The 278,568-nt window shown below is 40.3% G+C and overlaps 10 protein-coding genes and 1 long non-coding RNA gene across 19 annotated transcripts; 4 read left to right on the top strand and 7 right to left on the bottom strand.

Moving 5' to 3' along the window:
- Nucleotides 1–4,916: 4,916 nt before the first annotated feature.
- LOC131462946 (WD repeat-containing protein 49-like) lies at nucleotides 4,917–26,532 on the bottom strand. The gene is made up of 18 exons (XM_058634528.1): nucleotides 26,340–26,532; nucleotides 24,901–24,998; nucleotides 24,382–24,690; nucleotides 22,880–23,053; nucleotides 21,900–21,983; nucleotides 21,652–21,744; nucleotides 21,348–21,519; nucleotides 18,670–18,837; nucleotides 17,984–18,132; nucleotides 17,132–17,368; nucleotides 16,208–16,372; nucleotides 15,042–15,157; nucleotides 13,985–14,115; nucleotides 9,655–9,744; nucleotides 9,454–9,561; nucleotides 8,527–8,717; nucleotides 7,253–7,450; nucleotides 4,917–5,840 (listed from the first exon to the last, which is right to left on the bottom strand). Exons 2-18 carry the CDS (start codon nucleotides 24,979–24,981, stop codon nucleotides 5,739–5,741), a joined length of 2,568 nt encoding a protein of 855 aa, XP_058490511.1. The 5' UTR covers nucleotides 24,982–24,998; nucleotides 26,340–26,532; the 3' UTR covers nucleotides 4,917–5,738.
- A 1,756-nt stretch (nucleotides 26,533–28,288) lies between these two features.
- On the bottom strand, nucleotides 28,289–38,234 carry pdcd10a (programmed cell death 10a). Its single transcript, XM_058634853.1, has 8 exons — nucleotides 37,931–38,234; nucleotides 35,324–35,517; nucleotides 33,475–33,528; nucleotides 33,200–33,317; nucleotides 32,371–32,497; nucleotides 29,757–29,835; nucleotides 29,586–29,668; nucleotides 28,289–28,739 (listed from the first exon to the last, which is right to left on the bottom strand). Exons 2-8 carry the CDS (start codon nucleotides 35,411–35,413, stop codon nucleotides 28,658–28,660), a joined length of 633 nt encoding a protein of 210 aa, XP_058490836.1. The 5' UTR covers nucleotides 35,414–35,517; nucleotides 37,931–38,234; the 3' UTR covers nucleotides 28,289–28,657.
- A 1,568-nt stretch (nucleotides 38,235–39,802) lies between these two features.
- serpini1 (serpin peptidase inhibitor, clade I (neuroserpin), member 1) lies at nucleotides 39,803–58,819 on the top strand. Of its 3 annotated transcripts, none has more exons than XM_058634643.1 (10): nucleotides 39,803–39,973; nucleotides 47,048–47,185; nucleotides 50,903–51,191; nucleotides 51,941–52,171; nucleotides 53,475–53,669; nucleotides 55,391–55,595; nucleotides 56,295–56,392; nucleotides 57,360–57,446; nucleotides 57,537–57,626; nucleotides 57,880–58,819. In XM_058634643.1, the coding sequence occupies exons 3-10, from the start codon at nucleotides 50,924–50,926 to the stop codon at nucleotides 57,954–57,956; spliced, it is 1,251 nt and encodes a 416-aa protein (XP_058490626.1). In that variant the 5' UTR covers nucleotides 39,803–39,973; nucleotides 47,048–47,185; nucleotides 50,903–50,923; the 3' UTR covers nucleotides 57,957–58,819. The 3 variants fall into 3 exon arrangements, with proteins under 3 accessions (XP_058490626.1, XP_058490625.1, XP_058490624.1); XM_058634642.1 differs by lacking the exon at nucleotides 47,048–47,185 and adding an exon at nucleotides 40,340–40,389; XM_058634641.1 differs by lacking the exon at nucleotides 47,048–47,185 and having other exon boundaries at nucleotides 39,804–39,973.
- Nucleotides 58,820–61,652: 2,833 nt separating this feature from the next.
- On the top strand, nucleotides 61,653–68,584 carry LOC131462899 (uncharacterized). Its single transcript, XM_058634463.1, has 7 exons — nucleotides 61,653–61,761; nucleotides 62,152–62,447; nucleotides 65,970–66,063; nucleotides 66,179–66,309; nucleotides 66,421–66,563; nucleotides 67,378–67,575; nucleotides 68,340–68,584. Exons 1-7 carry the CDS (start codon nucleotides 61,653–61,655, stop codon nucleotides 68,455–68,457), a joined length of 1,089 nt encoding a protein of 362 aa, XP_058490446.1. The 3' UTR covers nucleotides 68,458–68,584.
- Nucleotides 68,585–71,610: 3,026 nt separating this feature from the next.
- Nucleotides 71,611–89,756, bottom strand: golim4a (golgi integral membrane protein 4a). The gene is made up of 16 exons (XM_058634536.1): nucleotides 89,107–89,756; nucleotides 80,907–80,981; nucleotides 80,640–80,689; nucleotides 80,477–80,530; nucleotides 80,042–80,192; nucleotides 79,608–79,690; nucleotides 79,275–79,358; nucleotides 77,551–77,709; nucleotides 77,169–77,447; nucleotides 76,675–76,961; nucleotides 75,750–75,826; nucleotides 75,547–75,620; nucleotides 75,174–75,395; nucleotides 74,959–75,027; nucleotides 74,639–74,728; nucleotides 71,611–72,786 (listed from the first exon to the last, which is right to left on the bottom strand). Exons 1-16 carry the CDS (start codon nucleotides 89,291–89,293, stop codon nucleotides 72,631–72,633), a joined length of 2,097 nt encoding a protein of 698 aa, XP_058490519.1. The 5' UTR covers nucleotides 89,294–89,756; the 3' UTR covers nucleotides 71,611–72,630.
- A 1,011-nt stretch (nucleotides 89,757–90,767) lies between these two features.
- On the bottom strand, nucleotides 90,768–98,005 carry LOC131463236 (lysosomal amino acid transporter 1 homolog). 2 transcript variants are annotated; one of them, XM_058635029.1, is made up of 8 exons: nucleotides 97,863–98,005; nucleotides 96,930–97,238; nucleotides 96,715–96,844; nucleotides 96,020–96,107; nucleotides 95,335–95,444; nucleotides 95,043–95,144; nucleotides 93,389–93,574; nucleotides 90,768–93,072 (listed from the first exon to the last, which is right to left on the bottom strand). In XM_058635029.1, the coding sequence occupies exons 2-8, from the start codon at nucleotides 97,154–97,156 to the stop codon at nucleotides 92,959–92,961; spliced, it is 957 nt and encodes a 318-aa protein (XP_058491012.1). In that variant the 5' UTR covers nucleotides 97,157–97,238; nucleotides 97,863–98,005; the 3' UTR covers nucleotides 90,768–92,958. The 2 variants fall into 2 exon arrangements, with proteins under 2 accessions (XP_058491012.1, XP_058491013.1); XM_058635030.1 differs by having other exon boundaries at nucleotides 96,930–97,188.
- Nucleotides 98,006–100,011: 2,006 nt separating this feature from the next.
- Nucleotides 100,012–101,426, top strand: LOC131462766 (uncharacterized). 2 transcript variants are annotated; one of them, XR_009240915.1, is made up of 2 exons: nucleotides 100,012–100,194; nucleotides 101,078–101,426. It is a non-coding gene; the product is annotated as an uncharacterized LOC131462766 (long non-coding RNA). The 2 variants fall into 2 exon arrangements; XR_009240916.1 differs by having other exon boundaries at nucleotides 100,012–100,372.
- An 8,253-nt stretch (nucleotides 101,427–109,679) lies between these two features.
- Nucleotides 109,680–180,743, top strand: veph1 (ventricular zone expressed PH domain-containing 1). The gene is made up of 15 exons (XM_058633815.1): nucleotides 109,680–109,807; nucleotides 116,475–117,020; nucleotides 117,142–117,360; nucleotides 119,222–119,396; nucleotides 139,347–139,510; nucleotides 140,569–140,778; nucleotides 146,614–146,834; nucleotides 148,674–148,886; nucleotides 150,087–150,466; nucleotides 153,521–153,660; nucleotides 154,001–154,135; nucleotides 161,662–161,779; nucleotides 171,610–171,746; nucleotides 175,785–175,838; nucleotides 175,983–180,743. Exons 2-15 carry the CDS (start codon nucleotides 116,883–116,885, stop codon nucleotides 176,163–176,165), a joined length of 2,487 nt encoding a protein of 828 aa, XP_058489798.1. The 5' UTR covers nucleotides 109,680–109,807; nucleotides 116,475–116,882; the 3' UTR covers nucleotides 176,166–180,743.
- ptx3a (pentraxin 3, long a) lies at nucleotides 123,759–132,033 on the bottom strand. The gene is made up of 4 exons (XM_058633816.1): nucleotides 131,663–132,033; nucleotides 129,359–129,518; nucleotides 127,960–128,432; nucleotides 123,759–125,661 (listed from the first exon to the last, which is right to left on the bottom strand). The coding sequence occupies exons 1-4, from the start codon at nucleotides 131,799–131,801 to the stop codon at nucleotides 125,006–125,008; spliced, it is 1,428 nt and encodes a 475-aa protein (XP_058489799.1). The 5' UTR covers nucleotides 131,802–132,033; the 3' UTR covers nucleotides 123,759–125,005.
- A 4,326-nt stretch (nucleotides 180,744–185,069) lies between the features above and the next one.
- Nucleotides 185,070–193,775, bottom strand: ccnl1a (cyclin L1a). Of its 5 annotated transcripts, XM_058633607.1 has the most exons (9): nucleotides 192,282–192,389; nucleotides 191,687–191,863; nucleotides 190,376–190,496; nucleotides 190,221–190,285; nucleotides 187,759–187,858; nucleotides 187,532–187,636; nucleotides 187,189–187,442; nucleotides 186,927–187,025; nucleotides 185,070–186,792 (listed from the first exon to the last, which is right to left on the bottom strand). In XM_058633607.1, the coding sequence occupies exons 4-9, from the start codon at nucleotides 190,274–190,276 to the stop codon at nucleotides 186,327–186,329; spliced, it is 1,080 nt and encodes a 359-aa protein (XP_058489590.1). In that variant the 5' UTR covers nucleotides 190,277–190,285; nucleotides 190,376–190,496; nucleotides 191,687–191,863; nucleotides 192,282–192,389; the 3' UTR covers nucleotides 185,070–186,326. The 5 variants fall into 5 exon arrangements, with proteins under 5 accessions (XP_058489590.1, XP_058489594.1, XP_058489591.1 ...); XM_058633611.1 differs by lacking the exon at nucleotides 192,282–192,389 and having other exon boundaries at nucleotides 191,824–191,842; XM_058633608.1 differs by lacking the exons at nucleotides 190,376–190,496; nucleotides 191,687–191,863; nucleotides 192,282–192,389 and adding an exon at nucleotides 189,737–189,750.
- Nucleotides 193,776–200,800: 7,025 nt separating this feature from the next.
- Nucleotides 200,801–272,761, bottom strand: lekr1 (leucine, glutamate and lysine rich 1). Its single transcript, XM_058634392.1, has 12 exons — nucleotides 272,700–272,761; nucleotides 268,876–268,976; nucleotides 253,151–253,668; nucleotides 242,400–242,477; nucleotides 239,989–240,152; nucleotides 231,891–231,972; nucleotides 223,001–223,078; nucleotides 221,058–221,261; nucleotides 211,722–211,797; nucleotides 208,331–208,495; nucleotides 207,139–207,360; nucleotides 200,801–202,449 (listed from the first exon to the last, which is right to left on the bottom strand). The coding sequence occupies exons 1-12, from the start codon at nucleotides 272,701–272,703 to the stop codon at nucleotides 202,027–202,029; spliced, it is 2,115 nt and encodes a 704-aa protein (XP_058490375.1). The 5' UTR covers nucleotides 272,704–272,761; the 3' UTR covers nucleotides 200,801–202,026.
- Nucleotides 272,762–278,568: the final 5,807 nt, after the last annotated feature.

Below are 278,568 nucleotides of genomic sequence, written 5' to 3'. Positions count from 1 at the left end.
TGCGTCACATATCGTGGACCCCCGGTATACTCTGGTGTCAGGTTACTGTAGTATCCCACTTCACTATCAGGTGGCGGTACAAGTCTGGGAATGGGACGAATTCCTACCAAAGAAGAAGAGAACGATGCTACAGCTCCCTCTGACACAGTTGAAAGGCCCATCGGGCAGAGGAGTCACGGTGTTAGCCGGTTGGTAAGCACAGGTTTAGTTTGCACATGCGTTGGGTCCTTTAACCTTTCCCCCTAACCCAGGGGTGTCAAACTCATTTTTGTTCAGGGGCCACATCCAGCACAATTTGTGCGGCTGGACCAGTAAAAACAGTAAAATAATAGCATAATAACCTATGAACAACAAGAACTCCTTTGTTTTTACTCCTTTGTTTTACATTTAATGAAGGATATTTTTACAAAACATGACATTTCTTGAGAAATGTAAGTGCAATTTCAACAATATCATGCCTAAATTTACTATTTACACAGCACACTGGATCTATAAAGGCACAAACATTTAGTCACAGGTATCTGGAAGTGAAAAATATTGCATTTGACATTACGTTTAGATTGTAATCGTAGTGTGAAATCTTAACAAATTCATCCTGTGGGCCGGATTGGACCCTCTGGTGGGTCAGTTCTGGCCCCCGGGCCGTATGTTTGACACCCCTGCCCTAACCCTTAACCCTAAACCCAATTCTAACCCTAACCCTAAAACCAGAAAGCCATTTAAATATGTGAGGACCAGCCAAAATGTCCTCACTCTGTATGTTTTATACGTTAATTGGTCCTCACAAAGCCTCAAATACAAGAACACACACCGATAGTGTCACGCTCACACGGCTAATTCTACACCATATAGCGATGCACTTTAATCACTGAGGTTACTTCATCTCCACTCCTCTCTTTATTTTCATAAGAAAGCAGAAGAAGAGGAGCCAGCTCCTAATAGTTCACTGATTTGCATTAGGAGGGTTTAGCTCCATATATGCAAACAAGCCGGAAAGTGAAACAGATAAAACAAAAAAAAACAGATACCTTCTCTCACTCACACACACACACACACACACATACACAGGGTGATGTAATTATTGCCATATTCGTAAAATCAGAAGCAGATACTTACACACAAGTCTATACCCAAAACACACACATAAGGGGAACAAACAAGGCAGGCCGTGCAATAAACAGATGAGTTAGCACTCGTTCGCTGCTTTGCTTTCTTAGTGTGTAACTCAATTTGAATTGCTAACACTGCTATAGGCTCAGGGGCATGCAGCAGCGGCCGAGCATCATCAGCCCACTTCCTCGCAATTTAACTGCACTCCTTTGACGCAGAACAGCTGTGCAGTGGCCCCATATTTTACACACAGTGAAGAAAATTAATTGGAATTTTTTTTGGCCACATTTGCATGCCGGACCATCTTTGAAGATGAGGAAGAGGAGGGGGAGGAGAGGTCGTCATGCACCGCAGCATATTTAAGCACGTGATCATTTTCGATATGTTTTATTTGACTGTATGTGTGCGCGCACGTGTGTTTGTTACAGCTTACGTTAATGATAATTGTCTGTGGCCGCATCATTACGGTCCATCACTGGCAGGAGATGTGTAGAGTTTGGAGGGAGGGGGGCATAATGACAAGGATGAGGGAGAACGAATGAATTGATGATGTATGTCAAATGCACATTACATATAAAGTGAAGCAGGTCGACCTCTCTAATCGTGGCAACACTTACATGTAATGATACGTTAATACATTGAAAGCAAGGGCTATTCGGTTACTGACAAAAAAAAGTAAATGGAAATATTCCTCGGTCCAGAGTGTTAGTCAATATAAACTGTGAAGTTGGAAATTTTGGGAAGAACGTGTCTATTGATTTTCTTACCAAGAGTTAGACGAGATCAGCGCTGCTGTCATATCTTTAAAAATAAGGGCCAGGTTATGCTTGAAAAGAACTACATCATAAAACGCCCTGTCAACGCTGGAAGTGTCGTAGTTTATAGTCTCTGCTGTAAGGCGCCGGTGTCACGCTCAAGAGTGTAAATAAAAAAAAAAAGGGACCAAAGTAGGTGCACAACAAATGAAAATATATACAGTATATATATATATAAAAAAGAGAGCATGGAAGAGAAGTTCACAGCAAAGCTACTCTGTTACCTCCACACAGTTTGCTGATCACTGCACAAAGTGGTTGTAAATGTTACAGACTACAGCCTGACAAGCACTTCATCACGCGCACACCGACAGTGTGTGTAGGGTAAGAGTATGTGAGGTTAATGTAATTATATTTGTGCATCCCAATCAGACACTCTACTGGATAATTAAAAGTCAGTATCACCCAAACAAAAACTTTCATTTCTTTCTTTATCACAACACCTGATCACGTTCCTGTTATGTGAGAAACGTAAAAGTACCAAAAATTCACTGGTATTAAAAAAAACAGAAAACAAGGCAATACCTTGGTTTTGATTTAATGGAAGCGCAGGACAGTTTTATCTACACACACTGTGAGAATAGGAACAAAAACCTACAACTTCTGTTTACATTTGCATATTCACTACTATGAAAAATATAAGTACTTTTGTTTTTACATATTAAACATTGGATTGTTTGAGCAGACGTATCCGTGGAGCATCATCTGTTCAAGATGGTAACAGCAAGAGTATATGCAAGATATTGTGTCCCCTTATTTGCACAGTGGGAGGAAGTAAAGACTTCAAGACTAAAGTAAAGTGCAAACTACTGAACACATCTGACCTTCCGGGACCAGTGTTTGGTTTGTTTGTGTGGGACGGCCTCCCCCACAAAGGGTCTTATCAGTAGTATTTTCCATTTCTGCCAATAACCCTCCAAAATGTAACACAATGGACCTTTTTCTGAGATGGTATAGGAAATAAAACTATCCAAACAATAATATTTGAGTTCATGAAAACTCAAACACAGTAAAATAATGATGGGAAAGGCTCAGAGACTGAGTGAATATGAAAGATACTGTAAGACACTGTACTGAATCCGAGAGTGGAAATCTTGCTGGTGCTGAGAGAAAAAAAAACTAAAAAAAAAAAATGTCTTTAAAGTATCAGGAGTTACTTCTGCAGAAATCATATCCATAACAAATTGCATTTTACTAAATACTGCCAATCAACACTTGGCAATAAAACTGTTCAACCATTTTATGAAGCGAACACGAAGAAGGAGGAACTGATGATTAGGTCTCAGGAATTTCGATTAAACTGAGAGTACGACTTTTGCAGGACTGACAACTCCAAGAGTGTGTTTGTTGGCTGTCTGCGGTAACAGGTGGAGCTCACAGCAAGGGCGCCAATTAAAATCAAAATCAACCTGTCTGCTTGTAATTGTTTTTCCGCCCTCATATGGTGTGTGTGTGTGTGTGTGTGTGTGTGTGCGTGAGAGAGAGAAGTTAGTGCTAAATTTAATGATGTAAATTTCACAGATCAGTTTGGTTATTAGATGTGTTCCCAATATAATCATTTCAAGTGATTTTTATGGCTGCGTGAAAACACAAAGATTAAATCCGGCACTTTCCACTGTGTGTGTGTGTGTGTGTGTGTGTGTGTGTGTGGAAGAAGCTATAGCGTGTTTTATTTCTCCTGTGGATACCTGAGTTCTTTGTGTTGCAGCAGAGATTAGACTGAGCACCCGGACCCATCAATATCTATGACTCATGTATTGCTTGCAATACACACACACACACACACACACACACGCGCACAAACACACACACACACACACACACACACAGATAGAGAGCGAGAGAGTGATGGAGTGAGCAGAACAGACCTGACGCTCTCAGTCACTGGTGAATGGCTGCTCTGATGGACTGAGGCTATTTACACACACACACACGCACACACACGCACACACACACACAGCTGGTGATGGAGTGAGGCCATTCCTTCTCCTCACCTCATGCCCAGTAGCTGGCTGCGAGCCCAGTGTGGACTTGCCAATTGGCCCTTCCACCAAATCAACCACACAAACTTTTCTGATGAGCTCAGTACAGTGCACACTCTGTCTCTCACGCACAGACACATACTCACACGGTCACTATTGATTACCCCTGTGGACGTCTGGTGGGCAATTTCCCCCCGCTACACTTCTCAGGTGTTTCCAAAGTTGGGATGTATTTCATAAATGTGACTTGCCCGCGGGCTTTCAGAGACACTCAAATCTTAACTTTACTTCACCTCCACCATTTTCATTATCCCTTTAAAACCACTGCGCAGTAGATTAATATTAAATGACGCTTCTGACTTGACTTTATATATAACATTTTTCCCCGTGCCACTTAACTCTATCACCTAAAAATTCAGAGTTAAATATTACAACATCTTTTAAGGCAAATGGGTTTGATTTACTTTTATTAATTCCTTAAAAATCCTTCATTGTCTCACATTAGAGTCTAACTTATGAAGTAATAAATGCACTAATGTGAAAGAGCAGGCCTTAATAAAGCAAAACCATGAGCTATTTCTCATATACCTGTGCTGGAAAAAGAAAATTACTAGACACACTTAAAAAAATCAATTAGTAACACACAGATCAATTACTTCCAACTAAAATGAACTAGTAATATGAAATTGTTTTCGTATAAATGTGTAATTTGTCAACTCATTTGTGTATTACAAGTTTATCCATTTGTTGTCATGTGTGTCTATGAGGCAGCAAACAGACCTGGGATCTCTTTGCTGCTGTCCTGTGGTTTTCTACAGACAAATTAGTAGCTTTTAATAGGACATGTATTTGCTTATTTTTTAGCAAGTTAGTTTTTCATACTAACTAAATATTTTTGAAGAAAAGTGCTTTCTTCAAAAGTGTGGTTGTTTTTTTTTTGCAAGGTCCATTCACTGGCTTTTACATTGCTCACAAATACAAAACTGTAGAGAGAGAGAGTATATAGTGAGTCAGGTGTTGATCTGAGAAATAGGATTAATAATTCCCGGCATTCTCAAGTTGCCTTATTGATTTTTGTGTCCCGGTGACTCTGAAATTCTAGTTGGTATATTAATGCCATTAAAATATATCACATTTTTCAAAGAGACTGAAAAAGAACACAACAGGAACAGACACGGGCAAAAACCAAAAACTGGAAGACAAATAAATAACAGACTTAACAGTGGCTGAGGCTGACGGTTAATTATTATCACAAAAACTGTTCTTTTGTTCTGTATGAGTTTACAGATGCATTAACTTCAAGAAAGCTCCGACCAGAGAATCAAAACTCTGTCATTTCTGGTGTCAGATCAGTGAAGAGCCTGAAGCTACTCCACTGGCAATGAAAGAGAAGGTGACTTTGAGAACTCCTCAGTGTTTCCCTGACTGTGGTTAGTTTGTAACCACGAGGCACACATACTAATTCCCCAGAAAATAGCATTGAATCTCTTTCTGTTTTCTACGGATCTGAGTGGGAAATCACACAGCTGGAAGCACAAATGACGACTCGCTGCACCGTCCGGGGGCGATTTTTGTGAGAAAGCTGCAATTTCTTTTTTGTGCCGTATTGTGATCGCCTGAGAGATGACGAGCCTTCTTATGTTTTATAGAATTTAGCTTAAATAACAAAAAAGCAGTTGGTGAATACTTTATTTTACTCATGAAAAGTTTAGCAGACTCATCTTTAAATATAGATAAAGGTTAGTTTCTGTTCAGTGCTGCCATCTCATCTTTTATTACCACCTCTCTCCTCCCTCTGCCGAGGTGTTGAGTCTTGGGTCCTGATGCAGTCTCACAGGGAGGTGGAGGTTGACCCCTGCCCGCTCCCTCTGATGTCTCTCTCATCCTGCTGTGGGTGCAGACGTCCAGGTCGGTCCAAGCACCACGGCTCCTCCTACACATGATGGACAGCGGTGGAGATGAGACAGCGAGAACAGAGTGTGAAGGAGAGCAGCAAAAATGACCTTGAGATCACTTGTATTTTTTTTTACTTTCTTTGAATCAGCAGATTAGCATGCAGCCTATGGCCTGCAGTGGGAAGCTCTTTAATGTGAATGATGGTCTGTATTTGTCCTCATGTTCATAATTAACAGCGGATCCTTTGATAGGCGGGTGTGCTGAATATCAATGTTAGGTTTTATTTGACCTTTACTATCCTCCTTTACACTTGTGTATGATCTCAGCGGCATGAGATAGAAATGTGGCATGAATTACTTAACACTAAAAGCAACACAAGCTAGATTTAGACGTACGAGCAGTGTTCTTTGTCTGTAGCTGGGTTTCCATTCAAATGTATTGCAATTTTAACCACATTTGGTGTAAGAAAATGCATCTGTGGTTCCATGAACCGCTGAAAAGGGATTGTTGAGCGTTACATCACCATGAAAAGCAGACGGTAGTGCAAATGTCACTACAGAAGGATAATAAGGCGCAACTTGACTTGATGACGCTTGTGAAACGTGGTTGCACTTCGTTGTTGATTCAGTTAGGAAGGAAAGGAAGGAAATCATCTTAATTGTCATTATACAACCGAAATTGCACAACTAAATTTGAGGTCAGATGAAGGGTTGATCAGAGACACAGCGACTCAACGCGCCACCACAAGGGACCTAACATGTTTTGATGGTGGGAGGAAAAGAGAGCCCGGAGGAAACACACACAGACACATGCAAACTCCACACAGAAAGGTCCCAGACGGGGAATCAAACTTATTTATTATTAGAGTTATTTTAAGAGGGAAGGATGTTAAAGGCACGTGATTATGGAAAATTGTTTCCAGTGCACTCGTTCACATGTATTTTTCATGCACAAATAAAAAAAAAAGGTGCATAAAAACATGCTAAACACTCATGTTTAATGTATTTATACAGAAAGTAGACATTGTGCATCTGCTTTCATTAATGCATGTTCTTGTTTGGGTTAGGTTAGCTCAGGTTAGGTTAGCTCAGGTTAGGTTAGGTTAGGTTAGGTTGGGTTGTGGTGCACTTGTGCATTTGTGCATGTGTGTGGGCCAGAGTCAGTAGACACTGCCCCAGGCAAACTTAATACGGACCTCCTTTGACAAAGAACCTAACCATGGCTTGATGCTGCATTTCACACCCATTTCATCAACTGAATCTTACCTCCCACCAGCCCACTGCAGAGTGGGAGGATCAACTTCAACCTGCCTGCAGCAAGGATCTATGTCTGTTACCTTGACGCTGAGCGGCGCCGAACAATATCTCTGCCATCCAAAACAATTCATTTTAACCATGCAGGTTCTGTTGTTGTGTATCTTAAGCTACTGTATTATGCGCGTTTGCTTACCTGTCCAAACAGACCAACGGTGTCTCCAGGCAGGCGGCTTAGAGCCACACTGCAGTCCGATGACGCAGAGAGAAGGAGGAGCCTGTTGCCATGGACACACGTCTCCAGGTGAGTTACACGATCAAGGTGTGGACGGAAGCGACCCAGTAGACGTGGAGGTTCTTTGGTTGTTTCGTGATTGGGATCAAGTAGATAATGCTAAGGGACAGAGAAGCAAATTACCGCGTTACTGATATTATTCTGGGATGTTCACACCATCAAAACTAATGCAGTCAGTCAATGTTTATGTTGACCACGTTGACGGGATCATTTTAATGCGACGCGTGGCACTGAATAGTAAAATCCAGTGATGGAGAACAACACTGCACACGCTACAAAGCAATTATGTCAGGATTTCTAGCAGAACACTGAGCTTGTCCAACTTCTTCTTCCGCTGTGCTATGAATGCATACATCTCCATATATTACACTGAAAGCCAAATGAGTCGCACCCTTCTGAATTCATCCCTTCTTATAAACTGTGACACGGCTGAGCTCTGAATACTGCTGCGGTAATACCCGAGAGGGTGTTCTTTCACCACAATTATGAGCATGACAGTGATGCAGCTACGCCTCGCGCCACATGCCACAATCCAGTCTCCATTATCAGAGTCAAGAAGTCAAAAGGTCTCTTCTGAGTTGTCAGGAACTTGTTTGTTACTAAACACATGTGAGATACATTAAGTGCCGATGTGAATCTGTGAATCAAGCTGGAATTATTGCCAATTATCTTCTTGTAGTGGAGGCGATTTGTCAAGAGGACGACAGAGTGATTAGATGTCATCGTTTTTCCAACACATTTCAAAGTGCATTATTGTTTCAAAACGGAGAACAACACCCCACTCATTCATTCTCACTGCTTTTGAAAACTAAATAAAAAACAAAGAATGAGCAGGGACAAAACCTCCTTCTGCTTGTTTCTTACATGACACAGTAGTCTGGATGTTGTCCAGCAGGCTGCTGACTGAGGCCTCACAATGACAGCGCTGTCATTTTCAGAGTGAACAACACGCCTGATCTAATGGAAACATTGTGGTTCACTCTTTCTTCCCTGTCTATTACAGTTTGTCTCTTGATTTTTGTCCCTCCCTCTGGCTCCGAGTTCATCCATCTCCATAACACTCTCTGCCTCCGTCACTCTGCTTCTTGTGTCTCTTGCAGTGCGCACACACGCGTGCACACACACACACACAGTGGACTACACTTTTCAGTTTGGATTAGAGTAAAACACCTTACCTGTATGTCCCACGTCTTGACTGTTCCCTCTCTATCAGCAGTGACTAAATACTTTCCACAGGGACTGATAGTCATGACAATAGATCCCAGGTCTCTGCTGTGAGCCGTGAACTGTCCCATAAGACGGCTGTGGACGGTGTTCCAGAGCCTGACCACACCTGAACCTCCGCATGACACCAAGTCAGCTCCACCTGAAGGATTTCCACAAATAATGCCGCTCAGGCTGACTGTGGCAACAATGTGTGTCTGTGTGAGTGTCAGTGGCATCCTCGACTCAGACAGACAGACAGACAGACAGACAGACAGACACAGCTGTGTTGACAGCAGCTCTGAACCGCTGGACGACGCTGTCATTGTTGCTGCAGCCTAACCTGAGTGTTTTTACCTGAACAGTCTCAGCAGAAGCAGCAGCTACTGTAGAAATAACACCGGGGATAAATCAGAATTAATCAAATTATAATAAATGGAACGGAAGTAAGCAAACACAGGTTGTGATGAAAGACGGGAGGAAAAGCAAAGTTTACAGAGTTTAAGAGCTTGAGTGGGTGCTAAGTGGGAAAAACAAACTCATCACTTCAAACAATCACTGATGTGGAGATAGTGTGCAGTATGCTTGCAGTCCTATACTGTCTTTGTGATGTGCAAACACAATACACACAAAGCAGGAGAGTGTGCATCGATTTGCATTAAAGAGGCTGTTGATTGTTGAACTGTGTCTCTCCCTCTCTCGAAAGTGACTTCTTCAAAGTGTACTATAACTCAAACTCACTGTATATATAAGGGAAATATACCACAAAGGCAAAATAAGGTTTAAGGTATTGTTGTTTGTTGTTTTGCTATCAGTGTTAAAGCCACATTTCACAAACAGCACACGGTATAGAATTTATTTATGCAAGGATGGCTCGGGTAATACTTTGAGCACTTCACCTGTAGCTGCAGACGTGCGTCCCGGTATAAAGAACAATCTTGTGACGGCAGTGAAGGCGTCTGAGTCTGTTCTGCTATTCAAACTCGGATGAGAGTCTGGAGAGTCGCCTGGAAAGAAATCACAGTGGAGCAAAGTATTAAAGGAAGAAGGCGATGTGAAGACGCTGTGATAAAAATGTTTGTTGAAATGACGTGCGACACCTTGTTGCTTCCTGTCACCACGTGGCTGCAGCTTCCTCAGAGCTTTTTCTGTGTCATTGTTCCACACTGTGATCTCCCCGTCGTAGCTTCCTGCAGGAGTGACACGAAACAAAAAACTTTTTTTTGTTTGCTTTACAGTGGTTATGAACTGACAAAAAAAAATCTCCTTCTGGTCTTAAAACGCTTAAGAGTCTCTTCACAAAAATTAATTTCTTAAAGAAATAAAAGAAAACATCTACACACAGGATAATTTTGGTCAAAACACACACACACTTTTAGTGTCTTTGTGCTGCCGAATGATGCAAGCCACTAAAACCACTTTAAAGATGATACAAACTCAACATCGGCCCCCAGCTACTGTCTGTATACCACCACTCAAGCCTCTGTTTACCTCAGGGGAAAAGTGCTTCTTAAATAACCCTTATTATAAGAAAAGTGTATGCATGAGTGTGTGTGTGTGAATTGTGCTGTATAAGGTGGACATCTCATCATGTAGTTTGACAGTTGAACCACAGAAGTTAATGAGATGTCTGAGGAGTGTGTTATGGCGTGTGTGTGTGTGTGTGTGTGTGTGAAACAGGAGGCATAAAGTTTATGAGAGTGTGGGTCGCCTGCATTATTCATGCAGCCCAGGGCCAGCTTTTGTAATTCAAGAGACTTATAAAATGCCCTCTGTGTGTGTGTGGGTGTTGTGTATCATAACACACACACACACACACACACACACACACACACAAAGCTTACTTTCTGACCACATTAGTACATATCACAGCACACCACCCACGAACCTGCAGTAACTTTTCGCGATTTTTGTTGTTGATGATGATGATGATGATGATGACGCCATTATTCTGCCTCTGTTTGGTCTTTGTGAACAGAAACGATGCTGAAATATTTGCGAGTTCTGCATCTAGAAAAGCATCACTATCAGACCTGCGGCGAGACCTGGGTGCAATGTGGACAAGAAGTGTTTATCCTGTCAAACTGCTGAATGCGTGTGGGTTTTTTTTTTGAGCAGTAGAATTTATTTCAGGAACTTTTTGTGGGGCTTTTCTTTGTGTTCTCAGTCACACTCCAACCTGTTTGTAGTTGTCTAGCACAATGTTGCTGTGGCCTCTATCTGCCTTGACATTTACATTTACATGTAAGCATTTAGCAGACGCTTCTATCCAAAGCGAACAGTGGACTGACAGAGGGTGAGAGCGCAGAGGTGCAGGGGAGGGGGTAAGGTAAGAGCTAGGACAGAGGTATGGTCTTGGAAGAGCTGGGTCTTCAAGAGCTTCTTGAAGATAGACAGGAACGCCCCATTGTTCTGGTAGCGCTTGGTAGGTCTTTCCACCAGCGTGGAACGACACCCGAAAATCCTTTGATGAACGGAGTAATCGAGGGGGTAACATAAGCCTTTATGAGAGAGGTGGGAGCAGACCCATGAAGCCCTTTGTAGGCTAGCATCAGTGATTGGAAATATGAACATAAAACAAATCACTTCCTGTGTGCAGACACGAGATCTCAACAGCTGTACTGAAATACACAAAGGGAATGTGGAGTAAATAAAAAATAGACTGTGACCGTGCAGTGATGCCGCTGAAGTGCCTAACTCGACAAAGGCGTCTGAACTGTACAGTGTGTGTTGTAAATCACAGCATCCTTCTGCCACTCAAATACGGTCTGTGTGTCACTGCTGTCATGCGGCCTTTCTGATTTGTTCCATTTCTGAAATGTTCAGAGGAGTTGTTTGTTGGTCGCTTGGAACGTGCTCAGCCATGGAGGATTAAGAGATCAGAGGAAAGAAGGATGAGCGAGGAGGGGAAGTTGTGACTGACGAAGGTACACGGGACCCCCGTGTACCCTTCTGCTGTCTGTATGTGTGTGTGTGTGTGTGTTTGTGTGTGTTTGTGAGTGAGAGAGAGAGAGAGAAGTCAAGCAGAACCTAGAAAAGACTCTGAATATGGATGAGGACGCTCCAGTCCCACATCAGCCAAATGTTCCTTTAGCAACTTGATTCAACTTGAGACCCAAATAAACAAACACACACACACACACACACACACACACACACACACACACACAGAGAACTTTAAAATGACTTTTGTCACTGGTGGTCATGATAACGTTCACTTGGCAGCATTAAGATATAATTTGGCAGCGTTCATGCTCTGATGTGAAAACAGCCAAACTCACTGCAACCCCGAAGAAATACGCTGCCAACCGAACCGAGCGCATCATCGCTCCGAGAAATCGTCTTTGTTGCTCAATGAATTTGGAGAAGAAAACATCCAGTAATTGTCTATGAAAAGAATAATGCTGCACATACAGTTCACAGCCACCTTTTTGCAATAGTGTGAGCTGAAAAAGTTGCGGGAGTGCACAGGATGTGTACACACAGGAGGAACTTGCAAATGAATTACATCATTTTATGATTTTTTTTTGGAGAACAGCAATATTAATCTGGATTTACTAACACCCCCTAAAAAAAAAAATACTGCAAAATGTAAAAAAAGTCACATGTGTGACCCACATACAGCATTCATAGATGAAGACACTCATTTCACATTTAATCTCTCTCCAGGAAATCAGCTCAGCTCCGCAGATATTATCAGGCAGAGCACTGCACTTTATATCATTTATGAGGTGAATCTTTTGCATTCATCAGACAGCTTGTCAAGTCCTATCCTATAGTATGAGTGTTGGCTGAGTGACAGCAGGGTATGAATGGAAAATTAATCATAAATGATGGGGAGATCTTTTGCCTGGAGCTTTAAAATATTTTCTTCATTGTTTTGTCCATTTCTTGCATCAGCCGCTAATGAAAGGAGTCAGTGATTAGGTTGAAGTCGGAAAATGCCACCGAGCTGTCACATTGCACATCCACAAAACTTCAAACACATCAACATATATCGTACGAGACTATACTCTCTTTTTGCCTGCAGCATTAAAACACAAACCACAAACACAAACACACACACACACACACACACACAGAAAGTACTCCATCTCATTTCCTCTCACTCCCACTGAGAGAGTTCTAATAAACATAATTTAAATTCAAGCATTTGGATTAAATTGGAGGTGGAGGGAGCAGTGTGTGTGTGAGTGTGTGTGTGTGCGTGGGGAAGAAATGAAACAGCATATAACTAGAAAGACAAGGTAAAAATAAACATAAGTGAAGAGGGAGAGTCAGTTAAAAAAATGAAAAGAGCTAAAGGAGGCAGACAGAAAGGAGCGGAACACAATTAGAGAGGGAACTCTGAAGAAGTTTCACACTTTACAAAGTAATTCCTGAATTGTGTTTTTGTTCCACCTCTGACTATTCATTATCTTCCACACCGTTTCTCCTTCCAGCGCTGAGAACACACACTCGTATCTACCTTTCCATCTCCATCCCTCACTTTATCTCCCTCTGTACTTATCTCTGCAGCCGATGCGTCTCCAAAGGCCAGGGAAGGTCTGCAGTTTATGTCTGCACTCTGCTCTCCTGCTAACTGCTCAACTGAAACTGAACTTTTGATACGTGACGCAAAGTGATTCTCTACTTCACGAACTTAGGAGCAAACTGGGCCGCGTTGCGTTCAAAGAGTTTGTAGCTTGATGGTTATAGAAGTGGACCAGTGACTGGAGCGCTGCCAGTGCGATCCCTTAGGCAGAAAATAAATGAAAAAAGTGATGAGCTCAGAAGGGCTTTACTGCTGTCTTCACATACTGAAGACCTTAACAGTCATCTCGTATGGCGGATTATTAGGGCCAAACTTAAGAATTATTTTCTCTTCAGTTTGAGTCAGAAGGTTACGAGAATAGAGGCGTAATCTCATGAGAATAAAGTCGTAATATCATGAGAATAAAGGTGTAATCTCATGAGAATAAAGTCGTAATATCATGAGAATAAAGGCGTAATATCATGAGAATAAAGGCATAATCTCATGAGAATAAAGGCCTAATATCATGAGAATAAAGGCATAATATCATGAGAATAAAGGCGTAATCAAGAATAAAGAATAAATAAATATTATAAAAAAAATACTTAAATCTTTTTGGCACATCAGCACCACATTTTCTTTAGCATCAGGACTTTGAAAAGATTGTGAAAGAAACGGAGTCTCATCCATATATATATATATATGTATACAATTATTTTAGACTATTTCTCTGTATTTATGATACGAATAGTTTGACAACACTTACTTTAATCAGCAGATAAGTGCCCCACAGTTCAACACACGGTGACACAAGTGTGCGAGTGCAACACACCTTTGGTAGCACAAAAATACATTAATAAATGAAAAGAAGTGCCTAAAATACAAAAACACACACACACACACACACACACACACACCTGTGACCAGAGTCTGTGGAGGCTGGAAAGCAGCACAAAGCACATCACTGCGATGTTGAACACCACCCTTCCATTCTGAGGGCTCAACAAATGACTGCGAGAAGGAGTGCAGGCGGAAAATGGTCAGCATCCTAAAGAGAGAGAGGGAGAGAGAGAGACGGGGGATTGAGCACACCTGCTAATGCTTTGTTCTGTGTCGTAACACAATGTTTTGAGTGTTGTGACGGACATGAAATGAACAAAATGATGGCTTTTAAAGTGGGTAATGTACCTATATCAATGTGACGTGATGAGATGGTTTGAGCCTGACTTTGAAAACACATGACAAGTACAATACGGATTCAACTGTGATCTCGGTGCATGTGAGGAAACTGAGACACAACACGGACGGACATTGTCTGTGTGTGTGTGTGTGTGTGCGTGTGTGTGTGTCAGCGTAGAAGCGAGAGAATAGAAATAACTTATAAACACAACAGTTCAGTTCACTGGGTGAGAAATGATGATGTAGATGAGGATGAAGAGTGGATGTGATGTTACAAAAATGATCTCCCTCACTCACACTCACACCTACACACACACACACACACACACACACACACACACACACACACTCGGAACCAGGACTAGTGGTCCTGACAAGATCAGTGTTTTATGCCAGAACAGTACACACACACACACACACGCACATGTGCAGAGGTAGTGATTGGGAGGATCCCAAAGCATTCAGACTCGTTAGACACCAGATGTCAGGTTGGCAGTGAGTCATTGGCACACAGACACAGACACACACACACACACACACTGGTTTCAGAGGATATTGCATTGACTTACATTCATTTCCTCGAGACTTTCTACTGGCCTAATCCTAACCCTAACCCTAACCTTAATCTAACTTTAACATAATGTATTCACCTTGTGAATGTAGTCATTTACATTATGGGGTCCCCATAATGTGACCGTGTAAACAGATGTAGGTCCCCCCTCCAGGGTGGTGCTGCATCTACACATCTTATATTCACCTGACTCTAAAATTTGAATTAGCACACATCTTTAGTACCTCTCCCAGCCCATCACCAGGATGCTCCTCTTCAGCAGCAGCACCTGTGAGATCTCCACAGCCCGACCCAGTCCAGCATTCATTCTGTGGAGGCAGCGCCCATTAAAGTCCCACACCTGCGAAAGACAGCACAGATGACAATTTCTCAACTCAAATGTCAACAACAAAACAGCTATGTTTGCAAGAGGCTTTTTTGTCAGTTTTACTCACTTTTACTTCATTTTTAGAGAAAGTAATAGAGCTAGTATTCAACTGTACGTGCATCAGTCATGGAGGGCTCAGGTCTGTTGATGTGCATGATGACGCACTTTGGATTTGTGATTTGGCATTTCACAAAGACAACAGTGGCTTGTGCCTAATGGGAACACTGTAAGTAAGAGGTGCAAAATGACATGTCCTGCTGCTACACTGCACATTGGACGTTGATGACAATTGGAGAGATAATAAATGTTGTGATTAATTGGCCCAAAGGGTGTTAGTTTCCTCTGTTGAGATTGACTTGTACACTTCTGTGAAATGGCACTGCTGATAGTGGTTGCACAGGATGCACGTGGCTGCAAGGTTGAGTGGATGAACTATTATGTGGTGCTTCACTCGTCTGCATCTTTGGGCCATGGAAGAGTTTTAAGGCAAATTGACGTTCAGTCCTTTATTGTCTGACACTTAATCCTCCACATGAGGGTCGCCAGGTCGCAGGAGATAATCCCAGCTGACATTGGGCAAAAGGCGGGGTTTACCCTGAAGAGCAAACATAAAGGGACTCTCGTATTCACACCTACAGTCACTTTAGAGTGTCCAATTAACCTCTGTATGTTTTTGGACCGTGGGAGGAAACTGGAATACCCAGAGAAAACCCACACGCACACGGGAAGAACATGCAAACTCCACACAGAAAGCACTTCTTGCTGCGAGTTATTCCCAGTCTCTTAGTCATCGTACATAAATTTGTTGCCACCAGTCAGTTCGTGTGTTCTCCAAGTCGTTTCAAAACCGTTAACGACTGTGAAAGTTGTGTAGTGTGTCCCCAGCTTTAAAGTGGCATCAGAAAGACCACATGTAACTAGTTATAGTAAAGGTTGGGGATAGGCTGGGTTCAAATGCAGTGTCATAAGAAGAATAACTTGTGAGTGTTGTGTGTGTGTGTGTGTGTGTGGCTGTCCACCCACTTTGACCTCTCCGTCAGTGCCTGCAGTAAACAGCCGGGTCTTTGTACCATCCAGGGCCATGGTGGATATCTCAGCATTGCCATGGCAACGAAGGAACTGCTTGACCTTTTGGCCTGTGTCAGCCTGCCAGCAGATCACAGAAGAGGCAGCGTCACTGCTGACTACCTACACACACACACACACACACACACACACACACACAGGATGTCAATCACGACGATGGCATTCGTTACGTTTTTATTGGTTCTTTTTCAACGATTCTGCTCGTGTTGTTTCACTTTATTTGAGCGCTCAGCCACTGGCCATAAAATAAAGAAAATATCCCAGCACATGAAAATAAATAAAATATGCCACTAATGCTTCTTTCAAGCGGAAATAAAAACAAGAATGCCATGCATGGACACACTTAATATAAATCAAAGGAATTCACATAGGCAGCATTAGATATTTTATATTTTATATTTTATATTTGTGAAATGTTGCCCTGTGTGGAAGAATAATATTAGCTGTGCAAGTGTGTCTGGGTGCTGAGGAGAGGATAAAACATTCCACTAAATGATAATTAAACATTACATGGACAAACAAGGGAGCAGGAAGAAACAGAAACTGTTCAAAATGAGATGATTTAAAGTTCCAGTGTAGAGGGCTTATTGGCAGAAATTAAACCCATAAGTCTGTTTTGTGTTAGTATATAATCTCTTGGGTTTTTAAAAAAAAAAAAGTGAAGTGGAAGCTTACAGTGCAAATAAAGAAGAAGAATTGATCAGGCTGCACAAATTAATAAAGGAGAGGAAAGAAATGGAGAGATTTGTGAAAGAGAAATCTGCAATCACACCATTAGATGCCACACATTCTTACAAACTACAACGGTAATATCAGTCAAACTTTTACAAGTTGACTGAGGAAGCTACAGTCCCCGCATACCTGTCTGAAGAGACTGTTGTACAGCACACATGTCACAGGCTGCTCATGGCTGCTAGTCCTCTTCTCCTCGTTCTCCTCGGTCTCCAGCAGAAGAAGCAGACTGTTAAAGGTGAGCAGAAGGAGATGACACTCTTCATGGAGGAACAGGAGAGTGTGCGTGTCCTCCTGTGTCTTGGGGAAGACACCAGCCAGACGGTGAACACACTGCTGACTGGACACATCCCATAGACACAAGACCTGGAAAAGACAATAATGGGAGTGCATGTTTTGTTTGTGCAACTATGAGTGACTGCATATGAAGGAAAAAGCATAAAACCTACTATTGTGTGATCAAATACAATGGTCACTGTCACAGCCTCTGCCCCACGATACAAAATATCACTAAGGGAGAACTCGCAGGAACTCATTGCCATTTTACTTAACGACACAAAGACGATGACTGTTGCTGTTCCAGAAACTATTCCAGAGGAAACTAGAAGAGGAGCTTTCCTCTCTTTTCTTACGATGGCAGATGGTGTTTGAGGAGAAGGCAGATGGAACATAAATCACTTCTAAAATATTCATTCTCCTCAGAAAACCAAAGAGAATGCAAACATGCACAGAGCTGCAAGCGGGGGGGGGAGGAAAAAGGCATCACAAGCACCAACATCCTCTCTGCATCAGAAAGAGGAAGGGTTTAAAGGTAGCGCAGCCTTCATTTTGCACAGCTTAACTGTGTGATACAGGGAAACAATCATGTGCACAGCAGCCTCCTTCCTCTGCAGTAATTAACGCAAGGCATCACAATTAATATTACAATGGGAGGGCTCTTGATCATTACATTATCATTATCAGAGCACTGCACACCCCTACCTTATCTTTGGAGTAGCTGAGCAATTGTTGCTTGGTCTGTATGAAGCGAACAGCGAGGACGGGGCTCGTGTGGCCACTGAGTGCACACACCGGCTCAGAGGTCACATACGGGTTCCACAGCAAGACCTGATGATCCATGCCTGCTGTGGCTACAACCAATTAACAGCAGTTAAAAACGGTCAGAGCTGATGTCTCTTAATGTATAAGTGATAGAGCCTCAGTCCTGAGAGAACATCTGTAAATGGATTCTTTTTTTCAAGCAGAAGACGAGCTCCCTTTGAATATTTACAAGGCACGGTTTTGTTTTTAGAACATTTTTTTTCCTAATTCATACTAAGAGCTTAACTTTCTGATTTGGGTTTGCATAAATAAAATAAGTGTGATAAAATGATATTCATTCACACATCCTAAGTGTTATGTGGAATGGGTCCTCCAGCCATTTCATGTTGCACTTCAATACAGTTCAGGGACTCGCGAGAGACAAACTTCAAAGAGAAAGATTTTTTAATTAGCGATATTCACACTTTTAGTCATCATTATTTACTTTTCTCAATTTAAAAAAAAAAAAAGCTTTTCCTTGAACTACAGAGGATTACACAGAGGAAAACTGCTTCCCCAGAGGAAGCTTTTCACGTCAAAAAGAAATGATGTTTTAATGTACTTTGTGAACCCGCATTGTCCCTCACCTGTCAGATTGAGTCCACAGTGATGGTCCATGTCCAACACGCCCCGCTTTGTGAAGAAAGGAGTAACACGGAGACTCCTGCTTTCTTTTTCTCTCCAGCCGATCACCATGCTGCTCTGTGGTCTGGTGCTGCACGACACAAAGGCTCCCAGTGCACCCAGGTAACGCACTGCAGGAGGCACAACAGAGTCACCGTATTGAGATTATTCAACCGCTGTGGCCTGACATATACAAAAGTGCTGAAAAGTTTTCATGCTCATCAATAAATCACCGCAAAAAAAAATGCATTGTGTTAAGGCAAGGCAAGTTTTTGTACAGCACTGTTCATACACAGGGCAACTCAAAGTGCTTTCAAGGGTATAGAAAACCATTAAGGACGTCACAGAATAAAAGCAAGACATTAAAATGACATTAAAATCAAAAATAGTCTAGCATTTAAAAGACAAGAGTGAATTGATAACTAAGATGATTATTTAAGAAAAAGCTGCAGTAAAAAAAGACTGTTTTCAGGCCTGATTTAAATGAGCTGACAGTCTGAGGAGACCTCAGGTGTTCACGAAGTTTGTTGCATCTGGGAAACACACAGTTAACCTGTTCCTGACGATCTTAGAGCTCCAGATGCTTCATAGGGAACGAAAAGGTGCAACAGGCTGAACTGTTGCATTTCTAGTGATGTGGCCCCGAAGTGGAGAGGATGAGACAAAGGATATTCATATGGTTGCAAAATGCATCTTCCCCAGTATGCTAGTGAGCCATATGCACTGCAACTTCAACTCTTCCATTTTTTTTTCTGTACAAACTTGCTTTAAAAGAGGAAAGGTCAGTGGCCTTCAGGCAACAATTATAAACAAGACAGAAGTTACTCACGGGTGGAATAGAGTTTTAAATTCAATGCAAATCCAAAACATATTTTGATGATGAAACTTGACGACAACATCGTTTCCTTTCTTCAAATTAGAGAACTCTCGGTGCTGATGTTTCCTCAACCAGACCTCTGAAGGGCATCCATGTTCTGAAATGGCGGTGATAAATGTGCAATGACCGCCGCTGTGCTAAACCAACCCATCCACAGGCGCTCAGCACAGCACACAATAACGCTGGTCTGATTTGCTCACTGGTATTACAGAAAATGTAATGGATCTTGCATCACCATCTATCTCAATTAACACTCGGACTGAGAACGGCCAAATTGGATGTCACATGCCTCGATTAGAAGCTGCTTAGCTTTCAGAAAGTGCACAGATAGCTGTGGGTTGTGAGACGGCATGTGACAGTCGCGGGTCAAAGATTGGCCGCATAGCTGGGGCAAATAATTACGTCTGATTACATTTCACACATAACATCTTTTCTCCACCCAGTGAATCAAAAAGATCTGTGGGTTTTCAGATGGTGTCACGCGACTCATCGTTGATTAATGAGGCCTGCTCTCTTTCACTGACACACACTAATCATAAAATCAAACTATTTGTGTGACGCAGACCCAGAAGCATAACATTGTGCAAGTCGGTGTGGCTCTGCTCCATCGTCCTCCTCCCCCAAATTCTCTTCTCCGCTCTATCTAGTGGCCCGTGAGCCTGAAGGTGTCGAGGTCTGGATAACCAGCCATGTCTAATAATACACATCCCACACATACTGCGGGGCGGGCAACACAGAAGAACAGCACCAACACCCCAGAGATATGCAAACACACAGACACACACGCACTTGCACACAATCTTTCCTTTACTTTGTAAAATAAAAAAAAAATAAAAAGACCACAGTCTATGCAGCTACACAAACAGAATGTGAAATTTCAATTAAACACGTTTAATGTTTGTGACATTGTCTCCTTTTTGTCCCTTTTCTTTTCCCATTTGTGCTGCTTATTTCTACGCGTTTTCGATTCGTTTGCCCCTTTGTCTGGATCTCTCCGTGTTAATCTCAGAGCGCCGCCACAACTTGAATCATTATCAAACAGCCCAGCGAGTCTTCAGAGGCCAGCAGATGACGCAAACATGATACAACTAAAAGCGACCTCTTTGTTACCCACGCTGAGCTGATGTGGGGGAGTCTCAGGAGGCAGGACCTCATGCTCATGACTTTCTGCCAATAGGCAAAAACTTGGATATGAACAACTATAAAGTGGATGAGTCAGGACTCCCAGCGTGTGTGAAAGCCCAAGCATTGCCATGGTGTTGCATAAGCCGTCACTGTAGTGACACCGAGAAAAAAAAAAAAAAAAAAAAGGCACACGATCAAGCACAGGCAGCGGCTCCCATCCCAGGTGTCAAGGTGACTGTGTGTGTGTGTGTGCATCGAGTATCCCTGACAACCATTGTGTGCTCCTTCTGTTTTCCTTCCCTCTCTCATCTCAGATTTTGTATCCTTGCATTCAACGTGCAACTAAAACTAGAGGTAGACCAATTCATTTTTAGTTTAGTTATTCTAAACAAAAAACATGTTCAAAATTAATCTTAATAAACTAAATCAAATGACTACTATTGCACTATTGTCCAGGGTGTGACCCCACCTTTCGCCCTATGTCAGCTGGGATTGGTACCAGAGCCCCCCACGGCCCTCATGTGTAGGATTAAATGGTAGATGAGTGAGTGAGTGTCTTATATCAAAAAGAAGCTGCACTGAGTTTTTGTATCTACAGGATGTAGTGTGTTTGTGTGTGTGTGTGTGTGTGTTACCTACCTTTTCTAACCCAGGCAGGTGCGTGTACTTGGTGCGTCACAGTGTAACAGGAGCGATGTTTTCCTTTGACCAGCTCGTCCCACAGGATGATGTCTGCTGTATCGGAGTCCGTCCTCGCTCCAAGTCTCTCAAACAGAGAGATCTGAGTGGAGGTGAAGTGCAAAGCACTGACCTGTGAAAAGTTACACGTACAAACAGCAATGGACTGATGAACCAGCAATGTAGAAGAATTATGGCTCCTGACAATGTCCTTCCTCCCACCTCCTCCTTTCCTTTCCTTTCCTTCCCTCTCACTGTGTATTACCTGTCCTCCAATGTCTCCTATGGTGAGAACGGCCTGGTCAGGCTGAGAGAGATCAGCCCAGTAGTCGAGACACCAGGGAGTAAACTTCAAACCCTGGAGAAGATACAGTATGTGGTGGAAGTGGTTTGTGATGTTACAGTTGGTGTCCACCAATACTCAAGTTAATGATGACATAGTGGATAGAAAACGCTTCCAACTAAATCATAACAGCGTGGTTAATATAGTCATCTATTCAAAAGGAGTATTACCTGGAGTTTATATCTGCAGCTGAAGTCCTGTTTAGAAAGTATGTCATAGAAACACACCTCCTTGCTCGTAAACGACACCGCTATCTAAGAAAGACAGGAGACATTGAAAGAATAGATCATTCAATTCACCACTGTGTTGCATGATGATAGAATAATAATTTGCTATATCTGATGAACTTATGAGCAGCATGAAAATATTTACTAGGGATGCACCAATATGCCAGTATTAGGGTCCAGCGCTGCCCTCATATACTCATATTTGTATTCATAAAACTACTCTGATACTGTTGCACCCAATACCACTTTGTGTATCTTCAAGTGAGCTGAGCAGGTGTGCGGCAACGGGTGGATGTGTTGCAATGTCAGCAGTTTGGAAAAATACTTTAAGATAAGCAATAACGACAAAAATAGAGCAGACTGCAACCTGTGCTCTCCTCGACTGTCGAGAGGAGGAGGTGAAAAGTAGCTCCTTGAACTCGAGCCATCTGATAAAACATCGAAAAACCAACGCAACACACAGCATAGGATTTGCTACTAAATATTAAGTATTCATTTAAAGTGAAATCAAGTCCACCTGTTCCTATACTTTTGATCACCTAAAGATTTGGTGTTCCAGTACAAACGAGGCTGTCTTCTAACATATGTCGATGTAAATACCTGGAAATAAAAGCTGAAATACTGATCTCAAATACAAAAACTGATTTGTTGTCAAATTTAAAGTGTACAACTAATGAATTAATCACTAATGATCATATAGAGAAGTGAACGCTTATTTTCTGCATATCTGCAAAGCTGTTAACCACAAATCCACAATGAATTAACTCATGATAAGTGAAATGCTTGTTTGATACGTTATATAAGTAACGTTATTTTTAACTCGACATTTACAATCTCTCCCTATAACCAGACACTGTGCCAATTGATGTGCCTTATTCATTTCATTTTAAGTTCAAACATTAAAAACAAAAAGAAGTCATCACCTTGTGAATATTTGGCAGCAGCACCACATCTGTGATCCACAGGTCTTTGGGCGCCACTGTGCTGTTTTGCAGTCGATGTGAGTGCACGAGGGACATGTCCTCTCTGTCCCGCAGCCCTACACTTCCCCTTTGACTCAGGGTCAAATACTGACCTGAGCTCTGCAGGTACAACACCTGGAGAGAACAGAGGACGTTACAGGCCGACAACATGTTTCTGCCCTGCTGTGAAAATGACCAAGGCAATAAAACCTGCAGCTTTTGAAATGAAAGATTTCATTATCTTTTCATTTCCTTCACTGTTACCATAAGAAAACTCCATTAAAACACATGGCCTTTTGTGCTGAAACCAGTAAAACAGTTTGAATGAGTTCATGTTTATCCGCCAAAGCACAAGAGATTTGCAGAAATAAGAATGAAACTGACCATGTCTGATGAGAACATGATTTTATCTTTAAAGAAACTGAAGGGGCTATTACCAGTGAAATCATTACAGTCATGTTCTCGTCTTCAGGCTTTGTAAAGCATCTCAGTTTGGCTTCTTCGTGCATTTATCTCCAGATGATTCAAATTAGCCACGGTCAGTCAGTCACTGATATCATGACATCATGTTTGTTTGCTCAAATTTTACCCTGGAAGCAGTGGAGTACTATTTAATTTAACTATTCAGGAAGAGCAATATAAACAACTAACTCACTAGGGGAAAATAGAAGACAATTTTAAGATAATTTGGTGTCTGGCCACCTGACAAATGAATGTCTGATTCTTAATCTCCTTTTAGCTCAGATTTGGTCTCTTTTGCTACTACATACTCTGCAGTTTGGTGTTGCAATGATAGCAAACAGTTCATCAGTTTTTGACGGAATAAAAACATATATTATCTCATGAATCATAAAACCAAAACCAACATGTAAAAGAAGGGGGCTCAGGTCTCAAAGGTAAAGCTGTGGGGTTGTCATTGAAATGATACCCTATTACATTACACTGTCATATGGTATAAAGCGGTGATAAGTGTAGCTCTAAGTATACTTTTCACGTTTTCTATTTACCCCGCCACACTTGACTGACAGTGATACAGACAGAAATGAGTCTTCTAAGCTATTTAAGTCTGTTTGGCTCTTTAAGACTGATCTAAGCCAGAAATCATCCAGTCGTCCGAAAAACAACTGACATAACATTCTGACATTTTGACATTCTTAGGATTAAAAGATTAAAGCGGTGTGCCATCATTTTATCCACGGCACTGGGCACTTTATACCCACAACTTCATTTACATATTAATTGATAGATATTAAACCTAAAGGAGACCGGGGCCATTTATCTCAAGAGAGTTATGCCATTTTGACGAGCGAGAACCTAATGCTTTTGAACGTTTCCGTGCACAGTTTTTAACAAAGATGAATTCCTCCCAGTCAGCAAAGTCATGTGGATTCTCCAGAAATGTTTTATTGATAACATGCAGTAAATAATATTCTGTTCCCAAGAGTTCTGCAACTTTATTTTACCTTTTGAACCTGGTCCCGATGAGGACAGGTCAGGGTGCGCGGGGTCTTCCAGCAAGGCACACTGCTGCTCCTGATGTTTGTCACTTTATCAGAAAGCTCCAGCAGCAGAAAGGAGCACAGGCCTCCCCAGTCGACACGTCCTTCCTCCTTCACAGCTTCACAGTCGAGAAGGAGGCCGCGGTGCTCCTGAGTCACGACCACGCTGTCAAACAGGAGGCCATATTCCTCCTTGGAGCCACGACCCACCGAGGACCAAGCCAAATTGATGAATTCAGTTCTGGACAAGGAGCGCGGTGCGCCCAAGTGGTCCTGCGTCAAGATCAATGGAGATTATGAGACACTAGACATTTAAACACAATGTGCTGCAGACTATTCTCTGGTATATAAGCCACTGAGACCTATAAAGGTGTGATGTTATGTGACACCGGCAGGTAAGAGTTTATTATAACCCCCATTTTTAAGGGGTTCCCATGTGAATTAAAGGGTTTTTAATATGAGATATTTCATAAAGTGACTTACCAAGAAAAGGCTCTGGAGCTTTCTGTAGTCATCAGTGTTCATAGCGCTCTCGAGCTGTGCCACCTCCATCCTCGTCCCCATGGTTACAGCTCACCTGTCTATCAATCACTGAAGTGTCAGTCAAGGTGAGAATGGTTCAGCATGTGTATGCTGAAGACTCAAATAATAAATCCTACACTTTATACAGTCATCTTTTCCCTAACCTTGCATAAGTGTTTGCAAAACATCACCACGAACACTATAATCATGCAGTAGCGTCACAGCAGAAGCAGCAAACTGCTTTTGTTGGTTCCTTCACTCTCTCCAATCATCCCTCTGTAGAGTGGCACGCACAGGTCTTTCATTTTCATCGTTTCCCCAAACCTCAAAAGTGGATAAATTGGCCCCCAAATTACGTCTCAGAAAAAGGTTCAACTTAGCACCATGTCTCTCGTCTGCTATATCAGGTAATGTGAAATAAAGCACCACAGTGAGATAGGCTGAGTAACAAGAAGAGCATGGAAAAGGATGGAAAACATTAGTGATTAAGTGTGTTTTGGGTCCAGCACAGAACTAAATTGATGAGAAAAGGTTTCATTGTAACCTTCTTCAAAAGACAGCACACAAGCTCACTTTAATTTTTCAGCTCGACATGATCATTTATGAGACAACTTCATTAGAGGTGGCGTCACAGTGAGCTGAGATTTAGATGACAAGTTGTGTAATGCAAACAAAAATAAATGCATTCCTGAAACCGTGGTCTTTTTTTTCTCCCTTTAACAGCAATTAACTGCAGTATGATTTTTATACTATAGTTTATCCACCTCTTATTTATGTCGCTGACAACGAGTGGTAGACTGCAACAGATTTGTTTATGCCGCTGTAATAAATGAGAGGAATGGCGGAACGCATGGAACAGGTATTTCATGTATTGTTTATGAGTGTGATAGCTTTAATCCTGATTTGTTTAGTAGCAAGCAGCTGGGAGAAGTCTCGGCGTGATTACACACGCACAGTTCCATAAAATTAACACTAAAAGTAGACCATACTGTATTTGTAGTTATAGTTGAAGCATAATAAATTTTGCTGTTTGAAAGCAGGTAAAAGATGTCAGAGACATTACTTTTGTTGCTGCTATCATTCCTTTCAATATAAATTGGCCCTCTAGCACTTTTTGGACGCACTTAGTTACCTAATCTCCCACACTTTGTCCAGTTGAACCGATTAAGCACTTAATACCTTTACCAGTGCACAGGAGCTAAAGTGTTTTCCCCCATTTGTGAGACACTCAGGGGAAAGAGTAAGTATAATGTCATCTATTGTAAATTTTACACACAAAAAAAGCCTATAATTGCATAACGACAGGCTACGGGCAATTGTTCCTGTTGAGCAACTTTTCAAACCAGTCTATGGTTAAACAAAAAACAAGCTTCCACAGTTAATAGGAAATTCAAACTTACCAAAACATCCAAGTTCATAACCTTAGTCCGTGACGGTTGTCCACAGAACATTGTCCCAGAATCTCTTTACCTCTGAGGTCCTGAAAGTTCAAACAAATCCTCAGACTCTGGTTAGTCTGCCTTGGCCTTGGCTGCGTCTTGCTGTAGAAGGTTCAGCAGAATCCTGGAGCCCAAGCTTTGTCTTCAAAACTGCCCCCAGTAGCCCAGACAGTGGCCACACACACACACACACACACACACACATTCAATTGTTTTCTTTTATTATACCTCACTCTCAAAAGACTGTGGCTGAGTTTCCAGGCAACCAAGTAGTCAAAAAGAGTGTTTGTGAGTCCAGACCCCGTCTAATGTAACACTGTGTGTGTGTGTGTGGGTGGGTGCGCACGCATGCACCCACACACACACAATGGCTACAGCAACACAATTCACAAGAACATTAGTATTCTATTGCCACTCATAAAGGAGTTCAGGCATTGATTCAACTAAAAATACTGATGTGATCCAGAACAAAAATAAAACACACACATTCAGAGCTTTATAGTGCTATTTAAATGCCTCCAAGGGTCACTCTGCACACGCACACGAAAAGAAACAAACCAATTGCTTCTCTGACTGCAAGCCCACAGCTTCACATCCAACATATACCGTATAGATGCTTTCATCCCTCTTCCTAAATGCTGCTCCAGTGACCACGTCAAATCCCTGCGTGTGACTTAATGGTCTGGAATAACTTGAATTAGCTGATTATTGTGGTCGTCAGCGGTGACAGGATCAGAAAATGAGGTCTCAGCAATTTCAATAATAAAGCTTTAAAAATTAACACTATCACAATTGGATTACAGCGGTGCATGTAGGAGCCAGCACTGAGACTAAAATAGCGCACTGCAAATCCACCACGGAAAATCCACTTTTATTCAGGGGGAATAATGAAGTTGCTGGAATGGGGGGAAATTGGTGTGGATCTTAGTACCGGGAGCAAAGAGGCGCCGTCAGAGGGAAAGAATGGAAAGGCATCTGAGCGGAAATGAAGCACTTTCCTTCAACAATGTGAAAAGAGACACACTTTTGGAAATCTTTGTCAAATATTGAAACTCTTTTATTTGCAATAAAAAAAAAGAAAATCTAGTTTTTCGTCAAACTTTTTTTTGAGGTTTCTTATTTAATGGTTTTTGGCTGATAATAATAGTGTTGCATCATAAAGAGAGTGAATGACAACAGATGCAGAAATGGTATTTATATTGTAATACATAATAAATATATTCAAGCAAATGTTAAATTATTTCTTATTTCAAATATGCAAGTTAAAACGTATTTTTTTAATTCAAATTGATGATAGTATAGTTTTGTCTGTGACGTTGCCTGGCAGAATTATATGAAATAGTTCTTTGTGCTGTATCATTTTTCCCAAAGTCAAACCTGCTTACTTTTTCTGTTTATACTTTCCCTCATTGTCAAAGTGACCTTTAATCATTCTCAAAAAAACATTTTTAAGGTCACCGACTCCTTGGTGAGTGCTGAGGTGTCTAGAGTTGCACTTTCCTGTGGTGCAAAATGAAGTTTATAATAAAGGTTGCTTAGTGGAAAGTGTCAAAGTTTTACTGCTGACATGGAGATTTGTGATATTTGTGATACCAACTTGGAATCCACTGTATGTCTATCAACAGTTTAACTTATGGGACAGCAAAATAAACACTGATTTTGTCACTGTGTTTCAATTTGGATTTGCCTCTGATGTTAGTATACACATATTCTGAAATGTACACTTGCATGCAGCTCTTAAAAACTCACTGGGCACGGAGACAAAGACCCTGATTCTTGAAGAGATCTGATTATATTAAAATCATGCTGATATTGAAAGGGATATAACCGTTACGTTGAAGACACCCCTGTGTGTTTTTAACAAACAGAAATGACAAAATAAATTAAGTGAACGCCTGGAAATGTGGGGGTGTTTTGGAAACTTGAAGTCACTTCTTTTTATTGCAACTTTTAAGACATTTGCAGTTGCAGAACATTCAAGGACATGGAAAATGTTCACATTTTCACACATTTTTAGGACCAGAACAGAGATGGTAAATATTGAAAGGCCCAAAGAAATATTGACTTAAGATCTGATAAAAGGAGGACATAAAAGAGAGTAAAAAATCCCAGTCAATTACTGTCAATCTGATTTGCTTTGAACCTAAATCTACCTGATCTTCCCTCAAAGCCATGGAATAATAAATTATACACTCAAAAATCATACAGTGTCTCCATCACCTCGCCTCAAACAACAACATCCGTCCATCCACACGAGTCGGTCTGTCCTCTCAGAGTTGCTACACCACAGTCTTGAAGGCCTGCAGTATCATGTTGGTTTGGTGGATGAGGTGGTTGGCGCTGTCAAACACGTTTATCACTCTGGAAAAACAACCGTGACAGAGACACAGGGACACACGCATCAGTCATACAGCAATGAAACCATGGCAAGAGATACCAGCACTGATCTGGTTGGAATCGGAGAACATGAGGCTTCAGAGAAAACACGCAGAGCACAAAGCCATGGGAAATGGGTCGAGGGGAACATTCAGCAATGGTGGATTTGATGGAAGCGGGGTCTGTGGCAGCCATGTAGATGATAGTGACAGTAAGTTTGTCTATGTGTGTGTGTATTATCTTCTGGCATAAACATGGCACTTGTCAGGACCAGCTAGTCCTCATGGGGACCAAAACCTGGTCCTAATAAGGCAGAATGTCATTCTGAGAACTGGTTCAGTTTAGGAATTAGCTCTGAATTGTAGGTAGGTTACAGTTGGTGTTCGGGCAGGGAGGGGGGGCCAATGAGTATCTCGTCTGGTCAGTAGGGGGCCAGCTAAGTGAAAACATTTTATATTTTAGGAAAAAGCTAAAGTGTTTTTGCAGAATTTCAAAATAAAAATGTCTGTGTTGATATAGACCAATATTTGTATGAATCATTTTTAATGGTTTTTATGATTAAAAAAAACAACAACCTAATAGTAAGTGGTAGACCACATGGCATTAATTGGAGGGCCATAACCACAAGTATGGGACTTCTGGGTTAGGGTATTAACTGGTTACTGTATGTTTAAAGTTAGGGATAACACTTTGTTGAAGCTGTCCGAATGAATGGAAGTTAATGTGGTGTCTTAAGAAGAATGTGTGTGTGAGGAGACGGAAACAAATAAAGCAAAATCAGAGAAGAAGAAAAATTGCAAAACAGTGAATAAACTAGAGGCAGTGTCATACTTTCCGTCTTTGAAGAATGTTTTGAGAGTGTCGCTGAAGCTCTTGGAGTATTTCACAAACTCTTTCTTCTGCTGCTCCAGAACCTTAACAATAAATACAGACATTCTTTCAGCTCAGCTCATTTCATTTGTGTGTTTGCACTTGTTTACACTCATCCATGCAGCTTCTTACCCGTCTGTTCTGATACTGGTATTTCTTGAAGACACTATTAACTGTGTCCAACAGCTCCTTTATGGCACTGGCGATATCTCTGTGGATGACACACACTTAATAGTAGTACATAAAAAACACACAGTGTATCAAAATGTGTCTGTTTTTTGAGGAAGCGATAACCCTGAAACCACAGTTCCTTGATCCTCCTCATTCTCTGTTTTTCTCCCCTCTTGAATTCTGCCATTCCATAACACATCACTTTTTCAGCATTCCCTTTGAATTGATTTTATTTCTAGGCTGTCCACTGGGTGAGTAACTTAAGCGGATACTTATAAAGAGTATTGAATTCGATCAAAGTAATGTCAAAGTGAGCCGAGGAAATGAAACATCTCTGTCTTTCTCTGTCTGCAGTGCAGTTTTCAGCTTAAAAAAAATAATTAAAAAAATCGCATGCACAAAGCTTTGTCATCACTATTCCACAACATAACATACAAAGAAAATGTGTAACACTGAGAACCGCATGTTTGTGCTGAACGTTTCAACGATTTGGTTTCTAAACTTTGCTCCAAAGGCTGATAGTAGAAAGCTCGAGCGTGGACCTTTGAGTTGAGATTACTTCGTCATCCATAAAGTTCCAAGGTTGCAAATAAAACCTCTTGCTCCAGATTTATAACCTGATTTGATTTCACTCCATCTGCAAATTTAAAAACCATACTGCAGGTATTACATCATTTTTTTTAAATCCCTCCTTGAAATACAGAAGCACAACTACAATTTAAATGGAAAGTTAAATGATACTTTACTCATGTTTAATGTGAACACACAAGTGCAATCAACCACTAAGATGTTTCTATTCACCCTCTAACAACCAATGCAGTAAAAATGTAGAAGTTTGCTTCACTTAGCAACCTAAGTTGCTAAGACTGTCAGGATTGGCAATAGAACATCAGCCAGCATCATCACAAACATTGGCACTCCACAAGGATGTGTCCTCAGCCCCATCCTCTACACCCTGTTCACACATGACTGTGTCGCCTCCCACAAAGACAACACCATCCTGAAGTTTGCTGACGACACTGCAGTGATAGGATGCATCACTGCGGCGGACGAAGCGGCCTACAGGACGGAGGTGGACAGTCTGGTTTCTTGGTGCGAGGACAACAACCTCACCCTAAACACAGACAAGACGAAGGAGATGATAGTGGACATGAGGAAGGAGAGGAGACCTCACCAACCACTGTTTATCCGGGATCTTGAAGTGGAGAGGGTGAGCAGCTTTAAGTACCTCGGGGTCCACATCACTGAGGACTTCACATGGACCACCAACACAACACAGCTGGTCAAGAAAGCACAGCAACGGCTGTATTTTCTGAGGAGGCTGAGGAAGTTTGGCATGTCGACAAAGATCCTCAGCAACTTCTACAGCTGTGTCGTGGAGAGCAGTCTGACCAACTGCATCAGCGCGTGGTACGGCAGCACTACGGCCATGGACCGCAAACGCCTGCAGAGAGTGGTAAAGACAGCTGAGAGGATCACCAGGTCCCCACTGCCCTCTCTGCACAGCATCTATCACCGCAGAGTCCACAGGAGAGCTGCCACCATCATAAAGGACAGCACCCACCCACAACATGGACTGTTTACACTCCTGCCCTCAGGACGGAGGTACAGGAGTGCCAAATGCAGGACCACACGTCTAAGGAACTCTTTTTACCCCACTGCGATCAGAATCCTTAACAGCTGAACAGGACTACAATAATCTTGTCACCTGGTTACACTGTCACATAATCTGTTACCGTCACTTTAAACCTGACACATGTCACTTTAAATCTGTTAAATCTGTTTGCACAGCATCAAATTGCACAACCAGTGTTCACTTTATGTACAGTTCTTCTTCTTGTATATATGCATACGTTTACACTTATTTCATGCATATATATATTTAGTTTTTTTTGGTAATATTTATATTTATATTTTCCTTATGTATATTTATACTATTTTACAAAAGCATTTCTTTTCTACTTTATGCTGGTGTTTTTGAGTGGACAGCAAAGTAAGAATTTCATTGTACAGGGAAACGTGTTTCTTTACTGTGCATATGACAATAAACACTTTGAATCTTGAATCTTGAATCTAAGTGTGAGGAGTGTGTTTAAGTGTTTGTGACACCTAACACTGACCTCAGTCTGCTGAAAGATTTTCATCATGTGCTCGCTCACCTTTGTTCCTTTAAGCGTCATAAAACAGATTTGCATTGACTTGTTGTCTTTTCTTTGACTCCATAGTCAATAGAGTTTTTGTTTCTGTTCTGAAGAAGTCAGGGTCCTCATCATAGAGACACAAATACAATCCTAATCAATTATTATAATTTTTAAATAAAGCACTGAAATTATTAAGTCTCTTTTTTGTGTGTTTTAGACACACACAAACACACATTTTGTACAGCATTCTTAGTGGGGACAAATAAATGCCTAATCCACCCATAACCTAAAACCAATTTAAGCCCTAATACAAAAACCAAGTGTTAACCCTCAAAAAACCAAGCCTAACAAAGATAGGTTTAAATTCAAATGTGTCCTCACAGTCAACTACAGACATGTATATACACCCACACACACATACCGAGCTGCCTTACTTGATGGTCTGAAGGAAGCTCACTCTGTCACTGATCTCATCTGGTATGGTGCTGAGGATGTGTTTCAGAGCGCGGGCCCTCTCGTTCAGCTCCTGGAACTCTGGCTCTTGCCTGTCAATCATGAACTCTGAAAAACAGAGAGGAAGAGGAAAATACAAAAGCTCAGCGACAGACGCATCAACGCGCGTTAAAATAGCTGCAGGAGGCACCAAAACTGAGCAGCTCATAACAGTGACACGTCTACATTGCAGTAGTCCTCATGGAGACCTGGTTCTGTTGAGACAGGGCCTCATTTCAAAGGCTCTGGTTAAGTTTAGGGATAAGATGCATGTGACTTGTGGTTACTTTACTTTAAGTTAAGTTAACTTTGCATTCTTTAATGTGGGGTTGGGTTTAGTTTGTTGGGCAGCGTTAACGTAGAACTTGGAATGTGCTATGCAGGAGGTAGATTTAAAATTCATTCAAAGTGTGTGTCTGTGTGTGTGTGTCTGTGTAGTGGTCTGAATTCATTACTACCATCAATCACTGTACACAGCACAAGGAATTCAATTACAGACAGAAAGGAAGGGACATTGGAGAACAGGGAGAGGAGTGGATTTGTGGAGAAACAGCTACCCCCAGTGGATAAAAGAGTCCGTGCAATATGACAAAATGAACAGCAGGACAGTTAAGATGGAAATAATCCAGTTTAGAACTAAATATGAGCTTCTTCCTCTGGAGTTAATGCAAGAAACATGTGTATGTGGATGTGCCCAGTTAATGTTTGTGAGTTTGGTTTTTTTTTCATATCAACACACTTTTACTCAAACACTCCTACTCCACAGCCTACCTTCTACACCGTCTCCAGCCATGCGAAGTAGAGACTCATTATAGTTGATTCGTAACCTCTTCTTCTCTAGTATTTTGATAACAATGCTCTGGGTCAGACCAGGGTTCTCCTTCTCTGCCTTAAAAACACACAAACATACTGTTAACAGTGATCAAACATACAAAAGAACAAAAAAACTGATCTCGCTGAAATGATTTCTAATGTTTCTAATGGCATAGGCACAGTTACTAGGAGACACGTGGCAGTCGAGTCCATTAAAGGTAAAAGAAACTAACCTTGATAAAAGCTGCTCTCAAGGTCTGCGCTGCTGATAAGTTGACTTGCTCCAGCTGCAAGTTAGAATACAAAGACACACAAAGAGTAAGTCCATTTACACAAACCACAACACATACACACACACACACACACAGCTTAGCTCTTATCGGTGTCCCTGAAATGTAATTCTGCAGAAACTACATACAAACCAGACAACATGGAATGTCAAAGAAGGACACTGTGTTATTGTACTGATTGAGTCAGTGCATCTGTATTCTCCTGCTAAAAAAGTGATGGGATTAGTTTCTCTGAGCTTATATTGTAATATCAAGGATCAAGTTTCAACTTTCATATGTGAAAATTGCAGTTGGAATTTTAATGATTTTTTTTTTATTAAAGACAAGAAAAGAAGGGAGAGAAAGTTCCATCCATTCATCTTCTCCTGCTTTATCCTCTGCAGGGCCACATAGAGAGACAAACAGCTGTTCACTCTCACACTCACACCTGATGTGCAGTCAATTTAGAGTGTCCAATTTGCCTGATGCCCATATTGCATGTTTTTGGACCATGGGAGGAAACCGGAGAAAACCCACGCACACACAGGGAGATCATGCAAACTCCATGCAGAAAGGCTCTTGTTCCGACCTGGTCTCCAACTTGCTGCAAAGGCAAGACTGAGGTGGCCCGAGAGAAAGTTGTGCAATGAAAAGAGTCAGCACTGCTATGTGTTGTAGAAGAAATTTGTTCATTCATTTTTTTTTTTTTTACTACTTTCTCCTCCACATGGATCCAATCACAGCTCACATTGGGTGAAAGGCAGGACACCCCGGACAGGTCGTCAGTCCATCGCAAGGCCAACATGTAGAGAATTCTTTCTTTCACAAATACCGTCCACTTAGAGTGTCCAATTAACCTCTGCATGTTTTGGGACTGTGGGAGGAAACGGAAGAACGCGGAGAAAACGCACGCACCCATGTGGAGCACATGCAAACTCCACACAGATAGGCCTTTGGTCAGAACAAGTCTTGAACCCAGGTCTTTCTACTGTAAGCCTCAACCCCACTGTGTGGCCCCATAAAAGACATTCATTTGACAAATGTATTGTCCTGATTAATTTTGTCATTCAAACACAATAATCCTGTTTTATGTGGCACAATACAAAATAGCTCTGCTCTTTAAAGTACCTCTCTTTCTCTGTGTGTGTGTGTGTGAGGCCATTGATTAGAACATAAAGAGTGTAGATGTCAGTTTAAATTGTTTTCAGTTCAAACTGCAGTGTAATTTGTTTGATATATGAGGCCCATTGTTCTGCTTTCGTGTGTGTGATGACATATACTGTACAGTTTCCCCTCGAGTTTCTCTCTTGTCGTGGCTTTTTTTGATTTAACAACACCTTTCGACTCTTAATAGTCAGCCATGTTTGGATGGGGTTTGGGTTGGTCTTTTTTGCACTTAAACCTTTTCTTTAACAACAAGTTCATGGATTAAGATACAGATATTAAACACACATACACTGTCAATAAAAGATTGACAAACAGAATATTGTATTTCATAGAGCTGCATCATGTATAGTGACACAGTATAAAACAATATATACTCTGCATGTTTGGATTAGTGTCATAATGTGTCCTTATCCACTTCTTCATTTTAATGTTACTGTTTTATCATAATTCTATTATTATATTCTTGCACATTAACCTTGGAGCTTAGCACAAAACCATTCTCCCTGCAAACCTCTGCCAGCATTTTTAATTTAGCACTTTTCCACAAGCTGCTACACCACATGTCCCCTTTACATTTTGTTTTTAATTGCCTTGTTTATACAACTTTGAACTTTTTTACCTTAGCTTAAAACCCTGTAGTCCTCACCTGGTTAAAAACAGGATACATCACAGAGTAGAGAGCCATGGAGAATAGTTTGGCGGTTTCAGCTTCATTCTTCATGTCGTTCATGGTCATCCTTGACCAATCAATGGCCCTTCAAGTGCGTGCCCGTTCACGGATGCCAGTCTCACCGCATTCAATCACTCACAGCGGCTGACAGAACAGGAGCGGACAAGAACCTGAAGGAGGAGAAGGCAGAGAGACAGATGAACAAGCAGGGAGAAATAGATGGTGGTTGACGAAAATGACAAGCCAAGAGCATTAAAAGAAGTCATACTTGTTCACATAAATTGTAGACATTTAATGATGAGTTAACAGAAAGTAAGTCAAATAGGCTTTTTATGATGTTTCCAACACTGCACCAGCTCTAAAATCCTACGTGTACTAATTCCCAGAAAGCCTTTTTTTTTTCTTTCTTTACAGCCATCATCACAGGAGAGCCACAGTGCAAAGTGTGTACTTTACTGTTCCACTAGATGAAATGGTGACAAAAATGCAATGAGTCATACCTGACAAGAAACACCCTCTCCAGTATTACTGCTGCAATAAAAGTGTCACCATGATAAATATAGAAACTTGGCTTAAACATTCGATGTCATAAGGAAGGAGTGAATCCTGGTGGTAAATAAGTTGTCTGTCAATGGCCTGTGCTGTGTCTCTTTCACTTAATTCACATACACAAACACATATGTCTGACATCTCCAGGACCAGTTCTTCCACAGCCACTATTTACTGTGTGACACGTTGCCAGAATGACATCATTATACTGTGCATTCATTACTCAACAGATGATTTAAAACAGGGCTGGGAGACTCACTAACAAACCACAACACTGTTCAGGGCTACAGTGTGTCATCGCCAGCTGATCCGACAACAACTTCAGGCCAAAACCCCCTGCCTTCAAACTAGCAGAGGGCCAATCTGTTTTTACTAGACGAGTCAGTTTGCCCTTTGATACTCTTTACAGCACAAACATGAGGGTTATAACGGCACCCAGTGCAGTAGCATTTCTTGATGAGATAATTACAAGAAAATGATTGATCAGTGTATTTAACAACTGTAAGTGGGCGACGACAATCACACATTGTTACTAAGGCGGAAAATTGAATTGCAATTTTAAACAATGCAATTAGCAAATTGCACATTTATTTGCTATATGTTCTCTCCAAATTAAAAAAGAAAACTATTTCTATATTTAGGTTCTCTACCTTGTATTAGAATATAAAGGTGTTAAAGGAAGCGTAGAATTTGAGGGGATCAAGCAACAGAAATTGGATATATGGTTTAAAATGATGATGATCACATAAAAAATTTGAAATGGTGTGTTTTCATTATCTTCCTCTTCCATGGAGTCTGCCATTTAGTGCCATTGTGTTTTAAAACTATTAGACAATGAATACTGCTCTGAAACTGACTTAACGATGTTAAATGATGTTGTAAATCAAACTGAAATTGCAATACTAGTTAGACAAACTGCAATTAGAGATGTTCCCCAGATCATTCCGCCCTTATAATAACAGTGCAATGAGTGCAATCAGAGATCCATTCAAGTAGCATTGTGTCAACCACTAATTGACAAATGCGAGTAGAGACTGCAAAGTGGAAAGGTAAAACTTTCTTGGAAGCCAGTGGAGAAGAATGCGTGTGGGAATGATGTGCTGCTGACAGGTTTGGGTTTGGGTGAGATCACTGACTGCTGAGCTCTTCTGGACAAAATGGATCCAATCGAGATCCTTGCTGGGTAAATCAGACAGGACTCCACTGTAGTAGCTAAGGCCGGAAGTGATGAAAATGTCATTCCCAGCAGCATACGTGCATGTGTGTGAGTCCATGTTCTCATTTTGTTACCTTTATAGGACCTTGTCTGGTATAAAAACAGATTTTCTTTTTCACATGAATTGCGGTTCAGGTAAGGCATTACCTGGCTATGGTTACGCTGGTTAGGGATTAGGCTTTCACATAGGTTTTGCTGTGTCCTAATAAGAATATCTACACAAACCTGAGTGAGAGTGTGTAATGGATATATAACAGGATAGATAAGCTATGCATTTACTCCATTTGCCCCTACTTTTTGAGAGACAGTTTTGAAATACATAAGTGCTCACATTAATGTGATCGATAACTACTCTTTAAAAAAAAGAAGTGTTTGAGATGGTTGAAACATCACATACTCTGGGTTGAGACTCACAGATGCGTTTCGCATGATATTTATGTACTTAATTTATGTTAAGTACTGTAATTAATTTGTCAAACATGTGTCTCTTGGAAAGGTCTAGTTTGCCTATTAACTGAATATATTAAGTGTCACAGAAAATGTAGTAAAACAAGCATAATAAGCAAAAACACAGGGTTATGTTATATGTTAAGTGTATTCAAATGTATAATTATAACGACAGTAATAATACAACTGCTGTTGCTATGATTCCTACTGTCTCGATCTTCACAACAGGAGTAAACTTGTTTTATACACTAGCCTTTGTTGACACAGTAACTGTACTGTACCTCCTGTTCCTCCCTGTCAGTTTATCGCATAACATGACTGTGTGAATTCACTATGGTGTCGCTGATAGAAGCCTGTCATTTTTGTTTTACCTGCGGTGAAACAGCTGTCAGAGAAGCGGTGCGGTCCTGTTGATGTCACGGAGCAGCGGCGTGCTAATGTGAGATTAGCTGCTCATCAGAGCAGGTGATCAACTTCGTCCCAAATATCGCAGGCGAGAGCGGTGTCGCTGTGAAGCTACGTACGGTCCTTATGACACAGCGGCAACAACAACAACCGACAACCGGTTCCACTGTTTGCTGCGATAAACAACAGCCTCCTGACGTGTTTAGTGTCTCATTCAGGAAGTTTTCCGTCCGATTAAACGCAGCTGAGAACCGGGTGGGTCAGTAATGTGAGCGGAGACGTTGCTTGTAGTTCTTTCGGTACGTGCCATCAATGCAATAGCACTATTATGGCCACCTGGTTGGACTTCAAATCCCACACAGGTGCAAGTGGTGTTTTTAACCCTCGCGACACTTTGATAGAGCCAAGTACTCACGTTTTAGCTGTCAAACACTTTTTGAAAGCATGACATTAAAATGGCTAAAGTTGTAACCTTTGTATAATAGGGTTAAAATAAAAAATATCAAGTAAAAATAACAGATAGATAGATAGATAGATAGATAGATAGATAGATAGATAGATAGATAGATAGATAGATAGATAGATAGATAGACAGATAGAATCAGAATTCCTCAGCTCCACTCAGATCACACACCCTGGTATATACAGTAGAACTGTACCACCAGAGGATGCTGGAGTAACACTGGTGGTATATGTTCCACAGTTTGAGAACTGTGTTTTTTTGTAGGTTGTGTGTGTGTGAGGTATGGAGTCAGTGTGTTGCTGTTATTACAGCAGACAGTGTCTGGAGAGAGAAACGCTGTATTTGAAGTACATTCAGTAGTTTACATGCTGTCAGACAGGCCTGAGATCTGCCACAGCAGGGTCATTTCTAGCTTTATGGGGGCCCTATTCAAGATGCTGTTTGGGGGCCCCTTGTTTTCCAAACTACAATGGAGAGATTCCTAACCCTTTAGATGGTCCACGAAGATGCCACAATATATTACACTCTATTACACATAATCCTCTATGCGTCAATAAATAATAGATATTGAACAATGTTTACTTACATTTTGAAAGCTCCCACTGCAACACAAAATCTCACAACAATAATAATTAAATAAACAGCCCAAGATCAACGGATAATAAATGACACTATTACAATGAGCCAGCATCCATATCAATGTGCAAACAGTAAAAACTGAAAAACTTGTAGGAATAATACTAATATTGGAGTTAGTAAAGAACTTTATATCCAACAATTTTGACTTAATTTTGCCATAAAAACATCAGCCACAGCTTATTATTGCAACTTATTTTACTTATTTTTTCTTATATAAGGGATTTAATAAACACATAAAACAGGTCATTTTACTTCTCCTAAGATGAGGCTGAACAGCTTTGTGGCCCCCTGGTGGCCCACCTATGCATGTGCATAGTCTGCATATAACAAGAAACGACTATGTGCCACAGCTTCTGCATATTTGTACTTCTTTACATAGGAATTATGTTGTGAAAATGTGGCGGCTACGAAAATGGCTGTCTGAAATAGTCAAAATACAGCAAACAATGAGGATTATTTTGTTTGTTTTTTCACTTGCTTGCTTTCTCTGCTGTCCCTGTCCACATCAAAACAAGACATAAATCATGTTCTGCTTCTCCAAACAGGAAGCACTCTGAAGCCTGTCAACTGTATGTAACACAGGAGGTAAACCCCCCAAACTGTCGCTTTAACGGTCGCCTAGAACCAAACACGGAAAGCAGTGGTAGCTCTTCATCTCGTTCCACGTCGACTTTCTTTGGTCGACGTTCATTAAGCCAATCAGCGTGAAGAGGGCGGGGTCTGCGACAGACGAACAGGCAATGAGCTGCGGAGCCGGAGGAGAGCAGCAGCAACGAGAGAGAGAGCGAGAGAGGGAGAGAGTGAGAGAGAGGGACTGCACACATAAGCTGAATTCATCTACCCATCCATCCATCCATCCACCCTTTACCTACCTGCCTACCTACCACCTACCGTGCGCGATTTATCGGTAAGATGCGTTTTATGCAATAATCTACAGCTGGTTCACTCACAGACACTGTGCTGACTACTGTCAATAAACTGTCAGCTTTTGCAACATCTCCAAGCAATAGCTTATAAAAATGTTCACTTCTTCAGTGTTTTTTATTAAACCCTGTTCTGTGAAGATGTATGAAATGTGTAGGTGTGATAGGTCATGTTGTGAATTCATCATATTTCTAGGTTTTTGGGTTTTTTTTTTTCTGGATGCTGTAATCAACATGTGTGGGCTTTTAACAAGGGGGGCGGGTGGAGACGCACCTTGAGCCTGATTGCTTATATTAAATATTTCCTGATGATGTTTTTGTGTGTTTGTGCTCCCTGTCACTGAAACCAGCTTGGGCATTGTGGCGTGGTCCTTGTCCTTGAAATCCAGGCAAAGACGCAGTGAGTGAACGTGTGTGAATTAACGAGAGATTGTACTGTAGTAGCCTGGTCCTACCCTATCCCCACCCCCTCACACACACGCACACACACACACAACACAACACACCACTTGTTATTCCGTTATGTGTGTTTCTGTGAAAATCATGAAGAAATAGCCAGAGCCTGCAACAGCTTGTCTTATCTATTGACATAAAATAGAATATTAATTACTATGTGTATAAAAATGTATCTGCTTCTCATCTTAAAATTATAAAGCCCATGGGGGGGGGGGGGGCTAGTTACATACCTGGAAAATAATAAATGAAATACATAAAAAAGGCCATTGCCATTGTCATATAGCTTTTGTTTATGCTGTTGGCAGTTTAACACCAAAACATATACAACAGTAAACAAATCACTATTCCTCGTGTCTAATTCTCTCTATCCACACATGATCTCTTCATCTCTGCAGCTAAGATAAAGACCTCGTAAATCCAAACGCAGGCCCACTGTTTGACGCACCTCCATGTACATAATAGAAACAGTATCCATTTCAGTCATAATCTAAATGTATTAATCCCATATGCGTAGAAATTACTGGTCAACCTCTGCTGATTTATAGCCTGCTGTTTCCTCCCTGCGTCCTTTCCACAGCATGTGTGTGTGTGTGTGAGAGAATGTGTGTGCTCTGCCTATTCCCAGGGAGCGCTGCATTAATTGCGTTTCAATAATTAAATGTCCTTCAAATCAGCCTAGCGAAACAGAACGAGCGGGGAAGGGAAGAGAAGCAACTGAGTGACTGGGTCTGAGTGCTCAGTGCAGTGTGTGCTCTGTGCTGTGGCTGCACGTCTCCAACCAAATCCATGTTTCATATGCACACAAGTGTTTGATGTGTGTCTGTCAGGTACATCCTCTGCTGTGAAAAGCACGGAGGGAAACTGTATGTTTTCCTCCAGCGAGATCCAAGACCCTGGTGTTGCTGAGTGAAACTGGAGGAAAGAACAGTGTGTCTTTGTCTGGAAATATTGTCCATTATATGTCCATCTATGGTTAGTGAATATCCTGAAGATGCAGTTGATTGAAGAAAGTGTAGCAGGTGTGATCAAATCATTTGGTGTTTCTGATTATTAAAAATAGACTGTGTTTAAATTATATAATGAGTATTTACACATATAAAGAAAGAGTGTTCAGCTCTTTTCTCTTCTGGTTTCTTTATAAGCTCACATACTGCGTGACACCATCATCTGCACATGCACAGCCAAGCAGCAGTCGCTGGTTTGTCCACTGTACCTCTGTCCCTTCTGCTGCAGCAGAGACACGGGGGATTTGTTTAAACCTGGACAGAAATAAGGATGAGAGAGCACAGAGAAGGGGGTCAGGAGTTCCAGGGAGGGATAGAGCATGAAGAATCAGTAAATAAAATGTGTCCAAGTTGAGATACAATCAGCCTTTAAAGTATATTACAGAGTTTATTCAGTAGTCATTTGGAAAAATACCTTATTGTGGATATTACACCTTTCTCAAGACGGTACAACACAGAGAAACACTTCAATTGAATCAGTATTTTTTCAGTTTGTCCACCATTTTCTTTCTTTTTTTTGATGAAACGTGAGAAAGATGTACAACAACTGAACTGCAACATTTCAACCTTTTTACACTCGCACATCAACTCTGAGGTTCACAATCATCCTGAAATCAATCTGTCAATTGATTGGTGGCATTGAGGCATGGGCCGAGTGTAGAGCAGAGCAGAGCTGATGGGAGGGAACTACACATCTCTGTGAGGAGGGCAGTAAAATGCTCAGAGCAATTTGGTACGACCCAAATTTTTCACCTTGTTCAAAACCAACAGCCGTACCTAAATGGCACTATAAGACCAAATCAGGTTGAATTATTTCTCCCAATTGTCTGATCTGTGGCAGCACTGCGTTTGCTGTCAGTGCCCATAGACCTTTGAACAAGCAGCTGAGTCCATTTCCAATTCTATTTAATTTCTTAAGGAACATTTCCGTTAGAAGTTATCGCCTCCCTCCACCCACTGAATCAAGTATGTAGTCGGCTCCATGTGTGCGCAGTCTGCCTCTTCATCTGCCTGTCATCCCCTATTCCGCCTCATCTTCCTCTTACTCCATGTGAACACACACATGTGCCCCTCCCCCCACGGGCTTGGTTGACGGTGACATTTCCTGTTCTCCAGTGTCTGCCCCTGCTCTTGAGTCCATTTGAAAAAGCCTCCTATCTTTTCATTTTTACCGGTGACCCCGAATAGAGGCCAATCCAATTACAGCTCAAACCTGCTATAGCTGCACTCCCACGGCGCTGAAGCTGTAAGTGTCTGTGCAGGTCGTCTGACATACAGACAAGAGAGAGCCTTGAGTGGTGAGCGTGAGGAACAGTCAACCATGTTGCCATGCTAAGCAGAGGGTCATTACATATCACAGGCTCATTCCATATCTGCATGGAGGCTGATTCTTTTCAGCTCTTCCTGTCTCTCTGTCCCGTGTCTTCCTCGGTTTTTAGCTGATTTACTACCGACATGTCGTCCTTGTTTTTGTTGGTCCTGCCACTGCTTCCCTCTTTCTCTCTCTCTCTCTCTCTCTCTCTCTCTATTTATCTGTCCTTTTACCTCTTTATCTCTGTCTGTGTCTCATTCCCTCTGGGTGACTCTGTTAGCAGGGATTAATCAAGAGTTGTTCACCTTTGTTTGCCCTCTGTGGAGTGTACTGTTGGCAACCTGGGACTTCAGGCAGGATCCATTGCACATTATGCCATGTTCTAACAGGAGGTTGAATGAGGCGAAGAAAAGTGAGCTGAGAATGTGATGCAGACAGGTGACATTCAAATCACCATCACATCAAATAGAATTGAGTGTACCCACAGGGAATTTGCACAGTAAATACTGCAGGGGTATGAAGAACAGCGGTCAACCCTTGTCACGTTGGCTCTTTTTTATGAAAGTGTGCATTGCAGTGTGAACATGTACGGAGGAGTACAGAGTGATGAAAGAAGGATCTGTGAACATCGCGCATGATTCCTTAGCTGTCACTAGTGGCCTCTCGCTTATAGCTGCACTGGGCTGGCAGTGATTCAGCACAGTGACCGGTAGAAATGGACAATTATTTGAAATTGCAATATAGCAGCGTAATAAAGTAATAAATGTAAATAATGGCGTGTCATAAGAGATCATTACACTGCTAAATAGACGCCCCCGCCTTCAAATCATGTTCTACAGATTTAGGTTGCTGTGAGATACCATGTTTGTTATGGACGGCAGTAAAAAAAAAAAGTCACATCATTTCCTTTTTAATTGAAAATGAGATGCAAAATGACCGCTCCAATTACAGTAAAGTGTCGTATTGCAAAACGCACTGTTCTAGAGTCATCACCCGGTATAATTTGAATGCATATGGTTCTGCTCTAGTGTCCTGTATCAGTGCTTTGTTTTGTTTAATGGGTCGTTTCTGAAAGTGATTTCTCTAACAAGTGCTAATGAGCTATAACCATTGGAGGCACCAGAAACTCTAAAGTATTGTGTCAGTGTGGCGGCTTTGACTGAAACTCAGAGAGATGGGATCTTATGTTATAAAATGTTCCACAGAACATAGTCGTCAATCAGGGTTTCTCAGTTAGAGAAAAGAAAAAACATCTTTACTTCATTTCACGCTTGCTTTTAATTTTATGTGCATTTCATGTGCAATTTAATTTGTTGAATTGGCCATTTAACAGATTCAATGCTCTAAATGAGCCAATTCTGAAGTTACTGGCGAGACAGCCTCTTCTTACTGTATAACTAATAAGATGATACTGAGTGAATCTTCTTGGATTACACGGTCTAGTGTAATCTGATGTGGCCCAAACTTGCTCGGTCGCTGTTTTGTGAAGTATTAATGACTAGCAAATATACAGCTGATTCTGAACTCATAGTATAGTCCTTCTTTCACACAAAGCCCTGTTAAAATAATCAATACATAATGGTCGAATTCCATTTAGCTGCTTTTGTTTCAGGATCCCGCAGGCTCACTGTCATGGCACTTAGAATTGAATGGAGTCATCACTTGTACCTTGTCCTTTGCAGTGAGTGAAAACGTTTGCCGAGGTTTAAATGTGATGGGTTAAAGACAAATTCACAATAGCAAAGAAAATGTACAATTGCCTTGAGTCTGTAGATACATTGATGTATTGACGTAGTATTCTGTTGTTTTTAGTCTGAAGGCTTATTTAGTGATGAAATTGGTGAAACTCTTAAGCTGTAAGTCCATCCATCCATCTTCTACTGCTTTATCTTCCACATGAGGGTCGCTGGTGCCAATCCCAGCTGACGTAGGGAGGCAGGATACACCACAGACAGGTCGCCGGTCCATCACAGGGCCACATCTGCATGTTTTTGGACTGTGGGAGGAAACCGGAGAAGTACTTAATTAAAAAGTAATTCACTGGAGACAAGACATATAATAATGATTGTTCTGGAACATTTATTAACACATTTATGTATGCATATGCTGGCAGTTTGCTTTGGGAGAGTGGGTTGTACACTACTTCTGAATTGAAAGTATGAAAAGAACAACAAAGTTGTGTACTCGGAAAGGAGTGAGAAGGAATATAACTTTTAGCTCCCACCCCTTCAATTATTACATAGCAGAAATAGTGTGCTTCCTCTCAATTACTGTCTATTTGTCAAGTGAATGTGTAACATATATTATATAAATGCACATATCTTTTTGTCAAAGGTGCAGCAAATGATAATAATAACAGGCCCTATAACACCTGCTAACTTCATTCCTAAATTTCCTAAGAATTAAATTTAAAAAAAGACATATGTCATTTCCTTATGAATTGAAAGCAAAACATTTTCTCTAATTCTTCTGCATTCAGTGAGTCAACCATCACTAACCTGTTGCCGTGTCCATCACACTTTACTACTAGACAAAGGATTATCCGCTCCTGACAGCTGATGTTTGCCAGCTCCTGTCCTGACACATCGCCCAGAAATAATTCAGTCAGCACTGGAGCAATGCTGATGATTGTGCTGTGGATTGTTGGGTTTGTGCACTTATAAAAAAACACATTAAAAGTGGTAAACTACAGGCACAGATCCTACAATGCTTAAAACAGTATACATCACGAGCCACTTAGCCTCTTAAGGTTCTATTTCCTGAAGGTTCAAATCAGGAGCGTGAGCGGAGCAGACGTCTTGACTGATGAACTGTATCAACTTTATTGTTCACAGTAATGGAAGTCCTCACCTGCCATTGCTCATAGACTGCAACTCTGGCCCACCGGTGCTTTTATTACAACCTCACTGAGTAAATCAAGTCCGGGTGTCCAATCAAACAGGGAAAGTGAGACGCTGATAGAGACAGGAGTAAATTGACACCTGCGATTGTTCGGGTTTGATCATTTTTAATGTGTCTTCTTCATGTGCATTTTACTCAGTTTGCAGTCAGAGCAACTCCACAAAATCCACTGCTATGGCTCTGAGGGAAAATCCCTTCATAGATTAGACATAGTCATGCTGAGATTATACAGATAATCCTGCCTTTATTAATAAAACATCCACCACAGGAAGTGCTGGTCATAGCAATACAGACAGACATCACTCTTTGCAGTTTATACCCTCAGATAAAATGGGATGTTAGCACTTTCACAGAATTAATCAAAGCTTTTTTTAAATGTTCTTGGAACATTACAGTGAGTTTATTTGAATATGTGCATTATTTGTGCATTATGTGATAGACCTTCACCCTACAGGGCTTGTTATATCCTTGTTGGAGGATATAACAAGACTTGTTTCCATTTGTTACATTTTAAAAATGCTTTTATTTTCCTGTAGAAAATCATGGTCCAATCTGTTGTAAAAAAGAAAATCCAAGAAGAGTTTGTATAGGAATATACAACAAAAATAAAGTGAAAGGAACAACATTTAGACGTTCCCCTGCTGCAACGCACCTAATTGATTCATCAATTTACCATCATTAGTTACCATACCATAGGTACCGTATGACGTTTCGAGCGTCACAGGCTTCCACTGATTGGTCAAATTTCACGATGACTTAGGTGGATTTCTGCTGATTGGCTGATTGGTGAAATCCTGGTGTTTCTAAGCTCTCACGGTAACGCTCGGTGACACGCTTTCAGATTTATGCGGAAGTTACCAAATATAGTTAATTTCCCGGTAAAGGGTAAAGATTTCATGTAAAGAGGGTGGTTGTAACATGTACAGCAGAAAATTATCTTTCTTTGTGGAAGAAATTTTATCAAAGTTATCAATACAATCTTTCTGTCAAAAATAAAAAATGTCTATCACTCGCAGTTGGCTTGTGTGTGGACATGTGTGCTTCAAAATGTGTGTGTGTGTGTGTGCACCATGAATGAGGATGTTCATGTCTAATAAATTCCATATATCCTCTGAAGCATGCCGTCTCAAGGTGTTGGGTTTAAATGGCACTAAGGATTATCGCATGTGCCTTGGATTTGGGTGACGTCAAATTTTAATAGTTGAAAATGTCAACTGCTGATCTGCTCAGTCTGAGACTTGGGATTACACAAAGAGATTTAGGGCATCCTTTAAAGGCCAGTGAGTTTAATTGTACAGAATTAATCAAGTTGTCAGGATTAAACCATGAGAGATTTTCCTGACATGCTCCATGCTTTCGGTCACGAGTGGGTATTTTATTGCCAGGTGTTGGGTTTCTCTGCTTACCTGGGAAGCTTGCTGGGAAAACCCATTTGAGGAGACGGGAGCCAAAGTCACAGTCATCAAAGGCGAACCTGGTTAAGCGTGGGATCCCCTTGCAGACAGTGTGCCGCAACTCAAAAGGTCAGAATGGTGTCACTGTTACAAGTAAAAGCCAGCCACCCATGGTGTTATTGTCCACTCGCTCATGCATACTTGCACACGGACACACACAGGTGTGCACACAATGATGCATGGCTGGGTCTTTCCTTACCAAAAGCGGGACTGCTGGTCTCAGAAAGGTTCGGCTCCCACAGCTCAGAAGGTCAGGAACATTACCTGCACTGAGATCTTTGCCAGCCTCCCCCTCTTTTCCCTCAGCCTTTCCCACTCTCTTTGGATCGCTCTCACACTCCCCCTGGAATGTCTGACTCACAGGACGACATGTGAGAGCAGGTGAACACACGTGACTAATGTTTATTAGCTGCAGTTCGTCACCCTAACCCTGGACCAACTTGCAAAATGGCTGTTTCAGAGAGCTTAAAGCTGCACTGCTTTGGTCCACTGGTCATATTTGTTGTTGACGATGTGATGATTCTGCCTGTTTGGTCTCGATGTGATCTGCTCTGTCAAGCAATACTATTGGTGCTTTTCCACTTCACAGTCCCGACAGTTCCATTATGATAGTACCTCCTCAGTGTGGGCGGAGTCATCATAGCACAGCTGCATAAAACTAAGTTTTATATGTGACACACACAAACTAGTGACTTGTAAAGCAGTTTTTGGTGTGACTAAATCATTAGAATCACATTTGTTCACAGAATTGTCGAGAGTCGAGTCATGCCAGGACTGTGTAGTGGAAAAGCTCTACATCAGACCTGACTGAGGGAGCATTTGTGTGTATACACCAGCAGTGCAGCGACTTTATTCCCTCAAACTGCTGAATGACCAGTAGATGTCGTCTCTGTCTGTCTTGACATAAAAGAAATCACTTCCTCTGCTCTGCGGGGCATTGTCACTGCTAAACTGAGGATACACAGATAGGCGGAATCAGCATTTGGTGAACTCAGTCAACAATGGTTTGAATGTAACAGGCATTTGTTTATATTTAAAAGCTATGCACAACAGCTTTGAGTCACAATTTGAGTCTCATACCGAACGCTCCATGTCTTCTTCACCATCATCAACTTCATCTTCGTCTTCTACATCTTGTCACAAAGTCAGAAGTCACATTTTAAGCTACATAGAAAGCAAAGAGTGACTCCAGTCAATGTGAACTAACATGTTACAGCAGATGCAAATTCAGCAGGGGGCTCCATCACTTCAGTGCTTGTCGAAAAGCAATTTGTCTGAGTATTTCTGGGTGGAGAACAAACATGATGAGATCTTGACTGACTTGAGTGTAGAGGCACTTAGAGTGGATGTGACATGCACTGTGTGTCATTTACAAGAGACCACTGCATTTAAAAGCTTATGAAGTAAATGAAGTTTAATGTAAAATGTTGTGGGGAAGGTCCACTCCACTTAGCCAGTCTGGAGACAGAGCTTTATGGATATAATATATATATTCATGTCCAACAAAAAGACTACAGTCAAATACAGTCTGTATGTAACTTGTTGTTCTGCGCTAGATTTTTGCAAATATCATTCAAACAAGATTAGCCCGTGTATCTGGAGACAGTTGCCTGCTGTAGATTTGGTGCTGGACAGACGTGTTAACAATAGCTGAAGAGTGTATGTGAGACTGTGTCGATGTTGATAGTAATGAAGGAACAAGTCACACAGCAGCACGGTTCATCTCTGTGGTGTTTGTAGTTGTCTGACAACAATGGGAGCACAGAGGAATAAGCAGAGAGAATGTCAGGCTTTGGATTCACTTGTTAGTCGGATCACTCGACTGGTGGTTATTGTCCTCCCAAAAGGATTGGTTGACAATAATAAAAACAGAACATATTTTAGACCACACAGGTTTTTGGAGGGTTAATTGTGTGTTGCTTACCAGAGCAGGGCAGAGGATGGGGCACTACATTTTCTGGCTGCTGCCCATTGTCAACATTGTTGACACCACAGTCACCTGCACTACCACACACACACACACACACACACACACACACACACACGCAGTAGCAGCCAGCAGATATCAGTCCTGTATATACAGTATATATATGACCTCACATAGGGATGGGAATTGGTATCAGTCCAATATTGGACAGATACATATATCTATATATCGGATGCTTCACTATAGACAGAGTGTAAAAAAGTAAATAAAAATCATCAAAAGCATTTGTGCTGAGTCTTTGAAATGACTCAGCACAAATGCGTTGTTAACAGCTTCATAGTTCTCGAATGGTCTAAAATGACTGGACTAATATCTGGTATGAGTCGACTCTCAAGCTTGTGATATCAGTATCTGAACATCTTCATCTGTCTTTGTCTGTATCTCTGTTGATATCACTCAATCTCTTCTCATGTGAGGGCCATATACCTTATACTGTAGGAGAAATCTCATCTGGTTGCAAAACAATCTCTCATTTATTTGTTTAATTTGATTCAGCGCCAAATCAAGTTTTTGAAATAGGAAGTTCACAGTACAACCAGGCTCCTATTGGACAATAGCAGCTGTCAATCACACAGTGTCCACTCACTGCTCTGTTGTGTATTTTTGACCATTAAATAATAATATATAATATAATAATAATGTATGTGTGTGTGTGTGTGTGTGTGTGTACATTACAATATACATTGTATGGTATATTATTGTAATTAAAAAAAATACATCATAGAGCTCAGAGGTGCCAACACATATACATTTATAAACAAATAACAATAACATAGGCCGCAATGACTCAACTGTGTGTTGGTGTAATATTTTGACATATCCACATGTACAATTACTCTATGAGAACTTTTATCTTCATATTTTTACAACCTACTGACAGATCCCCCTCTCTGCTCCTGCTTGCTCCTCATGGTGCCAACTGAACCTGCCACTGCACAGGTTTTTCTGTCTGAGAGATTAACACAGCAGCCTGCAGTCAGCCTTTTTATTTGGGGAGCCGTGTGTGCCCCTTCTAAAGTCTGCACTCTGGCCACTGCACTTGCTTGAGAAATCAAACTTGGATTTGTATAATTTATGTAAAAAATTGGAGATATAATGTGTTGTACCTTGTTGTACCTTGTGAGATGGCCCCATTTGTCTGTTCCCGTTCCTGGTGCCTTTAGCCTGGCCACGTGTCACGTGCAGACCTTTACATTACCTTTACCTAAAGAGACTGAGTCTGAATTTAAAAGCTAAAAAAAAAAAATGTTTTATCAGATGATTCTGTTTTGGCAGAAGGATTGACTGACATATGTTTTCTTTTTTTCCCTTTTATCATCATCCCACATCCCTGCTCTACTTTAAATTCTGCTTACCTTCCTCTCCAAAATCCTCTTGTCCTTCATCTCTTTTTCTCCCTTATGCAACAATCTCTCCCGCTCTCACTCTCTCTCTCTCTCTCTTTCTTCCCTGTCCTCCACAATTCTCCTCTCCCTACCTTTTGCTCCCACTCTCCCCAAATCATTTTTTCCCCCTCTGTCATCTCATCTTTCCTCCATCTTCATGTTATTCCTCCCACATCCATCTGCCTGACTATCCCCCTTTCATCTCTCCAATCACTCATTTCCTGTTCCTTAACCCTTTTTCTTCCATCCATCAATCTTTCTGTATTCCCTCCACACACATTTTCTGCCCTCTTTCCCTCAATCTCAACCCATCCTCTCATTTCCCCACCTTTTTCTCCTCCTCCTTCCTTTTCTTTTTAAAAAAAATGTAATTTCCATCTAACACCTTCCTCCATACATCCCTCTTTTGCTCAGCTATCTGTGGTTTGTGCTGCAATGTTGGTACTGGACGTTTTGTCCCCGCTCCTCCTCCTCTCCATCCTGTTGCCGGGCTACGGTTGCCGGGCGGCGGACATTCCGGAGGACACTACATCAGAGTTTTCAGTCAGACTGTACCACCAGCTGCAGGCGGTGGGGGGGCAGGAAAACATCATATTTTCCCCGCTGAGTGTGGCTGTGGCCCTCGGCATGGTGGAGCTGGGGGCCAGGGGGGCTTCACTGGAGGAAATACGACAAGCTGTAGGATTCAGCCACCTGCTGCCAGGTGAGACACGAGTTCTGTAAAAGAGACAATTTATGTATTTATTTATTTATTTATTTCAGGGTTGAGACGCGACATGTGGATCCAAACGCCTTCACAAAAATAAAGAGATGCCATCCTAATGCTTTATGGGAAACATGAGATCAAACCTTGAGTAAAAAGAAACATTTATACAGACAGTGAAGCATCCCAGCTATATTCAAATTACAGAAATAGTGTAAAGTGGCAGACAGTTGGACTATGTCTACCCTACATGTGTGTGTTGATTTCCTAATTCCTGATTTAAATCATAGTAATGTGAAGTTTATATTCAGACTTCAATTTATGATGCATTTTGTCATTTTATAAGTTCATTATATTCATTATATATACATTTTATTATATTATTATATATATTATTATATATATTATTCAGTTTGTCATAAATTTAAAACTTACACTTGTTTCCCTGGCAACTGAAAATGTTCCTTAAAACAGAAATCTGAATGACATATGATCAGTGGTTTGTAAAAAGTGAATACAGACTATGCAACACTAAGAGGACACTGGCGAAAGATGCTAAATAAAAACTTGGACTCATGTATGTACTAATGTAGTATTATTACTATAATATAAAATGAGGATTTCTTATATTGGTGTACTATAAAAATCACCTTGTAACACAGTATTGGTTTAGTGTGTATTTGTTTTTCTCTTCTGTATCCACATCCACACCAAAGTCCAATGTGTGTGTGTCTCTCTCTCTTCTCCAGGTGTGGAGTTCTCTTTGCTCCAGAACCTCACAGCAGCTCTGTCGGACGATGACGCCCACTATGTGATCAGATTTGCCAACAGCCTCTTCCTACAGGAAGGCGTCACTTTTAACCCCGAGTTCCTGCATATGATGAAAAAGTATTTCAAAGCCGACGTGGAAACGGTGGATTTCAGCGAATCAGCAGCCGTGGCTGAGCAGATCAACAGCTGGGTGGAAAATCATACAGAGAGTGAGTGAGACCTACTTTAGACCTGCTATTATCATCCAACCTCAGTGATCCTTTGACTGTATATCCAGGTTGTGCCATGAACAGGCCTGATCCCTCACAGTCCACAGTCCTGAGCATGTATGAATGCAATCCATGCTCATTACAAATTAGATTTGCTTTATTGACACAATTTAAACACTGATCATCATGTAATTCATTTTTCTAATGGCTAAAAGTGTATGTCATGTTACAGCAGCACGAGTAGGGCTTTGTTTTGCTGAACACACATACATCTGCACAAGCAGACTTGTTAAAAAACATTGGTTTTGCTCTTGAGGACATTAGTGTGTGTTTGAATAAATGGGACGGACGCCAGATCCAACCTCGTGCACTCACAAGAGAAACATCTTTAATTCATAAATGTGATCTAACAAAGGTAAAAGGCAAATATTAACCATATATGCAGTTTGTTTTGCTTGTGTTTTGGATGAAGTAAACAACTTTAGGGTCATTGAACATAAAAATGTTTGATTGTGTTAAATTAAAAACCCAAAAATACAGCAGGTCCACCTGACCCACAGACACTGGCTGAATATGAACGCACAAGGGTTAATGCCAGGTGTTGTCGGTTTTAGTATTTAGTGCTATCCACATGTGAGTGGATCACTCAAATAGATGCTGTCATTAGGTCTGGCAAGGCCTTAAAGACAGAGAGAAAAAGGGGAAATATAGTGTCCAGATGAAGACAGTTGTTGTTTTCCTTTTTCAAAAACTGACCTACATCATGTCCAGAAAACAATACTTGAAGCGACAGTCTCAACAGGTCACACTGCTGGATAAAGAGGTGCAGCAGAACATTTACATCAAACCAAGCATATTTCATTTACCGCTCTACAATCTGGGCTTCTGTTGAAGTGTCTCATACCAAAAGTGTGTTGGCTGCAGACCAGTTTTTTTACTCCCACTCCTGCTATGTTTCTATCCATTTCCAGCAGTATCAAAAGCAGAAATAGGTCGTGGTTATGTAGGGCAGACATGTGATTATCCAAACCAGGAATCATGATTGGAACAACTGTTTACACAAACTATAATAGGAATAACCAGTAGCACAAACCACTCCTCTCCATCACAATGACATTTCTTTTTTTTTGTGGACCGTTTAAACAAAGCATTTTTATTCCGATCAGTCTTGTATTCCAATTATTTGGCTACTGTTCATAAATACTACAAGTGACAACATTTCAAACCTCAGTTGCAACTTCACAAGCTGCATCATCACATCACAAGTGCTGTCAGTTTTCTAATGAAAACTCCCTTCTTCCAGGCAAGATCCGTGAGCTGCTCTCAGCGGAAGACTTCAGCACTATGACCCGTCTCACTCTCGTGAACGCCGTCTACTTCAGAGGCTCCTGGAAGAACCAGTTCAGGCCAGAAAACACCAGAACCTTCTCCTTCAGCAAAGACGACGGCTCTGAGGTCCAGACACTCATGATGTACCAGCAGGGAGACTTCTACTACGGTAAGAATTGTACTGGTGGCTCTTCTTCCAAGCTTGTCCTTGAATTTCAGCTCATATTTCCTGGGGTTATTTAAAATGTTCATCTCAAATCTAAAATATTCATATTTCATTTTTTATGCTGCTAAAATCATCCTCACTTGCTCAAACTCCTTCATTTTTAGCCCATACATTTTGAAAGACCATTTTGTTCGTGCCATATAATGTTGGTGGCACAGTGAGGTCATGTGATCTATATTCTTTTTCGCCATTTTTAAGTATAGGATATCATATTTCCCAGGTGTTATACTGATTGTCAAAACATTTGCGTTAATTCCTGGGTGGAAGAGTCACAAATTGTAAAAAGAAGCAATAGAATAGCTTATATTGTACAACCTAAAAATATGAATTATTGAATCTGTAGTGTGAAGGTGTTGTCTTTAACTGCATTGTTAAATTTAAACATGGAGCATCATTCATTTTTTTCTGCTGAACACATTTTGACCTGTACAATAAATCTGTCATCATAATTATAATATAATAGATCAGTTTTGACCCTGTACAGTCTATGTTGTGAAAATAAAAATGACGATAATACATGAGTTTATTTTCATCTTTATAGTAATAACCACGTTTGCTTTGACGTGCAACTTCTCAGATTTCAGAAACAGTGTTAAAGGGTTAAAATCACAATCCCACTATTGTCATGTTTACATTCAGCAGACACTACATGGAGGGGAAATGGCATTCATTAAGTCAGAACATTGCAGACACTGTTGGGTTCAAACCTGCCGGCCAACTCGAGCATCTGGGCAGAGCTTTCATGTTCTCCAAGTCTCTGCGAGGGTTTGTTGGCCTTGTGGTTGACTGTGTCATAAATTGGCAGAGCTGTGTGTGTCGGACATTGGTGCATTGGGTGTTTTGCCAGAACTGCAATGTGCAGCACAGTTTGTACAGACGAGTCTTACAGGTCGGTTGGCAGTAACACTGTTCCATCTGAGTGATTCCAGGCTGTCTTATTTTTTGCATCTTTACAGACGCACAGTAATGTCGCTGCACTGCAAAGTTGGTGCAATTTGTTTTATTCATTTTCTCTGTATGTGTGTAGTGAGCGTTCACACTTTACACACAGGCTGAACACACAACTCATACTCTCACACGGGATTAAAGAAAATCTGTGCCCTTGTGTGTGTGAGCTGCAGAGCTGCATAACAGGGACAGGTCCCTGAGGAAGAGGAGGCTGTGTTTGCATTTTAATTTCTAAAAACACAATCATATTGTTTAAGTAAAAATAATGTGAGATTTCACGCACTTCTTTTTTGCCGCAACAATATCTCCCTCTGCATCATCAAACCATGCAACGGCATGAGTGCGATGACGTGTCCTTTTTGTTGCAATGTTCCTTTTTAAAGCAGCATCAAAGCCCGGGATAAAACCCTGGCAAACTTAATTGCTCTGTAATCTCCATCTCACAGTGTTAAAATCTGTGTAAGTGGGATAATCTTATTTTTAGATTTAAAATCTAGCCGGACGTGTTTTGATGATAAAAGGATTATCTCATGCTGAGAAGAAATGCTGTCTCACTTAATGCAAATAAGGGTTTCTTGCCTTGTCTTGATTATAATAAGCTTTTGTGTCTTTTTACACAAGAGGACAAATCTGTATAAGATCCATCTCCAGGCAATGAAGATGTGACTTTGAATGTGTGATGCATGTGGCCGTGTGTTTGCATGTCGCTCCACCAGGTGAGTTCAGCGATGGCTCCCAGGAGGCGGGTGGTGTGTACCAGGTGCTGGAGATGCCCTACGAAGGCGAGGACATGTCCATGATGATCGTTCTGCCGCGGCAGGAGGTGCCGCTGGCTTCACTGGAGTCCATCATCAAAGCGTCGCTGCTGGAGGAGTGGGCTAACAATGTCAAACGGCAGAAAGTGGAAGTCTACCTCCCAAGGTGAGAGATGAAAAACACCCAATTTATGCACACACACACACACACACACACACACACACACACACACATTATTTATAGGTAACATGTATGCTGATCAACCCCAACTTATGGGAGGAATGGGTTGATGCTGTAACGCCTCCTCGCTCATTTTCTCAGCACTGATATTGTTTTCCCACCAGTAATTTGCATTATTGGAACTTTGAATGATTTCTTTATCTAAACTGGAGCTTTTTCATTCTCAGAACTTTACATTTTTGAGGCAGCTGCATAACTTGTATCTGCTAAATTTGATATATGTATTTTACTAGTGCCTACATACACTATGTTGGAATAAGTTTTGTTTAGTTTATATATAGAAATACTGTTGAGGAAGGTTTTTTTGGTTCTTCCAATGTTGGTGAAAGTTGGACACACATATGTAAATATCTATGTTTTTCTATTTGCTATGCGAGCATATACATTTGAATATAGTTATTTGTAAATAATGTGTAAATAGGAAGTCAACTGATGATTATTAATTACTGGAGTAGTAGAGAAGGGGTAGGATTAAATAAGCCTATGCTTCTTTCTCTCCCCTTTTTGGAGATGTTGTTTGATTTTGCATTTTCTTGTTTTTTTTAAAATTCTATTATTTTAATATGTTTAAAATAAAGCCTCCATTCATACATGAATGCATAAACATGACTGTAAATGTTTCAGGTTCAAAGTGGAGCAGAAGATTGACTTGAGGAGCACATTGCAGGAGCTGGGAGTGAAGAACATCTTTACCAATAATGCTGATCTCTCTGCCATGACAGGTAACACTCATGTACATGTATGCAAAACCACATGAAAGTGATGTATACATTACACAGCAGGAGAGTTTAGCATATCCGTTGATCATATAAAAATATGTTGGGGGGGGGGGGTTCTTTACTGCAGTGAAGTAGCCTCTGATACTGTACTAATTATTGTATTACTGTTTATTATCTCTGTCTATGTCTGGGACTATGGATGGAAATTAGCATTGTGCTAAATCTGGCATATTTACTGCAATTTATTGCATGTTCATTAATATGCACCGTCCCATCCAAATTAATTAATTCATTATTAAACATTAATTAATTTAATTAATTAATACATTAAAAAGGTTTTATATATATATATATATATATATATATATATATATATATACATATATAATATATATCATATTCCATCATGATATTTCGATAAAAATGTTGAACTATGATAAATAGTTCACAGAACTTGTGTCCACAGAACTTGTGTCTTGTGTCTGCGTTCATATGGATAACAATATAACTGTATATAGTTCACAATAAAAATGTATTTATGATGAAAAATGAAAAAACAAACATACAGAAATACTTGACATTAATTGGTGACATGAAATCAAGTGGTGGGCCACAAGTTTGAGACCTCTGGTCTCAGGTAACCAAGGTAACTGGCACCAAGCTGCCAGGTCACAGTTGTCACATCATCCGGTAAAAATAGAACCAGAGAAAGAAAGAGAGAGATGCAAATGTAAAGAGCCAGAGAAATAGGAATCTTATATGCGTTGTATGCAATACACAATTTACCTTTAAAATGGATCTTACTAAAAGCTGAATGTTACACGCAGTTGAATAAAATCACAGAATATTGCAGGCATTATGCACTGATTATCATTGTAATGTTGAGCTGACTGATATACAGTTGTACAGTTTAAAGGTAAAGTGTTGGTCGCTGTGCTTCTGTGTGTGTGTGTGTGTGTGTGTTGTCCAGACGGTAAAGACCTGTACATTGGAAAGGCAGTGCAGAAGGCCTACCTGGAGGTGACTGAGGAGGGGGCAGAGGGAGCTGTTGGCTCAGGTAGGTTGGATCTTAATCTCCCTCATGATTAACATTATTGACTCATAATGATGACGTTTAATCCTCATGCTCCCTCTTTGTGTTGGTCAGGAATGATTGCTCTGACCAGGACTCTGGTGTTGTACCCCCAGGTCATGGCTGACCACCCTTTCCTCTTTGTCATCAGAAACAGAAGGACAGGTGTGTGTGTGTGTGTGTCAAACAGCCAATATAACTATACTTTATTTATATACAGGGTTCCCACAGGTCCTTGAAATCTTTGAAAAAGTTTGTGAATTTGAAAAAAAAAAAAAGGTTGAAGGTTGCAATCTAAATAGACATGGGTCTTGAAAGTGGTAGAAAATGGATGGATGGAAATAGGTCTACCTCTTTTTGTGTGTTGCTTATCGTTGTGGTGTAACCTGACTTTCTCTCTGCCTCTTCTCTTTTCCAGGCTCCATCCTCTTCATGGGCAGAGTCATGACTCCAGAAGTCGTTGAGCCCAACGACCATGACTTTTACTCCATGTAAACATGGTTCACTCAATCTCAGCCAATCAGAGCCTGGCATCATCAAAGCTACCTATTCTCTATCACCATCTTCAGCTGTGTTTTATACTCTTTATGGAAAAAAAAAATATATATATATATATATATATATATATATAAACTGGATATCACAGGATATATTATATATTGAAATATGACATCTATAATGTGATTGTGTTTTGATACCGGAAGCTTTAAACTCTTGGATACAGACGTGCAGCAAGGGAGAGTTGTAAATATTCTCTAGTAAGGGAAGGTTTGTTTGTATATGAGCCAGAAGAACATATGATATGTAATCCACGCACAACCCCTTCAAGTTCAGCAGCTTTGTACTCACCTGCGCCCACACAGACGATGCACAAATACAGTGTTTTCTCTCCTTTATGAATTCAATTCGCCCATTCTTTAATCTACTTTAATTACATCCTGTACATTTGACAGTGTTCTACACACACACTCACTCGCAGTATATGTATACACTCAGTATTTATTGCAGAATAAACATTTCATTCTTTTACGATGAATCTTAGTAATGTATCTGATCCAGACAGTATTCTAGTCCTTTTTACACTGTAGACGTCAGCGGCTAAACTGCTGACGTACTAACATGCCTTATTGCATCGGAGTGGTTGATTAAACGGTGTCATTAATCAGCCGGGCATCTCACAGGTGAGCAAAAGAGACTGTGTAACTAACTTGGGTTGCTATGGAGACAGACTGGAGCATGCAGGCACACTGAGAAAACAGATCTGCTGCACCGTTTTTGGATGTACATACAGGGCAAAACAGTAACACCAGCTGTATTCAGACTTTTACTCAATAAACAAATGAATGTGTTCCCATTAACATGTGTGTAATTCTCTATGTATGATGGGCTCTTTCTTTGCTGTGACTGCAAACACAGCTTCACCATGTAAGAACATGCTCATTATATATTCAGTGCTTGAACATACAGTTTAATAGGATTATGAAATGGCACACATTGAGCTGTTCAACCATATCTCAGCTTCCCAGAGCAGAAAATGTCCTGCCAAGGCTTTTTGGAGTTGTGGCATCCCCTACAGTAGCTGCTACCACACACACACACACAGCCCAGAAGACCTCAGGGTGCGTGCGGGCGGGTGTGTGTGAGGTAGGATCAGGTCCGAGATGTAAGAAGGAGCTTGTCCATGTAAAGCTCTAAAAGTAAGGACCAGGGTTTGAACCAGTGGAGTGATGCTAAAACACAATTAATTATAATTAACCTCATCCTAACCTTATAACATGTCTTCACTTTAAAACGCAGTCATTAACGTTATGCGGACTGGATTTTTGTCCCCATAAAGAACTCAGATTTAGGTCCCCAAAACATTAGTTATACCTGGAACACACACATAACTAAGGATGAATGAGACCCAATTGTCACTTCTGTCCACAAACTGAAACAATTAAATAAATGGTCTGCATTTGAAGGCTTTTAGATAATTACATAGATTATCATCTGGTCTTGAAACACCACTGAGTGAGTGACACTTCAGTTTTCATCCATTCACACTCTGCCTGGAGCAATCTGTGGTAAACTTGTCTTTTCCCATGGACACATTGACCGATAGACTAGAAAGAGCTGGGGATCAAACCCTCAGTTGGAAGATGACCTGCTGCACCAACTGAGCCACATAGGTAGCCACTGTGCCAGAAATGGTGTACTCATTGGGATCCACTCAAAGGTTCATGAGAACAATTGTCCATTTATTTCATTGCTCCAATTTGTGGAGGCAAACAGTTTCAAATGTGGAAAAAAATGCTAAAGAGAAGCCTGATTAGAGGGATCTGACGATCCAGCGAGCTTCAGAACAGAGACAACACATGTGACAGGAAGCACTGGTGTGAGGAGTCACTATAGAACAAACACAATACTGGTGGCAGAGGGAAACAAGCATTACATGACGCAACATAAAGTAGTCAACAACCCCAAGGTACAAAATGTGGCTCGATACACGACTGACAGTGAGCAGTGAAGCAGGGAGCACCAGGTATTTGTAGCTCAACCTTTGATGAAGACGGTTTGCAGCTGGTGACCTGACTCCTGCACACCTGACTCCACTCCTGCAATTAAGCGCACACACACACACACACGGAGGAACTGGTGCAGATAGACTGAAATGGTAACAACTCTAGTATAGTACTTGTAAATAATAAATATAATAACAAACTTTATTTGTATAGCACGTTTCATACAAGGATTGCAGCTCAAACTGCTTCACAATAAAAGGAGAATAACATTTAAAAAGCAAATACAACAATAAAACACAAAAATAACATTTAAAAAGCAAATACAACAATAAATCACAAAAATAACATTTAAAAAGCAAATACAACAATAAAACACAAAAATAACATTTAAAAAGCAAATACAACAATACAACACAAAAATAACATTTAAAAAGCAAATACAACAATAAAACACAACACAGGGTGGAATGAAAAAGTTAAATCCCTGTTTTAACTAAAAATGCAAATTACATGATTAGCATTCATTGTAATAAACACGCAAAAAAAAAGAAGGAAAAAAAAGGCACCGTGAACACCAATTAGATTTTTATCACACGTTGGATCATAAGTCAGCAAAACGAAACAAGTCGCACGGTGTACTTCGGTTCCGCAATATCACGGCAGAAGAATGACAGCCAGTTGGTGTATGATGTTATTCATAATCTAAATGACTCTCACCAGCTGCTGGTGTAATAGCTGTGCCCTATGTCATGTGTCAGCGTGTGCCACTGCAAATCTGAGTCAGCCATTTCTCTCCTCCCTCCGAGGATTTAACAGGAACTAAGTGACGAGAGAACACAGCGTGTCCCAGCGTGACCTGATGACACTTTGGGACCACGTTTAAGAAGATTCATACTCAAAACATGCAAGAACATAAAAGGCATTGACCAACCCAAAACATTCAAATGCATGTATTCATAATGCAGGCAGCACTTTTACAGTTCAATCAGTTTTGCAGTTTTTATTACGTGAATAAAAATGTGAGTTTCGGTCCGATTTCAGCTCTCTTTACGTTTTTTGCCTAGTTATTCGTCGTCTCTGTCCTCCGCTCCTGTGTGTAATGTGTCATTTTCTGTAAACATCCATTTGAACAATATATTTATCCATGTTTGCTTCCCTGGCTTCATTGTGTATTTACTGCACAAAGTCTAATGGAGTTTTTCCTTCAATATATTCCAACACAGCAGTCAGTGTCTTATTTAAATAACTAAAATAAACAAGCGCGAGGCTGGAGAGAGAGAGAGAGAGGGAGACCCTGTGTGACAGGTATAATGAATAAACTGATAAAATAAGAGCACGTTGTGTTTTATTGAGCGCCACTGTGAATTTTATACCGACGACAGAAAAGCTCCCCCAGTCTCTTGCGTTTAAAGTAATTAAAGTATCACAGTTTATTTATTTGCTGGATTTTAAGTCCGTCTACAGAGGCTGAGTGCAGATCTTTCTTCCTCTCTTGTATGATACACCTGAACAGTGTTACCAGGCAACTGTGAGCTGAGCAGCTTCCAGTGTGCAGCAGCAGCAGCAGCAGCAGCAGCAGCAGCAGCAGCAGCAGCAGCTCGGGCCCACACTCTGTCAGTCTGCCCGGGCCAGTGAACAGCACGGTTAACTCTCTCTCGTTTGGGTACTTCCAAACCCGCCGGGCTCCATGGGTAACAGCTACAGCTTTGCAGGGCCAAACCGAGGCGTTCACATCCATGTGTTACTGAAGAAGGCCAGGAGAATTTATCACTCCAAGATTGGGACATGTCAGAAAGGTGAGCGAAAACAACAAACACATGCCTGCATGAATAAGTTAGACATGGTGTTCTGCCTGCAACTGTTGTTTGCCAATTTAATTTAATGCCATTCAACTTCTCAAGTGTCAGCTCAGCTTCATTAGGTCCAGGTGTCTTTACGTGTAAACTATTAGGTCAAATAAGATAACTTAGTCAATTTAAATACATTTTAAGTACTAATTAATTACTATTACTATTATTACTACTAGACAAACTATGGAGTTTATAAGTGTCCGGCTCTCCTCCACACAGAGACCATTATAAGCAAATAGCACCTGCTCAGGTGTCCTGTGATGCCATGGCAACGGGTCCTAATCTACATTGTCAGGCCCAGTTCACTGTAACTCTAACCACTCGACCGGTGGTCAGAGTTTCAGCACAGAGCAGGGCTTACGTTACGACGAGACAACTCGTCTTCTTCCACAGAGACCGACGATGAGGGAATGCACTGGATGAGCCCGTGTCACCCACTTCTCACCGTCACCTCCCATCTCTCTCTGACTTTTCTTTCACTGCACGATTTCATCCGTTTCAGCTCTTCAGGTGTGAACACTCTCAGTGGCAGCCTCCCCAAATCCCACTCGTCTCAGAACTCTGACCTCCGTGTGACATGCACACCTCTCTCTGTGGACCACAGTCCTGATTCTGGACTTGTATCCACACCTGTGAGTACAAACACACACACATTGCTACTGTCCTCAAAACACTGAGACCCCTCCGTCCACATACCTGTCTTCCCCTTTTCCTGACATCCTTTCAGCTTTAAATCAATTAGTTTCTCCAATTTTGTAACGTATACTGACTAAAATGCTGATGTTACTCGTTTTAAGTGGCTACTGATTTTGGTTTTTTTGTTGCTTGTAAATTATGGATGTTTCTGTTTAGGTTCTGCACCCATGCGTGCATCTCGTGTTAAATAAATAAGGTGGTTTGTCATTGCAATCATTCTTTTCCATTATATTTCCTCCAGTAGTTTGTGAATGGTCTCTTATTCTTGAATATCAAAGTGTATATTTAAAGCAGAAGTTGACAAAAACAGTGGATATGTTGAGTTTTGCTCATGATTGATGTATGGATGTCTGTTTATTTTTCATTTGAGCTATGGCAGTTTCCCAATCCCGGTCCTCATGAACCACTGCCCGGCAGGTCTTAGATGTTTCCCTACTCCAACACACCTGATTCAACTCGTCATCAAGCTCTGCAGAAGCCTGATAACGATCCATTCCTTTGAATCAGGTGTTGTGTTGTGGCAGGGCAACATCAAGAATGCAGGGCAGGATTGGAAAACACTGAGCTATGGGATATTTATCTAAAGGCCTCCATTTCTGCTGATACTGACATGCATTTCATGCATTATACTTACAGTATATATGTTAATATTTATGTTTTTTTTATTGCTACTGGTCTACTGAACTACCAAAAGACCTTTCTTTGTATAATTACAATGACACTAAAGGATTATGCTATATTTTCAGCAGATAGAAAGATTATGTTGGTGCTCCAATGCCAAAATATTATTTTATTTAAAAAAAAAAAACGATGCCTTCTGTATATTTAATCATCCACATGGTTTGATTATTTGAAGCTCATCATTGTGTCACTTTGCAGGTCATCGTTCTGTCAGGTCTGTCCTGTAACTTCTCCACAGTGTAGTTCATATTATGTAAATAGGCACCTGTTTTGTGTGTGTGTATGTGCAGGTATTACCTAAAACTGTTTACACAGTCACATTATGGGGACTTGTCTTCCTTGTGGGGACAAAAATCAAGTCCCCACAACGTAAATGACTAAATTTTAAGGTGAAGATATGTTTTAAGGTTAGGTTGAGGTTAGGGTTAGGATTAGGCCAGTGTGTGTGTGTGTGTGTGTGTGTGTGTATCCTGCCAGTGAGGATCAGTGGTCAGGTGAAGTGTGGGGTCATTCTTGTCTCTAGAAAAGAGAGAAAGGTGTAGAATTACACAGACAAAGTAAGGGTGAACAGGATGTTTGCAGGGAGGTAACTCCCTCACTACAGTAAGGCGGCCTGGTGCACTTTGCATGACAAAGTTTGATTTATGAGACACAGATCTATAACTCGGGTCTACTACCTACTACCTCTGCAGTACGAGCCAAGTGAGTGGTCTTACGCTTCACATTATTCGATTGAATTCAATGCCCAGCACACTGCCTCTTATATTAAAACCACTGTGGTTGTAACGTGATGCAATACCTGCAGAACTGGTGTTATAAATGATAACACAAACACTGAATTATGACACTGTATAAAGTACCTAAAAGGGTTACTTGAGTAAAACCCTAACCCTTTACTGTACTTAAGTATCAAAATTAATTTCCTGATTTCCCGGTCTTGGATCGCTCTGCATCAGTCTTTTTCTCAAAACGCCTTTTCATTTGCGACATTTTTCATTTTTGTGACAATGCATTCATTAATTGGTTACAATCAGGTTGTGAAAAGGATTTTAAGCAATACAGTAAAAAATGCTCCAGAAATCGATCTCCCGCCCTATCTTTAAGTTTTAGAAGTAAAAGTGTTACAACAGTGAGGAGTTAGGATTGTGCAATGGTAGCTCAGTGGTAGGACGAGTTGTCGTTCAACTAGATGGTTGTGAGTTAAATTCCTGGCTCATGTTGCAGCATGTGAATGGATGGATGGCAAAACTGCAGCTCATCAAGACTAGAAAAGCCCTATATACAGACCATTAGCCACTCTACTAATTATTATTTGGTAGTAATGAGTTAATAATCAACAGTTGATGGTCTGTCCTTTTATCACATTAATGAGGAGCTGGTGTACATTACACTTAGTTTAGTGTGACCTGTTCTCATGTGTATCTGCTTTTGACTGTGCTGAGTTACAGCTGAATTGAATTTGACTGTAAGTAAATGAATATGCATTAAGCTTGGTAGACACGTTACTGCTGATCCCAATATACTTCAAATCCAAACTGCATTTCCCCACCTAGTTTACTGACTGTAATAAATGTATTGATTACATTTGGATAATGCATGAGCCACGTGGCGATGTAATGGCTAGCATTGTTGCCTTGCAGCAAAAAAGGCCCAGGTTTATGACCCGGTCCAAGCGGGGGCCTTTGTGTATGGAGTTTGCACGTGTGCGAGGGTTATCTTTCTGCCACAGTCCAAGAACATGCAGAGGTTAATTGAGCGCTGAGTGTGAATGATTGTTCATGCGTTTGACCTGCGAGTGAAGCCCACCTATGTCAGCTGGGATTGGCTCCAGCAACCCGTGACCCTCATGTGGAGGATAAAGTGGTAGACAATGAATGAATGAATGAATAAATGGTCAATTGAAAGTATTTGTTAACTGGTTGCTCATATATACAGAACTACACACAGATATAAAGAACACAATGACAAGAATTGTTACCTTAAAACAACATCTTTTTCTGGATCAGTTTCCCCATCTTCTTGGACACCACCTTCCCCTGGCTGGCCTCTGTAACCCTCTCAGGTTTAAGACCAACAAAGTGCCTAAAAATGTTAAAACACAGAACTAAATGTGAGGCAGGGATTATTGACACTCAATATTGAACCTCATCAAATCAATATGGCAATGCTAAATCGCTCACATTCTGAGTAGATATGTTGCAAATGATCATCTTTATGTAGTTTCCAGGGCTTAAGAATAATAGACACTGGTTTAACAGCCTCTAAAATGTTGTCCTTTTAACAGCTAAAGTGAACTATGCTGACGTTAACAGGAAACATTAATAATACTTTGTATTTCGTTAAAAAACAAACAAAAAAAAGACTATAACATAAATTACATACTACAAACTGTCTTAACAGAGTAAGTTTTATTGAAATGACCTTGTTCAGTAGATGCGAGATGAATCACTGCATGTTAAAAGGAACAAAGCAACAGGAGGCAATTCTCAAACCACTTTGGTGCTGGCGGGGTCAAACTTGTCGTTGTCTTCTTCTTCTTTCTATGTAGACATAATTCATTAATCTGTCAAACTGTAAATGCAGTTCTGTGGTTTGATCGATCAGGATTTGACTCAGATGAGGAGTGGACAGACTTACTGCATCATATTTTGCAGTAGTTGAAATTGTATTCCACAACTACATCAACATTGACAGTACTGAACTGTATTCATGAAGAACGGTATTTACATGGTAACAGCCGTTTATTACAGTGTACATCATTATCCTCCTTCTTCCAGCTTCCATCCAGTCAGTTCCGGTTTGTGTCGTGGCACCGCCTGGAGCAGTGTGACATCACAGGTGACCAGCTGACCTGCCCCAGGGTCAGAGAAGGTGCGTGGCCAATAAAATGGCGGTCGATCAAAGTGCAAAACACGTACAGCCACAGTAAGATGTCCTACTTAGTAACTTATCTATCTACATCTTGCTGATTAAAAAAAAACAAAAGGGCCGTCAAAGGAGGAGTTGTTTCAAAGAGCAGGGGGTGACGTCTATTTGGTGAGAGGGAGAAGGAGGAGAGGAGAAGAGGAAGGACAGAGATGGGAGGAAAGGCTGCAAGAAAATTGGGAAAACTGTCTGGTAAGTTAGCAGGAGAAATGGCTGCAAGTGCAGGAGAGTGTGGAGGGAGGATGTTGGAAGAGAAGACACTGAGACAAAGACTCTGACAATTCCACTTCTGGTTCTTCTCAGGAGTTAAATCTGTCCTACCAGGATTTGGGGGATCCCTTCCAGAAGGACAATTTCCTCCGGATCCTCCGCCGGTTGATCCGCGTGGAGAAACTACAACTGGTTGACAATTCACTGACTGACCTGAGTTCTGTACGACTGCCAAGGTATGAACCACACTAACTGACTGCACCGCTATCTCTAATGCTAACATAGAAAACATCCATCCACCTCTGGATCCTCCCATAGAGGGTTGCGGGGGGCAGCTGGTAAATCTGGGATTCCTTCATTCTGAGGTGCTCCAAAATATTCAAACAAGCAGCTCTTCTGCAAGTTTTTCGGAACCTAAATTACATCGTTTTGAACTGTTTAATTTGATTCGTGATTTTGAAGATATTAGTTCAGTGTAATGCTGCAAAGTGGACTCACGTGCAGGACACAACTCACAGGAGGGCTCAGGCAAAATCCAAATTGAATAAAGCAAAGAAAGGTGGTCATAAACACACTGGGGGAACAAAACCGGGCAGGTAGTGACAGCTGGGTGAAGAATATGTAGTGAGCTGAGGGGATAACGAGAGACAGGTGTGACTAATGCAACACAGGTGAGTGTAATAGAAGGAACAACAGGAAGTAAGACAAACGGAAACAAGACACAAGCACGGATACAAAATAAAACAGGAAGTAAAGTCAAACAAATTAAACAGGGACATTAAAAAAACCTACACAATAAGACACCAACAATTCAACAAAAACTAACCAAACTAGCCTCTTTGTCACTGCTACAGTCTATCCACTTGACATTCTTATTTAAAATGTCATATTCTTATTGTCAAATATTCTTAGGCATCACAACTAACTGGACACTCCCATGGTGTCATTTGTTATGTTCAGTTGTTTTTATTTTTTCTTCACCCAATGAATGTTGTATGAAAGTAACGTGGACAACCAAGCATAGCATGATTTGTGCTCATACTTGGGCAGGTGCAGAATGTTAAACCTGCACCGTAACCACCTGGTGTGCCTGCGTCAGCTGCCAAAGCTCCCAGCAGTGGAGCACCTTTGTCTGTCCGACAATGCCATCGACTCCCTGGTGGGACTGGGTGCTCTGAAGAACAGTCCGCTGTGCTCCCTAAACCTGACCCACAACCCAGTGACCTTCACTCAGGACTACCGAGTACGGTGAGGGGAGCTCCGGTTTTCGGTTCATGTTTGTGTCTTTAGCAATCAATTGCATTTTCATCATCCGAAGTTGTGAAGGGTACCAAAATAACTGATCTGTGCCATTCCACTTTTTGGCACCCTTCTGTTTGGGTACCTAGCACAGTGTTCTGGTACTAAAATCAGACAGGGAATCATCATTTTAGGGCAACACATTGTAAAAACACATATATACTACATAAAATTGAAAAATGTGATTTGTAAATCTTCGGAAATTAACAAACGTCACCTGCAGCCAGGCACCTATTGGATGATACTAGCATCATCATGGGAGCATAATTTACAAAACTGACATCATGTATTTTTTTAAGAAGACCTGAGAACCTTAACCTAAAATGTTAACTGATGTTATAAATCAATTTGGACTTAGACTTATTTTTTTTACAACTTATTTGCAAAATTGCCCCCTGGTGGCTAACTGCTACTAATATCCTACCTATTACTTTTTAAAGATGCAGATTAATTTCTTTTTGTGTTCTTTTTTTTTTTAACAAATAATGTCAATGCACCACAACAGCAATGTTTAGTGTGTCTCATTCTACAATAAGACACATTAGTGTGATGTCAAGCTATTTATGTTAGCCGACGCCTCAGCCCAGCTGTGGAAACACAAGCCAGATCATTCTACACTCATCAAGCTCAACTGCACTGTACTGCTTGGTGGAAACACAGTTTTTAATTCTGTCCCCTCTCATTATTTCCTCATTCTCTGTCTCTCGCTGCAGTGTTTTCTCCTGTTTGCCAAAGCTTCAAGTCCTGGATGGACTCCCCAAGTTGCCAGAAGATTCTCTGCCCAGCAGACTACACTTCCCAGAAACCACCAGCATGTGCAACATCTTGTGACATTCCTCCACGCATCGATGACTCACACCACACGTGCAGTTTATCACGCTCTATCAAAGCACTCAACATGTTGGAATTGCACTGCACTGACGGTTCCCTCATCTTGTTGGAGGAAAGCCAACTGGTATTCAGTTATTTACTTAAGTGTCACAGGTGTTGCACAAAATCACTGTAAAAGTAATGTGGTCAAAGGTCATGTACAATGCTTTTTTTTTTCTTTTTACATATAAAATGATATACTAATGTTTCTGCTTCCCTGTCTGTTCAGACTATGACATTGAAAGGAAGCAAATGAGATTGTGAGATGACTCAACAGCTCTCAGGACGCTGCTGAGATGACAGAGTCTTCCTCTGCCACAGACGGCACCAAACATACACACACATAGATGCTGTTTGTTTAGATTTAGCCGTGCTGCTGAGCAGAAATCCTTCACAATCACAGCCAAATTATTAATTAGTAGTTGGATCGTTTATGAGAGGAGAAACAGGACATCCTCTGTGGAGGCTTATCAAACATTTAGTGTCCAGTCTCCCCCAGGATAATGGCCCCTCGTGTCCTCTCACTGACTGAGCAATGACCCGTAAGCCTCATGCAGCCAAACAAACACACACACAAAACATGTACACACACACACAAAGAGTAACCCCCGCTAGCTCACATTAGAGGGATTTAACTTCCACTTAAAGTCACTTTATTGCAAAGTGCTTTGGATTAAAGAATAAAGCCGTGGTACGTACTGTCCTGTAATACACGGAGTAGTGGTTCAGGGGTTACACTGTGACATGGCTCCCTTCTGTGTGTTGACGATGATTTATTCATACAATCCTTGAATAATGGTATCATTTTCAGCTTACACCTGAAACATAAACACACTTTGTTAGCTGAGACCGCAAACACAGAAACAAGTATGAACACTCCCACACACGTGTATCAAGCATGAACTCAGGCGCACACACACACACACATTTTAAGCAGCTTATATCTCTCTAACAAGCACACAGCCAGGCACAAACTACCAGTTACATGCCTCATTGGGGTTTGTTTAAGTGTGGAAGATTGTTTGTGCAACTGTGTGTGCAGACAGAGAGAGAGTCTCCTGCTGATGAAAAGTGCAGAGACGGTATAATGAGCCCACAGCATCTTTGTGCACTGCACGATCAGGATCCAGGTCAAGAGGAGAAGCCGGTATGCCACTAACTCATGGGTGTTATGAGTTTGCTTTCGCAGCTCATTTGATTTGCGACAGTATCTGCCAGTTTGGAAAGAATCTAAATATCTTTTCATAGCTCGGAGCTTCAGCTTTTCGACTTCCATCTCGCGCTGCAGCTGAATTGGAAACTCGGTGGCAGTCAGTCAGTGTGGGCTCGTGTCTCAAGATAGACTCTAGCTGTGGGCAGTTCACATGTTCAAAATAGTCATGCCTGCTAATTCACCAATGAAGGGATGACTGAGAGAGCGTGGAAATGTGAGGAGTGTGGAGGAGTTATCAAATCTGCCGCCGGCTGTCACGTGTATTTGTACGCGTGCTTCTGCTATTAGCACAGTAATGAGACACCTGTTCGTCTCACAGTCCTCCAGCATCTCACAGCGGCTCTGGGAAAATCAACCATTTCATAATGACAGGAGAGGTGGAAGGGAAGGTGGGGGGGGGGAAGCAAGCACAGAGATAACAGGATGGGGTACAGAACAAAATGTCTGATTCAGACCGTGAGAAAGAGGGATTTCATTGTGACTAACGTTCAGTGGACGACAAAGCCTTTAGTGACTGCCAGATGACATGAGAACTAAACACTGCTAAACACACAGAGAGTCGTAGGGGCTTAATCAGCATTGTGTGAACTCATCTGACAATGGTTTAATTCTAACTGAAGGTAGGGATGCTGGTAGGCATCCAGTGCCTACAGACTAGAAGAAATACACTAGATAGGAACAGTGGACTGACAGAGGGAGGGAGGGTAAAAAGGTAAGTGATTGGACAAAAGATGGAAGAGCTGGGTCCTCAAGAGCTTCCTATTCTGGTAGCGGTCGGTAGGTCATTCCACCAGAGTGGAACGACACACGAAAAGAGTCTGGATCATCAGTGTTGGCACTGCCAGCTGTGGGAGGGATTTTCTTGGTAAGAGTACCTGTCAATCTTCTACTGGACACCTTCTGGAGGCATGGCCACCAAGCGTACGATGCTGGGTACAAAGCAGGACTGTCTCTGTCATCAAAAACACCCTGGTGGACGTGTACCATAACGTTTGATTATGTTTGAAAGTTACACACGGCAGTTTTATTAATAAAAAAGGTTTCTTCTATCTAACTGACTTCGTAACAATGGCACATGTTTGAAGAGGAGTGTGAACTTGCTGCAAGTCAATAACACTCACATTTGGTCAGCTGTCACTTCAGGCCGCAACAGCACAAGAGCATCAGAACGACGTCCTCTGAAAGCTCTGGAGAGAAAATATCTAAATGTGGAATATGTGTAAAGTAATACAAACACACACACACACACATGATGTATACAATTAATTAGGTACACCTATATACAAATATCTAATCAGCCAATCATATGGCAGCAACTTCATTTGTTTAAGCGCCGGTCTGTTGAAGTCCAAACCAAGCATGGCGTGAGAGAGGTAATTTCAGTCTTCTACTTCAGCATCTCTGAGTATCTCAGGAACTGCTGATCTACTGGGATTTTTCTCACTGAAAGGTAACAGTTACTGAAATAAACACGTGTTAAACCAAGGTCTGCATTAGACCATCACTGAATGCACATCACGTTGGACCTTAAAGCAGCTAAGCTGAAGCCCACACACTCCCGCCACTTTATAAGTGCAGTGAATCCCGTCTTTGGATCTTCAGATTTCTGTTTTGCAGGCCAGTTTGTTATTTCAATACTTTCAAGTAGCAGATGCTTCTTGTTTCAGTTTAAATGGCTGCCATTTCATTCGCAAATAATCAGCCATTTAAGTTTATGATTTAATGATCATTTCCCCTTAAAAGGCTGGAAAATACTTTTCACTGCAGATAAGATGGAAGGATAAAGCAACAACAACAACCCACTTCTCTGAGAACTCATTAGCCTGTTATAAGAACATCTTAAAATACTTATTAAGAAAAACTGCTTAATTAGAAGAGAACAAAGTCACACTTACCCCGAGATCATTCAGCCTCTTTATTCCACTCACCATTCAGGTAACAAACATGGTTCAGTACAATCAAAATCCCACTGCTTTGTATCAAATCTTACTGGCAGGAAACATAGATATTTCTTTTACTATACATTGCACAGTAGACTAAAGATGTTGCATTAAATTGCATCAGAGTTTGTGAACTTATTTCACACCAGCAGTTAAAATGAAGTGGACCACTTTAAGGCAACGCTGAAGCAATAGGCACGATTTTGGGCACTAAATGTGGAGTGAATGTTAAAGGAGTTTAGACCCAGAAAAGTTTCCAACAATGGAAAGGCACATGTCAGAGTGACACTAACGGAGCAAAACTGCTTCACCAGAAATATCTCTTTGATTCAATTTGATGAAGTGTTCATGGTGAAACCCATTATGAAATAAAGACCAGTTCAGTCTAAAACAACAGATAAATGTCCCATTTTTCATGATTGTCAGAGTTGTTACAGTAAGCAATAAATAACAGGAAACTAAGTGATTGAAAAATAGGACGTAAATTAAACTTTGAGCTTTTTTTAAAAAAAAAAAAAGCAAAACAACCAAGTTTTGCATGAATCATACAGAATGTAAGAAGGCCTGACCATGAGAACATTATTACACCATTTTGTTCTGTTTTCTTAACAGAAAAACAGTACACGATAAAAAATACATTCTCTGTAAAAAAAAACAACGGAAAGACGAACAAAAACCAGAAAGGTAGTCAGGCAGACGTGAGGTGGCAGAGGAAACACATTTTTTTTTTTTTTTAAAGAAACATGTACAGTACACATCCTATAAAGTCTGTCCATTTCCAAAATAAAGCTAATCATTTCCAGCCCCACAGTGTTTGGAGTAGCCATCCATCTTCCAGGCATAACATCCCAGTTTTTCCTGATTGGAATTTTGAATGAATTGGCTACGTTCATTCCTTTGAGATTCCATGGGAAAGAAAGACGTGGTCGGCTTCATGTGCAGCGGAAAAGGCAGTGCAGCTGGTTCAAGTCTGCGTCTGTCCTACATCTCTGCCCTCCGGTTGGTCCCCTTGCCTTGAGCAGCCGCGTCTTCCTCCACCTCCTCTTCTTCCTCCTCGTAATTCTCCTCCTCATTATTGTGTGTGTATTTTCTGTGGTCCCCTGCATTTCTCGCGTCCTCCTGGATTTTTACTTCTTCCTGGAGCCAATCACAAGCACAAAATGGAGACAATTTAAAAAGTGAACATTCAACTTTACAGAGTCTGTACATTTACAGGTATTTGTGACAGAGGTTCATGACACATTTATGTAATTGTATTTGTGTTAATGTTAGTGATCCAACTTTTTATCTATTCTAGTGATGCGATTTCACACCATTTTACAGGAGAAACAAATATGGAAATTGACAAAACTGAGGTTTGTCACTCTGTAACAGGACAATGAGTGTAAATAATTAATAGTATTTTTAAGCGCCGATACATTTGTGTAATGGTTCACCCAGAAAAACGTCTGCCCCGCTTCCTGTGCATGAACACAGCAGGATGAAGTGGAATGAGCTCAGGTTACAGACACACAAGTATCTTCATTCATTATGTGACGGACAGTGTATGAAACATAAGACAGTTCAACAAGAGGAGGAACTGACTTGAGACATGCAGATAAACTTGCATGAAGAGAAACCCCTTGTTTCATCTTCAGTCAATGATTATACAACTCATTTGAGTTCTGTGTAATATTATCAGCATGAAGAAATATACTGTACATGCAGGCTATTTGTTCTCTGAGCATAAACTACACAATCAAAGTCTGAATGGAAAGCTGACACACTGACAACGACCTGCTCTCCCTCATTTACCAGGACACACATGGGGTCGGCTCAAGTTACGAGGACAAAACACACACACACAAGTGAATCCCTGTACATTAATATTATCTAAACTAATTTAATTATTATCTTAGTAATGTGATAGCAATGCTTTTCAGTAATTTTAGTCAGTGTGATAAGATAAGTCCCAGGTGATAAAAAGTTCTAATGAAGACACTGGCATTAATTATTACAAGCTCAGGACAACACAGATGAACTGAAGAAGCCAATTTCTGAAGAAACTACAATCCAACATGCTGCTATGAAATGCTATTAATGTGACGTTGAAATGATGAATTCAAGTTTCTAATTCAATGTCTGAGTGTTTAAAAAAATAAGTTAAAAATGTGTGCAAAATGAGGGATAAAAAGTAAGAAACATTATCCAAAATCAGAATATGGTCTGCTGATCTGAATTAGCTGTGTGGCACCTGTAATCAGCAGTTGCTATAGCGATGGGACCATGTATGTACTATACAGAGCAGGTCGATTAAAAATAGACAGAGAACACCAACGAACTGGCAAAAACTGTAGTGTATATTGCTGAATGTGTCACAAAGCTTGACCTAAAGACTCTTAGTATGTGACTATAGAATAAATAAAAAATGCAATTTGAAAATGGTGGACTTTCATACGTCTGCCCATGAGTGGGAGAGGTCAGTTTATATTGTTTTATTTTATTTTTTCTGTGTCCTGGTAGAAAATCATGTATGAGTGGAATTTGTGAACTGGCGATCGAGAACTCTCTTCACTCAATCTATCCACTAGAAAAGTGAACCTTCCAAGCAATACACACCAATGTAAAATTCTGGAAGAGGCTGAAAATTCCATTTTATTTTTAACTGTAACTGTGAAAAAATATATAAAAGGTAAAAAATATTAATAATGATAATAAAAATGGCTGCCACAGATTGACATACAATGGGATTGTCTGCAGCAATCTAATTAGCAGTTCCTCTGATGATCCAAGAAAACTAGAGAGGTGTAAGGAAAAAATCACTCCACTTTAAAATATGAAGTAAATGAGGTGGTGAATGAGTGCAGTTCCCACACAAACAACAACTCAAGGATGTAAAAGAACAAAAAAAAGGCTTGAGATGTGAGAATACCATGCAGTTGTTGAGAAATGCCAACGATCAGAGAAAAGGTTAGCGACTCGTCAACTGGTTTCCCACTGAAGAACTTACCTGATCTATGTTGTCCTCATTATATGGATCCTCTCCTTCCTCCTCCCCCTCAAGCGCTCTCTTTTGCACATCAGATATGTCCTCCTGAGCCTTTAGAACAATAAAACACATGAGAGGAAGTTAATGATAGACTGATTTTGAGACTAAGATACAAAACACAAGTTCTTTCACAGAATTGAAACAATGTGTGACCACAGTGAACGTGTTTGTCTAACATTTGCTGTTAAATCTGAATTCCCTGCATGTTGATCTCTCTCCATCACATCTTGTGCTGTTTCTTTCAGTATCAACACATGCACCTGAGCATGTGTATTACTGACCTCGTCCTCTACTTCCTCCTGATACTGGTCATCCAGTGTGTCCTCCTGTTGATCTGGGTTTCCAGCCATCTGAACACGAACAAAACGCACAAAAGTTCAAAACGTCAGCGACCTTGGGTTTCGTGAAAGGCGCTTTATAAAGTCATTATTATTTTATTATTAACGTGACACGAAAACTTGTCACCTCTCAGTCTTCCCCCTGACTCCGTACTCACCACCAGTTCCTCCTCCACAGCAGGCTGTTCGTGGACAGGATGTGTGTCTATGTGCTGTGCTGGTGCTGCAGGCTCATCTTCCTCCTCGACTACCTCCTCTTCGTCTTCTGCAACTGTGTGCTGCTGCTTCTGCTGCTGCGGATCATCCTCGGCCTCCTCAAACTCATCCTCACCCTGGTTGTTGGGGTCGTCTTCGGGGTCCAGTTCACCGTCTACAGCATTCTGTACAAGAGGAGGAGCACAGAAAGAGATCACTGTTAGATAAATAAGATATATAATATAAGACTGAAAAGTAAAAGGTGACAGTGTGAGACACAGATGTGTGAGTGAATGAGTTAAAAGTGAGCAGAATGGATGGATGATGTACAGTCACCTGTTGATGTGATGGCACTCTGTGATCGGTCTCTTGTTTGTCTTCTTCCTCATGTAGCATGTGAGCATCTCTCTCTGTGAACACACACACACACACACACACACACACACACACACACACACACACACACACACAAGCTGTGATACTGTGTTGCAAGTATGAAACTATCAACTGTTTTTTTTATTGCTTATCTTTTGACTCACCTTCTTCATCGTCAGTGTGACCATCCTCTTCTCCTTGAACAATATCATTGTCCATGTTCTCATACTCTGTTTTCTTCCTAGTAACAATGACAGCAGGCATTCACAGGTTTCAAAATGTGCTGCTTGATGAATTACACTTCGGTTCAATATTTTTCTTTGGAGGATTCGATATGTAAATACTGTAACTGCACCTCAGTGAGATATTAAACATCATTTCCACAGCTAAATGTGCAGAACTGTGCTCTGTACTTTTATCTGACCCTTATCCTGACACTATATTAACAGTTTGTTATTATTTTACACCTCTAAACCTTTGCCTTTAATTGTTTTATTTATTTTAATCTTTAATTACAACTACCGTAATTATACTTTTATTCCTTGTTATTTTGTTTGTTTCTTGTCTATCATCTTATGAGATTAATATGGTCTGTAAAAAGCACTTTGTAAACTATGTTTTTAAAAAGGTGCTAAATACATAAAGTTATTATTATTATATAGAGTCATGAAAATAATAAGTGTTATGTTAAGTCCATTTTGTGGAAAGGAGATTTTGTTTGCAGGGTTAATCAATTCCATGTCATTTGAATTCATCAATCCTTTTCACTTTCTTTTTTGACCTGCAAAGGCCACATACAGACAGTAGCTACAAGGCCAAAGAGCAAACACACACAAGGTTTGCAGTTTGTTTCATTTTCATGTTAATACCTGCCCAGAAAAATAAGAAATGTAATATTACCATTAACATTAACATTAAAATAAGACAGACCTTTATCAGCTTTCTTTGTACTGGCATTAGAAATATGCAGAACATCCAACAGCTAAGACATATGAAATTAAAACTATCTCTACAGTGAATAACTTAATGCCAGTGTAAAATTTCTCATGAGCATGATTTTCAGCGATTGCGGTCGATTTGAATCCTGACCTTTGGTGCTCCTCCCTCAGCTGCTGCTCCCGTCTGTCGGCCTCCTTGTGGTGCTGCTGTTCTCTTTCCTGCTCCTCCTTCAGCTTCTGCTCCCTCTTCTTTAACACCATCTCCCTCTGGGCACGCAGAGCCTCCTGTCGCATGTGAATCTGCTTGCGCTCTTCGGCCCTCTGAGACTCCAGACGCTGTTGCTCCTGCTGCTGCTCGTAGGCCGACTTCACACGCTCCAACTGGGCGTTCGCCTCATGCTGCAGCTGGGTGTCCTGATGCAGCTCTGAATGGGGATCCTTTGAGTTGATTTAACAAAAAAAAGAAGACCAAATCAAACACACCGTTGTGCTGCTACTTTTGAGACATGAATGATGGATATGGATGGAAATTACAGCATGAAGTAACCAAGTGTAGTAGTGTAGTACAGTAAAGATGCAGGGAAATCAGGTGTAAAGCCATTTTGACCCTAGTTAGACAAGTGAGTTATCTAATTCATTTCTAACCGGTTGTGGCTGACGTCGCTGTCGATCCAGTTCATTCTCATCTGGCTGTTCCTGTTCTGGCTCCTCTCCTCCTTCCTCCTCGTCCTGTGGCTGGTCAGGATCCTCCTCGAGCTTCTGAGGCTGCCCTGCCTGAGCCATCTCCTCCTCTGCCAGCTCCCTCTTTCTCTCCGCCTCTCCCTCTCCATCATCCTCCTCTTTCTGCGACATGGTGTGGTGAGATTCAGTGGGATGGGACTTTATTTCAGACTGGGGATGCACCACTACCACAGGGTGGTTGATCTGAAATGACAAAAAGACAAGCATTTAGATTTGAGGGTTTTCCTATTTGCTATGCATCTTTTGTCTTCAGAGTAAATTATTATTTATTTCCAAAAAATTATACCGTGTCCCGGTGATCTACATATGCTGGCTGTTCCTTATGTGGTTGTTCCACTATGGCAATCTGGTCTTCATGAACATGGGGTTTGGGAACTACAGCAGGGTTTTGGATGGGAGTCCTGTTGAGGGAGTCCTTTAGCCGCTTATACTCATCCACCTGCACCTGAAGGGAACGACATACACAACCAAAAGACAAGTGAGGGAGACAATCCAGGGGAAGTCATTTCATGCAGTGGGGTAAATGTCTAAACTGTTACAGAATTATAAATAAATAAATAAATAAATATACAAATTTATTACTGGTTATTAAATTGCTCACTTATGATCTGATCAGTCATAATCTGAGAATAAGAACTGCTTGCTGTGGACTTTGCTTTTGAAAGTGACAGACACCTTACTTGCAGGAATTACAAGAGTATTCAGTGACGGAATAGAATTTAGCCAAGGCTGTGCAGATTTAAATGCCTTTTTTATTTTAGGTCACAGTGAGTCCCTCAGGACTACTAAACTACTAAAACAACTAATAAAAGACAGTGGAAGAGTTTCGATCAATATTGGAAGTTTTAATCACTAAGATTACCTTACAAAGTCTAAGTTTCCCCTTAGTGACAACTGACCGGAAGTTAAGGAGTTGGCTTATATTTTAGTGGAAATTGTTGTGCACGCTCTGTGCATGTCTTCAATTCTCTGCCCCAGGCAGTGTTTGTGTCTGAGGAGAGAGCTACACCCAACCATAAAACATTTATATGTTGAGTTGTACATTTCAGCAGTTTAAATGACTTACATTATTTTGTAAAATGTGAAATATAATACAATTACTCAATACTCATTGTAACATTGTCTTCACCTGGGTTACAAAACAACAGTGGTCATCACACAAACAAACTATACAGACACACATTCCTACATTTGGAAACACTTTTGTTTTCCTGAGGCACTTGAGAATTTTCTACATGAACGCATCTATGCCAACACAATTTCTTTAAGTTACACACACAGAGCCTTGCTCTGTAACCAGGCTTGAGGCTTGCATTCCAAATTAAATTCTAAATTCCTCCTCGCTGTCTTTGTCTCAGTCCCTCCATTATATCTTTCTGGCTGATTGGCTGCAACATGCTCTAGTTGTACTGCTTTGACTAAACCAAACCCCCTGGAGTGAAGTTAAGTATTTTTGTCCATCTAACCAAAAGCACTAATGAAAAGCAGCACATGCCTTACAACACATTAGCAAATGTAGACATAGAGACTGAAAGTGAGTGGAAATGAAAGGAGAGTGGGTCACATTTAAACTGGTGTAATTCAAGTCACTTCCAAGGTGAACGGGCAACATCTGATTGATTTAAAGAAGCAAAACACTTTGCATCTTTCATTCCTGTGTGCTGGAGATAATACAGCCCCTTGCAATAAACGTGTCTGTGGAGGTTAAGGTAAAGTTATGGTGAATAAGGGGGAATGAATGGAGAGGAGAAAAGAGAGGAGGGGATGTTTTAGTGGGTAAAAAACCTGTACCTACAGTACAGTAAAGTGTGCCTAACAGAGCCTCCACATCACTGATTCATTCATACCACCCTGAACTCTGTAGCGACCCTGATGACAGACTACTACTCTATTCAAATAACTGTCTCAGATTCCCTCAGTGAAGCACGCACATACTCAGCATCAATCAGCTGCTGAAATTATCCAGACTGCAGTGAACAATGAGACAGCATCTCTCTGCTGCCACCCTACCTGGGCTGCAGCCAGCGCACTCTTGTGGTCTTGTATCGTCAGTGCCAACTGGTCATGTGTGGCCTTCAGGTCCTGATGCTGAATCTGAAATGGAGCCAAAGGGCAGAAATTAACATTTAATTTTCCAATATAATTTATATGCCTTAGATTATATTATTATTTAAGCATGTTTTCTCCATATATTGCTGGCACTTTTTCATGAATCACTGACATAACTGTTCAACTTCAGCGGTACATATTTTTCTTTTCAACATGTTTGGAACAAAAATTAATCAGAATCTGAATCTGAGTCAGAAAGCGGCATAAAAGCTAAAAGAACATGTCTGTTTTCACCTGCACATCCTGAAGCTGCACATGAATGTCATGGTGGGCTTTCCTCAGGTGTTTATTTTCCTCTCGCAGATTATAAACATTCTCTGCAGGGAAAATAAAAAAACAGCAAACACATAAACATTGAGCTTGAGGCGATTGAAAAAGACAGAAAAACAACATTGTACAGGAAAATGTACACGCATGAACAGAAAATTAGTATCTCTTGATTTATATGGTGTCTTTTAAATCATGTTACATCCATTTATGATCTTATGGAATTATCCTTCTGTTTTACATGACCGAGCTTGGTGTTTATTAACCACACACTGAATGGCACAACAAAACATTCTTTAGTCTTGAACGAAGCGATGCGCAGTACTTATTATAGTCAGAAGATGGAGACAAAATAAGTGTTTAAAGATGACTTTACTACAGAATCGTAGGAGAATATGCACCTTTAAGTTGGGAGACTTCCACCTCTTTCATTTGCTGCAGCTTAATGTAACGGTCTTTGTGCTCATCCAGCAGTCGGCCGTGATCCTCGCCCTCGGCGTGGTGCTGATCCTGTAGCTCATAATACTGCTTCTTCAGGTCATCGTGCTGGTTCTGATGGAGAAGAACAGTACACTGTCATCATACGGTTTTTGTTTTTGATCCCATTAAGACAACTCAATAAATAATGAACCTGGAATGAAAAACCTTGACCCTCCCCCACACGGGCATACACTTCCTCACCAAGAAGAGGAAGGATGTGGGTTGTAAGGTCAGGGAGTGCATTCAAATGAATAAAAAAGAAAAACAGGGGCGGATATCTGTGTCAGTGTCAGTGTTAATGACAGGAATACAGAAAGCTGCACTGTTAGCACCAGTGTGTCATATTTCTCTCGTACCTTTAACATCTGGTGTTGCACTTGTAGAGAATTTAATCTGCTGCCGGATTCTTGCTGTTTTAAAATAAAAACAAAATATTACAAAAGGCTTAACATTACTGTAACGAATAATGATGGTAAACATTCGTTTTGACAATCTGCACCACTGTCCAAAATACCTTACCTTCTCCTTGGTCAGTGACTGTTGTGCTTCCAGTTTATAAACCAGATAATCTAGAGATTAAAAGAGATCAATCTCTAATTATTTTTTTTTACCAAGATAACTTGCAAGTGGGACTGTGAAAGAAAACGTGAGTCAAACCTCTGCTTTAGAAAATACAGTAGTGACATGTTCATGCTATCACCACATGACAGCAGTCTCAGTGTGTGATATGAATTTATATTCATGTATCTAGACTCAGAATCAAGGCTTGTTGACGTTTTTTCTCACCTTCTTTGGCTTTTTTGTGCTCTAACCTCTCCTTCTGCAGAGACTTCTCCAACCTGGAACGATGCTCATACACCACTAAATATGGGGCAGGGGTTTATAAAGGGAGGGAGTACATAAAGAGAGAGAAAACACTGGGGTTTAGTGACTGGTTTGTAAAGCAACGTACAATGCAGGACACATATATACTGTTATATAAGCATTAATGTCATACAGGAAGAGAGTATATGTAAAGCTTGATATAAGAGCCAGGTGTGATATTTATTCAGCCACACTGTGAACTCAGGACATGACAGCTCCCCCATCGACAGAAAGCTGTGGTATTCCTCACATCTCTGCTGGGGAAAAGGTATATACAAATACTTTGTTTCAGGCTGCTTCTGTGCCTGGTGTTTGTTTTCTTGGTCTTGAAGAGGTTTTTTAAGGAGTTCACTTTTAACAATTTAATGTTCTAATGCTGACAAGGGTAATTTAACCGAACTGTTCCCCAGTGTCCATCCATAACCCCTAAACTATTACTCTCCAAAATATGCACTCTCTGTCTAAACAGACTCCTCTTTTTTTCACAGAGTTAATACAGAGAAGTAAGCTTCAAGTTTTCTAAATTGGAATGAACTGGTCAATGAATCAAAGAATATCTTGTTTGCCTTGTGTGTTCTTGTATTTGTTCCCTATGTTACCTATGTATTTGTTATTTGTTTTCTAGCACAAACACTGACCTAGTCAGGACCAATAGACCTCACGAAGACTAAAACATGGTACTAATGAGGTAGAAACTCAAGTGAGTGGTTGAGTTTAGGGCTACTATTTTATTTGTGGGTAGGTTAAGGTTAGGCATTAACTGGTTATGGTTAAGGTGAGGTATAACACTTTATTTAGGCTGTTCACATAAATGGCAGACAATGCAGTGTCCAGTGAAGAATAACTGTGAAAACCTGTGAGTGTGCACATTTCAGGAAAGTGGTGATTCTGATGTACAGTTTTCAGTCAAACTAGCCAGTAAGCAGGTGTGTTACTTTAGATGTAACTACTAAATAGTATTCTCACATGAACAAAAAAAAGCCATACATGGAAGGGAATCGTGAAACATGTTAGAGACACTTATTATTTCATGCACATCGACCAAGTCACACTAGTTACACATTTATAAATTGCTATTAATAATGTCTGTTATTGTTTTACTTTTTAGGTCAGTGATTCCCAAAAGCCACAGTGGGGTCACAGGATATTTTAATTTATAATTTTTAAATCAATTTACCGATATCAGGTATCAGATATGGCTGAAAATTACTTGTTTTAGAGGGTTAGGGTTAGGGTTACCCTTTGCCCTAATAGAAAGTTAGGTAAAAGGGTTAGAACAAAGTTTTAGGAAGGTTGTCTGGTTGCCTTCTTTTGTTTTAAGCTGGATATTGTGTGTGTCTTTGTTGTCATTGTTAATCATTTACTTTTTTACCGCATGTATTTTTATTGTGAGGCACTTTGCTCTTAAAATGTGCTGTATAAATAAAGTTATTATCATTATTATTATTACTGGCACTACATGGTATCCACACAACATTTACCAAGTAGACAGAGAAAGATTTTATGCCCCCCATCAATCATTTTCTGACGCTGTCTCTCTCCTTCACTGGGGGTGGGTCAAACAATAACCTGATAATAATTTCAAGATAATAATAAACCTGAGAGGCAGATAGGTAAACAAGTGAAAGGGAGAAAACAGTATTCCAAGCTTGTAGAGGAAAATAATCAAATTCATTTATTTAGTGTTTAATTATTTTGGTGCCTCTCACAAAACATCTGCTATTTTCTCTGCACAGTTATTACTATTAATATGCATAATGTTACATGAAGTAAATATGTACGGTATGTGTATACCAATACCTGCTCTTTTGCATAAAACACAGATGAGCACCACCTTTGAGGAATTGTTATGGCTATAGTTTTTAATTGTCTAATTTCTGTTGGCATACACCATATGTCATATATGATGTTTCTCTAAAACTTTCAAATTATAATGATAAATATACAATTTATAATGAAACTGTATCTAATGAGCTTCATGTTTAATGTCTGTACATTTTTAATATTTTATGTCGAGAAAAAGGTCTATTATGCCAAGTTTATTCAAGACATGCGTGAGCATTACATACACATGTTGTACGAATTCAGTCACATCATTCCAATCCAAATGCCAATGTTCACAGAACTTCCATCCATCCATCCATCTTCTACCACTTTATCCTCCACATGAGGGTCGCGGGGGGTGCTGTGCCAATATCAGCTGACATAGGGCAATAGGCGGGGTACACCCTGGACAGATCGCCAGCACACCACAGGGCCACATATAGAGACAAACCATCCACTCTCACACTGACACCTACAGCCAATTTAGAGTGTCCAATTGACCCAATCCTTGTTCACAGAATTTGACAGACATAAAAATAACAAGCCCTAAGACGTTTTCCACAGAACTGTACATCAGATTAGAAAGGTTTTATTTTGCAGCTTGTTTGAGACACTGTAGCCTCATGAGGTCATGAGGCCATGTAGCTCTGAGCTCAGTTCGGGCCTCAACACTCACACACATGAACGCATGCACGTTCGCCCAACACACAAAAACCATCTCTAAGGGACAAAAGGGATAAGCTTGGCAAGAGCTACAAAGAGGCTACAGTGTGTAAGATGATGTCATTTGATAATGTGGTTTTAATGAAGAAGAAGACTATTTATTATCAGATGCATATTCATCATTCTATTCAAAACACTCAAAACTCTGTATGACCATAAGCTAATGTTTCAGGATCTACCACACACACACACAAATGAAAACATTCCATACACACAGTTACTGAATCACTTTAGGCCTGCTCTTATGTCAATCAAACTTGAGCATGGGAAATGTTTGAGGCTTACTTTGAGACCAATAACATATTTTTGTTGCAGTGCGGTTAAAGTGCATCAGCAGAGCGAGAACAAGGGAGTGCTCTATGTGGTGACCTTTAAAGGCCTTCTGTTTTAGATTGGATGAAGATGGGTTTGGTTAGAATTTGCCATGGGTGTGCACCACAAATACTATCAATCATACAGAGAAATGAGCCACAGGATTTAGTTTGTGGAGTATACTTATTCACACTATCAAATGACTTTCTTATTTACTTGAATGGACAACTGAGACTTTTGGACCTCTCTGTATACAATTTTCAATTCAACTAGCTTCAACTGAAAGGCACTAGGAGTTTCAACTTTGTATCTCCTACTGGTAAATGCAGCCTTCATAGGAATTAGGAATGCATTAACAAGACAAAAAATATGGTTTTGGGTGGTAAGTCTTTCCAACTGAAAATATAACTCTTGTGGTTTGTGTAATGGCGAACACTTCCTGGCATAGACCAAAGACAACGGACTCGACGATGGAGGCCGAAGGGACACAGTCTTCCCGTTTGCCATAGCCAACCAAGAAGTGACTCAGCTGGTTGCAATCACTTTGTTTGAATTGTTTAACTTCTCAATTGATCTATAACACGGTGAAACATTTTCCTGAGTTGTTAATCAGCTCAATACCTTGACTTAGGGCTTATTTAATAGAACATGATGTCAGTTTTGTCAATTATATTCACATTTAGGGCAACACAGATAATAAAGCATGGCACACGAGTAGACACCAGTGTGATTGGTTGCAAGTGATGCCTGTGAATTTCCACTTGCAAAACCTCAGCATTGTGCCGGCCAAATCGCAAATCTCATGGCTTCAAAATGGGGCTTAAGATGCTTATGAATGACGTCACGCTCATGACTGGTTACCACTTGTAAAGTGTGAAGGACACACTTTCGGACATTTGAGATTCTAAGAAAGGTAGTATGAAAATGTCTACACACGTTATGCTAATGCAAGTTAGTCCCATTGGACTATATATATATATATATATATATATATATCTTTTTTTACCTGCACTAATATATTGTCCACACAGCTATAGGTTTAAGATAAGATAAACTTTATTTATCCCTCATCTGGGAATGTGATGTGAGAGAATTGTATCCTGATGTGACTTGAAGAATTTTGGTTTTAAGTCATGGATTTTCTTTTTCTTTTTCATTTCATGTGCATTAGTGTTTGGATGGCCTGCTGCACGACAACATTTGTCCTTTGCTTTTTCATCAGGAAATAGAAAATCCCAAATCCGGTCCAATACTGATTTCCTGGCTTAACCAAAGAAGAAGAGAGTGCATCTGAATCTTGAAAACAAAGTATTTACTCATTTTCATCCCTGGAACAAAAACAAAATGTATCATCAGTTGAGATGACAGTGCTCATTACAATAAACAAATGCTGGTGATAATAAATTAATTTCGAGGCAGTGCAATTATTCAGGTTTATCAATGCTTTAGCAAGTGAGACGGGAAAAACCGGAGTGTGTGATTGTGTGCATGTGTGTGTGAGGAAGTAAATGGGTTTTAAATCATGGGGACACAGACATAGTGCAGACATACCACAAAGTGCCAGTTGATGCTTTTAAATGACTTACAACTGCCAGTCTGAGGTTTAGTGGGTAACAGTGAATCAATATGGCTGGATCACAACCCAAAGCTATGCTACACCTCTAAATATAGGACAGGAAAAACAGCAATCAGCAGTGACCTATCTGTCTTGTGCGACCTAAATCTTACGATTGACTGAATGATCTGTCACTTCACAATGAACGTATGGGTGTGGTGCACAATTCAAGCAGACAAAAATGGAGTTAAACAATATCACTTTCTGCAAAGTGTCACATTATACTGTCACGCTCTCTGTTTCTTGATGTATCAGATGGAATGCATTTTTTATGAATTGGGGGTATAGAAGCCACCTGATACTGACAGAAAGATGTTTGTCTAGTTACCTTTGTCTAAGATGGAGAGCTAAATATATGTGTCAGAAACTTTGTGTAGTGTCAATTTCTCTTACTGGGCTGCCACTGCTGTTTATTAACGCCTATGAAAACAAATTTAGTGCTTAGCTAGGCACATTTGTCACAGACAACAATAAAAACAAACAAAGACTTAAATCATAATACATGGATACGCCGTTACAGACATCTTATGTGTGAAAGTTTAAAGGCAACATTATGGGGTAAACTCTGTTGATGTAAAGCTGTTGATAGAGAGCAGTGGCACAGGTAACAGGTTCAATTAAAGGCTGCAATCATTCATCACAGTCCCAGCCCACAGTTTGGGCTTACATACTTAGTTCTGAAACAATGACGCCATGTAGGACTGCCACAATGCATTGTTTGAGCATCACCATCGCGACAGCCACATCGCAGGATGTGCAACTTTTGTTTTGCTTCAGAAAAGCATCTCTGAGCCGGCTCTTCGCTCTGCTCTCCTCACTCACTCTCTGAGCACACACAGCTCACAGCAAGCCATGCACATGCTGTCCCTCACACACCATGCCGAAGATGAGTAATAAACAAGAAGGAAACGACACGAAAGGTTAACCATCTATTTCTTTGCAGTTTTCAAAAAGTTCCCCTTAACACCCTTTCAGGAACTATCTCTGTCCACACAGAACCCCCTGAAACAACTCAAAATCTTGTAGTACATATGCCAGGACTGTAACGTTACACCAAACACAGAGAAGACGACGTTGTACACATTACAGATATAATAACAGAAATGGAGACAGAATGAACCGAGCCAGTCTGTTTGTATACGTTTAGTTTTGTGACGTTTCTGTGTGCATATTTAGTGACTTTACAGACCCCAGTCTTTTTTAAAATAAAAAAGCAACTAGTGGAAAATCTACCGATTTTCTGTCATAAACCTAAAAACTTTCTGACAAGGAAAAGCACAATTCTGCCGCACAAGTGAAATCCATCTAACTGTATTTACTGCGGGCGGCGTGTCGAACACACGCACACACAGAGAGTTACAGAGCTGTATAATAGGTTTTGTTTTCTCCTCTTTATATTCGTTCACAGATGAGCCCCATCAGCTGAGAATTCTTGTATTTTTTAATATCGCAATATCCCCCAATATCGTGCAGCCCTAATGCCATGTACGAGCTGACTCTCTGACTAGCTGTTCATTTTAAACTCCTGGCATAATGGTACAACACAAAACCTCAGATCCTGCCCACAATGCAGACAGTGTTAAGGTGTTTTTATAAAGGAGTAAATCAGGGAGTGTAGGGTGGGACAAGACTTTTAAATCGTTTGCAGTGTGGCCGGCAAGAAGTCCCTGAAGTTAGGTTTTGAATAGAAACATTCAGTAAGAAATACATAGGAATAAATACAGTAGCTGTATTAACACTGTGGGTGAGACACTGTTTTGTATGCATGGCAGTAAAGCACAAACACATCAGTCAATATATATATGGACGTTAAACTGATTGATTTCTTAGCAGTTTCTAAATAACTTAACAGCAAGATCCAAGTAAACAGAAAACAAACTGATTGATTGACTCTTTAAACAAAAGGTATCTACACTGAAGTAAACAAGGCCACAAATAGTAAAAAAAAAAACATTTTGCTATTTAAAAGTGGTGTAACCATATCTTCTTCAGCAGTGTCATGGCAGTATGCAGGACCAGGAGCATTGTCAAGGTAGTGCAACACCTGAAGGCTAACCCATTAAAATGTTTTTCAGCTGGAACTTTGCTGCCAGATGCAATGATCTCTGCAATTAAAGTTAGCTTATAATGTAAAGCCTATAGCTAGAGCTGGCTCAGGGAAAGCTGAACCATCCCTTGGTTATGCTGCTACAGACCTCGACTGCTGGGGGAACTCCTCTGGTGCACTCACACTTACCTCCTCACACTCAGGGCATGAATATGGCAATATTGCACATCATTACACTTTTTGGGTTGGGTTTTTCTTCTCTCTATAATATTGTAAAGGTTTACACCTTACTGTGTACAGGGCCTTGATTTAATGTGATTTGGCACAATACAAATACAATTTAATTTAAAGTAGTTATGTGCGTATATAGAGTATAGCAATGAGTATGTGCAGGACATTTTTTAGATACTTTATTAATCCCCTTAGGGAAATTATTCTCAGTCTCAAAATATGTTTGTGAAAATTAAATGCAACCTGTTCCAATTTGGTTGGAAGGGGTGGGTGGGTCAGTTAGGAAAGAGCATAGTAGTAATTTCCATTGTGAAAATCAGAGTGATTTTCATAATATTTTAAGAGCAAGCGTTCTCAAATAAAGAGATTTGACATGATAAAGACTTTTTTAAACATAAAACTGCATGTAATGTTATGCCAAGGTGACAGCGCTCCCTCCTCTGCTACCCCACCTGCAGAAGCAGCTGTGCTGTCTCACCTCATGGCTACTAAGTATACTAATGTGCACTGTTTTAGAGGTGAGCCTGGGGACACAGCCAATACAAACAGGTGTGTCAGGGAAAAACACCAACCTTGTCAAGACCAGTAATCCTCATGGTGACCAAAGATTGGTCTTAATGAGGCGGAGGTTCTACTTAATTACTAATTAACTAAGTAATAATCTGTGAACTGTGGTTAAAAATAAGGTAAACACTTGGTTATTGTACGGTTTTGGTTAGGCTGTCCAAATCAAATTGACCAGAAGTCAATTCTGAGTCCTAACAACCTCTTTAGGACATGTTCTGGCTAAAACACTGACATTCTCAGGACCAGTAGTCCACATGGAGAGTAAAACTAGGTCTTAATTAGGACATAACATCATTTCTGAGGAATTGGTTATGTTAAGTGCTAAGTATCAAAACTGTGGGTAGGTTAAAGTTTGGGTTAGGCATTAAGTGGTTATGGCTAGGGTTAAGGAAAGGGACTGTCCAATACAATCTAAGGCAATACAATGTCTGCCCAGTAAACTTTACTTCTGAGGAGTGTGGGCTCAAATTTCACTCTTTACTGTCAAACTATGCAGGAGATAAACCTGTATAACCAAATGAACGCTTGGCTTAAGTAATCTGCTCAGGCCCGTCCTGTAACCTGATGTATCACGAGATAAGAAAGCAGCCTACAGTCAAAGGTCAAAAATGAGCTATACATTTACAAGTCTTAATCTTTGTGCGAATACGCCTTTGACACACAGCCACGCATTTTTAAGAATAACAGAGGAATACTTTAAACTTTAATGTTTTGAGAGTCGGGCAGTTCTCACGCCCACCTGTCACCTCTGCGTGGACACTCAACTATAGTCAAATCACGTCCCACTCACGCTCGGTGTTTACCTTGGAGCTGCGCCGACAGTGACTCCTGGTGTTGCTGGTACTTCAGTGCCATCGCCTCCGTCCTCCTGAGCTGTTTATGCATCTCGTAGGACATCAAGCCCCCGTACATCATCCCGCACACCACGGTGAGCAGCATAAGACACTGAAAGATCCGCCGCTGCCTACGGGAACACACCCCGTTACCCATGTTGGACCCGCACCCCTCCCCGCTTTATGCGCGAGAAAGCCCAGTCTCTGCCGCTGGAAACTTCCGACTCAACTTTTTTTTTTTATCTCCGCGAAAAGCACACAAGCCCACCCACCCTCCTCCCCCTCTTACCCTCCAAGCATTTTCACGCAGAGAAAAACACGACTTAAACGCGACTATTTGGTTAACATGATTTCAGTGCAGCCACTTAACGAGTCTCTCCTGTAACTTCAAAGTAGCCGCTCAGATTTTCGCTTCACTTCACGGCTCTTGAAACGCAGTACAAACCGAGGCTGACGGCTGACGCCCGCGTCTCCTAGTCCTCTTTCACTCTTCTATTTCCGTTCCGCAGGTCAAAGATGTATGTGGAAAAAAATTAAATATTCAAGTCCCAGTCGCGGCCTCCTTTGCACCTATAACTTTAGATACGTGTCAGCCCCGCAGCTGCCTGCTGCTATCCAACTAAAACTCTCCAGGAAGTCCCGCCCCCCCAACAAAAACAGAATCTACCTAACCCCGCCCCGCCCCGCTCCGGAAAACTGCTCACTGATTGGTTGCCAGATATCTCAATCGTATAACTTTGCTAGGAACTCGAGAGTGGAAGAACAGATTTTGTATAAGTGTGGGTTGGGAGTTTATATTGACTATAGAGTTATTGATAACTGTGCAAACAAACTGTAATCGGTTACATACAAACTGATAAAGGAAGCTACAGTGCAAAGGTGAAAAAAAATAATACTAATTTTGAAATTGATTTTTCATGGCATTTGAAAAAAATACAACTTTTGAAAAAAGCTGCACAATATAAGAGTGATGTGTGACATATGATTATATTGTTGAATGTTGTGATGATGATGTGACTTGTGATAAATGAACAGATGCTTAAATATACAGTGTTAATGTCTTTTTTGCTTTGGGATTGCTAACACAGGGAGTTGCCTATGCAGAATATTTAAATACATTAATCTTAATCACACCTTAAAACATTTTTCTGCTAAACATTCCTGACTACCTGGATTTCTGTAATAAACAGAGTAATGAAAAACAAGTTTAATTTTGAAAATTGCAATTGTCTAACCAAATCTTTCCTCATTCCTCACCAAGTAGTCAGGTGTAAGTGTTGCAATCAGAGTAGGGGATTTAATTTAAAGTGTGCAATACGCCACATATAAGGAGAAAACAATAATCAAAATCAAAACAGAAATAATTATCTACATCTGTTGTAAGTTATTGGCAGGAGGAAGAATCTACATTAATCACAATTCAAAGAGTCTTTGTGATATGTGTTTTTAACAATGCATAGCCCTATTTTGGATGTATATAAAACTTGACATCAAAGATATGATCAAATACATTGGATAAAGCACCTGAGAGTGTAAACCTATGCTAAGTCACTCAGTTTTTCATGATTCAGATCCAAATCCTAAACCAAATTGATGCTTTCATTAATGGAGTAAAAGAGAAAGAAAACCTGTAAGTGTTTCACCACCAAAATTTACTACTATCTTCTTTGAGCCTTGCCATGGATACATAATCAGACAAAAATCACAAAAACACACACAAACACGGCCAAACAAACATAACCTTCTTGGCAGATGTAATAACCCTACATTTATCATACTTAATACTGTTTGTGGACAATATAAATAGAACCATTTTAGTGCTAAATATAACTTAAAGGCTGTTCAAAATGAATATAATAGTGATGAGTATAATTATTATAGGATATTTGTAGTGTACAAGTATTATAACTTAAATAAGTTATATGAGTTTATTCATACATACAGGTAACTTGTATTTTACATAGAAGAATACGTGATCATGACACAGAGCTCACCTACAAAACATGTGCATCTGAAAGAAATGATCATTATATTTTACTAAAAAATAAACTTATCTCAGCAATACAATGACACCATTAAAACAAAATGTTCTAGAGTATATAGTGGACATACAGTATATATAATTAAAAAAAGGTTCTTTTTTGTGCTAAGACTTAACAAATTGCATCAGTCTCATTCTGAAGGAAAAGGCGTAAAGGGTTAAAGTAGAAATTGTGCAATATAAAAATAATTTGCAAAAATAAAACATTTTTCTCCTAAAATCTCCTATTATATACACAGAATCACATACATGACAGTGAGTTGCCAAATAAACATTACATTTTGATTGAAATATTCACATTTTGAAATGAATTTCTTCATATCAATCTTCCCATCTTGTAGAGACAAACAGGAGCATTGTATTATAGTGAGGTAGAGGAAGAATCATGGAATCGTGGATGATCCTGCTTAACAGTTACACCACTGCATAAACACCGTAATAAAATATGGCACAACACTAAGAAGCAATTAGTTTTTCTAACAATCCTAATGAGTATTTTTTCTTTATTTGCTCAAGAAGACGATTTGTTTTGGGTTGTTGTTTTTTTCTCTCCTTTGTTTCTCCTTGTCCTCATCTGTTTTTATGTTTCTCTTTAATGAAGCCAATGCTTAAAAAAAATAAATGTGACCTGACAACAGCAGCTTCTCTGTGTAAACACAATTTAGAGGCTCATTAATTTAACAAGAATCTCACTGGCCTTCTAACATCTTAGATCTCTCTTCAAACACACAATTGAATGGCATATCTTATTTTATTTATGTAATTAAAATGTCGCACAACAGGATGGTAATGCAAGACACACACAAAAAAGGTAAGTCGTTTGGAAATGGAGAGGATAAATATAAGCCTTAAGTGAAACAGTCCTTCAAACAGCTGTCAATCATTTAGGAGTATGACTTATAAATAATTGATTTCAAAATGAATACACAGTGCATTTATATTAAGACTAGGTTCAGCTTAATAAGGCACAAAGAAAGTATTTCTAGAGAAAAGCAGAGAGATATTCAAACATCCCTTTCAGATGGCCTCAAGGCCAGGGTGCATCTGCAGCATCTTTCAAGTGAAGCCATGGTCCCAGCAGACATTTATATTCTGTCTAATTCTAATTCAATGCAAGCCATAAGTCTACAGATGTGAGGTTGTTCTCATAACAAATTCCTGTGTGTCACTGTTAACCATAAGAAATAAAAGCCAGGGCGACCAAACTATCTGTCAAGTTCACATAAAAAACATTGGTTCCTTTAATGCTGTGCTCACAATAACTGTATATTTTACGTCACTATCATAGCAAATAAGGTTGGAAGGAAACCAGAATGTTTAGTATAAAACCACACACTGCTACAGTTGTATTTACCCTGTCACAAACATGTAATAACAAGCACTTTGTTCTTCCATAAAGCTGGCATTTGATAAACCACATCTGGCTCAAAGCTTCCTCCTCTGGATGTTTACGCTCTCTGACGCAGATATAAAAATACAGTTATTCCATTTGAAACAAAAAGAAATCCCATGGGAAGAATTAATCGAACGTAGCAGGGCTCAAATGTTTCTAAAGTGGTACTTAATAAAATTTGATCTCCTGTGTGAAGAAAAATGCCTTAACCTGATCTGTATTACTACAGTAAAGCACAGAGGAGATGATCATGTTGTCCTACAAAAAGAATAAGATCTGACACAGCTTACTATAATTATCATTAATCAATGATGAGACACAAAAATGGTCCATAACGAAGTGCAGACTAACCAGTCCGTTCTTGACTGGGTGGTCCAAGGTGGTCCTCTTACACTGAGAATTCCTCTTCCTCACACAGGAGAGGTTCCACCTCTGGGACGCTGAGTAGCGCTTTGCTTTTGGCGGACTTGTTTTTTCTGTACATGATGAACTGGGCAGTGACCTGACATGGTTAAGGCTCAAACCACAACATGAACAATATACAGTGTATTTATATTTATATGTATAGACCATGCTCAATATGTACTCCAGTGAATAAAACAAGTGAACATTTTAGGTAAAGCAAACTGTAACATTTAATGAAAACACTAAACTTGCCTCTGCATGTCACACAAGTTTGGGTGTGAATGTAGTGAAGACAGCTACATTGGTTCAAGGAATTACAGTGACAATATAACACTTTACGTTAAGATCAGTGCAATCAATAAATCTCTTATATTGATATCTTATCAATATTTGACTGGATTTGTAAAGGATACAAGGAAGTCAAGTATGAGGACACCCAGGCTGCCGATGAGCCAGGCCAGATGTTTGATGATGAACGTCTGTTTGGAGCCCCTCAGTGCAGGTAGGACGACAATGACACTCAGCCCATACGTCCCATTGCCCATCATGGCCAGGGCAAACAGAAGATAAGAGGTCCCCTCTGTGGACTGTCGCTGGAACTACAACAAAAAGAGTTTATAGTAGTTTTGTTGTCTTCAGGTGTACATGTGTAAAAGACTCACACACACACATCATTTTAACATTTGACAGAGGTGGGCCTGATGCTTGGTGGCTATTGGATGTTAGCATAGCAGTGTCTGTCATGGCTGACTAAGTAGCAAGAGTTACTAACATTGGTAAAAATAATGGTGATGTGATGTCTGCAACCTTGTCGCAGAGCTTCATTTAAGCCATGTGATATTAGAGATAAAAACAAAAATGTGATTTAATTGGCTGGCATAACATATATGGTATATTTGCATAACATGTCTTTCTGCAAAGCGACGCAATGGACACACAATAAAAACAACACTTGCATAGTGGGTCGGTTGCCTCGCTTTGCTTGCTGAATGAGATTTGTTTCAGGTGACATGTGAGTCGGCCATTACAGTACAATATGGTGAACAAAAGCCAGGTTTCTTTTCCACTAAATACAATGAATTTGTGTTCTGTGTATTTGCACTTCATATGGATACACACACCAACACAACAGGATAAAAGCAATGGTTATTTTACTCTTTTTTCACAATCAAACTACTGCCTAAAAAGACAAGAACTAAAACAAATCAATCCTTAATGTATTGCGTATAACACACTGCTGAATGATGATGAGAAAAGATAACACCGTTGTTTTGTGTACATTCAGAGTGTCATTAAGCACAAGTAGTAAGCTCCTTAGCAAGAGCTCCTAATTTTTCTATTACTACTGCTGAGATAAGAATCAGAACAGACCTGTGAAACCAAAAACATAATTCATTGGCTGAATAAAAGACTTTTATTATCTGTTGTTGCTACGGAGCACAATCTGTCACTGACCATGAGGACAGCTGAAATGTTGCTTGGCAACACGTAAATGCTCTGTAGATTACTCCATGGCCTGGACTCCAGTAATATCTGATAAGCAAGTTGCCCCTTGGAATGATACAATGAAAGTGTTTCAGGCTTTCTGCTGAAAAACGAACACGTTTGGACATGCAGAAATTTCCCGGGGGCAAATGTGACTTAATGAATTACAGTTGTGTACAGTGTGTGTGTGTGTGTGTGTGTGTGTGTGCACCCAGAAGTTTCTTTTGCATCATAAACAGCCAACTGGGACTCTCACTCTCTGGTGATCATCATGAGCATCTGCGCCAGGATGTTTCTTCTGTACAACAGCACTATTGTCTTCTAACATCTGGTTCTCATTTTTGAAACACAAACTGTGTAAACAAACACACAAATCCCACCTCCCTCTTCAAACACACAAGGTCCCTATTTGTGACTCACTGACATGTAGTAAGTACAGTTTTCAGCTGACCCCCTGGGATGGGAGCCCAAGGCTGCTGCTGCTGCTGCTGCTGCCTCCTCCTCCTCTCATGTGGGCACAGCTCAAGAAAACCATGAAAAGAGACACCACATTTCAGTCGAGTCAAACAATTTGTCACTTACATTTTTATAGAGCTGGGGGAAACGGGAGCAGAGGTAGAAGACAGACGCCAGGTATCCACACACATAGCCAGTGAATTCAATCGACTTAGAGGTAGATGGATTCTGAGAAAGATGAAAGATGAAAGATGAGGGGGACAGAAAAACATTTAGCAAACGAAAAACAACAACAGGACAATCACAATTTCCAGTAAAACATGTCTATTTTAAAATTCTAAACAAAAGAAAGTGTAATTTATGAAAAAGTTAAACTATACAAACACATGACATTCATCACACATGATCATCTACCTACCTGACTGTCTAAAGTTACACTATTGTCAATGATGAGCTTGGGTAAAGCCAGGAGGACCAGTGTACCAGCGGCACACCACGTGAAGCACAGCCACTTCAACACAGGGCTCTCTAGGTGACAAAGATGTGGAAGCAAAATTAAAAACTGACAACAAAGAAACACACAGAGGCCAACTGGGACATTGTTTGCTTTGGCTGACATGTATCTGACAGTCCAGACAGAGTGTCTATGCCTGCTGTATTTACACAGTCAGTGTAAAAAAATAATTCATTGTCTTTTTTTGTAATGTTGTCAACAAAGGCAACCAACATAAAATTACTCCGTCATCTATGAAGCCAGCAGATGATTGTTACATAAATAAAGTTTGATGTTTAATTGTGCTAGGAAAACAAAAGGTTTATGAAATTGTTCTCAATGCTGCTGCCAGCTTACAGTCACAACACAGTAATCATAATAACATAATTTATGTCTTTACTATTAGTGTTAAATTAGCCCAGCTTATCAGGTTTTTATTTTTTTTATATCCTGTGTATAGTTTATGAGGCTTTATAAACTGTATAGGCAGCTAATGGCAACTGCATTCAAGTTTTATCATGACTTAATCTTCACAGTTTACAGTGTCTTCACTTTTACATGTACTGCACAGGCATCACTCAGCAGCTGCATTCACGATGTCAGGGCTTACTTCGAGTGGAGCTGTTCTTGATCTTATAGTAGAGAAATTGGGAGATGAGGATCAGGTCTGTGAAGATGTAGAACACAACGGTGACTAGCTGAGAAAGGAAGAGGGGGAAAAAAGAGCCATTAAGTGATGAAATTTATGTGGTAACAGTGTAGAGAAATCTGAGTGGCATGAAGAGATTTGAAATGCTCTCAATGACTGTAGTTGGCAGTTAAGTTGGACAAAGTTTGTCAAATCAATAAAAAAAAAAAAATCAATCGTTCACCTCAAAACAGCACATATCCTGTGTTATGATGTGTTTTATTCAAATGTGGTGTCAGAGAAAATTTCATCAATTTGGGATATTTAATTGTTTTAAATAAGGAAGTTAAAAATACAACACGTTAACTCAACTGATCTGAACTAAAAGCTAACAAAATAAAAATGGAAACTGTTAGTTAAGGAATCATGTCTATGTGGTGGACACCAGTCAGTGACTAATATCACATAAAGGAATGTACCAACACAGTTCTTTCTAGCACTCACACACTCAGAGGTTTGTGCAGCTATCTTGCATTGACTTCAACTCATTTGAACAGCCTAAACAAACCATTATCCATAACCTTAACCAGTTACTACCTAACCCTAACCTTAACCTAACCACAATTCAAATCTTAGCCCTAATGAGGTATGTAAACTATGTTTTAATGTGTGTTTACCTGAATGGGCAGCTGGCTAGTGAGGTAGCACCCTGCAAAGCTGGTCATGTCTCCACTAAAGAGGAATAAAAGAAAGCCAAAAGACATGGCCTGCTCCACTTTGCCATTTCGATAGGCCTCATAGACCTGCCTGAACAGACGAACAGGTAGACAGATACACAGAGTTGGATGTTTTATGTCATGAATGGCAACTGACTACCACTACCTTTACTTACGGAAAAGTGGACAGCAGAAAACAAAACATGGATACGAGTCCTATCACCACGCTGCAGTACTCCCACACGTTGTCCACACACTCCTCCAGCAGGTAAAGGATCCACTGCGTCCCATTCACACACAGTGGCCTGCTCAGCTGTGCAGCAGTGTAGTTGGATGAGGTCATGTCCATTCTAATGCTGGGGAAGCGTGCAGCAGGGGCAGACCTGCCGGCTGGCTCTGTCATTCTGTCCTCTTTGTCCTGCTGCTATCTCCAAACTATGGACAGGTGTGTGTTTATTCTGGCGATGAAAGCAGGCCTGACACACCTACAGTCCTCACAAAACAGATGTGTGAAGACAAGCCACGTCACTTTATTTGTACATGTGGTTTAGATATTGGTTTTGGGGATTTAAGACAGAGGCATCTTTTGACAAACTTCTTACAGACAGCTGATACATAACAGATATGGCAACTGTTTTAAAACTAAACAAAAATGTTCAACAAATAAGTCAATTAAGTAAAAAGACTGAGATTTAAGTACTCCACCAGTTAAAACTCAATAAACACAAAGAATCAGTGGATTATTAATAGACACCAGACAGAAATAAAATCTCTGAATGCCTGAATGGACAATAGAAGCTAATAACACATTTGTTTCTACAAGGAGTAAATAAAATCAGACATGAGTTTGGTATTGATTTACTTGTAATGAGAAGTGTTACAATCTCCCCAGTTTGCATGTACATCGTTAGCAAACTCTTGTTTAGCAAACGCTTGCTATTTTATAAATAAATAAATGAAATAATTAAATAATATATAAATAACAGTTGAACTGACATATGGTCTATGGGATGAGTGTTGTTGTCTAATTAGCATTAGCTAGACACCGTCATTGTTTAGGCACTAAACAAGATGCTAACAAACAAAGGTGGGTCAAATAAGCTTCTCACCCGACAAAATGGTTTCCTCGTAATTTACTGTAGAAAAGTAGGTCAGTGGAAACGCTCCACTCATTTTCACATATTAACCATGATCCTTTATGATAAAGAAGATGATGCTACTAGCTCTTAATGTTATCCGCCCTCACTGGTGCTCGATCGTCAAGTCATCATGAATGACCTCATCCACATCCACTGGAAACTTTCAAAATAATATTTGTGCCAGGGAATATTTCTTTACCTCCAAAAATATGCGTTATCTAAATGATACAAATTAAAATGTTGGAGATGTAATTTATTTTTTATAGTTTCCGTCCAATAATGATCTCGGCATCTCAACCAATAACCCTTTTGGCATCTATTTGATGAAAAATATTGCGCTTTTATTTTGAAGGCAAAAGTGCCTCCACTGCTTCTGCTATCAGCTGCTCACATTCTGTACCGCCCAGCTCAGCTCTGGCTGATGTCTGTGGAAATACCGCCACCTACCGATCACGTCTCACCAGACAGACCAATAAATAACTAAGCAAAATAAATAAATAAATAAATGTTGTAAAAATTTGTTTTATTTTCGATTGATGCAAGTTCCCCACTCCCCCCCTTTTTTTTTTTTACTGCTACACGTTTTTGACATTGCAACCTCTCTTTACATTTTTTTTTTTTTTCATATATCTAAAGTTATTATACTTAGGGTTTGCACTCGTATTTTTCTGTCAGTTTACTGACATGGACCTGTTTTTCTGTCTATGTCTATTTCTTTCTTTCTTACTTTCTGTATTTATTTATTTAAATTGTAATTGTAATTGTTCTTAAGGGCACCCACACGCACACGTTTGTGCAGCATTCGTAGTGAGGACACTCATAGACATATAATGCATTCCCTAAGCCTGACCCTAACCTTAACCTTACCCTGAAAATGTAGTAAATTAAGTTGTGGGGACTTGATTTTTTTCCCCATGTGGAAGGCAAGTCCCCATAATGTGACTGTGTAAACAGATTTAGGTTCCCACGACATGAGGAACATCAGGTATACCACCAGTGCCGGCCCTGAGTAATTTGGTGCCCTAGGCAAGATTTTAGTTGGCGCCCCCTTGCATCGCAGCAGTCAATTTCACAATCAACTTTCATACAATCACACAGAAACTGCATGTGTGTATTCAAGATTTTATTTCTTTGAGTAAAAAATATCACACCAAATAAAAACTAAAGAAAGAAACAAGTGATAAAATTAAAAAGTGTCACTGGGCTGTGCAGAGGTAGATGGGACAGCAGCACCTGATGCTGTGTCACTGGGGGTGGTACTGAAATTTTTTAAAAGTGCATCTGAAGAGAGAAGAGAAGTATATGTGACGACTGCATGTTACATTTTAATAAAAAAACAGATGCTTGGTGTGCTATACATGAGACTAATATAGACTAATAATGAAAATGTGATGAGATTCATTCAACTTTATTGTCATTGCAATGCAATTCAGTCTAACCAGAGTGCAAAAACCAGTAAAGTGCAGTGAAATGAATATATATGTATATATAGCCTATGAATGATATGGGAAAGCTAAGGTATGAAATATTAACAGTAATACACTTTAACTGCACTTTAACACTGATGTAAACTTTAACAAACATAAACTGTGACACATAAAACCAAAGGCTTACAACCACCCTATTACAAAGGGGATGGACAACTTAAAGCATTTTAACTGACATACAAGCAGGAAAGACACCTGTAAAATAACACCTGAACAGGCCTAATGTTAAGTTTCCAAACGTCCCTGATGAATTTAAGGTGGAGTAACATTAACACACGTCGACTCAGCTATTTATTGATTATTAAACAATGTTGCTATCGTATGAAGTAAGCTAGCAAGCTAACACTCTGCTCCAACATCCAACAACGGTAACTACGATGCATTATTTAATAATCTTTGCTATGACTTTATGTCGCTGTGGGCTTATATAATATTTCGAAATAATAGTAATAATGGCACTGGTAAAAAAAAAAAAAAAAAGTATTTATAATTAAAAAATAAATATATATATATATATTTTTTTCCTCCGTTTTCGGCGCCCCCTGCGGATGACGGCGCCCCTAGCATTTGCCTATACTGCCTATGCCCAGGGCCGGCTCTGAGCGAGGACATGAACGTTGATTAATCACAGGTGGAGCTGCTCCTGCGCAAAGACACACTGATTTAAAAAGCCTTTGTGTACTCCGTGACTTGGTACATTCCACTCCTCCCCTCTGTGTCGAGCTATGTGGAATGTTCCACTTCCCTTGTCGGAGCTTCTTCCAAGCCGAGACAGAAACAGGAAGAGGACGAGGAGCAGCGGGAATAAACACATGGTAACTGCTGCTTAAATGTGAGCCCCACATGTCTTAGATTCTCTGTTGACGCTCTGTTCAAACCTGCTGTTAACATCAGACCTGAGCGATCCGATCACACGTGTTCAGATTACACCTGCTACTGCTGCTAATGTGACGTCACTGCTCCTCAGCAAACACACGATCACCGTGTAACCATGTACGTGTGTTTTCAAAAAACTGACTTTGTGTCAAATATGTCATGATACAGTATGATGTCAACAACTGCCTCTTAATACTGTCCATAATGTCCAATAATATGTCAACAAAAAGTTAAAATATGAACTGTTTATGTAAATATAACTGAGTATATCGATTATTTCGTAAACTGTCCAAAATGTCAAACAATGTCCTCAACAAAAAATGTCAACATACCATTTAAACTGTTGAGTATCTAGTATCTAGAATATCTTAAAAAAAAAAACCCTGTTCAGGAGCAGTGGTTTCGTAGAATAAATAAAAGTGCCTGTGTTGATATGGACCAATATATAGTTGACAGTAAAAACCTTTTAATGTATTTTACTCACATTTCTTCACTCATTTACTGCAATGACCACATTTGGACACTCTAAACTGGATACTACTTTGTCTCATCATGTCCCATGACTGAACACCTACAAACAGCTGCAGTTAAAGACACAGTTCATGTGTTTTCAAGCATCGTTGAATGAGGTCATTATCATCAGAATTTAGGGCAATAAGAGAAAAAAAACCCAAGCCATGACTTTACAGTGAAGAGTAAGAAGAGGCTTTCACCAGTGCTGTCACTAAATGCATCAGAATCCTTAAATGTTGAGATTTTAGAATTTTTTTTAGGATTTTTAAAGTCCTTTACAGTGTAACTCATCTACAGCATTGTTTGCAGCAGGTGCAGGAGGACCTGGCTGACCTGGAGGAGGACGAGGACGAGGACGAGGAGCAGCACGGACAAATGTGTGGTAACTGATTCTTAAAAATGATCCACACATTTATTAGATGTTCTGTTGATGCTCTGTTCACACCTGCTGTTAACATCTGATCCGAGTCATCCGATCATAGTTGTTCAGATTACACCTGCTACTGCTATTGCTAATATCATGTCAAATGATGATTCTCAAATGTCTTTTTTTATCCACCAACCAAAAATTATTCAGTTTTAATTCCTTCTTTGTTACAAGGAACAATGAAACCGGAAAATGTTCAACATTTATAATAAAAAACAAACAATTAATCCATTATTAAAGTATTTGACAATTCATTTAGTTATCGTTTAATAATGCTGTAATCGTTGCATCCCTACTTTATATATATATTTTTTTTAAATCATCAGAGACATCATATACATTGTGATACACTGACACAACAGTGCCAGTGAAAGTGACCACTTGGCACCATCTAGTGGACTGAAAGGTTCATTTATTTTGTTTATTTGTAATGCTAATCCACAAAAAAGTTTGACGTTTATTTATAACATCAGTTCAAAACATTGTTATGGAACAAACCATGACTCTTTCACCTGTCATTTCATCACCTCACACGGACGACGTTAACAGCACTTGTCAACAGAGAGTTTAATGTGTGCACATCATTTTTACATTGTTAACAGGTGAAAACTAGGGACCACTCAAAGTCACAAAATTCTATCAATAAATACACCATTCAATAATGACTACAATGTGCCATTCATTCATTGATTCAAATTGGAATGAAATACATACACGTCTTATTAAATGTGACATTCATTCATTCATTCATTCAAATACCAATTCATTTGATGTAAAAAACAACATATAGAATGACTGGCTGTTGAATGAATGATTTCATGGTCCTGTGTTGCAGTGCATCATCAGTTGATTTGATGCTGATGGGTGACTTTGACACGTTAAATCAATTCATGATGCACTGCAACACAGGACCATGACATCATTCATGTCAAAGTCAAGTCATTAGATATGTTTTGTGGTATTTGAATGAATGAATGTCACATTTAATAAGACGTGTATGTATTTCATTCCAATTTGAATCGATGAATAAATGTCACATTGTAGTCCTTATTGAACGGTGTAATTATTTATTGAGTGAATTTTGTAACTTTGAGCGCTCCCTAGTTTTCACCTGTTAACAATGTAAAAATGATGTGCACACATTAATCCCACAGAAGTCTAATTGATGTGCTGATCATTTTTAAGCATCAGTTGCTGGACACCGGTACCCCGACTGTGTGGTCAACAGTCCAGAGAGTGGACCCCTGTCATTTTGTTTTTGTGATTTTATGGGATTTCTTGGGAATTTTCTGGGGAAAAAATGTGAAATAAAATGGCATAACCCCCTGTTGTTACCAGTGTGGGGAGCCGGGGGAGCACAGCCCAGCCCCGGCCCCAGTTTAGCCCCGGCGCCAGGGCCAAGTGTTCGGAGCATGCTGGATTTGAACCAGCCACAGCCGGACTGGCACAACCTCCTCGCGGTTGCGAACCAACCCACCACGCCACAAACCCTTTGGAGGTTTGGGATGGAGCTCCGGGCGTTTTTCACTCTTCACTTTGGCTGTGGAACCTTAAACGTTGAAGTATAAAGGAACTGAACTCTCCACGTCAGGACTGAAAGGCAGCTCTCTAACCAGTTGAGCTAACTGTCCACACTCTTCCTTATGTTTTCTCAGACTTATTTACACTCTGCGTTGAATAGCATGCCTAAAAATTCACTTCATCCAAGTTTCGAACCCCTGACCTGAGGAACTCCAGTCTTTCTCTTGACCTTGTGAGCTATTTGTCCTCACATGGTGTGTGCCAACCTTTGGAAGTCTTTCAATAATAGAACCCATGACTTCAAAAAAACATCAGACTGATGAAATATTTTAGAACGTTTGTCCCCAAAAATGGACAACGTTGTTGGTGTAGTGGTTAGTGCTCTTGCCTTTGAAACAAGACTTTCAGGATTCAAGACCCATTTGGAACAAGTATCTTTCTGGAGTTTTTCATGTTCTCCTTGTGTGTGCGTGGCTTTTCTCCCGTTTCTCTGGCTTCCTCCTACAGTCCATCAATCATCTACCGCTTTGTCCTACACTGGAGGGTTGCGGGGAGTGCTGTGCCAAGCTCAGCTGTCATAGGGTGATAGGCTTGGTTTACCCTGCACTGTTCGCCAGTCCATTCAAAACATGCAGTACGGTGATGAGGTAAATTTCTGCTTAAACATTGACTTCATGTAAGATTCGAACCCCTGACCATAGGAATGCCAGTCCACATCTGAACCGTGTGAGCTATTTGTCTTTGCATGGTTTTTCAATCAATTTGGAAGTCTTTCAATAATACAACCCATGGCTTCAAAAAAAATGTCAGACTGGTGAAATATTGAAGAACGTTTGTCCCTGAAATTAGACAGCGTGGTTGGTGTAGTGGTTAGTGCTCTTGCCTTTGAAACAAGACTTTCAGGGTTCAAGACCCAGTTTGAGCAAGTGTCCTAATGCGTGGAGTTTTTCATGTTCTCCCCATGTGTGCGTGGCTTTTCGCCGGGTTCTCTGGCTTCCTCCCAACAACATGCAATATGGCGATGAGGTTAATTGGTCACTCTAAATTGACCAATTGAGTTCTGTGAATCTGCTACTGAAACACTTGTAAATGTGTTGAAAGGTTGTTAGTCTCTAAAACTCCATGCACAAAGACTCTTGTTGCAAGCTGGGCTTGAACTAGGACCCTCTCGCTTCAAAGGTAAGAGCACTAACCACTATCCCAACCACGTTGTCCATATTCGGGGACAAACGTTCTGAAATATTTCATCAGTCTGACATTTTTTTGAAGTCATGGACTTTATTATTGAAAGACTTCCAAATTGTGCGAAAAGCTTGCAAAGACAAATAGCTCACACGGTTCAGACTTGGGCTGGCGTTCCTGTGGTCAGGGGTTCGAATCTTACATGAAGTCATTGTTTAAGCGGAAATTTACCTCTTCACTGTACTGCGTGTTTTGAATGGACTGGCGAACAGTCCAGGGTGAACCCCGCCTATGACCCTATGACAGCTGAGCTTGGCACAGCAGCCCCCACGACCCTCCAGTGGAGTACAAAGTGGTAGATGATTGATGGACTGTGGGAGGAGGCCAGAGAACCCGGAGAAAGGAGAACATGAAAAACTCCAGAAAGATGCTTGTTCCATATGGGTCTCGAACCGAGGTCTTCTTGTTTCAAAGGCAAGAGCACTAACCACTACACCAACCACGCTGTCCATGATGAGGGACAGATGTTGTTAAATATTTCATAAGGCTGAGGTCTGTGAAGTCATGAGTTCTATTATTGAAAGACTTCCAAATTGGACAAAAAAAAGCATACAAGGACAACTAGCTCACATGGTTCGGACAAGGACTGTCGTTCCTATGGTCAGGGGTTCGAATCTTACCTGAAGTGGAAATTTACCTCATCACTGTATTGCATGTTTTGAATGGACTGGCCAACAGTCCAGAGTGAACACAGCCTATCACCCTATGACAGTTGAGCTTGGCACAGCAGCCCCCACGACACAGTGGTAGATGATTGATGGACTGTGGGAGGAAGCCAGACAATGTGTAGAAAAGCCACATTCTCACACGGGGAGAACATGAACAACTCCACAAAGATCGTTGTTCCAGCTGGGTCTCGAACCAAGGTCTTCTTGTTTCAAAGGCAAGAGCACTAACCACTGCACCAACTGTTTGGGCTATTAAGGAGGACATGTATCGTTAAATACCTCATTAGTCTGAGGTCTTTCTGAAGTCATGTTTGTGCTCATCTGTTATTGAAAGTCGTCCAGCGTTGAAGAAGAAGTGTGTGAGTTCAAATAGCTCACGTGGTTCAGACAAAGACTGGAGTTCCTGAGGTCAGAGGTTCAAATCTTAGATGAAGCAACTTTTTAAGTCCAATATTCTACACAGAGAGTGAATAGGTGTGAGAAAACGAGAGGAAAAGCATGGACACTTAGCTCAGCTGGTTAGAGAGTAGCCTTTCAGTCCTGATGTTGACGGTTCAATTCCTTTGTAGGTCAAGGTTTAAGGTTCCACAGCCAAAGTTACAACTCAAAAACGCCCGGAGCTCCTTCCCAAATCTCAAAAGGGTTCGTGGCGTGGTGGATTGGTTCGCAACCGCAAGGTTGTGCCAGTCCGGCTGTGGCTGGTTCAAGTCCAGCACGCTGCGAACACTTGGCCCCGGCGCCGGGGCCAGACTGGGGCCGGGGCTGGGCTGTGCTCCCCCGGCCCCCCGCACAGATGACAGCAGGGGGTTATACCATTTTATTTCACATTTCACATTTTTGGCCAAAAAAAGAAAAAAAAAAAATTATAATAATGATAGGGGTTCACTCCCTTGACTGTTGACCACACAGTTGGGTCCAGGTGTCTAGTAACTGCTGCTTAAAAATGATGAGCACATGAATGAGACTTCTGTGTGATTAACGTGTTCACATCATTTTTACATTGTTAACAAGTGAAAACTGGACGAGTCAAAGTGGCAACATTAAATCAATAAATACACCATTAAATAATGACTCACATGTGTCTCACATTCATTCATTCAGATTGGAATTAAATACATAAATGTCTCATTATTAAATGTGTCATTCATTCATTCATTCAAACACCAAATTCATTTGATGTAAAAACAACATATAGAATGGCACACATCATTATTTAATAGTGTATTTATTGATTGAATGTTGCCACTTTGACTCGTCCACAGTATTCACTGGTTAACAATGTAAAAAATAATGTGAACACATTAAACAGAGGCTCTGTTGACAAGTGCTGTTAACGTCCGTGTGAGGGGATGAAATCACAGGTGAAAGAGTGATGGTTTGCTCCAGAAAGTGTGCTAAACACAAGTTTAAATGCGACGAGTCTCTGATGCGTCTCCAGTGTCTGACGTGAAACTGCGTCGATACAATAGTGCGACTTTTCCAGCTAATGTTGTTGTGGTTGCTACGGTTACACACAGGATGTGACGCTGTTTGAGAGAATTATTAGTAGAAAAACTAATACAGTGAAATATGGCGTATTCTTTTTTTTAGTGTATAGTTTTTTTTAACTGATGTTACAAATAAACGTCATTAAAAATTATTTTAATTAAATAAATGAACATTTCAGTCCACTAGGTGCTGCCAAGTGCTCACTTTCACAAGCGCTGTTGTCTAAGTATATCTCATGGTGTCTGTGATGATTATTTTAAAAAATATAAAACAAGTAGAGATGCAACGATTACTGCATAATTAAACCATTACTAAATTAATTGTCAAATACCTTAATAATCGATGAATTGTTTTTTGTCTTATTACAAATGTTGAACATTTTCCGGTTTCTTTGTTCCTTTTAATAAAGAAAGTGAAATGAAAGGTGTGTGTGTTTACATGTGGAGCAGTGACGTCACATTAGCATTAGCAGGTGTAATCTGAACACCTGTGATCGGATCCCTCAGGTCAGATGTTAACAGCAGGTGTGAACAGAGCGTCAACAGAACATCTAAGAAATGTGCGGATCATTTTTAAGCAGCAGTTACCACACACCTGTCCCCGCTGCTCCTCGTCCTCCTCCTGGTCCTGGTCCTGATCCTGGCTCCGGCTCCTGGTCCTGGTCCTGTTCCAAACAAAGTTGTAGATCAGTTACAAAGACTTTAAAAATCCTGAAAACATTTGTAAAATCTTAATATTTAACAGAGGATTCTGACGTATTTAGTGACGGCTGTGAATGGAATCACTTGAAAACACATGAACTGTGCCTTTAACGGCAGCTGTTTGCAGGTCTTCTGTCAGAGGACATGATGAGACAAAGCAGTGTCCACTTTAAAGTGTTCAAATGTGCTCACTGCAGTTAATGAGTGAAGAAATGTGAGGAAAACACAGAAAAACATTTTTATTGTCAACTATATATTGATCCATATCAACAAGGACACTTTTATTTTGAAATTCTGCTAAACCACTGCTCGACAACAGTTTTTTTTACTTAATCTGCCCCCTACTGGCCAGACTAGATACTCATTCTAAACAGTTTTAATGGTATAGTGAATTTTTTTTGTTGATGTACTATATTTGGACATTTTTGACAGTTTACTAATAATGCAGATATTTTTTTAGGACATACTAGGACACTTTTAGACAGTTCATAGTTTAACCTTTACACCACTATAGATACATGAGTAACTTTTTGGATCTTTTTGTATTTTTTTTTTAAATGTACTTTTACTTTTTCTTGAGTATATATTTGAAGAAAGAACGTTACTTTTACGCCGTTCCATTTGGCAAAGTGACGGTCGTTACGTAATTTTTTAAAAATCTTTTTTTATTACATGCGCGATCTATTTCTCTTCCTATTTTAAAGGCTGTATTTATTGTTTTATTTAGAATATTATTATTTAACATTTGAACATTGTTGTTTTATATTATGTTGTGTCTATTTTGTACTATTTGTGTTGCGCTGAATATTTCAAAAATAAATCCGGAGAAACTCAGTACTTGAGTCGTCTTTTTACTCTTAGAGTATTTTTATTTTATTTTTACTTCTACTTGAGTAATTATTATCTTACAGTAACAGTACTTTTACTTGAGTCATTTATTTGGCTTCTCTACCCACCTCTGCATATTATACGAGGACATTTTGGACAGTTGTTGACAGTATGACGTCATACTACATAATGACATATCTGACACTGAGTCACTTTTTTGAAAACATGTACGTGTGTTTACTGCGGAGCAGGACGTCACATTAGCAGCAGCTAACCTGCTACTGGCCAGACTAGATACTCATTCTGAACAGTTTTAATGGTCTATTGACAGTTTGTGTTGAGGACATTCTTTGACATATGTGGACAATTTAAACTTAAATTTAAACGTTTTTGAGGACATACTACACTCGGAAACGACATATTTGGACAGCTCTGACGACATACGTGTGTTTGCTGCGGAGCAGTGACGTCACGTTAGCATTAGCAGCTGTAACCTGAACACCTGTGGTCGGATGTGAACAGAGCGTCAACAGAGAATCTAAGAAATGTGTGGATCATTTTAAACAGCAGTTACCACGTTTGTTCACATGATTGTCCACATGTTAGTTCCCGCTGCTTCTCGTTTCTGTCTCTGCGCAGAAGAAGCTCCGCCTCCGACAAAGGAAGTGGAACATTCCAAATAGATCGACACAGAGGGGGGGAGTGGAATGTACCAAGTCACGGAAACTACATAAAGGCTTTTAAATCAGTGTGTGTTTGTGCAGGAGCAGCTCCACCCAGTGCCGACCCTGAGTAATTTGGTGCCCTCGGCAAGATTTTAGTTGGCGCCCCCTTGCATCGCAGCAGTCAATTTCACAATCAACTTTCATACAATCACACAGAAACTGCATGTGTGTATTCAAGATTTTATTTCTTTGAGTAAAAAATATCACACCAAATAAAAACTAAAGAAAGAAACAAGTGATAAAATTAAAAAGTGTCACTGGGCTGTGCAGAGGTAGATGGGACAGCAGCACCTGATGCTGTGTCACTGGGGGTGGTACTGAAATTTTTTAAAAGTGCATCTGAAGAGAGAAGAGAAGTATATGTGACGACTGCATGTTACATTTTAATAAAAAAACAGATGCTTGGTGTGCTATACATGAGACTAATATAGACTAATAATGAAAATGTGATGAGATTCATTCAACTTTATTGTCATTGCAATGCAATTCAGTCTAACCAGAGTGCAAAAACCAGTAAAGTGCAGTGAAATGAATATATATGTATATATAGCCTATGAATGATATGGGAAAGCTAAGGTATGAAATATTAACAGTAATACACTTTAACTGCACTTTAACACTGATGTAAACTTTAACAAACATAAACTGTGACACATAAAACCAAAGGCTTACAACCACCCTATTACAAAGGGGATGGACAACTTAAAGCATTTTAACTGACATACAAGCAGGAAAGACACCTGTAAAATAACACCTGAACAGGCCTAATGTTAAGTTTCCAAACGTCCCTGATGAATTTAAGGTGGAGTAACATTAACACACGTCGACTCAGCTATTTATTGATTATTAAACAATGTTGCTATCGTATGAAGTAAGCTAGCAAGCTAACACTCTGCTCCAACATCCAACAACGGTAACTACGATGCATTATTTAATAATCTTTGCCATGACTATGTCGCTGTGGGCTTATATAATATTTCGAAATAATAGTAATAATGGCACTGGTAAAAAAAAAAAAAAAAAAAGTATTTATAATTTAAAAAAAATATATATTTTTTTTCTCCTCCGTTTTCGGCGCCCTCTGCGGATGACGGCGCCCCTAGCATTTGCCTATACTGCCTATGCCCAGGGCCGGCTCTGTATACCACACACACACGCGCCCTCTTCCCCTCTATTCATTCACCTGTTGCGCTCTGTGGTCGCGCTCTGGTCGGCCGCACGATGGCGCGCTTTCCCAGTCATGTCCTTCGAGGATGAACATCAAGCTTGCTGTGTGCGTGTGTGTGTGTGTGTGTGTGTGTGGATGAGAACTTGAAGCGGTGGCTGGGTGATTATTCGTGTTGCTATGTGCACCGTTGGACCGATGTTTGCAGCCACGGATCGCAGCTGCACAGTCACAGCGTCCGTCCGCCCTGTCGCCCTCGTCCTGCGCGGAGCAGGTAAGCTCAGCGGTCTGACACTGTGTGTCTCTGTGTCTCTGCAGGGAAGAGCCGGGGTTTAGTTGCTGCATGTTATTCTCTCATTAGAGGCACAAACGCGTTGCCACCGTGTGTGAATATCACCCGCATTCCTTGATGTAGGGAAAGTTGAGGGATGAGGTAGAAACCGTGCATCTAATGCCGCTGAAAGAGGAATGTGCAGGTGTGTTTGTTTTGTGAATGTAAAATATGGGCTTAACTTGTTCATTATTGTAGATGCTGACAGTGTGTTTATATAGGACATTTGATTGTGGTAGTGGTAGAGATACAGATAGATACATGTTGTTAATATGTATGCACTTTGTTATCCCATGACTTTACTTATTTACACCTGCTTTAATTTCACGTCACAGTCTCTCTCTCTATGTGTGTTTCGGTGTAAATACACTGGAATGTGTCCTGAGAGCTTGAAAGGCAAGTTCAGTCGCATTACTCACATTTAGCCTGTGCATTTCTTAGTCTGTTTCATCTCTTAATCTACTGTTGCTCCTCCTCTGAAAGATTGGTGTTGGTGTTGGTGTGGGGGTCTCCTCAAGGTCACACAGACAAGGAAACTATGCAGACTCAAAAGGATAATACATTGTTTTCATTCTACTTTTTTTTTACCTCCACATTCATTCAAGCGAAAATGGGTGTTTTAAATATTTTTTTACTTTGCTAAAAGAATCATGTGCTGTGTGGAAAGCTGCTTTAAGGTCCAGTGTGTACCAGTTAGGAGAGTTTATTGGCAGAAGTTGAATATACTACCCATAAGTATATGTTGGCACAAGTGTATTATCAGTTTCTAAAATAAACTAACATATATATACTTTGGGGCAAGGGCCTTGCTTTATTGAATTGTGTTGTTCTTTGTTGGCACTCTGGTACTCGTTCTGTTAAGATCAAATTGTTTGTCAGATGGAGCCCATTTTCATGTATTTTGCACTAGTTTGTCATTCGTTATTCACATTTGCCATGTGATTTTATTTCCTAAAATGGACTGTATATTTCATACAGTAGGTTACATCAAACAATCTGGTCATTTTCCTCTGACCTCTGGCATCAACAAGGCATTTTCACCCAAACAACTGCCAGTCACTGGATACAGGATGATTTCGTTTTCTGACCATTCTCTTTCTGATATACCAGCCCGTCTGGCACCAACAATCTTGACCATGTCTTCATGCCTAAATGGATCAGGTATTTGCCATGTGATTGATTGATTAGATGCATTACCAAGCAGAACAGGTGTACCTAAAAAGTGTTCCGTTTAGGGGATGTTCATCTTCCATGTTGGGTATATTTTTGACACACGACACAGAAAACGTAGGTATTTATAACTAAACTTAGAAACCTATTTAACATGGATTTAGGATATGTGAAAGATGCTCAGGTTTGTGTGCTGAATGTGATCCTTTTAGTCTGTGCATTGAAGCCAGAACGTGCTTCTCTTTCAGTTCTCAACTCAAGACTCTGGGTTTGGACTGCAGAAGGCAGCGGGGAGTAATGAATAATGTATAGTTTAGGGAATGTGCATAAATATTAGTTGGCTGAGTGTGGTGGTCGTGCACTAACTAGCACAGGCTCTCTTCCTCACAGCAGTCACAAGTCAGTGCTTCACAACTGCATAAATGCAGGACATAAATAATGGAGAACGCACACGTACACATGAAAGACCAAAACCATATCACTGTTCCCACAATTTGTATTTAGGATTTCTGTTATTCTCATTCTTCTTTTATATTCAAGTTATACTTGGTCCTCAAACACCTTTCTGTAACAAAAAAATGTTACACTGGTGGTAATTCTGTTTAACCAAGCCAATCAGTTATGTAACTGATGCAATGAATTTCATGAATAAGTAAGACAAATAAGTTACACAGAAGAGTGAGTAAGTCCACACTGCCATAAAGTAATCTGTTAAGAGTTCCTGGAACAAAAGAGATAGATAGAAAAACAGTAGAGCCCTGAGGTTTAGTATTAAAACATATTAACATATTATTGTATTCCAAAAGTCTAAGACCACTTTGGGACAGTACTTTAAGGGGAATGGGTGCAGTGGGATCTAGGTCCAGTAAGTACATACTAAACTTTAATAGTTTTTATTTCATACGTTATTGAACACTGTGAAAAGTAAGATATTTGACTTATTTATATGTCCTACCTGGCTTTGGTAGTTTACAGATTTTTCACCATGGTTCAATACGTTGATTTAAACTTTTCATTGATTCCTGTATGGATTGCAATGAAACCTTTTTTCCAAGTCTCAAGAAGATGAGGTTTCTTTACTTTGGTGATCCCTGAGTCAGACATACACTGTCATTTTGTAAGGATATTGTCTAACCAGCAACAAGCCCCGTTTGGCTCTGTTCATTTTAAATACCGTACTCTAAAATCGGTACTTGCATCATCTATTCTTTTTAAATGAACTTTTTTATGTTTTTAAAAAGCAGAGTTCAGGCTGTCTCCCGTCCAAACTTTCCCCAGTCCCCCAAATTCAAATCCACTCTGTAATTATGTGCATAAATAAAGTAGAAAACAACACAAGAAAGTAAGAAATAGATTAGAGCACGTCTGTGTAAATTTGGTTATTTACTTCTGAATGTATACACAGTGAAATGTCTCTCAGCTTTTCTGAGAAACCAGGGGAAAGACACTTTTTGTCTTTTGCTGTAATTCCTTTCTGTGTGTCCCTTTCTCCCTGCCCCTTTTCTCTCTCTGTGTGTGTGTGTGTGTGTGTGTGTGTGTGTGTGGATGTGTCTTGCAGGCCAAGCAGGTGCACATTACACTGCAGGACAGGGCCGAATGAGCATAGAGAGCAAGAGAGAGAGACGTGGGAGGGAGGGGTGGTCTGCCTTATAGGTCACACAAAAGAGCCAGTGTTTTCTCTCTCTCTCCCTCTCTCTCTCTCTCTCTCTCTCTCTCTCCCTCTCTCTCTCTAAGCACTGAATGACAGCATAAGTGGCACTGGTGTAGGAAAGTCTTTTTTTGACTTTTAACCTAATTTGCCACTGTCATTAATTTGTCTGAGTAGAAAAAGTGAACTTCAGATTAAAATTAAAAAACAGATCAGGCATCGTAACATACACAGTAACACTCACACATCCGAGTATGAAAGAGGGACAGAGAGAGAGAGAGAGAGGCCCTTCCGTCACATTGTCCTCACACAGCCCCTCACCCTCACACCGGCCCCCCCAGCATGCTGCACCCCCTGCGACCCTCTCGCTCAGTGTCCCACTCACAGTTCTCCTGCAACATGTGGGTGCTGCTGTGGCTAAAGCTTTGTTTGGGGTCAAGTGGATTTCACTGAGGAAGAGTTTTATGTGGACACCCAACACGACAAAAGATAAAACTACAACTCACATTATGTTGTTCAGTTCATTTTGATGCATTTGCATCAGTGTGTGCAAATACAGGTAAAAGATTAATTGTGTGTGTGTGTGCGTGCGTGCGTGTGCATGTGTGTGTGTGTGTGTGTGTTTTTAAAGGCTGCATTCCTGAGCCTGCTGAGCCGTAACCGGGTGATTAATAGTAACTAGCTGATTGTTTAAGAACTGAAATTCCTCAGGTCTATTTTTTGTCTGCCTTTACACGTGTGCACACTCACTCACACACCGACGAGCGTTGGATCACTTAAGAGGGCAGGAAAGGATTCAATAAATCAACAACAGTGTGAACTTGTGTGTGTAAATTAGGGCAGGGTAAATAAAACATTAACAGTTGTTGTTCTTCAACTGCAATAGAAGGTCAATATGGATATAATACACTTTGAGGTATACACACATAAAACAGAAAGGAATAGTTTACCTCAGGTGTCTGAACAGTGTCTCTGTTTGTCAAAGGTTAGTTGTTTTCTGCCCTTTAAAGAAGATTAAAACTACTTTGAATTAGAACTAAAAATCAACCTTCACTTACCAGATATTCATCAGAGAAAATTTAGATATTGACAGAGTTGACACCTGTTTCTGTTTTTGGCCAAAATACCCAGCCGTACCTGTGTGTGAGTGTGTGTGAGGCTGTCAGGTAGAATAATGGAAGCTCAGTGTTTCAGTTGTCTGCAAGTTTCACAGGGAATTCAGGACACTGAAACATTATCCACTTCTGGCGTTCTCTGTCTCTCTCTCTCCGACACTCTGTCTGCTCTTCTCATGCTTTCTCCTTTTCCTCCTACTTTCTCTGTTTTATTGTCAAACTCTTATTCTAACTCCTTTGTCTGCATGTGTTCCTTGCTTTATGCCCCTGCACTGACAACAGTGATGGCTTTAGGTATCGCCTTTTTATGTCAGTTTTTGGTAGTCAAGGTCACTGTGACTACATAAAGTAGCTTTTGGGGATTTTTGTTGTTGTTGATGCAATCATTCTGCCTCTGTTGGGTCTTTCTGAAGAGAGACATTATTTGTATGCTGCTCCCTTTATCTTAAAATGGGCTCTGTCATGACTGAGGGAGTGTTTTGTGTGTAAACAGTGGCAGTTGATGTGATACTGGAGTTTTGTACAGATGTAAATAGTTTTATTTCCCCAAAGCCATGCTGTGAGGAATGTAATGTATATTTTGTACACCACATACTTATACAAAATCATTTTTATGTAAGAAAACACAAAAATGCTGTGGATATCCTGTGCATACACCCTTGAAAAATAGGATAGGATAGCCTATAACGACCATGGACAGAAATAGCTGTGATTTTTGCTTTTGTCTACACAACAAGGGTAGCAGATCAGTGTGTGTTTGTGTGTGTTTCAGATTCAGAAAACCTTATTGGTCCCAGAAGGGCAATGTGTGTGTGTGAGAGACAAAATCTCTTTGCTCTTTGTTTATAGTTGTTTTGTTGATTTGTTCCCCAATGGCCTGGCGTGGACCTATTAGAATTCCTGATGTGGTATCCCGGCAATGCAGGGGCGGGTTTCCATGGCCATCACCTGCTCGGCAACAGAGATAAGTGTCTGCGTTGTGCTCTGCTTTGCGCTTTCCTGTGGTCTAGCTTGGACGTCCTCCAGAGAAACAACGAAAAGACAAAAAGATGATGTCTGATTGTGGAGGGAAGCAGCTGCAGAAAGCAGGCAGTGACACAAAGTCACCATGATCACAGAGAGAGAGCAGACTGGCTGAGTATAGTTGCTTTTAACTAACAGTGTTTCCTACTTTGAATTCTTACATAGGAGACACAGGAGACAGGTGCACATCACACACGTGTGTACCTGGTCCTAATACCTGGTCCTAATGAGGCAGAAGTTCATTTCTGAGGGCTAAGATTTGAATTGTGGCTAGGTTAAGGTTAGGTTTAGGCATTTATTGGTTATAACACTTTGAATGGAAGTAAGTGCATATCCTTACAGGGATAGCTGCACAAACCTGTGTTTATATGTGTGTGTAAGCCGCTGCTCCTCACTGTGTTAAGGTTCAGTTTAGTGACCCAATTTTAATGACCTCAGACTGGATTAGCAGTCTTAAAGGGGAATTTATTATGAAAAGTCAAACTGAAGTCTGTTCGTGAACCTGAGCAGAGGCACACTATAAAATTAAAGACTTCTCAAAATATCAACACAGCATAAAAAGAAAATACAAGAGAGCTGGCCAACACTGTTACCACGCTGCGGAAACTGACGGTGTGGCAGTGGTAGAGAAGATGAGCCGGGCACTTATACTACAGGTGATGAGGATTGATTGAAGACAGCTGCTAAGGGGGAAGACAGTTGGCCACGCCCACACCAAGGGAGGGGGAAAATAGGAGAACAGGGAACATCCTTTAATGGTTAAGTGAGGTTGACAGCATCAGGTAATGGTTAACACTGTGCATAAGAAACCCAACACCTCTAAATCAATTTTATACACACCATATCCTCATGTAACATGTATGTATATTTTTATTAAATAATTACTTTTTTCTGTTACTCATAAATACCCTTATGAAATACTGTAAAGGAGTAGAATAGTAGAAGAAGATAATAAAAAAAAATATAAACACACTATGCATACTTGCATACATACTACAATGATATTAAAAACCATTATTATAACTTTTATTTTGCCATATTGGGTCCAAATTTAGAAGGTGGACAGTGAACACTGCCAGTTTTATTTTCAGCTAATTGCACGACTTACAAAAAAAAAACTCCTTGGTAACTGGAAACCCACATTAGTAAATACAGTGCAAGCATATTTGTGCATGTGTATTGTCTAATTGCAGACATGTCACACATTACCCATGTAGTTCACAACATGACTTATTAACTTACACATTCTGCACCCGTGGAAAACTAAAGGAGAGAAAACGTTTTGAAAAGAGAGAATGGGGAGATCAGAACCCCTCACATGTCTGCACATGATATACAGAGTTAGCTCAGCTTTGATTGTTTGTAACAGAATTTACCTCAAGCTCATTGTTTTAACACGTTCCTATAGAGGTCGACTTGGACTGGCAGTTGTTTCCCTCTTTCCAATATTAATGCTAACCTAACCTAAGGAAGCTTTATAATTAACAGACATAGGTGAGTGTGCTATCACTCTGACATTTTGAGGCCTGAAAACACTTGTTAATTGTTAAATCTATTTTAGAATAGTCAACTAATCTGATCTCTCTCCCCCTCTCTCTCTCTCTCTCTCTCTCTCTCTCTGTCTCTCTCTCTCTCTCTCCCTCTCTCTCTCTAGGACTCTGCTGTAGAGCATCTTCTACAGAATATGCCTTGTCTCCATGGTAACAGGGCAGACCCAGAAACACATTGGGTCAAAATGGTCCCACTCTCCTTCAATCTACCTGCTGCTGGATTTAACTGAAGAGAAATAAATAATATAAATGATCCCCATGGTGCTGTTCATACATTGTTTTCTCCTTATATTATACAATAGGAGTGTACTTTTTAAAACTTGATGTCATTTTTAATACAAGGCGTTACTTCCAACTCTTTTTTTTGGAAGGGACATTTCACATGGTCTCCCAAATCCAAGATATGAGGAGCATCTTCAACATTTTCCTGGATTATTACTGTATGTTGGGGATTTATTAATTTCCAGTTAAGCAACAGGAACCACAAAGGTCTGTTCTAAACCAGGACGAGGATGCACCAGCTCTTCAGTCAGGTGCTGGGCCAGAGAGATCTGTCCAGAGCAGGCGACCTTTTCTCTTTGGACGACACAGAGATCGAAGACTGTCTGTCACAAGCCCTTGACCAGATTAAGGCCATCTCCTGCTCACTGGTGAGCAAACTGATTACAGAGCAAATGTCACTTTCATCCATGAGTCATAACAATCGTGTCCATAATAATAATTCTTCATGTCCTTAATTTTGCATTCTGATACTGTCTTGCTGGCTGACAGGACTACTTGACCAATGACAATGACCAGGCAGTGGTGGAGATTTGCATCACGCGCATCACCACGGCGATCAGGGAGACGAGCTCCATCGAGCGACACAGTGTGGCACTGGTGGGGCTGTGGGAGTCGTGTCTGGAACATAACCTCACCCCACAAGGTGAAAACACGGAGGACACGCCACATGCCAAGATAGCCTCTGACATCACCAGCTGTATCCTGCAGGTACACAGGCGCACACACACACACAGTTTGTGTATTCACTGAAAGAGATTTAAATACGTATTCACTGGACCATATCCCTCACACACAGCACATATGATGACCGACATATTGGCTGTGTAGCCTACATTTTGAATAACGCATGATTGTAATTCGGTTTTGTTGCATCAAACACATAATGCATATGAATATTTCACATTTCCGCACAAATACTGTCAGTATACCTTTTTTTTCTTGGATTCATAACTTATTCTCTGTGGTATTTTATTTTATAATGGTGACGTTACAAAGAGTTTTACAGCTATAACATGCATGGTGACCAGGTTGACGTGTATTCTACACTTTATGTAATCACTGTTTTCGGGCTTCAAAAGCAAATCTGAACAGTCTCCTTTCCCTTTAGACCTCTTTCTGTCTCGCTGTCTCTTTATTTCCTGTTGGAAGAGACATGTGCTTAATACAATTGTAATGACACACACACACACACTGTGGGGAGAATAAATGTCGGACAGCAGCTCTTAGCTCTACTGTCCTACCTTCGACAATTATCAGAGGAGCTCTCTCCTCTCTCTCTCTCTCTCTCCTCTTTCTCTCTTGTCTGTTGCTTCCATTCAGCCTATTTTTACCTTACGTCCCACCTGTTCTTTCTTATCTTTTCTGATCTCTTGTGTCTCTTCATGTCATTTTGAAGCGACAGACGCCCCAAACACACTTCATATCTTTCCACTCAAACTCCCACAGAGAGCAGGAGAGAAGTCAGCAACAGACTGAGATACTTAAGAGATGCAGCTCTAAGATACAAACACATTTCTGTCCTATGATGAGATGACTCCTTCGTCTGTGACTTTCACTTGTAAGATAGGACAGAAAGCTCAATCTGCTGTAGGGGGCAAATATGACAAGCCTCCACCTTGTCCCTGTTAATACAGTGTGTAGTCATGTAACATAAGGGGAACAATAAGTGGATTTTTACCTGCATACTGATGAATTATCTTTACTGTTGGGGGCGATCACTTTTATATAAATATGCTGCCTGCACTGCCGCCGTGTGGCAGAATAGAGGCATGACAGAGAGCAAGAGACATTTCTAAAAAGAAATAAAAAATACAGAAAAATACAATACTACAGCTGACCAGAACAATGTTAAACAAAAATTAAAGTAAAGGCATTGTTTACAAATGAGTCTTATTCAGATTAGTGACAGAAAGTAGATACATGAATATCAGAGAGAAAAGAGAGAGAGATCAGTGGTAAACAGGTGAAAACCTAATTTTTCTAAGCTTCTTTATGTGATTACTGTCAAGTTGCTTAAAAGCAAAATCTTTTTTTAAAGCAGTGAAACACACTTTGTGCTCATTTCTCCAGTTGGGGGTGCTAGAGCATTTCAAACCCCTTCCCTCCTGCTTCATTTAAACTATGACAGTGTCAGCATCACTCCTTCACTCCTCTGTGCATTTACATCACAAAGTAACCTAACCAACGTAAACCTTAACGCTTTAATCTTACTGCTACTCACTGTATCACAGGAAAAAAGTCAAAACAAACTTCCTTTACATATTTTGTTTAACAAACTCAGGGAAAGAAAGAAAGGATAGGATTTCTGCTTCTGCCAGTACCATTCAGTTTCTGAGTATCCTGTTGTGCAATTTAGTCAGTAACTCTATTTTGCTCACTTTGCAAAAATAACCCATGCCAGTAAACATGTGTTCCAACAATTTCCCTCTGGTAATAATGTGGAGCAATACTGGAAATGCAGCATGAGGGTCCTAAGAACCATAAAATTCCAGTTTTCAGTCAGTCTTGACTTTCTTTACTGCTGCCGTCCCCCCAACCATCTTCATGTATCTCCGCTTGTGTCCCCCAGAACTACAGTTGTCCTTCAGTCATGATGCTGGCCGTCCCGGTAGCAGTGCGGTTCCTGCAGAGAGGCAACAGGGAGCTGAGCAGGAACATGTCGAGTTATCTCTCCCTGGCTGCCATCGCCAAGGCTGATCTGTTGGCCGAGCACACAGAGGCCATAACACTCAGTGTGCTGGGAGGTAGGGCACGCTCCTGCAAACGCACTATAAGTCACACTGTATGACAATGAATAGAAAGTGATGGGATGGTGTTATACATGTGCAGAGACATGTATATAAAAGGTGGTGATGTTTGTAATACTACAGATGTTCGGAAATAAGACACTGAGCAAACACAACCCAGCGTGTTCATGCACAAACACAAACACATACTGTTCATAAGTGTCCCACACTGAGTATCTTGCTGCTCTCTGTTAGCTCTGCTGGCATCCATTGTGTTGAAGTGCTACTAGCTGTGTTACCAGGCACAATAGACCATAAAACATAAACAGAGTCTGTGGTTCACAAATGAAAATGTATTTCATGAATATACTGCCTGCACCATTGTTATCAGTGAAGTCAGTATTTCCATTCAACATGTTTCTTTAATCTCAGTTGACACATTATAGTTGTAGAACTACTCGGTACGGCTCGACTCTACTCTGCTTGGTTTGGTATCAGGCACGTAGTTTTACGTTTCTATAGTACCTCCCCAACGTGGTCGTCATAGCACGGCTGCACAAAGCTGTACTGAATCATTAGAATCAGTTCATAGAAAAGATTAGTTCTGTACTTCCAGAGTGCAGACTCCTCCTGACACAGTCACTATATTCCTTGCCAAATGTTGGAGATTAACACATGTTTTCAGAATTTTGAAGTCTTTTTAACTGATGTACAGTTTGGCATTGTTCGGATTGATTCTCGTGTTGGATGTCACGCTCATTCACATTTTATTATTGGCTCAGCTCACTTGGAACCTCGCCAGAGTAGGTACCAAAAAAGCACCAGGTACCAGGAACTTTCCCTAATGGAAAAGCAGAATAAACCGAGTAGAGTCCTTAAACTTTGTCCTACCAAACATCAATACTTGTTGGTGCTATTAGGGCAAAGTGACACATAAATTGTGTTGTTTCCGTGATGTGCAAACTTAACTTTAACTAAAGGCTCTTGCATAAATGTGGTTTAAGTGTTCAACAGTTTTCTTGACAAGTTTCAGCCTCTCATACTTAGTGAATCTCGTCTCTCTGTTCCGTCTCTTCTTCCTCAGACAGAAACAGCTCTTCCTCCCCAGACAGGGAAATGTATGCTTGTGTTTGTGTATGGTTCTGGTAGAGCGGAAACAGAAAAGGAGCTGCAGGAAGAGCCGTGCAGAGAAGCTCCTCTTAGGATTCATGGCTGTCATTTGTATTTATTCAGTTGTTGATGGCTGACATGTGGGTTTGGCTTGTGCCACCCTTGTATGCTTTTACTGTTACCAGACCTGCAACAATGGGATCATCTGTTTCACAGAATTGGAGAAAGGAATTACAGATGTAGTCATTAGTTGTAGGAGGAAACCACATCTTTATCCTATCATAAGCTATAGTGAATTCAGAGTAATGATTACCAGCCCCATGAGGACGATAATGACGGTAAATAACAGCTATTACTAATCGACTGCTCCATGATGGTAATTCATACTGTATATAAATGGTACTTATTACGGGAAGAAAAGGCTGTGTTGTCGTGTGCAGGTAAACATGTCTTTGTGTGTGTGCTGCATAATCATTTTTCTTAAGCTGACTCTAATTTCTCTACTTTATGATCTGAATATAGAATGTCGGCTTAGTCTTGTCACTGGTGTGCTTTCTTTTGACAGATTATGTTTGGTTATGCCCACTGACGCTGTCAACAAATGTGTGCATTTATATTCCTCTCCTCCTCCCCATCCATCTTTTATTCTGCTTCATACAGCGTCTGTTTGAATTGGAAGCACCTTCAGTTCATGAAACAATGGGTGAAAACAGAGATACCCTGTGGTTACAGCCACTGGGAAAGAGCATTAAAATGCCGTTGCTCAGACTGCTGGCAAATAGAGACAGAAGCACCACAATCTTTCTTCAGGAAGTCGTAACATCAAATCAGTTAACATTATTTTTTATGTGCATTTTGGTTTTTCCTCTTGAAAATATTATTCTAAGTTTTCTAATGAAAGAAAGAGAAATATAATTGTGTCTTGTTAGGCCACAAAGATACTCTTTCTGCTTTTTTTTTGCCAGTTGGCATCGAAGGCATTACCTCAAACTGAAAGGTGCCTCAGAAACAAAACCCGTCTTTGTCCTTGTTGAACTTATTTCTTAATATTTTTTTACTTTTTCATCCAAATGGCACTATAAAGTTTATATCTGGCAAATGTCATCATCGTTTGTTGTTCAGTATTTCCAAGGTAAAAAAATAATGTGATTATGTGTGCACTCAAATATATGCCAAAGTCAAATTTAGTTTAGAAGCAAAGACAGAGAATCCACAATCGGTGTATCGGTGTCTCATTTAATTTGAATGTTTACAGTTGTAGTGCATTCCTGACTCTCAATCATGTTTGTTTTCAAACTTAGACCTAGAAATTTACAGCATGTTCTACAGATTTACTCCTCTCATAAAATCACTCTACAAGACTGTAGTTGAAAGAACACAGCATACAGTAACGTTGCCTTGTTTGTGAGGTCTGAGGAAATCATAGATCATTCGGGAGAACTGTGGTCCAGTTTGGGGCAATTGAGTTAAAGTGATGGTGGGGCTTGTATTTAACCTGGACTATGTCTCAAAAATGCACCCATACTGAGAGTGGAAAGAAGATATTAGAAAGTTATTCCAGCAATTCTTGCTGGAGGTCTTTATCATAGCAGGATCAGATTCGTGTTTTCTTGGCCAGTTTTTTTTAATGCAGCCCTGCTAGTTTATTCCCCACTGGACATTGCTGATCTACTGGGCTCTGAATATTTCAATCACTTGTTGCTATTTTAACAACCACTCTCCATTCCTCTGAAACTTCAAAAATAAACACAAAACCTCAAAGACACACACACACACACACATTAGGGGTGGGAATCACAGGATACCTCACGATACGATATGACAATTCTGTGATAATCAATATATTGCAAGACAATCATATAGTGATACATCACGATATCTGAATAAAAATAACACCTCTTATTTAGATATCAAGGTGATTAATAAAAGTGTTTTAATATTTTGTGCATCACATCCAATGTCTACGTCAAGTGTGATAATGAAAACCAACCCAAACCCGACAATTCTTGTCCTGTCCATCTTTGGATCCACGATATTTACTGTATGCCAGGCAGGTTTTCTCAAGCATGAACTACATAAAATCTTTTTCTCCACAGCAATGAAATGTCAAAAGTTTTCTTTTTGTAGTTCTTGATGCAACAAACTAGCATTATTTTGTATGTAGTATATCTGTATAAAAAACGTATATGTGATATTATCTTAAATTGATGAGTCAAATGGGTTTTGCAGCTAAAGATTAGTTTTATTTTGGTGGCGAGGCGGCGACATAAATGGCTCTTTTCAAAGTAAAGGTCGCAGACCCCTGGTCTAAGTGCAGAAAACAAAATGTGAAACTAAATGTGAACTATTCATTCACAACACAGAGAACAAAGTGCATAAAGCCCAGGTATTGAACATGGCTGGAGCATCTCTTAACGTAACTTTCTCCACCATTATCCCACTGTGAACTCCCTCTTCTTCGGCCAGGTAACTTCCACCCAAGTTTCCCTCATTCATTTGAGCAGCGACACCGCAAGGAGACATTTGTTAATTCAAATATCTATATTTGCCCTGGCCTATTGATGATTGTATTGCACGAGGAAAGAAGACGATATATCAGCAAACGATATTTTGACCCACACCTAACACACACACACAGTTGCCAGTAGTCCTCATGGGGACCAAAACCTGGTCATAACGAAGCAGAAACTCATTTCTGTGGACCTGGTTTGATACTGTGTATCTAGTGTCTATAGTGTTGACTAGTAACAGGGAGCTAACAGCAGGATAAAGTGTGAAAGTGTCATTGGCAGCTTCAGTAAACCACAGCTGAACTCAGTGGCTGTCAGATGTTATTCGAGCACACTCACACGTATGCACACTCACATCTGGTATGCGTTTGACCCCAAAGGGATTCGGAGGCAAGAGTTCCTTTTCCTTTCAGTAAAACCTAATCTTAACGTAACACTGCAGTGTGTAAAGTGTCAAAGTCATGTGTCAGAGTTCAATGTCTGTTTTTGCCCCACCTGTTGCAAAACATGTAGGTGCTGTACTTTGGTTTTGGGGAAAGGCTGGATGGATGAGGGAGGAGGCGTTTCTATTTTCATCAACAGGTCACAGTTTCAGAAAAGTGTGTGTTTATAAAAATGTGATTATAGCTGCAGGAGGAGCCTGTTATCTTCCACATTTAAGCTCCTATGATGTGTCACTGTAAACTGTGAGACACTGAGCAGCTACAGGCAAACACTGTTTTCATTTTTTTATTGACAAAAAAATCACCAAGAAGTGAGATTAACAATAGACTGAAATGTTTATTCATAACTCACTCTCCATTCATCCACTCATGTTACGTAAAATATATTTATGTACAAAATACATTCAGTTTTACCCTTTCATTAGAAAAACAAAAGCAATTTACAATTATAATACAATGCAACTTAGTTCATAAAAGATTAAATTGTGTAAACATTGTCCTCAGTTTCTTTATCACCCTTAAAAAACACTCTCTCTCTCAATCTCCACTAACATAATAACTTTCGGTAGTATCAAAAAAGGAGACATATATATCTTTAAACCTAAAATGAATTGAAAATTCAAACAAAAAAAAAACCTGGACTTATATAACTAATATGAATGTAAACAGTTTAATTGGGACACACGTTTGCAAATGTAAGGTCTTAAATGATTTCAATAATAAAAATAATGATAATTTGGATGCTTGTTTAAAGTCACTATTGGCCAGGCTTGAAGAGAAAGCAAATACAGCAGTTTTCATTTCCAAAGTTATTACATAAATCTCTACACATTGCATTACTACACATCATTAATGCATTTGTAATATTCCTCTGCTTTCAATCAACTTTTCAATCAGTCAAATGTTTAGCTTAAATGTACCTACAAGATAGCAAAGCTATAAACTAAATATTTGATGACATTAATGTCCTCCAGTAAAAGGCAGAGGGGAAACACATGATACAAAATGTGGATATACAAAGACGACAAACACATTATTACTTAAATGACACCCTGCGACACGTTTGAGATGACAATTTCTAAGTGTTTGTGACCACTCATTTCCCTCGTGATTACACTGTTTACAGCTCACAACTCATTCACTTCAAATGAAGCCGTTGGTAAATGCAGTTTTCTGCTACATTACACGTTTTCGAAGCTCAGTGTGAGCATGTGTGTGCACAGGTGTGACAAAGAATGCAGTGTGTGTGTGTGTGCGAGAGAGAGAGAAATAGCCTTAGTTCAGAAGGTTAGGTTAAAAAAATACACTTCAGTCTCTCACAGCATTGGCTTCCTCTCATTTGACCATATCCAGTAGAGTTCCTCGCAGCACAAGTGTTCATATTCTTAGCACTGAGGAGCAATGGATTTGAATAAAACACAATATAATAATTTCAAATTGTAGCTACGGAGATAGAAATGATGATGATAGAGTTGTAAGTTACTCTGAAAACATTGATGTTGCTGACAATTATGGTGATGATGAAAAGGACGATACCAGTGATAATAAAGTCTCAAAGAGTCTGCTAGTAGATAAACTGAGCGCCTCCGTGTGGCACCATCTCCGTCATGCCCCATGCCACTATGTTTCCTCTCTGCTCACAGCTTTGGCCATTCTGCAAAGCCAGCTGGGTAATCTCCTCCTCTGACAGCACCCTGTCCCACATATTGACTCCTGTCATCTTCCCAGCAAATGCCAGCTTGGCGTTGAAGCCTCCTTCAAACCCTGCCATGCCTCCCCCGCTGCTTGAAGATGGAGAGCAGCAGCCATTCCTCTCCTGGCCCAGCTGGAGTGAACCCCCATCTGGTAAAACGTGTCCCTCAGCCACTCCAGGAATATAGGCAACTTTTTTCCCACCTGCCCACAGGGTTGCAAGACCCTGATCAGATGACCAAGCCCCACACAAGTGGATCCACTCTCCTGGTTTCACCACACCTCGTGCTTCTACCAGGTGAGATTCTCCTCCGACCGTGAGGCGGGCAGAAGTTTGGCCAAGCAGCAGCTGGATCTCATATGGGTTGCGGCGGTTGCCGTAGGAGAACAGCACCGTTTTGTTGGAGATCGTCGTTGGCTTCAACCACATGCAGATGGTGAATGCAGAGATGGCGAGAGGGATATCTGATATGACGGAGGTGTAGATTCGATGGGAGCGCATTGGGAAGAGGAGACCCATCTCACAGCCTGTGCCACAAGAAGATGAAATGGTGTTTATTGTCAGTGAATTAATCCTATGCAACTACAGGTCAATTTTTATGGATGTGCTGGATGTCCTGAGAATACTGAATAGGTTAAAGTAACTAATGAACCCATTAACACCCCAACGTTTAAATGTTAATATGTAAACTCTATAGCATTTTATAGGGTTAAATTTAATTAAGGAGTCTTACAAAACATCAAGGGAGAGTATTCATTTAGGAATATGAATCTGACTTGGGGATTATAAATGAGCCTGTTAAACAAAGCCCAAAAACACAACATGTAGCTTTAAGGAAAGCAAACAAACCAGTATAGAGATGTAACAGTGGATATGAAGCAGATGAGAATAAGCGTTACCAAAGATGAGCAACAGTAAAAATGATCCTATGTTCACTGAGGATGCAAGAAAATGATGGGATTCCCAGGTATTTTGATGTGAAAGGCCATTTTCAAAACAATGAAAGTAAAGCAAGTTAAAATGATTTATCTGGACAAAGGTTTTAAATGTGTGCCTTGTCCTAGAGGTTTTTGTTTTGTACATCTTTACTGTAATGGAAGATGAAGTAATGTGAAATCAATATAACATAAAATATTTTAATGATACAGTATATAGTGGAAGCAAGAAACTGACAAAACTACTGGGCCTGAAATTGAGCCTTGTGGGACTCCACATAAAATGAAAGCTGGGGATCAGGCTCAGTTTCTTGTTTAACAACACAATGAAGAAAATTTTAATATTTCTACATCTAGTTTTTGTTTTATACTATCAGATTAAGCGTTTAGCAGATTAAGTGTCTGAACTCAACAGGCTGGGACTGCACATAATATGATATGCAGGTAAATGCCTGTCAAGCTGCAGTATATGAAAGCCTTTGGTTAAATGAGAGACAGTCAAAGTTCAGTTCATGGTCATTGATCATTTTTTTCCCTCAGGGTTATCTGATCCATTAGTTTGTCCTGCTGCATTTCATTCATCTTTCTTCTTTCTGTGTAAATGTATTTTGTGCAGAGGGGCTCTGTTGGAGGTTTAGTAGACATTACCAGCATGTATACTTCTGTTTTTTCCTGTGTTGTACTCATCTGCTTCCCTCACTACCTTCCTTTCCCTCTCTCTCCAGTTAGCAAACACATGACCTACCCACTAAAACAGAGGATACAAATATTGCTCTTACTTTAAGTTTCTGCCACTCTAAGAATAATGGAGCAAAGTATGTGTGTGCGTATCCATGATTGTTTCCATCTGGTTCTACTTTCCCATGGTGCTTTGGTGTGGGTTTTGTGGCCACCGGCAAATGATTACACCTCTGTCTATGTATGTGGGGCAGACTTACATTTCTCAACTCAAAGGGACCAAAGGGACGAAAGCCCTGGTCCTAATGAGGCAGAACCTAATTTCTAAGTTATTGGTTCAGGTTAGAGGTAAGATGTGACTTGTGGTTACAGGTAGGGAAAATGCTTTTTAGGCTGTCTAAATAAATGGAAGTCAATGCAGTGTTAAAAACAGTGTGTGTGTGCCTGCACTGTGTGTAAGAGATGAGTAATATGCAGTCGTATTTGATCAACTATAGGAAATGAAGTTGCCCAACTCACGTTTACAAGACTAAACTTATTTCAGGATCACTTACTCACTTAGCCACTAAAGTTACAGGTATTAGTCACTATTTATTTCATTGGTGGAGAGTAAAGCTGAGTACCAGCTCTGCTATGTCAAGCCTTATAGAGTCCCACACCAACTGTTTGTACATTATTCCTAACTTGTCATGCAGTTTCACCTCCTATAAACTTATATGCTTCTATAAAACTAAGTTTTTTTTTAGCAAGGGTACGAAATCAAAAAGTATGTTTTAATGTATTTATTTTTTGGTTTTATTTGTATATCACTCACCCCTTGAAAGACACAAGTATGTTGATTATATATATATATATATTATATTAGTATGTGAATAATAGGATCAGTTGCCCCTTGAGGATGATAACACACCTGGAGAAAGACAGAGGAAGTGGGAACGGTATTGACGAACAAACTTAAGAAGCATGATTAGTTGTTCAGAAGCAAGGTTTGACGGGGGGGGGGGGGGTCTCATTCTAATACTTCAAGTGTGACCTGAATGTGTCAACGCAGGAAAAAAATTAAGATGGAAAATTGTTGGATGGCTCTGTGGAGAAAGGTGAAGAGAAAGGATGAAGACAGAGGAGAGAAAGATGAAGCAAAGTACAAAGCTACACGAAGCAACACGTAAAGACAGACATGCTGATTGCTGATGGGAAGATTGATATCTTTACCTGCGGGTAGATATCTTTGCCTCAATGACCCCAGCACCTCCTCCAGCTCCCCCCTTGTCTGTTGCAGTGCAGCCAGCACCCCATCTAGAGGCTTCCCTTCTGGTGTGACCTCCTGCTCTGGGTGGCCAGCGCCTCCATTCTCTGCAAGCTGGAACCCTGTCTTTGTAGTCCTCCCCATGCCGGCTCCAGGACCGCTGGAGCAGCTGGTCTCCAGCTTGGTGAGTCGGGAAGCTTGTGCTCTTGCTGCGGAAAGCAGCTGATGCAGCATCGACTCCAGGTTGTTGGAATTCCCAACAGAATTCCCAGCAGCAGCAGCAGCAGCAGCAGCAACAGCAGCAGTGGCAGCAGAGGTCTGGTCTCCAATTTTGAGGCGATCGAAGGTTTCTTTGAGGCGAGCCTCAAGTTGCGAAGCCATCTTCATTCCTGCTGTCTCCACTGCGACTCCACAGGAACCTCCATACTGGGCAACAAATCTGACCAAATAGACCAATATATTTAATAAAGAACATAATCTGGCTTTGCTCCCAATTTATCATTGAATTGAAAATGAAATGAAGACGTAAGAAATTAACGTTCTTAACGCTGCAGTGCATAACTTTTGGTGTCTATGTGAACAATATTATTTATACGTGTCCTTCATCTGAACGTGTTTGCCATTTTGGGGAGCTATGGATCAGAGGTAGAGTGGGTCATCTTCCAAATGGAAGGTCGGGGGTTCGATCCCAAAGTCCGATGTGTCGATCTGTAGTGTAAAGCACTTTAGGTGGTTTACCATTTACTCTGTCAAGCAATACTATCAGACCTGACTGGGGGAGTGTTTGTGTGTGAAAGGCAACACGAGAGTATATCTAGTCAAACTGAGTTTTTGGAGCAGTAGGATTCAGTTCTGATTTATAGTTTTGTGTTGGCGCTTCTCCGTGTTCTCAGTCATACAGTTTGCAGACGTCTCAGTTTACTAGCACAATGTTGCTGTTGCCTCCGGCTGTCTGGACATAAAACGAATCACTTCCTGTGTGCAGCACAGGAATGTCACCAGGGGGCATGCGATCTAAATGCAGAGAGACTTGTGTGGAGCAGATAGGCTTAATCCGCATAATGTGAATTTACAAATGTCTTGTCACAATGTAACAAGACATTTGTTAATATGTAAAGTTTACACACTATAGTTTTAATTTTGCAATCCATTTGGTATTAATTCTAATAATCACTTTAATATAATCATAATCATCACATGTGATGAATATTCGTCATTAGAGAATCCAAACATTAAAATTGACAGAAATATACTTTGGGGATCTGCTCAGTCCTCACAGACCGAGTAGGTTCAGGCAACTTTTGTAAAAGCTCATTTATTCTCATTTTTAATTATTCTGACGTCTCGTTCCATTGTCCAACTTACTTGAGCATCTCCCCACGCAGTGACCCCATCTCCACCTTGATGATATCATCAGCATACTGAAGAAGCATGTTCTCCCTCATCTGGCTGTTCTCCAGCATGGAGAAGATTTTGTCCCACTTGGTCAGGTCTGATGAGCTGCAGGGCGGAGAGATCGGTGTGGCTGCAGACCAAGATGGTGGAAATAGAAAGAGTAATGTGAAGTTATTTAACAGAAAATCAAACCCTTGCTGTATCTGGTATATGTTTTTGACAGGAAACACGTTTAAACACTGTGTCCCCACGAGACTAAATTGTACCCATAGTTCTTATAGGGAAGTATATTATTACCAGCCTCTAGTTGGCAAAATCATGGGAAACCTTATCCAGTAATGAGAAATGTGTCAGACACACTGTTCCAATTAGCTTTTGAGCCTGTTTATACCTGCAGAGGTATTCTAGAGAGAAATCATCACAAGGCTACAGGATTTGTTTTGGCTGCCTGTCCCTGAGGTTCAAAGTGAATTAGGCTGAATGTTCGTGCACTCTGCTCCACATGGCTCACCAAACAAGCAGCTCTGGTCTGACAGTGGTTTATGAATGATTTGGAAGCATGTGGGAGTGAGCTGAGTGAAAAGAGACCTCCTGGAGTATGATTTCATTTGATTGGATCTTTGACCATCAACATGCGTAAAGAGTGGCACGCAGCGCCGAGAGCTTTGAGTGGTTGATAAGACTGGAACAATTGTGCTATAAGTACAGTTCATTTACCATTACATTTTTACCAGTTTCAAACCCATTTAGTGTCTTAATTTCATACAAGTGCATAGTGAAATATGTTTGTGAGCTTTTGGACAAAAAGAAAGAAAAGCTGTGATGCCAGTTTTGCCCAGTGAGCACGAGGATGGGCGTTCCCCGTGAAGACACACCTCTTCATAGACGTGAATGAGCTTCTGAGACTTTCCCTATGAGTCAGCACTTTCTATCAACACAATAAAACGCCAATATTGCCAATAGAATGTCAGATAGATGAAGATTTAGTTTTACTCCTGAAAGATTGCTGAATAAACCATTCATACTAGTTACATACATGTTACACGTTTCCACAATGCATACCCGTGCTATTGACGTGTATTGAACCTTTGATATTTGTTATATTAAAGAAAGTAGATATATATAGTTATTGAATGTCTGTCCAGCCCTAATGTATGTGTAATGTGATTTTATGAGAGCAGGGGTTTGGAGACATTACTGCTGGTTAACATGTAGTCTGCATTCTGAGTTCTGTTGTCTTACAACAGAAAGAAACAAAAAACCTTTCTATAATACAAAACAATGATGTTGTGAATTTGCTAAAGATTGACCGCAGTGTTTGTGACTGTGAGTTTTCAGGACATTGACCAATGACCCCACACGGTCTGTTGATAATACTTTATAACCAAGTCTTGTTTTAGCCTGCCATTCTCTTTATAATGATCTGTTTCCTGGCCTCTCTCATGTTGCCCTCATTCATTTAAATTCCACCGAGAGATTGTGAGATTTGAGCAAGTCAGGATGAATGATCTGTGTCTTCCTCCAGGCTGTGACCTGTGTTCTCCCCTCACCCACCTGCACAAACACTGTACTTAACTCAAATGATATGACTTTTTTTCTCCGTAGTCTAAAAATACCAACTAAGATTTTTTACAGGCTTCTTTGTCCTTCTTGTCCCGCCCATATTTTCCTCCCACAAACAATCGAATGTTGTAATTTATGTGCTTGTACAGTAGTTCTGCTCTCGGTCATTTGTCTGAGCCACTCTCATTGTTGCCTTGTTTCATTCAGGTTTAACATCACATCACCACATCTCAATCATCACATCTTAGTCCAAACATGAAAGGAAACGCTGATGCTTCCCCAAACGAGATTTTCCTGATGAAGTGTTTCTCCCAGATGGGGATCTGTCATTCAAGCTGTAATCTGTCTCAAACTCTGTCTCTACAGACTGCACTGTGGCATATTGTCATTGGTTCTCTTTGTCTCAGTTTCCTTCTCACAGAAGATTATCAATCACTCATAATAGATTTTAGTGTGTTTTTAGTATGTGTTTTATCCTTCAGTTGTAGTTGCCAAAGCACTAGACAACTTTCTCAGACTTGGCGTTGAGTAAAGTGTCTGTTGCTGCTGCTCCAATTTTAAATATACACAGCGATGAATTAAATGTCACCTCTTGTACACAAAAACATAAAATACTCTTATACAGGAAACGGATGACACACACCAGGATTAAATTAAAGTGCAACTTCACATCTTGATCGGATGAACGCATACATGTAGCTTAATACTCACGTTCTGCTGTGTCTTCCACTGGGATTGCATTGAAGTAGTTGTCCTCATAGTTGACCTCGATATTATCCTCGTATGCCAGAAGCAGACACACGCACAGCGACAGGATGCACGCTGCCTGGGGGAGCCTCCACTGAAACATGCTGCTGCTGCTTCTGCTGCTCAGTGTATGTGTCTGTGTGTGTGTTAGAGAGGAAAATGTGTTACAAATCTGGTGAGATTTAGGAAAGATACTCTGAATACCACTTTTTCTGTGTGTGTGTGGTGTGAGAAGAAGATGCTGTCAGGTTGTGCGTGTGTGTGTGTGTGTGTGTGTTATTATCTCTGCTGCTTCTCTGTGTATGTCTCTGTGTCTCACTCTCTAAAGCACTGCAGGTCCACCACCCACTTTTTCAACCCTCACTCTCTCACACAAATTTGTCCCTCCCCCTCAGTGACATCCCTCTCTCTCTCTCTCTCCCTCTCTCTCTTTATCAAATGCTGAGCAATGTTTTGGCTACAAGTCTGGCCATACAGAGATGTCCAGCAAAAGAGAGATGGATGCATGGGATACACAAACACACAATTTTAGTTTTATTTTAATATTTACGACACAAAACGGTTCAAACTCATGGGGTGTATTTTAAGGGAAAGAAGAAATCCTTGTGGATACATTATAAGAACAGAAATGCAAAAGGCAAAGAGGTGCGTCTCCTCGCTGTGAGCAAGGCAGTGAGTAACACTTCGTTGGAGGTAGCCTCCATGTCGTAATCAGTTACAACTGCTGCTCCTGTGACTCACAGGGAGAGGGAAAGGGGGAGAGGAAAGCGGTAATAGTCGGGGGGAGGAGGAGGAGGAGGAGGAACACAAACTTTTCTGATTTTTGCCCCATGCAGAGACACTGTGTGTGTGTGTGTGTGTGTACACCTTTTAACCCTTTTCCCCAAACTTTTTCTCTCCGTGAGGACAAATTGTGCTGGTCCTCAAAACTTTATATGGTTTTTGAGGGTTAAGACCTGGGTTAGGGTTATAGTAAGGGGCTAGGAAATGCATTATGTCTACGACTGTCCTCACAAGAAAAACTCTGTGTGCATCTGAGGGAAGTTTGAATGAAACCCAGACATGAAAAGTTACAAAAGGGGTTTATTGTTCTCCTGCTATGCCTGTTTATTTTATTTATTTGTCACCCTCAGTCGGTTCGTGTGTGTATCTGTGAAGTCTTTGGGACCTTTTCTGGCATAAACGCTGGCCTTGTCAGGACCAGTCGTTCAGAAACAAACCTGGTCCTAATGAGGCAGAACCTCATGTCTGAAGAACTTTAAGTTTAGGGCTAAGATGTGGATTGTATTTATGTCAAGGTTAGGCTTAGACATGAAGTGGTTATGGATAAGGTTCGGGAAGTCAATGTAGCGTCCTAAGAAGAAAAGCTGCGCAAACCTGTGTGTGTGTGTTAAAATGTCTTAGTAGTTTTTGTGTGTGTACTTTCACGGGAATGGAAATAGTGATTCCCTCCTGGGAATCCAGAGTTCACCCTCCCTTTCCCTTTCCTTTCCCCCCATCTCCATCTTTGTGTGCCTGTGTCTCTCTCTGTCACTGTATTGTTTCTGGCAGGAACATTAACTCTTCAATCAACAATGAATAGAAGACTTTGGTTCATTCCATGAATGCATTAATAATAAATCTCTAGTGTGATGATTTAAATGGATGTGGGAGGAAGTATGATAGTAATATGATGTTACTAAACAAGCAATAACTGAACAATAGAGACCTGAGATATAGTCAAGAGGGCTGTGCCATTTACCACACAGAGGTCTGTAACAATCTGGCCACAAGTGACTGGAGAACCAGGGAATAAGTAGGTGCTTGATGAAGGGATTGAGAGCAGGTGTGCTCCCGCCGCAGGTGAACTGATTGCATGCAGAAGAAAAAGGGGAGGAGGCGTAGGCGGAGATGAAGGCGGAGCATGACAGACACATCAGAAATTAAACTAGTTCATCTATATTTTTTTCTTTTTGCTCACTCCCGACGATTGATTGAAAAAAAAAATTGATTGAACATAGAGATTAAGAATTAAGCATATATATATATATATATATATATATATATATGCACAAACTAAACTAAATTAGTTTAACTTGGCGAAATAGATAATAATTTGTCGACATGAAATAGTTGTATAAACACTGGTTTTACCAATAACATTAATCAGAGCCAGGGTCATGAGTGTAAGGGGAGGTCACACTAAATACTTGACACTTCAATCTCTGAGAAAATGTTATTTTAAAACTGCATATGTGTTTTCTGGATGTGTTCCACTATAGTGATAGAGAAATAATTATACTCTGTGGTCATTATAGCGTTACTACAGCAACAAATCTAAGACGTTTGTGCAGTACTATAAATAAAAAAGTGAAACTATGATGTAGTGAAACTCAAAGGTAATTATAGGATTTAAGGGAGTTTGAGAACAATGTAATTCACCTTTGTATAAAGCATTTGTATTTAACAAGTTGAATGTCACAATGTTAGTTTTCTTTTCTTTTATTCACTTATCCCAAAAGAGGCTGTATAAGCACACATTGCAATTAGACCACAGTTCTCACAGTTGTGAAAACAGAAACCTGGACAGGACGGGTGTTTGGTCCTCTTTTCCAATACATAAACAAACAGCATAGAGCTGACATAATCAATGGTTATAATCTTTCAATGGATAGCACATTTCTATCACACATCAGCTATGTCATTATTCAAGATAAAGCTGTATTTGCACTGAAAATATATTAATAAAAGCTTTTTTTTGCTGGAAAAGACAATGATTTGTTTGAAAGGCATCAAAACAGAGAGCGAAGCTAACAAATGAAAGGCAGAAACTTACAAAGACACAATCACGCATGCATACACGCTGTGTACGAGCGCGAGCAATGAAAATGTTTCCACGTTTTGACTAATGTCTGCCACCTGAGATTGGCCCCGAGCCAGCTGGAGACACATCATAAACATCAGGCTTGCAGAGAAATCACTTCAGTGTGTGCGTGTACAGTGTGTACATTTTTATGTTAAGTATATCGTGTGTGATTTCCTCGAATAAACATTTTCTGATGAAACCCTGACATAGAAATGGAAAAGTTCTCTTGCAGGACTTGAACCCTCACGGTTCAGTCGGCTCCACTGCCTGTTCTAATCACCATAAAACTTAATATCAGCGGTTTGTACCTCGTGGTCAGTAGCTCGGTCTGTTCTGTGTTACTGGACCAAAGGGAGAGCTGTGCCCTGCCAAACAGTCAGAGATGGAGAAATGAAAAACTGATTGATGACTGATGAGATCAAAGAAGCTAATACAGAAGTTCCCAGTGAGGGTGTTACATTAATGCTATTAGTTTCATGTTTTTTGACTTGCAGAGACAAGAGGCTGTCAATCGATTAAAAAAATTAACTAAATAATTGCAGGATTATTGTTCGCCACAGCCTCCATCTTGTCCTATCCCTTGTGTCCTCTTCTGTTAACGCCAACTGTCCTCATGTCCTCATTCACAACATGCATGAACCTTCTCTGTCGTCGTCCTTTTGTCCACCTCCATCTTCAACATCCGTTTTTCCCCAATATAGTCACTCTCCTTTCTCTTCACGTGCCCAAACCAATCTCAACCTTCTCTCTCTTACTTTATTTCCAAACTGTACAACCTGAGCTGTCCCACATATGTTCACTTATCCATCCCGTCCTTATCCTCCAGAACATCTCAGCATCTTAATCAATCACATCTTTTAATAAAGAACTAAAGTGAAATCACAGAAATCATTTAGATTCAACACATTTTTAAGTTCAGAAAAAATACTTTCAAAACGCATCTTGAAGTTCAAACGTTGATTCTAAAACTGTCCGTGTGCATATGGATTTAGGTTGTGAAGTGCATTGTTGACATCTGGCCGGCTGCTATGGCGTGGACTTTTTGATTAATGGAGTGTAAAATATTTTAATGCATCAATCATTTCAAGTCACATGTACATGTGCTGCGCTCTGGTAAGAGGACCCCCTGTCAGAGTGCAGTCATGTTTCATACGGGCCTAAATTCTTGAAATCATTTCCACCGTGTTCCAACAAAAATACCCAGAATCCCAAAGATATGGGCTTTGTGAGGGTCGTTTCCTACATTTTGATTTGACAGTTTCTCTCCGCCCTCACCCACCTGAGAGTTAGTCGAGCTACGTGATATGACTTGAGGGACGCACGTGCATTAAAATCAGCACTATATGGAAAACAGGTTTAAGTCGTAAAGCCCTCCAAAAAACATCCGTCTGGATGTCGTTTGTGCTGAGCGCTGCAGATTTGTGCGTTAACCTCCCCGAGATACACGTTCAATGTTAATGAGTTTCTCTTGGCAGGTTGTGCACATTCCTGTCTTTGTCCAGAAATGATTGTTAGATTAAGTCATCATGAAAAGAATCACGAGTTGCGGGCCCTCGTAATATCAGTTTTAACTCTTTTAGTATGAAATAATGTTCTTTCTTTTTTTTTACTTTCTTTGACTGATTACTTCAAACAGCTGTTAGCTCTTGTTTTTGTTTGTCCTATGTGGAAAATATGTGGGGTTTTTTTTGCATTGTTCAACTCTGTTTCTTCTCTGCCGTCACGTACCGCTGTTCTTGATCTTGCTGTCTCTGGGAGCTAAAATATTTTTGCTTCATATTTAAAAAAAACTGTATACGTACTGAGATATGCATGTGCAGCTTTAGAGCCATACCTTAGTTGTATTTATTTACTTTTCTATTACACCGTACTAGCACTACTTCACTCGACTCTACTCAGTTTGCGTCATGTCGTTTTTTTCCAGACTCAGTTAATTAAAAAGATTGGTTCACAGAATTGTTCAGCGCTTCCTGTCTGACCAGCGCACAGACTCTGTCTAACACAGTCACTGAACTAAAATACGGCCAAACGGGTTGTGATTCAATTTTTAAGTGTTTTTAACTGATCTACAGTTGGGCATTGTTTGATTACTGTGTCAGATGTCGCGCTCATGACTATTCCAGTGATGACAGTCTTTTCCATGATACAGCTCTAGCACTACTCGACTCTACTCTTTTTTTTTTTCTTTTCCATTAATCAGTGGCTGGCAGTCTCTAGACATCACAATTTAGAATTAGCTCAGCTCAATTGAAACGTCGAACAAAAAAGGGTTAGGGTTAGGGTTAAAAGAAAACAAGACATCAATGGTTTTGCTATTGTAATATTTCTTTTTTTTCTTCAATATATACAGTATATGAAGCAAAGTGAGTGAAAATCATTTCTCCTATGACGCAGACTATTTAGTGTCCTCTTGGTGTCTTAATCTGCCCCTGTATTTCTATATGTGAACAGCAAAAAACAAGTATGACTTTAAGATAGCAAACAGTTAAGGACTCGATGAAGTGAACTTTCTCCAGGATTCGTTTTCGTGTCTCAAATTTCTATTCTAATGTGACATTTGGAAAATGTGCACACTGTCGGAAAGCCATCAGGTCCTCGTCTGCCTCTTCACATCATGCTAACAATAGTTTGACAGTCTCTGCAGATCAGTCAGCGGATTGTTTTTGTCTTTTCGTGGAAAATGTGCGTGCAGCCCTTCAAGAATGTCACCTTTGTGTGCTGAAGGATTGAAGGTCATTACAGGATATTTAACAAAGATTTGTCAGACGTGGGTTTGCTGGAAGTGGAATGAAGGCATGACGGCCAGATACTGTGCGTCTCACACACACACACACACAGAAGAAGATTTAAGTAGAGGACAGAGTGGGAGTCAAGTGAGGCTCTCATAATAAATTGGTTATCACACGTATATACATTCATGTGTGTGTGTGTGTGTGTGCGCCTGAGGGCAGAGTAGACCAGTGGCTAAGAACAGGTAAGCTCTTCAAATCCATGTGAGCGTGTTTCTGTGCAGACTCCCGTCCGCTCTTGCCTTTTAACATTCCTCTGAACAGACCTGCAACTGCTACCACATCACTTTTATGGTTATTACTATCTCTCTCTTTCTGTACATAAACTATATCTGTCTCCTTGAACAGTGATTTGTAACAGAAGTTAGGGATGAAGGAGTGTTTGTGTAATGCTATACAGTATAATCCCTGATTAAAGGGAAGAGAAAGGGACTTAAAAAGAGCCAGTGACTATCTCCTAAATATTTATGTGCGCTCCTCTCCTTGACTCAGCGCAGTCAGGTTCCTCTGTGTTGATCAGTACCAGCCGTCTGTCTGTGCATCCTCTGAGCGCACAACCTGCGCTTACGGTGATTTATGGCTGTGTGTGCGTCCCCCGTTGTGTCCCGGGATTTATTTCAGATCCTGTGAGGTTTTATCAAAAACGACAAATGTGCACCCCATGTAGTTAGATTAACTTGTTTTCAACAGTGACCCGTTTGACTTAAAGCGCGGTCAATGCAGAGGCAACTATTTAGAATACATTCTGTGCATGGGAGTAATAAAATGAAAATTGAACTGAAGACGGCTGGACGCAAGTTGAACTTGTGTCTCAGCAGGTGTGATTCTTTTTTGGGAGTAATAAAGTTATGGTCATATATCAGTCTCCACTTTTGCTGATACATGTTGGAGAGAATTGCACAAAAAACATTTACCTTCTATTGCACTGTGTATAGGAGTAGCTTAGTTTTGTTGCACTCTTTTCAGTGGCACAGTGGGTCATTTTCGAACTTGAAGGTCAGGGTTTGATCCCAAACTCTCCTCGTCTACATATCTTTGTGTCCCTGGGCAAGACATCTTATCCCAAATTGCTGCCGGCTGTAATGGCAACATCATTAATGATAATGTGATAGCTGTATTATAGTATAAGTACTGTATGTGTAAAACTCTGTACCAAGTCTAAATCCAGACCATCTAATGCTAAAATAAGTGTCCGCTTGCTGTAGCTTCGTATAATATTAAACTATACCACCTTAATCAAACACCTCCTGCATCAGTCCCTCACTCCTTTTTCTGCTTTTGTTCACGGTAACGTTTGTAATCAGCTCCCAGAACCCCAGTTTAAAATTAAATTTAAAATATCTCTTGCTGCCTGGCATTTGGTCCCATGTAAGACACAAAGGCCATTGTTTGAAAATGTTAAAGAGTCCTTGTTCAGCAATGTGAATCATTCAAAGATGTTTCTTACGTGAGTCAATAGCTGTTGGGTAATGCTGTGGGTTTTGTTGTTCTGTGTGCGTTATTTTATTTTTAACAAACACCATTATTGCCAGTAATGCGTCACCACTGACGGGGAAATCTTGTGCGTGTTTTCAGAGGAAAATGAAATGCACCACAGACAAATTAAAGGGAATTCCAGCCTCACACAACCTGGGTCTTATGTCTTCGTGGTAGCAGTAAAATTATAGTCACACAAGTTAATTAGTGAGATCTGGAAATGTGTGGCTTCAGACAAGAAAACACAGGAAACAGCAGTCAGACATGTTTGGCAAACTTGTTTAGAGGAGGATGTGAATGGTAAAAAAAAAGAAATTGAACAGACTGACTTGTAAAGGTTTCACACTAGAGCTTAAATCAAACTGTCATTTAATCTATAAAATGCAGAAAATACTGTTCCATTGCTTCCCAAACCTCATACTGACGACAATGTGAACAGTTGTTTATGTTGGGGGAAAAACATTTGAAATACTCTTTAAATTGACGTCTCCATATCAGTATTTTAAAATCTCTCTCTCTGTGTTTCTCTTTCTGCCAGGTAACCCCATGCTCCTGCGAGTGTTGCCATCGGTTTACCCCAGACAACCAGATACCATCCACCGTCACCTAGGCAACCTCACTGCAATGATGCCCCAGCTGGAGTCTCCAGAGCAACACCACCTGATCAGGCTCATTCAAATTGTTGCAGAACAACATCCACTCGTGAGTGTTTTCGTAGTTTTACGTTTGAAGCAAAACAAAATGCACTGTGGGTGAAGTAACTGTCACATCTGCTCAAGGGGCTAAAATGGGGGGTAAAAACCCTTAGGGTAATATTTTATTACTATCACTTTACCAGCAATTCATATACAAACTATAATTTGTCGCCTTGACTTATAAACAGTTATGTCTTGTAAGTCAGGGATGAGTGTCTGTGACATATTTGGATAACTATGAGCTACGTATTATATGTGGCATTTCCATAAAGTAAAACCATGAATTCAACATGTTAGCGTTAAGCTGTGCCATGTTTTGCATTGAGCTCGTGTGAACATGTAGAAAAACATCCACAGGAACACGGTCACACGTAAGTAAATACCTCAGTGAAAGTGGTTTTCACAACTCTCAATAGGAATTCCCTCAAACCTGCGTGTTTTTCGAGCACAGCTTCTTATGTTCAACGCGAAAGGGGGAAAGTACCGCATACCAGTGAAAACAGCACATGGTGATAAAACATGGATAGTCTCACGCTCATGTGAAGCACTGGAGGAAGAAAACTCACCATCTGGAGTTATTCTAATTTCCACCCCCCACAGAGACACACACAGACACACACTGCACACACACTCACACAAAGTATTTCCGTTGTGATTGAGGCTGCATGCGGTTACCAGATCTTTTTCATATTTATAGTTGCTCCCTGGAAGAAGGACAAATTAAAATGACAGTGATCAATTAAGAAACTCTAATATTAAATAACTTTAATCCATTGATCAAACTTTGCCTCCCTGAGGAACAGATGGTGTTTGATTTCGGCAGGATTATAAGAACAAATGCACGCTCAGCAGGGGAGCTGCAGTGATGGTAATTGTCAGTGTGATCCAGTAAAGATAATGAGGAGGAAATGCTCGTTCACTCAATTTTTCCAGACGGTCCTACAATCAAGCTTTTGTTTCTTATTAGTCACCAGGCTCTTCGTTGCACACTGGGACACACACAGTGGCAGGATTTCTTATAGTCATAATCAAAAGCCCTGTTTTATTTTGTGTCTTTCAATGCAGATGTTGAGCCCTCAGGTGCCTTTGCTGGTCGGTTACCTCGGTGAAAAGTCTATGACAGAGGCCGTGTTGGGCGTGCTCGTAGACGTGTCACAGGCCAGCCCCTCCTCACTGGTCAGCTTCCTCCCGGTGCTGAGGACTGTGGGACAGCAATGCTCTGCTCTCCTGGGCCATGTGGCCAAAATCCACAGTGCTGTTGGCATCATCAGTGAGGTACAAACACACAGCAGAGACTTACATTGTTCATTCCAAACTGAACAACGTTTTGAAATGTACACAAACGGCAAGAGGGGGATGAATGCAAACAGATGTGGGTTAATTTCAGTGACACATGTTAAGAAAATTAACTTTTTCTTTCCCAAGTTTCAAATTAAGGAATGTGAGGAGAGAGAAGAAGGAAAACAGTGAAACTGTTGCACAAAACTACATGTAAACAAATGTATGTATTGCCAGTGCATTGATTCAACAAAGACAAGCTGTCATTACGTAAAGATGGCATGAGAATAATGTTATAGTTCTGTCTGACACATACAAACACATATTCACACACTGAAACAGACAGTAGTGATTATTTTATCACAGGTTTGGTTCCAGAGAAGATGACTGCTGCTGCCTGAGTCTCTCTGATACAAGCACACGCTGAGCCACCAGAGGAGTCCAACACTGCTGCTCTGAAAAGAGCTCATTTAAGGGAACATTTAAGGAGCAGTGTAGCCATAACACTATTAGATCTTCTAGCACTAGAACGTCTTGTGCTGACAAAAGAATAAACTGTAAAAAAAAAGTCACCAGATTAGTTGCACAACCACTGACTACAGTTCTTTTTCAGCCATCTCCATAGTCAAGGGCACCATTGTGTGCAGTGCCATCTTTGACATTGTCTGGATAACAAATGGATATACAGTATATACCTAAACAGGTACAGCAGCAGTATAAACAAATGTGACTTTCATTTGTGCACACATTGTTGATTAAGTCTATCAGCTCCACGCAGTTCTTTTCTGTGTTTCTCAGTCGGGCAGTGTTTTGATCTCATGTCGCTTGGGGACATTCCTGTGCTGCACACAGGAAGTGATTTGTTTTACATCACGACAAACAGTCGGACGGACGCAACAGTAACATTATGCTCGTGAAGTAAGGCAGCTGCAAAAATGTTGGTGTACAACTGAGAACACAATGAAGTGTCCGAGAACAGTTTGAGATCAAGGCCACAGCATTATGTGGCGTGGTTTCTGTTCACAAAGACCAAACAGAGGCAGAATAATAATGATAACAACAACAACAGTAATTATAATAATAATAATAATAATGTCTCCCTGGTGTTTTAATCTCAAGTACCACAAGAAGAGATCTAAAATAGATTGGGAGCCAGTGCAGAGATGCCAACACAGAGCATGAGCTCTCGCGTGCAGACGTTCTGGACTAACTGTTAAGTCTGGGTGAGATGTAGTGTGACATTAGGCAGGCTATAAGCAAAAGTCATTAGACACCATTATTAGATAGCCATCACTCTTAGGATCTACAACGTGCACATTTGTTGACACGTTTTCCATCGTTCTGCATTCATCATCCAGATCCTTGGATCTGATTGGTTGTAGGTCTATCTAATTGCGTACAGAGGCATTTTGATCTATATCTGTTGGTCACACTTGCATGTGGGAGGTGACTACACCCTCGTCCAGACTCAATCTCCAATGAGAGTGAGTTGCATTCTCATGGCAACTTTATGTTGTGCAGCATTTATTATGTGTTTCAGGTATTTACATTTGAGAGTACGACTATATCACCACAACTCCCATTGCAACTAATACATTACTCAGCGCCCAAGAGAAATAAAGCTAACATTAGATTAAATAAAGCTGACTTTGTCCTGTGAGCCTCACTCTGGCCAAACCCCAGGCTGTCCTGCAGACTTGACTCATTATCCCCTAATTACCCTTCTCTTGTAGTCAGAAGTGTTTTAGTGACTGTGACAGGAACCCTCTGCTCAAACGCTCGAGCTGCTAAGTACAGGTTAATTAGCGCAATGGCTTGAACAAACCGCAAAGGTGGCATCGCTGTGGGAAATGTGTGTGAGTGACACGGGCCGAGGTTCTTCAGAAAACACACGAGCACACAGAGGGTGAGCCAGTGAATCCTGTCTTTGTAGCTGATCTTCTTTCTTTCTCTGAGGATGAAAATAACTTGACCTTAACCTTTGATGGCTGGTTGGCCCACAACCTCAACAACTATTTGACGCATGTCCATGAGATTTTGCATCACAGAGAGAGAGAGAGAAGTGCAGTGTTTTCATAATTCTGTCAGTTAAAGCACCCTCCTACACACCCCTGCAGGTTTAGAGCATGAGATAAATGGGTTAACTGATGTTGTACAGACATAAAATGGAATACATGATTTGTAATGACGGGTCAGATGAAGTCACAGATCACAGACCCTCCGAGGTGTGTGTGTGTCTAAAGATATGACAGCGACAGCAGGACACGCCGAGGGTTCCCACTCTCATTTCCTCAGGGTCCATTTAAAGTGGTGTAATAACAATTTTGGGAAATTAACCAAAGGGGGAAAATACATCATCTGTCTGTAAATAAGGTAATAAGGTGCACCCCACACACAGATGTATAGTCTTATGTATGTATATGTATGTATATACATACACACACAGAAATCATGGATCTGGAAACCATAATATCGTTTTCTATTACTCCAGGGCAACCTTTCTTCCAAAAGTTCCCTTCCTCCTCTTCTTGTCCAAAAACCTGCCAATCCAGCTTAGAAACACACACACACACGCATGAGCACAATTGGTCGGACCATAGTGTCCTGTCTTTCTTCACATTGGAACCATTTGATAAATAACCCGTGTTTTTCTGGGAAATGCCCCTGCAGAGGCCTCCTGGTGATGGCAGTGGAGAACGCCTCCTGTGGGCTTGTGTTTGTGCCCCCCCCCACACACACACACACACACTTGATTCTAACAGGATTGCACAACCCTCACTCTCTGGCTTCCTTCACCTCCTTAAAGAAGTTAGTCTATATTGTTCATGACATGATTAAACCACAGTTCTAACTTAGATCTATGTACTGTAACTAATAAATACTTATATGGATAATGATAGGCTAAAATGATTTGATTTTCCTGTTGAGGTAGATACAGATAAGACATGATTCAAGTGGTGTCTCAGTGGGAGAGCAAGTCGTCTTTCAAGTGGAAGGTTGGGTGTTTGATTCCACTGGACTACATGCCAATGTGGACAAGACACAATGTGGGCGTATTTCCACCGGCTCTATGCCTCGCCTCGCCTCGGCACAGCACGGTTTAGGTTGCATCTCCACTATAAAAAAGTACCTACTCAACGTGGGCGGAGTCATCACTGCACGGCTGCATGAAACTGCGGTGACTTCATTTTATACACGACACACACACAAAAACAAACGAGTGACCAGTGACTCCTGGTAGTTGTTGGAGATTAACCCACGTTTTTAGGATTGTTAAGTAGTTTTAACTGATCTACAGTTCGGCACTGTTTGGCTTGATTTGTGTCTCTTCCTTTGACGGCACTCTGGCCAGTCAGTGGCCGGCAGTCTGACCAATGATCGCATAGTACCTACTCAGCACACTTTTGGAACCTCGCCGGAGCAGGTACTGAAGATAGTACCTGGTACCAAGTACTATGCTAGTGGAAACGTTACTGAAAGCAAGGCGAGGCGAGTAAAGCCGATAGAAATATGCCATTAAACCCATGTAGCTCCTGACAGCGCGTGAATGGATGTGAAAGATCTGTGATAGAAAATACGCTGCACGTAGATGCACTTTATGAATGAGTGAGTAAATGGATTTGATTGGGTGAATGACAAAACAGCTTTGAGCGGTCATCAAGACAAGAGAATTTGGAGTTATTAGCATCGAATTTATGGTCTTTGTATGTTTTTGTTCTTATCCACTGTAATAAGATGAACAATAGCCCCAAAAACCTTTACCTGTCATCCTCACCACAATTTTTAAAGCCTCATAAACTGGGGAGACTCTAAAACACATAAATGTTATTTGTTCCAAGCACATATTACACAACTCCATCGGGATGCTTCTGTTTTTACCACCAATCCGTTTGAATAAAAGTTCCCCATGGTTTTTCCAGGCATCAAAGGAATTTCAGTTTGCAGTGACGTAAGGGTGCACATTGAATTTTGACGTCAATAAATAATTTGAAAACAATAGAGCACTTCACTTGGTGCCAACCTGGGTGTCACAAGAGAGATTTGAATGATTAAGCACATTGAAAAGATAAAGAGGAGGGGGAGGCAGCAGCAAGTATGGCTGCTGAAGCCACTTCTATATACACTGTATACAGTCTATAAAGATGGAATATCATGCAGTCCAGGGGTGAGTTTGAACACCATCCAGAAGATGTTTTTATAAATGCTCTCCTTTTCCCCTTAAATTTGGCATTAAGATAAATAGATTTAATATCAGGTTTTATCGTTAAAAGGGAGGTGTGATGTTTTTGTACTGAGGGAATATGATTTCTGCTTCAATTTGCTTTAAACCCCTCACACATCCAAGGAGAAAATGACCACTTTTCAGAGAAATTACATCTCCAACGAGTATTGTCGCTACTGATTTCCGTGAAACAAAGCACACAGCTGTGAATTCAGCTTCAGTTTTGAGAGATCAGTGAGCAGATGGATGAGGAAAAGACTCAAGAACCACATGTTGGTGAGCAGAGGCATGGTGACAATAGACAAATGCAGTGTTTTCTTCATTTATCATTCATTTATTGAAACAGATATCTCTATCATACAAGCACATGTGCTACTGCCAGATGGGACCGGCTCTCATTGTTGTATGAATTATGATTATTAAGTAATTAGAAGTGAATGGGCCAAATTTTGTAAGGAAATGAGTGTGTGTGTGTGTGTGTGTGTGTATTTGTTTGGAAAACAACAAAACACATAATTAAGTGCAACAGTTCATAGTTCTCATAAGCTTCCTGTTATTTTCACTACATTTTACATTCATTATTGACCAATGAGGGAAAAAAGGCCAAGTCTCACTCGCAGAGTCTAAGATGAAAGTTCTGCTAATGCTGTAATTTTGTAAAATCATCACAACAATAAAAGCCAGAACTGTGGTGCTCCACAGACCTCTTAATCCCGTTTGCTCAAAACGGTCATGTTCTAGCTTTCCTGGCACCTTTAGTCATAGACCTTGTGAAACTGTGCAGTAACTGCATTCTTCTCTCCTCATTACAAGGTGTCCTTAAGCGCTGCACACTCGGGTTAGCTCTGTCCATCTTTCTGCTCCCCCATCAATCCATCTTAGTTTGTCTCTCACTCAGTGAAGCAGAGGAAGCACTTTGAAGCTGTTATTTTTTTAAGAGCAGAGCATTTTTTTTTTACAGGGTTCTTTTTTTCTGTGCACAGATGAGGCCTTTTTGGCCCTTTTAAATCACGTCTGTCACTTGTTAAGTAATGGATCAGAATCTAATTTGGCTCATGAAGGATTGCAGTTTCCATAGTGATTAAATAATAGTACATGTTTCAGTTACGTGACTATATTAGTTATGAGTATTGCTTGGTAGTTCATATGTTTGAATCTGCCTTGGAGAATACAACAAATATACTCAAGAGAGAGTTGGATACTGGATACAGTTTAAAATATGGTGTGCGTGAGTGTATGCGGACAATGGGGAAGTACTGTCATTTGGAAAAAGAACAAGTTTATATTCTCCAAGTTTAGCTGAAGGACATCTGCATGTGTTCACATTTACTGTTTGTCATGATTTAAATGCAAAAGAAGGTTAAACAAATCCCCCAAAAGGCCGACAAATGTAAAACCAATGTGGGTAATGTTACAAAATATTCACTCATTTATCATCAGAAGACGTAATGAAACAATAGTCCCATTTTCTGTCCACAACATTAGAAATAACCACTCAACTGTAAGGTTTCATCTGTTATCTATCTTTTACTGTTGATGTCAGGATCACGTCACCAGATATTATCATTTCTTTTTTTTTAAATATTGGCTCTGTTGTCTCCTTTCTCCAGGCTCATGCTCACAGTTCGCTGGTCTTCCTGGTGTCACTGCTGGGCACCATGGAGCACAGCTTACACCACACGCTGCTGCTGGAGATCCGAGCTCTGACTGACCGTTACCCGTTATTGCTGGGAGGCTGTGGGAAAGACATTTACAGGATGAGCAACTCCTTTACAGCTATAGCCAAACTGTTGGGTAGAAGGCTGGAAGAGAGCGCGGCCACACGCTGCAGGTTGGGAAAGTCCTGCCGACCTGACGTTACTTCATTATCACTTCAGCAATATTAGTCGCCCATGACAGACACTGCTCTGCTGACCCTGATAGCCACCTCTAGCACCAAACATTAGGCCCGCCCACTGTCAAGTGGTTCAATATGTAGAGTCTTCCAACTGGAAGGTCAGGGGTTTGATATCCATCTCCTCTGGTCCATGTGTCCAGTGTGTCCTCAGGCAAGACACTTAACTCCCAGCGACCGTTGCGTCAGTGTGTGAATGATGTATGGTAGAAAGAAATGCTGTGTACACAGGAGATGTACTCCAAACACTGTAGAGGAAAGCTCTTAAATTACGACTATATAGACCATTTATAAATACTTCTAACTCACTTTGAAACTGTTATTATTAAAAATCATGTATGGAAAATATAACACGATACATTAGTGGTTGAAACCCAAAGCTGACTCCAAACAGGTTAAAAATAAAAATCATGTAGACATTTATTCATTTCTGTCGTCAGAGGATGTTGTTCTGAATCCTTCTATGTCATCACCTCATGGTCATGACTCACTGAGTGCTCACCAGTACTTAATAAGTGCCTGTGTGGAATTGCTGATCGAACAGCTTGAATTCAGATGTTTAAATGAATACTTTGTGTTTGGCTCACACATTGCGATAAAACTGCATGAAGTATTGAGGCGCCTTGGGGAATCACTAGCACTGCAGACACGTTATTGCTCATATTTCCTTAATATGATACCAGAGATTTAGTTTCATGATGACAAAGCACATTGTGCAATTTCAAGATTATTTCAACACAGATTGCAACCAGCAACAGAGCCTTGCTTTCAAAAGTGACTGATTTATCTGCACGTCTCATCGAGCAGTGACGAGTTTGGAGACACTGAAGACAATAGACCATAGCAACAGACACATTGAAGACACACTAAACAGATTGTTTTAATGCTAAGGCCTAATAAACCATAAATAATTCCGAATTCCCTATTATTCTGTGTCATGGGATGTACTTAGAAAACAGTATGGATGCACAACACATAAAACAGCATATGCATGTGCTTGTGTGAGTGTGTGCTTCCATGAATTTGCGTGTTAATGTGCATAAGTTGAATGGGATTCATCTGCCTGTAGTGTGGGAATGAAACACACAGTCCTCCCTCTGAAATAAGAACAGTATGTGCAGATTTGCGGCTTCTAAGAGGCTTTGCTTGGGGTCTACTGAAAGAAAGATGGAGAGAGTGGGGGCTTGAGAGAGGCAGGCTATTGGTGAAAGAGAAGGGGGTGAGGAGCACAGGGATTCAAAACCTGGAGAAAAACAAACAGCAACGGGAAAAGTTTTAGAACAAATTCTCCTCAGAGGGGAAAAGAAAAATGGATCCAAAAAGAGAGAGGACGGGGTTAGATTTAGCCAGCAAGAGAGAAAAAGAGACTTGTTCATGTTCACTGTGGCTGAAAGACCCTGAAATAGAGACGCCATTGTGAGAAAGAAACAGTTAACTGGAATCAAAGTGATTAGGAGAGAGATACGACTCAAATCCATCCAAATTAATCTTCATTCCAACTTCTACCTCCATTACTAACATCCATATTTCCATAGTATCATTATTATTATTGTCTATGTATAACCTGCTGTTGGTGTGTGCACTGCGACACATCATCATATACCATCATTATTGTCATAATCTGCTCTGTTCACATTTACTGCACATCTGTCCTGTTAGAAGAATCCTTCCTCTGTGGCTCTTCATTGTTTCCATGTTAAAAGATTCTAAGGACATTATCCAGTCACTGAATTTGGGTTCTACAGACAAAAAATCTTTTCATTTCATCTGTTACAGGGTGGATGAGCCGAGCCCATCATCTCCCTGTGCATCTCTCCCTGGAGGTCAAGGGGGAGGAGGTGAAAAAGGACGGGGATCGGTACAGCAACTTCAGGTGAAGATCCAGGCCATTGAGGAGAAAATGGGGGGAGAGAGGGTGGAGGAGGACTCGCCTGTCTGCCTGCGACGCTACAGCCCGAGCCAAGTTGTCAGAGAGGAGAGATCCATCAGGTCAGCTGGTTTGTCCCATTAACATTAACGTTTATGTCTTTATCTTGATAGACACTGAAATGAGACAAGGAAGAGTAATGGAGATTTGGGGAGAGACGTTCAGTGAATGGTTCATCTGACTGGGAGTCGAGCCAGTGACCAGCTGCTCGACACAAATGAGCTCTAACTAACTTGTTTGTGGAATGACCCAAACATTTGTTCTTTAAAAGGGAAAAGATTATTATCACTGTCATTGTATAACTCTGTTGATTTCATTGCTTTAATTAACAAGAGATCGGATCCAAGATGACATTATTCCATCTGTTTATGTACAGAGAGCCCACAGCAGCTATTGTGCTGTAATGGTAATAATATTTAACCTTTTAATCAAGTACAGTGTGTTAATCAAGTGTTTAACAGTGTGTGGGACATGCAGCCATCTTGAAAGCATGAAAGCCAAGAGTCATGTTGCTGCAGTTAACTTGACCTTGCAAAAAGCTGCTTATATTTTGATGCCAGGTAATATCTAAGCTATGGGAATGTTGACTCTGTCTGCAAACATATGGAAATTATATCTATTAATAGTTTGTAAAGCATGTTCTGACTTTGAGTTACAGCAGCTTCTTGGACTGCATTGCTGTAGCAAGTTTAACTTGGACGTTTGAGTGTAGTTCTGATAAAGACAACACAGACCTTGGTAGTTCAGTAACCGAAGTAGAAACATGGCTCGTGGCCACAGTTCTGCTGAAGCTGAGTCATTTTTCCTGTTTAATGTTGTTATCTTAATCGCCCAGTGCGTAAATGTTTAGGAAGGTTTATTGGCACAAACTGAATGTCCTTCCCATAAGTCTGTTAGTATACGTGTATAAACACTGTAAAATTAAAATTTGGTTTGGTTTTTGTAGCCTTAGAATTAGACTTTTATACGCAGAGGCGTATACCATTTTGCACTGTCATGTTTGTGTCGTAGCCCAAACAGACAAACCAGCGAGAACATGCCTTTCAAGTCTAAGCAGAAGCTTACGAGACACACACATGAAAATGAATGACAAACCGTAGTTGCTTGATTTGCTTGGGAAAGGTAAAGTCAGAGGTCATATGTGTTAATTATAAGACGTCAACACCAAACCAACCCCTGTACTCTAAGGTGATGAAAAGAAGAAAAGGAATTGGTTTTCGCTTGTCAACTCTACTGGACTGACTTCTTTATTTCCCTCTCAGGTCAAAGAGCCTGGCGCTCCACGCTATGCACTCACACTCCATCAACTCAGACAGTGGGGAGGACGGTGATGCAGTGGAGCCAGTTCCAGACAACATCTCCCCCAACACTTTACCTAAACAGCAGCCAGAAAACCAGAAAGCACCGCCAAGCGACAGGAAAAGGACCAGTGATGGCTCCTCACTGCCCGTCACTGCTGCCCTGGACAGAGCGGTCAGAGAGGCAGGTAGAGGTGACAGCAAAGAGAAGGATGAAGCTAAAGAGGAGCAGGACGAGGCTGACAGACTCTTCGTCCATTTAAGAGACAACATGGAGACAATCAGAGACTTCTGTAAAGACATGGTGAAGCAGATCCCAGTCCCAGATCAGTGTGTGATAGAAGGTAATGTAATCGTCTTTGTCAGTAGTCACTACTACAGCGTTAGTGGATTATACAGTACATATGTAAAGCACTTATGAAGTTCAGATCATGTGACCTGCTGAAACTGCAGTGACAGTGATGGCTGTAGTCTCATTAATGATGACACACACACACAGAGACTCACACAAATTGTTTTCTGTTTTCCGTTATCCTTAAATGAATGGGTAATTATCAGGCTTTTGCAGAGCTTGATGACCCAGGGCTCCAGGATTGGGAAACGCTGCTGCATAACCTTAACTATAACCAGTCAATGCCTAACCATAATCTAATTCAAAGCCCTAAACGTCAGTACAAAGCCCTCCGAAAGGAGGTTTTGTCTCATTAGTTCCAGGTTTTGGTCTGCATTTGTGGGACTAATTTCACTTGTAGATTTGGTGTGAAACTGAGTCTTAACGTCAACATTTGAAGCCTTATGGCTCTGATCAATACCGCATACCTTTGCTACCTCAGTGTATTGTTGGTTTAACATTGTGTGCAGACCCTCAGGGATGTTTGCAGTTGTTCTTCATTTTTTTAAGCGAGAAAGGATGAACTCTAAAGTGAGTGAAACCCCCATGTGACTTCGTCATGGATGTATTTGTTAATGGAAACATTAATGGAGGTATAGAGTCAAAGAATGTGGAGTCATTGTATTCAGTTACATCGACACAACATAACCAGGTCTAAGTAGAAACAGATGAATGTGATGCAATCGTGTGTGTATATGGGTACAGTTTTGTGAGCATGCACTCACAGTTTCAGCAGTGTGTGCAGAGTAGAGACAAAGGATCAGGCAGTTTATTTGGTCAGCAATGAAATCAAAACCCTTTGTCTCTAAATGAACCCAAACCACTGTCTACAATTGAATCCACTTTTGCATTTCACCTCTTATCCTTCTCATACCTCGTCCTTCTCAGGGACTGGATATTTTACTTTCATTCATGTCTCATGTTTCTCAGTTTCTTTTGCTTCAGTCGAGTTAAGACTTCTTTACTATCTTTTAGCGGCGCCTGTCAACACATATTTGATTGTGTGTTTTTAATTTACTTGATGCTGCCACTCCCAAACTAATAAGTCACTGTGTGTTGTAATAACCAGTCTGCGAAACTTCACTGACATGAAACGCAAAATTAAGAAATGAATGTTGTGAAATGAATGTACAGTGACGCAGAAACATTATTGATAAAAAGAAAAAATACATGCATGCTTACACACACACTTCTACCTGTTGCGTCCTAATGTGAGTCAAAGCCAAGGCAACTAGAATATGATGATACATCCTCAGCGAGATGATGGCTGATTTACACATAAGCTGCTGACCCTCCCTCTCTTGGATTATCATGAACAGTGCACATACACGTCAACATAGAGTGTGATTAATTTTTGTATATTAACATATAACATATTAACTATCTTTGACATATGACACGTGTGTGTATGAGTGAATAATATTGTAATTAATATGTATGTAATTAGTTTATCCCAGGAGTTCTGACAGTTTTGACTCGTTACTGTGCCATAATGTTTGTCACATCCTTCGTGTTTGTGTTATTATTCAACTCCTGCCTCAGAAGAGGAAGGTGCAGGTCTTTTAGAATATCATACTCAGTGTTTTATTACCGCTAACACTGCCTGTTGAGAGCTACTGCTTAAATATGTCATGGAACCACTTAGGCGTTGAAGATAATTTGTAGGAAAACAAATTAAGGTTGAGTTTTGCTGCAAATTACTTCTGTTGCCTGCAGTTAAGGTTCATTTAAATGTGCAGCAGATTTTTGCAATTTTCAAAGCAGATGATGAGTGCCAGGTGAGGAGTGTGGTTGCTTTTTGGCCAAGAGACATTTGACAGCCTCTGGTTGGTGAATACCTCGAGTGGAATTGGAGGGAAACAGACTATGCTTACATTACCAGGCTGCAGTGACTGAAGCTCCAAATCCGATTGCCAATCAGTGTGTTTACGTGCATGCTAAAAGTCCAATTTTAGTCGGACTAAGATAATTGTTTTTTAATTGTTTTACACAAACACGTTATAATGGCATTCATCGTCCGATTACTCCTGCATGTATACACTTAGTCGGACTAGTTTCCGAGCAGAAGGAGGCAACATATGCTGTAGTACTGTTGCCGGAAACATACGGCAGTGGCATCTTTCTTCAGACAACATAGCAACCCCTAGAGCCATGTTTGATCTTATAACAATTAACACGTACATACAGAACCACAGCACGACCCATGTCACCATCCATCTCCTTTGTTTTTCTGTGACGTAAAGGTCAACAGGAAACTGATTCAATATACTCCTACTATACTAACGTACACAGCCAATACATTGTCTCCTCCTCGTGTACATTCGGACTTGGCAAGTTGTCCCATTGCCATATATGCCGTTCCAGAAAGTCAGATGCCATAGCATTTGTAGTTATGAATGTGAGCCATCAAATCTGGCCTGTATTAAATTGGAATTCCATCGTAAATTAAAAATGTCGCTGGTGTAAACATCAACGAGGTTGTTTGTGTACACTGTGTCACTCTCTGTGGCTTGCGTCATGTAACGCTTTGCCCAAAAGTGAAAACACTTGTTACCTCAAGCAGACTCGAACGGAATAAGTGTTGTTACGATTTTATTTATAACTTTGTTTTGTCGATACGAAATTAAATAATTATGTAAATGGAAATGAAATGCTAGAATAAAGCTCTCAGAGAGTTAATCCTTTATTTATTTTGAACTCTATCCTAATGCAGCAGATGATTTCAATGTGAAGCACCGCAACTGTTCACCGACTTCTCCTTGGCAGGGAGGTGTAGGTTTGTGGGGGGTGTTAGTGGGAAGAGAAGCCCTTTACAAGATGTATTGCCCTTGTATGCTATGAATCAGTCTCCAAGTATGTTTCCAGTATTGCACAAGTCCATATGTGCAATAGACACAAGGCAGCATGCAAAGAGCAATAGTGCGAGGTTGACTGTCAGCTTTGCATCTCATCAATATCATTTTTTAATCTTTTTTTTTTCCACTTATCTGTTTGTTCTGTGTGTCAGATATAAATCGAGGCTGTGTGGCCAAGCTGTCGTTCTCGTGTCCTCAGAAGGGACACTACTGCCTGTATGCCAAGTCCTGTTTCAACCTGACCAGCAGACAGCCTCACCTGTGGATTCACGTGATGCTGCTGCATCTGCAGGTGGTTCCACATATTCTGCTTGCAAAAGATAAAATGTAATCTGCAAACTGTCAAGAGTTTCACTTTGAAGCATTATAACACTCCACACTGGCTCCGGGGCCACGACTGTCAGGAATTATAGCTTTGTTGCAGTGAATCAATAGTCAAAAGGAGAGCTTTGTTAAATCTGAACATTCCTGGCATTTAATAAATGTCCTGGAACGTAAGACGTGGTTTTGTAGGTCAAACAAAACTGACTTTTGTTTGCCCAACTTCTTTCTCCGTCTTTCACTCATTTCTCTTCGCACAGTGTCATATTTATTTAGTTTGTGTTAATCATTTGTTTTCCCCTCTCAACCAGAGTAAGTCCAGTGTCCCCCTGTGCACCCGGGACGAGTGTGTCCAAAGACTGGCTTCTCTTTGGGAGAAGACGCAGCTAAAGGGAGCCCACAGTTTTCCCATGGCTATGACACAGCACACCACCCCACACAGGAAGGTACTGGACCAGTGTGTGTGTGTGTGTGTCTGCACGTATGTGTGTGTTTGTCCAGCAGAGAGGATGAAGTCATGATGAGTGAAAAACAGAAAAGTGTCAAAGTTCAACATAGACTTCATGTAAATATGAAACTCTGTGTGTGTGTGTGTGTGTGTAAAGGAGTAATTAACAGATTGGGTGAAGAAGACAACAGCAACGTGTGAATTTATATGCGGGTTCCATGTGCTTATTTCTGTTCTGCCTTTGTTTTTGTAAGTGCGTGGATGTGGGTGGTGCTCCCCATAATGTGACACTCTAAGTGTTTTCTAGGAAGTAATTAGACCTGCAAAGATAATACAGCTGTTGTTTGTCTTTCTCTAAAAAGGTTGTACAGTGTCTGCAGTGAAATGGACCAGCTATGGTTACCATATGAAAAACAAACACACACACATTCAGTCTCATTCAAACCAAACACGTTTTAGAAGAGAACAAGGACGTTGAATCGGTCTGTGTCCCTCTCTACAGTATATGCATGCAGACTTTTGTTTTGTTTTTTACGATAACTCACCATTGAAGTTACACATCCTGCTAATCTCACAATAAAAACGCTTGACTGTTTTCTGCGCCACAGATTTGAAGTTCTTTCATCGCTGTTTTTATTTGCTGCCGCTTTATTTTAGTGTGTTTTTGTGAAGCCCATGTAGGAAGTAGTGAAGTTTAAAACAGCAGATACAGTATATGGATGCTACTTTGTATTAACCATGTGTTTTGCCAGTGTAGAGTTACTCTTAATGTCTCTTTTTTTTCCTTATTAAATGAGCTCAGTCTGGATTTTCATGAAACACTAAAAAAAAAAAAACATTGAAAGGAGATGAGATTTAACAGGAGAGGTCACAACCTTTACCGCCATCCACATGCACTGCATTTCCTCTCTGCTTTCTCTCTCCATCAAACCTACAGGTTCACCCCTGTCACCGTCAGCCAATCAGAAACACATGTAGTGGAAGACGGGGAGAGAAAAGATGTGAAAGCTATTACATATGTAAGAGACTGAAAGGTTACCAATTATATCTGTACTGACAGGGAGATTTAAGGGCAGACTAAAGGACTTTATGAGGCTTCAGCGGTTTAAGAGAGACTTGTGTTTTCTCTGAGAAGTCAGTTTAGTAGTTTAACGACACAGAAATAATAGAAAGCTGATGTGAGAGAGATAAGAGTGATGGAGTAGGAAGGGACAACAAGAATGTGGACAAAATGGGTGATAGAGATAAAAAGGTATATACAAAACAGATAATAAAGAGTCTGTTATAGATAAAAGAAAGAATTGGAAAGATAAAATCTTGAGGATAGCAAGCACACAGAACGGAATGACAAGAATCAAAGAATGAGGCTGAATATGGACAAAAATGTAAAGATTGTGAAAATGCAGGATAATGGGAGCATTGACTTTAAGTAACTCACAGAAAAGAGGATGTAGTGCGAGGGAAGAGGAAGTGAGAAAGGAAAAAGAGGAAAGATGTGGCTTGAGATAGGATGAGAAGTGGAAGTCTGAGACTGAGGAGATACTTAAACAAGCATTGTTTTCACCTTTTTTTTTTTCCCTTTTATTGTCCATAGTGAGATCATATGTTGACACAACTGTGGGGAAGATAAAGTCTGATTGAAGAAGAGGAGGTAGGAGGAAGGACAGCTGAAAACCAAGAGATACAATTCAACTAAATGAGATTAGATTAAGAATTTTCAGGCAAGAGGGAGAGTTATATATACCCAATTCCCACTGGTCAAAAACATGTTTAATTTCGGGTTTAAGAGGGTTTTAATGGTAGGATCAGCATTCTCCCCTGAGTCTTATGACAAGATGTGCAATACATGCTGGTTTTTAAATCAGCTTTGGGTCTGAACAATATCTCCGATCCAGGTGAACACATTTGGCACGTTTCCACCGGCTCGCCTCGCCTCGGCACAGTTATTTTGCTTTTCCACTAGTGATAGTATCTGGTACATGGTACTTTTTTTAGTACGAGGTTCCAAGCAGCAAAAGCGACACTATGTGTGACGTCACCAGACTGCCGGCCACTGATTGATCAGAGTGCCGTCCGACACAAGAATCAAGCAGAACAATGCCGAACTGTAGCTCAGTTAAAAAGACTTAACAATCCTTAAAATGTGGGTTCATCTCCAAAAATGACCAGGGAAATGACTTAAATCTCAACATTTAACAGAGGAGTCTGGTTTATTTGGCGACAGCACTGCTGTATTTCAGTCCAGTGACTGTATCAGACAGAGTCTGTGCTCCGGTCATGAACAAATATTTTGAACAAATATTTTTAATTAACTGATTCTAATGATACAGTACACTTCAGTTTCATGCAGCAGTGGAGTGATGACTACGCCCACGTTGAGTAGGTACTATTGTAGTGAAAAACCTAAACCATGCCGTTAAGAGCTGGAACCATAGGTTACAAGCTATTCATTACTTCTTCATCTGCTCTATTTTTGAGATGCACTATTTCAGGTGCAAAGTTGCAACACGCATTTGTCCTCCAGCTGTTAGTGTTAAAGGTGACATCAAATGCTTGTATCACACATATGATAGTTATGGAGGTCTACTTACATATATTAACTTGTTTTCATGGTTAAAAACTTACTAGTCGCTGCAAACGAGCCGATCAAAATATCTCCTCACTGACGCTCTCGTCAGCCACGCAGTTTCAAACCAAAATCACACCCCCAGAATGTGGACTGTGTTGTGATTGGCCAGCCAACGAGAGCTTTCCCACTGTCCTGTGATTGGCCAGGTACCTTGAAGTGACGTAATTGGTAGGCCAGCTCTCAGATACACAGCTCCTCCTCTGGCACGGTGGATGCTCTGCATCTCAGCAGCTACAACGAGAGTAGTTCTTCTTCTTCTGCGGTTGAATGTACGCAACCGGATGTGCCTGGACTAGTGCCGCACCAGGAGGCGCTACAGTGGTGAGAGGAGTGGTGAGGGATTCTGATGACATCATCAGCATAGGGAAGTGCCGATCCGCTTCGCAGATCCCAGGAAAACAATACAACACTATTTTCTCAGCAGTGGCTGAACTGTTTGTTCTGAAACTTTAGGGTTTCATAAACGAGGTAATGACGCAGATACACACACAAACGCAGCGTTAATTGGAGCTTCCGGTCTATGTCGCCTTTAATGTTTGTAGAAAATCCTTACTTTTTAAATCTTTGGACAACGCCTGTATTTCATCTGTTAGATCATCTAAACAATTGCTTTAAAGAGAGACCAAAGTCAAAGATGCACATTAGTTACCGCATATAAAATGATCACTGATGACTTCAACAAGGTTTCCACTGGCAGTTTGCTTGGTGGTTAAAGCATTGTGCTTTGGTGTGGTCAAAAGCCCTGTCTTTTTAACAGGGCTAAGCTTGACACATGACATTTCTCACGCTGCGATAAAACTCACCACACAGAAATGAGTAATCTATGAATGGATGATGCAAAGGCAGATTGCTCTGCGTAGTCCATTCATACAGCTGTCTGGAATTAGCAACCTGTCAGCCAATCAGAAAGTAGTATTTCTTGTTGCCAGGTAAAGTCTGAAAATAGGCTCCCATGCACAAAAGTGCATGAATGATGTGAATGCGTGCATAGGTTTCAGATGAGTGAAAGAGCACGGTCATCATTGCAATTATAATCACTTCATTTATTATAATAGCTGCTTATTACAAGTGTAAGTTTGAAGGTTAAAGAGTATGAACTTAACGTCTGCCTGAAAGGCAAAGAAAGGTTGAAAGGTTAGTGGAATTTGTCGTGGTAAGCTAAAAACATACATATATAGGGGTCGTATTCAGGGTTTGGTCAAAAAGACCCAGAGTTACACGTTTCAGTTGGAGGACTGTTGGTTTTGTTTCCGGCCTGTCAGCGACATCACAGTTTATGCAGTTGTCACAAGGTGAAAAGAAAAACAAACACACAGCACACTAATTTACTAATTAACTAACCTAACTATTTTTATTGTGAAAGAAGGTCAAGAAGAAGCTGAAGGAGTGAAAGATCTTAAAGCATCACATTCATCCACGTTTGCCCAGAAAACAAAACATGAATAAATAATAAATACTGTCTTGTTTATCGTTTCCATCCACTTCCTCTCCACTCTCCTTTCCAACATTTCCACTTCTTATCCACTCACCTTTGTCCTGGCCTCCACTCCCCCCCGGCTCTCCTCCTCATCTTGCCTCCACCCCCCACTGTCTTTCTCCTTTGGTCTGGAAAACTCAAAATCAAACTCCAGAATATATTTGTTTTCATTCTGAATCAACATTTTATCAAGGACTTTAAAACAAATCAAAAGTTAACAACATGCAAAGTAAATTGTTACTCTTAACGCCTAAAATGATGTCTTCTATTTGTATATAAAGTTGTAAATGGAATTTAAAAATAAAACGTCTCCAAAAGGTTATATTTAATACGTCTATTACTACATTTGCAGGCTGCCTGCAATCAGAATCCGCATCTTGTTCAAATTATAATTAGTGATGGAGAGAGTTGCAAAAAGAAAAAAAAGGGGGGGTGTTTACTGAAAAGGAAGAGGGGGTTACATGAGGATAGAGAGATTAAATTCAGACCCACATAATCCAGCCTTTGTTTCTTTGTGTCTTTACTGAATCAACTGCTCTGGTCCTGATAAATCAGATATGGACTTGTGTTTTGTTCACATCGGCCCCGTTACTCGGCTGCACACATGACACTCTAAACATGGCTTATTCAAACCATATACAAGTCATTTAGTCTGTGCATTATGGGCTGTCAGCTGTGGGTTACACCGTGGTGAACCTGGCACCACGCAGACTGTGGCTAGATTGTTTTATGGTAATAGAAACAAATGTGTCGTCTTTCTCATTTTTCTTAGATTTGACAGCGTGTTTTTCATCGCCGCTCCTCTTCTGTCTTTTATTTCAGTTGTTGCTTTCTAGAGAATAGACGAGTCGCATCGGCTTTGTAACGAGCAAACCATTCCTTTGTGGGTTTTATTGCCACTTCTGTATGTTATTAAATTATTCAATTAGGAATTTTTGGGACCTGTTCCACTGTTTTTAGACTCGAGTGGCAACACTTGCAGCTTCTTCAAGAACAATTTAACGTTAACCATTTTCACATCATCCTCCTCTTCCTCACTTCAGACACTGGTATAGCGAAATTAGATTGAGGTGGAGCGAGAGATGAGGGGACTAATCATTTTATATATTACATTTAAGCATTTAAGCAGCCGCTTTTATCCAAAGTGACTTACAAAAGAGGAATAAGCGACATAGAAGTCTTGAAAATAAATCCAGTAGATAGGAACAGTGGACTGACAGAGGGTGAGAGTGCAGAAGTGGATCTAAGTGCACAAGGTGATAGTGCGGGGGAGGGAGTAAGGTAAGTGCTCACTGAAGCTGGACACACAGGTGCAACGCCAAAGTACTCCCCAGGGAAACAAAAAGGTAAATAATGGAAAATAACAATGTGGAACCAATTTACAATAGAAAACTATTTTGGTGGCGTTCACAATAGAAAATAATGTGAATAGATGACCAAAATAAAATAAAATTTATCTCAGCTACACATACACAGAATTTCTGATTTTCCTCCAAGTACCACCAGAGGGAACTTGTGTGCCACTGGTGGTACATGTACCACAGTTTGAGAACCATGGCTCTAGGGAGTATGGGCAGGTGAAAAGGCTCAGGAGGGAAACTTTTCACATACCGCACTAACATAATCCTCTGATCCTTCGTCACGCTACAGCAAAACGATAACCAGGAATCACAAAAAGGTGACATAATTTGTTCCTTTGGAATGCAGTAAATGAAACGTGACATCGCGTTAGAAGATGTGACGGTTATTATAGAGAGCTGTTGTGTCGACTGCTTATTTCACTCATGATGCGCGTTGACCGCTGTATAAAAACTCCATATGGGCATGATAACAAGGTCAAAACCTTTTCATTGGAAGGGGGTCTTTAATGTTCACGTAAACCCACAGATGGCCGTCGGTCACAGCCACACATGGTCCTCGTTTAGCCGTATACACAAGCAAAAGTCCTTTCACATCAATAATTCCAAGTTGGAACAACACAAAACAAGGTCTGATGTATGGATTCATCTGAATGCTCTGACAATCATTCAACGTGTGCTGAAATGTTGCTTTTTCGTCCACGTCTCAGGGTTCCACAGGGGAATACGCGCTTCAGAAACAGCTTTCACATTTACATCCGAGCTCATTAATATCAAAGGCTGAAGGAACACAAGTCAGAAGGTCAAACACACCAGTAGCTCAACCATTACAGCTCCCTGTTTTTCCTCAACATTCATTTAGATCCAGCCCTCCACAAATGGTGCTTGGATCATCAGAAAAAGTCAAAGGACGGCAGCAAAGTCAGATTTCTGTTCACGGGATATTTAAACTGCAGATCACATGACAGAAAATCACAGCATGAAGATACACACATAGATAAACTGGTGTAAATACACTATAGATGCTCAGAGCGTTAAAACTGCCTCGTTTTCATGAAGACTAATGAGAGTAATCCATCATCATCTTACCAGCACCATAACATAAATATATTATCTCAAGGGTTTAAGTGTGACAGCGTGTATTTCAAGTCGAGTACAGCTCTCACCATGTGTTGCAGTCCTTCGAGGTTTCTAATGGGGATCTATTCCTGTCTCTTACACACACACATACACATACACTGATTTGTTCATGCTGATGAGCAAAAACTTCTCTCCTGGTGCTTTTCTTCCCCATTTTCTTCTCACTCTGACAGTGATTTTATAACGTATACAAAGAAAACCAGACAAGTGATGTTTGAACCCACATTCATATTCATTTTGTTTCATCTGTTTCATTGTGATACCCCACTCTATAGCTTTGTGATCATGTGCGCTACACAGACACCAAAGAGTATGGATTATTCATAAACAGCAACCAGCAAGGTGAGAGAAGCTATCATTTTTCAGAGACATGTGAAGCTTAAGTAATATTGATCAGCATCAGCAACCTTCCTCTGCCTCACAAGACAGACACAGACAAGCTGTCTGTGTCTGAGCTTCAGCGTCTCAATTCTCTGCTCAAATTCTGACAGTGATATTTGTGGCCTCAATCTTCTGTCCTCTCTCCACTCCTCTCCTGGTTTTATCTGTCTGTTCTGGATGCTCACTTTGATGGGGAGCTCCTGTCTATTGCATTCCAGAGCTGGAGCGTCCCACCCCATAGTTTATGTCTTCTGCTTTCAGGTCTCATTGATGTACAGCCTAGTGTGAAAAAAACAGGCCTTCCTGCAGTTCTGGGCCTCATAATATACACATATGATTCATGATGGGACATGAAAAAGAGATTCAATCACTGATGTAAGATGCAAGCAAAAGTGTGATGTGGATTCTGGCTGCTGTGTTTTGAATGAAGGGTTTGAGAAGAGAGTTAAAAATGTCTAGTGTGTTGTAATTTGCATGGACAGACTTACAAACACAGTCTCTTTTTAGTGATTCGATTTGCATCTGTCTTCTTTCTTCAGGACCTGGACAGTCTTCAGATCCAGCTGGACGAGGTGCGTTTCTTTGACCTGTTTGGATACAGTGAAGAAGAGGGAGGTTGGCGCTGCTTCATGTGCAACAACCCTGAGAAGGCCACAGGTACACAAACACACAATATTTTGGTGAAAAGGGCATAAACAAGTTGATTTCATATAAAAAAGGCTTTGTGTTTATGGGTAAGTGTTTCAGAAGTGGATTGTGTGACTATAAAAACATGGATGTTCAGTGGTTTGATGGGATAAACGCTTGTTTCAGCTGGTTAGCAGAAAGGTGGGAACAATCAGGCATAAAGGCATCTGCATCGGCATCTGTGTTTTGGTAATTACTCAGCATTCCCTAGAGGTCCCACAGAAGTTCAACACTGTATCATCAAGCAGTTGGACTGTAGAAACATTTTTTCTGTATACCCTTAAATTGAACTCGTACTTTGTGTGCAAAAATAAGCAGAATAAAATGTTATTTATATGGCACTTTTCTTAATAATGTGAAAAAGTGCTTAAAAGTAGAAACATTGAAAACATACTGTGAAAATAAAACGCTGTTATTTTCTGGTCAAGTGACGCTTTCCACATTTAAAAACAACTTAGCACACACATTAACAGCATCGGCTTGGACGTACAGAGTAGAGTTACATGTCATGTACAAAAGATTTTCTTTTTTCCATATTCATTTATCTGGCTCTCTTGGGCACAGTTGTGTTTCTCAGATGCTCAAATGATATTTTCCCACAACTGTTAAGGGAAATGGGGCAAAGCCTCTGCCTCTGTCATCAGAGTAATGACTGCAGTCACTGCCACCATGTCATATGTCTGACTGATCTACAAGGTTTATGGATTAAACAATTATAAAAAACAGTATGAAAATGACCAAAAATATAAAAACATAATCCACACTATGGGTTTCATACTCTGTGCTACTCAAAGTTTCATGCCTGGGGTTGATTTATGCAGTGAATCATCTCTCCTCATGTTCCTTGGCTCTTTTTAATCATGAATCTACTCTGAGGATCGTGGAAACGACAAATTGTGCGATGAGAGGTGAACGATGAGACAGTAAATTAGTCCGTATTGTAAATCAACGAGTGACAGCTTAGCCTTAGGAGCGCATACAGTAGGGAAACAGACTTTAAATCTGCGCATATCTCTCCCGTCAGTTTCACGTGGGAGCAGCTATTAGTTATAGAAGTAGAGTCAGAGGAAGGCAGTGTGTGGCATGTGTTCTGGTGAGAAAATACGGAGGAGGAGGAGGAAGAAGCTTTTGAAAGTAAAAGAGAGCCTCTAATAAGTACTTATATCCTGTGTTTCATACAGTAACATGCTGTTTTCCGGTAGCCAATAAGAAAACAGCAGGTATTTCTCAAAGTTACAGCCAGAGGCAGGAAATTGCTTGGGCAGGACAGAGAAAGGCAGATTAAAATTCTCAGGAGTGTAGATGACAGGCAACTTAATAAGTAACTACCTGTAAATAATACTAAACAACACGGTTGGAAACAGCTGTAGAGTCGTCAGGTCTTCAGATATAAATTTGGTGATCTTGGAGTGATCATCATCATCATCATCATCATCATCATCCCCTCGTGTGAAAATAATATCCACATGATTTATTTAAAATGTGCCGTAAGCTGTCATTAAGTGTGGGTCACAGTCTTCCATGTTTCTTTGTCTCATCATCATCACCCATGTCGTCACATACACACACATCATCAGGCCGCTCAATCCAAACAGAACACAAGCCAAATGAAAGTCATTCTTTCAACTCTGCTGCTCAGTGTAATCAGTGAGGGAGCTGAAAAAGACAGGTGATTAACTCAGTTTTGCTTCATTAAACAAGGACTTAGAAAAAGTGAAAATTCTTACTGTCCCATTGGGACTGTGTGAAAGAAAGAGTGTGTGCTTGTGGATACACACAACGTGTGTAGCATTTGTGGCCTTGGCTGGTCCTTCTAAATGTCTCATAAAACATATATCCTTACTTTACCAAAACAGTAGTTTCATTAGTCATCGTTTTTATTTAGTCAAGATAAACAAATCCATCTGAAAATGGAAAACTATTAAAAAGGCAACTGTTCTTGTTGAAAAGTAGTGGGTTTTTTCCAGCTTTTTTGAGCAACAAGCGACATACTATTTATTTAGGGATGGGAATCAGTATCAATCAGTATTGATATTTGTGCGATACTTGTCAAAATCTCTGGATTGGATATCAGACAGATAAAAATGTAAAATCCGATCCAAAAAGTCCTATATGTCGCATGCTTCACTCTGCACAGACTGTAAACATGTAAATGCAAATCAACAAAGGCATTTTAGATGAGTCATGTCTGGGGCTGTTTATTTCTTCTTTTTGGGAGCACAGTTGGAGAATTGAAATGACTCAGCACAATGTGTTGTTAACAGCATCATAGTTCATATATGGTCTGAAATGACTGTAGAGGACTAATATCGGTAGATACTCGTATCGTCCCATCCCTATTATATAGTAATTTGTCTTCTTGTCACACATTTTCCCAAATAAGATGGTTCATGATAAAACACACATTAGACCTCACTTACTTAATGGGCTGTTTGTTCCACTTGGAGGTTACAGTACATTCCACATCTGTATTATTTTGAGCATCAACTCAACTTTCAAGACATTGAGCGGAAGATTGTTCTTGGATTTGATGAAGAAAGACATTCAGAGCTTTTATGGTAGTGACATCTCGACAGTGTGTGTAAAGTCTGCCCATGGCAACTTCCTGTTTTGAAAATCCCCTTGGAAACTCGGGGTAACAACAGCCCCCCGAGCTGGCAACCAGCACACTGAAAATGGTATCTTTGGATGAAGAATTCGATTGGGTAATCACAGTTGACGTGCATTTTTTAAATCATGGCGATCACCGCCCACCCTCTAAAATCCTACCTAATCCGGCAATGTGAATTTATTGGACAGAGACCACTGACAAATTCAAATGGGTCATGCACATGACAGTTTGTGGCGTTGTCTTTCACTAAAATGAAAATATCCATGATACAAGTTTAATGTGCTGTCAAAGTTTCCACTATAAACTGAACAGTGTCCAGCTCTACCAGTGATGACTCATCGCACTGAAACAATACACCTTAACTTCAGACGCAGAGGGATTTAAATGTTGACTTTTAGAGGACACAACTTTTTTTATGTTTACTACCCCTTACACAGCTACAGTATACAGGACATCTGGTATCTAACACATGTGCTTCAAGGATCAATGTGTTGTGTGTTCAGATGTGTTTGTCAGCATACCTTAGTTGTAAAGAGTAGTTTGGTCATTCTCCTCTGACCTCTAACACCAACACCAATTTTTGCTCAAACAACTGCTGCTCACTGAATACTTGAAGATGGTTGTGTGTGAAATACTCAGACGAGCCACCCTGACACCAACGACCATGCCACGTTTAAAGTGACTTATATCACGCCTCTTTCCCATCCTGATCCTCGTCTTGACCATGTCTACATGCCTAAATACAGTGAGCTGCTGCCAAGATAGTTGAAAGTGTGTACCTAATAAAGTGGCCCGTGTATATATATTTTTATTTACCAGCTGCCGCCAGCCAACATTTTACTTGCTCCACATTCCTTTGCTATAATCAAAACTTGCTGACATGGAGCAAGTGGCTCAGACTCGTGTTTTTAATGATAAAAGGAGGAAAGAGAGAGAAAGGTGAAGTGTTTCCATTGTGAAGGCCAAAGTGGAGCCAGTAGATACTGCAGCCCCATGAAGCTTTATGATATACTGTTGAACTGTTTAACTACTGGAATGCTTTTGAAGTGAGCGGTAATGAGCAGTCATGTGTGTGTTTGTGCTTGTACTGTATGTGTGGACATGCCAGAAGAAGGTACGCACGTCTGACACGTCCATTTGGCTGACTTTTCTCAGCGTTTCCGTCGCAGTTGAGTAGTTTCACTACAACTTGCCAGCGAGTAATCATTAAGAGGTAACTCGTTTCTATGAATAGCCATAAAAAAAAAGGGGGGGGGGGGGGGGGGGGGGGAAAGGAGAATTGTAGTTCTGGACTTTTGGCATTCAAAAGACACAGTTGTGAAAATATGTTGTGTAATCGAATTCTCTTAAGCCTCACTGACATTAACTCATGCCTGGAAGACAAATCCTCTGTCTGAAAAAGATGGAAAACCCTGAGCAGTACTCTCCATCATTTCACTTTCATTAAGTCACTGGAGACATGCTTAACATACCAGGAATTATGCTGCTAATTCAGGAGATTTTGTCACAGTGGATTTACTTTTCTCATGGGTGATGAGTTTTGGTCATAATGAAACATTATGTGTTGAATCTATGAAGCTCTTAAGTCCAGACGACAAACATCTTTGATGTCGAAATACATGGAATATGGAGTACACAATCTTAGATTCTAGATATATGTACAGTTCCTTTATGTTCACACTAACCATGGCAACATTGGGTTCAGGTTTCATTCATTCATCAGTCTGTTCATATTTTTTTGTGAGGAAACTACAGCTCAGTGTAACTTGGTCACTTCCATATTCAAACTTTCACCACAGCTTCTTTTAAAAACACATTTCCAACTTCCCAGTTTAACCTGTCGTCGGAAACATTTCATATCATCTTGTCTGAGCTAACTTGAACTTGATGTTCCATGTTCATCAAAAGCCACTGAAATGTAAGTATTATTGACATCTTTCCAAAGTCTGACTTCCGTGGCCATTTCAGACTAAAGTGGACTAGCAGAGCCCTGGTTGTCTGGTGTAGCATCAGCACTTTTGTAATAATTTGTTAACTTTACTAAGTCACAAAACAGTATTTTCCCCTCAAAAAAGTGACATTTAAACTGCATTCTCGATTAGTTAGTATGAAATAAACTGAATGTGAACAAAAATGATTTGACCTATGCACATGTCATGTCATTTTGATGTATAAGGAAAGGGGGGGTCACGAGTGTGTGGAAATCTACTTGCTAGACATGTTACCAAAAACACTTTGTTGAGGCTAGAATTTGATTTGGACCCAAAACTGAACAGAAGATAAATGGTTTACTACAAAACAAGTTGAATAGTGAATGTACTGAGGAGATGGTGAAAAACCAGAGATCTCGGCACAGGAGGAAACATATCAGCAGACACAAAAACACTGACAAACACTCAAGAGATCAAATACTGTGCAGCCAAAGAGAGCGACTGCCACTGAGCTCACTGAACAGACTGAGGATGGGTAGAGGTTTTTGTACTGCCAGGTGATTGGAGATGATTGGACCCAGGTGTGGAGCTTAATCAGGCCAGGTGAGGAGCAGCCACACACACACACACACACACTCATTTACCAGGCTTTCAGGGGACTGTCATTCTACATCACCCAACAGTGGACTTCTGTTTCTGGTTATTTTTGAAAAACAAAAACAGAATAGAACATTTTCTTTTTATGTCTATTATCACAATATTACTTCAAATGTGCTTTTTAATCATTTAACAAAAAAAAACAAAAAAAACCTGAACCCTTGAGCGGCCTCTACCTGTCAAAGAGGGAACAGTGAAACGTTGACTTATTGAGTGTCTGATTACTGCACATTTAACATTCAACATTTAAACCTTTTAATGGTGATAAATATACTACAAAAATATTCATTACCACGTTCATTGAGAATAAAAAAAGTGCTTTAACTTAAATCAAAGGTTACTGGGCTGCATGAAATATCAAGGATTACAGTTTTGGCATCAAGGCTGACTTTATCTGGACTTTATTATTATTATATAAATAATAAAGTTAATTTGTTAAATCATCTTTTATGGCTGAACATTTCACACACACACACATACACAGAGGGAGAGGAAGTGGAGAAACAAAACCTGTCTTCACAGCAGAGGTTGTGACATATGTGACATCGACATTTTTTTTAGCTGTGAAAAAAACAGTTTTTTGAAAAGTAATTAATGGGAGGTGAGTGGGGGACTTGCTTCTAATAAAAACCTTTTTTTTTTACTACAATTTATTTTTAACAAGGCTTCATGTACTGTCGTCTGTGGTTTACAACCATCATTTTCACCTCAGGCCTCAATTTGCTGCTGTTATTCCCAAACCAAACACTAGACTCCGTCAACTGAGTCACACTTACACACATACATTACAAAACCCAACCAACTGGACACATATGACGCAAGAAGGTCTTTTTATATGAGGACCTGAGGGTGTAATTTGGGGGGGGAACAGCTGTTTCTGGTAAATGTGTTGCATTTTGACTCGTGTTACAGTTTTGAAATTCTGTGACTCCCATAACTTGTCAAACGCGGCCTGACAATAAAAAAGTAATTGCGTAGGCGTTGCGGGGACGAAACAGACAGCGGAGCTTCACATTTTCATTGCTCTCCATGTGGCCCGATTATTCATATGCCTTAAAGCTCCCAACTCACAACTCATCATAGCATCAGTGTGAAGTCTGCTTTTAACAGAGCGCAGCCCCCGTCACCATGGTGACACAATACACAAGGTTTGCTGAATTATGTCCATGTCGTGTCCCGTCCAGAATTCACCCAGAGGCAGTGTGTCTGCTGGCCTCTTGCTGACCGTCACAACCTACAGGACACAAGATGAGTTGTCATAGTGATATTAACATAGTGATAAGGCCCATAAAACATAAACACATCTTCAGTCTATTGCAGGCTGATAGGAACATGAGACTCATAGGTAAGATGAAGTCAGGATCTCCCTCAGGATGGATTGCTGGTTATCTTTCAGGATCAGTTTGTCATAAATTGGGATTTGAACATAATCCGTGTCACATTTATACATAAACACAATGTGGTTAAGGTAATAACTCGGCGTTACAATGAATTAAGCTATAATCTTCAATATGGCACTTGGACACACCCCTTAACAATTCACAGTGCTGGTGGCAAAAGTAATGGAACTGTTGGATTTAATAACTCGTTGAACCTTTTTTGACAGCCCTTACCTTAAGTTGACATTAACCTGTAAAATACTTTGATTGACTGCGGCTCCCGAGGCAGCAAAGCTGCACCCCATATGCAAATGAACATCAATTGAGCTTGTCTTGTCGGAGCACTTTACTGTAAAACTCAGTAGTATATGTATTATTATTGTCAGATTTAAGAGAAAGCTCCAGGCTTCTCATGGATGGCAAGATTTTACTTGAAACAGAAACCACTTATTCATATTATACATGCAGGTTTTGGACAAAAAAATTTTGTGTTTACTTTGCTTGCACTGGCGTCCACAGTATTAGTTTGTGGCTCAGTGTGTGTGTGTGTGTGTTGAATGAGGGGTTGTGAACTCCAGCACACGCCTCAGGCTGACCACAAATTTCGGGCATCCCTTTCCAGGTGTTAACTTCAGAGCAAAGTGACAACACGGCGCTCGATGATTTATGCAACAGACAAGTTTACTTCTGCAAATCCCAAATAAGAAATATGTTGTTTGCAGACACAGACAAGCTGGCAACCCCCATGTGTCCAGTTTGAAATGAGCAATGTTTGAAAGCTGTTCGGTAGGAATGCTGCGTGAGTCAGACTCTCGGTAGCCTGGTGAATCATGAGTAAAGTATCTAACGTACTGTATAAACATAATTAAGTGGTACCCTAATTAAGTTACATCAATAAATTCAAGCATCACTTCCTAAACGTTTAGAATCGTTATCTGAAAAATCAAAAGAGTCACTTTTTTATTCTACTCACTGAAAACAAGATTGTTGTTGTTTTTTTTACAACATAATCAATCCAAGTATGCCTGAATATCACAAAATATAAGCAAGAAGATGCATTTAAATTTGTATTCAAGAGTTATTATTTTAGTTTTCGCCCAGAGATGTTTATTTTATTGTCATTACTTATTCATGTTCAATTCATAATCAGACCCTGAGATAAAGTCTTTATCATGTTTCACAATGTAGTTGAACCGTGTTTCAAAGAAATGGGGGGCAGCTGAGAATGAAAAGGTAGAGCGGGTCTTCTTCTCACCACGGGGGTCTGTGGTTTGATCCCCCTGGTTCCTGTAGTCTACATGCTGAAATGAAGTGTGGGCAAGACACCACAAATCACTCCCAGTCCCAGCATCCGTCAGGGCAGCGTGGGAATGGATGTGATAGAAAAATATCGCTGCATATACAGTAGAGGTTTTGTATGAATATGTATTTGTGTTCTTGTATGGGTCTCTTTGTGAGGACCAAAACAAACTTGTGAACCTAAGGAAGTGAGGACATTTTAGTTGGTCCTCATATGTTTGAAGTGCTTTTTGGGGGGTTAAAACCTGGTTTTAGGGTTAGGGTTAGAATTGAGTTTAGGTTAAGGTTAGGGTAAGGGCTTGTCAATGCATTATGTCAATGAATGAATGCTGTGTATGGATAAAAAAAAGACGTGGATTAGTCATCAAATGGCTGTATTAATTTGTGGCAACAAAGAGCTTCCTCTCTTCTCTGACTCAGGTTGTGTTGGGATGAACTTTAATTTGTCCAGTTTGGCATCAGTTACTCCTCTGAATCATCTCTGTGAATCACAAAGATACACCACACACATGCACTTTATCAGATTGTGGAAATCTCTCGTCTGTTTTAGTCATCGTCATGGGTACACATGGATCAGCTTTTGTCCCCGGGGGTGAACACCACCAAAGTACACATCAGTGCCGAAACAACTGCTCACTTCCTACATCTTACCAATGTAATTACATTTAAATTAACTGAATTGGACAAAATGAGCAGGTATTCAAGCACATCATCCATACATAAAGGAAAACATTACCGATGCATGTCGTTATAGACGCACCCACGCATACACAAACACTCAAACTGGAACATGATCCGACTCAGTCAAGGAGGTTGATGAGGTTGTTTCTAATCACAGCAGTCGAGAAGCTTCTATGCGGGAGTTCTCCCCTACAGTACACTCTCACACGTGTGTGTGTGTGTGTGTGTGTGAGAGAGAGAGACAAAAGGCTTTTGTTGATTTAAAATGAAAAACAACCATGTTCCCTGGAAGTGGAGAAGTTTTAGTAAATTTCATGCAAATGCAGTTTTAAGTGCTTCAAGGTTTCAAAATACTGCAAACGTTAGGAAGCACAAGTGGAGACTGAGTTACGTGCAGAGCAGAGCAGAGCAGAAAGCTTTATTTAGCAGTTTTGTGGTAATTAAGTGATAGAAATGTCAGAGCAGTGGGGAGAATTGTAGATGTTTATTTGGTGCAAGCTTTGTAAACACTAATCGTTTTCTGCTTTTACAAGCACTTGCAAACAATGCATTCTGGGTGTTTCTCGTGCATTACATGTTGTATTAACCAAAGAACACTATCACACTAGATGTTCTGCTACTTCCATAATCTTTTCAGAATACATTCCTCATAGTTTCTTTGTTAATGACAGCAGCATTAAACTATAACCTTTATAATATTTTAAGATTAAAAACAATTTAATGCTACGATATGCTACGAAAGAGGAAGCTTCTTTCCTGCAGCTGTCACCCTACTGAACTGTAGCTCTGCATCCCAGTGACAACCAACTGTTATGCAAGCATATAGTTACATTTTCCATATTTATTGTATGCCATTATGTCAGTATCAGTATTTGCTTTCTACCATACACAAATGAAAATGTCACTGAACTTGAATATACCAACAATTACTAAAAACACACACAAAAACAGATTTTGCACGGGCACTACACTAGTATTTTATGATGTAATAAACACAACAGAAAGCAATTTAAATTTAAATTTCCTGCCAGGTGTAATATCATTTTAACATGTAGGGGGGCTTTATGATCGTCACCTGGCTTGTACCTGACAATTCTTAAATTTTCTATCATCTTTGCTCATGTACACAGTGTTGTGCTGACGTCACCTCTGATTAAGCCATGCACTTCTAACTATTGTGACGTTAATGTCTTCTTTTGAACTTCTATTTCTCCGTAATACTCTGTTTATGTCATCCCGCAGTCGTGAACAAGGAGGGGCAGCCTCTGATTGAGGGGAAGCTGAAGGAAAAACAAGTCCGCTGGAAGTTCATCAAGCGCTGGAAAACGCGCTACTTCACCTTGGCAGGAAACCAGCTCCTCTTCCGCAGAGGCAAATCAGTACGTAGCCAATGAAGAAAAGATGCTTATTCACTCACAGATGCACACGCACAGTTTTCCTCTCAATTATTTAACCGTCCTTAATGTTTTCCTGTTCCGTATCATTTACAACATGATGATCCTTTGTATAAAACAGTGGAAATCCCATTTTGTGATAGGTTTAAGTGTCCCTCAGGAGCATTTGGTGAATCTGACTGTGTCAGTGACTGGCCCCAGGAAGGATTGACAGGGCCAAAGCATGATGCTGCAACATGAGTCACTCTCCCCCTCGATAACGTAAACACAGAGAAAGAGGCACTGCTTAGTACAGTGTGTGTGTGAGTAAAAGAAGGACTGATTATTCTCATCCGAGCATAGGTGAGGAGATTTCCCTCTGGGCTGATACAACACACGTTTCCCCTCCTGCTCCCCTCTGTTTGTGTGCTGCTGACTTGCTCATTGGTTAAACAAAGGCTGATGTCACAGAGCCGAGCACTGTTTGCAAAGACAGAAGTTTGCTTAATCAAAAACATGGAGAGTAAGCAGCGTGTGCAAAATCAAGCTCAGGTCAGAGATCTGACAATGTTTTGTGCAAACATAAGGTCAAGTTTGATTTCAACCAGCTGACAAAAGGGGAAACGCTGATTGATGTGGAAGTTTTGGTGCAGTTTTGTAGTATTAAGCGCAGGTCACACGCAGTGCCTGAACACATGTGGATGAAGCTAGAGGTGAGATGTTTCAGGGTCAAACTCCTGGCTGACACAATAATGTAACTGTGTGTGCTAAAGACGGCCGCACACTGTGTATGTCCTGGTTTCACGCCAGTCACCAAGAGTGAAATAATTAGTCCTGATTAACATTTTCACAGTTCTCACTCACTATCAGTGTCATGTTTCTACAGTCAAGTTACAAAAACTAAAGCAAAGCATCACAGAGGAATACCTGGAAACAGAGAAGGACTTCTCTGTATCCTTTTTTTTTTTTGTCACTGTGAACAATAGTCTTTGTGCTCCCATCCAAGTGGTTATGATTTCCTCTTTCCTTTTACAGCAGCCACACATTGGAAAGGTTTTGTGTCTGTGTTCTCGCAGCTCTGTTTGTGTTTGCCAGCATGTTGTGGAGTTGGTTAGTATGTTGTGAAAGACTTTTTCCCATCTGGAGAGTTGAGATTAAGAACCACACAAAAAATGTGTTCATTTTAAATGAACAGTGACCCACAAAGCTGAGATGAGCATCTTACTTTTTTAATAAGAATTCAACCAGCTGATAAAACATGTACTAAAAAATGAATGCTTATTGTAATGTGTTGTTTGCTCAGCTGCATTTTGCTTGCCTCTGAACATTAATTATTTTTAATCCAGACAAAGAATAATGCTATACTGCACTTTGGAGAGTCCTCGTGCACTCGCTTTGTGAAACGTTTCCAAAGTAAATTTGAAGCTTTTATTAAAGGCTGTGTGTGATACAACAGTGAATACTACTCATTATCGTTATAATGGTCTCACTGGTTGAAGAAAAACTGCAAACAAACCAATCACAATCATAATTCTTTTCAAACCTAGTTGTCTTACAAAAACTGTAAACTGCCAAATGCACTTACAGGTAGGGTTGGAGATCCTGGAAAAACTGTTGGAGCCCCTCTTGCACAAAGAGGGGCATGAGTATAGGGGGGAGGGGGCAACAACAGTTTTATTGATGTATCAAGATCCAGTTCATTAATTCAGACTGTTCATTATGCAATGCATTAATTCATTCATTCATTCATTGGTTACTATCAGTGCGTGAAGAGGATTTTAAGCAATACAGTAAAAATGCTCCAGAAAATTATCACCGACCCCACCTATAAGTTACAAAATCCGTCAGTACAGAATATACTCCCATTTACAAAGATGAGACAGTTTGTTTAGTACGACTGTACATTATCTAAAGTAATAATGTCTATTTTGGTCCTCCGTGGGACTTTGAGCACACTCAGCCTGGAGGTAAAACTGTGAACATGTCTTCTCCCATTTAGCACTTTTTAACAGTCACATCCTTCAGGGAGGATGTGGCCAGTCGCCTCGAGTCCTGCAGCTAGTTCTGGTTATGTGGTTATGACCACAACCTTGTCTAAATGTGGGATAAAAAATACTCAGTGCTATACTGGAGCAATTTGACGTACAAGTGCACACATTCAGAATTACAACAGACAGGGGGGTAAAACACAGAGCTGAAGAATTCAGTTTCCTGCCCTGGAGAAGCAGCAGAACAATAAAGTCTAACTGTTGGTCCTGCAGATGGTTTGGAAACAACACTAGCACACAGTGTTTTGGGTGTTAAAATCGGGTGGTAGTTATATTTTTAAGAGCTGTCTAACAGCGGGTTTGAACTGAATTCACATCACATTTTGGTAACTTGTCAGTACAACTAAAAACATAAAGTGGCTCCACTTCTCCAGACTGCCATGAAAATTACAAGGAAGGAAGAACAACGATTCCCTCAAGCTATTTACGAGGAGCACAGAGGACACTGGCTGACCATCGCATGTCCGTCACACTGAGCATGAGCTCTTACCCTCTGGCAAACGACACAGTGCACCAAAATGTGGATTCACTTTGTCTTCTTCCATCATGCAGTATGTGGCCATGTGCTGTGTTTCTTTTAGCCATGCAGAATGTTTTCATTCCCTCTTTATCCAACTGTATTTATCTTTTTATTGTAATACACTGTATGAAGTTTGGTCCGCATTGCCGGCAGTAAGTCTGATCCGTTTCCAATGAGGGTTGGACTCCGCCAGGGCTGCCCTTTGTCTACGATTCTGTTCATAACCTTTATTGGCAGAATTTCTAGACGCAGTCCGGTTTGGTGGGCTCAGCATTGGGTCTCTGCTTTTTGCGGATGATGTAGTCCTGTTCGTTTCATCGGGCCGTGATCTTCAACTCTCACTGGAGCGGTTCGCAACCAGGTGTGAAGTGGCTGGGATGAGAGTCAACACCTCCAAATCTGATCCTAAGCCGGAAAAGGTGGGTTGGGAGTGAGATCCTGCCCCAAGTGGAGAAGTTTAAGGATCTCGGGGTCTTGAGTGAGGGAAGACTGGAGCGGGAGGTTGACAGACAGATCAGTACAGTAATGCAAGCTCTGCATCGGTCTGTCATGGTGAAGAAGGAGTGGAGCAGAGAGGTGAAGCTCTCGATTTACCGGTCAGTTCCTATCCTCACCTATGGTAACAAGCTGTGGGGAGTGACTGAAAGAATGAGATTGCGAATACAAATGGCCAAAATGGGTTTCCTCCACAGGGTGTCTCTCTTAGACATAAGGTGAGAAGCTCAGTCACCCGGGAGAGGCTCAGAGTAGAACCGCTACTCCTCTGCATCGAGAGGAGCCAGATGAGGTGGCTCAGGCACCTGGTTAGGATGCCTCCGGAATGCCTCCCTGGTGAGGTGTTCCAGGCAAGTCCCACTGGAAGGAGGCCCCAGGGAAGACCCGGACTCGCTGGAGAGACTATGTGTGTCCGTTGGCCTGGGAACGCCTCGGGATTCCCCCGGAAGCGTTGGACAATGTGGCCAGGGCAGAGGGAATTCCGGGCTTCTCTGCTCAAGCTGCTACCCCTGTGACCTCACCTCGGATAAGCGGTAGAAAATGGATGGACCTTGGTCAAACGGTGGAATAGTGGCTTGCAGAAAAAAAAACAGGTTCGAGACCAGGTCTGAGCATGGATCTTTCTGCATGGAGTTCTCCTCGTGTGCGTATTTGTTTCTCCTCATATTCTGGTTTCCTCCCATAGTCCACAAACATGCAGAGGTTAATTGGACACTCGAAAATGAGTGTGAACGTGAATGGTTGTTTGCCCTGTGATGGACTGTCGACCTGTCCAGGCTGTGACCCCGTCGTTCACCCTTTGTCAGCTGGGATTGGCTCCAGTGTCCCCGCGACCCTCATGTGTTGATAAAGTGGTAGACAATGAATAAATGAATTATGAAGCCTAATTACCTTAGTAAGCACAATTTCAAATGACAAATGAACACTCACATTTTTCATTTGACAGATTCTTTAGTCATTCATTGTCTGTCCTGCCCACAGAAAGATGAGCTGGATGACATCCCTATCGAGCTGAGTAAAGTGCAGAGTGTCAAGGTGAGGAGTTATTAAGTCATCATGACAACAACGGCTTATTCTCCTTCATTCAACATTCATTTTCATATACCAAGGTATCACAGAGAGAGAAAACAGAGAAAAACTTAATTTCTCACTGTCATCACCTCTCCTCTCTTTCTATAGGTCGTGGCCAAGAAGCGCCGAGATCGGAGTCTGCCGCGGGCGTTTGAGATCTTCACCGATAATAAGACGTATGTGCTCAAAGCTCAGGACGAGAAACACACAGAGGAGTGGCTGCAGTGCATCAACGTGGCTGTGGCTCAGGCCAGAGAGAGAGAGAACAGAGAGGCCACCACGTACCTGTGAGACCGACACAGATGCTGATGCAAACTCGTGCAGCCAAACACACACTGAGGAATGTATTTTCTAGTGGTGAGCCGGTTTTTTTGTTGTTTTTTTGTTAACCTACCAGAGCTGTGAAAAAACAAATGTAGTGTTTTCACTCAAACACACTCAACAACCCCCACTACACAATTCACTGCCAGTAACACTGTAACTATAACTTTATATGTGTACTTTGTGTAGTACACACCTTCTATTCCAGTGACAGTGAAGCACCATTCAAAAGTTATTAAATATAATGCAGTATTTAATTTGTTTTTCTTTTTAGAAATCAGACGTATTTAACCAGCAATACCAGCATTATAGAAGAAAGGTCTTATTTACTATATTTACTGTTACACCATGTTATTTCTCATACTTTCCTCATTAATAACTGACTTCTTTCAGTACATTAAGTGGTAAAGACTGACTGCAGAGCTTCAACAACCAAACCAGCGCAGCATCTATAGAAACTTTGATTTAGCAATAAAGGTCTTAACAGATCTAATAAAAAATATGTGTTGCAATAATTTCACTGTCAAATGTTTGTATTAAACATGACCAAAGTTTGAAACATTAAGGGAAACATTGCTCTGAACTCTCAACTTTCTAATAACGAGCTGACGTCAACTTTTCGCAAATGTTTTTATACAGTCACACTGACTTTTTTCAGGATCACTAACAGATGCTGTGGCTAAAGACGAGTTTTCTCCATCTGTTCACAAACATTATTCAGATTTCCTGTCTCACTGTTCTCATTTGCCATGGCCGACAGAAGTGCTCTCCCATATTCTGCTCCACAATCAACACCTGCTGTTAAAAACATGCATTAATCCATTCATCCTCTACCGCTTTATCCTCCACTTCCAAATCCCAGCTGACAAATGGCGAAATGCAGGGTACACCCTTTGACAAATTTCATTCACTCATTTACTCACAGCTTTTTTTGTTTTGTTGTCAGATGTGGAGATACCCACCAACGACTTTAGTTTCTTGATAAAATATCATGATCATATGTGTCAGACACTGAGGACAAAGAGCATTTCCCTCCATCTGCAGCCATCATGGGCCACATTCAGATTAACAGGCTGACTCAACTCCACGCAGGTGTGACTCAAATGTGATTTATTTTAGGTCTGTGTGGACACAGAAATCCGATCATCAATTCCAATTTGTGAATGGTTCTATGTCAGAATCAATGCAGCTTGTTTGCTGGTATTCATTGGCCTGCACTGCAACAGCATGGCAAAGTGAAACCATGGAGGAGGGTAAAATGTCACCCACTTCATATTCAGGATTAGACTCACAACTCAGACTCAGCATGATGCACATGATGACTTTAAGGAACCTTTAAGGATTTCATGCCAACACTACAGTCATCATTTTACTGTATTGTCACATTTACCCAGTAAACAAAACCTGGCTGTTTTCTAAAGCCTTTTCTAACGGAAGAAGCCAGCCACAGTTCTATCAGAATGACAGATGAACAAATAAACTGGAATTAAAAGTAAATTACAAGTCACTGAACAGGAGGGGAAACAAAAAAAGACCAGAAAGAGAAAACACATACTTTTAACTCAGATTTTAACTAAAAACAGACTAAAAAGAACACAAAAACCACACAAAAAGTGAGCAGAGAATCTTTAACCTCACCTCACAATCAGGCTGATTGTCCTCAGCTGTGGGGGAACACAGGTGCATCCAGGAGCTCCTGATTAACCAAGACAATCTGTGACCTACATTCTGAGTCTTTGTCCCTTTAGTATTTCCCACACAAACAAATATTAACTAGAACATATATATATACACAAAAAACCCATATATACTGGAGTGGTTTAAACATGTATTGCACCTTTTTGTTCAGTAGATCAAAACTAACAATATGCCTGTGGATGTCTCTGCTGTCTGCATTCATATTCAGGATTACTGTAGACTCACAACTCAGACTCAGCAGGATCCACATGATGACTTTAAGGAGCTGATTGTAAACATCTGTAATGTTCTGCTATTGAGTGGCAGTTTGCCTTCAGAACAACCACACATTCATTAATTACATATTAATACAACACACATGCCCAGAAAATATCTGAGCAAAAGTGAGAAACTCTATGAATCTGTGCAGTGGTCGGATTTCTGTTCTTTTGTAATCTGGGTGCTATAAGGATTAGGCTATTTTATTTGGCTTTGGAACTAGAAATGTTTGCAACAATTTAATCCATGTCTTCCATGGAGAATGTCCGCTCAGTTGCTGCTTAACTTTGCTGTGGTGCTTCTGTTTGTGAATTTGTCCTATGGGGCATCGATAAAGGTACATCTATCTTACATGTCCTGCTTTAATACCATGTGTTTCTTTTACTAATATGATGTTATCTGTTGTTGTTGTTGATGACACGTGCAAAAAGGTATCAGTGCACATGTGTGCCATTTGAGAGCGCAGGTGTGTTTAGATGTAAGACACTTCTGGAAAGAATCTGTTTTTTATCAGATTTGTTTCTGTTGGATGCAGATGACGAAAACCCTGACTGAAAGATGTCATACAGGCGATAAGTCTCTAAAATAGATATAAGACGCTTTGTGACTACTTTTTTCCGGGCAGTTGAATCTCACGTGTCATCTTAGATAAATAGTTGTAATTCAGAGAGGGTGTAGGGTATAGATAAACCATATAGCATGTTTAAACTGCAGGACCAGTGGAGAGGGAGACATTACCCATGGGTACACCCGTGGAGCTAATTCAATTAAACGATTTTAAAAAGAAGGATGCGGGACGAATGTCAAGGGGCCTGAATTTGAGCAACAATATTAAACCTTTAGGTCACAAGGTTGGAGCTGCAATCACTTTTTCTGGTGAAGAGGAAAGGTGAAGAGGGAATTCTTGCACTGAGAAGGTACAGTAACTGCTGCACATCAGTATTGGAGAAGGCACTTGTTTTTATCATCATAAATAGTCTTGTGTTTATAGTTCCAAAGATACATTTTAAATCAAAATTAAATTAAAAAGTGTTGCTCAACAAAATGATCCTGTCATCCTTTATCGTTTCATTCCAACTGATTAAAAGCGTGTTCTAAAGTGCAGTGGACCTCAGCGTGGTGGCCTTCTATCAATGTGTTGTGTTCCACGTATAAAAGGTAAGATTCCATGTTTACCAACACCTTCCACTACAGTCATCTGTTTCATGTGTTGTCACATAAACAAACCTGGCTGTAAGGTCTTCTAAAGGAAGAAGCCAGACACATATGAACAAACAACCTGGAATTAAAAGTAAACTTCAAGTCACTGAAACAAAAACAAAGACCAACAGGAGAAAACGCATACTTTCACTCGGATTTTCAGTAAAAACAGACTAAAAAGAAACCATTTGGAGACAAAAAAAAAAACAAGTGAGCAGAGAATCTTTAACCTCAGCTCACAATCAGGCTGATTGTCCTCAGCTGTGGGAGAACACAGGTGCAGCCAGGAGCTCCTGATTAACCAAGACAATCTGTGACCTACATTCTGAGTCTTTTCCCACACAAACAAATATTAACGAGAATGTACTGTATGTACAAAAAAAACATCTTTCACAACATTAAGTGGTAAAGACTGACTGGATAAACCAATGCTGCTGCAGAACTTTGACCAACAACACACATGCCCAGAAAAAATTGTGCCGCTACCTTTTCTTTCTGTTCTTGTCCAAAATGAGAAACTTTATGAATCTGTGCGGCGGTCTGATTTCTGTTCTTTTGCAATGTCGGTGCTATCAGGATGAGGATATTTTTGGTTTTCCCGAACAAGAAATGTTTGCAACAATTTAGTCCAGAACGTCCACTCAGTTGTTGCTTAATATTTGAGTGTAGAACACAGATTTCTCATTTAAGTAAATTTGTGGTTTCCTAATGTTGTAAGAAATGGTGCCAGTTCAGTCAAAGGTTTTGTTTTAAAAGCCAGGCACTGAAAGTGACCTTTCATTTAAAAACAACTGTATCAGAGCTTGGAGGCAGAAAGTGTTTTTCTGGTCTTTGGATGATGAAAAAGAAAACATCTCACATGTCAAACTTCAAGCTAGAGTTGTTACTCAGATGTCCTGATCCTCTTCTCTGTACTCACTCCCATCTGTTCATTTTTCATTTTCCATCAACTTCATACTGAGGTGAAATACTGTAACTCCCTTATCATGATGCAGATGACAAGCGTTTCTTGACCCAGTTAAACTCGGCCGTAGCAAATCAATTACTCTGCGTGATGTCTTTTTTTTTATTTAGATTTTTATCTGGAGCCACATCTGAGGTGTGGGTTTGCCCACAGGTGATCGCAGAGCCTTTCTGTTTGGTTTCGATTACATATATTTTTTTTATTTAAAAAAACAAATCCATGGAAGTTCAGATTTTGTAATGCCAAAGGTGGCACACAACCATATTTGGTCTTATTGTTGCACAGCCCTGTCACTACACTGCCTCTCTCACTATTTTAGGACTCTGATTTCATGCAATGATTCCTAAAATGTGAGCCGTGGCCCACTGGTGGCCTTTGAAGGTATTGCATTGCATTACAAATGAATCAATAAACATTTATAATACTTACTTTGCTATTCTACAGAAGAGTATTTGTAAACACAACACTGGGCTTCTCAATTAAGGCCAAATCATTAACAATATGTTTTAACTATATTGACATCGATAGTATTTATTATTTTATTAACTGGTAATTTGGAGATATTTGAATAATAATGTTTTCCATTTTCTTCTTTGCGCTACATTCTTGCTAAAATACAAATATGTGACTTGTGTCCGAGTCTCAAGTTAGGACAGCTCTGGTGTGATGTAGTAGAACAAAGGTTACTGTCAGTCACACATTATTATGATCATTATTTTATGACTGTAGCTGCCACAAGCAAAGGTTCATTCTACTGCTGCCTTTAAGTGATGTCTGATTCTCTATTTTATTTTTATTTTTTGGTAAATCAAGTGAAGTCTGTGAATATCAAAGTTGTCTAAAACTATCAATGTGAAAACTGCCTCTGAATGCCTCTATCTATCTATCTATCTATCTATCTATCTATCCCTCATTATGGAAATGAGTGAGCTGTTACTGTCAGTACATTAAAGCACAATGACAATGACATTATTTATATACACTGTAGTTACAATTATTATTATTATTATTTTTTTTTTAAAAAGCAGATATCAGCACATAAACCGTTGACTGTGTGTCAGTGAATGTGATCATCTTAAGTATTCAAGTTCCTGAATGTCCATGAAAAAAGCGTGCGTATACAATAAAAGAACTGGAAGGTTCTCCTTTTTTTTGTTGATTTTGTATTTTTTTTTTTTTTCATATGTGGGAGGATTTCCTCAAACTGTGAATTACAGATCTGTCTTCTCTTTCTCCCTCCCTTGATTATTCTGAATATAAATTGATTCTGCAAACAAACCATTACTGTTAAAGTGTTGACATCTAAGCTTATGGACTGTACTGTATTTGACCCGTTGCACCTTTTTGCATGTCCAACACTGACACTTTTGCTCTTTTCTAATTGTACAATAAAGAAATCAATCTCCCGTGTCTCTCTTTCTGTCCTGTCACACCTCCATTAAATTCCAGGCACTTCAAATACAAAACAAATGTAAGTAAGATAATTAAAGTGCATGTAGAGTAAATGCAGATTCTCTTCCTCATGCTAAAAAGAAATGAAGAATTATGGCATAATGGCATGTCTTAAAATACGGCTCGATGATGCACCAGGGCCATCGTACGGTGGCCTGGAAGTGCATACCATTATTACAAAATGTGAAACACTTTCAAAAGCTTGAGACAAATTCACATTTTTGAAAGCAAATGAGTAAAACATAAAAGCAAAAGTACTTTTACAAATCCCAAAACAAATGAACAACATTTTAAACACATTTACAAGAGCCTCAGTCCTTGCAGAAACAAAATGTACCAATGTCTGGTAGCTACCATGACTCCCCCCCCCCCCCAGATGCTGTCATGATATAAAAACCCTCTGCACCCTGTATCACTGACTTACCTGATCACTCCTGAATAACTGCAGCTGCTCCCACACGACCAATGCCTGCAGTCCTGTTGCCAGAAATAATACGGAGGCGACATCTTTCTTTGGACAACACATCGACCACAAGAGCCATGCTCCATCTCATTGGTATCATGATTAACATGTACAGAAACAAACAGAACCACAGCACAATCCATTACACCGTTCACTGTTTCTTTCCTGTCACGTAAAGGTCAACAGGAAACTGTATACATATATACACGAGCTTATAGAGAGATACAGCGCCACCTTCAGAGGCGGAGTTACTCGGGCCCGTCTTAGTCGGACTATGGCCTTAGGTTGATTAAACTGTGCATGTAAACGTACTGTGTTATATTTTACAGAATACGTTTATATTCTGTACAAATAGCGACATTCACCTGCTTAGGTCCTCACTAAGGCATGAATGTGTGTGTGTGTCAGTTAGAAGAGTTTTAAATGACTTTAAATTGTTTTTTTCTGTATCTTCACTAAAATACTAATTTCCACAAAGTGGGAAGTGCTTCTGTGTAAGTCCAGTTTAGGCAATAGTGATGACGTGCAGCTTCATCGGCTCACGCACAGTCTCTGTGAGGTTATCTCTGACCAATCTCCTAGAGATCATGACTTTAATGTGAATTAATGATAGAAATATTGTTGTTCTAACACTCAACATACCCACACCACACATGCAAATAAACTCACTCAAGGACAAGGAATAAAATGATTCCATATGTTGACTTAACCAGAACATTTTATCAACTCATGCGTGTCTCTCCTCCATCATCCCACAGACTCGCTGCAGAATCTCTGATGGGATCTCCCTCTTGCAGTCAATCTGTCAAGAATATTGTAATCCTGATATGTGTTTCACAATTGGCTGAACTGCCGCTGGCTTGTTGAAGACTTGATGTTCCCGATGCTAGTTCCCATTTAAAGTTGTTCAAAGCACTTTAAACACATACGACACGCACAAGACCACCTCAATCACTGTAAACTATTACGAAACTTTACTGAATTATGATTCAATCGTCAATTCAGATGAAAAAACAGTTGTCAGACGCTCGGAATGCAATTTCTTGACAACTGAACTTTTGTACACCTGAGGAAATGACTGTATACTATTGTTTCTTGACATCTGTTCATATATTCATGCACGTGTTCACACTATAAACAGTTTGTCCAATCCCTGATGCACATGCGCAAATATTACACTCCTCCTCCTCCTCTCATGGAGTTTAAACATTGCTGGGCATAAATCCAAGCCAGTGTTTGTAATTGTATAGACATTACCTCTTTATAGTGTCAGACTGGAGCAGACCTTGTGTATTAATGCACGTGTTGTCAATAGCAGGGTGAGGAAAGAAACATTTCTACATATGATCGTCCTTACAAATGGCAATAACCTTATTATGGCTGCTCATTTACACAGGCAGTGAATGAACAGCTAAAAAAAGAAACCCAGGTTTTACAGATTGCTGGCTGTAATAAAGTGATGTGACCATATTTTTGATTGTTTCTATGTTACTCCACGTGAATATCTACAGTACAAACATTAGACTGTATGTTTCGTTTCAGTATCACACGATGTCACGCAGCAGTATGAGTTTCAGTTAAACACAATGACTTACAGCTGTATACACTATGCTGGGGGTTATTAACCACCTGGAACAGGACATAAATCTTTTCCGGCCCCGACCATTCTTCTTTACAGCAGGGAGAGAATCGACCAGGTTATCTTATTTATACCTTATGCCTAACATTTCATGAGCTGCTGGTGAGAGGACGCTTATGTTCAGAGCTGGGTTTTCACCATGCTGATTATGTCAGGTGGGATTTCAAACACACTTCTTAGGCTTGTCTCAGTCGGGAATTTGACCTTTCACTAGACATAGATTGATAGATGTGGTGGGACAGCAGCCAGGCTGAAGCGTGGACACGTGTGTGTGCAACCTGTGCTTCTTAGGGAGACTGTGTGTTACCCAATATTTTGGCAGAGTGTTACACCACCTTGTTGTTGCTCAATTTCTTTAAAAAAAAACCCAGACAGATTAAATGAGGACCCACGTTTTAAAGAGCAAATGTATGCATCACATTTCTTACTAATTTAGTTCTGTTTCTGCACTTCATTCTGTGCGTGTGCAACTATAAATAATCATTATTAATCAAGAACAATGTTTATATAATTAATCTGTAGTAAAATACTTTCTTAAAATGTAAGATGATTTATAGGCTTATATGAGTGATACATTTCTGGCTTTCAATCACTCCTATTATTTATAAATGTTCATTATACTTTTTTTATTTTTTTTTTAACAAAGTGATTTTAAAGGGTGCTCTTAATAAAACTTGAGACAATTTGACATGTCAGATTATTGTGAAGTGTGGGAAATGGTTACATGTAAACCACTTCTAATTATCAAACCAACAGCACCCTCTTGCTGCTCAAACACACATAACCCCCAGCAACAGGGAACTCCACATCTGGGTTCATCCGTCCATTCTTTATCACTTTATGCTCTACATGAGGGTCACAGGGGAAAGACAGGATACACCCTGGACAGGTCACCAGCCCATCGCAGGACCAATAACCATACACATCTCTGTGAATCTCATTTGGACTGTGGGAGGCAGTCAGAGTATCTGGAGAGAAACCACACACAATGCTAGCCACTGCACCACCAACAAGCACTCATTATCTGGATGTGCGTCACAACTGAATATTACTTGACATAACTAGTGCCGCAGTAAATAACATCCATTCAAGTTAAACATCATTGCAAGTGTGCTCCAGGATTTAGCATTATTGCATATATAGGTCAATGACTAATACTGTAGATGACATTCTTTTTTAATAATAAAGATTAAGTACAGGTCAGTGGCATAACTCATTTATTATCGAATAAAAATTGGACATGAACACGTGCAGACTAAAAACCAGTGTTACAAATTGACAACCCTAAAATGTTCTGAAATGAAGTCTGCACCCCTGCTGTAAAAAAAACAAAAACTAAGAAAAAAAACCCAAAAACATAACCAGTTTGCTTTTTTGAAACTGTACAACACAGCTTGAGCAACATGCATCTGTCCATAAAGGAAAACAAAAGCAAATTAAACACAAAATTGCCTGCCAGTCACATATTGTGCAAACATATTGATCTTTCCTGAATGCTTTCCGCTTTTATTTTACTTTTTTTTCATTCACTCTTTCCACTGTGAAATTCACTTTTATAAATCAAAGCGTTCACATTTAGTCAGTGGATATCGATCCATCTTTACACTGTAAATAAGTTTCCTTTAACCGCCCCAAGTCAATACCTTTACATGTAAAACCAAAGACATAAGGGTAAGCTAGAGGGATGGTAGAGGTGTGTGGAGGAGGGCATGATGGGAAGAAATAAAAACCTACAGGTCCCGGACTGATCGTCTCGCTGCATCAACGCCTCCCCATCAACCACTGATCAAAAACTGGGTGAAGAAGAAAATAAAGGCTCAATACATGTAAATGCATAAACAGCACTCATCACGCTGGTTGTTACTGCCGTCACCTGGATTCCTCTGATGCAAACCTTCACCAATTATCAGCTACAGATAATTGGTGAAGGTTTCCACAGTCTGCACAGCCCTGCTGTGGAGACAAGAGTCAGAGACAAATGTTACATCACCAAAAGGTTTGTACATGCAGCAGCAATTTAAAAGTGTTTACATTTACTGCATCCAATGTCAAGATTAATTTAACTTTTCCATCACGACAAAAACTTGTGGTCCTACAGTTGTTATTTAGCTTGAGACAACAGATCATGGCTGAGGAAAATTCCTGTAAATCATGGTTTAATGGTCAGTTTAAGGATGCGCGTGAGGAACCCAGTCAACCAACTATGACAGCTGTTAAATACACAAAATTAAATCAAACTTGGCATGTTCTCTGACAGATGTGCAGCATTTAGCTTTGACAGTTGTTGGTCACTTAGCCCCATGACATATCAGCATCTGATAGGCTGCAAATATTAGCTTTACTTTTTTCACTCGGAACATGACAGATTTGATTTTGTTTTGAGTATAATGAAAACATGTCAGTATCCATCAGTCCTGGAGCTAGTCTGTTGGGAGTGAAAATATATACACGTGTGTCTCAGCGCCGATGACGACCATGTCCTGAGTGTCCACTACTGCTGTGGTGTTTGCTCTTGTGGCTGCGCTCCCTCTCTCTGTCCCGGTCATAAGAGTGAGACCTCTCCCTTCTGTCTCCTCGATGTCCCCCTCGCTCATGTTTGTGTTTCTTTGTAGCCAGGTCAAAGGAGCCGCGCTCTCTGTCTCGTTCCCTCTCCCTTTCCCGGTCCCTGTCTGCTTTGACCGGAGTGCGGGACCGTGAACGAGAACGAGAGGAGCGCTTCCTCTTGTGGCCAGATCCTCCACCTCCGCTGTTGCTATGGCGTCCACTGGACTTGGAGTCGCTATTGCTGTGGTGGCTCGTCTTGGACTTCAGGTGAGGGAGAGATGGCGAGGGCGGATGCCTCCTAGGCGAAGGGCTACGACTGTGGGAGCGAGAACGTGAGCGAGAGCTGTAGGTCCCAGAGCGACTGCGTCTGCTATTGTAACTGTGGAAACGGAAAAGAATAACATTAGGAATACATTCAACTAATTTAATTACACTACATGTTCAGATAGGGAGTTGTTACATAGCATGGGAGTGTGATGCTATGTAAAAACTACATAAACTAAGTGATCTTACTGTCTACGAGGTGATCGAGATCTAGATCGGGAACGTGTTCTTGAACGGGATCGACTTCCACTCCTGCTGTTCCTCCCAATCTTCACTTCTTTCCTTAACCTTATGAAGTATGACGAAAGTGAAGTTAACCGAATTAATGAAAGACAGGAATTTACTATCCTTCACTCAGATAATTAATTCTTATCAGAAGTACAGCAAAAAGACTAACAGCTGAAATGTTCTCAAAACAAAATGCCTGTATACAGTTTGCCTGTATTCTTACCCATTGTGGGGGCTCTTGTTGACCTGTGTCCGGTTATCTGGCTCCTTCTTCACTGGCTTGAGTGTCTGCGCATTGGGGGACTTCTCATCTACCTTGACAACACTTGGAGAACAGGGCTTGGAAGCAGGAGAGAAACCTCCCAGCGTAGACAGAGCAGGGGTACCATCAGGATTCAAGCCTTTAGCCTTCAGCTTAGCTTCGGCCAAAAACACCTTCCTCCGCTCCACCTCCTTCTCCAGCTGTTCATAGTTGGGCTGGAGAAAAATAATCACAATGTCAGTTCACATAGAATCTTCTGGTTTTTTCCAACAACACCTGCTATCTTTCTGGTAAGAGTAGGTACCTTCTTCCTGGTGTAAAGTTTCAATGTGGTAATGCAGATCTCCTTAATCTCCTCTTCAGTGATGCCAAACAGCAGGTACCAATGAGGTTTGGATGGCAGGGGTATCTGGGGGAGAAAGGACAGATGAAACATTGCAACACTGGGACATACTACACAGCAAATCAATAATAGTTTAGATCTGTGTTATCTTTGACAAGAAAAATAAAATCAGTTTAATGTCCTCTCACCTGCAGAGCTCGGGCAGCGAGGTATATGCACGCACAGGCAATAGTCTCAGCTTGGAATCTCACAAACACATTCGTCCTCAGGCTATCATTCATGTAGTTCCTATAAGGGCAGAAAGAACACAAGAACCAAAACATAGTATTTTCTCCACACGAAACCACCTTCCTCCACACACACTTTCAAGTTACTACTGCAGAAAAATTGTCTAATATTTGGATATTTATCTTATCTTTCTCAGTGTGTTTAAGTAAATTATTTCCATTGTAATAGCAGATAAAAAAACAGCTGATTATTGCGTGTACAAATAATTAACATCAACAGGTCAATGACATGCTGACAATATAGTATCTGTGGACTTCAGCTTTCAAGGCAGAGACTAGCTTTAGACCCAGTACCTATAATAACATCAGCTGCACATTTGAGATTTCATCTTGCTGTTGTGAAACACACATTTAATTAAGTTTAACTTTGTCCATTTTTCTCTGGGGCATCCATGTGACATGGTACCATTATGTCACTGGTAAAACATGAAGACACTGAACACCTGCCAAGACCATTTCACCACACAATGACCCTGGAGTTACTATATTTGGACTAATGATGATCAAGACAATGACATATGCCTTGTAAAGGTGGGGACATGCAGCACACAGATGAACAGCCATCAAAAATGCAGGGGCCACTTTTAGATTGTTAGACCTCAGGTAACATGGAAGGACAGAATACATGGCAGGAAGCAAGACAGACAGTGTTTGTGATTCAGTTCCATGGTGATGTCATCAAATGATGTAAAACTGGTCAACTATTCAGCACATATAGTGTATGGACCACAAAGATTGTGACCTTCATAGTGACTGAGAGGTTCGAGCAAAAACCAAAACTTCCCAAGTTTCCATCCATTCAAGCGTTGCAACTGACCACCACAGGATCACCGATTCTACTAGCCCATAACTCAATTCAATTCCATTCCATGTGGCATTGTAAGACTTATCTACAGGATATGAAAAGGCAAACTATGCCTCGCTACTGAGTCTGTACACAACAAACGGATGTCAGTAGGTTAACCAGTACAAATGATAATTGGGATTAGCCACTGGGAGAGTTAGAGGAGATACAATGGCCAGGATGTCAATCAGGCAAACGGAATGGTGTGAGCATCTATGTCCTTGGAAAACATAGAAGTCAAAAAGACAAAAAAAAAAATGTGACAAACATTATGATTAAAATTCCAGATAAACTAACTCATAACTGTTTCCACTCAGGGACTATAAAAAACCCAACTACAACCAGGCAAAAAGGGACATGAAAAGTGATAACAAATCAGTGCAACTTCCTTTCTACAGGTGACACTTCTCCATTTCCATACACTGTATGTGTACACAATGAGCAATTATAATTGAGAAGAACCCTGCTATACTTCCAGTCTATCCTGCTCGTCAGACCTGCTATTAAGCAGACGAGTTTGCCAAGTTTACTTAAGAAAACATGAGGCCGTTGAATTCTGACTGCTGCATGGATGAGACCGATCCTTGGAGGCAAAACCAGAGAACTGGATCAGCCTGTAAGACAGACACATGTCTTGACACCATGTCAGTTGGGGACAGGACACAGTATACTACTGTTAACATTACAAAAAAAGAGGCAGGTTAACTCTTAAAAAAAAGTTAGTCTGTTCTGGCAATGTTTACTTCATTGCTTGATGCAACTAAACGAGAAAAAAAAAAATCAAATTATTAGCTATCTGGCAAAATAAGAATTACAGATGAAACCTATGTAGCAAGACCAAAAAATACAAATCCTTCTGGACACCCAAGAGAAAACAAGATGATGTAGGCTGTTGGGAAAGGCCCGCCTGCCCCCTTCAGTGAATCTCGGCATTGGGATTGGCTGTCTGGAGAGGGGCAGTCAGCCAAAAGGGGGAGCTTCTTGAGGTCATGTGGTTGGAGGAGGCAGAGTTCAGAGGTTCTTTATGTGACTTACCAGCATGGACTACCCTTTAATCAAAGAGTAGAGAGAAAGGACAAAGTTAAACCAAGTTCCCTGAGCACTGCAAATCAATCAGACTTACAGCAAAGCCATGTAAAGACAGGCAAGAGTGATTCACAGGTAACAGTAACAGGTTTGTAAATATAACAACTTGTACTATCAGAGAAAAAACAAGAGGTGGAAGGGTTAAAATGGAGTGAGGGAATGTCTCAGTCAGACCTGGGCAAAATGGATGTCGAATGGTTTTAAGTTTGTGCTTAATAACATGCAGGGCACTTGAATATCACTTATCTGACATATGTTGTTTCCACATATAGGTCTGTGTCGAGTTCCAGGCAGATAAACCAAGTGCTCTTCAATTCAACTTTTGAAACTCATTCAACTTCATCTTTAGCCCAGGTCTGGTGGCACTTCTTGCAGACATGACACAGGTTGCTGCTGTGAGGAATGGTCAGTGATGAACTAAAAAGGAACTTACCAGGCCGTCTGGACCAGTGTCTGATTCCGTTCACATTCCAGGACTTGGAGGTACATGACGATAATCTAGAATTACAAAATAATCGTGGATTTACCAAAAAAGAGCCCAAATTGCTCTGATGGGTAACTGTTTACTGTATGTCTACCTTAGCTCACCTTATGTGGATGCTTGACGTGCACACAAAAGCCCAGCTCCTTCAGGATGCGTCGCTCCCCTTTGATCACTTGGTTTTTGGTATTTATGTAGTTCTGATCAAGTATCAGTGGATTTGGAGTCCTAGTTTATAAAAGGAATCAAAACAAAATAATGGCTCCCCCCTTCAAAATGAGGGTAAAATAAAGGAAAGAAAGAAAGTGCCCTTCTGATATCAAGTTCTCTTGTTTTTTTTTCCCTTTCAACCAACTTAAAGCAACAGGTTTAATTGTTTGCATGCCTGACAGTTTGCAGGGGTTTGTGGACTCCTGTGGTTCCTGATAAAACTTGTGGGATCTTTAAGACAGTCCTCAACCTCCACCACCCAATGACACGGCTTTGACAGAAATATCAACAGAAAACATCTATCTCAAGGTGCAGCAACAGTCTTTAAACCTGACTAAAGTCAAACAAAATGCACAACTATGAGTGATCACATGCCACTCTATATAATAGATAACATACATGTTTCCAATATTCAATTCAATAAACCACTGACCACATACTCTGTCATGCAGCGGTATATACACTATTTATTAAATAAGTAGTTTTCTTTGTCCAAGGACTACACATTAGCTCACAATTGAAATAAATCTGTGATGGCCTACATCATGATATGCTGATTACATAAAGCACATTATTCAAAACGTGCAAAAGATAAACATACAGATTATAAAAGTGCTGTTTAGAGATGTGGACTTATGAACCACCAGCCAACTACATAAGGGACTATGGAACACAAAATTCCAGCCAACGTCCCTCTACTACTTTCTATATGACTGAACAGTGATTCAGCACTTTACCTTCCCTGAGACAACAATGATCATCTTCAGTGTTTCAGTATCCCCAGTAACATCATCACGCTAAAAACCATGAGCGTGGGGAAATACACTACACCTTAAGGAATTGGCCATTGCGGTCCATATCTAAATTTGAAGACATCTTAAATCTCTTTTATAACTACAAACATATGAAGCCAAACTACTGAAGCTGCAGTACATGCACTGACACTAGTCTAATTTATAATCCAGATTTGCAACTTTAGTTAAACTCTATTAACTTTAATGGACAAAGTGATATTTCAATGAAAGCCATGGGTAACATTTGGTGAATGAGGTTTTGCTAATGTAGCACATACAAAATGCAGGTGAGGATCAGCCATAAGAGAACTACATTACCCAATGGCCCGCAGATTGACGGACAGATACCCAAAGCTTAAGAATGAACCACAGAAGTCCTCAATGCGCCCCGGGGGCCAAGGATTTCCGGCCAACCTGTCATCCCCGATCCCAGTGCCCCGCGGTGGCTCAGACCACGGGTGTCTCCCACAGGAGGGGGTGGGGTGTGCCTGGGGGAGGAGTGTGACCCCCTTGCATCATGGTTGTCATGCCGACTGCTTCATCTTACGTACCATTCCACATCACCCAGGCTTTGGTAAATGTAGCTGGTCGCTGTTAGTTGGTTGCAAGGGAAAAAAGAATGCAAGTTAATGCCAAGGTCTATAGTACCAGCATGAACAAATTTCTAAAAAGACAAAGGCACGTGAAAGTACTCCAGCTGTGCCTTGTCTTGTAATGCACTCCATTAATTTAAACAATGAATGCTGATTTTCAGTGTAATGTCAAACTCAGATGTCATATGTAGACAATTACACGTTTGAAACTACTACTGAAGTGGAAACTGAAAAGTTTAAAATGGTTTAGAGTACATGGATAAACAGAAGGGCACTTTCACAGAGCAGAAAAAAACAACATCCAATAAACAGCATTGGATAACAACTTAAACCAAATACAATTCAAGAAATCCACTGTGAAAAGAACACCATACAGTATTTCCAAAATGAGAACTGGATTCAATATCCACACTTACTTTTTGACTCTCATCTGTCTCAGATGGTGGAAAACATTGATGACATCTCGTATTCGCCGGGGTGCTTCTTCAATCTTGGAGGCCAAGTTGATACAAGCCATAGCAACAATCTGTTGGGATGATAATAAGTTGAGAGGAACAGTTCAAAAACATGAAAATACAACAAAAAAAATGTATTGAGTCAAGTAAAATCGCATCAGCAGTGCAGGTATTAAGTGTTTTAAATCCCTTTAGGAGTTTACAAACGTTAGTTTCAGCTGGACACAACTGGGTTAGTTAATATATTGACTTATGTCAATATATTTTCAACATTAAGTAGTTAACTACTATGAACATACTATATACCAAACTTCAAAAATCTATAATCCACCCTTAATTTAGTTTAGACATATTTAAGATTTACATATGTGCATATGCTTATGTACAGTTACTTATTAAGTTATGACTATGTTGTTTTACATTATTTTTCAACATAAACAGATATTTTAATTTTCTTAATATTGTGTTATGGACCTGACAGCAATAACGTTTAATTGGCATTACCAAATATAATTGAAGAACGTTACTAACAGGCAGTTTAACTGATACTCTATATTAGTGTTCAGACACCCACCCACCCACTGACTGACTGACTTTCAGACATTAAAAGTTTTCCACTAGTGATCCAGTAACAACTCGTTTTATCTATCGTTTATTCAGAATGCCTCATCGTTGACCGTAAGATGTTCGGAAACTCTCGCGCGACGTCTCGACAATATGGCTGCCACAAACGCAACCACGACGACAACCTATGCTAACATTACATAGCAAAATTCGGCCTCATACCATTACAATACCGATGACGAACTTACCTCAAAGCTGTGTTTGACGAAGGACTTGGAGTAGAAAAAACGATGGAAGAGCACCTGACCAGTTCCCATCGCCACCTGCGGGGGAAACGAAACATTCGGTTTATCCTATGCTTTGTGTAAAATAGCTCAACCTTGCACAATAGATCGCCGCCATTTTAACTCCACCACGCCAACGTCTAACAGCTAACGTTATTAGCCGCTAACAACCAGGCCATGGCATGCTTCGGACCCAAATGTTTACGAATAACGATGTACCATGAATTAAATTTAACCGTATTCCGATTCGGAAACACCAGAAGTATTTTACCTGTGGTAACCGGAGAAGAATGCCCGCCGATTGGATCAGCTCACATCCGAGTATGCGAAGGTCGGTCTCCGTGTTCAAATCTAGGCCGTCGACCATTGACGGCGTCGGCGAAAGCCTTTCCTCCGGTATGAGAGAGTTGTCGATTGTAAGATACACCTCTGAGTACACTTTGTCACCAATAAGAATGCCATCGTTGTTTGTGGATGCGGTGGAAGATACAGAGAGGGGACCTGCGGCCATATTCACCCCGAAAATACAGCTCGGATAGCAGCTCTCAGCCTGTTGCCTCGATAGAACGACGGTGGAGCGGCAGGCTGACTGACAAACTGAGTGACGTCACGGCCACGCTGAAAACCGATTCATGTGCACATCCGCGGGAGTAAATAGTCAAACAGTTTGGTATCGCTGAACAAAATTAACATATATTTAATTTCACTCACAAACTATATGAGAATGTTGCACGTTGAGGGGGAGTTTTACTCTTATTTTTCATCAATTGCTGCTGGTATACAATTAATTTAATGTAAGATTTATATTCCGGTCAGGGTAGCAAAGTATAATCCGTATGTCTGACAAATCATACTTCCGTTGAGTTACTGTTGGTGATGATTTACCTCATCTGCTTTCACGTAGCACTTAAATGTTAAATGTGAGTTGGCAATCGTAATGTTACGTTAGTTAATTCTTGTAACTTGACTACTTTAAACATATTTATGTACATATATGTATGGTCGAATATTAAACTGTCCTCTTTTGTGGCCTTTTATCTCCCTTGCTTGGCTGTTTTTTAAACGACAGTTGGCAGATAATTTTACATGATTTAACCATTTTACATACAAGTGTATTATTGTTTTTATTACATTGTATTATTCCGTTTACATTTATTGTTCTCCCTCTTTTCCCAAATTCGTATTTCTCTCAATTCAGTCCCTGAATGTCTTGTCAAAGTGCATCAACCCGGTAAATGAAAAACTTTACAAGTTTTCTACGATGATTTGCACAAACGTTGCTTTCAGTGTGTTCCACTTCTGTAATGTCGCATTACTGCCTCCCTGTGGTCTCGGTCCCGATTCCGAGAACAACAACTTGAAAACACAAACCTTTCCAATACAAAAACTGATAGTATACAACAATCGAATTTGAAATGTGAAGTTATCGCCAACACCCGGTATAGAATGAGGAAATGACTCAACACCAACGCTTTCTGTGACGTATTTTACTGGAAAGTCCGGACTTGTCACCACTACCTCTGGAACATATCCATCCGCCAATTAAACAGAACGTAAAAGTAAGAAAGAAGTTTCTCAGCCGCAACGTTACAGATTATAATTAAACAATTATTGTTTGCACGATCTTTTCTTCGCACAGTGCACTGAGGTCAGTGATATATAGTGATTGTAATGTTCCAATCAAACATTCAGTGAAGATACATCGATCAAAGAAACAAAGGCAGGCCGGCACAGTTTAGGAGAAATTATAAACTTGATTTTGCTTTAATTTGAAATACCATTTCTATTGTAGCACAAAGGTGCGGCTCCACGTGAACAGTAAGTACACAACAGTTTGTTCATCAACTAACTCTCCTATGAGTTTTCTTTGTTTTATCGCCGGAGACCTTGCAGTAACTACATACAGACAGAAGAGGGAAACAGAGACCCAGCAGAGTGGATTCCCTGGATCAACAGAGACAGTGCACTAAATCCACACCAATGACCCAATGATGCTATTAAAAAGTTAACATAGTTAATTGTTAAAAGTTAAAATAGTTGATTGCACCCTTTCCACAAAGGAATTTGTGTGTGTTTGTTGAATGATGTTAATTTTTCTATATACAGGACACTGCTGTAGCACATCTGCTTCATGGTTGGATGTGTTGTGTGTTCAAAATGCTCTTCTGCAAATCTTCTTCGATTTCTTGAGTTACTGTGACCCTTACTGTATACCATTGCAAATCCGTCTGGCCATTCTCCTCTGACCTCTGGTGTCAATAAGGTATTTCCATCCATAGAACCTAGGATATTTACTCTTTTTCAGACCCACCCATCTATGCAAACCCTTGAGATGGTTGACCATGAAAATCCCAGCCAATCAGCACTTTCTGAAATACTCAAACCAGCCTGTTTGGCATCTACAAAAATACAACCTCCAAAGTCACTATGCTCTGTATGACCTTCAGCAGGTCATCATGACCATGTCAATATGCTTTATTGCATATTGAGTGCCTGTCGTGTGATTAGCTGATTAGATATTTGTGTTAACAAGCATTTGAACAGGTGTATCTAATAAAGTGGACAAGGAGTGTATATTAACAGTAAGGTTCACAGTCAGATAGAAAACAGACACAGAAAGTATAGAAAAAAAATCAATACCATTTCAAACTATGGGAGGCCTGTATCTATAAGCTTGAGGTCATCTCTTGACAAACTCCAATTTTAAGACCTAATACCAGCAATCTCCAGTCTGTGGCTTAAGACCGCCATTAAGGAAGCCGTTCCTTAAAAAACCCTAGACTGTTTACTATGCTGGTGGTAAAAATCTAACATTTAAATCCAATTAAAAGTCCAATAATGATGTTGTGATTTATTTTGTAACTCATTGGACTTAGTTTGTGGCAATTTGATTAAAGAATGTTGCACTATCGTTGACATTGATATTAACCAACTGACACAGACAGCAAAGCGTAAAGTTCCAATTCTGCAGGAAAATACAGTGGAGTTGTCACGTTTATTTTGCTGTGTGCAGTGTTCGTGTGGACAACAGGGTACACACGTGGATAATTCACTCACACAGGGAGGAAATGGGGAAGTCAGAGGGAGACGATTTAGCAATTTATTGCCCCAGGCCTCACTCACAGTAAAATCTTACCACAGTTGGTTCTTTGCTAAGGTTAACTCTACTTGCATGAGTGCTTTGTGTGTCTGAAGCTTAGAGAAAATACTCCCTGACCACATTTACACTTTAGATGACTTTAGTATGGCTTCCAGTTCCACTGGTCAAAAATAACATGGTTCCTTACATGTAAGGAACCATGTTATTTTTGACCAGAATGTGTCATTTGACTCACACATAAACTAATTTCCAGAACAGCCGTCTTCCACCTGCAGAACATTATGGAAATTAAAAACATTTTGTCCGGAAAGGACGCCGAAAAACATCTCTATTGGATTACTGCAACTCGTTACTATCAGGATGTTCCAATAAGTCTTTTAAAACCCCACAGTTGATTCAAAATGCTGCTGCAGCACGAGTTCTGACAGGAACTGGAAAGACAGACAATATCCCTCCAGTGTTAGCTTCTCTACACATAGCTAGAATTCAATTTAAAATCCTCCTCCTCACATACAAAGCACTTAAAGGTCAGGCCCCGTCATATCTTAAAGACAACTTAATGTGACTGTTATATATCTGCTCCTGGTCCCTCTCTTCTGTCTTTCTGTCCCCTACCTCTCCTCTGTCCCCATTTTTCCTTTAACCCCGACCGGTCGAGGCAGATGCTGCAGACGCCTACTGCTTGCTCATTGTGTGAATTGTTGGGTTTCACATCAATCGCATCTATCACGGCGCAGGATCATTTTCTACATTTTGTGACTCGACTGAAGCAATGATGCTGGCCGCAAGGCACCATATTTTAGCATTTCTTTTCATCAACACTGTTAACTTTGGGAGCTGGAGCGAGCTAAGTATCACTGGAAGCGGCTCTCATCCATACAGAGCTCCCGAATTTAACAGTGAAACTCGCCACGTTGTCTCTAGCTCCTTATAGTTGTTGTGAATCCACAAGCGATTAAGTGTCGTACAGCTCAGTGTCCACACACACACACACGTTTTCCCGAGCGGAGTCTGGCCACTGGCAACTACGTGATGTCATTCAGAGAATCTCAACGCTGATTGGCCATCGTGTCAGCGATAGATGCTATGGGCACGATTTTGTCGCATGGCTGACAGTGCCTTGAGATAATGTATGTTCTGATTTGACACTATACAAATAAAACTGAATTGAATTAAAAGCAATAACTGTAATTATACAAACACAACATGGAGCCCTACTGTCATGTGGCATGTGAGACACACACAGAGAGACATTTTAGTTTTAATAATATACCACGTCGGTGCAGACTGAGGTTTCATTGTCCTTGTCATTCGCCAACACCTACAACAGCACCTTTGGCCCCTGCACTTACGCAATTACCACGACGACGAAGAAAGAATGCTGGGCATTCTTTCTTCAGTTGCCTGGGTGACGCAAATTATAGGGTGTGGGAGGGCTCACGGGACGGCAGAATACCGAAATGACCAAAACCTCACAGAAGAGAGGCGTTCAGGGACGCCCATTGACGAACAAGGGCTGAGTTGTATATACACACTCACACACACACACACACACACCACTCCCTGAAACGCGTGTGTTTATGAGCAACTTGCACAGATTCCCCAGGGACACGTGTGCATGCCTGCCCTGCTATGATAATTACTGCAAGGAGATCATGCTCCAAATGTGTGCATGGCATGTGTGTGTGTGTGTGGGGGGGGGGGGGGATTTCTGAATGTTTAAGCACAATCAAAAATGTCACCCATGCCAACGTAGTGGGGCTTTATGCTGCACGTTGCACAAGTTGTATAAACTGTTTCAAGGAGTTGCCTATCTATTAAAGGCAGATCCCGCTCATATGACCAGAGGCTCACACACAGACACACACACACCAGGAAGGACACCCAGTCAAGGGCTACAAAGCAAGGGCATGAGCAAACGAAAAAAAGCAAAGGGGAGTAGAGATGAGAGCAGTGACTGGATCAAAAATAATGTGGAGGCACAGATAGCTGAGGAGGAGAGGCTGAGGGGGAATTGCTTTTTAGCAACAGGGTCAAAGGGGTTGAATACAGAAAAGAAGGCAGAAAAGATCGCAAGCATATTGACAAAGATACAGATGAATGTATAAATATATGTGTGTGTGTGTGTGAGAAAGTGAGAGAAAGAGAGCAAGTATGTTTGTGTTTTGAGGTAGACAGAACCTGTGTGTGGCCAGAAAACAGAGTCAGTGAATTAGAGACAGGGAGAGAGTGTGTGTACTAAAATTACACCCATGCTCTTTGAACCTGGCCATTAAAGGCTCAGTTTGTAAGATTGAGATGAAATGATTTCCATTCAAAAAGGAACGGAATACAAAATAATTATAACATTTTGATCAGGAGTGAGTCTTGGCCACCATGTTGGACCACAATGTATTTACAGTAGCCCACAATGGACAAACTAAACACCTTTTGAGTATAGTGACATCTAATGGCTTCTATAGAGCTCCTCCACTAGCTGACATCATGCAGTGTCGTCATGGAACAAAAACAACGCCATTTTGGCAGGAAGCTGCACTGTTTAAAACAACACAACATCATGAAAAGTGAAGATGGTGGATAACTGTTGTAAAACAAGTGCGTTTTACCAGAACGTGCAGTAAAACAAGGCAAGCATCGAAGACAGACCACCAGGAACCCACAGGCGATGGATTCCACTTGTGATCGCTTTATATTAGGTACAGAACCAACAGCTTACCTACAATAATATCTTGTTTATTTTATGCCCTTTTAATACAATAGTCTAAGCGTTCTCTGGAGTAGGATGAGGGAAAGCTTAAAATTCACATGACGTACGGAGCGCTGTAGGGTGTTTGCGTGCATGCTTTTTTGAACCATGTGTTCAATGTGACTTCACAAATGCACTGGAAACCAGTCACAGAGGAGCTCAGTTACCATTTTTACAGTCGTTACTATTTTATGTTGGTCCCTTATTCAAAGTCAACGGTGTACTGTCCCATGCAGTAAAGAGTAACCTTTTTCTTAGTCATAGCTAACAGCTGAGGTAATAGCTGGAAGATGAATGTACATCTTAGCAATTTGCATTGCTGCCAAAAATAAATACAACAAAGAAATTGGTTTTGCATTCCCACTAATGAAAATCCTGCATGCATTGCAGTCATTTGACAGGCAGCACTGATTAGACATGATTGCTGATTAGACACATTCCCACTGGTCATAAACCTGAGATTTAACTGGTTTCTTGGCCAGTGGCACTAGGGTTTGTATCATGAGACAGAGCCGGGCCAGTATTTTAACACCACCCAGACTGGCTGTGAAAGAGGTTATTTCTTCAAATACACGGCAGGCATGCAGGTCATGGTGGAAAGGAAGTATCGCCGGAATAAAAAGAAAAGGTCAAAATACTTTTCTGACAAAAGCATCTGCGGGGAGAATGTGAGCAGCTGTCAAAAGGCCGAGGCACGTCATCTGGAATCAGGAAAAGCACAGGTGTGAAGGAGTCCATTGGGTGTCCCAGTGAAGCCACGTCAGTGAGCCAGCACAATACCAGCGCCGTGAAACTGGCTCACCTCAATGAAATGCAGCTGTCGTCCTTTTTATTATTTCCACCTGTGGCTTGATGGAATAGCCTGAAAGCTTTTTTAAACAAAAGCCACTCCCTAGATCAGAGGCTTCAGTCACATATCAGGCACATTTTTATATGTGACATCTCCCTCTTTGACGCACGCACACACACAAACAAACACACGTTTTGCTCGGCATTTGTAGTAGAGGAAACTCATAGACATTACCCTATCCTTAACCATCACAACTACACGCCTTACCCTAACCCTTAACCTAAACCCAATTCTAACCAAGCCTTAAAAAGACCCTTTAAGGGGTGACAGACCATGAGGACCAGCCAAAAAGTCCTCACTCCTCCACAAATGTCCTCATGGTTTATAAGTTTTTTTGGTCCTCACAAAGATACCACATACAAGAACACACACACACTGTATTGTGATGTTGACCATACAATTGATGTCCTTCACTACATGATTACAAAGACTGACCCACAGTGCTGCTCCGAAACAATCACTCACTGGAGAGACACACACACACACACACGCACGCACATACAAGGCAAAGTGTTGTGCAATGACACTGAGTAAACAGACACAAGGACACACACCATCAAACACTCAAACACAGGAAGGCAACAAGACGTCATCCACAAAGTACAAAATCAAAGTTACTGATAAATATACTGTAAATCCCATCACAAGAATATATAGGTTTTTTTGGTAACACTTTAGATTAGGGAACACATGTTCACCATTAACTAGGTGCTTACTAACGTGCATATAAGTAGCATATCAGACCTTTATTAGTAATTATTAAGCATCTATTAACACCTTAATCAGGAAAAATCTTAATTCATGTCGTAATAGAGGTAGAATAAGGTTGTGTAGAATAAGGTGTTAATACGTGCTTAATAATAACTAATAAAGGGCTAGTGTGCTGTTTATGCATGTTAGTGAGCACCTAGTTAATAGTGAATATGTGTTCCCTAACCTAAAGTGTTACAGTTTTTTTCAGAAATGAAATGAAATAACAATAGTTAACAGCATTTGAACGATTGTTTCGGGAATTATAAACTCACGTGATTATATCAATTGAAATCCTATTTCGTTATAAGCAATGTATGTTAACCTACATCAAACATGAATCAGTTTGCTATGTGTGATTGGAAATGTCCCATTAGTCCATGTTGTACAAATAGAGGAGGTAGACAATTAGGTTTCAGTGGCACAGAATGCTTATTGTTCTGTGACTCGAAACGTTTTTCCACACAGTGAAGCTTGTAGCTAGACAAACCATAAGTGTGTGTTTTGGCAAAACAGGAAACTTTGGCAGGATAAAATCATTACGTCTGTCCTGAACGATGGGCATTGTCTGGCAGACAGACTGGAAGAGAGGATCAAACCAAAAAGATTTCCATGTGTGATAGTAGGCAGGGAAATTAGTAACATGCCACACACACACACGCACACACTCTCTCGCTCTCTTCACGGGTTTCTCCCATTATGACAATTCATCCCAAACATAGACAGAAAGGAAGAGGGAGGGATGGAAAGACCTTGTATGGAGTAATTGATGTCAATAACACACAATGCCTAAGGGGAGAGGACTGTGTGTGTGTGTGTGTGTGTGTGTGCTTGCCTTACAGTTTCTTTTGTGTTGCCCTTTGTTTGTGTCCATGGGTGGCAAGGGACATGCTGTCATGCTCCTTCAGCACTGTCCTTGTGACAGGCTGTGTGTGTCCGTGTGCGTGCACGTCCGTGTGCCTGTACAGTTTGTGCGTGAATGGGTGTTTGTCTGTGAAATCCTCTGCGTGCCAGTGAGACTGCGTGAGTCGGGTTGTGCGAAAACAAGTGCATGTCTATCGGAGAGAGTCTACGTCCTGGGAATTTGCTGCTGTGTCAACAGGATTCAGCAATTGTGTCTATTGTATCAGCTTGTCTGCTTATTACATATGTGTCCGTTTATTTTAGAGAAAGGCAGATAAAAGGCAACGTGGCTAGCACGTTGCAGGTCACCTTGCAGCAGGAAGACTGCTGGTTCGCATCCCGGTTCGGGCCTTTCTATGTGGGGGTTTGCGTGTTCTCCCAAGTCCTAAAACATGCAGAGGTTCTTTCGACACTCTAGATGTGAATTTGCGAGTGAATGGTCTCTGTGTGTTTGCCCTGCGAAGGACTGACAGTAGAAGATGGATGGATGGATGGACTTTTTACAGTTTCTACTTCCTCCCCATCCCTGAAGAGACTTTATGTTTGACTTCACTCACTGTGCTGCTTACTTTCAGTCTGGGTAGTTTTCCTCCACCTAACACCTCACCACCATTCCAGGACTCCAGACTCTTGCCAGCTACTCCTCCATCTGTGCTGCGGTATGTGCAGTACCAGGCAGGAGAGGGTTGTGTGAGTGTTTTTGGTGAGCTTGAAGCACGGTTAAGTGGTATTCGGGAGTGACTAAGGAAATGGAAATGCTTGTTCCCTGGGGGTGTGTTTCTTTCTATGGGGTTTAAAGGAGACTTCAGGGAGTCCTGATGAGACACCGGGGAGCGCAGACACTGGAGCTCCTCTTGAACTTCGGACAGAGCGGCAGTCAGATCCTCCCTCTCCTGACACTCCCTCCTTACTGTCTCCTGGAGTAACACCACCTGGAGGAGTGAGAGAGAGAGAGTACTAATGTAAGCAGCTGAGGATACTGCTGTCTATTTCACCTAAAATGTACGTGTAATGTTCAGAGTTGGAGTCAGCATGTAACACAAACTGATGACACATACACACCCCTTCCAACTCCATACAGTTAAGCAATAATATAAACACGTACATTTCAAGAGGGAAGCAAACACAAAGCTGATCATTAAAACTGAGGTTGTGCAGATTTAATTGGGTGAATTCTTGCTGTTTTATATAGTCTATCCTCTAAGAAATCAACTAAGAAATAAAAACCTTCCACTAAATCAAAAAACTACAGATCTCAATATATGAGAGTATGACAGACAGAGATATGAGAAAGCTGCTCACTTCATGTCCACATACTAAGAATAAATAACGTTTTTTTTCAAGGCTTTACATTTATTTTCTACCAATATGGTGTATGACCATAAACACTGCTCAGTGGCTCATTAAATTACAAACACATGCCATTTGAAAAAGTTACATTATTACAGCCATCTGCTGCCTGAAAACAAACATGTGTCGTATTTTCATCTCAAAAAGTTCAATGTGGTAAAGTCAACAGATGCTTTATGGAAGACTCCTGTCAACGCTCTCCATGGGTTGCCAATGGAATGAACGCAGCAAAAACTCAAAGCCTGGACACTCACATGTAGCACAAACAGAATGGGAATTCTGCTTTGATAATAAATGTACGACATTCTCAAACAGTGTATAGCAAGTACAACACTGTTTGAAATGAGGAAAGCCGATCACTCGCATCAAGAAAAGCCATTTCAGTATTCAGTATGATACGTTTGTGGAACTATCTGTGGCGCCACAGAAGCCACAAATAACAAAAAACATAATGGTGATGAATATAGTAACAGTAAATACAGATTAACAGCAATACAGTATTCTAAACAGACAGTGGGACAACTTTAGCTGCTGGTCAGACCAAACCAAGTCTGTAAATCTCCTGACCTGAGCGTATTAAACTGCTAAGGGATGTGGTTTTAATTTCTATTCCAAGTCATGTTTCATAATCATAAGAAAGATCACAGTATTGCCATAAAACAGGTCATCTACAATAAAATAAAAAAGTGTTTGGCTATTTTCAACAACTGCAAGAAAACTATGAAGCCTGTGATAAAATACAGTGGGGAGTAGTTACAATAATGTCATAATGTCACTGTGTTAAACTAATCTGATCACAGCCCAGAATGGACTGAGATATTCCTTAAGCTTGCCATATTTTCAGTTGTCACACATGTGATGTCATGACATGCAGAAAGATTAAAGGTTTCAGGAAGAAGACAGACAAGAAGAAAAAAGACTGTGTATTGCTTTTATAAAAGTTGTACACATTTTTCTGTAGGAATGTATATTTTACTTTTAGTCCCCACGGTGAAGTAATGGAGGTCATATATAGCACCACATGTGTAAGACTTTCATTCTGTGCGTCTGTAATAGTCAAAACATGTGTATAATTTAATAGGTGCCTATATGTCATTATATCCATACCATGTGGCACGCATCTATGGCATGCGGCCATTGTGTGCAATTATTGAGCATGTGTGTGTGATATTTTACACACTTGTTTGGCCACTTTCAAAGTGTGTGGAAGGACTTTTATGTGTGTATCTGCCTGTTTATATGCAGGCATGTGTTAGTTAGATCCTTAGTGTGTCTGTGTGTGTCTGTGTGTGTAATGTCGTGCATCCCAGTCTCGCCACAGACAGGGACAGTGTGAGCAGGATTACAGGGTTATTAGATGGAAGTCACATGCAGACCCACTCAGGCTCGTATTCTCAATCTAACACTGTAAGCCACATTCCACTGGCAAATCACACACATACAGACACACAGACACACACACACACACACACATGCAACAACCCTAATGAACATATACAGTTTAAAGAGATGCCTATAGACTGGCATTAAGAGGGAATAACACGTTAACATGTGGATAAGACATCCAATGCGCACACGCACGCACAAGGCACACACACACACTGTGCATCATGTGACCTCAGTCAGTGTTTTTAGTGGGAGGTTAAAGTTCAATCATCTCTTCCCCCAGACACAGTGACCTTTTCCTCTCATTCACGTCCATCTGCAACAGAGATGGGGGGGGGAGGGAGGAAGTCAAGATTAGGCAGGGATGGAAAGCGAGAGAGAGAGAGATAATAAATAAAAGACAGTTGGAATGAAGAAGAGAGGGGCAAAAAAAAGCATGTAGAGTAGATTCAGAATGACCTGTGCTGCATGATAATAAGAGCCAACAACAACATGCTTTGTTGAAAAAATGAAAAATGAAATTGCAAATAAAATGTTTTGTATTTATTAAAAACCTGACTGGATAAAAGGTCACTCATACACCATGCTCTCTAGCACTTGGAGAGAAAAGATTTCACACTGCAACGGTATCTTGGCAACAGAGGACATCAGAAGGTCATGATCAAAACCTGATTATCTCTAACCACCACATACACACACACACACACACACACACAAACATCCACAGATCAATATAACATCGGGCATGAATGAGACAGAGAGATCATTAGAGACAGAGACTGAAGGACGAGGAAGAAAGACAGGCAGAAAGAAAGCGAGAAAAAGAAAGATAGAAGGTCATCTTCAGAGATTATCCTGATTGATCTGCCTTAGAAGTATGGATGCAGTGAAAATGTCCCCTTTAAATTAGATTAATAAGCAGAGAAATAAGGGTGGCGCTGTGTTGAACATAAAAGAGCACATCAGCTGTAAAATTGGCATCAGGACACCTTGAACAGGTTGAACCTCCTTGGACAGACACTCTATGAGATGGAGATGATTAGAGAGACAAAATGGAAGGACTGTTAGCAGTCATAAGACAGCAGGAGGTGGATGAAAGACGTAGGAGGAGGAGATGAATGAGTGATGAGAAAAGGACAAGAGACACTGATGTGACCTTTCTCATCCCGTCTCATCTCGGCTGAGGTGACCTTTCTGTTCTAATGACTTGAAAAGAAGATTTCAACTTTAAAACTGAACCATCTATCCTGAAAGAAATGAGCACAGGTAAACTGTGGACACCGCCTTCCAATGAGTCTGGTCAACAATCATGATATACAGGCTGCAGCACTGTAGTTGCCATCTTGTTTATACTGTAATGCCACAGGTGAAGGCCTTGGCATCAAACCTCGACACTTTTGTAGGATCTAATATCGAAAATGTGTTTGTTAATCTCATCAGCGTCAGTGAGCCAATAAGCATGAAGCATATACGTTTGCCCAAGACATAATTGTGCTCATGACGTGAAGAATTTTACAGTACTGTGTAAATATTTTCATTTTATTTCATAAAACAGATTATTCTTACTATCTTTCAAGAATGAGTATTAATGTATCTAAAATGTCAAATCAATATCCAACTCTATACAGGGCTGTTTGTACATTCAGTGTTATTTCTCTGCTGTTCTGTCCATGCACATACTATTGTCGTGTTATTTCTTTGCAGATTTTACCATTTTAAAGCCGCTCTAATGAACAAGGATCAAATAATTAGGGTGTGCAATAGAAAAGGTGACACAAACCCTCACAAATAGTCACCTGTGATTTTACAGCTCACAACTTTTCTAAGCAACACGTTTGCTACCAAATGGCAAACAATGTAGGCTACTGGTGGTGACAATGTGGAAGGAACTGTCAATTTGACAGCACACAGAAACCAGAGCTAGAGCACAGTTCTCTTAACCAGGTGACTGGAAGAAAAACTGAAATGAAAGCTAATGTTGATCTGTGTCAGCTGGATGGACGCAAACCTCTGGTGATGAGAGATTGTTGCAGAGTTCATAACATGTTTCATTGTGGTCAAGAGGATTAAGTAACAAAGCTTGTGATACATTTGATACATAGTTGTGGACCAGTTTTTACTTTTTCCTCATGTCTGCAATCACGTCATATAAATAGAAGGATATCGCCGCCAGCATTTAAACGACCCTATCTAGCAACATAGAAGAAACGAAATATAAAACAGCTACTAGCCACAATTTCAGTTCCCAAATTTGATGGCTTCTTACTTAAGTGATGCCAGGCCCCTCCACATTATTTCATGAAAACCACCTTGAAAACTATGGTCCCCATTTCCTGTTTTTGACTTGCTGCATCACATACTTTATATTGTTAGTGGTCTATACTTGTGTATAATAAATAAATAAAATCAGTTCAGTGGTTTTTTAAGTAATCCTGTTATATTTGTGTTAGTGGCCAAAATGTGCCTGCAGCCTCACACACACACACACAAACACACACACGCACGCACGCACGCACACACGCACACAGAGACAGTGGTGTGCTCTATTTTTGGTCTTTCTCACTCTCATGTTCAAAATGACTTAACTTAACTGCCACCATTGCATTGCTTCCTTCCTCCAGGCTCTTCATATGTACACCACATCCTGTTTCCCTGTGCACTGCCTTTCTCTTTTCACTTTTTGTTTCACAATTCAATTCATCTCTATTCAGATGGCCCAGGCTCAGAAATCCATCACTGCCAACGCAAATACTGCATGAATGGAAAACACACCAGTCGAGTATGAAGCAAAGGCAAATCTCGTTTTGTTCTGACAGTTGTAGTCACAGCTTCTTCTGTCACCTGACTCTGGTGAAGATAATCTACGCACATGCGCCTACACGCACCTCTTCTTGTAGTTCAGCATTGCTCTCCTTCATAAGCTGTAGTTCAGCTTTGGCTTCGCTCAGCTGTAGTGCCTCCTGCTGTCTGGAAAGGTGCAGCTCCTTGTGAATCTCCCCTCTCCTCCTGCTCTGCTCATCTTGTGTCCTCCTCTCCTCTGCCATGCTCCTCCTCTCTTGCAGCAGCTCCTCTTTCAGTTCTCCCAGCTCCTGCTCTCTGTGCTTCAGCTGGAAAGAAACCCCCCCCCAAAGAAACCAATTATGTGTGTGAATATTTATTTTCCACAAAATGATGCTTATTTAACAATCAATGTGTTTTGTCAACTCTGTAAAATAGCATTTGCCCTTTTTAACATTGACTCAGCCAAAGACAACACAGACTTCAATAAGACTCTGAGGGGTTCTGCTTCCTCTGCTGGTTTGTTTTCTGTTACCTTGTCTACATTTTATACAGAAAGTGGGTGGGAGGAACTCACAGTGCCAGACACAGTGGGAGCCAGAGACACTGAGGAATTTTACTATTGTGTGGAAAGTTCTTAACTGTCACTACTTGATTGAAGTGAAGTGTTGAGACCTTCTTATATTTTGTTAGTGATGATACTGGGGGTGGATTTGTATAATTCAGGATATGGGTGATCCCTCTTCACTTAATGTCACCCCCACTGTCTGAATTTCTAGTCTTTCTTCTTTCTTACCCCCGTCAGTACACAGAGACTAACCACAGTGTCATTCACTCTGTTTGCATGCAAGTACATTTGTCAGACGTGTGAGTGTGGTTCCGATGATGCACAAATTACACACAAATACACGTATGTACACACAGGGACATCTGATGAGTAGACACAAAAACAGTGTGGTAAATTCTGGTCTTAAAGGCAGAAAGTCAGAGAGAGACAGAGAGGAACTGAACAGAATGTACTGGGAAGTCAATCAACCATAAAACAAGCAATATGAGAAATACCAAGAAATAAAAAGAGTGAAAGAACGATCTGTGGGTCTGTGAGTGTCTTCTTTCTCAAAAACCATGGAGATTAAATGATGTGAAAAGAAAACAGGACAAGTCAGGGAGGCTACCGAAGAATGCGTGGAAACAAACCACAAAACTCAGCACCACAGAAATAAAGAAGCTTTATTTTAAAAAGTAAGGGTTAGATGCTGAATTTCACAAATACCCTCCGCTGTTACTTCATCTACAGACCTTCTGCTGAAGCTGCGTGCTGTCTCGTTGGTATTGAAGAAGCAGCAGTTGGTTCTTCTCCCTGTCAATGCTCAGCTCCAGCTCCACCTCCCTGCGGAACTCCTCCATCTGCTCCCGCAGGTGCAATCCACTCTGGGTCTTCTGCTCCTCCAGGGCACCAGCCAGCTACAGAACAAAACAACAAGAAAAGGGATACATTTACCAATTAACTTGTGTTCATTCTCACACACAGTAAACATAATATGATGCACATGCGTCATTGTGTTGCCACTTAAAATACAGAAAGACTTTTCCTTTGAGAACAAAAACATCAGTGTATGAAAATAGTCGTGCCCACATTCTAATGTCTGTGTGAAGTGTTTAATACTTCATGATATAAACATGAACAAGGAAGGTCTGACAGTTTTGTGTGTCAAAAAGGACGGGCACGGACAGAACGAAAACAGAATTAGACAGTGGTGGTGTTTGAAATCACTAGATATGAAACACTCACACAACCTGAAAATGTCAAGGATGAAAAAAATGTGATTTTCTGCTGCTGCCAGGGAAAGAATTTAAAAAAAGGATGTGGCATTGCTGCCAAATATTTCAAAACACATCAGTTCTTCTGCAAACACATTCTATCTCAGCAGAAATGTTTCACTACTACCCACAGTCCCTAACCTCGACAAGACATTTGACAAATGTGCTATTGTTCCACGCTACATTTCATGTCATTGTTGGCGTGAGCTTCAAATAGAAATAAAAAAAAAATGCCTTCACCCCTTTCATGATGTAAGAGGAAGACGGGTTTTTTTTTATGTTAAGTTCTTCAGAGAACAACAATGACAGCAGTGTAATTGTGCTGTCATCGTCCTCTGTCAGTCACAAATGCAATCGTTGGGAAAATAAATCACCAGCTTTGGCACTTAAAAGATTGACGCCAAAGCTGCATGTGGCATATTTTTAGTCAGGCTTGGCCAGGGCCACCGTGTTTTCTTTCCACCAGCACTCATGCCATGGGCTGAGATCATTGTGGCTGTGGTATGTGTGTCTGTGCGTTTATCTGTGTGTGCGTGTGCGTATTTACGCGCGCAAGCGTGAAGAGAAGAGAAACAGTGGATGTGGGTGTCAGATTAAGACACCGATTAGCATGTGAAGAAATGTTTATTGGAGCCAGTGTGTTGTTTGAGAGACAAAGATCGCGTGTGCAAATGAGAAAACACTACTTCCTATTTGCTGCGGTGAATGTGCGTGTGTGGAGTGTGTGGATGGTTGTGGCGTGTGTCTCCTTTTGTGTGAATGCGAGTGTGTGTACGTACGCAGCTGCCGTTTATATTTAAAAAGTGCACAAGAGTGACCACTTCCTTTCTATGGGTATGGACCCATGTGAAGACAGGAAGTTCACAGTGAACAATGACCATTATGGACTGTGTGTCTGGAAAACGTCCCGGGTCAAACATCTGTCTGGAGTTCAGAGCTTCGAGTTCAGAGTTCGAGTGTGTGTTTGTCCATCTGTCATACAGCATGAACTGTAGAGTTTTACATCAGCATGTTTGACAGTTTTTTTTGGGATAGACAGAATAGAATAGAATAGAATAGAGCTGAAACGATTAATCGACAAAATCGATTATTAATCGATTTCCGATTGTTTAAGCTTCTTAAATGTGAATATTTTCTTTATTTCTTTGCTCTGGATAACAAAGAAATCAAGTTAATCATTAATCATTAATCATTAATCATTTTGGTTTGTGGACAAAACAAGACATTTGAGAACATCATCATTTCCAGGTTTGACGAACACCGATCCACATTTTTTAAGGTTTTCTGATATTCTGAACACCAAACGATTAATCGATTAATTGACAAAATAATCGACAGATTAATCGATTATGAAAATAATCGTTAGTTGCAGCTCTAGAATAGAATCAATCCTGAACGGAAAGAGACATTTGTTAGTCGTGGTGCTGTGTCTTTAAATGCAGCCTCTAAAGGTTGTAGCCTCTTGACATTGCTGTATTAAGTGGTGTTTAAAATAAAATAGTATTAAATGTATTCTGCAACAGCAGAAGAACACAACAACAAAACAATTCAACAAAAGCAGAATTTTAAGTCGATTTTTCACCCTCACCTTAGGATAATGTAACATTTTATATTGTATCTTGGGCTACTGGCACCGATGTAATATGCTGTAACTTGAGACTATCTGCTCTGGTTTACTGTGGACAGATCACCTCTCACTCATATTGTGACTCAAAAAGTCTTGCTGCCATTCTTAAAGAAAGACCACGCAGTGTGTGTACAGCAACAACGTGTTACCTATACCAAACATTGTTCATATAAGAGGGCCGGAACTGAGACAGAAACAAAATACAATACCGCACTGATATAAAGGAACACTTTCTGAGTTGTTGTTCAAATAAAGCTCAGTGACTCCTGCTGCCAGACAGTCAGACAGTCAGACAGACAGGACAGGAGACACTGCTACACTGTTTGACTAATAAAATACAGCTTGATTTTGGGACTCTGTGTGTGTGTGTGTGTTTCAGGTATTACTCATGTTGTGGCAAACTAAATCTGTTTACATATTCACATTATGAAGTCTTGTCTTCCTTATTACATAAATGATTACATTTTAAGGTGAAGGCGTGTTGTATGTTAGGTTAGGGTTAGGGTTACGCCAGAGGTCGTTGTGGTTGTGAGTCAATGTAATGTCCTCTGAAGTCATGGAAACCAGTTTGTGTGTGTGTGTGTGTGTGTGTGTGTTTTTTTATCTGGTGTTAAACAGACTGGTGCTCTTGGAGCCTCATAATCTTATCCACGTTTTGTGCATCAGGATCTTCGACGGTAAACTCCTCTGAACTGTGACAAAGACTTGGATTCTGTCCTACACGTCTGTTTACTTCAACACACAGGAACTAAATGTCTGCCAGTAGTAAACTAAAACCCCATAGTCACTACGCCTATGAGTCATGTTTTGATTTGTTTGAGTTCTTCATACATAATTCAAAACATTACATCGACTGTCTAGATAATACGACCCGTATCCAATTCCACAAAGCATCTAGATTGCTAGCTAGCTTGTAAAGCCTGTAGTTAGTTATAATGGTCATGTTTTTCTCACCCAATCCAAGTCTGCAGCTGAAAATGAGTCAGGGCCAGCATTTATTATTTCATTTTGTTGCACAGTGTATCCTTCCTGTAACATTGGATTCAATTTTAAAAAAGTATGTGGTTTAAATATGTTTGGCAGCTGGTAACTCAATGCTGTGTGCTTAAAATAAAAAAAACATCTTGGGGAAAATAAAAGCCAGGATCCTTATAATCAGCTTTTTTACTATTGTTGGTATATGTCTAATCTGCAATACTAGGATTACTGTACTGAAATAAGATTAGTGTTATAAAGCATTACCTTTAAAGCCATTTCCTGTGTGAAGTCTTTCTCCAGATTTTCCAGGGCTCGACCATGGGAGTCTATCAACGCGTCTCTGTGAACACACACGTAAAGATACAAACACTGAATCACTGATTCTTCAGATATCTCTTTTGTTTGTTTGTTTTTTATTTTAAAAATAATGCACTTGATACTTGATCTGATAAGAGCAAACATCCGCTGGTGATAAATGTAACATAAGGCCATGGTCAAAAAGCAACTGCCTTCAGGCTGAGTATGCCATTCCTTCACTTAATCATGTGTGTCTACATCATACAATTCCAATGTAAATGCCTTAAGATCCCCATATGTAGCCTAGTAGCATGTTCACAGGCATTGGCTGCATTGGTTTCTGGAGTATGAAGAAACACAACACAGAAATGCAAAAAACAACTACACACATATAATTATTTCTGAGGGAAAATCAGAGAAACTCATATGCAAAATGTGTTAAGCTACATTGTGGACAAACTAGCTTTGACAGTCAGTGAATGAAGTAAACACACATGCACACAACCTTTGCACAGTGAGCAGCACTTTCTGCAGTTAAATAGATAAGATTGTTAGCCAACATCACATCCCAATGCATTGATCTAAAAGACTCTGATAATATTTACTCATGCTTCACTTTTGGCAGATCCTGTCAGGATGTCACGTTGCATAATGAATATTTAACAAGAATCGTCTGCGGGGAAACAAACAAGAGGCATGTTAAGGTCCAGTGTGTAAGAATTACAGACATATAACAGAGAGACTGCGGATCATAACAAACAAAGGACTCCTCTGTTCAATCATCCCTTTTCCAAGCATGTCAAAGAACTATGGTGGCCTTCTCAACCTAATAAAACATGGCGGTAAGATGACCTCTGCCTTTCTCCAGTGAACTCCATCCCTGCACTCGAGGCAATCTCCGTCCAGATTGTTCTCATTTGTGGTTCCCCCATAGTGGAAAGAGCTGCTTAATTCTACCAGAGCAGCAGAGTCTCTCTCTCTATCTTCAAGAACACTTGAAGACTCATTTCCTAAGGGTTAATTGGAGACTCTAAATCAACCGTCGGTGTGAAACTGATTTGTCTTTTTACACACATTAGCCCTGTGATAGACTGTTGCCCGGTCTCTACCCTGCCTTTTGTTACATTTCAGCTAAGATTGGTACCAGACCCTCAAAGGATAAGCAGTAGATAATGACTCCATGTATAAAATATTTAGATAGAAATTATAAAGTCTATTCAGAAACAGGAGGAGGGCCTGGCCATTTATTATCAGTGTTTATACAGTTTCTACAGAAAAGGCTCTTTGAGGGAGCTCCTCGGACATGTCATGTAAACATTTACTAACAAGCTCACATACATTTTCATCACAAAACTCCATTTTGTATTCACCAAAGAGGCACAATGAAAAACACACACACACACACACACACACACACAAAACATAGAACTGTGTAATGTCTGTGCTGGGCAATATATGACAATGTGTGTGTGTGTGTGATTGTGGAGGAGATGATCTACAGTATAATAAAGAGCAGCAGCTACATTCCATCTCTTCCTAGTCAGGGCAGACACAATATTATTCACTCCACTGGCTGTGGCTAATCACATCAGCCTACACACACACACACACACAAACACACACAGAGGGAGAGAGAGAGGGAGGGAGGGAGAGCGAAAGAGAGAGAAAGGGAAGCACAGAAATAGATCCAGACAGACAAACATGCATGAATGTGCAGGTTTGATGCTAAGGTCGGACTCCTAAGGCTCATTTAAATGTGCTCCAATCTTGTTAAAGAAATATGAGTAGATAGTCGATGAGTAGAAACTAGAGGTGGACTGATGTAGTTACAGTATATGCAGGCATGGGCTAAAATACTTCTGAATGTATTTTAAAATAAAATACCAAATACTCGACTAATAAACTACAAAATACAGCAGCTACACCATGTATCAAAATAAACTGCTGTATTGTTGTGTTTCATCACAGTACAGTTGCATAATTTAGTGTACAGCTGAAACTGTCATTGGTGTGTGCACGACCTCTATTAAAAATTATATTTAAATGTAACATCCTATTACCATCCAATACAATAATTACTTAGAGTCCAATAATCATGACATGACGAAGTGACCCTGTCGAGTTCGGGAATTCTTATGATGTCATCATGTTGTTTCAAAGAAATTGAATTGTATACATTTCACAGTATTTTAAAAACACAAAAATACATGACACTGAAGTATTTTGATACAACATATGAAGGCATTTTTAGTCATCTCAATAAAATACAAATTACAATTATTATTGTATCAGAAATACTGCCCATCCCTGGTTATAGGCATTACGGAGCTCCACCCACCAGAAATAATAATAATAAAAAAAACATTTGCAATAGATGTGTCCTTACACTTTTTGTGACCAAAATGCTCTTGTTTTGTAGTTAAGTCTTAACTGAAGGGAAACTCACCAAGTGAGGATTATTTTATGAAGCTCAAGTCTTAAGCTCATAAATAAGCTCATTTAATAACAAACTTATGATACACACAGTGTGAGTGTGTTTGTGTGCTGTGAGTTTGTTTGAGTCCCACTGTCAGATATGAATCCAGCTCTCTGATGATCAAAAACCCCCTCAAGGTAGTGCATCATAAGTATATATATATGTATATATATATGTATATATATATATATATATATATATATATATATATATATATATATATATATATATATATAGTGTGTGTGTTTGTGTGTGTTTTCTGGTATGTGTATCTTCGTGAGGACCAAACATATGTATAAACATAGGGGGTGAGGACATTTTGGGAAGTGAGGACATCTTTAAAGCGCCTTTTGAGGATTAAGACCTGGTTTTAGGGTTAGGGTTAAAATTGGGTTTAGGTTAGGGTAAGGATTTGGTTTAGGGATTTAGTTGTGATGGTTAAGGTTAGGGTAAGGGGCTCTGCAATGCATTACATCTATGAGGGTCCTCACTACGAAAGCTGCACAAACATATGTGCGTGTGTGTGTGTGACCCTGGGGAACATGAGCGTGCAAATTCAGGGCTCAGGGGGAGGTCTGAGGGGATTACAGGGAGGAACGATGGGAAAATCTGGGAGCACTCTTTCATACGCTCACACGCCACGGCTGCTTTTAAGGACAGACGAGTGTGTATGTTTGAAGTGTGTGTCTGTGTGTGAGAGGCTGCTACCTCATCAAAAGGCAGATTCCGTTTTTTTTTTTCCTCTCTCTTTGTACTGATACAATCTTTGTGTGCTCACACAGAAAAAGGGAAGTGGACTTCTCCAAAAGATGTGTGATTTTTACAGCAAAGCGAAAGGGGCCATTGAATCAATACAGTACAATCACTCAACTTCCTTCATTTGTTTTCTTTTCAGGTCCTTGAAACTTTCTCCCTGCAGACACGCTTGTATTTTCATTCATTTTACACTCACTCACATTTTCAAGGCAATGGCAGTTCATGACATGTGAATCAAAACAACTGGGAGACGAAATAAAAGTAAAGACAAGTATGAATCTTTCCTCTCTGGAAAACTGAGAGAAAAATAAGAAAGTATAGAAACAGAAAAAGAGAACAATCCATTGTAAACATAGCTGAAAGTAGTATCCTAGGTAAGTGGTTAATGTTAATCTTCCATATGTTTTTATTAACCTGTTCTCTGTATAGAAATGGATAGAAGGGAGATTTTTGAGATCTTAACTTCTGTCAGGAAATATTCCTCTGCTGCTTGAATCCACTTGAAACAAGTCCTCTCACATTTAACACATTGTTAAAGGAGCCGCACAGACACCACTGACCTTTCACTTAAACTGTCACATCTACTAAATCATGGGCAAGCTGTCACGTTTCACCCATGTATGTGTGTGTAGAGCAATCTACATTTACTTCACTCACTGACTGTTAAAGATGAAATGTTTCTGTTTCATGTCAGTTTCCCTGATTTCGATTGACCTTTTCTCTGTCCTAATGAGGCGGAACCCAATTTAATAACCTCATTTCATCATCTTTGGCGAACAAAAGAGATAAGATGTGAATTGTGGTTAGGTTAATGTTAGGGACAAGCGTAGGCTGTCCAAATGAATGGAGATCAATGAAGTGTCCGAACAAAAATAGCTTCTCAAACCTCTATGTAAGTGTGTGTGTGTGTGTGTGTGTGTGATCATCTACGGTCCCTGTGACTGTGGCTGTGTGCATGCGAGAGCCAGACTGTGATAGGTAACCACTGAAACCACAGTTAGGGTCTCCATCGCTCCGACCACAACAATCACTCTCTTCCCTCCGTGCTTCCCTCCCTGGGTCTTTCGTGTTTGTCCTTTTTTTTTTCTTCCTTCATCTATACCCTTATGTGTCCTTCCCATCAACTGTATATAAAAAAATAGACATCTTCTGGTTTCCTCCCTGAGGCCAAACTCAAATGAACATTATATGGAATAGCCACCAAACAAACCTACAAAAATAGGTCACTTTCAATGTAAGTCTATGGAAAACTAATGTTCTGGGTTTGAGGAAAATAGACGATAAAGTTGTTTTGACTGAGGGACCATTTTCATAGCACTAAGCTTTAGTTTAAGTTTAAAAAATGCTTTGGACAGATTTGGCTCATAACTTTAGATTTACACCACAAAGACAACCATTATATCAGTAGATCCTTTATGGATGTTTGAACATGAAACTTAGTCCTGCTTTATGGTAGATTATAAAGTATAGTATGTTGATTGACCTCATTAACCTAACACAAGGTAAATGTGTTAACAACTTTTTGTGAAATGTTGTGTCAGCAAATTACAAGTATGCCTCAACACCTGACTCAAGCAAAACAGATATCGTAGCTTAACAATTAGTTGGGCGTGAGGGAGGAATAAAGCATGATTTTCTCCACCCACAGCCTCCAACTACAGAGCTTTAAAAGCCACATTAACCTACTGTATATTAACTCCACAAAGACAAGTGTTTTATCCTCAGTGTAAACTAGATGTTTAAGTAGCCATTTTTGCAACAGTATTACATCAACAAGTCCTTATGAGCAATAAGATAGCACTTGTTTTTTTGGAAAATTCCTACAAGAGAGGGATTGGCACTGGTTGATGTGCAACTATAATGGTGGTACAGAGGGTGGAGTGTGTGTTTGCAGCTGGGATAACAACAAAGGTCAGAAAGGAAAAGATGAAAGCAGATGAGATTACTAAAGTGGTGATAAGGCACACAAGTAAAACTGTAAGAAAGACCAATGTACAAACAGGAGAATGGTCCTTTTATGGGTCACTGATGGTCACTGAAAAATCTCTAATCTGGCTAAATAAAAAAAGACATCTAATTTGTACATGAATGCAAATGTGCAAGTGACACATGATATGGCACAAAGAGAGTACGGGGAAATCTTTCTTCTCTGAGCCTCTTCTCATTTTACTGAGCCAAAAAAGTACACAGGAAGTTGATCAAATATGCAGCAACTAGAGGTCAGGCCTAAACCGAGAAGGTCAAACAAGGAGATTGCTAAAATAAATGCAGGAACCCTTTCAGGGTACAGATAAGACAGACAACGCACACACACACACACACACACACACACACACGCACACAGGTGTGCGCAAATATCCTTTGAAGGACCATCATTGTCTACCATTCATTTAGTAAGCCTAAAACAATAATACCCCTTACCTTAACAGTTTATTAATTAGAAATTAGGTTTTGCTCATTAGCACCAAAGGACCAGGTTTTGGTCTCCATGAGGACTAATGGTCCTGACAAGTTCACTGTTTATGCCAGAAAAGGTGCTAAAGGTCACTGATTATACCAGGAAAGGTCCTAAAGGTCACTGTTTATGCCAGAAAATATCCTAAAGGTCACTGTTTATGCCAGGGAAGGTCCTAAAAATCACTGTTTATGCCAGAAAAGGTCCTAAAGGTCACTGATTATACCAGGAAAGGTCCTAAAGGTCACTGTTTATGCCAGAAAATATCCTAAAGGTCACTGTTTGTGCCAGGAAAGGGCCTAAAAATCACTGTTTATGCCAGAAAAGGTCCTAAAGTTCACTGTTTATGCCAGGAAAGGGCCTAAAAATCACTGTTTATGCCAGAAAAGGTCCTAAAGGTCACTGTTTATACCGGGAAAGGTCCTAAAGAGGTAACAAATACAAGAAGACACACACAAACACACAGTTTTGTGCAGCTATACATCTTTGGACTCTGCATTTACTTCCATTCCTTTGGACAGATGCTAAACAAAGCATTATCACTAACATTCACCATAACCAGTAAGTACATAACCCTAACCTTAACCTAACCACAATTCAAATCTTAGTTCTAAACTTCATCATTTTCTCAGAAATTAGGTTCGACCTCATTAGGACCAGGTTTTGGTCTCCATGAGGACTATTGGTCCTGACAAAGTCAATGTTTCTGCCAGGAAAAGGTACCCACACACACACATGCAAGAACACACACACACAGACCATTAGACATCCAATAACTTCAGTTCAGCTGAGGGCGCCTAATAAAAGCTACACAGAAACGGATGGGGTGTTTCATGTGTCCCACCATGACGCTGATACATAATTAGATCAAGTAGAAAATGTTAATTTATTAGGAATAAAAATGGCTCATAAAGTCATTATATACATTTTATTTTGAGTACAAAGCTGGACCAATCATGTGGTGTTATTTATTGTACAACACTCATTACTGTTGCCCCATATCAATAGGATAGCAAGGACACAACATTGATTATACAGGGACAAATAAGGACATTTTTGATGGGGAAGAATGAATTAACTGATGATGCGTACACACACACACACACACACAGCGAGAGACATCTGCTCTACAGTTGTAAACTCTTCTGAGATTGTGAGCATTTTTTTAATGATACAATTGTTGTGTGCTAGATATCTGAAGGAGTGTTTTATTTCATGAGAGGCCAACTCCACATTGAAGGTCATAGGTTGCAGTGCTTAAACTTATATGATATACCACTTATACTAATATATCAATTGATATTTATTGGCACACGTTTTTGCAGAGCACTGGTACTGAATTTATGACGTGGAGAGAGACAGATGTTGAATGGGTGAAAACGTCTTTTTATGTGTGTGTTTAACAGATTCTATAATTGAGCTTTCATTATTAATAAATTGAAGGTTTGTCAGACCATCACTTTTCAGAGAAACTGATGTGCTCATCGGCTGGCTTTGGTGTGAAGAATGGATTCATTTACATCAGTGTGTTTAATTGTATTATTTTATTGTCCATGTTTGTAGCACATACTTACCTATTGTGTCCTGTTGCTGCTAAATTGACTCTGGTGCAGTAGAGTTTTTTAAAGGCTATGTAACGTGAGAAAATGGTAAATACACCTGTGCAAGTGAGCTTTTTGTAAAGTGGCTAAAATTAGGTTTGTTATCAGGTCGTAGCCATGTTTTGCTAAACTTGTGCCCACATGCTCTGCAATGCTTCTTGGCACAGATAACATGCAGATCTGTATGTAACTCTCCGACGATGCAGTAATACATATTTAACCCCCACTTCAGAATTCCCTTCAATATACTGTCGTTAATATCAAAAATATGGTTTGGGGATGCCATCTGGTCAGTTTGCTTGATGGCATCATCTGGACATCATTAACTGGTTACATTGTCTCTGTCTTGCATCTCCGAGGCTATAAACTACATAAGTAGGTCACCAGTGAAGATTGGCCCAATAATTTTAACGGTGCATGCAGCACAACAGAGCTCTACAGCTGCATGGAGACATGTGTCCATTGGTGATTTCACTGGAGGATCAAAGTATCCTCGGGATTTGTTGCAGGACTCGAGGGAGGATGTGTTTTTTTTCTGGTTGGTGCAGCAGTGAGGTGGTTGGCAGCAGTTTGATATGACGTAAGACTAACTCCAGATCTTACGTGCAACCTGCTTTACAAAAGGAAATAATTCCTCCAATGTAGTGCAGGAGAGCTGAGCTGATGTCACATTTTATATATGTATAGGTAAATCATAAAGGCTTATAGCCTTCAGCATGGAGCTGACCACGTCCGGTGTGGAAAGACACAGATAAGATAGACTGCTCCTTAGTTTCAGTCCTTAAGTGCCATAAAATAGTTTGCTTTTTACAGGATATATGATGAAATTGTATAGTACTTGTAAATATAATATGCATTTGACAGCTGTAAACCTTGACCTGCTAAGGAAGTGACACATGGGAAATACTCCTTCCACCATTTATAAGGGTTTTGATGTCTCTTCTAGTGTTTCAATTTTATTTCACATTCTAAATTCTTATAGTAATATGTCTTGTGTGTGTGTGTTGGAAATTAGTATGCGATCCTTTTATTTTTATTTTGTTTTTATGAATTATTTAGACAAAAGAGTCAAGTTGGTTGGGAAATTAAATAATAAAATAATTATCAACATAAATGTGATTTCATGGATTCTCATTGAACACGGTAACACTGTTGTCTGTATATTTTTAATTTATATAAATGAAAATGGACGTTCAGGTTCAGTTTGACCTGCTTAAATATTATTTTCATCTAACTACAGGATCCAAAAAAAACTAAATGCTAATTTAAAAGCTAAATTTAGCTTAAAACTCTTAATAAGAAACATATGTGTAACAGTACTGACAACCAGTCTAAGCTGGATGCAGTGAGATCAAGGAAATGTAGTCTGCATGTTGACAACAAACGCGATAAAGTACTGTCATGGATGAACAAACCTACACGCAATCTGGGCAAAATTCCCAACACTCTATTAGATCTGCACTCATCCTGCACTGACAGAAAGGGTGTATGCATTTGGCTTCGGGTTTGACAAGAACACATACACATGATTCCTGTCTCTACTCACCCATGTCCTCTCAGACATAAAAGGGCTGTAAATATTTAGCATTAGAACCAAACACTTGATTTTCAAACTGGCACTTTAGCCTGCCAGCAGTCTGTGGTTGTAGTTTCACTGTCGCTGCCATCACTGCACTCACACTGTCTCACAGTGACCTATAACTGCTCTGGTGTCAATGCTGAGGTGCCAGTTTGACACTGTGGTTCAGTATCTCACAGTATCTTACTTATACGTCGGGTGTTTGAATGAAAGCTTTTATTAGAAGTGCCAATGGACCAAACTCAAATGTGCCCTCCATGTATACACATATTTGATATCCGTGACTGAATCACTTCTGGTTCATAGTTTAATCTAATTAAAGTGCATGCAGGTTTCTCAGATCAGGATTGGAGGGAACACAAGACCAGGGTTAACTATGCTAATGTCTCCAGCAGTTAGTCATGAACAGAGACAGAAAAGATGCATCAGTCTTTACCTTTCTCTCTTCAGGTCTCTTGTTTCCTGTCGGACTTTCTCCAGGGCTTCCTTCAGCTGTGTCACTTCCTCTTTGGCTGAGCAGTACCTCTGGTTTGTTTGTTCTTCCCTCTGTTGCCATAATGAAAGCTGGTCCTGTATCGTGTCACACGTTTGTTGGCATGACAACCACCTGTCACGTTTCTCCTCCATCTCTGCTTTTAATCTGTTGTATAGATATAGTACCACATGTAAGATAAGATAAGATAAGATAGTCCTTTATTTGTCCCGCAGTGGGGAACTTTACAATGTAGTTACTGTCCATACAGAAATGTTCATTTCAAGGTTGGAAATGTCAGTGAACGGCTTTGCGTCAGAAGAATCACAGAGAAGGCCCAAGAAAGAAGACTCAGATGGTTATGTAGCACATGTCACGAACAAGATAAAGGTGGACATGAAGAGGAAACGTGGCAGACTGAAGACCACTTGGCAAGAAGGCGTAATGAACGACATGAAGTTAGTTAATCTAATGCTCGAGGACATCAAAGACCGGAAGAAATGGAGAGAACTGATTCGCATGGCGGACCCATTCAAGGCACATAATGCCAGGACATGATGATGATGATGATTAGCATTCTGATTGTTGGTGATTCTGATTTATGTTGCACAAAATAACTGAGGAGCATGTGAGCAAAGTGAAACTGAATAAAGTTGAAAGTTTTCGACAAAAAACAAATATTTTAGACCAAGTAAACATGATCATTGATCAACTAAGGCCTCCATTCTCAGAGTTGTCTCCCATTACATTTTTGTCAGGTGCTCCTTACCCCCTAAATCTCATCCTTGCTGAAATAACCCACACCCTCCAGTGAAGTGCTATCATATGTTGAGCTGTATAGGAGGCAGTGGGCCTCTCTACTGCTGTGTGGGACGGGAAATAAATCAACAGTGTAATTGAACACACCAGGCTGCCAGGGGCTTAGACAAAGAATACCACCAGACACCATGTGAAAGAATACACACCCCACATACATCCAACGCCTGCATGGAAAGATGAGAGGCTCCCTGTGTGTGTGTGTGTGTGTGTGTGTGTGTCTGTGGGTGCATGCATGTGGGTTGGGTGGAGGTGCACATGTGTCTGCTGGCGTATTAATGTGATGTGCCACTGCTCCTCTCCATATCTATGGTGCGTGTGTGTGTGTGTGTGAGAAACATGACTCCATGCCAGCTAAGAAGTGCTTCCATCTGTTGCACCAGCTTCACACAAGAATCTCTGCTGTGTCACTGGCACTTTATGGAGCCTAAGATCTCTTCAAATGATCCACAAGCGGATTTCAGCCGACACTAATATCCCCACCTCTCTCTAGGAGGAAGGAGACGGAGGAAGAGAGAAGAGGAATGGCTGGAAGAAAGGATGAATGGAGGTGAATAAGTGGGATAAGCTAAGGGGAAAGTTGACGAAGTCTACCGTGATAATCTTTTTAGTGTTGTCAATGGTTGTTGATGTCTGTTCAATTGTTGGTCTCTCTGTTCAGGATTATTTGGGGAACACTTTAGATTAGGGAGCACATATTCACCATTAACTAGGTGCTTACTAACATGCATATAAGTAGCATACCAGACCTTAATTAGTAATTAAGGTAAATCAGTAAGGTGTTAATACATGGTTAATAATTACTAATAAAGGGCTAGTGTGCTATTTATGCATGTTAGTGAGCACCTAGTTAATAGTGAATATGTGTTCCCTAATCTAAAGTGTTACCATTATTTGTTTTACTGTGTCTTATTCTTTAATAGGACTGCAAATTAGCTAGAATGAGATGTCCTATATGCATGAGATGGATCAATGCCTTTATGTATCATCCCTATGAAATAAATGAATAAAAATAAAATACAAACAGGATAGTGTGGGAAATTGTGACATGAGATAAACAACAACAACAACAACAACAGAGATTAGTGTACCTGAGTATTTTATCTCGGTTCTTCTTGTCAGACTCTTCCTGTTGGAACAGCTGTTCCTCACTCCGTTTCCTCAGCTCCCTGGAGACACAATGGATGGCAAGGTCATGAAGTTCTCACAAATTGTCAAATCAGAAATGATTATTGTACCCACATTTCACGTTCAAACAGAGGGAAACCTAATACAAATACATGCACACGCTCTCCTTCTCACGCCCTCTTTATCTCGCTTGTTATTTAACAAATGAACAGCTTAGCATAAATTATTAAGCTATTTTTAAGTATGTGTATTTCACCACATGTGGCTGCTGCCTCGCTCTGGAGAAAGTAAATTGGGAATCAGTTTTAATTCTAATTGTGCATGCCATGACAGTGTGTGGAACTCCAAAGTCCTACACACACTCACTCACACAGACACACACACACACATACACAGAGACTTTACTCCAACCCTCCTAACCCTGTCGACTTCTCAGCCTAATCCCCTCACTGGCGGCATGATCAGTTAATGTCTTTGTGTGTGTGTGTGTGCGTGTGTGTGTGCTTGGCTGGCTGTCTGTCTAGCCCTGTGACCTTGCAGCCACACGCAATGAGGATACAGAGAGAGACAGGGTTCGCATGTCTGAGCTCACAGACAGACGGACTGTTTTCACTGTCGATCCTCAGCGGATTTCTCTCACAGCTACGTGGAATTATTTCTTTATTTCACTAAAGTGGATTTAGTAACACAGCCATGGTGTCATTAATAATTCATTACATCTGCATCATAAAGAAGTATTTGTCTAATATCAATAGTGGCACAATATGGTAATATTATCATCAAGTAGCAGTGACACACACACACACACACAGCTGTCTGGCACCAGTTTATCCACCCCCTCTCTCTGTACCTCTCATCACACATCTCCATCTCACTTCCTCTCTCTCTCTCTCTCTCTCTTTAAACCCCGTTTTCCACTCCTGCTGTCACAGCTAATGGTGATTTAGAGCAGGCCCCTGAGTTCTCCTATCTTCAGGCTATTTAAGTAACTACCACTGTGCTGTTCATACTGTGTTTCTCCCTCGTTTCTCTTTGTTTCTCCCCTTGCTGTCTCCAAGGTCAGAGATGACACAATACATGACTCCCAGCTGCTGTCTCCATTATTGTTCATCCTCTGGTCTCCTGATCCTGATTTTGATTTACATATGAGAGTAAGATGAGAGCAAGAGTAAGGTTTGTGTTCTGGTGGATTACTGTATGAAGTAAAGGGTTCATAGAGCAGTCATAGCACAGTGCACCAAGGGAGTGACAAAGTGCTCTGGGTATTTTGTTTGTGGCTGCAGGCGTGTGGTGTACTTGTTGTGCACGTGGAAACAAGGAGCAATCTATTATTATACATTATTAGTGGGCAAGTTACTGATGCCAAGTGGGCTCCTTGAGGGGTTTAGAAAAATATATATATTTTTTCCTTCTATTAATCTGAGTTAACTCTCTGTGTGCATTGGCCACAGTCTGCAATGACATGCACTGTATATGTATATACTGTGAATAAATGATCCTATTTAATCAGAATCAACAAAGGGGAAATGCTGTGATTGACACAATCTATTTACACCTGCCATTAAATGCATTGTGCGTCATTAAAGTGCACTTTGATAGTGCTTGAGCACATGGCAGTACAGGTGTTAAAGCATTCAGGATGTTATGAAGATGGATTGTGATCTGATCCGCCAAGCAACAATTATGTGGGTGGAAATAATTGTTTGCCAAACCTTCACAATGGTAGCAGCAGTTAGTAAGTAAGCACAAATAATTCCTCTCCTCAGTTCTTAAGTTACTTGAAATGTGTGAAATGTTGAGACTGTCTGGAAAGCAATATGTCATAACTCATAAATCTCAGATTTGTAATATCTTTCCTCATGGTCTGTCAAGATAAATCGTTTGCTTCTGTTAGATTTTAAAATTTTATGTTGTTATTTACCATTTTTATGTCCCATGTCCTGTGAGGTTTCCAGCGTGTGTGATTACGTTCCCTGTCTTTACTAATTGCACTTGCATCTCTCATTGTCCCTTCTTCATCCTAGATGTGTTTTCCTCACTTTCAGTACATACTGTACATGGTGATTTATGCAACTTTTAATGTGACATGGTTATTGGTGATAGACGGGCTGGTGTGAGTGCTTCAGAGACTGCTGCTCCACTGGGATTTTCACACACAATCATCTCTAGGGTTTACAGAGAAGAAGAAAAATATCCGGTAAGCAGCTGTTCTTAGGGCCAAAATGATTGCTGATTGCTGGAAGTCGGAGGAAAATGACCAGACTGGTTCAAGGTTATTTAAAGGCAACAGTAACTCAAATAACCACTCATTACAAACATGATATGCAGACGACCATCTCAGAGTGTACAACACGTCATGGACCTTGTTGTAGAGTCCCAGCTTTCTGGCTCTGTCTGTGTGCTTTTCTTTTCCTGAGGCTTTCTCTGACTGCCTGCCTTTCACCAATCCTGTCTGATCATGGTTTTTTTTTTTACCTTGTCCCGTGGTTGTCTTTTATGTTTTGTTTTACTTTGTTCCGAGCACTAACTCCAACTGTCATAACCGTCTTATTGTCACTCGGATGAATCATACATACCTGCAGCCTTAGGCTGTGATAAGGGTTAACCAGCTGACAAAAATCAATCATTAATTTTCACTATGCCTTCTGGGAAGATCAAAAATGTACCAACAACACTCCACTGAGTCAACCTGAGGAGGCCTCAAGCAAAACGTTGCTGACGTGTAAGTAAAGCCCAGTTAGGTCATCAAAGTGTGCAGTGGATGATTTGTGATCTCCATTTTTATATTCTTGCAAAAGAACCTCTTTTGTGTGTTTGTAATCAGATGTGGTAACCGGTCAAAGAATGTAGCATTAACGTGAAACAGACAAGCAAAACATGTGGGTGTGCCACCACAAATTAAAGTGAAGAAAACTGGTGTTGAACCGAAACTGATGGTGTTGATCTATTCCGAACAGATGGTGCAAAACATGGTAAATCTTGATACCAAAATTGTAATTCACCAGTGACATCCTGCTGAGCTTTCCCTCCCTCTGTGGTGACTGACAGCAAGAAAAAAAAAAAAAAAGAAGCCACATCAAAGGCGTAAAAAACGCTCTGCATTTCAGGAAAACACAATTTCTTATGTGGAATGTGCCAACATGATAAGAAGGAGAGGGAGGGAAAGAGAGAGGAAACTTCCTCTTCCCCAAAAAGCTGCAACTGATTTTTATCAAAAAAGAGATAGAGAGACGACTGATGTCAGAGAGGAGGAAACACTGAGACACAGAGACAAATGCACACGTGTGTGTTTGTTTGTGTGTATGTGTATGTGTGTGTGTGATGGGCACGTTGTTGCTGGAAATGGGGTCCACCCTAAGATCAACTGTTATTTCACTGCCGCCGGTCACACAGGCACAGACACATGTTGCTTGCACACGTACGTACACGCACACACACAGAGCAGTCGGCGTGCTTCAGCCTTATGAAAACAAGCTGCATCACATCAATCACATTCCTCGTCTCTCTCTTGACCTTCACTCATTCCATCATCCACTCTTTCATCCCTCCTCCCTGCTCAACGCGTCCATCCTGTCTTTTATCTATCCCTCTCTTCCCTCTAATCCTTCCTTTTAACCTGGCCTGCTTCTGTGTCGGATGATCCACGTGTTCATCCTTTGATAAAACGATTACCTCAACATCTCCCGCCAATCACAACGCAGCAGTTTGTTTCGCAAGCACCTCTTACATGCACGCAACACAGGAAGACATTTGAGACACTGAGATCCATTTACAACCGAGACCCATTTTCTCCGAGCACTGCAGCTTGATTTAATCCATCATGTCACACATTTCCATTCTCAAGGTTGAGAAGGTTACCAAAACAATTGATCCGTACTGTCCCAGTTTGTGGCAGGGGGAGGACAGTGGTACATTGGTCCATTGATATGTTGACAGAGATCGTCTCTTATATGCAAGTAAGGCAACATGGCAGATTTTTTTTGGTCAAGAAGAGTGATGACTGCTCCATGATAGCAGGGGAAGCCCTGCTTTCTCTAGAATGTCAAATACGTACTGCTGTATTTATATTTCATCACTAAAACGCGATACACTGTTCGACTAATTCGCTCAGAATCAGCTGTTTATCACAGATCGTCTGACGTGATTTTTTTCTCATACAATCCAGTAGCAGCACGGGGCATTACAACCAGTGGAAGCTCAGCTTTAATTGATCTCTAGCTTTTATTCACTGTAGTGAGCTCGACGATGATTGGATAAATGTGGCTAAATCGTCACTTCCAGGAAAGGTGAGCATCTCTGGGAACAGAGGGCAGAATTCATGTATAAATAACTGGGCCTGAAATTAGCTTCCCCTGTTTCAAAGACCAGCAACCACCATTGTCCTCCACCTTTGCTCTTGGTTTACTGTTTGCCTTCTTCTTCTTCTTCGACCTAAAATATGTGGTGCTGGTATGATGTCAATAGATCTGCAACTAACGATTAGTTTCATCATCAATTCATCTGTCGATTATTTTCTCGATTAATGGTGTAATCGTTTGGTCCAGAAAATGTCAAAAATGTTGATCAGTGTTTGTCAAACCTGGAAATGATGATGTTCTCAAATGTCTTGCTTTGTCCACAGACCAAAAGGATTCACTTTTAATAATTTCTTTGTTACTGTATCTGGGGCAAAGAAAGGAAGAAAATATTCACTTCATTTAAGAAGCTAAAACAATCAGAAATCCTGTTTTAATAATGTTGACGATTAATTAAGTAATTGTTTCAGCTCTAGATGTCAAGCTATTTATGTAGCTGATACAGCTTTCAACACTAAAGTGACCTCAAGAGTCGTATACCCCTTCTACATCAAAATGAAGGGATATACAGACATAGATTTTTTTAAAACATGGGTAAAGCCGCTAAATAAAGATTGGACTCAGGAGTTTGACTTTCCATGTTTTTTCTCCAGTAACTTGTGTTTGATGGCAATCAAATATCACAGTGGTTATTATTCAGTGCCTCTTTCAAACTCATCAGCAACGTACATCAATGCTCTTTGGGAAAAGGGGCAGCCTGGTGCAGCAGGCCTTGCTAACAGACAGCAAAAAATAAGCATTTGAAGATGGAATTACCATGTTTACTCAGGTGTTGTGTTTATATTACTGCCAATCAGAGTCAGAACATCTAACAACCATTTGTTAGATGCAAATTTGACCTGCAAATGAATGCTGATTTATTTCCATCACAGACAAAAGCCAGGTGTTAGCACACTTGAGTGTTTTCTTCCACCAGTGAAAAAGTCAACACTATTAGCATACTGTAGGAGTCTGTGTGCAAATACTGTGAATAGAAAACACTAAAAAGTGTGTTAGTCTGTGTGTGCCTGAACAGACATGACAGATCAGCCTTTGAGCATCTCTTTGACATGCTGATCTGATTGCATGCTAGGATCAGAAGGATTCCAAAGCCACTCACAAGACCGCCCCCCTGTAACATGTGCATGTGTATATGTGCATTTCCAAGGCAACGGTCTGGCGCCACAGATATGCAACAGGTGCAGAACACTGGTAGTTGATGGAGGTGTGGGATAAAGTTGGGCAGTAGTCATGGCAACACATAAACAAACTGGTTCTTTCTGTCTTTGGATCTCGAGGGAGAAACATATGTGAGATTTGGGAGGTCCTGGAGCTAAAATGATGTAAAAGTGTGACTGAAAAGAAGAAAGATCACACACACGCACACACACACACACACACACACACACACACACACACACACACACAAAGAATCAGTATCAACTGGACAGTGAAAGGCTCGGCGATCTCACTGGTCTTCTTACTGTCTGCCACACCTGTGACAGAGTTGGTAATCCTTGTTTAAAGACTGTGTTTACAACAGTTTGTAATGCAAGGTTTATATTTTGTACACAAATTTACACTACTATAGTTTGATACATGTATTTGACCAGAATTACATACATACAGTATAACTGTGATATAATCTGTGAAAGCTCATGCTCATACCACATGTGTATTTAGCAACCTTCATGACATTCATTAACCTCGTTAATTAAAAGTAGCTACACTCTGGCCACAGTAAAATGCTCCTCTCATAGTGATCTAGCAATATAAATTAGAATAGTGCACATCACTGTGCACAGAGTACTTGATACCCTTTTCTGCTAATAATACTTTATTGCAGTATGGTACTATTATTCTATATAGTAAAGAAGGTAAATACTTTGTCCAGCACTAGATTTTGCATATACAGTACACACCCAAAATTAATAAATAAATATTGTTATTCAGAATAATCATAATTTAACATTTTAATTTACCTGAAAGCCAGTCTTTCCTAATCAGTATTTGTTTTTGTTTTTTTTACTAACTTTATGCCTTAAAAATATGTTGGTCTATATAAATAAATGATGTGGCTTCAAATAAAATTTTATATAAGATGCCTTTTTTTTGCAAACAAATTCATTATTTATCAACAGCTGACACAATTCAGCCGAGACAAAACGTAGTGCTGCTATGACATCATGTCTTATCATGCAATCCAGTCTTATACTTGAGTTCATCCACCGTCTCCTCCACACACTTCATCATGCAACATGGCCTTAAGGCTGATTCTCCCTGTAGCATATGTCCATATGTCTGGGTGAGTTGCGTGCGACTGCAAACATCCACTCCATCCGTCTTTTCAGTACATTTTTCTGGATTAGGGTGGAGGTCAATTCCTGACTTTCCTGACATGATGAGATATTTTGGAGGGTAAGCCAGCTGGATGGCGATTTATATAAACATTTAATAAACTTTTTCTTGATACTCCATTATGTTGAATTAAATCTTGCACTACAACCACATTTTATTCATTTAAAAATGAGAATAAATGTGAGAATAAAACACATTAAAACTGCTAGAAGCCACTAATCTCTTCTGTGTCACAATATTAAGTCAATGACAAAATACAGTTATTAATAATCAAAACCCTGACACATTTTCTGCACCTTTAACTGAATTCTACCCACACACGCGCACACACACACGCGTAGAAATCCACCACACATAGCAAAAGTCTTTAAACTGATTAGAAAATGAGAGAAAGGAAAAAACCAGAGCAAAAGCTGTCATTTCTAAAGGTCAAAAACAAAGTTTATGGCCAGAAAATGTGGGAGAGGGGAAGAGAGACTGATGAGGAGAAGGAGGAAACATTAGTGAACAAATGACTGCTTCATCTGTAGTCTGTCAGGTCAAGTAGTCCTTTAATGCTTTGATTATCAGATAGAGAGCAACATTTAACATTACTCCCTTTTGTGGAGGAGGATGTTTGTGTTGCTGTGTATCTGCATGTGTGTTTCTGCAGCTTTTTCATTCATTTCTCGGTGCACCTTTGAAGTGGCGGATTCAAATATCCCATCAAATAAAAGATGGCATCAAAATACGATTGAAGGCAATGTCTGCTCCTTAAAATAACGAAAACTAGGAAACACTATACACTGTATACTGTGTGCATTGGGGAATGTATTCTGCATCACCTCCACATAACTCTCTGTGTTTTTTGTGTCTGTGGTGACATTGCCGCGCTGCACACAGTGACGCGTTTTAAATCACAACTGAGCAGACGAGGCAAAAGAAGCACAGAGAGAAAATGAAACAGCTTCATACAGTAGCACTGTGGAGAGGGGCATGAGAGAAAAACTAGGTCAAATCAGGGCCATGGTGTTCTGGTTCATGGGGGGCAAGAGAAGTTCTGCAGTGGAACTTTAACTTAACTTACGTGTATTTTGTTCCGATTCAGAGAGTAATATGTAACAATGTTAACCTTAACCTTAGTGCGATTCGTTTTCCTACTGCATTCTAGACTTGTCATGCCCTGAGTGCTACGTGCTTTTAAACAGTTTTGTGATTGGTCAGAATGTTGTGGGAAATTTGAGTCCAGTCATCGAAAATGGATTACCACCAAGCATATATTGCTGTTCGCTGGATGATGATATACCAGTGTTCAGAATATGACGCTGAGAAAACAATGCCATATACGTATCTGGTGGTAATAAGAAGACGCACTGCTGCTGGATCCAGACGTGTGTGACATATTCACATCAGGTAGGCTGCTTGGTTTGTGGGTAAATTGTGTACACACTGCAAACGGTTTGCTCTGTGGAGCGATTGCAACCGAGCTGAGATCACCTTCTCGAGGCGGTTTCAGCCCGGGTTGATTTGTACTAGAACGGCACGGCGATTGTTGTGTTCACACTAGCCCATTAGAGTCGATTTGCGGGGGAAACGGCCCCGTTTTTGGAACAACAACATAGGCATGAAAGCACCCTTAAGCTGTCTTTGTGATAGTGGTGATGTGATGCTGGAGGTTGTGTTTTGTGCTCTGTAATAAGAAAAATCTATATCTATGTATCTTGTGTTTATAGAGTATACATGGTGTGGCGCTGTATTGGCCTTTGCGTGAGTATATCTGTATCTGGATTCTTTAGATATGATATTAAAAAGGGGAAAATGTCAAAGCAGCAGCAAAATATTTTAAGTGAAAGAGCTGCATCACCATAATATTTTCAATAGCCACAGTGTGTGAGTGTGTATACAAGTCTAATCCCCTGTTGATGCAGCTTAGCAGGCAAAATATGTGGAACACGAGCATTTCCTGGTTTGGGCAGTGCTAAAGGGAATGTACATTGTGATAGGCTTAGCAAAATTATACATACTGTATAGTCAAGCCCCGCAGTGACCTGCTCGTCACCCGACATATTTCAAATGCCATAATCCACCTGTGCTTCCATCTGTGCACATGCTTTCACATGACTAAAGAGTGTGTGTGTGTGTGTGTGTGTGTGTGTGTGTCTGTGTTTCACCACATACTTACGTCAGCTGCTGATCTAGGTTCTCTCTCTCTTCCCTCATTTTGTGTAACTCCTCACTGGAATGTTTGAGCTCTTCTTTCAGCACTACACACACAAACACAAACAGAGAGAGCGAGAGAATTTACGTGACACAAATGCCGTAGAAGCTCACAAAACCTGCCCGTGACCCGAGGCTGTTACATTTATATGAGTCACAGAAAGAGGGAGACAGAGGAGAGTAAAGACACAGACAGGTAGAGAGTTTCCTGATATTGTTACTTCACTCTTGTACAAAGGAAGAAACCCGACACCAAATGAAACTCTCTTCAAGAATGACAAGACTGGTAAAGGCAAAGAAACTTAGCATGGAGGAGAAGTAACACGAGAGAAAGACAGATAGGTGTCCCAGACAGAAACGTGAGAGCACTGAAACCGTAAGACGAGGAGGAGACAGAAAAGCACTGGGGCTGAAAAGAAAACCAAGGTGAAAAACTGAGGCACAAGGAAGCAGTTGAAAGTGAAAGGGAGAGCAAAAGAAGGGGAGTGTGCAATAAAGAAAGGACTATGAGGGAACCCACGAAACAGTACACCACAGTCTGGCAGTGTGTTGTTGTGTGTCTGATACAAAGTCGCTGCTGTAATGCTACCGTTTCTTCCCTTCACTGTCTGTCCTATTTCACCATGACTATAATATCATGAAACACTTAATTATTCATTTTAAAAACACAACAGAGCAGAGCACATTAATACTTTAAACATTAAAACACTTAATCTGAGTGAGGGTGCATGGTGGCGCCTGTATATGGCTTATTTCGATTTACTTGAATATTTAGTATAACCTTGCATAACCTTAAATGTGTCGCACAGTTTTCAAATTCACATAAGGACTATGTGGATAAGTGAATATGTTTATTTAAAATAGAGGAAGAAATTCTTCACAGCAGGAGTGGCTATACAAGAGAAAGACATTTGAAACTGCAGTGCACAACTTTCAAATGAAAACAATTGTCTGTTCTATTCAAACCATTGTTCAAATGAGCTCACACAGTGCCGACTGTGTCTATTCTCTGTAGTTGTGTACAGTGTGTATAGTGGTGTTTTGGTTTAGCATCACCCGGCAACAATCACATGCCGCACTTGCGACGAGTGATATGTTGTCAAGAAAGACATGGTTCACAGACATTGCCCTAGTAAAGCACGACGGCTGTGTGTCACTGTGGGTGTGCAGCAGGTGACCTTGTTCATATTCTACAGTTTATACACACCAGGACATACTATACAATACATTGGTTTTTGTGTTCCGGCATTAATGCTCTGTGGTGTTGCTGTGCAGTTGAAGCATTATTTCGCTGCACTTACAGACTAAGAATAGGTCAATTAGAAAAGAAGCATGAGCCTTTGTGTGCTCAGTGTAGATGGCTTTATTTATCAAAATCACATTTAATTTTAAATGTTGCAGAAAAATGGTATTGTATTGCTATGGTATTTGTGTCATACAGTAGCTACACAATATATATATGTAAATATTCCCTGTTAATGGACATCTACTTTCATGCAGTCTATAATGCCTGGTGTATATATATATATATATATATATTTACTGTATATATATATATATGCCCTACATATTTTGTGTTAGCTGTGAAAATGGTAAGCAAATAGCCCAATCAAGGGAATGTTGACTGCTCTGCCACTGTGTGTGCCACTGTCTCGGTTGCCTTTATGTATGTATGGCAAATTTTAACCACATTTTCAAAGACTCTGCAGTAGGTTAAGAGTTAGTAAGAGTTAGTTCACCAAGCGGAAGGTGTGGCAAAAGTGCATCATCATAGGAAAAACTTGATTGTGTAAATAAAGAACATCAATAGCTGTTGATACTGGTCATGTGTCTTTGCTACTTCACTGTAATATTGTAGCAATATTTGATTCTTGCAGTAAAGTTCTTGTCTATTATCTATTGTTGAGCTGCTGTAACGCCGTTTTCTCTCCACTGTGAGATAAATAAAAGCTATCTTACCTTATCTTATCTTATCTTAAATGGAGGAAGGTTGTGGTTTTCTCATCAGTCCACATATTCCGTCTTTGCAGTTACTGCTATTTGTCACTTAGAGTAGAATGTGGACACAGGAGAGATGTTTCAGTCACAAGATTTTTAAATGTCAGTTTCAACTGCACACATTTTTGTTTACCTTCTATCAACAAGCCAACTTTATCACCTCCTTCAAGCGTTATTTTTGGACGTTCAAGCAACGTTTTCTCTGTTTCCACGGTTGATGGAAACCCACCTGCAGCCTGTTCTCATATCAGTGAGTCTAATTAGTTAAAATTAGAATAGAAATTTACATTTAAATACCACTAATGAAGCTTTTCTGAAGTACAAAATGCCAACAGACAATGGTGCTCTGCACGGGCAGCTTGACTAGGTATATGATTGGTTAACAGGCTGGCAGTGTGGGTAGTGAAGTGAGCGCATGTGTGTGTATGTGTGTGTGTGTGTGTGTACTGTATATTGAATGAGATGCCTGTGAGGGTCCTTCAGAGCAGTGCAGCAGGGCACTGTGGCTGTGCCATTGAAGAGCTCTCAAACGTATTCAACAATGTCACTGTGACATTCTCTTCCTTCCTTATTCACTCTCTTGCTTTGTTTTCTTCTCTTACGTTCTCCTCATTATTGTCTCCCTCCTGTGTCTTTCTTGACTTACTTAGCTGTTTCTCTTTCCATCTTTCTATGGCTGTTTTCCCTTTTTCTTCTGCTCCTATCCATCTCTCTCTCTCTCTCTCTCTCTCTCTCTCTCTATCCTTTTCTCTCTTAGCAGGAAGAGGGGAGTGCAAGAGGTCCTCCTCAAAGCGGCAATACAGCAATAATTGCTTTCTGGTCACTATGACATGACAAGGTCTGCCAGGGTAAAACAACACACACACACACGCGCACGGGCGCAGACATAGAGAAACTCACATGGATTCAGACAGACAGACATGCACGTGAACACAAGAACACATGTAAGAACCACTAAGCACGTCTGACTTTCTCCACAGTGCCTCTGTTATGTGTCTCAATGCTGCAACACACACACACACACACACACACACACACACAGTGTAATAAGGTGGCTATGAATATTACAGCAATTTGGAGGCATTTGACCACCAAGTCACTGTGACACTTCTGCTACAGGACTGTGACTGGAATAGTTGTTCACACAGCTGCTCTCACAGTACACATTATTGCTGAAATAACAACTAGTTTGTAATTATATTACTAAGTGCAAATAAAAAAACTTTAATATTAATATGACATTATTATTTAATAACATTAATATTGAAAATGTAATATTGAAATGATCATGTTTATAAATAAAATTTTCCAAGGAGGAAAAAATGGCAAAATTAGCATTAAAGTGATTAAAAAAAAGGCAGTGATTAAGGAGTCACTGAAGATAAACAGCACACACCATGTCAAAAGTACTGCACACTGAAAACTATCTAAATTAAACATGTATTCGATATACACTACTTTGCAATTCACACAATACACACACATTCTCACGTAAAGCATACAGAGTTCGAGATGATTCAGCATTGGGAGTTAACTGTATGTGCAACCTACACTAAAGCACCATCACAGACAAACTGCAGACTGCACCGCGGAATATGATTCCACATTACTGTAATATCACATTCTTTTCTGTGTGTGTAACATAAATATATTCTGTGTCTGTCCACTTTATCATGCACAAAAAAAGCTATATTAACCCAAACCACAGCAAGTTGTTGAAAAAAGGGTCCTGTCAGTGTTGCATTCCAAAGAGAATAAAGCTGTTTCTGCCTGAACTTTAGTTTTTTCAGTTTCTCCTTCAAGAAACTTGCACTAGACTAGAGTTTTGAAATGACTTATTTTGTCTATACGCACCATCTGTAGCCCTGTACAGATATTTTAATTTCTGTACAAGATATTATATTGTGCAACAAATGCATTCCCAAACTGAACCTACGCATAGCAGACATTTTTCATAGCAGCCATCTGGTCATGAAATAGAAGGGGAACACACAGGTATAAATAATGACATTCATCAAGATTTTGTTCAGATACAGAGCTCTAATTAATATGTTAAGTAACACCTGTGTTTGCTATTTTGGGTCAAAATGAATGCTATGAAAAATGAAAGGAAAAGGCAACGTTTTTACCATTTCAAATTTAAAGAATCACTACATTTTCTCGGGTGCATACTGTTTAGCAAATCAAAGTTGGCAAAAACCTCCCAAATAGCATGCAACACTGATATCTGTTGTGCTAATTATGGCGGAAGGTGGTGAAAGTGTTTCTAAAAAAGATTTCAGCCATCTGGGAAAACGGAATACAACTGCAGAGGGACATTTTAGCATGTGCAGACGTCAGAACCATGTTAACCGGGTTTGTGAAATTAATAGTTAATAGTTTTAGTTAATGTAAACTGCAATGACCAGAGTTAGAGACTAAAACCGGTCAAGTGGGGACAAAATTAGGGTCACCCATTAGAAAAAGCCTGATTATTTGGGTTAGTGGTTAAGATCATTGTAAGGTAAGCAAGTCAAGGAAATGAATGCAAGTATGTGCAAGTATACAAAAAGTCCTCAAAGGTGCCAGACACTATGAATTAGAAGGGGGGAAAAAAGCAAAAAAAATAGTTCATTTGTGTGAGAAAATATTTCCTTTTTTGTCTTTTGTTTTTTTTCCTGTTGTCAAAATCAACAAAATCCTATATAAAAAAAAAAAAAAAGGTTGACTTCTAAGGAAATAGATACCATATAATCTTAGGATAGCCCAGGGTGTTGGCAGATGGCTGTGGTTCAGGGATCGGTCTCTCTCTCTCTCTCTCTCTCTCTCTCTCTCACACACACACAAACACACACATTCATACACTCTTACTCACACTTAGTCACAGCCCTAATTTCACTGTCAACCCTCTGAACCCTCTTTTACAAAATTTTGAATGAAACCTCCCGTGCTCCAAAGGGTCTGTCTATCACCTTTAAATCATCCTGTTCAAGTCACCCACTGACATGTGCACAAAACTCATCTGAGATTAGTCATGTTTTCAGCTTCCGCACCTCTCGGTTTTTTACCTTTGTCTTGTCCTCGGTAAAATTCCACACCCCTTGAGGTTGCTCTCCCATCTCCACCTCACCATAAACCACATTCATACTGCATGTTCACATTAGGCAACCTCCTCATGATTTTTTTCTTCTCTTCCATTTTTTCCCTCTCCTCTTTCTTCTGCTGCTTGACACTAACCACAGATCTTTGATGGATGAGTGGCAGAGTTTAATAGTTAGCCAACGCCCACATGAGTTTGGAGTTATATGCAGGTGACTGACTCAGGTATGTGCTCTGAAGAGGTCTGCTACTTGGACTCCACTGACACCCAGGAACTTCACAAATTCTGGATCGGGCCACACTTTCATCTGTGTATATACAGGTATTAAGCACTTACTTTCAAAATTGAAATGACTATTAATTATTATTAAGACTTCACTTTCTGCGCAGACTGAATGCTTTTTAAATAAATAAATGAGTCCTTTATTTGTCCCTCAGGGGAAATTCCTTCTCTGAATTTAACCCATCCTCTACTACAAATGTTCCTAGAATCAGGCGCAGCAGGCAGCCACTGGGCAGCACCGGGGCCCCTTGCTCAAGGGCACCCCGGTCCTTTTTTGACGTGGTGGGGACTCAGAGCAGTAACCCTCCAGTTACAAGTCAAGTTCCTATTCCAGTTGGCCATAGGCTGCCATGTGGATAAGGTGGATAAGAGACTGATGGTTTTATTGGTTTTATTTTATAAATCTTTTTATTGAGTCAATTTTAACATTCTGTATTATTACATGGTATGGGAACCTCACAGTGCAGAACAAAAATCGCCTGTCCAGCATTGTTAAAGCAGCCAGCAACATAACTGGCACACCGTAGCTTTCTTTGGCAGCTTTTTATGACAGGTTTTGTGCAAAGTGCAGTCGAGCGTGGCCAGTCCTGATCACACACTCTTGGAAGAATTTGCTCTTCTCCCTTCTGGGCAGAGATACACGTACCCCAGGGTTAAAAACAACAGGTTTAAATTCTCCTTTGTCCCGAGTGCAATAACTGCACTTAATTTGCACTGAGTCTTGACTTGAACAGAAGAAGATCCTGTTCTTTTTTTTTTACTTCATTTATTCATTTAATCCTTGTGGTAGTTTTGTTACCGTTGTATTGCAAATCAATTTTCCCCATGAGGGACAATAAAGATCTGAGCTGCACCGAACTAGTGATTAAAACTGATTTCTTTGGCCTTGTGTTTATATCAGTGTGTGTGCATATTCCTGGGTATGTGTTTTGTTACATCTGTTTTGTCTCTGCAGCAGCTGTCATTTATGCTCTCATCACTGAACACACATCGCATAGTCATGTGGAATCAAACAGCAAACTACTTTTTTCCCCTCTATCAAATCCTCTTGTAGTCTCTCTATTTCCCTTTTTTTTTTCCTCGAACACACACACTCTTCTTTCATGGACCCACACTGACTTCCATCCGTTTAGACAGCCTGAACAAAGCAGCCCTAACCTTAACCTAACCGAGACTCCATTCTTCGCCCCAAAACCTAACCAGTTCCTCAGAAGTGAAGTTCTGCCTCATTAGGTCCAGGTTTTGGTCTCCATGAGGACTACTGGTCCTGACAAGGCCAGTGATTATAACAGAAACGGTCCTAAAGTAGAAACAAATAAATGTAAAAACCCACCCACCCATATACACACATTTACACTAGGGAAATGTTTGGAACACGCAAAGAGAAAAGACCCACCCATGAGGTGAGCTGGAGGTTAGCGCTGCTTCAGGCATTTACTGTCAACTATAATCACACACACACACACACACACGCACACATGCACACACTGTCTTGTACAGCATTCTTCGGGCGGACACTCATAGACTTATTGCATTCCCTACAGCCTATTAACCATCACAACTCAACGCTTTACCCTCACTCTTAATCTAACCTGAACATAAAACCCAATTCTTAAAGTCCCTGTAAAGCAAATACAGAGAACCGTCTTCACACATTATACTGTATATGTTACAAAATTGTGAGTAAAAACTGAAAAAACTGTTCCACTTCAATGTTCTGTCCCAGATTTCTGAGGTATGTCTAAAATATGGCACGGCGATGCACAGGGTTAGGGTTAGTTAATAGTAAAACTCACCCTCAAACACTTTAACAATATAAAATGTATAAATGCACCTGCTCCTACACTACTAATAGACTTTTTATATCGCATTGGCGTTTAATCCACACAGAGATGGCGTTTTTGGAGATCTGAAGCTGGATTTTTTTTAAAGCGGCTGCCAGAGTTGTAAAATATCAAAATGCCACTGTTTTTTTCACAGACAACGAATATGCTTTGGGAATGATGTCATTAGTCCCATCGCTCTCTCGCACTGGCATTTACTGTCTCTATATTAATGGTCATTGTTTGGTCATATATTTCTTTATTTTCCTTACTTTTCCCTGGCTTGGTTCATTCTGTCTGTTTCTGCAATTTTATATATTGTAATATATACAACATCTTCTTCTGTTTTTTTTTTTTGTGTAGCAGCATTACAGCGCCACTTACAGGCCTGGCATATGTACTACATCATTTATCGTCATCCTGGGGGGTTTCGTGCAGATGGAGACATTTCCTGAAACGATGCCGTGTTTATGGAAAACTTTTTTCAAAGGGACAAAGAAAAAGATTGTTTACGTTTCGTTCCGTTCCCATGTGGATGGGGCCTGAGATGTATTTGTCTTGAAAATGTGTCTTCACTGATGCAAAAAACACACAGAAAAGCTCTGCCATTTCCTTTAAAATCCCTATAGATGAGGAGATGAAGTAAAGAAGAACAGTTAAAAGTTGTGAGGACCTACCCGATTGTCCTCACTTTCCCAAAATGTCCTTGCCTCCAATGATTTATACTTTTCCGGTCCTCATAACGATAAAAATCTAAGCACTGTCACACTGTATATTACAGTTTTCCATTGACGGTGCCGCCCTCAGAGCTGAAAGAGGCGTTGTTATAATATGTTCATATGTAGTGTGTACATGTGTTATTGTAAATGAGTGTGTGTTACCTGAGGATGCCTGTGCACTGCGCTGCAGTATCTGCGATTTGAAGGCCTGCCAGGCCCCTGTCAACTGGCCGAGGAAACCCCGTATATCAGCGAGCTCTCTGCCAGAGGAACGGAGCGTAGAGAGAGTGGCTTGGAGGACCTTCACCTGCTGCACAGACACACCTCTAACACACACACACACACACACACACACACACACAATAAAATCTACTGTAAATAAATAATGGTGGAAAATTCCAGTGACAATATTGTTTTTCCATCATAAACTGAAGGTATTTTGTTTTTGATGGTTGTCATAACAGGGTGCGTGTCCTGCATTAGCAATGAAAATGGGCCTCAAAGACAAAGATAGCTGCTCTTAGAGTATAGGAGTGTAGTTACTGCTGCCCGGTGTGGATGTGTGCAACTATGGGCATTAAAAGAATATTTATAGAGATACTCTTCTTCATACTATAAGTTATGGGAGACATTCCCTAGATAGATCAGCATCTTCTATTTAGTTAGGTGTTAAATAATGTCTGTGTGAGTCAGTGTCACACAGTAATCAAGGTTACAGATTTTATGTATATCAGAGCAACTGATATATAATATGACTGTGCAAATTAATGGTTAAGGTGTCACAGTTAGTTGGTTTTAGTTAAATTAGTTGGTCATGTACATCTCTTTAACCACATTCCTCTGTCTTTAAAATGTATTAATTATTTACAGAAATGCTTGAAAATACTTTTGGAGCATAAAACCTGAAAATCACCAAACCCATTTGAAAATGACTCACTTAAAATTGAACACATAAAATAAGTAATTTAAAGTAGTTAGATGAGTCAGAAGTGGTACTCTCCATTTGATACTGTGAAATTACATTCAGAAAATCACCCTGCCATGCTGTTTTGATTGATTTTGATTGTGCTTTTATTGTGAAAGTGACACGTGAAATTACACCAAAAAAATAAAATAACATACATACATATATAACATACAATGAATACATACGAAAAAACTCGATGCTTAGGGGATTCATGCAGCCAAAAGTGAAAGTGGGGAGCATTGATAATTATGGATTAGAGAAGCTCAATTAAGTGCTCAATCAAATGTAATTACACAATTTCTGCAGACTCAAAACATCTCTTACACCCACAGTTCCGGCATTAAAAGTACAAAAATCCTGTTCTTACAAATCTGTGCTTGTCAAATGTTGTTTCTTTTGTACTGTTATCCACAGATGTAGTGAATGAATGACAGGTAGAATTTTGAAATACATAATTAATAGAGATTAAAAGGAAGACAGAGAAGGTAGGACATAGGGAAAGTTAAATATAGGAGCCGCAGGGAAACTGGGGACTAATGTAACGACACTGTCCTTAAAAAAAAGGCCACAGCCATGTTTTACAGCACTCTCCTCTTCTTTACTCTCTTTCTACTCCAGCTCACTCAACACAAAGAAATGTTTAGATGAAAAGCACTTTTAGCAACATAGAAGATCACCAGCTCATCTGCTGCATGTGCATGTGCACACACACACACACACACACACACACACACAATAAAGTCACAAACTCATGCAAAGCATAGATGTGGAAAACTAGAGCACTGGAACAGAACATTCTGTTATTCCAAGAATACTTTTGAAGGAACATGTGGGTGAGAGCACACTGAGCTTACCATTTTCTAACACACACACACACACACACCTGAACACACACAGACAAACACCGGGAACATGGCTGCATGCAAAATGATGTGACAGTTTTTGAGAGCTTGATGGGGTTGTTGTTGGCTTGTGGCTTAAGGTGATCAAAAATGAACACAAGAGACAAGATGGAATAAGAGGGGAGAGAGCTGGTTTGTGGTGCCTGAGAGACACACACACACGCACACACGTACATATGCGTGCAGACCAGGTGAAAGCACAGACACTGTGTGTCACAAGAGACTGTTTTATAATGTCAGATGACATAAATCATAAGGCTGAGAGCACCAAATAGAGGAACAGATAAGAGCCAGATCTGTCATTTGTGATAAGGCAGAGATATTGAAAAACAGGGACAGAAAGAAAAAGACTGCTCACGTTTGCTCAGCCGATGGTTTATTCATTTAGTGACTTTCACTGTGAGCAGCTTGATTGAAAAAGCATTTTTAGCCTCCCGATCTCCTCCCACTCGCTTTGCTCCACTGTTTTCTTTTGCTCATGACTTTATCAATCTGTCCCTTCCAGGAAATAACCAGTGGGTCAGCTAAATCAGGGTTCTCTCTTTAGCGTTTCCATTCTCTCTATTATTGTCTTCCCTCTATCATCTGGCACAGTTGTTTCCCATCTGCCCTGGCCTTCCTGGCGTGCAATCTCGTCATGGAGCAAACAGCCAATCAGGGCGGCACAGACAAACATTCTCTATTCTCTATTCTTATTTCCTTACCTGAGAATCTCCCTGTGCTGTTTCTCTTGCCCAAGTAACTGTTCTGCATCCTCTTTCAAGGAAGCTGCCACCGCCAGGCTGTCAAGGAAGATAAAGAGAAAGAAAGAGTGAAGTTAAAAAGTCACAAGCAGCGTGCCGATAGTTCAGTTGGTAGAGCTGGAGCCCTGTCCTTTGTTGTGTGTCTTTCCCTCTCTCTCTCTCTCTCTCCCCCCCCCTTTGTCCAAAAAAGCCCCCAAAAATACAAGCAATATTAACTAACTGAAGAACCTAAGCCAAATGTAATGCCACTGTACTCCTATGGGGTAAAATGAGATTACTGATGATGCAACTTTAATGACAAAGAGCAGAGGATAATTGAGATGAGATGAAAAAAGTAATGCTCTTGCATGTAATGATATTAAGACGTGGACTTCCCTTTCCCAGCTCATCTTTCTGGTTATTTTGAGCATGAGCAGTGTCAGCAAAGTGTAAAGACAATTTTTCTTAATTGGATCTGGCTTCAAAGGATTTATAAGTCTCAGGTATAAGAACAAGAAATGGTAAATCCACAAAATACTTGTGTAACTTTTAAACATAAACAAATGTCCATTACATTCAAACCATTGTCAACCATAAGTTCACAGAATGCTAATTATCTGTTCCACATGACTCGCATATCTCATATCTCGTAGGCAACAGCAGCATTGCACAAGTCAAGTGAGACAGCTGCAAACAGTTTGCTATTTGATGCAATCAGTGCTTCTTGCCCCCGCCCGCCCCTGCACTGCTGGTGTATACACACAAATGCTCCCTCCGTCAGGTTTGGTAGTATTGTTTGTCAAAGCCTGTTTTCAGATGAAGGACGCAGTATACAAATAATGTTACATCATTTCTGTACAGGAAGACAAAACAGAAGCAGAATAATTACAGCATAAGAAACATGAAACACTGAAAGTGACTGTACTTACTGAAGCTTTAAAGCCCATACATATCCATGTAGTCTTGTAAGAATGCTATTCAGAGATAATATTAAAGAAGAATCTAGTAATGAGCGACAATGATCTACAGACAGTTAAAGTTCATGACATGTTTTTTTACTACTCTTAGAAGGCATAAATGTGGGTTTATGGAGAGACCCTTTTGTTTGCACTGCTCTTCAGCAGATGTTTTCACTCGGTCATAATCTGCATCATATTCTCCAGTCAAAGCAACTTCGCTCCTCATTCATCCTCACCTCAAACATTTCCTCCTCAACCAGCCTGTCAGCCACACCCACCTCATCAGTTGATTCCACTCCCCTGGTTCACTCACACTGCTCGACATCTCCAATCAACCCAGTATAAAGACTCCTGCTGTACAGTAAAGCTGGGGACACGCCGCACAACTGTCCCAGTATTGACCGACTTGGAGCACACACTAACCTACTGGTTTCAGCAGATTTCAACAGCAGATTTCAACAAAAACAAAACAAGCAAAACATATTGTAGCATGTCCCCAATTTTACTTACTGCCAGATTGTCCTTTGCCACCCCAATGCAAGACTTTCCAGCACTCTGGACACATTTATATGTACAAACACCGGTCGCAAAGGAGAGACGTTTTTCTGTCGCCTTGTCACGTGTCTGTCGTGGGTGGAGCTGGTCTACCTCCTCTCGGACTGTACTGCACCATTTTACTCTGGTACTCCAAATTTACGTACGTACCAAAATAGCCCACAAGCGAAACCACGGCTTTAAGGACACTACCAGAGACTCCTGTCATACTGTGTGCTGCATCAGGATCCAACCCTCACCCATTACACAGTTTGATTGACTCCATATTGCTTCACTTGAATTTGACAGACAGGTGTTAAAGAGCAGTTAAAAAAAAAAAAAAAAAAAAAAAGACACTGACAGTGAGCGTATGTGACCTTAAAATACAGAAACAACACATGTTTTTTTTCTTAAACACCACAAATAAGCACTGGCAGTGAGACAGAGATAAACATAATGAGCCAACACAGCAGACTAGACAAATCAAGACTAAAACCAGACAGGTAATGATGACAAGACCAACACCATTTAATCAAGCAGTGTAATTTAAATAAGATGAAGGGATCCTGCTGGGGGATTTTCTGCATATTGCCCACATTCAAAAGCCCTGTATGCAATGAAAAACACCCCAGTGATGATAAAACAATGGCAGGTAACATTCTCTGTCACTGTTACTGCATAAGACAGTGGAAAGTGTCCAACACTAGCGTAATAACTGGTTTATAATTAAGACATCTGTGTTTATGGTTTACCTCGGCCACTGACATGACCCTGTTATTGATATTGATCAGCAGGTAATCTTTAGCTTTGTGTTTCATGGCAACTATTTCACATACACACCTCTTCTCATTTATTTAGCGACTGATCTGCTGTCGTAACCACAGATGTGCTAATAGGCAAAACAAACAGGCTCTCGAGTGTCACGCTGAATATCTCAAACAGCTCAGACAACCTCAAACAACCAGGAAACCGGTTATTAAAGTTTTTTGAGAGCCTCAGAAATAAAAAAGGTTTGGAAATAGATCAGTCGTTTTATCAGTGGTATCCAGAAACGGTTTTCTTTGTTTGTTTTATGTAGAGGGAAGACACAGATATCAAGTTGCCTAAGTGTGATTAATAGCGTCATCATTTGAAGGTAGTGAACAGCCATTTTATATTTCATGCAGTCATTTATCCAAGATTACAAATGGAGTTAGTGAAGTGGTTGGGGAAAAAATGTAAAGGCTAATATGTTGTATCCCACTTTCCTCTTTCAGAATTGCTTGATGAACAGAAACAGCTGAAAGGGGACATTTAAGAAGATTGTTATGTGTACATTTTAGGGTTAAAAGGATTAAGATTAAGTGTTTTAAGTGTGTTTTTTTTTTTTTACATATTTCTGTGAATGCAGTTGTGTTTTTCTACTTTTTAATGTGTAAATATGTACATGAAATATACTATCCTGATTCAATAAAGGCCACATGTTGGTAGGAACTTTGTGGGTGAGAATGGACTGGGCAAATGTGTGTCTCTGGTGATCCTGTGTGTGTGTGTGTGTGTGTACATGCGTGTACCATTTTCATGAGAGTGTGGCTTAGCTGACATGCTCCTGTCTGTGTTAATGTGAGAGTCAGACATTTCCGTGAGCATTTAATCCTGTCTATTTGTACGTTTGCCACTTGCTGACCAATTATGGCTGAGTGTGTGATCTTGCGTGCATGTGAAATGAGTGTGTTTGTGCGTGCGTGCCTTTGCGTTTGGCAGCTCAGACTCCCACTGTTCACCCATCTGTCCCCACCAGTCCCAAAGCAAGATCAGACAGAACGCTGCCGAGAGAGAGAGAGAGAGAGAGAGAGAGAGAGAGAGAGAGAATGGCCATTTGCGTGGATTCCGTGTGAGTGTGTGTGTGTATTTTGTATACAAATCTGTGTGTGCTCTGTGCACACGGGTTTGAGCTCCTGTTCCCAGGGTTGTGACTGTCAGTGGAATAACTAGCTAGCACGGTGCCAGCGAGTGCGTGCCAGATTAGAGTACCCCCTACCAGCAGCCCGAATCAACTGCCTCATCAGGACATCTCTCTCACACACACACACACACACACAGACACACACACACACACACACACACACACACACACACAGCGAGAGCAGACGTTACATGCACACACCAGCAGCGCTGATCTGCTAACCACAGTGTCATCACGACCGACCAAGTAAAAGATTATTTTTTTTTACGGGTGTGCATCTGTCAAAGTGTTTATGCGGTGTTGTGCTCCTTCATATTTGTTTGAGATTTGGGTTAAAGGTCAACTTTACAGAACAAACTGAACCTTCCAGACTGAGCACAAGATGTCTGTGTTCATCCCTCTACTAATACTTTTTGCTGTCCTTGTCTTTGGGATATTTTTCTGTTTTGCTTTTTAACAGATTGGACAAAATGTAGGTCTTTTTCCTCCTGTGTTTCAAAATGTACCAGTGACATGGTCCAGTTTGGAACGGTAAAGCCCTGGGTCAGGATTGTGTTTCGACTGTGTGCGAGTTCTGGCTTTTTCTTTTTTTTCTGTCATCATTAAAAGCGAGATAAAAGCTCCCCCAATATCAAAGTGTCATCTGCTCACTCACTGTGTGTGGGCACGTGTGTTGGGAGTTGAAAGAGTGTTTTGATCAACACCCTGGCAGGACATTCAAAGCAGAAAGTCATTTTTCTTAAGCCAAAAAGGGCCACAAACGGAACATGTTATACCCGTATATTATGACAACTAAGAAGAGGTACACTGACACGCACCGTGTACAATGTCATAGATGGTGTATGTGCAGCTTTCAAAGGTTTGTAAAATTAGAAGGCTGAAAAACATATTATGGGCTTGTCAAAGGCTGATTACATCTTTACGGATAACTTCATGCGCTTAAATTAGACCAGTCATTGCTTCATCAATGAACTGTAATCCTTTTCAAAAAAATGTTTTGTCTGTCTCTCTGACTGTGTGTGTGTGTGTGTGTGTGTTACCATGTCAGCAATAATGCCATAACAATGATAGTGATTATCATAACGACACTCACACATGCACAGACACATAATCAAGTGCAAGCACAATGAATTATAGCATATTATGACTAACTGCATTAGCTATAAGAATATGAAAATAAATATGTCCCCCAGCTTGTCAGTTTTAATTTAGATTCTGTGGAGCAATGCACCTCTGTTTCATTTGTATGTGTGGGTTGCTATGCTACTGCTCTAACATGTTGCTGGTGATGACCAAATAAACTTTGTCATACTACACCAACACACACACACACACACACCCACACATGAATACCATTACTTTTGTTTAGCTTGTTGTCATGAGCTCCATCATGAGCCACGAGAACTGAATAGAGGTCATCTTCTGCACCATCACAAGTGAAATACAACACACAGCAGCACTGAAGTGAGAGAGAGAGAGAGACTCTTTCTGTTTGATGTGCTAATGTGAACTTCAAGTTAAAGGCTATTTCTCTCTATACTCACTTCAAGTGACATATTATCTTACACATATACACACATGCATGCACACACGCACACACACAAACACCCTCTCTGCTATTCTTCTAGGGACACCACACTGACTTCCATTGAGTATAACCAAAGCATTATCCCTAAAGTTCCGCACACACACACGCATATGTAAATATACACATATACATACATATATATATATATATATATATATCATATCTCAGACAGTGAATCAAAACCAGATGAGTATATGACTATATTTACTGTAACTGACGTCCCTGTAACAAATGGAAGCTGTTTTATATATTTGTCTCTGCTTCACTTCTGCTCTTCCACCTGCAAACAGTCTTATCACTCTAACAATCAGCCCCAGGTGTCTCTCTCTCCCTCCCTCCCTCCCTCTCTGCCTGCCTCTGTGGGTGTGTGTGCACGCTCACCATTTTTATGATTCATTCTTCATAACTGCCAAGAGTAATTTTTGTTACTGTGCACAACAGTGATTATTTTATCAATTGCAGGTGTCTACAAAAGGCACACACACACACACACACACACACACACACACACACACACACACACACACACACACACACACACAAACACAAAAACACAAGCTGAAACAAATACAAACCCAAATACATTACATACTCAGATACAGAATCAGATACAGACAAAAACAAACTTATACCCAGACAAACTGTTTGGATCAGGGCTGGAAAAAAACAGCCAAGAGGAAGCGAGCAGCGCATATTAAATTCCCAGACACTTCTCTCAATTCTTTAAGCATGCGCAACACAGGCTTTATATTTTTCAACCTGTCTCATCAAAGTATACTTCTACCCATTGGTAATTATTGATTGATTATTGTCATTAACAGCAACTTGTTGTCATCAGTCTCTCATTCTCTTAACCGTCTTCCCTTTAACCCTGTGCATATCACAGACGACACGTTTGCGCAAGCGCACTTTGCATGACCGTAATTACGCGACAGTTTGTGCTATCTGAAAAAATTCCAACAGTTTCTAAAAGCTAAGAAATCAAAGCAAACATGTAGTTATTACAGTAATTTCACTCGCGCTGTTGCAGGAAACCGGTGAATCTGTGTCTTTGTCACCAGAGAGGAGAGAGTTGGAAAAACGCCTGTACATTGTTTCCATTTTTGGCCTGTTTTTGGACATTGAGACAAAGATTCAAACAAAATGTTATTTTAAAAATGATTTACATTTTATTTTTTCAGGCCCTTTCATTATTAAAATAACCAAAAAAAACAGACGGACATTTTGAGGCTTAGGTATTAAAGGGTTAAACACAAGTTAAGCAAATTGGTGGGCCATCTAAATGCATCTGTTGTGTTAACCACAGGTTGGTTTTTAGTTGGTTGGTCGGTGGTGGTGTTTAATGGCAGTTGGCATCCATAATGTTGCATTACTGCCTTGTTAACCACAGGTTGGTCACTTCTATTTTTTTTTTACTGGCCAAAAAACATCTGACTTTTGTTGGTAATGGGAGTAATACAATCAGATTTAACGTCTGGTTTAAATGTTCCATCTGATGTGGCTCTGTTCAGCACTTACAGATAAATGACACCTGGGTACGCAAATGAGGCCAGTGATGGCCAACTTTTTAAAATGTACATTAAGCAATTATCTTGATTGATGGAGTGGATGTCAGGTGTATATGTTGTCTATTTGTTTTTGAGAAAGTTTGGCAGCACTTGTGTGTTTATGGACATCTCAAAAGATGTTAAAAAAAACTCCAAATATAACACATGCCTCTTTTTCTCACCCTCTCTCCATTTCTTCCTTTCTTTCAAATAAAAAATGTCTCCAGCTCATCTGTGTTTGAACTTGTCTAGTAGATGACATTTTAAAATAGGGTTTAATTGCACTTTGCACATTACTACCCTTCACCTTGCTTTCAACTGTCATACATCTTTCCTACACACACACACACACACACACACACACACACACACACACACACACACAGAGACACACACCCTCTTCTATCATGTCTTGAACACACACAGACCCCATCTGACGGGTGACATTTTCAGGTTTGATTTGTGTGTTGCCATTAAGCCATTAGTCACGAGTCGCACACACATTAGCCCATCCACTTCTCCCATGTTGTCGGACCTTCACACGATCAATCGGCTCAGTAACGTATAAGAAAATAAATAAAAAGGTGAAAAACCTGTGAAGGAGGACGTTGTTAGTTGCTGTACGTGCAGGGGGTGGATCACAGTAAGGACGTCTACTAGCCAGCTACAAATATTCACATATAGAAAATCCATCTTCCTTTCATGGTGAAAACATGGTGGGAGGTCAATAATAAACATATTTCACTGAAAAGTCACACATGCTATTTTGTGGCTGTGTAGCCAGCCATTCACAAAATCCTCATTAACTGTCTTTTGCCATTAAATCTGATTATTACCAAATGTATGAGCTAGGGATAGAAATTAGTATTGGTCAGTATCGGTAATCCTATATATCGCATGCTTCACTAGGCAAGGACTGTACAAATTCTGCATAGTTCATCGGTAGATACTTGAGTTTTCTGATATCGGTATCAGATACAAAAGTGGTATCGTCCCACCCCTAGTATGAGCGATGCAATATAACTGCAGAACAATGAGGCAAATGGTGAAAGATTGAATAAAGACACAGTAATAGTCAAGATACTGTAAGAGGAAAAGAGAAATCCAAGAGAATCCACTGCTGGCAGTCCACACAGCTCTGACCTCCTGACCCACACTTGACCCAAAGGCTCCAGAGTGAGACTGTGCTCATTGTGTATTTGAGTGTGTGTGTTTAAAGAGGCTGTTTATGAGAGATAATCAGCTTACATTTCACCAGTTAATGGATTGTTCTGCTGGTCGATAACAACATACAGGCCTCTGGAAAAGCAGCCACATATAAACATAGTGTTTCGGCTATTGACTGCACATGCAAGTACACGCAAACACTGCAAATGTTAAAGCAAATTATCCAATAAGGTCAAATCCATAGTGTATTTTCTTTTCCCAAGTCCTTCTCTCATTCACCCATTCACTCTTTACAGGACATTCAGTTTCATTTGTAGAGGACAGTGAATTATGGTTTTGAAAATAAAGGCACTGTCTGTGACCACTTTACTGCAAAGTGCACTAATTACTGTTAGTTCCTAAGGCCAAATGAATAGAATACACCCAGTGGACCACACTATCAAAACCTCCACAAGAGAACATGATAACTTTCAGCAAACAATCCCATAATGAGATATAATCCATTTTAAACTACATCTGTCAGTGACAGTGATGATATACATTTAAATAATTTACTAAATCCAAAACCTCAATTTACTGCTCACCAACCACATGTGGTCTACTGGGAGCAGTTTCTACTTTATTAGCTTGGGTCAAATTTCGGACAGTCACCTCTACTGACCTGAAACAAATCAAAATAAGTTTGTCAGTAGTCTTAAATGAAAATACAGTGTTGTCATGCATTTAAAATGATTCCTTGTGGTCTATTTTTATGTGGCACCAACTGTTGACCCAAGACTTCCACTCACACATGATGGTATTGATTATTTTTAACAATAACTCTGGAGCTCATGCTGTAAAAATCTGTAAACCTCGAAATACCATAACGACAAAGCAACGTAGTAACAAAGAAAAGCATCCTGTCTTCTCAACTATGTGGACGATGGGAAAATGTTACCCCTTATAACTGGAGAACCCTCATATTCTGTTGTTTACAACATTTTCTTAAAGGTCATCATGTTATCTGTGTTATTTGTGGTGTACAATGGGAGTGAATCTGTGGATGTGTGTGTGGGGAGAGTTGTGTGGATACATGGTAACTTATACCCTTCAGTGTCTAGGGTTTCAGAATAGCGTCACTGTTTTTATTTCAACAAGACAGTCCTTAGATGCTCTGGATTATTCATAACATTCTCATGAGTCATGGTAAATCAGCATATTCTACATACAGAAATGTAATTTGGCCTTAGATGGCTGTTTGATTACAGACACCTGCTATTTGATTATCAACATTTTAAAGCTTTTTCTGAGTTTAGGGCTAAGATTTAAATTGCAGTTAACCCTTCTGTTACCTATCCTTTCATCGCCGACAGAATTTGGCATGCGTACTTTCTCATTACTCCTAGACTGTTTGTGATATCTAAAAAAAAAAAAAAAAAACTATGGACTGGCCATCTGTCCAGGGTGTGACCACGCCTTTCACCCTATGTCAGACAAGAATCACCAGCTTCTCAGTACCGTAACTCCTAAATGGTTGAATAACTGCCAGATATTGAAAATGAAAGTTATCGTGGAAAAAGGAGCAGAAAGGGGCCGATGGTGGTGGTCCTTATGAACACAGCATGAGAAGGATAGCTGTACAAACCTGTGTGTGTGTGTGAATGTGGCTTAACTGATAAACACGCACACAAGCTAAAAATATTACAGATGAACAACATGGGAATCAAACTGTTCTTTTGTGTGGTATACACCTTAAGTTCATTTTTCAAATAAGTGAGATGTTTTGCTATTGTGCTTGTGATACATAAGGTTACTCTGACGTTGGCAACCTCAGCTAATAGCTGTCATATGACACGTATTTCCTAATCTCCAAGAATAGCTACGAACAGCCCTAGAGAACAGGCCAGAGCCTGTTGCATTCACCTGAGGTACAAGACAGAAATAGAAAAAAAAAAGTTGGCACAGTAATAAAGAGGAAGGGGACAAGCAGCGCCCGTTCTTTCATCTCTCACATGCCTCATGTTTCTGTTACATTCTTGTGTCTGTCGATTGCTTTTAATGGAGACTATATTTGTTCCACTCCGTTATCACCCTGTTGTCTAAAGACGGAAAACAGTTTCTCTGCTGCCCTCTATTACAATTTACAATAGCGATTTACCCGTACAATCGTGAGTAACTGCACCTGCTCAATACACGAGAGTCTTTGACCTGCGTCTTCCCTCGATACAAAACCCTGTAGAAAATCTCTGCCACTTTATTCAGAACAAGAGAATAGAAAAACAGAAAGGAGAGCAGACTCTCACTGTGAGGCTGCATGAACAAGTAATAGAGAAAGAAGGAGAAAGAGGGCAGGACTGAAGGTAAACCAGCTTTGTGTTTGTGTATAGAGTGTTGTTAAACTGTTGTTCTGCTCCCCAGAATATCAGAGCAGAAAATGTGACATGATTAGTGGCCTAATTTTAAACACTTTTTTGACCACTCAAATTTGACATGGTGGTTATTTTTATCGCTTTACATGAGCCCATGAATAGACAAGGCCGTCCTAGAGATGGGTACACTACATGACAACGTGCCAAAAGCAAAAACTATTTACAAGAAGTCAAAAAATACATTTCCCCTTTTGGGAAAACATTTGTACATCGATTTCTACTAAATTTAGGCAAAAAAAGACTTTGTCACTTCTCTGATAAAATGAGACTATAAAATTACTATATTCACAAGCACAATTTTAATATTGATGAGTAACTATTGTGCTCTTCCTTTATTGTTACCTGATTCAGTGCTAAATGAATAAACACTATTAAACACAGCTGATTAAAAGTCAGAGAGATTATACTACTATGCAGCACAAACAGAACACGCACCAACAAGCAGAATAATACATGTCTGATTTATCCGAGTGTGTTTGTGTGTTAACAGCATGACTCACTAGATAATTACACACGTGAATGTTGGCATAAGAGATTATTTCACACCAGGAACAAGAAACACAGACAAACAAATACACACCTCACCTGTGTTCCAGTTGTCGGAGGTATTTTCTCAGCTCATCTAAATTTTTATTGGCCTTTTGAAGTGCGTCACTCAGAACTTTCTCCCTCTCCTCACTCTTCCTTTCCAGCTCATCCCTCTGTTTCCTCAGTCTCTTCTCCTCTACGTCTCCCAGTTCTTTCCGAAGTTGCTTCTCCTTCTCATCGATGATTTTCTTATGGTCCTCCTCCATCGCTCTCCTCTTCTTCTCGAACTCCTCTCTCAGAAACTTCTCTGCATCTCTGTTCTTCTTTTCCAGCTCTTCCTTCATGCTGTTCTTTTTCTTTTCTGCTTTTATCTGCACCTCCAGGTTTAGTGACCTCTCCCACTCCACCCTGCCCATCTCCAGTGCCTCTCGCTGGGCCTTCTCTCTCTGAGCCGTCTCTCTCAGGTCCTGGAGCTCCATCTCCAGCTGAGCCAGTCGGGTGTTCAGCTGATGGAACTCGTGATATATGAGGTAGCTTACACCGCAATATTGGCACACTGTATCACTCCGCTCCATCTGTGGGTAAAACAATTAGTTTCAATATTTAATGAACAATAATTAGATTTTAACTACAAAATTAATCTTTCACGGTTTGGCAGTAATTCCTTTGTTTTCTTCCTTCCTTGTTTCCTGTTGTTTCATATTAATCCCTAGTTTATCTGTTGTTCTGTGTGTGTGTGTGTGTGTGTGTGAAACACTGACCTTATTAGGACCAGTTGTCCTCGTGAAGACCAAAACCTGGTCCTAATGTGGCAGTACTTAATTTTTGATGAAGTTTAGCGCTAAGATTTTTTGTGGTTAGGTTAAGGTTGGGATTAGGAATTACCTGGCAATGATTAAGCTTGGCATTTAGTTATTAAGTTTAGGGGCCACATAGTTGGTGTAGTGGTTAGCACTCTTTGCAGCATGAAGACTCGGGTTCGAGAACCGGTCGGAAACAAGGGCCTTTCTGCATGGAGTTTGCATGTTCTCCCCGTGTGTGTGTGTGTTTTCTAAGGGTTCTCCGGCTTCCTCCCACAGTCCAAAAACAACATATGGGGATTAGGTACATTGGACACTCTAAATTGACCGTAGGTGAGAGTGAATGGTTGTTTGTCTTTATGTGGCCCTGTGGTGGACTGGCGACCTGTCCAGGGATGGATGGATGGTTAAGTTTAGAGCAAGGGGCTAGGAAATGCATTATATATCTATGAGTGTCCTCACTAAGAATGCTGTACAAGAATGTGTGTGCATGAGAGAGAGAGAGCTGAGGCACAGTTCCACCCTCGGGTCATTTTAACTGTAATGCCCCTTGTTGTCTGTCTTCATGACTACCTCACTCACTCACAGAAAGAGCTACACACCATGCGCACACACACACGCACACGCGCACACACACACACGAAAACATTGTCCTCCCACCCGTGTTCACCCTTAACCAACACAATACATGCTTAACTCTAACCCAAACCACATTCAACTCTGCACCTAAAACAACATCCGTCCACCGAGTGTCCTCACATTCATACAATTGGGCACAAACACATTCAAAATCAGAGGTTAGTTATAATGGTTACAGACAGAAAACACACACACCCACACACATACAAGCACAAACATGTACATGGGCACAAACAAAAGACACAGACACAGACAAACACATACAAAGGCAAATTTACTTGCATAAGCATCTTCAGACAGACAAACTCACACAGTCATTCACTCTTACAATACACACACGAACACACAGACATGAGCACACACACACACACACACACACAAACCCTGAGGGCAGAACGTCTGCGCCGGCAGTCAGTTGTGTGCTCTCGTGACTGCATTTGGCCCCGTGGGGCGACCCCATGTCCTGAGCACTGACACGTTCACTTAGCACTCAAACCACAAAACTAGCCCCTCCACATGCTCACACATACAGACACGCACACACACTCACTTACACACACACACACACACACACACACACACACGCACGCACACAGACTAGAATACCTGAGAGAAGAAGCAGAGAAGAGAGACGGAGGTTTGAATGAAACAATGATGTAAGAAAGTAAAACGGAGCAGGAATGATGGAGAGGGGGAAAAGGGAACTTGTTGTCATTTAAATGTTTAATGGCAGCATCACCAAACCTCTTTGTCCTCTAGTGCTCGCTTCATTTCTATGGCTCCCCTTGTGTGTCTTCTGTCTCTCTTTTTTCACCCTCTGTCACTTGATTGACTCCATTAGCAGACTGGACTGCTGCCAAATACAGTTTAAAACGTTCATTTTAGAAGTAGAGCAGCTCTTACATTTACACTGCACTGGTTCAATTTATCTGATGGTGATGGTGATTTTTTCTATCGAGTCTATCGAAAAGAGCTTATTATGACATTAACGTGCCATGTGTAACTAACGCCTCAGAGTGTACATCAGTGATGTGTGTGTGTGTGTGTGACAAAGCACCATCACATGTGTCAGCTACACCCAACAGGTACCAAGGCTGCTCTGAGTGAGGGTGAAACCCTCCACAGTCCATGTTATCACCAGTGCCTTCATGCTCCATCAATTAAACATGGGGTTATTACCTTTCGCCTGACGTGAAACACTTAGGAGGGGTGGAGCAGGTGCAGGCGAGGGGCGACATCAGGGTGGGGATATTTTGTGGGTGGTTGGTGTCTTGCCAGGATGAGCAATAATTAATTTATGTGATGTCTTTTTAGCTCCCTTACTGTCTGGGTGTGTGTCGTTGTCTCGTGTACCGTGGGCAGAGGAAGAACGCAAGGCAGACGAGACATACAGAGGATCTAATTTTCCCCACTTTGACGTCTCTCCTTAAAAAAAAAAAAACCTCCACCTCACTTTGCACCCAAAATGTTTCCATAATCTTTCACTACCTCCTTTTTCCCTCCCGTTTGCCCCCCCTCTCCTTCCTCCTTCTTTTCCAAAACCAAACTGCACTTGATCTCCCTCTCCACAGCTTCCCTCTCTTGCTCGTATACCTCCGCCTCCTCAGCTACAGCTGCCGTGACCCATCTGGCTCATCAAAACACCAGAAGTGGGTCACTGTCATGAACACGGACCCCTCGTGATACATGCAGACATAGACACACACAAAGTCCACACCCCCTCGCCCACATACGCTCACCAAAACATGCATACGTGACCAAAATCCGACCAAACAGGCATGCAGCACACACAACTATTATAGCAAACACACACTGAAGTCCTGTAATATGTGTTTCCCAGCAGATATGCACACATGCAGTACATATAAAACACAGCACTGAATACGTTTTTTTGTTTGTCATACAGCTCAGATAATATTTGCTTTCTTCACAGTGAATGCAGGGTAAAAATATCATCTCCTTTATTCAAGTCTTTGGTGTTACTATTAATCCATTTAAAATGCCAGCATTTCTTGAATTTCTAAACACATTTTAAAACCCCCTCTCCTTCGTCTTGTGAACTGCAGGTTTTCAGTTAACATCAGCCACAGATGCTTGGCCAAAATCTGACAAAAACACCAAAATGATTTGTCCCTTAATCTTATTTATCAGATGAAAGGTCAAAGCCTTTAATGAGGCAGAGATGGTGAGCCGACTGCACACAGCAGACAGAGACAGAAGTGTAGACCAGAACAGATCTTCACAAACAGGCAGACTAAACAATTTATTCCTGTTGATCCTCAGAACATGAAAAACCTGAATTCCTCTACGTAATTTTGAGGAGAAGGGAGATTAGAGAAACACTAACAAATGCAGTCAAAGAAGCACAGACGAGATGCTATGTTTTTGGGTGCATAGAGGATTAAAGGCATTAGGATTAGTTTTAATCAAGTGATATGATGATGACATCATATCTACATCCTTCTCAACTCCTTTTTTTCCCCCGCCTGACTCTCTCTCATTCAATCTAACAAATGCTTTTCTCTGTCTGTCTGCTAGGTTCTCTATTCTGTCTGTGTGTGAAATCACAGACACGAGAGATCATGCAAGCATTTAAGAAGGGATTAAGTGGTGAAGGGACTTATCCATGTTATTTTCCTAAATTATTTTCTGTTTTGGACTGTGACAGTGTGATCGTGGAGAGAGTATGTGTCTGGGTGCATCCTTGCGTTCTCGGCGTTGCGTGTCAAAATGACATGTTTTTGTCATTTTTTGTGCACATGTGAGATATTCCCCCCCACACACACACACACACACTTTCACCCCGCTTGATGTGTGTGTGACAGAGGGACGGCACTTCGTGACTGTGGCTTTGTTGATTTTGTGCCACGATAAAGACCCCCTGTGGTGCCTAGTGTAGTGAGAGCCAACATTAAGCTTCCACTCATCTGGACCCCATGGCGTAACCACGCATCACATGACAAGTGTGTGTGAGTTCATGAGCGAGTGCACGAGTATAGAACTGGACTTGTGTGTGAAAATGTGCGTGTATGTGTGACCTCCTCGACCATGGCACACTGTGTGTGAATGTATGAGGAGGAGGGAAAGGGTGGAGAAGCAGTGATCACAAGGGACAGACAAAAGGAAGTGCAAGAGGGGGACAGGGGCGTGTAGTATCAGAGAGGAGAACGAAGAGCGGGACAACGCATCAGGTCAACACTGTGCTGTGGTGGATGGATGAATCACAGTGTGTGAGATGGTCATTGTCTGGGTTGTGTGGGTCTGTGTGGAGGAGTTATACTGAGGAATCCACAGTCAATCACTGACATGTGCATGCAGACAGCAGACATTAGCAGGTCAGGGTAAAGCCAGCAGAGCAGACAACCATGTGTTGGATGGGACGCTTGAGCCAGAGGGATAGTAAAAACAAATGGTTACTGTCATAAAACTAAGGCATGGTGGTGATATTATCCATGGTTGCATGTGTATCGCTTGACTGGCTGTCCTCACGTTTACACGTCCTCTCTTCCCTTGCCCTCCCTTTCCTCACCTCACTTGCTCCTTCGCGTGGAAGCAGGGAAAGGGCAGTGGCAGGGAAAGAAATCACCTATGGCTGCCTCGACCAGCTCTTGGCCACGCATCACATCACATCCAAACACAGGGCGAGGCATAAGACGACACGGCACACCATGGCATGGCGTGACACGGCACAGCTCGGCACAGACAAAAAATTTTGCCTGATGTGCTGACAGCAGGCAAAGGACTGGCTGCACTATTCATTTTGTTTTAGCCGTGTGAAAACTGGCTAATCTGTCTGTATGTCCTGGGCAATACCACATGAACCTAAGACAGAACCACTAAATTTCAAAAATGAAATTATTCAATAACTGTGAATAAATTTGAAAACTAAATTTGAAATTGAGAATAAACTTGCTGTACCATTGTTGTAACCATTTCAATTTAACATCTCTTTTGACTGGTGCAGTACCCGCATCTCAGGCTTCAACTGACTCAACATCACATACATGGCACATTGCCTTGTTTATCCTCACTCTATAGCAGGACTGTCTTTAGGCATGCAGAGGCAGCTTGTTTAAGGATCTGTTGCATTTCTAACAATATCTCATCCACACACTGCTAAAGTCAACCTAAGCCACCTGCCAAGTTTGAAGCCTGTCAAGGAATCAGTTGGACAGTTTTGTGAGTTACAGACAGACAGACGTTCCTTGAATCAATACGTTTCTTGTATACAGCTCATTTAATGCTGTATATTAATTTTCCTCACCATGTCTCGCATGTGTGAGCTCCCCCCCCCCCCCCCCCCCCCAAAGCCGTGGTATAGTTATACAACCGGTAGATCTGTCATCCTCAAAATTTAGGACCACTGGAAAGTCTCATCTACCCACACAACACAAAGACAGAAAATAGCAGCAGAGGGAAATCAATTACGTATCTTCAGTTCAGTAAAGGAGACCAGCTGTTTGCCAATAGACCAATTTAAAAGCAACATTAACTATTTTTCTTAAAAGCTTCACAATCATTTTTGATGCACTGCACCTTAGAGCTCAACACACTGCAACTTGAAGGAAAATACATACATTTTCAAATACAAACAACACCATCACAGCTAAACCAAGTGAAAACAAACATAGCTTGTGCACATGAGAGAATAGAAGAAAATGAAAATGATCAACATGCTGTTAAATAATGACCTAACTGGAATGATTTGAATAACTTAAATTACACAAGTAACATATATTATCTTCAAATAATACAAGGGTTTTGTTCTGTCATGACCACTCGCTGATCTAAAAAGCTGCTTTAATGACCTCTCAAATGCAAAAATGGGTTGTGCAAAAACTTCTTAAATTAAAAGAGGACAACGCTGAAATTACAGTTATTAGTGCTGCTTTTAAGAAAGATGATTAAAGTGGAGTCATAACTCTAGCAAAGCAGACTCAAGGTTAAAAGCATGGTTGTCATCACAAACAATAGTTTATAACTCAGTTCACATCTGGAAAGCAGTGTTTTTGTTTTGTTATTTTTTGTTTGTTTTTTATTAGCTCAAACTCTGAGCCGCTCTCTACATTTACAGGTGTTAAGTTAATCAATAGTAAATAAATGGTATATAGTACTTCCTGTTGTACGACACGTCCCTCAGCCTGCAGTGGTGTACATCTGTGTATATCTATGGTCTGTTTTCAAAGATTTTAAGTTAAGCTAAATTCAGGGCTATTCATGTCTTACATCACCCTATCTGGGTGATCAGTAATGACCAGTTTACTGCACATCACCCCTTATTTAAACTCATGCAGTTCACATTTTTATTCCTGGGATCTTTCGTGGCCTGACTCTAAATCAATAAAACCAGTTACCTGCTTTAATTTTGCAACTGAGCGTTTATATAATTGAATTTGTTTTATTATCATTTATTTTAATGACAGAGTGTGGGTTTGAAAGCCAGACTGAGTGCAGTCATAAAGGGTGAAAGCAGGACAGCAGCAGCCAGTGCATAAAAAATGAGCTAGAGAGGGAAGGGGGAGAAAAGTCTGTTACATTAATCAGAGTAAGCAGACAACACATGTGCTTCCGTTAGCCCCACTAGACCACGCAGCTTGGCACAACATGGCACGGCACACTAAGCCAAGAGAGGCCAGAGGAGGTTACACAGGCTGAAGTGAGGGTGTGTGTGTGTGTTTGTGTGTGTGCATGCGCACGCCTGTCTTTCTTGTGAATAATACCATCTTGATTTTGACTTGATTTTCCTTTCATGTTCTTCATTTGCAGTTTAAACTAAGGTGGAAGCTCTATAGATGGCATTCTGCCTGACTAGATGAACGTCAGTGGAGCGAAGACAACTGCAACCTCATTTAACCTTCGGTAGCAAGAGAAGACAAGTGCCATTGCCTGCAGTGTTTAACTGATTCAGACCCTTGAGTTGAATGAATGAATAAAAACAGCCACAACTGAATATAGTTTGACAGAACAAATCAAGGCAGATATTTATATTAATTTGTATTTTCATTTATTATAACTAGGAATTATGATTAAATATCCCCTTGCCAAGACTGGTAGTAGGACATATAATAGGGTTATGGACACACAACAATAACCTATAAAAATTCAAAAGCTATCACAATATTGATAAAATACTCAAATCAAATACAGAATAATGAAATACATACAAAATCAACAAGGAAGTTCTTTCTTTGCTAATTTTTCGCTAAAAACTATACAAAAAACAAACCAGTGAAAATGTCTGCAATGTATGAAAATAACTTGGTCATATTTAATGTTATAAATAATTTAATGAAAGGTTTATAAATCAGGTTTTTAAGTTAATGGTTTTGGTTTCAGGGCTGGACTGTCTGAACACCCAATTAATTTGTCTCTTCCAAAATCCACTTCCTCAGTGGCTGCCAAGGAAACATCACATAATAAAGAACCAGTGACCTTATCATGACCTCGGGATTATCATGCAATATTGTCACTTTGTATTACCAGGCCCGAGACAACACCCGTGACAGTATTGCTCAATAATCCCCCCGCTGTCTCTCAGTCATTACTGCAGATCAGCATTCACCTGATGAAACCTCCACTCCCTCCCTCATGTAATCTCTCTATATCTCAATCTCTCTCTTCCCCCGGATTTAGGAAAACCAACTGAAAAGGGGCAGGAAAGGTAAGGGGTGGAACAGGAAAAACAGCCAAAGAGGAGGAAAAAGGAGGAGGAGGATGAAGAGGGAGGAGGAGGATGGAAACAAAGTCTGAGATACACTGATTAGAGTGAGCAGACAACACATGTGCTCCCACTATCCAGCAACCTCCCGAGGTCTGACAAGCAAGCAGGGAAGGGTGTGTCTAGTATGAAACTATCCATTATTCAAAAAGGGGAAAAATGAAGTAATGAGACAGTAGGACAGAGAAAGAAAGAGAAACGGAGGAATATGTAGGACTGTGGATCTCCCTGGGACACAAGGCTCCTCTGTCCTCCCCTGTTTTCCTTCAGAAGATTTTGCTCAGCTCACATTAAAAATGGATGGATGAAGGGAGGCAGAGGAAGAGCAGGAGCAGTTAAGTGCCTTCAGTCATCAGTTGTACACACTAAAAGAAGGCTAGTCAGGACTTTGTGTGTTGATTTTAAAGAGATTAAAGTTTGTTTGCTTGTTTTTTTAATAAGGCCTAGTGGCTGTAAGTATCTGAGGAAGAGTAAGCTCTCTGGCAAACAAACTTCACATATTGACAAGAATATTTAATTGCTCTTACATCAACCAGCTCATCTCTGGTGAGGTGTTCATAAAACTCACTGAACCACTGAACCACATCAATCCTTTGTTTATAGCCATGCGAGGCACCGTGGTGCAGACCTCTGAGGGCAGTGCATGCCTGTTACGACCTGGGGAAAAGTGAGGGATAAGGGTGGGGTACAAATTCTGATGAAGCAAATGTAAAAAAGATAAAAAAAAGTGGTGTCTTTATTTTACAAAAAACAATTAAAGTATTCCAAATAATAACAAAAGGCTTCAAAAAATCAGGGATTAACTAAGAAACACAACTAAACCAAAAGTATCACACTGATCACAGCTCACGTAGGTCAACTGACACAGTGTGATGGTCCTGCCCTGTGTTAATGCTCTGCCTGACAAGGGTCAGTGAAGGCAGGTGTGCAGGTAGGAAAACAAACAACAAATCCGCACAGCACAATAACAATGGCCAACAAGGCAGAGCAGAGGCGTTTATGAGCAGTGCACAACTGATGCTTCAAACTGCTAGAGTGCTTGGAACTGTACAGAGAAAGAATATAGTCTGGGGAAGCAGGGAATCAACAAGTAGAAGATTACTTACTAGTATTAGATGCATACCGTAGCTACATTAGAATCTAGTCTTTATTCTATATTCTTACTGTCAGGTACTGATGCAGTGTTTATATTTTCACAGAATGGTGGCTAGAGATGTTCTGTCACAATATCACTTGAGGATAAAGTATTTTTTGGAATCTTAGTCATAGATAATTAAACCAGGGTTTGTTTTTGTTTTCCAAATACTCACAAATACTTTTATTTACACATTTGTTTTTTCCCCACAACTCACACATCCAATAAGCTAAAGTAGTAAGAGAGATGACTCAGGGATTAGGGAAGTCTCTGTCTCAAACAGTGTGTGATAAAGCTTACAATTTAATTTACTGTGTGACTTTTCTTTTTTTTTTAATTACTCCATTAAATCTCCTCTCCTAGAATCCAGAACCATGTGATCATCTCTGAGGTCTTTTCGAGCTCTTTATAAAGACACATTTTGCTCAGAGAAGTCTTCCTTCAGATGTGTCCATATCACCACAGCAGGCGCTTAGTTACAAAATCTAGGGCACAACCAAGTGCCCAATTTCGGAACCTTAACAGGCAACGTGGTGCTGTCGGCAATGACGTCATTTATAGTGTGTGCACTTTAACCAGGGTTGCATCATGACAGCCTACTGGCTAAAGTACGAATAGACAGTATACAGTATGGTCACACAGTTTCTGCTAACACAGCTGCAGGTAAAACTGATGAAACAAAGGAGACAGGATACAAACCAGACACCAGCCTCACAGTCTGTCATTTCATCTGAATGCTACTCATATTGTTGTGTCTTTAAAAACTAATGTTTAAAAAGGAAAACTGCAAACCATGTCTGAAATCAGTGGCTGTCACAGACATACTTGTTTCACCATATGCAAACTAACCATCACACAAAAGCACAATAAGCACAGTCATTCAGGGGAAAAGGTGAATCCCAACAAGACAAGTACAACTCTGTTTCCAGTTACTTCACACAATGGGACCAAGTGAAGTGTTGGAAAAATATAGATTTAAACAAAATGTCTGTATTAACTGCCAATAAAACACTGGAGTCAAACAGATCTGCCCAGATTTACTTTACAGTTACTTTAGTACAAGCACAACACAAATTATCATCAAATGAGTCATAAGTCAGTCAGATGTGATGGCAGTCTGCCTTCACCTTTTGCTACACCGAATAAGTATAGTGATTGTATTATTTAACCCCTTAACTATACAATTAAGGGATGCAAGTGTGAGCGAAACCTGTCAGTACATCAGGGCCCTACAGTACAGTGTCTCTGCTCTGTTAGCCTTCTCCATAAAGCCACACCCACCTCCCATAGAAAGAGAGAGAATAGGAGGAGGAGAATCACATGATGCTGAGAATCTGGAGTAGGGATGACAGCCTCAGGCTGGAACACACTATAATGTCAATTCATAGGCTAAGAAAAATGAGTACCCCCACTGGTGTGTTGTGTGTGTTTATGTGGCCCGAGGAAGGCAGGTAAACACAAGCGTTTTTAAAGTAGCTAGTAGTCTATTATCTCCTGAGTGTTAGAAGTGTGTATGTCTGCAGTTATGAAAAGAAACAACAACGTTTAACAGCATGTGAGGGAACGATCTGTGTACTTTTACTTAACTTCTCTCTGTGAGGTTTTAGGGTTCAGGTTATAATTAGGTTCAAGGGTTAGGCAGTTGTGATGGTTAAGGTTAGGGTTTGGGGCTAGGGATGTCTATGATGTGTCCTCACTAAGAGGACAAAACAAGTTTCTGTGAGAGAGAGAGAAAATCTCATTATTTTTTTCTGGTCTCATTCTCCTCATTGATTCTCTCTGAAGAAAATGACATAGAGACCTTTCACTTTTCCCTCATGCACACACAGTGGGATTGCACCCTATTCTGTCTCTGCCTCCCAGTCTTCACACGCTCTCTCATTATCGCCAAAGTGAACGTCTTGTCCTGTTACACTGTGTTTCTAAGCCCTTCACATACCACAACATTAGAGAAGTTAACAGGGTGTATTGTCCTTCCTGTCTTTGTCTCCTCACCGTTACTCTCCGTCTCTCTCTCTGCATGTGCTTCTCACTCATTCTCTCTCTCTCTCTCTCTCTCTCTCTCTCTCTCTCACCCTCTCTCAGTCTCTGTCTCTCCAGTGAACGTCTTGTCCTGTTACACTGTGTGTTTGAGTTTGTCTCGGGCTGTGACACTTGAGAGGTGACTAGGGAGTATCAGCAGCTCGTGGGGAACAAGAGGTGCTCAGCAGCTGCATAAAAAAGCCTGTGGTGCACTCTGCTCAGTGCTGCACTTAAAACAACTCGTCCTTCAGCCACATTTGGACCGTAACACTGTGCTTTAAGAAAGAGGTACCCAACTCCTGTGTCCAACAACTTGGAGAGAAACAGACAAAATGTTTGTGCCTTATTAGGGCTGACAGTGGCAGTGCGTCGCATTGTCCAGTCAAATGACTGCAAGCATATCATTCATGTAGAGACCATGACAACATGAGCAAAATATTCCATGTCTCACATTATTATTGTCTAAAGAGAAGACAATGTATTTTCTGATTTTGTCAATATAACCATATGAACTACAGAGCATTAAAGTATGTTCCATGTGGGGCCATAACCTAACTGCAGCTTCATTACTATAATGCACGCTCACAAGGGCTCGAGACAGCCGTGCGCGAAAATCCTGGGCTGTGGCCAGAATCGTGACTGAGGGGAGACTGCAGTATTTTACTCAAGGATAAGAGACACTTGATGAGGTAATTAAAGTAACACTCTTGCTATGTGTCTGGCGGGTTGCGCTTCATAAAACTTTCTTTTGCTTTGTGTGCATTTGTGAGGTTTCCGAGTCTGACTCACTACTCACTGCTCACTGATGTTTACCTGGGGCATACAGGAGCCCACACAAGGACATCCTTGAGTTTTTCACTGAAAAGTTGGCCATGTAAGTCAGTGAAATTTAAAGACTAATGATTAATGCATGAAAAATCTTACATACAGCCATAAAGTACAAACACTTTGTTACTGTACTGAAGTACAAAATTCAAGTATTTGTACTTTGTTTTTCTAGCAACTTTCTAACAAACTATCTTTGTTACGACCACATAAAATCAGAAGAGTTGGTAATGGAATGTATTTAAATAGAGCTTTTTTAGTCTTGATGAGCTGCTTTACACTACAGTTTTGCCATTCACCCATTCACATATCTTCCATACCCATGCACATGCTGCAACATGGGGTTGCAGCAAGTGTCTTGCGCAAGGACACTAGCAGTGTCCTAGACTAGCAGAGCCAGGAATTTAACCCACAACCTTCCAGTTGAAAGACAGCTCGCTCTATCACTGAGCTACGATGGCTCAATCCTAACTCCTCACTTTAAAAAAAAAAAACTGAAGTACATTTTATATCAGAAAATTACTTTTGATACTTGAAGTACAGTAAATGTCATATACTTTAAGACTTTTACTTATATATAAAATATTATAAAAAATGACTTCAACTTCTACTGAAGTCATTTTCTGACCAGATACTTTTAGGTACTTTATACAAGACTGCATGCTGCCCTTTTAACAACCTACTGTATGTCACATTGTGATAAACACTTGGATTCCTGGATCCCCTAAATAAAAGCTGCATCAAGAAGCTCATCCAGTTTCAAAAACCACTGGAGGAATCACATATGCCAACGATTATCTCCTTCACAGCAAAGGCTAAAAGACGACATAAATTACAGCAAAATAAAACGTCTGGGCAGCGTTTTTAGTATCTGATAAACGTTCATTTCATCTTCCCAATTGCACCTTCAGCAACACTCCAATGTCAATTCAGTGCTATTTTTAGTCCGACCACCTGCTTACAGAAGCATGTTTGGGTTGACTTTCAATCCTTAAACCATCAGTGAAACGTGGGAGTAATAATGCTCTTGGGTCCCTGAATAATAACTGCTAATGTGCCCTCGAGAAAGCCAAAGAAAGAGACCTGAGAGGAAGTAAAAGTGTGCTCACATTACACTGGGTGAAACTTTGAAGCCACACAGCATTCTCTGCATATTTGAAATACAGTCTGCTTACAGTCTAAAATGTTCAGCATTAAAATACATAAACTTAGAGAGGGGAAAAAATGAATTAAACAGCTCCCTACCCTCCCACTAAGCTCAGACGCACAATGTGACAACTGGCAAACAAATACGCAAAGAACAGAACACAGGGGAAGCCTGCTAGAGCAGATGACTGTTACTTAAAGTAAAACTTATGGAGATTCTTTTTGTAACCATTATTATTCTGCCTCTAATCTGTCTCTGTGAACAGAAATGATGTAACATTATTTGTATGCTGTGTCCTTCGTCTGAAAATGGGCTCCTGAGTGTTTGTGTGAATACACCAGCAGCACAAACATGTACGTATGTACTTGAGAGAGAGATGGCAAAACTCAATGTTTTCAAATATCTACAACTTAGAAGCTGAAACAGCACAGAGACAAAGTGAAGCCATAAACTATAGGAGTTAAAGAATGAAAACAGAAATAACAAAGGATCTCAGGAATGAGGAAATGTCACCATGCAATAGAAGATCTAAACTCTGCTATACCGAGAAACACTGAAAGGCTTAATCAGCATTGTGTGAACTCATTTGACTGGGGTTTGAATGTAGCACTGTTTATATTTAAAAGTTAATCATTATAGTTTTAACACTAATAATACCACAAAAAAACATATTACGATTTCAGTCAAATTTACTTTTTCTAGGGGAAAAAAAACACATGAAAAGGAAAGCCAGGTTTTTAGCTGGTGGCCATGAAGCACATCCCATCTTACATAATTTACTTTTAGATTTCATTCAATGACTGTCTCACATTTGCAGGTGTTTTCATGTGCTCTCAGTGTGTCCTTGTATATACACAACAAGTACAGTGCATCTATGTGTGTTCTTGTACCCGAAGTGTGTGTCGTGGGTGGGAGCCATGGTGTGAGAGTGAGTGTGTGTGTGTGTGTGTGTGTGTGTGTGTGTGTGTGTTTAACCGCAGTGCTCTCCTTCTCAGCAGCCCACCATTAAACCTTGGTGCCAGTCCTCTCCCAACACACCAGGATTAACAGCACTTAAATGGGCCTGTTAGCACACCACCTCCTCATTGCCTCCCACGCCGACTAACACACATGGCACTGCCCATAGCATTGAGCTTGCAATGTACTGCCTCTGTTGTTTTTTTGTTCTCTGCTCACCCCAAGCCACGTAAGCCTCCTCCAACAAACGCTGGTGAAGTGTACTCAGCGGGGGGCTAAGCCCAGAACATCCTCTACTTTACAGACCTTTCGGAATCTGAGTGGATGACGGAGGGAAGAAAAAGAGAAAGGGGAGGGAGGTGTATCCAGAGACTGATCAATCTGTCAGTCGCTCTATTGTCTCTCTTTCCTTCTGCTCTGTGTCTAGTTAGAATATTTCTCCTTGTGAAATAGAAGCAGACATGTACTGGAAAGCGATGGCTCCCACAGCAGAAATCAATAAATACAATGGATTCATATTTGAGTCTGTTGGCCGTGACACAGCTGGCAGAAAGATGGATGGACAGATGCACCGAGTTTGGTTGAAGGATGGGAGGTGTCATCTGTTAACAGACACGAAATGACCACCCTTCACATAGTGTCTGGGGGGAGGTGCATTTTTCACAGCCATCTACTGACCTGAATTACAAATTCCAGAATTTACTAGAGAGCAGAGGAAAGAGAAAACGGAGACAGACGGGAAGAGAGGACCAAATACAGAGATGAAACTCATTGCGTAATCATGTGCAAGTAGTTAAACAAACAGACTGCTGTAAACAAGCCATATTCATATGGGGAACTAAATTGACAGAGGGTTATTCTCCATATGGAGAGCTAATGACAAATCAGAGAACCCTCTCATAACCAGGCATGTATGATACTAAGGTAGCTGGATGTCACGTGAATATTAGAAATGAGTTAACTTTGCTAGAGGTATAAAATTTAACACATGGATTTATGTATTTTGAAATACACAATGACCTTTAGCTCCAACAATACTCAATGTGCTTCATGTTAAAAGGGAGAGAGAAAAAAAAGATATATCGCCTGCTAATTTACATTCATACCATATGGAATATCATATGAAAATATGTAAATGCCACCTGACATCCCCGAGGATAAGAGGCAACACGCAGCCACATGTTCTTTACCTTAAAACACATGGACGTTTAACAGACGAGGCAGTGTCACGTTCCATATTTGATGTACGTGGATGAATGCAGCATATGGAAAGAGTTAGTGTTGACAAACTCATCAGGGCGTAACAAATGTGTTTCCAACACACGCTTGTAAAAACGAGCGTGTTTTAACAGCATGTGTAGCGTCAGTATGGTCTTTTATAAACATGTGAAAGGTAACGCGTGCAACATGTGCGAGTAGAAAAGGATATTACACAGTATTCTTTCCTGAAGAATAAAGAGTCACTTCAAATAAAAAACTAAAAGCAGTGAGGGACTTGCCAAGCATTTTCTGGAACATGCTTTCTCAATCACCACCTACCTTTTTTATTTCTTCAGGCAGTGGGTAGATCGGAGGACAGAGAGGAACCGTCATCATTTCCTTCTTCTCCCCCTTCGCCTCGATAGATCTCTCCTTGTCTCCTGAAGAAAGCAGAGGAACAGCAGACTTAGCCGATGTTACTGTATATACTATTGTGTATCACGCTGTAAAAAGGTATTATCCATACTGATTCATTTTTTATTAAATTCATGCAAGTCATCATTTCAAGTCTAAATTTCTAGCCCTTGTGTAATAAAATATGCGAGGAGACATCATTAAATTGATTTGAGCAACTGCGCAAAAGCTGCAAATTCATTTCATTATCAAAACTGTTGGTGATTAATTGTGCTGTTCACACATAGCAATCCAATAATTACATTTTCCTGTATGAAAACCAGCTCTTTCAATTTACAGCACAATGGGCATCAGCAGAAGCTTCCAGAAGATGATAAACCATTCATCACAACACATAAAACTACGAAAAAACAGAGGTTATTATTATGATGATGATGATTTTTTTTAATAATTGTCTGTTTAATTATTTGGCCAATCATTCATGCAAGTTTACACATTTATGACCTAAAAGATTTGTTTGACACAAAAGTCTACTGCAGTGCAGACACACAACGCAGGTTGGAGAAAGACCATAACAGAAAGTGTTAAACTTACATGCATACATTACCCAGGAAAGTTGAATACCCTTTTCAGGAGAGTGGGAGTAACCTTTAAACCGACGAATAGCACTTAGCTACCAAGGTCAGTATAAGGATAAATACCTTAGCGTGATGTCCACCATATTAAATCCATTTGCTGTACACTTCATTCAATAGAGTAATCTGTCAAGCTTATGGCATTAAGTTTATAGACTGTAGATTATGGCATTTCACAGCTGAGGGCATCTTGTCTTCACAGTCATACATTAGTCTGACCTCCACGGCAAGATAACTCAACCTTCAAGTGACGGAACTTTTTCAATGAACAATACACATGTTGTTAAATTTTTTTAAAAAGGTCCAGTGGGTATGATGTATATATTTATTATTTATTTTTATTCTTATCAGGGAAAGTATACAAAAACATGAGGCTACTTTAGCTAATTTCCATCTGTAGTCCACAACACTCATTCAGTAGCAGCTTCCATTATACATTCATTATTCCCACCTACATTCAGAAATTAAGTGTATATGTATATGTATACATACATATATATATATATATATATACACATACACACACACACACACACACACAGTATACACACAGTATACACACATGAACATACCTAAAGTGCCATCATCATAAATCCCATTTAAATCCAATAAAAGATTCAGTTTGTCCAGATACTAGTGCAATTACAGACAATAAGCCAGGATTAGTGTGCACATATTTCTTAGAAACCATGCTTTGACTTCTCTGGAGAAGGTGATAACACTGTGCGCTAAAGGTTCTTAGTTAAAATTATTTTCACTTGGCAGAAACAGACTATAAATAAAATAACTATACTGATAATTGTTTGAGTGTACAATTTCCTGATTGTATGAATTGTTGTTTTCATAACCACAGACACCCATAATCAGGAGCGGATCTTTTTTTTTAAGTTTGATAATAAATAATAAATGATTGATAATATAACTGAAGGCTATCTGAGGTGAGAGATGTTCAGCTCTAACATGCAACTTCCCCAAATGTTGCTAAATCCTACACATTGTACCTTTAAATAATGCTCACAGTGATACCTCGTGTTGTAGAATTCTCTTGAGATGTAATAGCGGCCACAGAGGTGCAGGCAGTAATGTGACCTTGTCTGCAGGAGGTCGTGTGAGGAGACAGCAATGCAAGCCTCATCCAGCCTGTGTCTGTCTATTTGTTTGTGCATGCTCTTAGGGCATTTATCCATCAGCTCACCATTACTGAGGGAGAAGCATCACGCCAACTCAACACTTGACCTCAGATTAAATACCTCTGGCTAACTTAGAGGGCCAAAGGTCACCGCTATCAGATGGCCCCCATGCATGGCTGCATGCCAGACATTAAATGGCCTCGCAGACAATCTGAGGGAAATAGAGTGAGAGGACACACGGGAAAATCTATACAGCACAAGCACACAAGGATTTGGCCACAAGCACAATGCAGACAAATGTGCAGAACTTGTGCAAAAACAGGCAGGGTTAACATGATTTAATGTCTGGTCAAGCACTAGCATGTCAACAAGCTTGTGAACCATCTCTGTCTTCTGCACACACACCAGTGCAGACACACAACCCTATCCAATCAAAGAGCAGGCTTCATGCTCACGCACAATAATAGCCTGATTGCCCCCCTACTGTCTGCAGGCCCTGCACTTAAAAGAGGGCAGAGATCCCTTATTGGCTCACACACCACAGATAAATTAGTAGCTACCCGTGACAGCATTAAGAAGGCCGATGTAAGGGGCTGATTTCAAACAACAACTGTTGCCTCGTGACATTTTGTCCGTTTTAGCCCTGATTAAACTATTAATCAGTCTAATGTGAGAGAGGGAAGCTGTTCATAAACTCATCTGTTCTGCATGGATGCATGTCTGAGTCATGAGAGCAAAACATGCACAAACATATGAGGCACGGAGGGGGGAAAAAGCACTTAGAGGTGAAAACATTTTCTATAACATTATTTTTGACGAAAATAGACTTAAGAGAAATGACACGTCTAAAATCTACTCAAGTAAAAGCAAAAAAGAATAACTTAAAATTAACTCAAGAGTTCAAGTTACTTAGTTATTGTGTAAAAGCAGGGTGGATTCCATACATGTGAGATGCAAAAATGAAAGAGGGATATTAATCTGAAACTAGTTGTTAGTCCATTCTTACACAATTAAAACATGTTGATGCACAACATTCAAAACATTAAGGGAGGTATCATCCCATAAAACATTTCCAAACAATAAAGCCATTGAAGATGACATAAACTGTGGATTCTGTTGACCACCTCCTTTTATTCACTAACAAATACCAACAACAGTCATGATGCAAATCTATAAATCAAAGCAGATCGAGATCTAAAGTGTTGTGACTTCCCCTAAAAGACGACCAAACTCTACCCATCATTCACTGCAGTCGATGGGAAGCAGGATTGTTTTACTTGTGTTTTGTATTCACTATTTTTACTCAGTAACAGATGTGATTTAAAATGAAGCAAAATGCAATACTTCAAAACAAAACAAAATTGCAGATTTTTAAAAACTACTTTCAAAAGTACTAATATGCAAAAATGACTTGATTACAATAATTGAAGTAAATATTGTGTCTCCTATTTTACTGTTTTTATTTTGTGAGTTTGAAAGGGTCTTGAGAGTGTTGAATGTATTGTATTTTATTGTTGCAGCTGTCTCAACAAATCTATCTATCTATCTATCTATCTATCTATCTATAGTCATATAGATAGAACCGCAATATTAGTCATATTGCGGTTTTTTTTTATTAAGCATGATATCTAACAACAAATACTGCCTTTGTTTAATTGTCAGTCAAAAGGTGTGTGTCTGTAGGCCTATACTAGCATTTTGGTACATAACTTAAGTTGGAAACACATATTTATACATCACAGACACCTATAATGTCATTAAGTTGGACAGACAGCTTGAACCCATTACCAAAAATGGTGAATTCTAAGTTACACTGTCTAAGGTTTGATGTGCAACGAGCAACGTGCAGGTGTTTAGTCTTAAAACGCTAGCATTTGGACGACATGTAAACAAATCAGTGTACTCTCTCTCTCCTAGCTTAATATTTATTTAACTTTTTGACTGGACTTCCGTTGAAATTTGAGCAGACTAAATGTTTACCTACCCATTATTAGCAGCGTTCGGGAAAAAATAACCACAAAATACTTATTTTCCCACTGGATTGGTTTCCTGGCGTGCTGTGAACTCGCACCATGTCTGTCGCTATGGAAACGACGTAACAGCGGCACATATACACGCAGCACAGGAAGTCCAGTGACAGTATTATTTAAATGTATTTATTTTTAGTTTTCTTCCTGTATGTGTGGCTTATTGGCACTGAATCTGGACTACATATCTGTTTCATGTACATAGTTCAATTTTCTTCTTTATAAAGTTGAGGAAAAAAAGAACAGGAAGTCTACTAACCCACCAGGAAGAGCACCGGATGTTGTTTCTATCAAAATAAAAGCATAATATATGTGTATTTTCGAATATGGATTTCTTATTTTTCGGGTTTTCTTTTTCTTTAGAGGAAAGCTTTTACAAATTTGCAACGGTTTGAGATTTGAATCAAACAGACATAGAAATGTTGAGAGTTTGTCCGTATTACAGCGTGTTATCAAAAACGATCTTAATATTATCTTAATATTGATTCAAATGATTGTGACTATCACTTAGGCCATAACTGACTATGCTATGATCTATGTTGTGTTTTCAAATAAACACAATGAACAATAAACCTATATCATTAATATGTGATTAACAAAATGAAAGGTCATATTTTATTAGACATATTTTATTCAATTTCCTTTCAGCCAGAACAGAGTTTATGAAATATGATTTAATGAATTTGGTAAATAGAATAATTTGTCTCTCAGATCACTTTATTTACATTTTTGATCCATAATGCCTGTTAATCTTCATCAAAATCACTATAATTAACCTCAACTTTATTTTGTAATGCAGATCATTGCAGTTTCATAATTTTGCAAGTACTGTTCCACATGGCGAAAAACGGCCAGAACCGGATGGTTACATTTCTGTTGGTGTATTTCATTCAGCTACAGTCAACAAAGTTGCTTAATAATAGACATGCACTCTCTTGAATGTCAAAGTCTTTCCCACAACACAACACATATATTAAAACGATTTAAGACTTTAAACACATTTCTATTGGTTAAAAAAATAAATCATGACTAGGGTACTGTGTGTGAAATACAGACTCACAATGCTGGAAGTCACATTTGCTGAGCTCTGCTGCTTGCATGCACAGGTCGCACACCATGCTCTGTTTGGGTTGTGTGCATTTAATTCACTGCCTCAGAAGTAATGTGAAACAACGGCCAGACATTCCCACAGGGGCTTTTACAGGACCGATCGTTTTGTGGTAATAGATTGTTAACAAATGTCTTCAGACAGACATTCTTGTGAGTGTGTTTTGCGTGATATCATTGCCATCATTCTTCTGTGGCTGACCAAGGCAAACCTGTGAGAGAAACAAGGACAGAGATCTTTGGTATGATTTTCACTTGGGATGCATGCCATGCTATTTATGGACCCGTCAATGAATCGTGCAAACTCAGTCGCTGTAATGCAAATTGCACTCACCCACTCAAGTCTAGCCAACCATTCGTGTCTGTCTATCTGCCTCCACAGCAGAAAAAAAAAAATAGTCAACGTGACAAAAGGAGGGAATAATTTGCTGCACTCAGGCAGACAGCAATCAACCTCACACTATAAGAGGGGAGAGAGGGGAGGGAAGACGTGTCCTCTCCTCTCTATGTCACCCCTTCCTCTATTGAGTCTCACCCCTCAAATAGACTTTTAGCAAAGAGAGAAGGAGCTAATGATATTATGCAGAATTATAATGTACTCATTGCAATGAAATAGTCAAAGCATTAAAAAAAAATGGTTGCCTGGGCAGTGTTTTAGTGTTACCACAACAGCACCATCATTTTAAAGTAGTTTTCATATCCATATCACTTTAGCTGTTCTTAATTTGATCCAACCAGGTTAATAATATACAGTATGAGTACTGGAATTTGCTATGAAAAACAAAATGAATTTCTTCTTCATAATTGTTGGACTGTATTTTGGACGGTCTCTGTGATAAAAGTAAATTAACCTCATTAGGAGAGGTGCATCCAGTTTTTTGGGGCACTGAGCCTGCAGGGACCAGGAGCTTGGCAACTATTGAGTCTGTTTCCAGCACGCTATAGTGTGTGGGCAAGTGTAAAATGAAGCATGCTGAGTGTCAGCTTGCGTGCATGTGTGCGTGAGAGAGAGAGAGTGAGGAATGAAGACGGGGGGAGGGGCGGCGGGCGAAAGTGTGTGTATGCGTGTCTGTGTGTGCGTGCATGCATTTAAGAGGATGGAGGAGGGGGAGTATGACCCACTATTCTCTTTTTGGAATGAAATGATTGATATTGTTATGCCTGACATACTTGATGTACCACGTGTGGGACAAATCCGAATATGCCGTCTGAACTCAACCTGAATACTGTAGTACTGTATACTCCAGAAGATTTGGCAACTAAATCGTGTCTCGTAATATTAGCTCCTTTATAAGTAAAGAGAATATTCCTGAGAAGTTGTTTTAAAGTAGACTCACTGGTCCATTCCAATTCAACCTTTGAAATCAGTAGATGTTCATCTCCCTAAATATCTCAGAAGGAAAGTCTTGCAAGGTAGTTTTTGTCATCTAGATGAACTCTGTTTCAAAAGATGCCTTAAACGTAATTTTTACATTCCCCCATTTTGTGTTTTAGATAAAATGTATTATTGTTGTTGTCTGCAGGAGCACATATTATTATATTTTTGTAATCGGTGTATAGTCATACTGGCTTTTGTATAGTTCAGTGTTTTAGCTTCAAGATAGAGGCTTCAAATAAGTCAGCATTTGACTTTCTTCCTCTCCATGCACTGTTTTTGTTATTATTATGATGTGTGTGTATTTGATTGTTCAAAGAAAAAAACAAAATAAATAATAATAACAAAATCTAAATCAATTATTTGTCTGCCAACAGCAGGAACCTAAAATACACACAGACTATGAACAATCTTTCTTTCCTCTTCTACTTTGTATATTGTGATACAACTTTTATGGCATAAGCCTCCTTTACACTCACTCACTCATTCAGCTAATTCAAACAGCCTGTCCCACCCACTACTTTTCACAGAGCCGCTCGGATGTGAGTTGTTATTCTTGGTAGTTCTTTCTGATTGCACAAAATGGTTCTCTTTCTTGTGCACACACAATGTTCGACTATACAAGCCCTGTCCACTCCATATGAATGTAAGGCTTGTCCACCTGTTGCGTCACTGAGTGTGGTGCCTGGCCCGATTCTGTTTTGCCATCACTGGGCCTCTGTCACGAACGTTTTGTTTTTCCTCTTTTAATAAATCTAATCCCACATGCGACACTTGCTAAAAGATCACATCCACACAAACACAAACACACACACACATCAAGTCGGTCACTCGTGGAAATGTTCACATAATTTGTCAGTCCTCAGAATGTAACCTGGAGACATAAAAACAAATCAAATGACATATGAATGTACACATACATATACATATGTATGTATATATGTGAATTCATTTTTGAACTTATTTTATCTTAACTTTTCTGTGTTTAATTTATCTTCTTATTTAAAATGAGTGTTTTAAAGGCAATTACAAATAAAATGTATTATTATAAAGAAATCTTTCAAAAACCTATTAAAAACTAAAAATGTTATCATTATTTATTTGGCAAATAACAAATTCAACTTTGAGAGGGCATACTGTGCTTCTTCTCTGAGAAATTAATCAAGCATAACATTAAACCACTAAAACAAATGTCTCTGTTCAGGAATGCAAGTAAATAACTATAATTTGACATTTGAATCAAGGAATAATAGCGTGCCTTAGTGGGGGTTTTTCTGGGGGATTTTTGTAAAGCACAACAATTGAATGGATAATAATACTATACAATAATAATTATATTTCTGCATATTTTTAACATACACAAATATTTTGATAAGTAACAATACTGTTGTATATATAAATATAGATAAAGAACATTTATTTCATTTAATTTTTCAAACTATTGCAATACCGCTGGCCACCATGTGAGGCCACTAATGAGCATCATAGGCCATCCTGCAGTGAATCTATAACAAAGTACGTTTTGAGGTCGAATCTGTAAATGGGACCGTTTGATTGTGTTTGCCTCCCTCTCTCTCTCTGTCTCGCTGTCTCTCTGCTGTTTTATTAAGTGAGTGTGTAGGTGTGTGTGAGAGTGTGTGTGTTCGCGTGTGTACTGAATAGGTTTGCATGAGAGTCAGTGGGGTGACCCTGCTCTCGCACGCCAAGGCTTCTGTGGAACAAATACGACTGATGTCGTGACAGCGCTTCACGTCAGCGCTGCTGCTGTGCTGCAGCCGCCTGTGTGTGTGTGTGTGTCTGTGTCTGTGTGAGTCAGTGAGTCAGTGTGGGTTTAAAAGCAGCCAGGCACGCATTTACTCGTGTGTGTGTGTGCGTGTGTTTCCGCCTACGAGTCATATAAGGTTTTGTGAATATTCATAAACACTCACTGGTCACTTTATTCGGTACACCTGTTCAACTGCTTGTTAAATATACAATTGGCATCAAAATATGTAATATGTTTCCTTATTTTAGCTGAACATGTTTCTAACACTCTCTGAATCCATAGAAAGCTGTATTTGTATCCAAGGTAAAGGATAACATAGTTTGGTCACACCACTGCTATAACTTCTAGTACAAATGAAATGTCTAACTGACAGATGAAATATTCCACACTCACTGCTTGTTAGCCAGTTTGCTGTCTCTTTATTATTATACAAAATATTACATTTCACTGGCTCAGGTTTTGTGCAACATAAATAAAGGTAGTTTCAAAGTACACATTTATTTACAAAAATAAGATTATGTTAGGAACGGTGAATACACTGCTTGGACCCAAATGCACGAGACAGGAGGCACGATGAATGAATTCAAGGGTCTTTATTTTCCTCTTGAAAAAGGCAGGCAAAATCAAAATCGCTTCTTCACAGAAGGAACACAGGAACACTGTCAAATGCCAAGAGAACTGGGGACACTATATAGGGGAGAGGGAATCAAAGTGATTACTAAAGGATTACCAGGTGAAGTGCATGAGGGAATTAGGGAAGATGTGTCAAAACAACTGAGGAAACTGCGCGATAGGAAAACATGACATTTACCAAAATAAAAGGGTGAGTGAAAATCAAACCCACACCAAAAGTGACATGAACTTAACGTGACTTTAAACCTAAACTGACACAATAACTAAACTAAGCAAACAAAAACACTAACAGACTTGACGCTTCGTGACAGATTATAAAAGAGTTTACACCGATATTGCACTGTAAAGAAAGGCATAATAATGTGACTGTCTAACATTAGGGAGCATAGTGCAGTCTGCTCAGAGTTCACATATTGTGTGACACATTTCAAACATGAAGCTGTTGAGTTTTCAGGAGTGTGGGGGCAGGTGAATCTTTCGTTAGCTGTCAATCTTGGGGTTTCGTTGCTGATGTTGCCGAACCTTTTTCCCCAGAGGGCAGGAAGGAGACCAGTACACAATGGGGGGGGGGGGGGGGGGGGGGGTCCCTGCTGATGTTCTTAACTCTAGTCAGGCAGTGTTTTTTTGTGTAACATCCTGGGTTAGGGTTAGGAGGAGGAGGAGGTGATGCCCCAATGATCTTCTCCGCTGTCTTCACCACCACACAGAGATGCAGCGGGTCAGTCTGCTCTCTATAGTGAGAATGGGAACACTCGATGTGTTCTTACCCACCCGAACATACTCTGTTGGTGAGAAAGTGGAGCAGCCAGATGCCAAGTGATGCTGAAGCCCAGGAGGTCCAGTTTGCTAAGCAGGTGTTGTGGGGTGATGGTACTGAATGCTGATGAGAAGTCCATAAACAGCATTTGCACACATGTGTTCATCCTCTCCAGATGTGCCAGGCTGA

This window comes from Solea solea, chromosome 7 (assembly GCF_958295425.1).
Source record: "Solea solea chromosome 7, fSolSol10.1, whole genome shotgun sequence".
Taxonomy (NCBI): domain Eukaryota; kingdom Metazoa; phylum Chordata; class Actinopteri; order Pleuronectiformes; family Soleidae; genus Solea; species Solea solea.
Note: the sequence above shows the minus strand (reverse complement) of the source record. Positions and strands in the feature narration are given on the sequence as shown.

Excerpts from the sequence above, each read along its gene's own strand:
- LOC131462946 (XM_058634528.1), bottom strand. The coding sequence starts at position 24,981 with ATGGGGACGAGGATGGAGGTGGCACAGCTCGAGAGCGCTATGAACACT. Across the intron at positions 24,691-24,900 it reads AGCTCCAGAGCCTTTTCTTG|GACCACTTGGGCGCACCGCG; the intron begins GTAAGTCACTTT and ends ATCTTGACGCAG. Across the intron at positions 21,520-21,651 it reads TAGGAGACATTGGAGGACAG|GTCAGTGCTTTGCACTTCAC; the intron begins GTAATACACAGT and ends AACTTTTCACAG.
- pdcd10a (XM_058634853.1), bottom strand. The coding sequence starts at position 35,413 with ATGACCATGAACGACATGAAGAATGAAGCTGAAACCGCCAAACTATTC. Across the intron at positions 33,529-35,323 it reads TGTATCCTGTTTTTAACCAG|CTGGAGCAAGTCAACTTATC; the intron begins GTGAGGACTACA and ends TCTAACTTGCAG. Across the intron at positions 29,836-32,370 it reads AGCTTCCTTCAGACCATCAA|AGATATCGCCAGTGCCATAA; the intron begins GTAAGGCAGCTC and ends TGTCATCCACAG.
- serpini1 (XM_058634643.1), top strand. The coding sequence starts at position 50,924 with ATGTTGGTACTGGACGTTTTGTCCCCGCTCCTCCTCCTCTCCATCCTG. Across the intron at positions 51,192-51,940 it reads ATTCAGCCACCTGCTGCCAG|GTGTGGAGTTCTCTTTGCTC; the intron begins GTGAGACACGAG and ends TCTCTTCTCCAG. Across the intron at positions 57,627-57,879 it reads CATCAGAAACAGAAGGACAG|GCTCCATCCTCTTCATGGGC; the intron begins GTGTGTGTGTGT and ends TCTCTTTTCCAG.
- LOC131462899 (XM_058634463.1), top strand. The coding sequence starts at position 61,653 with ATGGGTAACAGCTACAGCTTTGCAGGGCCAAACCGAGGCGTTCACATC. Across the intron at positions 62,448-65,969 it reads CTGGACTTGTATCCACACCT|CTTCCATCCAGTCAGTTCCG; the intron begins GTGAGTACAAAC and ends TCCTTCTTCCAG. Across the intron at positions 66,564-67,377 it reads AGTTCTGTACGACTGCCAAG|GTGCAGAATGTTAAACCTGC; the intron begins GTATGAACCACA and ends ATACTTGGGCAG.
- golim4a (XM_058634536.1), bottom strand. The coding sequence starts at position 89,293 with ATGGGTAACGGGGTGTGTTCCCGTAGGCAGCGGCGGATCTTTCAGTGT. Across the intron at positions 80,690-80,906 it reads GCACAAAAAAGCCAAAGAAG|ATTATCTGGTTTATAAACTG; the intron begins GTGAGAAAAAAC and ends TTTAATCTCTAG. Across the intron at positions 79,691-80,041 it reads GGAAGTCTCCCAACTTAAAG|AGAATGTTTATAATCTGCGA; the intron begins GTGCATATTCTC and ends TTTTCCCTGCAG.
- LOC131463236 (XM_058635029.1), bottom strand. The coding sequence starts at position 97,156 with ATGACAGAGCCAGCCGGCAGGTCTGCCCCTGCTGCACGCTTCCCCAGC. Across the intron at positions 96,108-96,714 it reads CTAGCCAGCTGCCCATTCAG|CTAGTCACCGTTGTGTTCTA; the intron begins GTAAACACACAT and ends TTCCTTTCTCAG. Across the intron at positions 93,575-95,042 it reads TCCCCCAGCTCTATAAAAAT|TTCCAGCGACAGTCCACAGA; the intron begins GTAAGTGACAAA and ends TTTTTGTTGTAG.
- veph1 (XM_058633815.1), top strand. The coding sequence starts at position 116,883 with ATGCACCAGCTCTTCAGTCAGGTGCTGGGCCAGAGAGATCTGTCCAGA. Across the intron at positions 140,779-146,613 it reads CTGTTGGCATCATCAGTGAG|GCTCATGCTCACAGTTCGCT; the intron begins GTACAAACACAC and ends TCCTTTCTCCAG. Across the intron at positions 148,887-150,086 it reads AGAGAGGAGAGATCCATCAG|GTCAAAGAGCCTGGCGCTCC; the intron begins GTCAGCTGGTTT and ends TTTCCCTCTCAG.
- ptx3a (XM_058633816.1), bottom strand. The coding sequence starts at position 131,801 with ATGTTTCAGTGGAGGCTCCCCCAGGCAGCGTGCATCCTGTCGCTGTGC. Across the intron at positions 128,433-129,358 it reads CTGCGTGGGGAGATGCTCAA|ATTTGTTGCCCAGTATGGAG; the intron begins GTAAGTTGGACA and ends CTATTTGGTCAG. Across the intron at positions 125,662-127,959 it reads GCAAAGATATCTACCCGCAG|GCTGTGAGATGGGTCTCCTC; the intron begins GTAAAGATATCA and ends CTTGTGGCACAG.
- ccnl1a (XM_058633607.1), bottom strand. The coding sequence starts at position 190,276 with ATGTACCTCCAAGTCCTGGAATGTGAACGGAATCAGACACTGGTCCAG. Across the intron at positions 187,637-187,758 it reads TCGCTGCCCGAGCTCTGCAG|ATACCCCTGCCATCCAAACC; the intron begins GTGAGAGGACAT and ends TTTCTCCCCCAG. Across the intron at positions 187,026-187,188 it reads AACAAGAGCCCCCACAATGG|GTTAAGGAAAGAAGTGAAGA; the intron begins GTAAGAATACAG and ends ATACTTCATAAG.
- lekr1 (XM_058634392.1), bottom strand. Across the intron at positions 211,798-221,057 it reads AGAGACCTGAAGAGAGAAAG|AGACGCGTTGATAGACTCCC; the intron begins GTAAAGACTGAT and ends GTGTGTTCACAG. Across the intron at positions 202,450-207,138 it reads ATGCTGAACTACAAGAAGAG|GTGGTGTTACTCCAGGAGAC; the intron begins GTGCGTGTAGGC and ends TCACTCCTCCAG.